The 288,358-nt window shown below is 36.6% G+C and overlaps 6 protein-coding genes and 2 pseudogenes across 13 annotated transcripts; 7 read left to right on the forward strand and 1 right to left on the reverse strand.

Moving 5' to 3' along the window:
- Positions 1–1,175: 1,175 nt before the first annotated feature.
- On the forward strand, positions 1,176–230,199 carry LOC109080016 (regulatory-associated protein of mTOR). Of its 7 annotated transcripts, XM_042758119.1 has the most exons (38): positions 1,176–1,599; positions 2,095–2,204; positions 16,147–16,321; positions 38,294–38,396; positions 39,043–39,125; positions 65,758–65,916; positions 66,154–66,300; positions 87,984–88,159; positions 94,277–94,336; positions 117,591–117,691; positions 118,403–118,547; positions 122,131–122,206; positions 125,178–125,279; positions 142,015–142,098; positions 142,238–142,348; positions 150,082–150,156; positions 150,396–150,461; positions 151,200–151,391; positions 153,257–153,397; positions 162,461–162,581; positions 162,782–162,922; positions 163,186–163,341; positions 185,600–185,718; positions 193,736–193,839; positions 194,126–194,342; positions 194,679–194,789; positions 201,246–201,351; positions 207,284–207,398; positions 208,399–208,523; positions 208,620–208,721; positions 208,815–208,889; positions 214,933–214,980; positions 221,031–221,137; positions 222,354–222,481; positions 225,586–225,672; positions 225,778–225,894; positions 226,870–226,999; positions 228,260–230,199. In XM_042758119.1, the coding sequence occupies exons 3-38, from the start codon at positions 16,154–16,156 to the stop codon at positions 228,326–228,328; spliced, it is 4,167 nt and encodes a 1,388-aa protein (XP_042614053.1). In that variant the 5' UTR covers positions 1,176–1,599; positions 2,095–2,204; positions 16,147–16,153; the 3' UTR covers positions 228,329–230,199. The 7 variants fall into 7 exon arrangements, with proteins under 7 accessions (XP_042614053.1, XP_042614052.1, XP_042614054.1 ...); XM_042758118.1 differs by lacking the exon at positions 2,095–2,204; XM_042758120.1 differs by lacking the exon at positions 2,095–2,204 and having other exon boundaries at positions 194,165–194,342.
- Positions 230,200–233,656: 3,457 nt separating this feature from the next.
- LOC109060617 lies at positions 233,657–235,065 on the forward strand (annotated as a pseudogene).
- Positions 235,066–235,085: 20 nt separating this feature from the next.
- LOC109075364 lies at positions 235,086–240,604 on the forward strand (annotated as a pseudogene).
- Positions 240,605–249,828: 9,224 nt separating this feature from the next.
- LOC109081070 (protein disulfide-isomerase-like) lies at positions 249,829–264,949 on the forward strand. The gene is made up of 11 exons (XM_042758126.1): positions 249,829–250,143; positions 251,240–251,446; positions 252,622–252,755; positions 252,924–253,061; positions 256,275–256,379; positions 256,558–256,683; positions 256,854–257,054; positions 257,228–257,348; positions 258,321–258,502; positions 259,362–259,466; positions 263,618–264,949. Exons 1-11 carry the CDS (start codon positions 250,005–250,007, stop codon positions 263,681–263,683), a joined length of 1,524 nt encoding a protein of 507 aa, XP_042614060.1. The 5' UTR covers positions 249,829–250,004; the 3' UTR covers positions 263,684–264,949.
- A 1,759-nt stretch (positions 264,950–266,708) lies between these two features.
- LOC109089814 (protein phosphatase 1 regulatory subunit 27-like) lies at positions 266,709–268,228 on the forward strand. Of its 2 annotated transcripts, XM_042758127.1 has the most exons (4): positions 266,709–266,879; positions 266,956–267,205; positions 267,496–267,646; positions 267,990–268,228. In XM_042758127.1, the coding sequence occupies exons 2-4, from the start codon at positions 266,974–266,976 to the stop codon at positions 268,108–268,110; spliced, it is 504 nt and encodes a 167-aa protein (XP_042614061.1). In that variant the 5' UTR covers positions 266,709–266,879; positions 266,956–266,973; the 3' UTR covers positions 268,111–268,228. The 2 variants fall into 2 exon arrangements, with proteins under 2 accessions (XP_042614061.1, XP_018959306.1); XM_019103761.2 differs by having other exon boundaries at positions 266,723–267,205.
- Positions 268,229–270,249: 2,021 nt separating this feature from the next.
- Positions 270,250–271,995, forward strand: LOC109047359 (mapk-regulated corepressor-interacting protein 1-like). Its single transcript, XM_042759185.1, has 5 exons — positions 270,250–270,255; positions 270,343–270,419; positions 271,057–271,187; positions 271,329–271,433; positions 271,670–271,995. Exons 1-5 carry the CDS (start codon positions 270,250–270,252, stop codon positions 271,735–271,737), a joined length of 387 nt encoding a protein of 128 aa, XP_042615119.1. The 3' UTR covers positions 271,738–271,995.
- A 3,586-nt stretch (positions 271,996–275,581) lies between these two features.
- LOC109087306 (anaphase-promoting complex subunit 11) lies at positions 275,582–276,487 on the reverse strand. The gene is made up of 3 exons (XM_019101520.2): positions 276,355–276,487; positions 275,894–276,007; positions 275,582–275,727 (listed from the first exon to the last, which is right to left on the reverse strand). Exons 2-3 carry the CDS (start codon positions 276,000–276,002, stop codon positions 275,582–275,584), a joined length of 255 nt encoding a protein of 84 aa, XP_018957065.1. The 5' UTR covers positions 276,003–276,007; positions 276,355–276,487.
- On the forward strand, positions 276,487–283,251 carry LOC109089854 (coiled-coil domain-containing protein 40-like). The gene is made up of 12 exons (XM_042758129.1): positions 276,487–276,851; positions 277,198–277,380; positions 277,472–277,555; positions 277,659–277,860; positions 278,670–278,827; positions 279,130–279,252; positions 280,484–280,605; positions 280,685–280,928; positions 281,047–281,229; positions 281,508–281,750; positions 281,948–282,161; positions 283,064–283,251. Exons 4-9 carry the CDS (start codon positions 277,698–277,700, stop codon positions 281,182–281,184), a joined length of 948 nt encoding a protein of 315 aa, XP_042614063.1. The 5' UTR covers positions 276,487–276,851; positions 277,198–277,380; positions 277,472–277,555; positions 277,659–277,697; the 3' UTR covers positions 281,185–281,229; positions 281,508–281,750; positions 281,948–282,161; positions 283,064–283,251.
- The last annotated feature ends 5,107 nt before the right edge of the window (positions 283,252–288,358 follow it).

A 288,358-nucleotide genomic window follows, 5' to 3' on the forward strand; every position in this document is an offset into this window, starting at 1 on the left:
AATCAAATAATTTCCTTATATATATATATATATAATATGAAATGCTTGTTCTATTTCATTGACTAAATCTGCTGATGTAACCAAGACCTGTCAAGCCAACCCCTAGCAATAACTGTGTTCAACTTAAAGCCGTGTTGCGTAGGTCGATCGGTGTCTGACTTGAAGCTGTGCATGTTAGAAATTTTGCCCGACTTGAGACGGTGGCAACAGCACGTCACTGTTTTATTATTATTATTATTATTATTATTATTTTTTTTTTTTTTTTTTTTTTTTTTTTTGCAAGACAAAAGAAATACAAAATAGCACTGCATTGACATACAATGACACAACAAAAAAGGAAAATCATTCTTTCAGTATAATATCATCATAAGCCTTAATAAACTTGTTATTCTTATTATCAATGTGTTTAAGAGATTTAACAATGAGTAAAATCTCTGCAAGAAAGACATCAAATCTAGGTAACGTATTGGGAAATTTTGATTTATGAATAAAAAATTTACAATGCAAAACAAAAAAATTGACAACAAGATCGACAACATGGTTACTACCAGAAAAATAGAAAAAAAATATCTTTCAATGAGGATTTTAAATCACCTTTCATAAAAGAAGATAAATAACAGCTTAAGTTCTCCCAAAGAGACTTAATCTGATTGCAATAATAGAATAAATGTAGTAAAGTTTCTTTAGTCAGAACAACATCTAGACGGCTGCATAAGCTCTGAAGACGACACAGCTATTTGACGCCTGGCCAGACTCACAGATAACATCGTTCCATGTTTATTGTGACACCTTCAGATCTATCTCTTCAGATCTAATGCTTACAAACGTTTAAAAATTCTTTTAATGTAATGTATTTATTAAAAAACTAACATTTTAAATGTTTATTTGCACGCTGTGTGCCAAAAATATAAATGTTATAAACAACACTTTTAACTAATAAATTCATAACTTCATGGTAAATTAAAAGTTCTAAAACCCGCCCACCCACACACCCACACGTACACACACACACACACACACACACAAACAAAAACATACATATATATACATATATATATATATATATATATATATATATATATATACACACACACACACATACAATTTATAATTCATAATAGTTAACGAAAAATCATAACGAGAGGTGACGTGTTCGTTGACGTCCTTAGACATAGCTCCGCCCCCAAATGCGCGGTGCATTCTGGGTCCAGCTCAAGATGGCGGCGCCCTTGCGCAAATGTTGAGAAACACTCTCGGCTGGAAGTCTGATTAAAATTAGCCAGAGTTCTACAGTGTTGATCCATCATTAAAAACAACAGAAAGTGCACGGAAAGAGACCGTCGGATTAAAGTATCGCGCTCCTGCCGTGGCTCACGTAGAGTGTGTGTTTGAGGATGATGATGATGATGGGCCGCTGCGCCTGACCCAGAACCAAAAGGAGAGCCATCTCAGATCGCCCTGCAAACGCCACTTGATCCAGCGCCTGCAGATCTTCTACAGGCTGTGGACGCTGCCATTTAAGCTGCTGACGGGAGTGATTTGTGTGATCGTCCGCCGACGCAGCGGATCTCGAGCTTTGGAGAACTCTGTCGATAAGAGGTGAGAGTACAATTCATACAACCGACCAGTTTCTCTTCTACAATTCACCATGGTGCCAAAATACCATATTTACTTTAGTAAAACGGTTGTATTATGGTATTAGCCGCAACTGTCATCAATAAAGAGAAGTGACACTGGTTCTGAACGCTTCACTATATCGTAGACATCCTGTCTTATTTTTTTATTTTTTTAATGACGGTCTTACAATGAAACAGTAACTGCATTAATCATGGTATTTTGTCAGAAATTATAGTAGCCATGGTGTTTTCTATTGAATATGCATGACTATTGGGTAAAAGCAACAGATTTTTACACAGCAAGAAGCACTGCTCTTTAAATTCTTTAATTGATTTGAATGTAACGACTTTCAGTGTGGTAGACTGATATGCTGACAACTTTCAGTTCAGTTTTTAAATTCATCAGTTCTTAGTTTTTGTGGTTGTAAAAAGTCTTCATTAAGGTTTTTGAATTCAGTGTTTTTTCTCTTGTCTCTAGTAGGCCTACATGGAGGCTATCTCAACATAAGTGTTTGGAGCTTAGTGCAGAATTGTTTAGTGTCACTATGAGAACTGCAGTTGAAATCTGTGAGCCTATGCATTTACCAGGTTCGCTTTATTCTAGTTCGGAAATTATTTTCTTAAATTATTTTGGTTAAATATTTGGTAATTAAAATTTTGGTTCATCTGAAAGGTCCCTCTTCATCCACTGAATGAGCTACAAACAGGTAGTTTTGTTCAAAATGTACACCATTGATTGTTTTTCTTTGTTGGACAGCTCATCAGTAAAAATAATTTTAAATGATTTAAAACCAGCCACCAGTCTAAATGTTATGAGTTGGAAATGGTATTTAGGACTTATGAAGTGCTTGATCAATTTCATTGAATAAATTTGCTGATGTAACCAAGACCTGTCAAGCCAACCCCTAGCAATAACTGTGTTCAACTTAAAGCGGTGTTGTGTAGGTCAATTGGTGTCTGACTTGAAGCGGTGCATGTTAGAAATTTTGCCCAACTTGAGAAGGTGGCAACAGCACGTCACTGTGATGCCTGGCATCAAAGTTCTGCACGAGTGTCTCAAGAGCAACCAGCTGACTTAGTCAGCACAACATCTAGACGGCTACATAACCTCTGATGACGACACAGCTGTTTGACGCCTGGCTAGACTCACAGATAACATCGTTCCATGTTTATTGTGACACCTTCAGATCTACTAATGCTCACAAATTTTTAAAAATGATTTTAATGTAAGCTTAATGTTATTGTCATGTTTATCAAAACTGAACCCATTGTATTGGTATTCAAATAGTAAAAAAAAAAAAAATTAATTACTAAATAAACATTTAAGCATAAAACCCTGCATAATTATGCTACTCCCAGAACTAATTTATTAAAAAACTAATATTTTAAAATTTTTATTTGCATATTGTATGCCAAAAATATAAATGTTATAAACAATGGAAGCATATGGGTAGCATTATTCAATTTGGGATGTAATATGCAAAATGACAATGTAATATGTAAAATGGCAATGCATTTCTACATTTACATTTACATTTTCCAATACATTTGTGCAACGTTTGGTGCAAAATGAAAATGAAAATTAAATTACATAATTTTCATTTGCCATTTCCTACACCAGTTTTAATATGTAAAATGGAATACTAATTTTAACGCTTTATAAGTTGCAAAATGAAAATGAAAATGTATTACAGAAATGATTATATATGTCTAACATGTTCAAGCAAAAACTGTGGCAAAATGATCATTTAAATGTTATTTTTCTGTAAATGCATTAACACTCACAGTCAAGACACTTACGATTGCATTTTCATTCAATGACCCGCAATGAATGTAGCAAAATTCAAAGTGCACATTGAAAATGCATTCCGAGCCGATCACGTCTCCGCCCCCTCCCGCCCTGTCAATCACTGCGTGAACAAGGCGGGGCTTACAGAAGGTCAGAGACTCAAATCTCAAGAAGAGGATTCAAGTGAGAAAACATGGACAACGACAGTTGGTCCGTGTATGTTTTGATGATTTCGGTTTATGGCTTCAATATTTCATTCGCACTTATGGGCGGAGTTGAAACGCTGCTTTCATCTGATTGGTCGAATCGCTCAGTCTTCAGCTCGGTCTTTTCATTCTTTCAGGCAGAATAAGAGTCAGTGCAAGTGAAGCACTGTAATGTCTGAAACCACCGCTCACTGTTAATTAGCATAATATTTGAATCAGATGTAGCTGGGCACATAATTTGTGCTGTAGAGACCTGCAAATTATTTCTAGGTTGTAGTGTTGTATGAATATTGTCCCACTGATAAACACAGTGCAAATATTTCTATCTCTTTGGATAAAAGTTAAGTGGAAATAAAAATCAATAATAGACTGAACAGTTCCATGTCTGTAACATTTACCACTCTCATCTTTTAAGACATAAGGCACTATGTGTGTGTGTGGCATGTGACATTAATAAATAATTGTAAAAATTAATATAGTTAAATTTCTAAATAAAAATAGTAAAATTAGCTCTATGCTGCTCAGTGCTCATGCTGCTCAGTGCTCCTGTAGCCTACCTCAGAGCGCCCTCGCGGCTGTAGACGGTAATGTTTTCTCTTGGTCCTGAATAAATGCAACTTATAGTCCAGTGCGACTTATATATGTTTTTTTTTTCCTCGTCATGACGTTTTTTTGGACTGATGCAACTTATATACCGAAAAATACAGTTAACATTATTATTATTATTTATTATGAGAGTAATTGACACAGACTGGAACTTAAATGTTTCACCCAATTCAGCTCAGATCTTCAGACTCGTCAGACTCGTGTTGCTTATATAACTGGCCAGACTTACCTTCCCAAAAAAATCATATTTAATTTTATTTCATATATTTAACTATATTTATTTCCACTTCACTGTTATCCAAGGAGACAGAACTATTTGCACTGTATTTATCAGTGGGAAAATATTTATACAATAATTTAACGGGGTCTCTTGCAGGTCTCAGCAGCACAAATTATGTGCCCAGCTACATCTGATTCAAATATTATGCTAATTAACAGTGAGCGGTGGTTTCAGACATTACAGTGCTTCACTTGCACTGACTCTTATTCTGCCTGAAAGAATAAAAAGACCGAGCTGAAAGCGGAGCGATTCGACCAATCAGATGAAAGCAGCGTTTCAGCTCCGCCCAAAAAGTGCGAATGAAATATTGAAGCCATAAACCGAAATGATCAAAATGTACACGGCCCAACTGTCTTGTCCATTTTCTCTCACTTGAGTCTCTGACCTTCTGTAAGCCCCGCCTTTTTCACGCAGTGATTGACGGGCGGGAGGGGGCGGAGACGTGATCGGCTCGGAATGCATTTTCAATGTGCACTTTGAATTTTGCTACATTCATTGCGGGGCTTGAATGAAAATGCAATCGTAAGTGTCTTGACTGTGAGTGTTAATGCATTTAAGAAAAATAACATTTAAATGATCATTTTGCCACAGTTTTTGTTGCTTGAACATGTTAGACATATATAATCATTTCTGTAATACATTTTCATTTTCATTTTGCAACTTATAAAGCGTTAAAATTTAGTATTCATTTTACATATTAAAACTGGCGTAGGAAATGGCAAATAAAAATTATGTAATTTAATTTTCATTTTCATTTTGCACCAAACGTTGCACAAATGTATTGGAAAATGTAAATGTAAATGTAGAAATGCATTGCCATTTTACATATTACATTGTCATTTTGCATATTACATCCCAAATTGAATAATGCTACCCATATGCTTCCATAATAAACAGCACTTTTAGTTAATAAATTCATAAATTCATGGTAAATTAAAAGTTCTAAAACACTCACTCACACACACACACACACACACACACACACACACACACACACACACACACACACACACACACATATATACACTACACACTGTCATGTGAAAAAGTAATTATTGAATTCCATGGTTTTCAGTATCAGGACATTAAAAAAAAGAAAATCTGGTCCTTTTCAGATCTTAAAATTTGGAAAATAAAATCACACCGTGCCATAATAAGGACAAGGTGGAAAAGCCAGTGTGACAAAGTTAGGACACCCTATGATTAAATTGCCTGTAGATCCACTTTTAGCAACAATAACTTAATGTAATCATTTTTTGTATGACTTTATCTTACTCTAGCTTACTCTTCTTTACAACGTTACCAGTTAATTGAGGTTTGTGGGCATTTGTTTATGCCCAGCTCTCGCTACAGCATTTCAGTCAGGATGAAGTCTGGACTTTGACTGGGCTTTTGCAACACCATGATTCTTTTCTTTTCACCCGTTCTGTCATAGATTTGCTGGTGTGTTTGGGATCATTGTCCTGTTGCATGACCCAATTTTGGCCCAACTTTAACTGTTGGATGGATGTCCTCATATTTGACTCTAGAATACTTTGGTATGCAGAGGAGTTCATGGTCGACTAAATGACTGTGAGGTGCCCCGGTTCTGTGGCTACAAAACAAACCTAAAATCATCAGCCCTCCACCAGCATGCTTGATTTTTGGTATGAGGTGTTTGTGCTGATGTGCTATTTAGGTTTTTACCAAATGTGGTGCTGTGCATTATGGGCAAATATCTCCATTTTGGTCTCGTCTGTTCAAAGGACTTTGTTGCAACTTTGCAAACCTAAATCGTGCTGCCATGTTTTATTTTATTATTATTATTATTATTATTATTATTATTATTATTATTATTATTATTATTTATTTATTTTATTTTTTTAAAGAGAAGAGGCTTTCTTCTGGCAAGCCTTCCAAACATCCCATACTTGTCCCATATTTTTCTAATTGTACTGCTGATGTTTTTCCTCCTTTGCATTGTGTTAACACATACATATGCAACCATCAATGTCTTGAACATGATGCAAGCTGCAACTGGTAGCTAATGCAAGGAGATAAAGAGAGGTGTTACACGGGCTCTTTTGGGTTCTTTGAAGACCAGTCTTACCGCTGCATTCTGAATCATTTGAAGAGGTTTGATTGTGCTTGATGGAAGTCCAGCCAGAAGAGCATTGCAGTAGTCCAGCCTAGAAATAACAAGGGCCTGGACAAGAAGTTGTGCAGCATGCTCCATTAGAAAGGGCCTGATCTTTCTGATGTTGTGCAATGCAAACCTGCAAAAGTTGATGGGGTATTTGTAGAAGATATAAATTATGTTAAACAAGTAATTGTGTGCACATTCCACTTTCTGGCAAGTGCAGGACAAAAGAAAATACTAAAATGAAAAAAATGTAATGTCTGAAGAAGACCCAGCAGGGTCGAAACGTTGCCTTTTATTATATATGGGCGTTAAAAGCAGTGTTACTGTAATTGTAGAAGAGCCTAGCTGGATGGAGAAATCATACTGTAGATTTGGAGTGAAGCTCCAAGAAGCTCAGTCTTTGCCAGGTTGTGCTGTAGGTTATATTGTTTCATCCATGCTGAGATGTCCGCCAGGCAGCCTGAGATCCGTGCAGCTACCATTGGATCATCTGGTTGAAATGAAAGATAGAGCTGTGTGTCATCAGCATAGCAATGGTAGGAGAATCCATGTGCCTGAATGATGGGACCCAGTGATTTCGTGTAGGTGGAGAAGAGGAGGAGTCCAAGAACTGATTCCTGAAGAACCCCAGTGACAAGTTGATGTGTTTTGGATACCTCCCCTCCCCAAGCCACCCTGAAAGACCTACCAGTGAGATAGGATTCAAACCAGCGAAGTGATGCCCAGTGATGAGAGGGCAGACAGGAGGATCTGATGATTGACAGTATCAAAAGCAGCAGATAGATCCAGCAGAATAAGAACTGATGACTTGGAATCAGCTTTTGCAATCCACAGGGCTTCCGTGACTGACAGTAGCGCAGTCTCAGCTGAATGGCCACTCCTGAAACCTGACTGGTTAGCGTCCAGTTTGTTTTTCTGTGAAAGAAACAATGATATCTGATTGAAAACCGCTCTTTTGAGGGTTTTCGCTATGAATGGAAGGAGAGAGACAGGTCTGTAGCTATCTGTAAGTAAAGTGTTTAATGTAGGTTTTTTTAGCAGTGGGGTTACCGGAGCCTGCTTGAATGCAGTGGGGAAGGTGTCAGTGAGGAGAGAAAGTTCACTTCAGTTCAATTCAGAGTTTGAAAGTCAATATTATTTATTTTTTTTTTTCATTTATTATTTTAATTATATTACATTTATTTTAAAGTATCTTCCTCATAATATAAATATGAATCAACAACATTATAAATCGTAAAACACAAATACACTGGGTGACGAAACATTTTGGTTGGATGATTGTAGTTTAAAAATGTAAAAAAAAAAATACCCTTACTCCCCCCTCAAATTAAAAAATCCTCCCCATAAGAGCCATCTAAAGGGGGAATTCCTCCCCCCATTTTCCAAAATGAAATTCAGGCCCTGTGTTTGTTGCCCGTATATGATAAGCTCCAGCTGTGCCACTCCTTTCAGCGCTCTTCCTCTGCAAAACACTCTGTGCAACTGTAGTATAGCCCAGCTGCAGCCTCTTGCATTTAGCCTAATAATGTGTGTTTATATTCAAGGAATGTGTGAACGTAGCTCTCTCCTCTAATGAAATGAATTGAGTTTGCATGCTGAATGATCTGGATAACTTACTGATCATGGTTTATTTAAAGAGTGTGTTAAACTATCTCAGGCTTCTGTTGCTCAACCACCCAGCATATCTCCTTCATAGGGCCACGGGGGAGACAGAGGTCCTTGTCCCATTTTGGATCTGGGTCCGCTGAATCGAGCATTGGCAAAGCATTCATTCAAATGAATGCACTGAAACACACTCACGCATATTGGCCAAGGGAATGGATTGCATCAGTGGACCTGTAATATGTCTGTTCTCATGTTCAGATAGGCACTCATTACAGGCGTTTTCTAACATCACTATATAATGTCATGTTAGGTAAAGCATTGAGTTTGCCACTTACCTATAAGCTGCTGCAACAGCTAGTCAGACTGCTTCAAATTTACTATTCCACAAGAGTGTGATTCATTGCTTTATTGTCATTTGCTGAGTGGCCACTGGCCCGTCATGCAGTCAGGTTTGTTTAGATACAACTACATATGCCACAATTCTCAATATAATATTGAACTGTTTGATACGACATCCACGGTTCAATACGTGCTTGTGAATTGCATTTTTGGGTTTGCGCTTAAATAATTTCTGTTAGTCAACACGCTGAGATGAGGAAATGCCTCACAATGCCTCACCGCTTATAACATGCCTTTACTGAGGAGATGCGCATGAAAATCGCATTCGATTTTTTGCACAGCCCTACTTGAAGGACACAGATAAATCATATATTTTCACAGTCAAGTGTTTGTCTTCATTTTACATCATTCAAAATGTTTCAAATCTTTTTTTGTTCAGTTACGGTGATAGCTGGATGCCTTTGTCCGTATTAAGGATTTCCTAGAACATCATGAGTTCTATTACATCTATGATGCATATGTGGATTTTCTGCGCACGCTTGCATTCCTTCTAGCCATACTTGGCTACACGTCATGTCTCTTTCACTTACTAATTTTTAACTTTAAAAATCATATTTTAAATTGCCAAAAACACTGATGTGCCAAGCCATCAGAACCGAAGCAAAAACCAAGGTATTTATTGAATTGTGGGGCTAACTATATCAGGGTGTCCGCGCGTCCTTAAAAAATCTTAAAATGTCTTAAATAACGTTTTCCTAATATAAGGCCTTAAAAAGTCTTAAAATTTCTTACATTTGGATTCGATGGGTCTTAAATATTTTTGGTCACATTACCGCTAAGATATTTTAAGTCTGACGGACCTAATGACTGTTTACAATCATTGGACAGACCGAAGATTTTCTTCCTCGCGGTAAATTACTGCGTCATCAGAGATAATTGCAGTAAGTTAGCAGAATACAAGGTCGTGCTGAGGCTCAATCTTCGTGATAGAGTTCAGAAGAAATGATCATAACAGCACACGTTTAGTTTATTCATAACATGATATAGTTAAGTAACACCATGACAAATGATTTTGTTTTGTTTTTACAGTAGTTCAATAAATTAGAAGTTTTATTAAAAGACTTACGTTTTAGACACCATATTGCCTGTTTTCGCACTATTTCGCCAACAAAAATAATTCCAAACAAAGCCACCATTGCTGTTTTGCGTCTTCGAGCAACATGACAGTGTTTCGTTCCTGAATGAATCACCCGTTTAAATGATTCGTTTCAGTCGCAGTGACTCACTTATTAACAGTGACATGCTGCCTCCTACTGGCAGTTTTAATTTCACATGTAAAGTATCTTCATTTTTTAAATCATTTCACATATCAGTATTCAACGTTTTATGTTTAATATATCAAATTATTTATGCATTTGTAACTGCAGGTTAAATGCATTCATGTTCTGCATTAAACCGTGTGTAAATACTTCTACATGCCACTTCAGGTGCAGTTTATGTCTGGATTGCAAAGATAAATTTTGTTGATACTGATTTCATTTGCTTATTGTCAAATTAATTATTATTACTGCCTTATTATTGTCTTATGATTAAATGTAAGAATTTGACTCAAAAGATAATGCACACTTATATAATGGCTTTATAAAGGTAAAATGCCCATAAAAGGTAAAAATCTATTTAAACGAAAGATTAATTTTTATCTGACCACCACACAGAATATGAAGAATATTAAATATTAGGAGTCAGCTGTCCACGAAAGTCCTTAAGATACCAGCGTGATAACACACTCGATAAGTTGAATGAATGACTCAAAGACTCACTCATTAAGTGACTTTCCACCACTTACTGGTCATTTAGTTCAGAAGTATGTTGGAAAGTATGCATTTTCCCTTCAACATTTCTTATTTGTATATTCTTAAATGCATTTAAAATATTAATCTCATAACATGTTTATTGCTGTTGTAATTGTTATTTGCAATGTAAATCATTTAATCTGACTGGTAGCAGCCCTATAGTGTATATTGAATTTATTGATAAATTTTAATAATTTGACATGAAAGATGATGCATACATCTGAAAAGGTTAAAAATACACCTTTATAAAGGTAAATAAAAATATGCAGATTTAAGTATGTAAAAGCTGATAGAACACTGATGAAAATATTGCTTCAGAATAAATAGTTCACTCCACAAAAAATCTCAGTAATGTAGTTCTTTTGCAGGGATATTTTGTATGGAATATTGTCTGCTGACATTAAAAGTTCACTGTATATCATAGTAATAAATATAATTTATTACAGCAATGATATTTTGTTTTCTTTTTAATTTAAACATTAAATATTATATGTTATTAAAAGGTCTTAAAAAGTCTTAAATTTAGCTTGTTCATGTCTGTAGAAACCCTGTATATTGATGCATCCCTAGTTATAACATTCATATGTGACGGGTTTGCTGCTTTATATTGTTGGAAACGCAGAAGCAAAGACCAGAAACTATTTGAACTTTATTAAAACTATTTGCACTGATTTATTGTGTTGGTTACATTTTGTTCCTTTGTGCAGTGGCACAGAAGATGAGTCTTTGAGTCATCAAACTAAAAAAAAATGGTTTATGAAGTAATGCAAGTATTTTTGGAGCTAATGTAATCTTGTTAAAATAGGATTTCATAAAACTGGTATTGGAAAAAGTATTGTTCAGGAGTCCATTTCCTTGGAGTCCATTTCTAGTGCAGTTTCACTCAGATGACTTTGTCTACATGAAGCTCTTTCATTAATTTCTGTTGCTACACTCTACATCAGGGTACTGCTTATGTAGATGTTGTAGCATAGGCATATTCCTGGAACACAAGATAACAAAGAAACAGCAGACCACATGCATTCCTGCATAGGATTTTTTTTTTTTTTTTTTTTTTTTTTTTTTGACTTGTGTTGATCATATAGTGGTTTTATTTATTACATAAATAGTGATCGACCGATATATTGGCCGGCCGATATATCGGGCCGATTTTGCGGGTTTTATGTGTATAAGCATCGGCCGATACGTGGCTGCTGCATTCCCCGATAGTTTTTTCCCGGCATTATTTACAGGCAGGCGTCCACAGGCAGCTCTGTGTTGCTGGAGACGCTGCAGTTCACGTGCAGCCCATGCACTGCCCCTCCCCCACTAGGAGAGTGATGGAAGCCTGCTCTGGAAAATTTTAAACTTTCAAAGCATATTTTAACTGTTTGACTTAGCTGAAATATTGCCATACACTTTGAAAGTAGAAACACGTTGCTCTATGTATGTGTGTGCAACTATAGCTAAGAAAGTTTGTGGGTCCAAATGGAAAACACGAATGCAGAATGGCGACGTTGTTCCATGATTCCATGGTATTTGTAGGAGTTTTATTCTGCGACCACCTGGCTGAGGTTTGGACGCGTGCTCATAAAAGAAGCGACGCAGTTGCGACGCGCATGCGATGCAGCGCACTCGTTTGTCCAAGGGGCGCTTATGCCGTGGTGATGTGAAAACATCTCAACTTTTCAGAATGCAGCAAGCGAACGCAGATCATGTGACAAAAAACAACTGACTTTTCCATGACAACATCGAAAGCTCGGCCGAACAGCTTATCATAGCTGGACAGGGCGGGTTTTTATTTCTCATCTCCATAAATATATGTAGTAGTATATATATATATATATATATATATATATATATATATATATATATATATATATATATATATATATATATATATATATTCGCGGTAATGAATATGCGCGATATTGTTATCGTGGGCACTTCTAAATACCGAGAATAATTATATATTACAAATTATTCAGAATTTGTAATGCATTTTAAGAATACTTTTCCCATCAATTGGTCAAAATGCACAATACCGCTGTATGCAGCTTGAAAGACCCGTGTGCCGCTCTGATGTAAACAAGCACACATGAGAAGCACATGGAGGAACACGTGAGAGACGCCCTGAATGAAAGCACATTCACTCTCTGACAGCAGATGGTGCTAAACTGCAGAAAATGCAGCCCTTACCTTGGAAACCCCATAAATAAAAGCAGCTGCTACTTTCTAAACATTTAAATAATATAAAATAATGTTTATATATTTCCATATTTTTTTTCCCATTTTAATCTGGACTACAACATGCCCTAGATATTGTTTGAAAGTGTTTTGATTCTTTATTGTTCATTAACACTTTACATTAGGGCTTCTTTAGTTAAACTGCCAATGAAAAATTCTTCTGAACATTCATTAATCTTAGGTATTCCAATATTTAATAACACATTAAAATCAAAAGTTGCAACTTTGTTATTTAATAAGCTAACATGAGCTAAGACTGGTATTTTTTTTTTTTAACAAAGATTAGTAACTTCTATAGTAAATGTAGCTATTGCTCATTGTGAATGTTAATGCATTAACTAAGGTTAACTAATGAGGTCTTATTGTAAAGTAGTACCTATGGGTCTTTATAGTTCTTTTGTACTTTTATCGGTGTAAAACTTTTAACTTTATATTTCTGTATTGCTTTATTATATTTAAATGCTCATTTATTTTTGTTATAAGAAAAAAGTTATTTAACCTGTTATACTGTATTATGACCTCTTTTTTGAAACTTAATTTCAATACCGTGATAATACCACATACCGTGACAAAACATTATCAATTAATCGCAACAGGAAAATCTGATACCGGCGTATCCCTACTTGTAACATTTGGTATCATCATTGTGTCATTTTTATGATGTAAATTGAGTGAGCAAAAGCAGTATCGGCTCCAAATATGGGCTCAAGGAAATCGGCAGCCCGTATCTGTCATCGGCTAAGGCTGATGGAAAAAATTCGACATCGGCACTAAAAAATCCATATCGGTCGATCCCGATACATAAAACTTCTGGTGATTGTATGGTGTTTTTCTGATCCTAGTCTTAAATGATCTGACACCTATGGACCAGTGATATGGACCAGTAGATAAAACTACTGATAAGGTAAAACTTAGGTGGAAGTCTTCGTCACAGGTTTGGCCCCTGAGGCCTGTTGCACTTCGGTTCTTCCCTGGGCTCCTCACTGGTCTGTGTTCTAGTTTGGCTGAGGGAAGAAGGTTCTCATCCAAGATTTTACAGTGCATGGCCCCGTCCATTTGCCCCTCAGTGTGGTGAAGTCGTCCAGCATAATGTTTCCACTAGAGCCCGAATAGTTTGGGATTTTGGGGCCGAAACTGATATTAGGGAGTAAAAAAAAGGCGGATATCGATATATTTGCCGATATTCTTTGTGTATATTACGCTACTGTCTTGACACACAGACAAAACTTACTTGTGAAGTGTGACATAATATGCCACTGTAAATAAATACAATATTAATTCATTTCTCAAGCACTTTAATGCCCTTTAAATGTAATGTGTACATTCCCTTGGAACTGGAATCATGGTGGGATTTCTTGTGAAGTCCACTTCACAGGGCTCTTACGGTCGAATAAGACAACGCTTGAATGCTGCTGCCAAGAAACCTCCTTACTGAAGTGAAAGTGTTGACTGGTGTCACTATCTCGTGAATGCGCCAACGGATCTCCACCAAATTCGGGGGATCCCTTCAGCTCGAGGAGCCCTTTCGAACGCCTCTCTCCGCGTGACTGTAGCTCCCCGGGATCGCCAGATTGGTCGGCGCTGGACTGCGCATTTAACCACCTGTAACTCCCGAACCCCAGGGGCTATCGATGCAGGGGTGATCTCATTCAAAAGAGGGCCTCTCAACGTACACTAGGGGTTTAAGAAGGTTCCTTGAGCTGAAGGGATCCCACGAATTTGGTGCCGATTCACTGCACTGTTACAGAGATATGGCCGTTCAAAGTTTCAATGGTTTTCCATAGACTTAAGCTTTAAAGCGTTTCACGGCGAGTTGAGTTAATGCCAAAGAGCTCAATTTTGGTCTCATCTGACCAAAGCACTTTCTCCCAAGCCTTCTCTGAATCATTTAGATGTTCTTTGGAAAACTTTAAACGGGCCTGTACATGTGCCTTCTTGAGCAGGGGGACCTTGCGGGTGCTGCGGGATTTCAGTCCATTGCGGCGTAGTTTGTTACCAATTTTTTGCTTGGTGGCTGTGGTCCCAACTGCCTTAAGATCATTAACAAGCTCCTCCTGTGTAGTTTGGGCCCAACTTTTTGCTTTTGGTCTTGTAGCCCATTCAAGCCTTGTGCAGATCTACAATCTTGTCTCTGACATCCTTTGCCTGCTTTTTGATCTTGCCCATGGTGGTGAGAGAGGTTGGAATGGAAGATACAGATTGTGTGGACAGGTGTCTTATACACCTAATGAGCTGACATTAGGAGTAACTTCTTGAAGTGACAAGATTAATCTGTGTTCAACATAGGCACATAGCCAATCTGTGGGAGCCAGAATTCTTGCTGGTTGGTAGGGGATCAAATACTTATTTAATTCACTGAAATGCAAATCAATTTCTAACCTTTGTTTTCTAACCTGCTTGTAGCTGTAGTGTGGGGGTTGTAGATGGAACAGTGTCAACCCCTTCTGCCCTATTCGGAGCCTTTTGTCTTGCTCCACAAACTTCCACTGCATTTACATTTTTATCAGTCAATCCAGTCTTGCTATTCTCCTGTATTTTGTCGCGCCGCGCCACTCGCGTCCGGTAGACAGGGTGTATTTAACTTTCTTATTTAGGCTACTTTCTTGTTTAACTGTATTATTTCTTTTATATTTATTTTAGTGTGTTGCAGGCTGCTTATTCACAGATGGAAGTTCTAAAATAAAGACGAGCTGACGAGTTAAATCGGGTGTGTTAGATGAGTAAAGTGGTGGGCTGCTCCAGGACAGTTTTGAAAACCATTTCAGAGACATGTTCTTAAATGTGACTCATAAAATATATTACATGCATGCACAGATTTAAGTCAGCTTTAATCGCCTTTTTGGTAACTTCATGACTTAACTGACCACTACATTGCATACTTGTAGTTTATTTCACTCTCTGATATGAAAGAATACAGCGTGCACCAGCGCCTTTGTGCGTGCAGTTGAAGAGTACTCACTGCGAGCACAGTAGCCTAACATTTCCGCACTCATTTGACTCGCACCTGGCACAGAAGTGAAGTGGAGTGCGCGTCTGAAACGTCTCCCGTTCTCAGTCATTCTGCGACTAAATAAATGCACTTGTCGAGTGACCGGCGGTAGTTGGTCCCATTACCAAAAATCTGCCACCATCACAGCCCTGTCTTGGATGTCCTTGGCACAATAGCGTGATTCAATCAAGTGTCAGTATTTCTTGGAGAAAGGTGTTTACCCACATCATATTCATTTAAGTGAGGTTACATGAGTAACTGGAGACATTATAGTCTTATGTAACATTTAATAGTTTAATACATATTTTGCCTATTTGTAAAATTACCAGACTCTCATATAGCTCCAACCTATGTTTACTTTTGATACTTTTTTGTTATATTAGTTCAGAATCAGATTCAAAATCATTTAATTAAACCACTTTATAATACACCACAGCTTTTTGTTTCTTTACTTTCTACGTTAGACCTGCAAATGGTCATATAATTGTGTTTTTTTTCTTTTGTTCTTTTATCAGTTTCCTTATGAAAATGGATGCTGAGCTGCTTCACTCCCCTGTGGTTGGTCTGGCGGAGGAGGAGGAGGTGGACATGACTGACTGGAACCTTCCACTGGCCTTCATGAAGAAACGCCACACAGAAAAGATTGAGGGATCCAAAGCTTTGGCTCAGAGCTGGAGAATGAAAGACAGGGTGAGAGAGAGTCTTTTAATTTAATCTTTAGTAGTGTTGACCGATATATCGCCAAGGCGGATATATCAGTCGATATTTGAAATCTTTCAATATTGTTTGAAAAATTATTTCAAACAATATTGAAATTTTTCAAATATCGGCATCGGCTGATAAGTTTTTCTCTTTGGATGACGTGCTTGAGGTGGGACTTTTATTATGATGGCATTGAGAATGGCAGCACCTGCACACACAGTGCTCACTTTATCTCTCTTCATTGTTTGCTGTCGAAGTTTAACCGTTCTGTCTGATATGGATAGAAGTCTATCTAATAATCAGATAAAACTGTTAAACAAAGGAGGTATACAAAAAAGTCTTATAACTATTGCGTTTATATTATTAGGCAAACATTATAATACTTTCTCATTAACCATCATCAATCAGCAAATACACATTTATATAATTTAAACAAATCTATGATTGTCTAATAAACATTTAATATCACAAACCTTGCAGCCTTATTTGAATCGAGCTGTGAGATCGTGTGAAGTGTGCATTTGTATCCTGCATGATCATGTCTACTCTGCGTGATGGTTGGTCCATGAGAATTGAATGCGGACAGGAGGGAGAGTTCAGCTTCACACACACACACACACACACACACACACACACACACACACACACACACACACACACACACACACACACACACACACACACGTGTATATATATAGGCTTTATATAGGTCATCGGCCACCCTGCTCTCTAAGATATCAACATAGAACAAAAAAAACAATATCAGTCAACCACTAATCTTTAGTGATTTGAGCATCAGACTAATCAACTTGATTGAACATTCATTGCTGTCTATTTCAGTGTTGAAGAATAGTTTGTTTCTTGTCTTGATTTAGTGTCATGGACACAATGCACTAATCTTGGTAGTTATTGGCAGTTATTTATTGACTTGCATATTTGCAATTATTATTGCGTGACTGACTAGTATGGTCAAATGATTCAGATATCCACTTGTGATTAATCCTTTTTTCACAGTTAATCTGTTCAGTAAATGTGCAAAGTAAACAATGGGCATTTGTATATATTTGAGGTTCAGCAGTTTGTGTGGATGTTACTTGCGTAAATTTATGGAAAAGTACTCTTGAGCTACATTTCTTACCAACTTCTACATTTTTCTTACCACCCATTCAATTTTTTTTCTTATGTAGGGCGGTATTTAGACTAATAAAATGAAAAGTAAAACGCACAAATAACTTTAAAATACTTTTGTTTCTAAATAATTAAAGCTGTAATTGATGTCAAAAAATCACAAGATTTGATTTAATGGTCAGACAACATACCCTGCACAAAGAATAGAAATCACTAACATGACACTTGTAAATTAAATAATTTTAGACATACAGTTTATTAATGTGTAATAATGTTTTCAAATAATTATGATAGTAACTTGAATCCAAGGAGATCTAAAATAATTTTAGAATTTTTATCAGAGACTAAAGACGGCATCCTTCAACTGAAATCACACTACCTGAACTTTGTGTCGACAGCTTCATTTAGGGGTGGGATGATATGCTTATCCCCTGAATCGATACAGGGATTAAAGTTCTCCATCGCTATGATGGATTTCCGTTATATCCAGTGAGTCTACGACGGATTTCCGTCAATTGGAAAAAATGAGTGGAAAAGCAATGGCTAGCTCATTGTTGTTGTTGTTATTCTGCCGGCACACCAAAAATCATCCCCGCCACAGCTGCAGCTTCTCAGTGACAGCATAGTGATGCCGCTCGCATCGTTTACAGTTGGGTTATTAGCTGAGAACACCGAGCATTGGAAACAGTGCAGCTGTTCACCGTGTCATCCAGCGCGAGCAGCGGTCCACTTTGGCATATTTCTGTTCATTATGATTTTTTTCCGTTGAATACTGAAACACACGTGAACTACAAAGCCTATTTTCTAATGGGCTACATCATGAATATAGAAACGTTTGGATTTCTCCAGAGTGAGAGAGCCCAACCTTACCTTATGTTTCCTTTAAATTATTATTATTATTATTTTTTTATTTTTTTATAACTAAGCCTATATAATATACTGCAATTATATTTATCCATTAGAATTATATATTTTTATATAATTGTTCTGTTCTAATAAATTTGTTAAATGTAAAGGATTTGTTGTAAAGTGAGGGGAACTAAAAATATCCTGTTGGCGCCTGTAACATTATTAGGCCTGCCATTATAATTACTGTGGGTTAAAATTACATTATATACTTAGGAACAGAGTATGGGCCTAATCTAGGCTATGTTGTTAACCATTTACAATGTTTGTGTATGTTATTATCCAGGTTTTTTTTTTCATTGCATCTGAAAATGACTTTGTGCATCACATTCACTTTGCGTGCTCTGGAGCAGAAGCTGCCTCTCACGTTGCTCAGCTGTGGACTATTTATACAGGAATCGTTCATTTAAAAAAAGAAAAAAACATCTAATTATATTGTTAGTTTTATGCTTACATGCAATCAAGGTCTTTGCAAACTATATAACAGGGTTATTCAAATCTGCACTGCAGAGTTTAGCTCCAACCCTGATCAAACATACCTGAGCATGCTAATCAGTGTCTTCAGGATCATTAGAAAATCACAGGTAGGTGAGTTTGATCAGGGTTGGAGCTAAACTCTGCAGTGCACTGGCCCTCAAGGGTAATATTTGAATAAACCCTGCTATATAAGATACAAGTTTATTTAGGCTAACATGCACTGTGACATTTTACCGTTTCAACTTACAAACTCCTTGAGATTTTGAAGTCAGTTTAATTGTATTGAAATTCAAGTTGAATGTAGTATAAAAAAGGTTTTAATTGCTTAAATTATTTCTATGAATCAATAATATGTTAGCATGACTTTTTCATCATATTTTTTACGAGCTGTATTCGTTTTCCGAAACCAAGCACCCACTTTTTTCTTTTTTTAAATCTATTATTTGCTCGCATATCTCCTACAACTGAGGATATTTTTTTTTTTTTTTTTTTTTTTATAGAGCAAGGTGCCACTGTCAGGGGAGTCAAAAGATAATTACATCATCATTAGAGTTGCGAGTTAACTTCAGAAATGGAAACTAAGGGCTAATTGAGATTCTTTCTTTTATTCTTTATTTATAATGTTTATTCTTGTAGAAAATAAGTGTTTATTCTTTAAGAAAAAAAGGTACAGAATAAGGAACGATCCCAATATTTGTAATAATATATTTTTAATAATATAGGCCTATATCTGCCTGCAGTTAAAAAGTTATCCAATTTTTTTCTTCAACCATTTATGTAGGCTAAAATTATTCTAATAAATAAATAAATAAATAAATAATGTCATTTAAAAAAATGCCATCTGTAAATTTGACCATTATAGAATTGGGGTAGTAATTTAGGAGGTGAAAATACTGTGAAATTACAAATGGCATGGGATTTTAAAGCATAACAACTGAAGGTCTATGAAACGTTAGTCAATAAAACATTTTTTTTTTTTTAAACAATGGCACTTAAAGTTTTCAACTAAAATATTATTTCAACCATATAGCCTGTGGATAAACAAAATACATATTTTTCAATGAAAGAACACTTAGAGAGTGTAGGTTGCTTCTTGTGTTTGGATTTGTACTTCAGTATAATGATTTTTTAACTCTCTATTTAACAGCATTAACTTACAATGAAATACGTCTTCCTTCAGGTAGACTGAATGTTTTCCTGGCTTGCTAAATGTTGGGCTCATGATCAATGAGTTGTATTCTCCTCAAACTAATTTTGTAAAATCAAACTTGCTTACGGTGAAGCTGGGTAGGTTAGCACGAGTCACGCTTGCTGTGAAGCGGGAGCAGCTGGAAGAGGATTCCGCTTGGTCTTAAAGCCTTCCCCAAACACCTACGTTCACAAATAACAAAGATTTTCGCAAAAATAATGATTAATTATCAATTGATAATTTGTTATTATTATGGTCTTGTGAAAATAATAGTATGGGCTGCGAGAAAATAATGAATAAAAAGAGTAGAGATCGACCGATATGGGTTTTTCTATAGCCGATGCCGATGTTTAGAGGTCAGGGTCAGCCGATGGCCGATATGTGCTGCCGATTTTTAGGGCCGACATCTTGAAGTTTTCCCCCTCATTTGCATGCTAAAATGTCACAATAATAATAAGTGGATGCACAACATTTCTAAACTTATCATCATTTATTGAGCACTGACTTCAACCATCTCTCGAATGTTAATTTTGTGCACTGCACGGTATTACAAATAAAAAAAAAATATATGGAAACATTTGGATATGTGCAGAACGAGACGTGAGCAACAACCTCCAAATACATCTAGCCAAACCCGCGCTCGCTCGTCCTCGTCTGACTCGCACGCACACACCCACTGTCACGAGCTAATGCACTGTAAATGCCAGATTTTTTTAAACAAATAGGCCTACCGGAATGCAAAAATTCAAAATCGAACATTTTGCAGAACAGGATCAAATAAAGTACTGGTCATTAATACTCGCATAAAATGTTTAAATGTCATGTGAAAAAAGCGGTTTACTGACTGCGCAGCACAGCCACATGCGCCACAGTTACGTTTGGGATAATTTTTTTTTTAATACTATAGTGTCATTTGAAAACATTGCAATTGCGTTTTAAAATACAACAACGAGCACCACGAAACCATTTAAAGAGGCGCATTCAGCGGTCTCCTTGACAGAAAACAATCAACAAACTAAAATGATCTCAAATGTACAGCACGCTCCCTTCATTTTATCAAATGATCATAATCACATATTCATTTTACAGTCCTGCTACTAGCATTTTATTCAGACTAAAACCCCTTTAATTCAGATGAGAAAGCTTTTTTTCCGAGTGGCTTTTGCACATAATAATACCGCTGCAGACGCATTTTGCAGCATTAAGCTTATTCATTGATTGTTAATTTAAATGACGATCGATCATGGAAATGATCAAATATTGACATCCCTAAATGCAAATGAGTTGGATGGAAACCTGGCTATTGTCTGCATCAAACCATGCTTCCGAACAAATGTCATTCACCGTTCTGTGCTGCTCCAGGACAGCTGTCTCTCCGAGCACGGTGCTGTCTGTGATCGGGGCGGAGTAACGTAGCCCTCAATAACGCTGCAGTGTTTGTGAGAACTGCCACCTACTCCACCTCATTTACAGAGTGAAATTCTCTGACTACCTTTATCTCCCAGGACTGTTGTTGAATCTTCCAAAAGTTTTGGCTTGGGGTCCTTCACATGCAGCAGCAGCACTTTCCACCGCACCAATAACACGGGGCTGCCCGCCGACGTGCCTGAATTTAAATCGGCACGACTAAACACGGATATCGTATTATATATTAAAAAATGACAAATATCGGCCCGATATATCGGCCGACCGATATATCGGTCGACCTCTAAAAAAGAGTATGGCTGATGTGAGTGCAGGCATGTTTTAACCCAGTAACATGACAACACACCCTTCCTCGCAGCCAAAAACAGATCGTCTGGAAGGGGTTGGGGTTTTTTCGGCTAGTTCTGTATAGCTTGTGGGGGTCGAGATAAAGGTGTGAATTTCTTGCTCTTTCATATGGACAGTGTCTTATGAGGGTTTCAAACTTGCAGAGCAGTTTGCAAAGTAGGAGAAATGCCTCGTCATTTTGGTTTTAGAACAACTTTGAAAAAAGGTTTTGATCCACTTCAAATGTTGACTACTGTATAGCGTAATATAGTTAATTAGTTATTATAACTTAATTTCAGAGGAAGTTGCCTTAACTCAAAAAAAGAAAAAAAAAGAAAGATGCAAACTGTTGCATTAATTTTATTTGTTGCGTCCACACTATTTTTTAGAGTGTGAAATATAAATTCTGTCAGAATGTAGCCTATTTATTACCAATATATTGAACCATCTGTTTATGTTTTTCTAAATCCCAAACCAGACATCAGTAAAGTATGCATCTATGAACATGTTTTATAGGCTGTTTTATATTTGGGAAATACACATGCGTTTTTTTTTTTTTTTTTGTATTTACAATGCACAAACCAGAAGCAAGAATATCTGCAGAGAAGGGTTGGCCATTCTCAAAACATAAAATATCAATTTTATTTCAATTTTCGTTTTTGTGTTTCAGAGAAATAATCAGTGTTAAGACATCTCTCCATTACTGACCGTTCTGAAAGCAGAATTTATGCAAACGCCTATAAAATGCTTTAAAAACTTTAACAGAGATGTCTAGAGGGTATTTAATAGGTCTGCCCCTACGTAAAATTTTTCTAGTTACTAGTCGTTCATTTGTCATTATTCAACTAATCACATGTTTATATTAAATTTATATCTATAATCCATAATGAGCCTTAATATATTCCGCGCCTCTGCCACGAGGCACAGGCATAAGTAGCTTAATAATTGTGAAAAAGGAGACATTTTAATTATTTATTAATAAACAAATGTTTTCTTGTCGGCTGCAAGATGAAATTCACAGTGCTGGCTCTCTCCACATGTACGCGCCTTTAAAGAGAAATGCAACCCTCACAGATTGCATAATGCTTTCCTTTTGAATTGATTCGCTTAAAAGCAGACATTTCAAGCTTTCTGTAGATGTGTTTCTCATGTATGTGAGACACCACAATTTTAAGTTAATTCATTATCAGGAAAATATAAAAGTGATCGAGAGGGCGCCTCCCTGTCATGCATGCAAATTTATAATTTTCACTAAAACACTTGCCTATGAATAATAATTCACATTTTGCATATGCATTACAAAGTAAATTGCAAAGTACATGCAATTATCCTAAATAAAACCAAACAAGATTTGTAATGAAGATAAAATATGTAGACAAATAAGAATAAATGCTGCGCGTGCACTCATCATCAAACGCCGCGCAAATCATGCACTCTGTTATTTTATACACCTCATATAAATGCACCTGCAATTTATTTATTTATTTATTTATTTTTTACTTTACTTAAATTATATGAAAGCAAGTAAAGAAGGCTCCCTTTAAAATCACTGAAGTTGTCAAATAATGAAGCTCTTATTTACATCGTGTACATTTTGTTGATTATAATGAGAGAACGTGAGTTTAAACATGAGGACGATTTATTAATCAGTCCATTCTTTAGAGTTTCAGTGATTTAGCTAAATCGTGCAGGTTTAGTTTATTCGTTTCTTGTTTTAAGTAGGCCTAAATAATGGGAGCAAAATTATACAGTGCCTCACGTTTTACTAAAATAAAGAAAATAATTTATAAAACACGCAACAATTTCTTAATCAGTGTACAGACAGATATCTATTTCCCAAGAAGTTATCTGTCAAAATAAAGGACAGGTAACGAATAACAAAGTAGTGCGTGACAAAAAAACATGCTGTTTTATTGAAGGAATTTTAAAATATAAATTAAAATATAGGCCTAATATGTGAGAATATTGACATTTTGCATATAAATCCATGCAGCCTAGCTCACTAAAACAGGCTACCAGTTTTAATGCTCCGATGCAAAGTAAACCACAATTTCTTTAAAATAATATAACACATAATTCATATTATATAAATAATACTGCACACCTATTAAATGTGTCAAATCTAAAATATGATGTAATACTGTGCAGCTGAGAGAAAATATAAGCACAGGATCATAGGCTTGGCATTTATCCTGCTTGAATTCGTTCTAAGAAACGCACATAACTTCATAAGTACTAAACATTCATCTGTGAATATTAAATATTTTAACTACAGTGTTTTTCTTTCATTTTCCCTGACTGCAGCCGTCAAATGTAACACATCGGTGAGGCAAAGCTGATGGCTATTAGCGAAAATGTGCTTTGATCTGCTTGTTTGATAACTTGTGGTTAAGGCGCCACTTACTGGTCAAAAGCTGCAAATGCACTTTGCAGACGTGGCGACAGCGGCACTGGCAGCGGTAGAACCATCATTTTGTTTGGCCACCTACTGTATACACTGTAAAGTTTTAGGAGTAACTACCGCATTTAAATACGGGTCTGAATCCCCTAAATTATGTGTATGTGTATGGAACAGAGCTTACTATCGAAACTGCAATGACTGACACCATTGTAACAATAGCTGAATAAACATGTAAGTACAGTTTCATCCACAAGTTTATGAGTCTCACATTATCCCATTTAGACCCCATAAATAATGTGCATCATAGAGGGGAAACAGGACAGTGCTGTCCTGTGCATCTTAACTGTTGCTCCACTCAAATAAATATAACAGTGTTGAAAGTAGCACACAATGTGTACATTCTTCAGAGAAATGAACATGCAAGTGGTTTACTTATAGTTTATTAAGCTAGATATAGGAAATATTTTTACTTCTGCGGTTTCTTTGGCTGATTTATAATGGATGTTAATGGGTGAATCTTTATTTATTTATTTATTGTCATTTTGAAAGAAGCTTATTTTTCTATTGTAGGTTAAAGTTTAAGATTAGTTCTTATATTTGCTATAAGTATTTACTATGGCCCTAGATGTTTGAATAGGTTTTATCATCCTCATGACTTTACATAGGACAAGTGGTTTGGAGTAGTCTAAGTTCTCTCTAAATTATTAGACAGAACTGTTAACAGCTCTGATAGGCTAGATCCGGGTGACTGCAGTGACCATCTGGTCTAGATCTGGATGAATACAGTGACCTCAGAATAAGAGTGAAACAGACAAATATTAGCGTCGATGCCATTTTTCTTATGATGTAGCAAGTACATTGAGTGTTATTGGAAGTGTTCCCAGTTCTGATTTACCTAATTAATGCAGCCTAACAATCCTTTAACAGATTTGAATTATAGAAATGTGATAGCCGGATTAAAGAGATAGTCTAGTCTAGTTTTAAAATGATAAAGTGTGCGTCTCAATCACCTCCCTAGTTCGTTAGTCAGGGAACTGATCAGGGAGTTGGCCATTTTAAGGGCTGTCTCAATTGCGAAATCCTTCCAGTGCACTGGAATGTTCACTCCCTGAAAAATCCCACAATGCATCGCAAAAACTAGGGAGCATCGGTGCTCACTATGTTCCCTTACCGGAAATTAAAGTGTTTTTTTAATTTTTTAATTTTTTTTTTATTTCAGCATAAACACATCGCTAGACAGGTATTGAACACATATAGTTAATATTTATAATTAATATTCTGCTGAAATGTTGTAGGAACATGTAACAGAAACAATGTGTTTAAAGTGAGTAAAAAAAGAGAGTGGGGAAGTCATGGCCTAGTGGTTAGAGAGTTTAACTCCTAACCCTGAGGTTGTAGGTTCAAGACTCGGGCCAGCAATAACACGACTGAGGTGCCCTTGACCGAACCTCCAACTGCTCCCTGCATAAATGGCTGCCCACTGCTCCGGGTGTGTATTCACGGTGTGTGTGTGTGTGTGTTCACTGCTGTGTGTGTGCACTTTGGATGGGTTAAATGCAGCGCACGAATTCCGAGTATGGGTCACCATACTTGGCTGTATGTCACGTCACTTTCCCTTTCAAAAATATCAAAAAGAGATGCCTGTTGTTGATTAATTCCAACGGTGACATTCTACAATGTTGTCTGTTGCATGTAGTCATATCGCTGGAAATTGAGTAATCACTCTCCCAGTGTGCAGTGAGCTAGGGTACTTACCAGTGACCAGATTCTTGTACAAGATATACTGAATCACGAGCTTGGGAGCTAGGGAGCTGACCCAGAGTGTATATGCCCACCGAACAAAATTAGGTAGATTGCTCCAGAGTTTGGGTTTTGGGTTTCCAAATAGGAAAAGGATCTGCCACCCACAGTTGATTTTGATATTCTAGGTATTATCAAATGGCCAGAGTTTTGAGATTGCAGAGGACATGAAGGACTATAATGCGACAATAGTTCGCTCAAGTACTGAGGAGCTAAATCATTAAGGGCTTTATAATTAATTAGCAAGATTTTAAAATGTTTACAATGTTTAATAGGGAGCCAGTGCAGTGTTGACAGAACCGGGCTAATGTGGTCATTCTTCCTGGTTTTAGTAAGAACTCTAGCTGTTGCATTTTGGACCAGCTGGAGTTTGTTTATTAAGCATGCAGAGCAACCACCCAATAAAGCATTACTATAATCTAACATTTTAAACAAGTTATATGTGAAAAATACTACAATAAGAAATTGCCATCTAAATATATTTGTTTATTTTAAAGATTAATTTTTTATAGCAAGTTTAAATTTTGTTTTCATATTTATTCATTTTGATTTTAGTAAATATTATGTAAAATAAAATTTCATATCAGCAAGGGTTATGGATTTGTTTTTGATATCTTTCAGTTAAATAGTTTGATTTCATATATATTGGCTTTATATCAGCTAAGATGCTTCTACAACTGCATCAGCCATATAAAAAAAAATCCATTCGGTTGGAATGGATGGGATTATATTTTTCATGAAATGTTAAAAAACTAAATTCTTTACATGTGTTTTTCTTTCTTTCTTTCTTTCTTTCTTTCTTTCTTTCTTTCTTTCTTTCTTTCTTTCTTTCTTTTAGTTTTAACAATCTGGAGATTCTACAGCCATTATATAACTCCATTAATTCGCAAAATACACTTTGGAAAATGTAATGTAAAGACATATGATAGAAATGTTTCAGTTTGTAAAGCATACAAATGGATGTACAAAATAAAGTAAATTTTGAGGGGCACTGCTGCTCAGGCTCTGATCCATCAGTTGCCCGGAACTCTCATACTTTTTCTCTCAGCCAGTGGGCCATCCTTATTGATGATCCATATTTTTACAATTTCCATTCAAGTATTCCTCTTTTTTCCCCCAGGCCTTTTCAGCCTTTTCCCCCTTTTGAAATAATCAGTACATCCGTAAAGGATTTACTGATCTTGTTTTCTTTGAGGCTTTACATCTGGTGAAATATTAATTACAAAAATTATTTCCTAATGGAAAATAAACTGCACAGCTTCAATGATCCTGTAAAATTTTGTGAGTATTTACAGTGTCTGAAAAGCCGATGTCTGAAAATCAGTCAGAAGCATGGTGGGTTTAAGGAAGAGGAAAGCATCAGCATTGATACTGCAAGAAACTGATCTGCAGCTAGAATTTAGAGAATTTACCTGCATGTAAATGAGTTTGTCCTCAGGCCAGAGTTTTGAATGCAAGGTGAATCTCTCTGTTTGTGTTTCCTCAGAGGGGGAATTATTTCCATTTATGGATCCATAACCGTATCTACATGCTTTAAAGCACTGAGGAAAATCAGACACTGTGATTTTTCTTCTGTGACGAATGAATAATTTCATAGGATTTAGTATAATAATCAGAAATGAGAAACCCAGTAAACCCAGCAGACTGAGTGAGGAGAAAGGGACCCAGATGAAGTTTTAATTGTTGTCCAATAAGTGTCAGCATAGAAATATAAATGAATACTAAGACCTTAATACATCAAAAGTGGAATGAAAAAGTGAAATGAACTGTAAATACCTGTTGACTCCAGAAGTGAAACAAAGCTAAAAAGCATTCACATGATTGAGAAAGAGAGTTTAATTCACATGATTGAGGAAGAGTTTAACTCACCTGCGATTCCTTCATTTATTGCATATTATAACTTGTTGTTGATGTAAAGTCGATTTAGACATTTTGATTTCTGAGGTTTTTTGTTTTTATTTCTCAAGATGTATTCTTTTATGCTCCACACAAGAAATAAACTCTTGACTTTCTATTAGGGATGCATCGAATGTTTGGCAACCAAAATCATTCGGCCGAAAATAGACCAAAAAAAAAAAAAAAATTAAACAAAAGAAAGCCAAATAAGCGAAAATGACGTGACGTGATTAAATAGCAACCAGTGTAGAGTGAGTGGCGTGCACTCTTTATAATGCAACAAACATGTCAGCAGTGTGGAACCATTTAAAACTGTCTGAGAAAGACGCAATCATTACGAGCACAGACAGCGAGAGACTGTTTAATACTGCATTGCATGTCTTCGATGAGAAGAGGAAGGGGTGATTGTTTGCTGGTTACACTGCAAAAAATGATTTTTTCTAGCTTATATCCTTTGTCTTGTTTCCAGCCAAAATATCTAGACAAGTTTCTAGATTTTCTAGACAAGTAAAAATTATTCTTGTTTTTGGAATGAAAAAAAAAGTCAAAATTAAGTGTTCAAGATCAAGAAAAATAATCTGCCAATGGGGTAAGCAAAAAAATCTAAGCTAGTGTACTGTATGATGATTGAAATTGCAAAATGGCCTTAAACACTTAGGTAAATAAACTGCAGAACGTTATGTTTTCTAATGCACTCACTATTTGCATGTATTCTGACAGCTATGCACAGACTGCTTGTTAACCAGGGTTCAAAGTCCAAAGCGCAAGGAAAGTCTGTGCTGAAACAGTGTTACTCGTCAGTTACTTTTTTTTATGAATTTTTACAAGGCATGTGACAATGCGATACGTGCATTTATAAATCTGCTTTTGTCAACAAAAAGAAGCACTGAGGTCTTCCTGCGCGTTTCCGCCAAAAATAAAAGTTGAGAAAAAGCAATAACTCCATCAACATTCATAAATCTTAGTATTGTAATTGTACTGTTATGTAAAATAAAATAAAAAGTAAGACAATAATAATTATAATAATAATTACAACAGCTCTGTTAATACATTTATTATAACATTCACACGTAGTGTTCAGATTGGGATCTGTAATATATTCTAACATCTTTAAGTCTCTTCGGCTCAGCAAGGCTGCTTTTATTTGTACAGTAAAAAATACATCTGATTCAAGAAGGCGGTCTGATGGGCAAAAAATATTTTACTAAAATTTTACTAACTTGTTCATTTTGTCCTCGGCAAAATAGCCAGTACCATTGGGCTAAAGGTCAACAGCAAGAAAACTAAAGTCATGAAGAAAAATGCATACGTTAGTACTCCTGTCTACATAGATAGAACACCCTTGGAGGATGTGCAGGAGTTTGTCTACCTGGGCAGTAAAATGACAGCAGATGGTGACTGAGATGCTGAAGTGACTGCCAGAATCAGAATAGCCCTGCAATGGACAAAACAAGGAAAAAGAAACCGCGGGCGACCCGAAAGGAAAATGGTGAAGAACAGTTGAGAAAGAGCTGAAAAGCAGACTAAGAGAGAGAGATTCATTTTAAGATAAATTGTGCTTTGTTGGTATAATGTCTGCTAGAATGTAAAAAATATATATTATGTTAAATATTTTTAAATTGTTGTTTTTTAATAGATTTTTTCTTTGAAAAGCAAGACAAAACGGTGAAAAGCACATTTTGGAATTTTAATTTATGCAATGGTGAAATAAATTGGCAAAATACATGGGGGGTTTATTTTGTTCGGTTTTGGCTTCGGCCATGAATTTTGGTGCATCCCTGCTTTCTATATTACTCAGGAGTCACTTCAAGAGGAGATCACTTTGCACAAAATAAATATTTAGAAGAATGTTAGTAACAGTTTTGTTTTCCATTGGCTTCCGTTCTTTGGACAGCAAAAACACAAATATCAAAATATCTTTGTTTATGTTCCTCCTCACAAGAAAGAAAAGCATGGCTTTCTGTATTTCTGAGAAGGAGTCACTTTAAGAAGGGCTCACTTTTCTTCCAGTAGTCGTCTCTACTTTGAGGTTTTTCAGCAGTTCACCTACATGAGGAGGCACACAGACTGAAAAACACATGCCTCTTTTGTGTTTCTGCTGTGGTGCATCAGGTTAGTGGAGTCCCTGCTGTGTACCCATGACTCACTGACCTTCCCCTAACCACAGGGGCTCATTACCATCATCTGTACAGGAAGTTTATTTCCATGTTTGATTGTTTGCATAAGGGGACTGAAGAAGACCATACACCTTACCCAGTTCACTGTTATTTATAAAGGTATGTGGCATAATTTCTGCTACACTTGTGGCACCAAACTTAATACCAAAATATGCCATTACATCTGCTAATAAAGTCTGCCATTGTCCATCAAGTCCTACCAAGACTCACATCATTGGTTGACCCAGAAGTTGACATGTTGGGTTGCTACAGGTCAGAATAAGTATGTTGTATCATTTTTACATAAATTTATCTGTTATGCTTAATGCTCTTTGTTACTCTGAAGGACAGTTTGCCAAAAAGGGAGAGAATATTGGTGTTTTCAATGTTTTTAGTATTAGTCTACAAACCCGATTCCAAAAAAGTTGGGACACTGTACAAATTGTGAATAAAAACAAAATGCAATGATGTGGAAGTTTCAAATTTCAATATTTTATTCAGAATACAACATAGATGACATATCAAACGTTTAAACTGAGAAAATGTATCATTTTAAGGGAAAAATAAGTTGATTTTAAATTTCATGGCATCAACACATCTCAAAAAAAGTTGGGACAAGGCCATGTTTACCACTGTGTGGCATCCCCTCTTCTTTTTATAACAGTCTGCAAAACGTCTGGGGACTGAGGAGACAAGTTGCTCAGGTTTAGGAATAGGAATGTTGTCTCATTCTTGTCTAATACAGGCTTCTAGTTGCTCAACTGTCTTAGGTCTTCTTTGTCGCATCTTCCTCTTTATGATGCGCCAAATCTTTTCTATGGGTGAAAGACCTGGACTGCAGGCTGGCCATTTTAGTACCCAGATCCTCCTCCTACGCAGCCATGATGTTGTAATTGATGCAGTATGTGGTCTGGCATTGTCATGTTGGAAAATGCAAGGTCTTCCATGAAAGAGACGACGTCTGGACGGGAGCATATGTTGTTCTAGAACTCGGATATACCTTTCAGCATTGATGGTGCCTTTCCAGATGTGTAAGCTGCCCATGCCACACGCACTCATGCAACCCCATACCATCAGAGATGCAGGCTTCTGAACTGAGCGCTGATAACAACTTGGGTTGTCCTTGTCCTCTTTAGTCCGGATGACATGGCGTCCCAGTTTTCCAAAAAGAACTTCAAATTTTGATTCGTCTGACCACATAACAGTTTTTCACTTTGCCACAGTCCATTTTAAATGAGCCTTGGCCCAGAGAAAACTCCTGCGCTTCTGGATCATGTTTAGATATGGCTTCTTTTTTGACCTATAGAGTTTTAGCCGGCAACGGCGAATGGCACGGTGGAGTGTGTTCACCGACAATGTTTTCTGGAAGTATTTCTGAGCCCATGTTGTGATTTCCATTACAGTAGCATTCCTGTATGTGATGCAGTGCCGGTACTCTGCCCATCTTGACTTCTGAGAGACACTGCCACTCTGAGAGGCTCTTTTTATACCCAATCATGTTGCCAATTGACATATTGGTACTCCAGCTGTTCCTTATATGTACATTTAACTTTTCCGGCCTCTTATTGCTACTAGGGCTGTGCGATATGGACCTATCACGATTTTTTGATCAATTTTGCGATTTCGATTTTAATCACGATTTTGACACACACAGACATGCTTTAGTCATAAATGCATTCAGTATAAATTTGAAACATATTTCTAAAAGAAAACCAATTAGAGCTTTATCAAAAAGTTGTAACATGCCTCTAGAACAGACATAAGTCAAAATAATCACTAAGTAAAGATGTCAAACAAAATGTCTAGACACATGGCAAAATAAATAAAATAAAATAAAACCCGTGTCCAGGGCTTTTTTTTTTTTTTTGCCATGCATTGGTCAAAGAGCTCATTGTAGCAGTGCCTCAGGTGCTGAAATATATTTATTGCCCAAGGTTCACACGTACTCCGTCTGCAGTGCGTATACAGTATGTGTATGCGGTGCAGAAGCAGCAGCGAAAGCGCATTATTGTAACGCGAAAGCACATTAAAATAATGCGCGAGCGCGAATCTTTCCACTCGCAGCAGATTTCCTTTGCTTTGTCACAAAACCAGACACGCATGCTCAGATACACGCACTTAAAACATGTCTCCTCTCACTCACTTACTCACTCACAACTCTCTCTATGCTCATGTGCTAGATATTCGTTCTTTTCGCACCTTTCGATTTCTAACCTTTTCTGTTCACATCTTTTACCGCGTGCAGTGTGAAGCTCTGATCCATTAACATGGGCTCGGAAAAAAAAACGCATCACAGACAGAGTGTGAACCTGGAGTTAGGTATATGCCCAGTCTGTTCTGTTCTCGCGCTCCACTTTCGCGCTGCATTCTGATTGGATCGGATAGCATACTGCGGGAGGTCGGGACTGCGGAAAATCGTGCTATAAAGCGATTTAGAAATCGCGCACGCTCAAATCGTGATTTTATTACGATTTCGATTAATCGCACAGCCCTAATTGCTACCTGTTCCAACTTTTTTGGAATGTGTAGCTCTCATAAAATCCCAAATGAGCCAATATTTGGCATGACAGTTCAAAATATCTCACTTTCAACATTTGATATGTTATCTATATTCTATTGTGAATAAAATACAAGTTTATGAGATTTGTAAATTATTCCATTTCTTTTTTTACTCACAATTTGTACAGTGTCCCAACTTTTTTGGAATCGGGTTTGTATATCATTAAATTAGTTTTAATAATATTCCTGAGTAAATGACAGCAGAAGCAGAATTGTTATTAATTTTATTCTAGTGTTCTGATACCCCTTGCCTTGCTTGCTTATTTTGTCTCTTTGCTTCTGATGTGCTTGTCTCAAATAATTATTGCTTGCATCTGTATTTATGAATACTTTCAGTTTGCCAACATAAATTAGGTTATCAGTTTGGGTATTTTGGGTGGGGAATCCCCTTAATGGTGTGTGACACTGTTTCGTTGAGAAAGAGAAACCACTTTGTTTTTGCCTTCCAAATGAAGACATGACTAGAAATCATGTTTATATCACGTTTATAATGGGTTTTATGTTTATGTCTCGTCGCTCCGGCCGGACAAGGCATCACAATATGTTAAGAGGCATAACATTTCCGTCAGAAGCTTGAGGCATTCGGCCAATCACAATGCGCTGGATAGCTGGCCAATCATAGCACACCTTGCTTTTCAGAGCGATGAGCCTATTAAAAATCGACACGTTTCAGAAGGCGGGGCATAGAGGAGAAACAATATTGTACAGTATGTGGAAAATAGTGTTTTTTTTTTTTTTTTTTGACCTTAAACCGCATATACACATTTCATGTTCTTTTTAGCAGCATCATAATCACCCCTATAACTCTCTGACTGCAGGTGACACTTATGGAACAGCAGCAATGCAACATTTCCTTGTTTACTGCTGTAAAAAAAGCAGTGCTGTGCTTTTAAATACTACATTGATATGCATTCTATACATTATATGCATTACAAGATGAAAAGAAAATGTCATCTAAACTTTTCTGAAGACAATTAGTTCCCCTCAGAGATACATTCATTTAAACCCCCACCCCAATTCAGTATTTAGGATTTTCCAATAATTCATGCATTGTGAACAGTGAAATTGCTCTGTTTTGCAATTCAACCGCAGTTTGAACAGTTAATATGGTTTTTACGTCACTCTAGATCAGGGGTGTGAAACTCAGTTCCTGGAGGGCCAGAGCCCTGCAGAGTTTAGATTCAAACCTAATTAAATAAACATGTAAATATTTAACAACTTTGCTGTCTTTCTACTCATCTTTATCCTCCTTATCGCCTGCTCAAGAATTTGCTGGCTTCTGCTGCACATCATCTCATAAATGAACATGTAAGTGCTTACTTCAGTGGACTCTGTGTTTTCTTCAGTCTGAGAGCATGCCTCATGCCATCTTGTTATCATTCTTTTGTGCATGCAGGTCAGTTCAGGATCATCATTCGTGCACACTGGAATCTCATATTGGACGCATTTAAAAATTATAATGTGAGCAGCCATACAAAAAATCAGATCTGAGCAATAAATCAGAATTGAGGACTAATGCTTGCAGTGTGAACATAGCCATAGTTCTGGACTCTCTGTCCAGAAACAGTAATGTATCCTTTCATTGTTAAGAGTGCTACATGACCCTGGGTCTGAATTGACTTTTTGGCAACTCTCTCTGTTCATGGGCATTTAAAATAAATCAATATCGTGCACACACAAACACACAAAAATGTAGGGCTGGGTACCGAGTAAGATACTTTTTAGGTACCGACCGAATTGCCTCGATACTATCGAGTATCGAAAAATGACATGTTTTTCAGTTCCAGATTTCAATACCTAAGGAGTTAACTCGTCAACGTAAGTGCTCAAACAAGTATATAGGAAATGCACAACAACACACATAAAGTCACTCACAAACTCTACACACACGAGACGCATGGAACTCGGCACATACTCATATGAGACGCGAGCACACACAAACTCTCCGCGCACATATTCATATGAGACACGAGCACACACACATAATACCTTAAAGATGTGGAAAAGTCGATCAAAAGTGTGGGTACATTTCTCCAGGCTCGATGCCAACAGCGCGCGTTGCGGTATTTGCGGTAATAATTGCTGCAAAGACCGGTACCACGACAAATATGATGAAGACCTTGACAGTGCACGGAGTAAACATAAGAGCAGAAAGTTGCCCATCTTCGACTGGTAAATGAAGAGATACCTTGTTGATCACTCTGACAGTGTTTATATTGCAATAAATAATAACCTACTGAATGTACACTGCCGTTCAAAAATGTGTTGATTAGTCAGAATTTTTTTCAATAAGGATGCATTAAAGTTATCAAAGGTGACATTAAAACATGAGTTACGTTACAAAATATTTCGTTTTTAAATAATTGCTGTTCTTTTTATTTTTTATTCATCAAAGAATCATGAAAAAAATTTATCTAGTTTCCAAAATATTAAGCAGCGAACTGTTTTCATATTTCTGAAGGGTCATGTGACACTGAAGTAATGATTTTGACAATTCAGCTTTGACATCACAGGAATAAATTACATTTTGAAATATATTCAAATAAGATTTTAAATTGTAATACTATTTCACAATATTACAAGTTTTACTGTATTTTTTTATTAAAATAAATTCAGCTTTGGTGAGCATGAGCTATTTATAAAAAAAATTTGTTCCTTTGTGCTTTTTTTGTTCGTTTGTGCACTGGCTAAGGAGCATGAGTCAAACTGAAAAAATAAAACCAAAGTTTTTCTGAGGTAATGTGTTCTGTAATCTTGTTAAAATGGATTTCATAAAATTGGTATCGAAAAAAGTATCGTTAGGAACCGGTATCGAAACTGAGGTACCGAAATTGGCACCGGATCGAAAGATTTTGAACAATACCCAGCCCTACAAAAATGCAATAAAATATTGTTATTTATGAAGTTTAGCACATCTGTCAGTACTTAACATTCCTCATTTATCTGAAATATAAATAAGATACTAAAATTGTTATATATACAGTGATACTGTCTTTCAGTTTAATGATGACACTATGGTGTAAAAAAAAAAAAAAAAAACATTTCGCTGAATGATATTAATCACAATTATGATACGATACGTATCCCGATATAAATGTCATGAAACAATATGTATCACAATACGGGGCTGCACTAAATTTAAATTTAACAGCTTTTTATTAAACAATGCATACTATAGGGCCACTTCTAACTATAGGCAGGGCAGGCAGTTAAAGGGATAGTTCACCCAAAAATGAAAACTCTGTCATTAATTACTCACGTCGTTCCAAACTCATAAGACCTTCGTTCATCTTCAGAACACAAATTAAGATATTTTTGATGAAATCAGAGATCTCTGACCCTCCATAGACAGCAATGCAACTGTAATGTTCCCAGGTCCAGAAACATAGTAAGGACATTGTTAAAACAGTCCATGTGACATCACTGGTGCAACTTCAGTTTTGCAAAGCTACGAGAATACTTTTGGTTTTAAATGTTATTCTTGTATTCATATTAAGTGCACTCCATTGCTCCATACATGCTGCAAAATCGATACAGAAGCAGCTGCATCGATACCTGTATTGAAAAGTAGTATGTGACAATACATCGTCATATTGATGAATCAGACACGGCCCTGTGACACTGAATGACATATGGTTTTGTAACTTAGGTTGAAATTGAACATTTAAGAGCAATAAACTCACTTTGCTGCAGCACCACAGGGTCTTCAAGGTCCTTTTTGATGATTTCAGACTGTGAAATGACTGTCCATTTTTTTTATCTAAATTTTTGATTAGTTGGTAAGTTGTGTGGCTCATTTTAATCGAGAACACCTACTCTAAATAAATATATTTTGTGAAGTTACAGACCAAAACATTGTGCAAAAGTCTTGTATATACTGTTAACGTGTGCCAGCAGTTAGTTTTCAGACAAATACATCATATAGTTTAGTCTCTAAATGAAACAAATATGCTTTATGTATTTTACTAGTTGAGGCCTTTTCAACGATATATGGATACAAGTCTATATCTATAGTATGTACAATGCTTTTACAGATCACAGTTTCAAGTAAAACTATCTTTTTTTTCACACTGTGAAAATGGAGCATGTCTAATATGTCATCAAAATTAAAATCACTTAAGATGGCCATATTCCTTATGTTCACTGAATCCAAGCTTCTTCTTTCTTAGAAAACGAAACATATTTTGTGTTGGTTAAGCAAGTACTTTTTAAGTACATGATGATAACATGGCAAAGTTGGTTTAAGAGGTTAAGGTAAAAGATTAATCGATTTATTGATTGTTAATTTAAATGATGATCGATCATGAGAATCTGTGTAAATTGACAGTCCTAGTTGGCATCCAGATTTGAACTCTCGGATCTGCACATATATGAGCAGTACAGCTCAGTGTGTTAGAATATGCGCATCTAGGTAAACAGCTTTGTGTGTTTGAATCTGCACACCAGAGTTTATTTAAATGAACTGTAGGTCCAGAGTGAGTAGAGTGCCATGTACGTTGTTGTGGTAATTTATTACACAGTGACAAGAAATATAGTGACACAGTAAAACCTGATATTTCACCTCACTTTTGTTGGCCAGGAGTTTTTATGCTGTGTGGTTTATATTTACTCTTGATCTAATTCTAACAGTAGCTGACTCGACTCGCTCTATACTATAACCAACAGAATGCTGATCAGCAGCACCTTGAAGATGTTCAACACATGGATCAAGTTCTCACCTGTCACACAGAGACATGAATTACTGTCATTTAGGTGTTGTGCTGTACCTTAGGAGTACCTCTGTGTGGAATTTGGTTGAGTTCAATCAGCCATAATGAGTGACAGCATCCTCAAGTGTAACATTTTTATGAATGTGTTTGAGATGCTTGCTTACTAAATCAACTTTTGTTATTTACTAACCCTCAAGTCATTTTAGATGTGCATGACAGCAACTGTAAATTTCTAAAAATTACAGAAAACAGCATAAAACTAGCCCATGCAACTTGTATGCTAAATTTCACATCTTTGAAGCCATGTCTGAGGAATGGAACTAAATTTAAGTCCATATTTGATGAGAATCTTGACTACACAACTGCTCTTGAGGCTCCAGGGACATGGTACACTGAAAGAAAAATGTATACATTTTAAATGCGTCAATCATGTGCAACTTGAGAGCAAAATTAGCAGCTCCAACCAACCCCTTTTCAGTGACCAAATTTCTTAAACCTCTTTTTATAGTAACTCAGTCAACATTACATTCACACCGGCGTTTGTAGGAAGCCCAAACCATTAATAATAATAATAATAACAACAACAACAACAACAATAATAATAATAGTTTTATATTATCATTAACTCTAAGACAAAAATATATTATTGCATTTACATTCAATTAGGAAATGGGTAGCACAAATGCACTGTAAAGGAAAAAAAACATTTATATTAATTATTACACTTTACAAAAGTAAAATTACAGCTATACTTACATCTTAATTTCCTCACAAGCTTTAAACTCTGGGGTTTTTATTTTGGAGAAAACTGAAGGGAAACTTTGTTTCATGTTTACAACATTACAAATCTTATGAAATGCTGTAAAGTTCTGTCCACTAAAATGCTTTTAGACATGTTATGAATAATTGCTCTTTCTTCATCTCAGCACATTTCAGAGTAATTTAAAGTAATAAGAGTTATCTTTTTGTCCCTATTTGTTCCTCTAGATGAAAACAGTGAGTGTGGCTCTAGTTTTATGTCTCAATGTTGGCGTGGACCCTCCTGATGTAGTCAAGACCTCACCCTGCGCCAGACTAGAGTGCTGGATAGGTGAGTTCCTCCAAACATCCACCAATCCATCCAGAAATTTTGTAACTTCCTTCATTTACATGTTCAGAGATGATCTGAACTTAAAACGTAAAACATTCTTTATTCCATAAATATCTGTTGCAGTTATGTGGTATGGTAAGGTGGAATAAAGATTGTTTCATGTACATGATATTGTGTAATAAGGAAGGACATACTAAACAAATCTGAAGCAAGCAATGGTTTTGGAAGTATGGTGATGGATACATTTTTACATTGTAGTCGGCATTGATTTTTGTTTGATTTAATACACATTGGCTTTCTTTTATGATTTATAATAAACTAGTTAAATTAACCCTTGCCTTAGAGGAAACATGATCAACATCTTTGTTATGTAGTTATGATGTGTATGCAGTGCAGTAATATGTTTAAAAATCCATACAGAATTGATTTTGTGTTTGTTTATGCCAGGTTTTATTCTAGGATGGCTTTTGTACTTATAGGAATTCTAGGAAGTCTCTTTAGATAAAATTTGGCATTCTCTATAAAATAATATTGTGTTAGTGTATAGTATACTCTATAATAATATATAATAACATAATAGTGTGATAATGTGTTACTGTACTGTATACTGTAAATGTGTATTTTCTCTATCTTTCTTATTTTCTAGACCCTCTGTCCATGAGTCCACAGAAAGCCCTGGAGACGATAGGGTCCAATCTACAGAAACAGTATGAGAACTGGCAGCCAAGGGTAAGAGCTGTCCTCTCTGCTGTAACCTTGTGTAACACAAACACATTCTTACAAGAGGTAAAATGAGTTATGTAAAAACAAAACAAAAAACAGACAAACAAAAAAAAAACTACATACATAAAAAAAAAAAATAATAAAGGCTATTTGCTATGCATGTTTGCACCACAGTGAATGTATTGCCACTGGTGCATCAGATTCATAGAAAAATATGAAGCATCAAATAATTAGGACATATGGTGGTGTCCTTGATTTTGGTGAGTAACTAAAGAAATGTTAATTATTTAGCTATTTAATTAATGGTTTCATCATTTTGCACTTTTGAAAAGCCTGAACACAGGCAAAATAAACCACACCCAAACAACAGTACAACTGACAGGTTGCACTTCTTAAAATCACATGCTAATACACAGTCTAGCAACTTTCGCTGTAATAGCAAAATATATTATAGGGATAGCTCACACTTAAATTTTAATTTTGTCATAATTACCTCCCACTTATCTTGTTCCAGGAATTGCACTTGCAGTAATTTTATTAAAATAATTTATATTTATCAAACAGAAAATGATAAATGAAAAGATGACATAATAAAAAGAAAAAAAATATCATAATAAGTTTAGTTTAAAGGGATTATGCATTGAGAAATCTAAATTTCCCTGAACATTACTGTAATAAGCTGAAAGGTTAAAATATTTGTGATTAATTATGAATATTTACATCAGCAGTACACATGAAACTGATACAGCAGAATTCATGTTAACGTTAGCTAACCTGTGAGCATGAGAGTGATAGAGTCAGCTGACTGCTACCTAAGCGAATCATCAATTTCTTTAGATAGCTTATATTAAAACCTCTGTTCAGTGAAGTTTAATGATCGATATTTGCATTACCTTAGATGTTGAATGGGCATCCAGATGCAGTTTTGACTGAAGTCTTGATGTGTTATTCTGGAATGAGAGAGATGCTGTAGTGAGAGAGAGGTAGTGGTGAAGTTGCATCAGATTCTTCTTAAGGTGAAGCAAAGAATGACATGCTACGAAATTGCATCATTTAACACTGTACAAGTCTGTCACCACAATTCGGGGTTAACACCACAAAAGCGGTGCTAATATCAGCAGGGGAGTAAAACTTTGATATCAACCAATTAGGGACTGTTCCTAGAGACACAAATTTGGGCATTTTCTTTTGATTTTACAGATTGATTCATCAGTGAGGAGGGTTTAGCTGCCATGATTTGACTCTTGTATACATCATTGTTTTTTAGTACATCACTGTACTATAAAAACATACTGTATGTTTGAGAACTCAAAACTGCTCACACTGAAAATTCCAGAAAGAAAAAGTTCACTTTAAATACCCAGATGATGCACTTAAATTATTTAAAAAATAAAAATAAATTACTGTGGAATGTTGGACACTTCATGCTAGTGTTGTCAAAAGACCCGGTACTTCGGTACCAAGTCGATACTAAAAAAAAAGAAAATGTTACGGTACCAGTTTTTTTTAAGTATCAGTGGTACCGGGTACCCGGTCAACCCAGTTCTTGGTGCAGTATCCAAAAGGTGCACAGATGCGCTCTTTTCATAAAAGCACTGAGATGAGGCGACCTCAAAAGGAGGAAACACACCAAAAACTGTATGTGGATGACATGATGGTATTTACTATTTTTACACACCAGAGGTTTTTTAGTGAATTGTGCATCTAAAATATACTTGTTAGAGAATGTACAAATGGTTAACATTGTGTCATATCAGCCAGAAAAGCAGTCCTGGGCTTTTTTTATTACTATAATTTTTTAGCAAACTTTGTTGTTACTCTTGGCTTTAAAATTCAAAATCCCTTTAAAATTAAATATGTTCACAGTTTGGATTAAATGAAAGTATAGTCAAATTTTTTAATTAGTGTGTTTTTGTGTTTTGCTTTGGTACTGAAATTGCTACCAAGAACCATGGATTTTCACTGGTATTGGTACCACATACTGAAATTTTGGTACCGTGACAACACTACTTCATGCACTCAACTGTCACAACTTTCGTGTGTCACAGAGTGGTAGGGTATGCCAGACTCTTGTTATGAAGGACAAAATAACCGTATAAAATTTATACACTACACGGTTGAGTACATAGTGCATAAATACATAGGATATAAGTGCATAGTGTAAAGTGCATCATTTGGGATGCAAGCTTCCAAACCAACCCATTTTATACTTCCTTGTCTTTATGAAGTCATTCGGATGAATGCATCAGCACAAAACTGCCTGCACAGACACGGATCAGTGCCTACTTCATCATCACCTCATTGCCTCTAACCATAAAATCTTGTCATGTTGTGGACAAGAAATATGTCAGACTACAAGTTGCTTCCCGACCATTCATTGCATGCCATATTTAAAGATGCGTATGATGTCATCGAGAAGGTGGAACTAGCGACTGACTTCTGGAAAAAAAAAAAAAAAAAAAGTGTGAACATTGCTGAAGCACTTCCTCTATCGTTCACCAGCATTTTTCTTTTTTTTTGTTCTAGCAACTAATTAATAGCTAAAATTTGGTCCTTAAAATAAAGTGTTACCAAACTAGCATGGCACACGTGATAGCCTGGGTTACTTTTAAGTCAAGTCAAGTCACCTTTATTTATATAGCGCTTTAAATAAAAAAGATTGCGTCAAAGCAACTGAACAACATTAATTAGGAAAACAGTGTGTCAATAATACAAAATGACAGTTAAAGGCAGTTCATCATTGAATTCAGTGATGTCATCATGCAGCTCAATTCAGTTTAAATAGTATCTGTGCAATAATTTGCAATCAAGTCAACGATATCGCTGTAAATGAAGTGTCCCCAACTAAGCAAGCCAGAGGCGACAGCGGCAAGGAACCAAAACTCCATCGGTGACAGAATGGAGAAAAAACCTTGGGAGAAACCATGCTCAGTCGGGGGGCTGGTTCTCCTCTGACCAGACGAAACCAGCAGTTCAATTCCAGGCTGCAGCAAAGTCAGATTGTGCAGAAGAATCATCTGTTTCCTGTGGTCTTGTTCCAGTGGTCGTCTGAGACAAGGTCTTTACAGGGGATCTGTCTCTGGGGCTCTAGTTGTCCGGAATAAGAGAGAAACAGACTAATTTTAGCGTAGATGCCATTCTTCTAATGATGTAGCAAGTACAGGTGTTATGGGAAGTGTTCCCGGTTTACCTAATTAATGCAGCCTAAAAATCCTTTAACGGATTTGGATATTTGAAGCGTATTAGTATTAGAGATGGGTCTTTAATCTAGATTTAAACTGCAAGAGTGTGTCTGCCTCCCGAACAATGTTAGGTAGGTTATTTCAGAGTTTGGGCGCTAAATAGGAGAAGGATCTGCCGCCCGCAGTTGACTTTGAGGTATTATCAAATTGCCAGAGTTTTGAGAACGGAGCGGACGTGGAGGACTATAATGTAACAAGAGCTTGTTCAAATACTGAGGTGCTAAACCATTCAGGGCTTTATAAGTAATAAGCAAAATTTTAAAATCTATATGATGCTTGATAGGAAGCCAGTGCAGTGTTGACAGAACCGGGCTAATATGATCATACTTCCTGGTTCTAGTAAGAACTCTAGCTGCTGCATTTTGGACTAACTCGAGTTTGTTTACTCGTGCAGCGTGCAGAACAACCACCCAATAAAGCATTACAATAATCTAACCTTGAGGTCATAAACGCATGGATTAATATTTCTGCATTTGACATTGAGAGCATAGGCCGTAATTTAGATATATTTTTGAGATGGAAAAATGCAGTTTTACAAATGCTAGAAACGTGGCTTTCTAAGGAAAGGTTGCAAATAGCACACCTAGGTTCCTAACTGATGACGAAGAATTGACAGAGCAGCCATCAAGTCTTAGACAGCGTTCTAGGTTATTACATGCAGAGCTTTTAGGTCCTATAATTAATACCTCTGTTTTTTCTGAATTTAGCAAGATAGAAATTACACGTCATCCAGTTTTTTATATCGACTATGCATTCCATTAGTTTTTCAAATTGGTATGTTTCGCCGGGCCGCGAAGAAATATAGAGCTGAGTATCATCAGCATAACAGTGAAAGCCAACACAGTGTTTCCTGATGATATTTCCCAAGGGTAACATGTAAAGCATGAAGAGTAAAGGCCTTAGTACTGAGTCTTGAGGTACTCCATACTGCACTTGTGATCGATATGATACCTTTGCATTCACTGCTACGAATTGATGGCGGTCATATAAGTACGATTTAAACCATGCAAATGCACGTCCATTAATGCCAACAAAGTGTTCTAGTCTATGCAAAAGAATGGTGTGGTCAATAGTATCGAACGCAGCACTAAGATCCAATAGCACTAATAGAGAGATACAACCACGATCAGATGATAAGAGCAGGTCATTTGTAACGCTAAGGAAAGCAGTCTCAGTACTATGATACGGTCTAAATCCTGACTGGAAATCCTCACAGATGCCATTTTTCTCTAAGAAGGAATATTATTGTGAGGAATAGCACTATAGAATATAAATGTAATTTTAAGGTAAGCTACCCACAGGTGAAACAATTTAGGAGACTTTGATCACATGGATTACTACAGCAGTGGTTCCCAACCTTTTTCAACTCGCGGCCCACACAACCAAACACATATGTTTGCGCGACCCACTGCAAAAAAATAAAAAATAAAAAATAAAATTAACTGCCCCCGCTAATGTTGGGTTAATAACTTAGTACTCAGAAGCTAGATTGTTGTATTTATTGAATGAACTAGGGCTGTGCGATATGGACAAAAATAAATAAATAAACCTATCGCGATTTTCTTTGATCAATTTTGCGATTTCGATTTTAATCACAATTTTGACACACAGATATGCTTTACAGTCATAAATGCATTCAGGATGAATTTGAAACATTTCCAAAAGAAAACCAATTAGAGCTTTATCAAAATTGTAACGTCTCTAGAACAGACATTAGTCAAAATAATCACTATAGTAAAGATGTAACAATTTATGGCAAAAAAATATAAATAAATAAATTCTGAGTCCAGGGACATTTTTCCTTTTTTGCCATACATTGTTTATAGAGCTCATTAATAGTAGCGGTGCCTCAGGTGTTGAAATTTATTTGTTATACATTATACAGGTTCACACGTAGGCCTACTCCATTTGCAGTGCGTTATATAGTATGTGTATGCAGTGCAGAAGCAGCAGCGAGAGCGCGTTATTGTAACGCAAAAGCACATTAAATTAATGCACGAGCACGAATCTCTCTGCTCGCACCAGATTTCCTTTGCTCTGTAACAAAACCAGACGTGCTTGCTCAGATACACGCTCCTCTTGCCCGGAGAGAATGAGCGCACGCACTTAAAACGTGTCTCCTCTCACTTAAACTGCGTCCTGTGCACTCACAACTCTCTCTATGCTCATGTGCTAGATATTAATTATTTTTGCACGTTTTTATTTCTAGCCTTTTACCGCGTGCAGTGTGAACGCTCTGATCCGTTAACATGAGCTCGGAAAAAAGGCGCATTACAGACAGTGTGTGAACCTGGAGTTACGTAGGCATATGCCCAGTCTTTTCTGTTCTCGCGCTAGGAGCGTTGCATTCTGATTAGATAGTGATTTAGAAATCGCGCACGCTCAAATCGTCATTTTATGACGATTTCTATCGCACAGCCCTAGAATGAACTGGCAATGAACAGAAAATAACTTGATCTTATTTAATTATATATATGAAATGGTGTTATTATGTTATGACTTAGACATTTTACATATATTAACAATATTATTTATTTTAATAGTAATTGGCGGCCCACCTGCAATACCGCGGCCCACAGGTTGAAAACCACTGTACTACAGTATAGACTGTATTTTTGCTGTTATTGAAAGTGTTTTGAAAATGATATTGGTTACATCAAATCTGCATGAAAACTACCTTTGGAAATAGTCAAGTCAAGTCACCTTTATTTATATAGCGCTTTATAAAATACAAAATGTGTCAAAGCAGCTTTAAACAGGAAAAATGGGTAACACTTTATTTTAACCCTCTGAAGTCGATTAACGCAGATACGCGTTTTGAGGCATTTTCTCCTGATAACCCGATAAGAACTTAAATTACACTTTCAGTTTTGATCGTACAGATAAGAGCAATACATCAATCGAATCTGTAAAGGGTCTACTTTTATATTTATCCACACATAATAACAACAAAACTTTGTGCATTTATAAAATAAAGAAAACAAACAAGGTGCGCTTTCTGCAGCCTCGATCTGCGGTGATCTTCATTCGGAAACGCATCATTAAAATGAACTGTAACTCAGTGAATACTCAACGAAGAGACATGAGAGATATATCTATAGAAAGCTTGACATGTCTACTTTTAAACTAAGCAAGTGCTACCAAAAACAAATATTCTGTGATAAAGTAATCCATATGAAAACAACGCGATGTCCGTCTTTCACATCTCCCTTCATTATATCTAAATGCGACCACGCCCACGCGCCGAGCGTGCTATTGAGATTATAATCTTGAAGCTGGCTTGGGTAACCACCCTCATCAGAGCAAACAAAGCAACGAGACTGTACTTCACGTTTTTTAAATGTTACTGTTCGCTTCACGCTGAGAGGAATAAGACATAATTCAACTCAAGAAGACCGCTGAGAGGAATAAGATTTGGATAACCTCAGAAAGAAGAATGAAGCCGCTTGACCCAGCAGAGATCATAAACATGAGTATGTCTTTTTTATTATTAATCTACTTGTTTTAGTTTTCATATAACTTGTACACATTTTACTAGTTAGACTCTTTCCAAACTATAATTCCTGACTAAATGTATAATCAGGTGAAACATTATGAAGTTTGATTTACATCATCTCAATGTTTCACGATGCCAGGATGTTTTTTTTGTTTTTTGTTTTATGTTCTATAACATAGACAGCAATATGATATAAAAGTAATATGAGTTATAATGTTGCTAGCTTAATGTCAGTGATTAGACAAAACTTTACTGAGATAGGCTATTCTCTGTTCACGAATATAGCCATATATGTTTAGAACTATATATATTGTATAGGCCTTCATACAAAGAATGCTTGTGTTTTCAAGAATGTAACTAAGCTTCTGTTCATCAATATCTGCTCTGGTGTAAATATTTTTAATGTGTTTAACACCCCGTCATTGGTGTTTGCAAGCGTCTGAGGTAAAAAATAAAATAAAATAAAAAGTCTATCAAGTAAGCTGTAAATATCACTGACAATAAATGTTCTATGTGCTAATTGTGTTCTTTTTTTCCCCCTATAAATTACTAATAGTATCAGTGACCATCACAATAATGTTAATAATGCAGTTTATTTGCGTAAACAGCATGCTTACTTTTTTATTTCAGATAAATAATAACCTGTTGCAAAGCGAGCCAATGCAAATAAGCAGCCCACTCAGGAATCTGGAACACAGCTAAGACCAAGCGAAAAAAGTATGTCCTTCAGAGCACATAAACAATATACATTTTGGAAATGCCAGGTATGTGACGTTCATTTATATATTTCAACATGACACATGACCCTTCATTTATTTGATCCAAAATACAGAAAGTTGCATTTGCTAAAGCAGTAATATTGTGAAATATTTTTACTATTTAAAATAACTGCTTTCTATTTAAATATATTTTAAAAATTTAATTTATTCCTGTGATCAAAGCTAAATTTTCAGCATCATTACTCCAGTCTTACTCCAAGTGTAAAAATATACACTATACCATTTAAAAGCTGGGAGTCAGTGTGTATAAACTTATTTAGCACACAAATGATAAATACAATAATCATGTTAGAAACGATGATGTTCTTTCAATTAATAAAAAAAAAATCTCTTTTCAAAATTAATAATAATAATAATAATTTTTTTTTTTTGAGTAACAAATCAGAATATTCGAAGGATTTCTGAAGGATCGTGTGACTGGAGTAATGATGCTAAAAATTCAGCTTTGAAAGTCAGTTTTGATTGTTCCTAAGAAACTGTTTAACTGCACTCGCAAGAGAATCAAGTTATTTTTTGGGATAATTAAATATATTCTAAATAAACTACAAACCTAAAAATATATACATTTATTTTGTCCTCATATTCTTTCTTGTAACTCTTTCCTCTCAGTCACATACCTGCCTGAAAGGCTCATTATGCAGCTCATTATGCGGGTCTTTGTCTTCTCAGGTGTGAATCACACAAATATTCATGATAGTTGACGCCTACTCGCATATGCCCTATTGAAACAAAAAGTGTCTTAGAAAATTTTAATTAATCTATTGTTTTCTGTGAGTGAGTAAACAAGATGATTTTCACATCATTTTGAAGCAAAAAATTCTATGCTACAAGCTCCAGATTTGACAGGCCTTTGAACAAATGTTTTGTATGTTTTATGACCTTATTTCAGTGACTTCAAAATTGTAGTTTTTCATTAACCACGCATAAGAGTTGTTTTCTCAAAAACACAATCATGTACATACATGCTATTTACGTATTATTGTAGCCCAGTTTGTACTGATTACAGTGTTATATGACTTTAGCCATGTATCTATTTATAAGCAACTGAAAAAAGCACAAAAGTCAGGGGATGTCAAAACTTCTCCAGGCCCCCAAAACCCCCTAGACCTCAGAGGGTTAAGGACCAAATTTTTGCTAATAATTAGTTGCTTATTAGCATGCATATTACTGGGATATTGGCTGTTTATTAGTACTTATAAAGCTCATATAAATGTCTTATTCTGCATGACCGTATTTTAGATCCTTTAATCCACCCCATACCTAAACTTAATAACTACCTTACTAACTATTAATAAGCAGCAAATTAGGAGTTTGTTCAGGGAAAACTTTTAGTTAACCATCTGGGGCCCGAGGGTGTTTTTGGGGCCTGGAGAAGTTATGACACCCTGATATTTGTGTTTTTTTTCAGTTGCTTATAAACATATAAATGGCTAAAGTCTAATAACACTGAAATCAGCAAAAACTGAGCTACAATAATATGTGAGCAGCATGTATGTACACGATTGTGCTTTTGAGAAAGCAAAATTTATGTTATGTTAGGTTAGTGAAAAATGTAAATTTTGTAGTCACTGAAATAAGGCAATAAAACACCTAGAGAACATTTGTTCACAATACTTTTGAGAACAGATTTTGAAGCCTAGAGTTTTTGCTTCAAAATGATGGGAAAATCACTTTGATTACTCGCTCACAGAAAACATTATATTGATTTAAATGTTTTAAGACACTTTTTGTGTAGGAAAGGTATATGTGAGAATGCGTCAACTATCATGCATAATGCTGTGATTCACACCTGAGAAGACAAAGACAAATAATGAGCTGCATAATGAGCCTTTCAGTCAGGAGAGTGAATAATAACAAAAAATAACAAGAAGACAAAATAAAAATATATCTGAGTACAAATATATATATATATATATATATATATATATATATTATTATTATTATATATATATATATATATATTATTATGATGTTGTTGAAAAGAGTGGAGATTTTTTTCAGTTTTTTTTTTTTTTGATGAATAGAACATTCAGAAGAACAGCAATGTTTGTAACATGATAAATGTCTTTATCATCACTTGTGTGCTAAATAAAAGTTTTATTTTCTATATACTGACTCCAAGCTTCAAAATGGCATAGTGAATATTGTTACACTTGGAGTAAAACTGGAGTAATGATGCTGAAAATGTAGAATTGATCACAGGAATAAATTACATTTTAAAATATATTCAAATAGAAAGCAGTTATTTTAAATAGTAAAAATATTTCGCAATATTCCTGCTTTAGCAAATGCAACTTCATGTATTTTGGACCAAATAAGTGCAGGCTTGGTGAGCAGAAGAGAATTCTTTACAAAAACATAAAAAATCTTACTGTTCAAAAGCTTTTGACATGTATTGTGTCATGTTGAAATACATAAATGAACATCACATACCTGGCATTTTCAAAGTGTATATTGTTTATTTTACATTTTGAAGAGACTCATGGGAGACTGACCCTCGCTTGGTCTTAGCTGTGTTCCAGGTTTCTGGGTGGGCTGCTTATTTGCATTGGCTCGCTTTGCAACAGGTTCTTTTGCACAGGTTATGTGACAAATAATACAAGTAGGATAATAAAAAAAAGACTTACTCATGTTTATGATCTCTGCTTGATCAAGCCGCTGCATCAATAATCCAAAGGTAATTCAAAGCTTCTTGAGGTGAATTCTTTCTTATTTGTCATACCAAGTCTTTTCTGCTGTGAATTCAGTCTTATTCCTTTCAGTGCGAAGCGAAAAGTAAAATGTAAAAAACTCACTGCTATGTTTGCTGTTATGGGGACATTTACACACTGCGCGCTTCACGTGGACCATATAATATCAATAGCTCGCTCGGCACATGGGCGTGGTCACATAAGATATAATGAAGGTAGACGTGAAAGAATGGACATCACGTTGGTTTCATATGGATTACTTTATTACAGAATATTTGTTTTCAATAAGACTTGCTCAGTTTAAAAGTAGACATGTCAAGCTTTCTATAGATATCGCTCTTAGAGTTAGTTTTTTTCTATAAATGCCAAATATTTTATATATATATATATATATATATCTATATATATATATATATATATATATATATATATATATATATATAATATTTATATATATATATATATATATATATATATATATATATATATATATATTAGGGGTTTCACGACTACTGATTTCTGCTAGTCGATTACTTATTTAAAAAATACTCGAGTTACTCGACTACTCGTGGTTCAAGCTACTGTAAATGAATAGACATTAAATAGTTTTTATCAATAAACGTTTATTAATTAACTAATTAATGAATAGCCTAATGCAACAATTACATAACATGCGTTCACTGTCAGAACTTTATAATTATGACATTACATATTTTAATTTTCATGTAACCAGTATTTGTATCTGTAACAGTCACAAAATTATTAGTATCTGTTTTCGGATAAAACCATGTGTCGTACAGTTACTTGATAAGACAGTTATGACTATCTTTTTTTTTTTTTCGTAGTTATCACTGAACAAATATGCTGCGTTAAAGTAAAAGAATTATTCATTTCTAAAAATAAATGAATAATATAAGCAGAGATGTCATGACAAACGTTTAGTGATCATTTGAACACGACTGAATGAATTCAAGGCACACATTTTCATTACGCAGAATTCTCAAAGCGAATCTTTTTTGAACTTACTAAACAAATGTGCGTGTGCCACGCAAACCAGCAAAAGATAAAGCAGCAAACATAGAAAATCTATCTGCATCTAAGTTGATTATTAGCATATTTTAAGAGAGAGAACTGGTTTGGTTTTTGAGAGATTGAGGCGCGCCTTGCGGCTGTTTGATTGGTGAGCACGCTGTGTTTATTCCATTCATTCATGTCATTTCATAGCCTACGGTTTAAATCATTGCCTTTTAAATATATACAATTAATATAACGTGTATCATGTATTATTATACGTGATATTACTCTCGCCAAGCTGAGAGATGCACGGAGAGGCAACACTAATGCGGTGTTTGATTTGCGCTCTTTTCGTTCATAAAGTTTATATTCATTCACTTCACACACTCATTATTGCGTGACTTTAGAGGTCTGTGTATAATATTGCGCTAATCCCCTGGCTCAACTGTTATCTATCAAATAGCAGAGTGTGCCAGCCTCAGCCGAATATTCAGGCAGAATTATTCCTATTCCTAAGGTATTCGGCTTCGGCACACCCCTAATTATTAAATTACATATTTTAATTTTACATGTAACATAGAGAAAGTGATAGAAAGTAACATCTACACACAATATTGTAATCCTATAATTTGCGTTGTAGGCAAACTGTGCATGCATTATGGTTAATGCATGCTCGAGTATTCGATTGTTTCCGACAGCGCCGACTAGTGGTTAAAGTAGTCGATCACTCGAACACTCGACTAGTCTATGTAACCCCTAATATATATATATATATATATATATATATATATATATATATATATATATATATAGTCAAATATAAATGGCAATATTTTAACGGCTCAGATAGTCATTAGACACTATCTGGCTAAGATAAACCACTGTCTGGCCAACTGAGATTTTGATATGGAGATTTTGGTATGGAGATAAAGGTTAATATCATGATTTTGCAGTAGCACTACAACACACTGTTACTGTTTAGTAGCAAGGTTTGTTGTTTGCTTTTGGGATCTGAAGGAGCATGACACATTACACATTACTTTAGACTTAACAATTCGATTCCAATGAAACGATGAGAAGTCGCTCTTTTACCACCCCTTCTGCTATAGACAAACTGGTTGTCCCGCCCTCAAATGGGAAGTTAACATACAAATGGATTTCTAATGATTGTCTCTGCATATCTTACTGGGATAAGAGAAAGTATTTCATATATCTTAAAAAAAAAAAAAAAAAACCTTCAAACTCACAGTTCGTCATTTCAAATATGTATGTTTATCTATTTATTGATAGTAAATAAGCCATAATCAGCTGGTGGATTCATACTTGTTTCTTGTTGTTTTACTGTGAGCTGTAGAGAAACATCAGGTGTTTGTTCTTTGGGCCCTGTAACGTATAGAGCTGCCAACTCAACAGGCCATGTCACTCCTCATTTCCTCCCTTTTCCCTTCTCTGGAGTGGTAGTGCTGAATCTCTGCCAAAACAGGCATCTGACAAGGACCTGAGAGAAGGGACCTGTGAAAAAGTCACACATTTCAAGACAACAGAGTGAAAAATGTAACCAATTTAGTCTGCTTATCTGTTTCATGGAAACTTCTTGCTATGGTTGGTTTAGGGCTGCAACTAACGATTATTTTGATAATCGATTAATCGGTCGATTATTTTTACGATTAATCGATGAATCGGTTTATGTACTTATATTTTAGTTTTGCCCATTTTTCCCCCCAAGTAAATTATTAACAAAGGGTCTTTATCATTCAACATAGACTTTTTAGAGATTTTAACCATTTTGCATGGTCATATCCTCATCAAAAACATACCTGGAGTTGTGTTTTATTATGTGTTAGTTATCCTTTGTCGAACTCTTCTGCAATCAAAACACTGCCCCATACATACTCTAGCAAATTTCACAAGGAGATTTCAAATAATGTTTTCACCATGGCAGTCCTTAGGGCTCCTAAAAGTAGTTTAACATCCCGAACAAAGCTTATTAAGGAATCTTTCAGAACATATTTTCACAAAGAATAAGAATAAAACAGAATAAAATTGCAGTAAATTGCATTTTATTATTTTTTTCCTGTAAACACACAGCTTATACCTGGGAAACAGCTTTATAGCTTATGCTGTGAAATTGTAAACAATCCTTCGAATAAAGTGCCAATGGCATGAAACCTGAATGGAACTCACATTTTAAAATAAAGTTTAAAGTAAAATCCATCAGAAGGTTGTCAGGAAAAAAAATTGGACACACAAAAAACCTGCTGTGTGAAAAAGGGCAGTGAATACTTAGAAAAAAAGTGCATTTCAAATACATTTAAAACATTAACCTCTCTCAATCAGTCATAATTAGGCTGCAAGACTGAATTATGAACTGGTAAACGATAAAGCTTTAAATGTTAATTGTTAAAAAGCAATGTTATCAGCTTTTACGACTAAACATTTGCAAACAACATTGTACTGCAGAATCTGCACAAATAAAAGTCTTTGCACACTGTGATTTTCATCGGATTTAAATATGTAGTGGTCCTTATAACAGTGCAAAATTCAAAAATGTAATAAAGCGATAAAATGTTAACAAAACAGCTTATGCCTGAACTGAGAGGAATTCGACTACCTGTGGGAAATGAGGCAGAACACTATTCACTCATTATTTGAGAAAAACTTTGCATTGCAGTGCAAAAAGGTCAACATCGTGTCCAAATGTTCAGGGTTTAACAGTTAGGCTTGCTCTCTTTTTAGAAGATATGTTTCCTGCCGCAGAAAACAGCCGCAGTTTACAGTTTACTCTTCTTTTTTGAAGGCTCAAAGTAAAGTACTCCCACACTTTGGATGACTTCGTCCGATTAGTTTTATCTTCCGCTTTTATTTCTTTTTCTTTCTCGAGCTTACTCCACTGCCGTCTGCCTCACCCATCACGCTGAATGCTGCAGAGACGCTGTGCGGGAAGCACGTGACATAAAACGAGGCCAGCTATTGGCTATTCGCTACTTCTCCTGCTGTACTGGCTGAGTAAAACCTCCGGTGGCTCATTACTGCCACACTTTGGTCACCGCGCAGACTTAAAATATGCACGAAATGAGCCGCTTACGGCAAATAAAAATTATTTAGCAACGAATCGATTACTAAATTAGTTGACAACTATTTTAATAATCGATTTTAATCGATTAAATCGATTAGTTGTTTCAGCTCTAGGTTGGTTTGTCTCATTTTATTTGTTTTCACTGAGTGTCTGTCTTGCAAGTATGGGAATTGTTTCCCACAATATATTTTAATCAACTCAGACTCTGGAGATGAATAATAATGTTAGATCACTCACAAGAATGAGATCTGAGAAATTTATGTAGAGAGGTTTTGCCAGTGAATTTCTGAATAGTTTTGCGTCATAAAGTGTCATACATGAAATAAAAATGGATGAAAATTAAAGGAAAATCTGGAGAATCGGGTGGCTTTGTTATCTTGTGGGTGGAATAAATTGTTTGGTCCACTTGTCCCTTTAGAGGGTAGGATCACTGCAAATCAGTGCAGTTTATCTTAACCCAAATAAACACGTATGGGAGATTTTGAATTTTTGGGAGATTTTGAATTTCTGGCTTGATTTGGGTCCACTTGTCCTTTTAGCGTGAAGGTTTTCTCAACCAAAATGAAAATCTATGTGAGATTATTGGACCAATGTGTGAGACAGAACGCTCCACCACCATCATCCAATGTGGAAATATCAACACAAAATGAGGAAATATCTTCTGAAAACATGGTGTTCAATCCATCCAGTAGAGTTCCAGAGATCAATGACAAGGTGCACTGAAGCTGCTCTTGTGGTATGTGGTTGAATAACACTTTACCAAGATACTTTGTTGGATTTTATTTTAAAGGGGTCATGAACTGCCTTTTTTAATTATTATTTTGTACTGTTCTCTGAGGTTCACTTATGATGTTATCAAGATTTTTACATCAAAAATCATCTAAATTAATAGGATTTTTTCTGTCCTGTTTTTACCCCACTTCAGAACGCTCTGTTTGAATAGCTGTGGTAGATTGTAGACTCCGAAGTAAAAACCAACTGGTACGATTGGCTAAGAGTTGTGTATGTTTGCCAGCCTGTGTGCTTCATAGATGACTGTTGTGATTTAGGTTAAAGGGGTCATGACGTTCATGACCCCTTTATTTGTCACCACTCTGTATATGACAGTTGTGAAATCACGATGAGTTTAAATCCTCAACTGGAACTTTTGTCTGTACAATATAAGAGCTTCAAACTTCATTTTTAGAAAATATCTTTGCCTGTTCTGCTTGTTTTTTTCATAAGGATATAGTGGAGGTGACACAATAAATTTGGAAGAGAACTGGGACAATCACAGGGCGAATTCAAATCTGTGTCAGCCGTGAGATTGCCATGACGCAGTGTGTGAGAGCATGTGCACTAACCATTAAGGCGTCACCAACAAGTTCCTAACTTCTTATTACTTTATATTTTTGTATCTGAAAAGTCAACATGTACAATTTTCAGTTTTAATAGGGCTTGGGCGTCGTGACGTCATTACTTGGCGTGGCCGCCATGCTGATGGCCTCCTTTACTGCTACTCGGACTACTGCGCAGTGTTTAGACATACTCCCTCTCAGCCGTGTGTGTCTTAATTTGATTAATTAAAAATCTATTTCAACCATGGTAAACCGTTGCTGTATTGTGGGGTGTAATAGCGCAACACATAATCGCCCTTTGAAAAAAAAAAATGGATTAACTTGCCACTGCTTTCCTGCTTGGAGGCGCGACCACGGAGACCAAGTGAGGTATAATATCTGAATATTAATTTATATAGCTTAAGTAAACACTGAAAATAAGGGAAATTTCCTGGGCTACTCATCCAAAAAACCGGAAAATTTCTATATTCATCATTCTGTTGCTGTCCCTCTGCTGACAGCAAAAATTCGTACTACAAAACTGCTGCATTAACTAAGCGAGATTGTGAAGCTATGTCTAACGTGACTTTGCTTACATTGGTGTGAAATCGTGCTCTCACAACAACCACGCTGTTATCTTAAAAAGGCCAATATCACGCTAAGGTTGCTTTCAAGTAACGTTAAGCAAAACTATGGTTTGAAAATATCTGTTTTGCTGGAAGGGCAACTGTGTAGCAACAGGACAACAGCACAGAGACTGACAGGTCCGATGGAAGGGCTAACGGGATATTTTACAGGAAAATACTACAACGGGAAGACAGCGGGAAAAGAGCTCAAATACATGAGAACCCCGGAAAAAAAAACGGAGGGTTGACAGCTACTAACTAAACTTTTGAAACACATAAGTTAGTTAAAAGTACATGTGAATGGTTGTTAGCACTAACGGTTACTAAACTAGCAACTAGGCGGAGTGCAGTTTACCTCTGTCCGGATTACTGTATACTGTTTGCCGGCTTTATGATCTGCAGCTCCTTAACCCATCCATTTGTGAACTGCACATGAGACTCCAATGACTTGTAGCTTCGGAACTGTTCTGAAGTGTAGGCGCTCACAAAACAAACAAGGTAGCCGAAGATATCTGTAATGCAAAAGTGCGGCAGCAACTCGTCGTCGGTGCTCCACTCTTTGTTGGGATTTTCATATTGATCCAAACCGTTAATAGTGCCGATTTTGTCCACATACCGATCCCTGGCATGCCTACTTAGCGTATCCCTGTAAATCCCACAACCTTTTCGCGATTTTAACATATTTTTTCTTTCTCCCAACTCTGTTTCTTCTCGTTCGACTTGCTGTATGTTTACATTCACGACGCCATCAACATGGCCGCCACGTCCCAGAATGCAACGCGGCGCCCAAGCCCTATAAGCTGTTTTCCAGCTTTGCTTCAGAATGTTGTTCATTCTTTGAACTGACCCAGTCTTTGTTTTCTCCGTGTTATGAGAACAGTGGTCACTGATGATGATAACAGATTGAAGGCAGAGTGAGCAATCCTGTAGAGCACTCTGAATGAACTCTGCAGTGAACTTCAGTATACAAGCTTTCTGTTTTTCATGCAAATAAATAAAGTGATCACAGTCACACTTTGTCCTTACTGGGTGTAACGTGACACGATTCTTTCAGCTTGCAATTTTTCTGTTCACATTTAAAGCCAAAATGCTGTGTGAGAGAACTGGCATGGTTTGTCGAGTTCTCTTTGCTTGTGTATTATTTTGTAATGTATGCATAGCTGAAGCACATAAAACTAAGAGCACATACTTCTGTTATGGTCCTCCACAAAGGATCCTTTTTATGCACACCTTTTCTTTGTAGAAATTTTTGTCCAATGAGTTTTTGATGATGACACTGCAAAAATAGAAACCTGGCAAGTGAAAATGTATTGTCACTTGTGCGTGATACTGATGACATGGGCTGAAACTTGTATTATTATTGTGTGTATACATATACGTGTATATATATATATATATATATATATATATATATATATATATATATATATATATATATATATATACTTTTATAGTCTTTTAGTCCCTGAGGCCATTTTTGCACCACTGAAGTTGATGTTTTTTTCCGAGTGACATACAGAAAAACCTGAGGCCATTTTTGCACCACTGAAGTTGATGTTTTTTTCCGAGTGACATACAGAAAAATAATGACTCATAACTCGAAGACTCTAGCAAGAACAGTCAAAAGGTTGGTATCGTTGGATAGAAAACTTTCTGTACTTTCAGGGTAGGGCTGTGCGATATGGGGAAAATATCTAATTGCGTTTTTTTTTTTTTGACAGATATTGCGATTTGATTTGCGATTTTAAATTTGCCAAGTCAAGCTTCAGCTCAATATTGTCAATAATGTGCAGCACAGTATGAGTATCATTACCCTGCTGAAAAAAGCAGAAAATCTTAGTTTCCATTAAACCATTACAAAATTCCTTTTTGTTTTTGGCATTATTCCAATAGGAATTACTGTTGTTCTGTTGGTTGCCATCTGCCATATTACATCCCACCAGTATAATCCATCAAATAGACACCATTATAGTTTACATTAAAACCAATACAATTCCCATTATAACCCTGAAATCCATTAAATTTTCAATTGTGGTTTGGGAGGGGTTCTATATATATATATATATATTTCTTTTTTTTTTTCCCAGAAGACAAGATTATAATGATATAACTACTTTTACAGAATTAACTTAATTACTGAATTTCACTGGAAAGATTTTTTTTTTTTTTTTTTTATAAATAAAGAACTGTTTCTTTAGTCAATTGTTAAAGTATTACATATGTTACACTGTATTTGGGATGCTAAAAACAAGTGGAAAATGTGCTGAATGTTTCATTTCATCCAAGTGAAATTAGCAAGGAGTTAGACTGAATTTACATTTCTTTTTAAACGCGGAGCCAGGCGCGAGTCGATGCAGGTTGCGCGCGTGCGTCAAGCCTCATCAATACTGCCAGATGCGCTCTTGGAGATTTGCGGTGCAGGGCCGCGCGCGAATATAACCGAGCGTTACGAGACAGGCTGCATAAGTGCGGCAAGTGTGAACGGCTCGTCCGTAACGTGGGATTCGCACCGCGTGAGGAAGAGAGGAGCGAGTATGAGAAGCATTCAGAGACGCAGGCTGTGTGCGTGGTCTTCTGAATTGGGTATTGCGAACATGCAATAAGGGATGCCCCTGATATATATTATGATGCAGCTCTTGCAAATTACCTTTTTTGTTCGTTGTCTGTTGTTTCGAAGCTTAAGTTACATAACGTTTTTCTTTAGTTTTAATTTGCCTAACTATTGATCTGACCCTGTAAACGCCATAATCCCACTCTGTCTCTCTCCCGCTTTCCGTTTTTATTTTTTATTTTTTTTTTATTTTTTTTTTTTAATGATGGGCGTTTACTCAGTTGGCTAGAGCAGAGCTGATTGGGGAGAACAGAGGTGCGCTCACTCTATTGGTTAGTAAGACTGCCACTCAAGGCTGTAATATTGCGTCCACATTGCAGGCTTTTGCGATTAGCAAATCGCAATGTCTCAAATCGCGGTCTTTTACTGTCTATGATCGCGGTTTCTGTTTGATTTCGATTAACGCACAGCCCTATTTCGGGGGAAAAACAATGATTTCATTCGGACATTCTCCTGCTGAGAAATAGCTGATAAAAATATAAGAGAAATTTTTCTCGAGAATATATCTATCTGTCTTATTTGACATTCAATATCTCAGGACAGAATTAAGGAAGGAGGAAAATACTTTTTTAATGATGTTCCCCAGCATGTTAGCTGTTTAAGATTTTGAATTTGAATGGTGATAGCATAAAGTATCCAAAAGTTACAGTATTTTATAACAAAACAGGCCTTTTTGTTTAGCTCTTGACTCCTAGAAGGAATTTTAAAAACTGTTGTTTTCTGAGTGCCATACACAAAAATAATGACTCATAACTTATGAGAAAAAATATATGATAAAAAAAATAATCTTTGCATTTGAGTATATTCTCATGCTGAGAAATAGGTGATAAAATGTAAGAATAATTAGTGTTGTCAAGGGAAATTTTTCATATAAGTCCTATTTGATGTTCAACATCTCATGAAATAATTTTTTTTTGGTGATTTTCCCCAACATGTGTGCTGTATGTGAATTTTTGTGGTGATATCATGAGCTACTCAAAAGTTACAGCATTTGGAACCAAGGTACCCCTTCACTTAGCCTTTTACAGCTTTGAAATTGTTGTTTTGAATTTGAAGTAATGCCTCATTCTAGTTTAGTCAAACCCCCCAAAAATTATACTTGTTTTATTCTACTCTATGACCCGAGACCTTTCAAATGACATATAACACATGACTATCTGAGCTGTATGATGTTTCTGACATATTAGAGTGCATGGCACAAAAAAAAAACATATTTTGTAAATTGAAACTCAGCACTACTTTGGAGTAAGTGGCCACATTCATTGTAAAGCTCAGACTCTGAGCTTTCAAATGATTTGAAATTTTTTGTTGATCAAGGCAGTGGTTTGAAAAATATGATTAGTAATTTTGTCACGGAGAGGGGGCATCCCGCCCACGGTACACTTCGAGCAGGGTTCCCCCAATAGGCAGCCTGCGGGCCACATCTGGCCCGTGAGAGGAAAAAGTTTGGCCCATGCTAATTTCAAATAATGTGGCATGAAAATTCAAACGCAGCATCAGAAAGCTACATTAACTTACAGTACATCATGTCTACATCAGACATGAGTGGCGCAGCGCAGCGCAGCGCAATAAAATACAATATAACTCATTATATTCAGTGATGCTGTCTTGGATGCGGTGTGGCAAAATCCCTGTCAGTAAACTGCTGACTCGTTCTATTTATAACATACTGACACAATGTTCAAATGATTTGCAATGCTTTGTCACATCCAGTGTAGATACGATGTGACAGCAAAAACATGGCGAGTGTGTAGAAAAGAAAAGTGGACACTAAAAATAGATGATTCAAATGTGAATGGACTGAACAGTTTTGAGTGAGTGAGTAACTGATATCTTTGTTATGGAATACACATGTTGGTATGCAGTGAGTTCACAGTTTTAACATACAAGTTTGCTTTAATTTATTTTCAAGATCTGAGGTAAAATAGCTATTGTTGCTTTCACTATGGCTATAAGAATAATGCCAAATAATATTCAAACTCACATTAGACAATTTTAATACTGAATAAAGCACATAACCATTTCTTGAGATTGTCACTGTCATATTTTGTATGTTGTTCCAGCCACAACGTCGCAGAAAATAAAAACCGTTCCTAAAATAGAATCCCATGTTGCTTATTGTCACATGTCGCTGGTGGTTAGGCCAAAAACTACATGGAAAAGATACATTTTATCACGTCGTGTCTGGTTGGGACACACGGTGTTACAAAAAAAAAAGCATAAAAATATTAATACTGACTAATCTAATAATTTAATCTGCAGTTAGGGAAAGTGGAGAGAAGAGATCCAGTCTGGGAATGAGCAGGCACAGCTGATTTGCATGCCAGACATGGAGATCCAGATTTTTTGTTTGTTCATTTGTTTTTAATATTCAACAGGCAAAGTTCTTTTATATCTAAATGCAAAAATGCTCATAATTGTTTGAATCAAACAGATCACTGGGGAAAATTCATCTTGTGATTATTTTAACAAAAGCAACAATAATATAATAATTGAAATAATATTTACAATTATATAGATAGATAGATAGATAGATAGATAGATAGATAGATAGATAGATAGATATTGTTGGCAGAATCCGGTCCTCTGCGAAAACTATTTGAGGAACCCTGGTTTAGAGGGACTGCTCAGCGCTCATTAAGAGTTAATAAAAATAATAAATTACATAAAATAAAAAAATAACATAAAATTCATTAAAAATTATATTTATTTAATTATATTTATATTTTTATATTTATATAATTATATTTATATTTATATTAAATTTAAAATAATATTTAGTTTGTGTTATTCCATTCAGGGGTTGCTTATTAATTTGTTTTTGCATTTTTCACTTTATTGGATCTCTCTTGGTTTAACAGCTGTGTGCCTGCATGTGCAGTGAAATTGCAGCTCCAATCTGGGAGCTTTCTTATTTCATTTTTTGAAAAGCTCTTGTTCATATCACATCCTCTTCAGTTGTGCATCCGTCCTGCTGTGGTGTTACACAATCATCTAATAAGCATAGTGTTTGTGTGTGTGTGTTTTGTAAGTCAGTCTTTAATTTCTCTGGCTCTCATCACCTCATACACACACTGATTGCTTTCGGACTCCATCCAGTTGCATAATAATGTCACTTAGTCACAAAAACAGTCACATTATTTAACTGCCAAGGATATAGCTCCTGTGTGTATATGTGTGAGGAAGTGTGACTCCTCACAGATTTGGACAGGAGGACAGGAGGTGACGTGTCTCTCAATCCTGACCCCCATCTTGTTCAAACCTGTCACTTCAACAGCTTCTGACTCATAAACACACTTGAACTAACTGTCCATCCAATTACATGGAGAGACAGCATGGTCACAGTCCTGCTTAAGTGCTTTTAATGAGAGTGATTTGATTGGTTCCAAGTGCTGCACAAGTGCCGAGTGGAGCATTTCACCCCACAGTTATCTTTGAACATTCCCACAATTCAAGAGGAGTGGCTAAATCTCACATTCAAAACCAGAAAGTGTACTTATAATCAGACCCAGACACAATCTGCAAACTTTTTTTATATTTTTATTTATTTTTTTAATGGTAGTACTACACTCATAACCAGATTTGATGAAATATTGAATAAACACACAAGATGTATGAATGTATACAACTTTTTGAATAAAAGCTATAGATCATTTAACTTGACATGGCATCTTAAAAACGCAACGCTCATGTGCGAGACGCTGCAGAAGACACGAGACGGGAGTACAGTGGTCACGCACTTCTATCAACAGTAGCATGTGTTTACATAAAAAAAACGTGTAAAAGTAGCACAGTGTAATGGAAAACATGCGTTTTGTGAAAACGGCCCCTAAAAATGTCATCTTTAAGCTATGCTACAGTTCTTAAAAATACCCTCTGCAGGTCCCCATTCTTTTGTTCTTTAGCAGACAGCTCCTTATTGCCATGGAGTTTCAAAAGTTCTAAAGCTTTTTTGGAAAAATGGTTTTCTTAATTTGGGTTAAGTTGTTCAAGTGAGTCTTTTACAACCAGAGAGCAAAAGAATGAACATGCCTCATCAATTTACATGAAAACAGTGCACCAAAAAAAATTTTATTTTAGTAAAATTGACTCTCTAATTAAAAGACTTCACAACCTCCCTCTGAAGACATGTCAGCAACCGAGCGTGCAAAATTCTTTACAGGTACTTCTGATTGGATGAAAAAGTATGTGCTACCTCCATGTCTTAGTGCCTTTCATAAAGAAAAGTGTGATTTATTCATTTTTCCTCCACACTACACCAGTGAAATCTATCAGGTTGTAGGGACTAATTGTTTTGTCTTAGCTATTACAAGTCTGTAAATTTTCCCCCAATTTGCAGTGACATGAATACAACTCATCACCATTATTATTATTTTTATTTAAAAAAAAAAAAAAAAAAAAAAAAAAGCATTTTACTTTGAAATATAATCTTAAGGAGTTTACCCTGCTGCTGCATGTTTTTTGTGTGTTGTAAGAGCTCAATCCTGCCTTTGTCACCAAAATAGCACAGTCTCAGTGTTGATTATTATTTCTTATAGTCAGAATGCGTGTCTCATATATTATTTCTAGTTATGCAAGACTGATGTTAGATTTATTCAAGGCTGTCTAACTCGTGAATTACTCTGAGATATTGTGTATGATCAGGGAAGAGTAGACCTGTGAAGAAGAGAAATTAAATTATACCTGTGGTGAGAAAACAAAAGGAATTTGAGGTCATTCATGAAACAGGATATACAGAAACATTATTCTCATTTATTAAGCTTAGATTACAGTGATATTTTTACTAATAAAATCAGAGCATACTTACCCAGATACTTACCCATGAGCTGTATATTAGTTTCACATCACTGTATCTCTTAATTAAGCAGGGTTATTATCCAGCACCTTTAATTTCTGAATGGTCACCGATTGGATCTCTAACCACCAGCTCTCCTTGGACAGGGATGATTGTTTGATAGCAAACAGTCGACTGGTGGTGAATTTTTTTAATTGCAGATGCTAATACTTTAAAGAGCACGATGGCTGATATAAGGCGTTACATATTATATAAATATATAATTACACATTCATCAACAAATCAGAATAAAGTATTCAGTCGCCCTGTAATATAAGCAAGGAATAATTGATGACGGGCCGTTGAATTATTAGAAAATTATGCACATTTAAGGTGGTGATGCAGCCACCTTCAGGTATGCATTATTTTCTAAACTGAACTTCGTGGCACAAACATAATAAAATTATTTGTTATTTTTATCCTATTGTTTGCTATATTTATTTCCTTGGTCAGTGTCTTTGTGGGTTTTGGTTCTCATGCTATTGTAAGCTGTAAGGACCATTGAAATAACTGAAATCATTTGGCGAAGTGATAAGGATATATAATGCGGTCAAGACCTGCCTGGAACTACTTTATAGTATTTTTCACAAATAAAGATGTAGGCATGTAGGCACCTGAGTGTGATATTGCTTTTATACAACAGCTCTATAAACAAGAAGTTAATATAGATTATTTTACATTTTAGCCACAATATAGACAGTTATATTGTTTATTGTTGATCTGTCAATGAAAATAATTCCAAAAGAAGCCAAAGCAGGATCAACTGCTGTGTGTCTCTGAGCATCACACAGATGGCAACCTGTGTGGAACACTGGGAACACAGGCAAGTAGTGATACAAATTCCAGTATAACAAGTCAAGACTCCCGGAATGCCAGTTGTTCAATCTAATTAGAGGCCCAACATTGAAGGGTGATGGATTCTTTAGTCGGTGTAACTCCTTGTAATGATAGCTTGCAGTGATTGTGAGCAGGATGCTTAATGAATGGCATAATACAATAGTTCTTCACACAGGAGTGTGGTAAGGACAAAATCTGATATTACAAGTAATGAAAAGACCTACCACTAAATGATGGGGTAATGTGATATATCCACATCATTCTTGTTTGTGTTATTTGTGTGCCAGATGCAAAACACCATTTGGTCTTCTAAGAATGAGCATGTCTGACTTGGAAGCTAAAAGACTTCTGGTCCTCTTTAATCAGCTTGATTGTGAGATATTCTGGACACGCATTTGTCCTATCATGGTTGGGACTTTCCATCGATTTCTTTTGTTTTAAGCTTGAGCTAATGACTTTTTCTCTCCCCTAACCCTCACAAAACCTTTTTACATTTTCATTAGGACACTATGTTTACTACACACTTTTGTGTGTGTTTCCTGCTGGCGCTACATTGTAGGTGATTTCATGATTTGCTATCCTTGTGGAGGCATCTGGTACACAAAATCTACATATACTCACACACCAGTCACACACCAGTCTACTGACCTGTAGTGTATGTCGTGACATGAGGCTGTAATATAAACAGCAAACACAATACCTTCACACTCTCCCAAACACCATCTCACTCACTCAGAGTTATGTAACACCACACACACGTATATACTTATACCAGCTGGAGAGGACAGTGAAAGAATGAAGCGTGTTTCACACGGCATCATTCTGTCTTTCTCACACAATTGGCAGATACAATTCCTGCCTGCTCTGTGATTATCAAAATTCTATTTTTTTATTCCATTGTTATAAAGCTTGTGGTTCTGCTGTGATAATGAGCCACACCAGTGAAGCATAAACTTAATATTAAACAAATGTTCTTGGGCAAAATAAAAAAAAAAATAGAAATGAACAAAATAAGAGAAATATAAGCATAATGATAGAGAGATCTATCATTGCAGTGAATAAGTCTTAACGTAAGAGTATTTATAAAACTATTTCCTATAGTTTAAACTTTTATTTTTTGTCATGATTTACAGTCACTTTCAAAACCCCTTTCTTCTTATCCATTCTCTGTTTACACACACACACACACACACACACACACACACACACACACACACACACACACACACACACACACACACACACACACACACACACACACACACACACACAGCATCAGCAGCACAAACACAAGCATGAATGGAGAGTAAATACAGCTCTAAATGTATTATTAAAACTGTGATAGAAACTCAGGAAACTTAATGAGTCAATATTCAAATCCATATTTTCTGACCTTCTCTCTTCTCATCTAACTTCATCTAGAAGATGGCTGTTACTGTTGGCCTATCTCACCATATTTCTGTCTACTGTGCCTTGATAGGAGATTTGAGTGAGCTTATTTTAAGTGCTAGTCCTCACAGACATTGACTTTGTGCAGGTTGGTGATGTATGAATGTATGGCCAATTTTGTCCCCAGCAGTTTATGTAGCTCACGACAGAGGTATATGGGAATCACTGAGCAAGAATTTCCTTTTGTTTGTGTGTGTTATAATTTTGTGGTACTCTGGTACTGGAGTATTCATTAATTAATTTATTTTTGTTATCAGTTATGAAAAGATACTGTAGCAGTGCACACAGCTCTCAGACAAGCACTCTGCAGCTCACCATCCATTTTACTGAAATCAAAAATATACATATTTATTAAAAGTGTAGAAAACACTTTTAAAATGTTCCTTAAAATGTTGGTACAGTTTCTTTGTTACAGTTTGGTTACAGTTTCTTCAGCCAAGTGTGCACATTTATCAGTCAATACAAATAAACTTGAAAATAGCCAGATAATAGCAGATTTTCTCTACTGTTGACTGTAAAGTACATTAATTTGTAAGGGTTGATGATTTTCAGTTTGTTTTAATGTTGATTTTTATATTTTCTCAGATATTTTGAGATCTGTGCTGACGCATTCCTTCATTAATGTTCTTACTGGATGTCATTGTCATCTAAAATCCTCTCTCTTCCAGGCCCGCTATAAGCAGAGTTTGGACCCTACAGTTGATGAGGTGAAGAAGTTGTGTACTTCACTGCGGAGAAATGCCAAAGAGGAACGTGTTCTCTTTCATTATAATGGCCATGGGGTGCCCCGACCCACTGTCAATGGAGAGATCTGGGTCTTCAACAAGGTAAGGTAAAAAGAACAAGAAGAAATGGGTGTCAATCTCATCCATTATTCTCATTTTAGTGAGCAGTGCTAAATAATAAACTTATTTCAATCTCTCCGCACAGCAGTTACCAGCAGTAATTTGTCTACACTTGTACTTTCCTTAAGTTCTTAATTTAAAATGGATTGAATTAGTTTTGTGCATGAACTGAGTTGAGTTGTCAAAAAGAATATCTTTCTTTCTCTTGCTCTTTTTCAGAACTACACACAGTACATCCCTCTCTCCATCTATGACTTACAGACGTGGATGGGAAGTCCCTCCATCTTCGTGTATGACTGCTCTAACGCAGGGATCATTGTCAAGTCATTCAAACAGTTTGCATTGCAAAGGGAGCAGGAGCTGGAGGTGTGTGATATTTTACAAACACAAACACACACACACTCATATGCACAACGTCATGGTCAAATGTTGCAGTGATGTGTTATTAATATCAGAGAAAATCATAAAGCATGAAAATACAAAAACACTCAATCCAGAGATTTATTCAAAATGATACATATCTGAACATTTAATGTCTTGATGTGTTTTAGATGTTTTAGTAGTCAACCTTAAAGGTATAGTTTGCACATCTCTTTATTAAATGGGAGTGGGTGGTGATAATGTCTCTGAGCTCAAAAAAGGACAAAAAATTCCCTTTTCAGTACCATAAATCAGAGAGAATCAAGTCTGTCCTAAATTTAAAAAACACTGTTGTCTGCTTAGGGATGATGTCTAGATTGTTTTGCTTCAACTCCCATTCTTTTCTCTTTTAAGAATGAATATTTGATATGATTTTTAGGTTAGCTGTGGGGTTGTCCCTGTTTTTCTTTCTCTTCTCCTGTTTTTACTCTTTCAGCAGTAGTTTGTCCCTCAGTATTTCAAAGCCACAATCACTGCAAGACATTCAATTATTTTAGGCAAGTTCAAGATTGTCAAGTAAACAGTTATAAGATTTTGATAGTGTGTATGTGCTGTGAAATTTTTGTTGTTGTGTGTTTTAAAGAATACAGTTGAAGATTTGTTTTAAGGCAGTGTTGTGGATCAGACATCCTTCTTAGAAAATAAAAGATATGGATGGATGGTGGAAAATCCAGCATCAGAGGGAAAACTGTTTGTCATTCTGAACCAGAGTGATGAAACATCCAGATATACAGATCTGTTACTTAACCAAACGTCATCTCCCTATCTTTCAACCTCTAACTGTCTCTACCTCTGTCTCTCATTTTTTTTTTTTTTTTTTTATTATGCTATTGGCATGATTGTTCTGCATACACAACAATGCAAAGAATTGATACAAACAAACACAAAAAGAAAATATAATAACATTATAAAAAATATGATGGTGATGTTTATGAAGTAATTTTAATAAACAGTTAACAATAATTTCAATAAATAATTTCATAAACGGTCATAATAATATAAAGATGAAACGTATTTTATTACTTATATATATATATATATATATATATATATATATATATATATATTTGCAAAATGTTATTCTCTCTTTCAATTCCTGAGTGCAATCTGCTGGACTGAATTGAAATGATTGGGGTCAATTTAAACTGCAGTGATGAATTATAGGTAATAAGAGAGAGTGAATATGTGATGATGGTAAGAAGGATACGTGTGTATCTCTCCTTCCCTCAATCAGTGAAGACAGTTAAAGGGGAGAAATGAGGAAAGAGAAGAGCGGTGATTTTACTCATTCAGCTCAAAAAGTTTTAATTGAATTGAACTGATGCCCCCTCATTCAAGATTCAAGATTTTTATTCGTCACATACACAATTATATAGAGCAGGAGTTTTCCAACTGTGGGTCGCGACCCACTTGTGGGTCGCAGAATGGAGCAAGGTGGGTCCCAAAGTCACTTGGCTGCAGCTAAATTTGCGTTTAAATGACAAACACACTCACACAGTTCAGTCTAGGGCTGCACGATATAGCCAACCAATATTAATTACGAACTGCAATATCCTTAGTGTGATTTTCAAATTGCAATTAAGTCCGCGATTTAAAACATGTGTTGCGTGTTTTGAAGCAAGGGCGCGCACGAGTTGTAATTACAGTGAGGGTCTCAGAGCAACGTCATTATTAAAAGGTTCAATCGGTCCGCATTATTAATGAGAAAAAAACTCGCTCACTTTAATGCGCTGTATTCTGCATGAGATTGCATAGGCTACAACAGAAAATTCAAATGTCACGGAAATGGTTTCAGGTAGGCTATGTTCATTCATTTCTATCGTCTGTTTGAACTGCACTGTTTTCGTTCGGGAAACAGACTGTAAAAAGCATTTCACGTGCAAGGCATAAACGTACGGTTAATTGTAACACTACAAGATTTAAACATGTCCACATAACAAAATGTACAAAATTTCGCAATATTTCCTTGACATATCATCTCTATATAGAGAAAAAAAAGTTCAAAAATCTTTTGAAGACATTGCTGACCATTTATTTAACCATTGCAAAAGCAAATTTCTGACTGAAGTAAATTTGTCATCTCTTTTTTTAGTGTTCATTTAAAATGAGACGCATGTGTATTATTTTTACCTATTTCACAATTATTTCAATCTCCAAACTGTTTTAGATAGTTCTGCTTTACTTCTTATGCTTTCCTAAAAAAGTGTTGGATTGTGCACCGCTCTCCCTTACACACACACACACACACACACACGGAAGGACCATGAATGCATTTTCTGCGCTGAACCCCGCGATGAGTTTAACAACACGCAGCGCAGATTACAGTTCACTGGAGTGAGCCTGTTTCACGTTTTTATGGACGGATCATATTTTAACATCTATAAACAAAGAAATTAAAACTTAAATATTATAGTGAAATTTTACAGTTGTACACTAAAATAAAATGTTTATTTTTCTTAAATCAAACTTTTAATTAAGATTAGGCTTAAAGTAATGTCAGTTGTTTTGTTTTTTTTATCTCAAATATTTTGGTGGGTCGTGAAATAGATTATACTTGTCTAGGTGGGTCGTGGAATGGAAAAATTTGGGAACCACTGATATAGAGCATATATAACCAGCAGTGAAATGTGAGTCAGGTCCGCTCCATGGACAGTGCAATTATTAAAGAATACAACACAGATGAAAAATACATAAATATAGCTATGAAAGAATGAAACAAAAGTAAACAATAAAAATATAAGAATAAAAGTCTTTACTCATTTTCAAAAAACATCTAAAGACTCATCTTATTCGCCAGCACTTAACCAACTAATACTAGTACTTACCTTTTCTTTTATTGTCTATCATATTCTTAAAAAAAAAAAAAAAACCCTGGCTACGTGTTCTGTACTAGGCTAACTGAGACTTGTCATGGCACTTGTATACCGTTGTTGTTTTCTTGTTGATCTGATTGATTCTATTGTTCTCATTTGTAAGTCGCTTTGGATAAAAGCGTCTGCTAAATGATTAAATGTAAATGTAAATGTAAAATATAAAAAAGATGTATACTGTAGAATTAAATGCAGATTGGAAAATAATGTGCTTGAAAGTACACTGTAGTCTTAAATATTAAGATACCCAGGGATGTACAAGAGGCAATGTGCATATGTGCATTAAACTGTAGTCTTAAATATTAAGATACACAGGAATGTACAAGAGGCAAATGTGCAAACAGGTTGACACTGTCAATGACACTGTCAATGTCAATGTGAGGTAGAGAATGATGAATATCTTACTGAGAAAGTGAATATTAAGTGGAGACATGAAAATGTTAAGAGGTTGGTTTTGAGTTTAGGAGCCTGATGGCCTGGGGGAAGAAACTCCTCCTAAGTCTCTCAGTTTTTGCCATCAGGCTATGGAAGCGCTTACCAGATGGCAGCAAAGTGAAAAGATGGTTACTGGGGTGGATGGAGTCCTTGATGATTTTAACAGCTCTGCTTTTGCAGCATTTGAGGTAGATGTCCTGCAGCGAGGGGAGAGCAGACCCTGAGATGCGCTCAGCTAAGCAAACAACTCTCTGCAGGGCTTTGCAGTCTTTACTGGAGCTGTTCCCATACCACACTGAGTAAATACACTTTCTATGGCCCCTGAATAAAGTTTTCAGGATTGCTGGTGAGACCCTGAATTTCCTCAGCTGTCGGAGATGGTACAGTCTTTGCTTAGCTTTATTAACCTGTGTTAGAATGTGTGTAGTCCAAGTCAGGTCCTCTGAGATGTTTACACCATGGTACTTGAAGCTGCTCACCCTCTCCACAGGGGTTCTGCTGATCATAAGAGGAGTATAGGGCTGCTGCTGTCTCTTCCTGAAGTCCACAATCAGCTCTTTAGTTTTGCTCACATACAGAGAGAGACAATTGTCCTGGCACCATGATGTAAGTTTCTCTACCTCATCCAAGTATGCGGCTTCATTTTTGTTGGAAATGAGGCCCAGAACCACAGTATTATCGGCAAATTTGATTATACTGTAGATGTGGAGCTGTGGGAAGACACGCAGTCATGTGTATAGAGAAAGTAGAGCAGGGGACTCAGGACACAGCCCTGTGGGGCTCCTATATTCAGGGTGATGGAGTTGGAGGTGTACTGGCATACTTTCACCACTTGAGGTCTGCCGGTGAGGGAATCAAGAATCCAGTTGCAGAGTGAAGAATTCAGGCCGAGATCCATGAGTTTAGAAGCTAGCTTGATGGGGACTATAGTATTGAAAGCTGAGCTATAGTCGATAAATAGCAGCCTTGCATAGTTCCTGTTATTGCTGTCAATGTGTGCGAGAGAAGAGTGCAGGATGTGAGAGATGGCATCATCAGTGGATCTGTTGGGGCGATAGGCAAACTGAAGAGGGTCTAAAGTATCCGGGATGGAGGAGCAGATGTAGTTTTTAACCAGTCCTTCAAAGACCTTCATGACTATTGATGTGAGGGCAACTGGACGATAGTCATTCAGACAAGAGGGTTTATTGTTCTTAGGCACAGGGATGATGAGAGATTTTTTGAAGGAGGTGGGAACCACCGAGGTAGCAAGAGACTCATTAAAAATAGATGTAAACAAACCAGCGAGCTGATCAGCGCAGGACCACAGAACACGGCCAGAAATCCCATCAGGACCTGCTGCTTTCCTGACGTTCACTTATTTTAGAGCCCTCCGAACCTCGTCCTCCGACACGGTGATTAAATGATTATCGCTGCTCTGACTACTGCTTCCTGACGCGCTGATCGGCAGACTCGCGCTGCTTAGATTGCTTTCAAAGCGGCCGTAGAAAGAGTTTAGCTCGTCAGCCAGCGACGGACTTCTGCATGTATAAAAGACCATATTTTTCCAAAAGAATATAAAAAAGAGAACTTCTCAGGATATTCATACATAACAAGCCCTACAGTAGGTGGACATCCAAAATGTTGTTTCTACCGCCGCTCGTACCGCCGCCGCGGCGTCTGCAAAGTGCATTTGCAGCTTTTGACCGCTGAGTGGCGCTTTAATCACAGGTTTTCAAACAAGCGCATCAAAGCACATTTTCGCAAATAGACGTCAGCTTTGCCTCACCGAAGTGTGATATTTGATTGAAAGAAAAAATATTTAATATTCACAGATGAAAGTTTAGTCCTTATGAAGATATGTGCGTTTCTTTGAACGAATTCACGCAGGATAAATGTCAAGCCTATGAGCCTGTGCTTATATTTTCTCTCTTCATTAATTGACACCTTCAGTGATTTTAAATGGAGTCTTCTTTGCTTGCTTTCATATAATTTAAGTAAAGTAAAAGTAAATAAATAAAATAAATAAATAAATTGCAGCCGCATTTATGCAGGTTTGTATAATATTCCGTAAAATATCAGTGCAAGATTTGCTCTGCATGATGCTGAGTGCACGCAGCATTTATTCTTATTTGTCTACATATTTTATCTTCATTACAAATCTTGTTTGGTTTTATTTTGGATAATTGCATGTAAAAAAATGTTTACTTTGTAATGCATATGCAAAATGTGAATTATTATTTATATTCAAGTGTTTGTGCAAAAATTATTAATACGCATACATGACAGGGAGGCGCCCTCTCGATCACGTAATTTTTTTCCTAATTATGAAATAACTGAAAATTGTGGCGTCTAACATACATGAGAAATATATCTACAGAAAGCTTGAAATGTCTTTTAAACGAATCAATTCAAAACGAAAGCATTATGTAATCTGTAAAGGTTGTATTTCTGTTTAAAGGCGCGTCCATGTGGAGAGAGTCAGCACTGTGAATTTCATCTTGCAGCCGACAAGAAAAAAATTTGTTTATTAATAAATAATTAAAATGTCTCCTTTTTCATAATTATTAGGCTACTTCTGCCTGTGCTTTGTGACGAACTTAATGCATGTTCTTGAGCGTGGAATATATTAAGGCTGGATTATAGTTGTAAATTTAATATAAACTTGCGATTAGTTGAATAATGACAAAATGAACGACTAGTAACTAGAAAAATCTTATGTGGGAAGCAGACCTATTAAATACCATCTAGACATCTGTTAAAGTTTTTAAAGAATTTTATACGCGTTTGCATAAATTCTTCCTTCAGAACGGTCTGTAATGGAGAGATGCCTTAACACTGATTTTTCCTCTGAAACACAAAAAAGAAAATTGAAATAAAATAAATATTTTATGTTTTGAGAATGATTGGGCTCCTTAAACTTGGAGCTCATTATATTGAAGTACAAATCCAAACACCAGAAGCAACCTACACTCTGTGTTCTTTCACTGAAAAGTATGCATTTTATTTATTTATTCACAGGCTATATGGTTGAAATAGTAATATTTTAGTTGAAAACTTTAAATGCCATTGTTTAAAAAAATGCATCAAATGTTTCATAGACCTTCAGTTGTCATGCTTTAAAATCCCATGCCATTTGTAATTTCACTGTAAATTACTACCCCAATTATATAATGGTAAAAATTTATTCAGACCGATGGCATTTTTTATATATATCTTTATTTTTATTTTTATATATATATATATATCTATATATATATATATATATATATATATATATATATATATATATATATATATATATATATATATAATGACTGTTTAAAAAACAATAGCATGCATAAGAGCCTTTGTGTAAAGGTTTATTTTTATTTTTTGATGAGTAGACTGTAGCCTAAGCCTATGCTATTTTTAATGGCTTTTAAGGATGTTATAATGTATATTATAATGTTATTGTTGTTTTACGTCTTCCTTTCATTTTACAATTACATTCAGTTCGCAATCCGTCCCTTTGCGCCACCTGGCGGTAGTTTCGCGAATGATTTTAACACGCGACTGATTTGCAGTTAACGCCGCGGTGGCATTACCCATTTTGGTTGTCTACCATCTGTATGTCCAAATATGCATGCCTTCCTGCTATACAGTATGCAAAAAGCTATAGATTTGGAGGGGGGATTTAGTTTAAATGTTTTTTGATTTAAATGTGTTTAAATGCATTGTGGTAGACCAAAAGAGTAGATTTATTTAAAAAAAAAAAAGAAACCCCTATGAATCAGGACAGGCTCTGAACTCATCTGTCTGATGGACAACAAATTCCCACCCTCATTAAAAACACTCTTGATTAGGCATTTCAAACTTCATAAAATAAAATGAAGAGCAGTAGCAAAAAGTAATCTTTACACTATTGATATTTATGTTAGGAAGTGGTTAGATAAGGAATCTATTCTACTGTTTTATTTCTGTTTAGTTACCTAAATCTAGCGCGCGAACAGAACAGAGTGGGCTTACAGTTAAAACATGGAACAAAGCACAGAAATATAGCAATACAGTAACGGGTAGCCGCACGCTGTCACAGACGGTAAACAGAAAGCTGTCCTTCAGATTGAGTTCCCTATCGATACAGTTCACTCGCATTGTGTCAGTTGCTGATGCCTGGGGGAAACTCAGTTTCTCTGGGCAAATAAGCTGCTGTATCAGCAGCGCTCTCTCCACCCTCAATACCACGACTGAGGTGCCCTTGAGCAAGGCACCGAACCCCCAACTTCTCCCCGGGCGCCGCAGCATAAATGGCTGCCCACTGCTCCGGGTGTGTGTTCATGGTGTGTATGTGTTCACTGCTGTGTGTGTGCACTTTGGATGGGTTAAAAGCAGAGCACCAATTCCGAGTATGGGTCACCATACTTGGCTGTATGTCACGTCACATCACATCACATCACATTAAAGAAAGAAAGCAAAAAGAAGGAGAGATGCGGCAGTGCAGATTGCGCATCTTTCTGTGCACTTAAACAAATGGGTGTGGGAATTTACCGCATTATGAATGTGGCACTTGCGGGAGTTATTAACATTGTACGCAATACCCGCATCCTCACACCAAATTTCAGGCCCTGTAGGTAGGCAAACATACAGATCATTTAGTAAGCAGAAATCTGAAATTTGCCTTAAATTAGAAGAAGATGCTGATAACTCCACTGAATTGATGCTTGAAGAATGCACTTCCAGCAGCCATGATTAACAGCAGTTTGCTGTTAAAGTTTTTTAGGTCCCACTTAAGTGGAACAATTAAGTGTCCCTACCCTGTGTACTTACATAGTAAGTAGATGTGTACATAGTATGTAATCACAGTGTAAGTACACATTGGTACCAGGGTTTCCGTTGTCCGGTAATTACCGGACATTGGCCGGGAAAAAAATTAAATGTCCGAAAAAATTAAATCTCTCCGGTCAAATTGTCAGATTAAAACTGCCTAATAATCCCGGCCCCGCCCCCCAACACAATCTAAATCGACCGTTTGAAAGTTTTTAAACAACATCGCATGTTGCATTTCAAATAAAGAGCACGCCTAACGGCTATAATATAGACGCGAAGGAGGATACTGAATCAGGAACGCCTGAAGCCTCAGATGTCCAGAGCCAGACAGCTCCGCCACCACTGGAGAAAAAGTCGAAGTGTAGGGCGTATCGGTCGGAATGGAGTGACAAGTTCCCATGGCTAAGATGTGAGGTAGTTGATGGTAACGAAAAAAATTTCTGTTCGCGCTGCGAAAAGGCAGGACGACGCAACGGGATTCACAAGAGGGTCGAATAATTTGAGAATGTCTGCTCTCATTGAACATAGTCAGAGCAATGACCATGTTGCGGCTCACAATTTAACGCCACAGAGGGGGGTTCTCGCTGCAGAATCAGATCAAGACGAAGCAGCGAAGTCGCCTTGCGGAGAACAAGGTTACGCGGCTTATGCTCATTGCAAGTTGTGGAGAGACACTGGGAAGTTTTGATTTTAAGTCGGCAGCTGCACAATTCAGCACTGCACAAAAGCGTAAAAAGTAGCCAAAAATGACGCGAGACAATGTTATAGGCCTAGTCATTTGTTTGTTCAAGTTCATTTAAGATTCAAGATTTTTTTTTTATTTGTCACATACACAATTATATAGAGCATATATAACCAGCAGTGAAATGTGAGTAATATTTACCAAGAAGTCATTTCACACGGTGGCCAATTTAAATGTTACCAGCTAAATGAGACATACTGAGTTTATAATTAAGTATGCTTGAGTAAAAACAATGCTATATTCGGATATTTTATGTGGGGAAGGGGGGTTGGTTTGTTAAACTATGAAATGTGAAACCATAGTAAAAAACAATTGGTTGATTGACGCCAATCGGACGTTCGTGTTTTTTTTTTTTTTTTCCGTCTATTTGAAAGTCAGGCTAATAAACATGTTGCATATACGGCCTGATTATGTCATTTTTTAAGTTACATAAACTGCTTTCAGTTTTCCTCAACTTGACTAATTAAGAGGCGATATTTGACCAGCATATCATCAAAATGTCTGGAAAACGAAACCTCTGCCGGTCACTTTGACCGGCACCATTTTTTTCTAGCGGAAACTCTGATTGGTACATAGTATCTACAGCTCTAATGTTTGTGTAACTACACATGTAACAACCCACTGAATGGTATGTGTGAGTACAAATGTGTAACAGGACATTGTTAACAACACTTTTTGGTAATAAAAGTACAAATGTGTAACAGGACTAACAACACTTTTTGATTAAAGAAAGTGTTACACTTTATATTAGCTTTATCATGTAATTACTCTGATGTTACACAGCAGCGGTCAGTAAGTTAGGCTTTACATATAAATTGTGGTTGGTGTCCAGAATGTTACACTTAATATTAAGCGGACAGTTCCTGAGGAGTAACCATGTAAGTACATTGGTATTACAGTTGTGCACCAACTCCAAATCAAGATCCAACTCCTCCCACTTTACATATCCCTAAACCTACCCATCTCCACCCCGTGGATCCCATTTCCATCCCTAAACCTACCCATCTCCACCCCCTGGATCAAATGTTTCCAATTACTCTTATACATATTGTTGTTACAAAATGTAATTATATACAGTTGGTCTGCAAAGTGCATTTGCAGCTTTTGACCTCTGAGTGGCGCTTTAACCACAAGTTATCAAACAAACGCATCAAAGCACATTTTCGCAAATAGTCGTCAGCTTTGCCTAGCCGATGTGTTACATTTGATGGCTGCAGTCGGGGAAAATGAAAGAAAAACACTGTAGTTAAAATATTAAATATTTACAGATGAAAGTTTAGTACTTATAAAGTTATGTGCGTTTCTTAGAACGAATTCAAGCAGGATAAATGTCAAGCCTATGAGCCTGTGCATATATTTTCTCTTAGCTTCACAGTATTACACCATATCTAAGATTTGAAACATTTAATAGGTGTGCAGTATTATTTATATAATATGAATTATGTGTTATATTATCCTAAAGAAATGGTGGTTTACTTTGCATCGGAGCATTAAAAGTGGTAGCCTATTTTAGTGAGCTAGGCTACATGGATTTATATGCAAAATGTCAATATTCTCACATATTAGGCCTATATTTGTTACAAATACATTTTTAATATATATTTTAAAATTCCTTTAATAAAACAGCATGCATTTCTGTCATGCAAATACTTTGTTATTCGTTACCTGTCCTTTATTTTGACAGATAACTTCTTGGGAAAAAGATATCTATCTGTACACTGATTAAGAAATTGTTGCGTGTTTTATAAATTATTTCCTGTATTTTAGTAAAACGTGAGGCACTGTATAATTTTGCTCCTATTATTTAGGCCTAACTAAAACAAGAAACGAATAAACTAAACCTGCACAATTTAGCTAAATCGTTGAAATTCTAAAGAATGGACGGATTAATAAAATGTCCTCACGTTAAGTTCTCTCATTATAATCAACAAAATGCACACAATGTAAAAAAGGGCTTTAATTGACCACTTCAGTGGTTTTAAAGGGAGCCTTCTTTACTTGCTTTCATACAATTTTAAATGCAGCCGCATTTCAGTGCAGGAGTGTATCATATTCCTTAAAATATCAGAGTGCAAGATTTGCGAGGCGCGCATGAAGCTGAGTGCGTGGCGCAGCATTTATTCTTATTTGTCTACTTATTTTATCTTCATTACAAATCTTCTTTGGTTTTATTTTGGATAACTGCATGTAAAAAATTATTTACTTTTTAATGCACATGCAAAATGTGAAACTTCCATCTTATTCGCAGTCTATAGCATTTTATAATTATTTGTACAATAATATTTAATTTAAACTGCTTTATATCTTTATTTAATGCAAAATAAATTTATTGAAACAAGTTTATAAGAGTCATGCATCCATTTAATCAAGAACAACTAATGATCAACGAATTGCAGTGGCATCAGCCGTTCATTTTAAAACTTCAAATAGCCTTCAGTTTACAGGTTATAACTGCATCTGTCTCGGTTGTAGACTTATGAAGATTATTTTTAATGCGGATCCCGTACTGTAACCGAAAAGAAATGTGCTCTATTATTATTCATATTCAAGTATTAGTGTGAAAATTATTAATGTGCAGGGAGGCGCCCTCGAGATTATCAGAATTTTTTTCTGATAATGAAATAACTTAAAATTAGGGTGCTTCACATCTACTTTTAAACACACCAATTCAAAACGAAAGCAAATACTCCCTGATTATGCGCATTCTGTGGAGATGAGAGTCAGCACTGTGAATTTCATCTTACTGCCGACAAGAAAACATTTGTTTATTAATAAACTTCTGCCTGTGCTTTGTGGTAAACTTAATGCATCTGCTTGAGCACGGAATATATTAAGGCTCATTATGGATTATAGATGTTAATATTATATAAACGTGCGATTAGTTGAATAATGACTTAAATGAACGACTAGGCTACTAGTAACTAGAAACATTGTGCGTGGGGGGCAGACCTATTAAATACCCTCTAGACATATCTGTTAAAGTTAAACAAATGCGTTAAGAATAAATGTTTTTGTCTCTTTGGCAGGTGCGCGTCTCTTTCAGCAGTTTCTTTGTCTCTCTCAGAGGTGCCTCATTTGTCCTGAGGAAAAAAAACATATTATATTGTAATGTATGTAATACTTTGTATGCAGTTGCAAAAATGACAAAAACCAAACCAAACGAGGCATTTGTCCTACGTTGCCTAAACCTGCTCTGCAAGTTTGAAACCCTCATAAGACACTGTTCATATAAATAGCAAGAGATTAACACCTTTATTTCAACCCCCACAAGTTATACAGAAGTACCCCAAAAAACCCAACCCCCTCCAGCTGAACTGAATTCTGTCTGTTTTTGGCTGCGAGGAACGTGTGTTGTCATGTTACTGGTTGAAATGTGCTATCCGCACACACAGCAGCCCTGCTCTTTTTATTCATTAAAAAATTCATTTTCTCTCACCCCATATTATTATTTTCACCAGACCATAATAGTAACAAATTCAAATTCAATTGATAATTAATCATTCTTTTTGCGAAAATCATTGTTATTTGTGAACCTAGGCATTTGAGGAAGGCTTTAAAACTAAGCGGAATCCTCTGCGAGCTGCTCCCCCTTCACAGCAAGCGCAAATCGCACTAACCGCACCCAGGTTCACCTTCAGCAAGTTTTGATTTTACAAAATCAGTTTGGGCGAATGCAACTTATTGATCATGAGCCCAACATTTAGCAGGGCAGGAAAACGTTCAGTCTACCTGAAGGAAGACATATTTCATTGTAAGACAATGCTGTTAAATAGAGAAAAAAAAATAGAGAAATAGAGAAAATAGAGAAAAAAAAAAAAACTATTGTAGGCTGTTCTTAAACTTGAACCTCATTATATTGAAGTACAAATCCAAACACCAGAAGCAGCTTACACTCTATAAGTGTTCTTTCATTGAAAAGTATGCATTTTATTTATTCACAGGCTATATGTTTGAAGTAATATTTTAGTTCAAAACTTTAAGTGCCATTGTTTAAAAAAAATGCTTTATTTATTATTATTATTTCTGTGCGGTGTGCTTTGGATGTGTGCGCTCATAAAACCGTATATCAGTTGTTTAAACTGGTTTGGCTTTAAAACATATGCAGATAACTTTTCATTCATATAGACATAATCAAAACCAAATAGGTGTTTTATTTTGTTAGAGTATTCAAGGCACAAGCTGTAAAGGCAAAACCCTATTCTGGAAAAAAGGGGCAGGGAGCAGCAGCTCATTTGCATTTAAAGATACATGCCCGAAAACAGCATGTTTTTGCTTCCACTCAAATGGGCATTTTCAGAATAAATAAATTAGTATCTGTAGGGTATTTTGAGCTGAAACTTCACAGACACATTCTGGGTATGCCTGAGACTTGTATTCTAACTTGTAAAAAGGGAAAAAAATAGGTCCCCTTTAAAGCTAGGAAACTTATTTTAAAAATCTCATTAATATTTCTTGAACTGAAGAGCAGCTAGAGGAAGTGAGAGGGTGATAATGAGAGATAAAGGAAGAGAGTATGCACCAGAAGGATGTTAATAATGCAGAAAGGTCCCCATGCAAGGAGTCCCCCACATAGCTCTGTCTGTGACGATGCCTGGCAAACAAGTAATCTACCTTATGCAATGCACACACTTATGCACATTATGATAAAGCTTGCATACAATCAGCTGCTTTTCTAAGAGTGTCTGAGTGCTCTATTATGGGCAAACACCTTCCTGTTTAATATCTTATGATGTCCTGTTTGAGATGATGATTTTTTTCAGTGTAACTTTGTGTTGAAAACAACTTAAGGTTCCCCTGAGAGTAACTCTTCCAACCAATCAGTCAAATGTCTGATAAAGACTTACTGACTATTTGTATTCCTAAAACTGTTCTTTTATTTGTCTTTGTATGTTAATCACCTTTATTTGCACATTTGCACAACCATAACAACTCAAAAGCTCCTCAGTAGTTAGAATTGGATTCTGGCACTTTCATTGCGGCTCAAATTGACAGTTAAAATGGATTTGAACACAGAATGCTTATTAAAGCATTTTGGTGTATTCTAGTGTTGCTTTGTTAAGCCAATGTGCAGCATTGGTGTTATAAACTAAAGCAATTAAAATAAAATAGAATAAAATAAAAACCTTCTTAAAACCTTGAAGAGTCCTATGAATTTGGCAGCCGATTTGCATCACTCAACTTTGAGGGGAAGGTCCTTGCTTGAAAGCCAGACTTTCTGCCCTGGACGTAGAGATGGTGCTGGCCTGCGCCAACGGTTGCCCCATTGCTGATGTAGTTGTGAAGTCTTAAAAGGATAGTTCACCCAAAATTGAAAATGTCCCCATGATTTACTCACCCTAAAGCTTCCTCTGTGTTCAAGAACAATCCTTGGTAGAAAAAACAAAAAGGAAATCTAAACAGAAATGCTGTCCATCAGTGTCAGGCCAGAGAGAATTTCAAGGTACAACAGTCTACAAAAAAGGAAAAATATACAATCCAAAAAGACTCAACAGAAGGCAGGAAAATTTATAATCACAAATCACTGGCAGTATTATGCTTAAGCAGATATCAGGACTGAACAACAACAATAGGCAGTGAGTCATTTAACCCTTTGAGGTCTAAGGGGGTTTTGGGGGCCTGGAGAAGTTTTGACAGGACCTGACTTTTGTACTTTATGTAAACTTTATGTAAATAGCATGTATGTACATGATTGTGTTTTTAAGAAAACAATGTTTATGAGTGGTTAGTGAAAAACTGCAATTTTGAAGTCACTGATATAAGGTCATAAAACAAATACAGAACATTTGTTCACAAGATTGTCAAATCTGGAACTTGTAGCCTAGAATTTTTGCTTCAAAATGATGTGAAAATCATCTTGTTTACTCAATCACAGAAAACAATAGATTGATTTAAATTTTCTAAGACACTTTTTGTTTCGAAAGGGCATATGCGAGTAGGTCCTCTCTTATGCACTCTCCTCTTTAGCTCGCCCCACAGGTTTTCGATTGGGTTGAGGTCTGGGGACTGAGATGGCCATGGGAGGACCTTGAGTTTGTGACTGCTGAACCATTTTTGTGTAGATTTTGCCCCTTGTTTTGGATCATTATCCTGTTGAAAGACCCAATCTCATCTTCAGCTTTCTGGCAGAGGCCATCAGGTTTTTATTTAAAATGTCCTGGTAGTTCAAAGCATTCATAATGCCATGCACCCTAACAAGGTCCCAGGGCCTTTGGTAGAGAAACAGGCCCACAGCATCACAGATCCTCCACCATAATTCATGGTGGGCATGAGGTGCTTTTCGGCATACTCATCTTTTGTTTTACGCCAGACCCACTTAGAGTGTTTGTTGCCAAAAAGCTCAGTCTTAGTCTCATCTGACCAAAGCACACGATCCCAGTTGAAGTCCCAGTGCCGCTTAGCAAACTCGAGACGTTTACGTTTGTGAGTGTCAGTGAGAAAAGGCTTTTTCCTTGCATGCCTCCCAAACAGCTTGTTGGCATGTAGAGAGCATCTAATGGTTGTTTTGGAGACTTTGTGACCCCAAGATGCCACTCTTTGATGCAATTCTGTGACAGTGAGCTTAGGACTTTTTTTTACTTCTCTTACCATTCTCCTCACTGTGCGTTGTGGCAATATAAATTTGGGACATCTTCCAGCCTTGTTTGTCTCTGTTCCAGTTGTTTTAAACTTCTTAATGATTCCTCTGACTGTAGATACAGGCAAGTTAAGGCGAGTGGCTATTTTCTTGTAGCCATTGCCTGACTTATGAAGGTCGACATACATCTGCCTTACTTGAATGGTGTGTTCTCTTGTCTTTGCCATGTTGACAAATGGGTAAGAGAATTTTAGGCCTCTGTGTCATTTCATATTTATACCTCAGGTCATGAATTACTAATTATAAGTTCCTAGATACCCTGACCAACTTTAGCAACTACAGAAAAATATATTTAAAAAAAAAAATCAATTAAATTTTTCAGCGGAATTGTTAGGGGTGCCAATAATTGTGGGACACATGATTTCAAGTTTTTTTTCTAAATATGTGATTTTTTTTTATTTTTTTTTACCACCAAAGTAATGTACTTAAATAAAAGGTTGGATTTTTCTCTTTTTTTGCATTTGGGTTCTATGTTGTTTAAAAAAAAAGGAGAATTTTTAGAAGTCGACGACCACATCTTAAACAGGGGTGCCAATAATTGTGGAGGGCACTGTATTTTTATGTTTGTAGTTTATTTAGAATATATTTAATTATCCCACAAAATAACTTGAGATTCACTTGCAAATGCAGTTAAACAGTTTATTAGGAACAATCAAAGCTGACTTTCAAAGCTGAATTTTTAGCATCATTACTCCAGTCACACAATCCTTCAGAAATCATTCTAATATTCTGATTCGCTACTCAAAAAACAAACAAACAAACAAACAAACAAACAAACAAACAAAAAAAAACATTTATTATTATTATTATTAATGTTGAAAAGAGCTAAGAATAATTTATTCCATTTTTTTTTGATGATGATGATGAATTGAAAGTACTGCATAGTTTGTAACAGGATTATTGCATTTATCATCACGTGTGCGCTAAATAAAAGTTTTAATTTGTATTTATAATGACTCCAAGCTTTTGAATGTTATATTGTATATTGTTACACTTGGAGTAAGACTGGAGTAATGATGCTGAAAATTTAGCTTTGATCACAGGGATAAATAAAATTTTAAAATATATTCAAATAGAAAGCAGTTATTTTAAATAGTAAAAATATTTCACAATATAATTGCTTTAGCAAATGCAACTATGTATTTTGGAACAAATAAATGCAGGCTTGGTAAACAGAAGTTCAGTTATTTACAAAAACATGAAAAATCTCACTGTTCAAAAGCTTTTGACTGGTATTGTGTCATGTTGAAATATATTAATGAACATTACATACCTAGCATTTCCAAAGTGTATATTGTTTGTGCTTTGAAGGACATGATATTTTTAAGAGACTTGTGGTGGTATGTTATAGAACATTATAATAATAATAATAATAATAATAATAATAAAAATAAAAAACCTCCTGGCATCGTGAAACATTTAGATGATGTGAATGAAACTTCATAATGTTTCACTTGATTATACATTTAGTCAGGAGTTATAGTTTGGAAAAAGTCTAACTAGTAAAATGTGTACAGGTTATGTGAAAACTTATACGAGTACATTAATAATAATAATAAAAAAAAGACTTACTCATGTTTATGATCTCTGTTGGTTTTAGCCGCTTCATTCTTCTTTCTGAGGTAATCCAAATCTTATTCCTCTCAGCACGTCTTCTTAGGGTGAATTATGTACTGTTATTACTCCTCTCAGTGCGAAGCGGACAGTAAAATAAAAAATAAAAAAACTTGAAGAACAGTCTCACTGCTTTGTTTGCTGTAATGATGGCATTTACATGTCGTGAGCTTTACGTTGTCTATTATAATATCAATAGCACATTCAGCGCGTGGGCGTGGTCGCATTAGATATGATGAAGGGAGACATGAAAGACGGGACATCGCGTTGTTTTCATATGGATTACTTTATCACAGAATATTTGTTTTCGATAAGACTTGTTTTCGATTAGTTTAACCCTCTGAAGTCGATTAACGCGTATACACGTTTTGGGGTATTTTCTCCTGATAACCCCGAAAAGAGCTTAAATTACACTTTCAGTTTTGATCGTACAGATAAGAGCAATACATCAATCGAATCTGTAAAGGGTCTACTTTTTTTTTGTATACAGACATAATAACAACAAAACTTTGTGCACTTATAAAATAAAGATAACAAACAAGGAGTGCTGTCTGCAGCCTTTGTCTGCGCTTATCTTCATTTTCAAACGCGTCATTAAAATGAACTGTAACTCAGTGAATACTCAACACAGAGACATGAGAGAGATATCTATAGAAAGCCTGACATGTCTACTTTTAAACTAAACAAGTGCTGCCGAAAACAAATATTATGTGATAAAGTAATCCATATGAATACAACGCGATGTCCGTTTTTCACGTCTCCCTTCATTATCTTCTAATGCGACCACGCCCCCGCGCCGAGCGCGCTATTCAAATTCTAATGTTTCACTGAAGCGCGCGGCTTGAATACACCCACACAACAGAAGACAACGCAGCGAGACTGTTTTTCAAGTTTTTTTTATTTTACTCTTTGCTTCGCGATGAGAGGGATAAGACATAATTCACCCCAAAAAGATGTGATGTGGTTGAGGATTTGAGATTTGGATTTCCTCAGAAAAAAAGAATGAAGCACTTTATTCAGCAGAGATCATAAACATGAGTAAGTCTCTTTTTATTTATATACTTGTACTAGTTTTCACATAACGTGTAAACATTTTACCAGTTAGACTTTTTCCAAAGACTTTTTCCAAACTATAATTCCTGACTAAATGTATAATCAAGTGAAATATAATGAAGTTTCAATAACAATATACACTACTTTACCATTCAAAAGCTTGATGTAAATAATATAAATGTACCAATAAATGTAACTGTAACAAATGTAACAAACAATGCTATTCTTTCAATTTATCCCCCCTAAAAAACCTGAAAAAAATATTCTCAGCTCTTTTCAACATTAATAATAATAATAATAATGATAATAATAACAATAAATGTTTTTTTGTAGAAAATCAGGTTGTTAAAAGGATTTCTGAAGGATTGTGTGACTGGAGTAATGATGCTAAAAATTCAGTTTGAAAGTCAGCTTTGATTGTTCCTAATAAACTGTTTAACTGCACTCACAAGTGAATATTAAATTATGTTGTGGGATAATTAAATATATTCTAAATAAACTACAAACATAAAATTATATACATTTATTTTGTCCTCACATTCTTTCTTGTAACTCATCCCTCTCAGTGACACAGCTGACTGAATGGCTCATTATGCAGCTCATTATGCAGGCCTTTGTATTCTCAGGTGTGAATTCATGATAGTTGACGCCTACTCGCATATGACTTTTACCAACAAAAAGTGTCTTACAAAATATAAATCAATATATTGTTTTCTGTAAGTGAGTAAACAAGATGATTTTCACATCATTTAGAAAAAATTATTTGCATTATTCAAGTGACTTAACATTTTTAGTTTTTCACTAACCACGCATTACATTTTTTTTTTCTCAAAAACACCATCATGTACATACATGCTGCTCACATATTATTATTATAGCCCAGTTTGTGCTGATTACAGTGAGATTAGACTTTAGCCATTTAGATATTTATAAGAAACTGAAAAAAGCACAAATGTCAGGGCATGACAAAACTTCTCCAGGCCCCAAAAATACCCTTAGACTCCAGAGGGTTAAAAGTAGACATGTCAAGCTTTCTATAGATATATCTCTCATGTTTCTGTGTTGAGTATTTGCTGAGTTATAGTTCATTTTAATGACGTGTTTCTAAATGAAGATCACGTAGAACCAAGGCAGCAGACAGCGCACTCTGTTTGTTTTCTTTATTTTATAAATGCACAAAGTTTTGTTGTTATTGTGTCTATACATATAAAAGTAGACCTTTTACAGATTTGATTGATGTATTGCTCTTATCTGTACGATCAAAACTGAAAGTGTAATTTAAGTTATTTTCAGGGTTATCAGGAGAAGATGCCACATAACGCGTATCCGCGATGATCGAGTGTTAAATAAGGTTGGCCATTAGGAGTGATTTAATGGTGGTGTGGGTGCTACAAGTCCCTAACAAAGGAGAAGTGATCGGGGGTCGACATTGTGCCATCCAGTGGTGAACCCAGGGAATCTCAGGCAGAACATTATATATAATAACATGCAGTAGAATGGTGATGTATGTGTGTGTATATTGGAGCATGATGTTTTTCTAAAAAAATATGTATGGATAATCAAGTAAACCTTAAGTGTGTTAACATTGAGCATTGTAATCAGTTTAAAAGTCCAATCTGAATGAAAATGCTCCATATAAACACCTCAATCGGAATAAAAATGCCCAAACCGAATAAATTGCAATCGGTTTGAGAGGGATGGGATAAATCGAACAACGAATGAACAAAATTAAAATCCTGCCATGTAAACATGTTAAACCGATTACTTTACATCTTCGTCATCAAGTCAAGAGGTCGTGGTCATCAGAATGGGAACATGATGTCGACATCACAGTACATTCTGTGACTTGAGGACACCGACACTACTGTTGAGACTGGATAATAGTGGACATAGAAGTTAAAATTTCAATTATACAGTTAAAAACACATTAGAATGGAGAATGCTTGCTGTGTTATGAACTGCCATATCTGCTCTCATGACTGGAGCTGAAAGTGGATCTGAAGTGAAGCACTATTTTCTGCTTTTCAGCTTAGAAACAACTCGATGATAATGAATAGCTCAATGAAAATAAACAACTTGACAAAAATTTGCCTTTGTCATTTGTTTTTATTATTTATTACAGATTCATAATAAAAAACAAGTTTGGAAATGTTATGTATGATAGCTTGTTGCGAGCACTCTCCACAGGTTCATAAAGTAATGCTCCTTTGATTTATTTTTCAGCAACACTTTGTGAGAAATTATGTATTTGTTCTATTTAAGTACAGTAAAAAATTTTAGCATCAGAATACAATTCATTTCAGAGCTGCATTACAGAGGGTCTTAGGCTACGGTAATTTGGTCCCTTATGTTTTAACATTTAGAAATCAGGGCAATATGATGATATAATTATCGACTGGCTGAGAGCTATGTTGGTTCTGTGTGTGGTTGCCTACGATAGAAGACGGTCGTAATGATTTCTGTGAGTGTGTATTTGATCATGTTCTGGCCACATGACTGAGTGCTCGAATGAACGCAAGGGATTCAAATATTAGTCCATTTATTCTAAGCAAGTGAAAGCAGTTATTAAAAATATGAATGCAAATACAGGCGTTTTTTCCTCTGGTGATTTGTATTTGATGTCATTGTAGGCTACTTAGCATGTGCAAAAATTGAAAGCACCGGCACATGTAAACACCATATCGGATTAGATAACGTCTCATGTAAACATTTCACTGAATCTTTCAATTGGAATGATTTTAATCGGAATGACAAAAAAGTGTACATGTAAACGTGGCTCTTGATTAGTTGCTTCAAAAAGTTGCTTCAGTCCAGTAAGTGTTCATCTTGAAATATTACTGACAAAATTTATTATGTTTACTTTATAAAAATAATTAATGATTTCACAGCAAAATAAATAAATAAATAAAATTAAATAAAATTAAAAAAACATGTGTACCATAGCCTTAAGGTGGATGTTTTCAGAATTATACTAAAAGGCCTTTTACTTTGTTGAAATATTTTATAAACTATCCATCATACAACAGAAAGCATGTAGTAGATTGTGTACAACAGATTTTTCAGCAAAGTTTTCATCATGTCGATAATTCAGACACCTTAGAATTTTGCGCAAAAAATATTTAATGAGCAAATATTTTTAAAAAGTATTTAATACTTGAGCCAAGTCCAAGTCATGCAAGTCAGGTCCACATCCATGCCAAGTATTTACCATGATATGAGTAATTTTGAAACCGTAAGGCGCTACAAATTGAAATTAAAGCTGTAACCTATATCAGCATTGTTGCTTAAGTGACTGCTGATTAAATTTGAAGAATGTTAAACTCGCATCAGACTTATGGCAACGGGCTATATTCACCTGCAAGTCTTCAGTAAGGGAAAACAATAAGCTGAATGTTGACATCTATGCAACAAATTATTAAATATTCTAAGATTTCATACCTAACCCTTGGGAGACCTGCTTTACTATTGTTCACTGGTTCTTGTTATCTTTTACTAGGTGGCAGCAATAAACCCTAACCACCCACTGGCTCAGATGCCCCTGCCTCCCTCCATGAAGAACTGCATTCAGCTGGCCGCCTGTGAGGCCAATGAACTCCTGCCCATGAACCCTGACCTGCCTGCTGACCTTTTCACATCCTGTCTCACTACACCAATCAAAATCGCCCTACGCTGGTGAGAAATGCTGATTACACACGCATTCAGTTGTATTCAGTCATATATTGTACATACAAACAAAATTAATAGTGAGATACTCAAACTAGGTATTTTGATCGCAATAGCCTTTGATAGTCTGTATGGTGCTCTATTGGCCTGTATACAGTAGCCAGTACAAATGTCACCAGGTATTTATCATTAACACTTATTTCTCTAGATAATGTTATATGAAGCACCATTACTTCAAATGAATTATGCTTATTATATTAAGAATTATATTATATGAAAATATTACTGTAAATTGTAGCAACACCTCCACCTTTACTTTTTGGACACAGCTCATGTTTATAACAGTAATCTTGGGGGTAGACTCATTTAAAATAATGTAATCACTAGATTATGATCTTTGATCATATAATTTACAAAAAGTGCTTTCGTAGAAAGAGATCTAATATATATTAAGCCAATCTTTATCATTTGTTTATCTGTATTATATATGTTTTTATTTGTTGAACATCAATTAAATTGTTACACTTAAATTGGTTTAGTCCTTTTTTGTAGTTGCTAGTTCGGGGAACAGACACAGTCTCTATGTGCTGAGAATGAACTGACTTTTGTAACGTGAGGCGGCTAGCAAGACGGTCGGTTTAGGCAGTCTGTCTGCTTCCTGACCTGGGTCCCAGTGGGCAATGGTGGCTGTTATCTCTATTTTCACGTTCCGTACATTAAATTCACCAATAACTAAGGCACTTTTATCGGGTTTCTCAGTGGGTGTGTCACTGAGTGGGGAGAACCTGATCAGAACGGAATAGCAGTGTTTTGTTCCGTGACTATGCCACCTCACATTCACCCAGTCACCCTGCTGTGGGGGCTCAGCAACCGGAACCGAGCAATGTACGGGACTTGCTAAGCTAGTCACATCCAAAGCTGTATCTAATGCCCTCATATTATTACTATCCTCAATTAAATTTTGGATGCGTGTCTCTAGTTCTGAAATCTTCTCGAATGACAAGCTAACATGCTAACGGACGGAATACTAATGCACTGTGCTAGCAGTTTAGATTAAAAGTGAACAATGTCAAATTAGTTTGATAGATAATATCAGAAATATTGTGAGAATTGAGTTATACAGGTCCTTCTCAAAAAATTAGCATATTGTGAAAAAGTTCATTATTTTCCATAATGTAATGATAAAAATTAAACTTTCATATATTTTAGATTCATTGCACACCAAACTGAAATATTTCAGGTCTTTTATTGTTTTAATACTGATGATTTTGGCATACAGCTCATGAAAACCCAAAATTCCTATCTCAAAAAATTAGCATATTTCATCCCGACCAATAAAAGAAAAGTGTTTTTAATACAAAAAAAAGTCAACCTTCAAATAATTATGTTCAGTTATGCACTCAATACTTGGTCGGGAATCCTTTTGCAGAAATGACTGCTTCAATGTGGCGTGGCATGGAAGCAATCAGCCTGTGGCACTGCTGAGGTGTTATGGAGGCCCAGGATGCTTCGATAGCGGCCTTAAGCTCATCCAGAGTGTTGGGTCTTGCGTCTCTCAACTTTCTCTTCACAATATCCCACAGATTCTCTATGGGGTTCAGGTCAGGAGAGTTGGCAGGCCAATTGAGCACAGTAATACCATGGTCAGTAAACCATTTACCAGTGGTTTTGGCACTGTGAGCAGGTGCCAGGTCGTGCTGAAAAACGAAATCTTCATCTCCATAAAGCTTTTCAGCAGATGGAAGCATGAAGTGCTCCAAAATCTCCTGATAGCTAGCTGCATTGACCCTGCCCTTGATAAAACACAGTGGACCAACACCAGCAGCTGACATGGCACCCCAGACCATCACTGACTGTGGGTACTTGACACTGGACTTCAGGCATTTTGGCATTTCCTTCTCCCCAGTCTTCCTCCAGACTCTGGCACCTTGATTTCCGAATGACATGCAAAATTTGCTTTCATCCGAAAAAAAAAGTACTTTGGACCACTGAGCAACAGTCCAGTGCTGCTTCTCTGTAGCCCAGGTCAGGCGCTTCTGCCGCTGTTTCTGGTTCAAAAAAGCACACGCCTGTGCACGGTGGCTCTGGATGTTTCTACTCCAGACTCAGTCCACTGCTTCCGCAGGTCCCCCCAAGGTCTGGAATCGGTCCTTCTCCACAATCTTCCTCAGGGTCCGGTCACCTCTTCTCGTTGTGCAGCGTTTTTTTGCCACACTTTTTCCTTCCCACAGACTTCCCACTGGGGTGCCTTGATACAGCACTCTGGGAACAGCCTATTCGTTCAGAAATTTCTTTCTGTGTCTTACCCTCTCGCTTGAGGGTGTCAATGATGGCCTTCTGGACAGCAGTCAGGTCGGCAGTCTTACCCATGATTGCGGTTTTTGAGTAATGAACCAGGCTGGGAGTTTTTAAAAGCCTCAGGAATCTTTTGCAGGTGTTTAGAGTTAATTAGTTGATTCAGATGATTAGGTTAATAGCTTGTTTAGAGAACCTTTTCATGATATGCTAATTTTTTGAGATAGGGATTTTGGGTTTTCATGAGCTGTATGCCAAAATCATCAGTATTAAAACAATAAAAAGACCTGAAATATTTCAGTTGGTGTGCAATGAATCTAAAATATATGAAAGTTTAATTTTTATCATTACATTATGGAAAATAATGAGCTTTTTCACAATATGCTAATTTTTTTGAGAAGGACCTGTATTTTTGCAGTTTAAACAACAGAGAGTGATAGTAAGATAGAGATTCCAACAGAAAAAACAAAACTACATGGAGCTACAATCACAAACCACTCAGCAGCACAGCAGACAGAGCAGCTTTTTCTGCTCTTTCTGCTCTTTTTCTGATGCTGAAAACTTTGCTGAGCAGCCTCCTGCAATGGCCAAGGGTTATGTGGACGTTTCCCAGGTGGAGCATACAATTGCGGTGCACCTGTGTTTGCAAAACACCTCTACCTGGAGGAATCATCTGTGACTTCCGTCCAAAGCATATAGGCTGATGTGAGCCCTGGCTGCCAAAGCTTAGAGTGCTGCGGGCCGGGCCACCTCCGCCCTGCATGCCATGGTCATCCTGCAGGTACATCAGGAAAATGACATCACTGAATCAATGATGAACTTGGAGATGGAAGGACTTAGACATGGGAGGTGCCGCACTTTTCCTGGAGCCAGTGGCATCTGGGCCCCCTCCTCCGGCCGGGGGCAAATACAATCAAGAAATGCCTGTATCAACATTCCCACCAAAAGAGCAGTTTTCTATATCTTTGGGTCAGATGTGTTGGGATCTGAGAGTGATTCTCTCCTTCCTCACAATGTTACTTCGGCAATCGTTGGGGTGTCGCATAGTCAAGTCGAATCGTTCGGATGGGACGATATCTGACATACCCATGGTAGGGCAGCAAAGGGGAGGAAAGAGTGCCCCACCTGAGAAGCATAGAGGCAGAGAAGGAGCTCTTACCTGATTCCCTGGATCCTGCGGCAAGATGGCAAAGGAAGCCAGAAGATGTGAAGCTCTCCCACCACAATGGGCAAGACCAAAGAGCTATCAAAGGTTGTCAAGATTGTAGATCTGCACAAGGCTGGAATGGGCTACAAGACCATCAGCAAGAAGCTTGGTGAGAATGAGACAACTGTTGGTGCGATTATTCGGAAATGGAAGAAATACAAAATAATCATCAATCGGCCTCAGTCTGGAGTTCTGTGCAAGATCTCGCCTCATGTGGTAAGGATGATCATGAGAAAGGTGAGGGATCAGCCCAGAACTACACGAGAGGGGCTTGTTAATGATCTTAAGGCAGTTGGGACCACAGTCACCAAACAAACCATTGGTAACACACTACGCCGCAATGGACTGAAATCCTGCAGGGCCTGCAAGATCACACTGCTCAAGAAGGCACATGAACAGGCCCATTTAAAGTTTGCCAAAGAACATATAATGATTCAGAGAAGGCTTGGGAGAAAGTGCTGTGGTCAGATGAGACCAAAATTGAGCTCTTTGGCATTAACTCAACTTGCTGTGTTTGGAGGGAGAGAAATGCTGACTATGACCCCAAGAACACCATCCCTACAGTCAAGCACGGAGGTCGAAGCATTATGCTTTGGAGCAGTTTTTCAGCTAAGGGTACAGGACGACTTCACCTCATTAAGGGGCAAATGGACAGGGCCATGTACTGTAAAATCTTGGAAGAGAACCTCCTTCCCTCAGTCAGAACACTGAAGATGGGTCATAGATAAGTCTTCAAGGATTACAATGACCCAAAACATACCGCCAAGGCAACAAAGGAGTTGCATAAGAAGAAGCACATTAAGGTCATGGAGTGGCCTAGCCAGTCTCCAGACCTCAATCCTATAGAAAATCTGTGGAGGGAGCTGAAACTTCGAGCTGCCAAACGACAGCCAAGAAACCTTGAGTATTTAGGGAGAATCTGTAAAGAGGAGTGGACCAAAATCCCTCCTGAGATGTGTGCAAACCTGATGACCAACTACAAAAAACGTCTTACCTCTGTGCTTGCCAACAAGGGTTTCTGCACCGAGAACTAAGTCATGTTTTGCTTGGGGATCAAATACTTATTTCACTAACTGAAATGCAAATCAATTTCTAAGCTTTATATAATATATATATATATATATATATATATATATATATATATATATATATATATATATATATATATATATATATATATATTTTTTTTTTTTTTTTTTTTTTTTTCTCTCTATTTTTTGGTTGGTATTCTATCTCTATACATTAAAATAAACCTACCATGACAATTACAGACCCAGTTAATTTTAAGTGGGCAGACTTACAAAATCAGCAGGGGATCTGCTGTAATGCTTGTTCCCTAAAGGAGGGAATATAGATGTTATGTCCCTTATGCCACAACCCTGAACTATGCTGGATGCTGGAATACTTTCTCGGTTCCACAGCACAAACTTGATTGAGTGGATGCATGCCGTCTTATACCTGTATGTGCGGGGAGTGACTTTACATGGAAATTCCACTCGCCAGTAGTCATTAGCCATTTCTTGTAATGCTCAGAGGTGATTGGGGCTCCCAAGTGAGACCCCTAACATCAGTGTCAACATAATGTCTCAGTTTCCTCCAAGCAAAAAGGAATTACATAACAAAGATAAGGTGCTTTTACACATCTCTAATAGTTTTTGCTTTCTAGCCTTTAAATGGTTTTTATGTCACGTGAACAACATTTTGAACTTTGGATGAATGTTTTTTCTCCCTTTTTTTCATGAAGGAATTTAACAGTCACACAGTTTAGCTTAGTAATGACTATTTGTGTGAATGATGTCACACATGAATGAACAGCTGTCTTGGTCTGAACATGTGAAGAAATAACCAGAATCACAAAGAATCATTAAGTTTGCATTTTAGATGATCTGTGCATGAAGTAGAATACAAATATAGATGTAAGGACCATGGTACAGCTACTTTATGTAAAAGAGATGAATGATCAAGGGCTGCATGTATACTAAATATTCTAATGCTGTCTCTTTTGAATAGTCATTATTTTCCATCTTCATTGATCTTTTCTTTCTGCCGTAGCTGCATAAAGCTGCTATAAATTAAGCTTCTATTATCTTCCAGGTTAGTTTAGTTGATTACTATAATTGTGTTTTATGTATGTCTGTGTGTGGAGGTATATGAAAGTTTGGAGATTGGGTGTAGCGAGAGGCAGTGCTAAGAGATCAAGCCTGGTTTGAGTAATTACTAATAAATATATATATATATATATAGGTATTTGGGTGAAATCGAATGAGGCAGAAATTGACAGGAGTGTCTGTGTATGTCTTTTTTGTGGGGAAGTCATGGCCAAATGGTTAGAGAGTCTGACTCCTAACCAAAAGGTTGCGGGTTCGGGTCTCGTACCGGGAGGGATTGTCGTGGGGGGAGTGAATGTACAGGGCTCTCTCCCAATACCACGACTGAGGCACCAAACCACCAACTGCTTCTCGGGCGCGACAGCAAAAAATGGCTGCCTGTTGTCTGTGTGTTCACTGCTGTGTGTTTGTACTTTGGTTGGGGAAAAATGCAGAGCACAAATTCCGAGTATGGGTCACCATACTTGGCCACGTCACGTCACTTTCACTCTTTTTTTTTTTTTTTTTTCTCCTAAGGTTCTGTATGCAGAAGAGTGCAAAGCTGGTGCCAGGAGTGACCTTGGACCTGATTGAGAAGTAGGTGTTTTTTTTTTTTTTTTTTTTTTTTTTTTTTTTTTTTTTTTTTTTTTTTTTTTTTTTTTTTTTTTTTAAATCTCCTCCCCTCTCTAGCCCTCATTTGGTATTCTGCCTCTCTTAGTCTTTTCAGCTGTCCTATTTGTCACAGTTTTATTTGTATGTAGTTTGTTCTTCATTTTTGTTTGTTCTCTAGAAATAGCAGAGAAACCTGGAATAGCCATATAAATTAATAAAATCTTTAAAAGTCATAGAAATGTCTGTAGTGAATGCATTTTTCTACTTGCACTTAAATCGCATATTTCCTTGCTAGAAATTGCTCTTTGTGAGTGCAATTTCTGTGAATTTTCTTTAAAATGATCCAGTAATCGTCCAGAATATCTGAAAAGTCATGGAAACCCTGTGATTATTGGATTTATTATTATGCATTTTTATTTAATTGTAAGCATTTCTGTCACTATCATTTGAACTCCCTGCAATTCTATCATGTGCCCAAGTTGTACAGTAGTTAAACAATTTGATTGATGCTTGTTTTTATCCTAATTTGTTTGGTCTACTTTTTTTTTTTTTAATGAATTCTATGGTTCTGTGGTTTCCAGCTGCAATAACTTTACAGTGAACAAAAAAAAAAAGCCTTAGTGTGAGAATGTGAAATATGGATTATCTGTATCCATTTTGATGCTTTCCAACAGCATGATTATTTTTCTGGGCATTAATTAGGAACTATTTCAGTAATTATTGAAACTATTTAGAAATCTGTATTGAAACTATTTAGAAATTTTATTTAGCTTTATTTATAAATCACTTAAGCAAGTTAAATGGTTCTAAACAACTTTTTCAGTGATCTGAAGTTGGCATTTGACACCTTTAAATTAATCTTTGCACTTTCTCCTTTATAAGAACTAGGGCTGGATTATTTGAACATTCGTTCCGTGGGTTGGCGTTCGATTTTCAATTTTGAGATTCGAATATTCTTTTTTTTTTTCATTTTACACATGATAAAAACGTGTGCTTAATTTGCTTGGAAAATACTTGTGAATATGGCAGTCATAAAAAACGTACAGTAGCCCAGCCTTATAATAATTTGTCTATATTAAAAGTATTGCTCTTAACAGACCTGTGTGTTTTGTATCACTAGTGCAATGTCTGTTTTCAGAGCATATAAGGCCTGCCCGCATGAGGCGTGCCACTTTCAACTCACGCTGTTCTGTAGTTTATTAAAAGTTTATTCATTCGGAATGTGTGCATGTCCATATTGCACCAAAATGTGACACTGCACTCCCTTGGGTCTGCAGCAACACACCTGCCATGCGTGAAGTCGATTGGATGAATAAAAATGCAAACTGACAGACAGACACACATAGAAACATCCAAATACTACACACACTCTACACCACAAACAACAGTTGTCGTGTTGCACCGTGCCGTAACAGCTGAAGTCTGTCTACACTGGACACAACAAAGCGACCGTTGAAAATCATTTGAAATTTGTGTCAGTATGTCATAAATAGAATGCAGCAGCATTTTACTCTCAGGAATTTGTTGCGCCATGCCAGTGTAGACACGGTGTTGAGAGAAAAAATTTGTTCAGCCTCCGAAGCTTCGAATATTCGGTGTTGATCACTACCGAAGCTTCGAAGCTCAAATAATGGTATTTGGACCAGCCCTAATAAGAACTGTGGGGCCCCTGAGGCATGATGGGATTGGATTGAGGCAAAGAGGCAGTTCTTTGAGCTTTGTGCAGATGAAAAACTTTTCATTAAATCATGTCAGCTCTAACCTCTCTATTTCCTCTTCCTCCATTCCATCTGCAACCTCAAATGAGTTTACAATCTTTGAGAGAGAACACCAACTTTTTCCACCACAACCAGAGTTGGTGTCTTCAAAACTTTATGGTGTTACACAAGAGTATATTCATCCCTGTTCTGAAAGCTCATGTAATTATTATGTAATCACAACTTTTCTATCAGTATCATAACTTCTTGGTGATATCTTAGTCAGTTTCCCTCTGCATTCTTTCCAGGGGTCTTTGCAGTCAGAAAGCACTTAGTGGTGAATAATAGAGACTGAGAGTGAAACTCATCACAGTGACACCATTACAATGGTGCTGCTTTTGGGTTTCAAAAGCACTTTGCTGTTTTTTAATGGATGTAGTTGTACATGACACCTGAGGCAGTCCTTGTGCTTATGATAACTAAATGATTGAGTTGGAACAGCAAAAACCATATGTGTATATATAAATATACAATATACAATTATTTTTTTTCAGTTTAACGCATTAAAAATATTTAATGTAATTAACGCAGGGGGAGGGCTAGGGTCGGCCACCCCGTTCACAACTGTTGTTTCTATCACTTTTTCTCTTGGCAAGAAGTGTGTTTATTTAGTCACAGAACATCTTTACCACCACTTCAATCAGGTGACGTTTCGGACTTGTGCTCCAATTTCACTTCAGCACCAAACCGGTACTGTGCTCGTAACGCGTGCTCTTCAATTACACGCACAGAGGCGCTGGCGCACACTGTAGCCTGTATCTTTTTGTATCAAAGCACAAAATAAACTGTGCATCCATAGTCTCCCTCATCTAACACACCCAATTCAACTCTTCAATAGAGACATTAGTAGAGACTTTGACCTGAAGTGTGTCAGAAAAGGTAAAAAGATTTGAGAGAAAATGATGTATATATATATTTGTTCCCCAAGCCACTTAGTTAACACTTTTGCCTTATGGCAAGGTGCTCCATCATGCTGCAAAGGCATTGTTCGTCACCAAACTGTTCTTGGAGTGTTGGGAGAAGTTGCTCTCGGGGGGTGTTTTTGTACCATTCTTTATTCATGGCTGTGTTCTTGGGCAAATTGATGAGTGAGCCCAGAGAACTCATTCCCATTCAAAGTGGTCCCAGGATGCTTTACTGTTGGCATGACACAGGACTGGTGGTAGCGCTCAGCTTTTTTCCACAAAACCCAAACAAAAATAAATGAAATTCATCATATAAAAAACATCAAAACCATAAAACACAAATTCAACCACAAAACCTTTTTCATAATAACATTCTGTCCATGATGTTTTTTTATTTATTTTTTATTTTTTTTGGAGAGAAGTGGCTTCTTTGCTGCCCCTCTTGACACCAGGCCATCCTCCAAAAGTCTTCACCGCACTGTGTGTGTAGATGCACTCACACCTGCCTTCTGCCATTCCTTAGCAAGATCTGTACTGGTGGTGCACCGATCCCGCATCTGAATCAACTTTAGGAGACGGTCCTGGTGCTTGCTGGACTTTCTTGTGTGCCCTGAAGCCGCCTTCACAGCAATTGAACTTCTCTCCTTGAAGTTCTTGATGATTTAATAAATGGTTGATATAGGTGCAATCTTACTTGCAGCAATATCCTTGCCTGTGAATCCCTTTTTATGCAAAGCAATGAAGACTGTGTGTTTTTCCTTGCAGGTTGGGAGATTAAGTTCATTTTCATGGCAAAGAGGGACTTTGCAATTAATTGCAATTCATCTGATTCTGATCACTCTTCATTACATTCTGGAGTATATGCAAATTGCTGTCATAAAAACTGGGACATCAGAATTTGTGAATATTTGTGTCATTCTCAAAACTTTTGGCCACAGCTACATATGAGCAACCTGGGCATTTCTCCTGTAAATTCCACCATACATATATATATATATATATATATATATATATGGTGGAATTTACAGGATAAATGCCCAGGTTGCTCATAAACTATTACATTTCACCCCATAGATAATTTAGAAGTTTCATCTGGTCTTCTTGAGATATATAGTTGAGTATCATCAGCATAACAGTGGAAACTAATCCCGTATTTTCTAATAATATTACCAAAGGGCAACATGTATATTGAAAATAGTAGAGGACCTAGGACAGATCTTTGTGGCACTCCATACTTTACTGGTTATAATTGAGATGACTCCCCGTTTAAATAAACAAAGTTGTAGTGATCGAACAGGTGGGATCTAAACCATCTTAAAACCTGCCCATGAATACCCGTACAGTTTTGTAATCGATCTATGAGTATGTTATGATCTATGGTGTCGAACACAGCACTAAGATTTAAACTAGCAATGAGATGCAGCCTTGGTCTGACGCAAGAAGCAAGTCATTTGTAATTTTAACAAGTGTAGTTTCTGTGATATGGTGGGGCCTGAAACCTGAATGTTGTAAAGCACTGCAGTTTTTCTTTAGGTGCGATGAATGAAGCTAAAGTACTAGATGCTGTGGAATATAATTTGTTATTGTATTTCTGATGTTGTTTATTTTATCAGTGAAGTCATTACTGTTAAACTGTGAGGGAATATTTAGATCGGGTGGCGTCTGGTTATTCGTTAATCTAGTCACTGTGCTAAATAAAAACCTTGGATTGTTTCAGTTAATTTCTATGAGTTTGTGGATATGCTCGGCCCCGGCAGCTTTTAGATCCTGTCTATAGTTGGACATACTGTTTTTCCATGCAATTCTAAAAACTTGAGAGAATGGGTATTACTGTTGTACCATGGCATAGTACATTTTTCTCTAACCTTTTTCAGTTTGATGGGGGCAACAGCTTCTAATGTTTTAGAGAAGATAGTGCCCATGTTGCTAGTTATGAAATGTGGCATCTTTGACTTGGCACAATATGTTTCGGCACAGTATGTCTTGAGAAACCAAGTCTTATTATATGCTAGCACAAATTAAATCTCAAAAGGAAACTGTTGTATATATACATATATTATTTTTAATGTAATATTTTGCATTTGGTCATTTTTCTAACATGTACTATGGGCACTGATGTCAGGTAGCTGCTAAACAATCACCAAGCTGTCTCATAAAACCACTCTTAAAAATGTGTGCATGGTTGGGACTAAAACAATGTCTCTGAGGTCGACATTATGGAAGTGAAATCCAGTGTGTTTGCTGTATTGAGTGGTACATGTATCATACTGTTGAAAAGAACTGTGTCAAGCCAAGAAAGTTATTGCCTACCTAGATTCACACTGACACTAAATTATACCTTCAGCTAGCGAGAAGTTACTCCATAAATTGTGCTCCATAAAACATACAGCTCCTGGAGACCAGGTGCATTACTCATGATTGGAAACAAATGAAGAAAGTAAGTTTGCTGAATGGATAGAGTAAAGTTTGGCAGTGTGGGACTGTCATAAAGAAGTGTGTGTGTGTGTGGTGATAGATGGCGTCTGGGAGCAGCAGTGTGTTAGTCAGTTGCACGTTAGAGGCGATGACATTTGCTTGAGACTTCTGCCCAGCTTGAGCTGCCTGACTCACCAACTCATCACGAGGCCAGAGCCCACTGTTGCCAGTCAGATACACAGTGCCTGTGACTCTCACTATCAGGTGTCAGTAATTTGTAATAATAAACTTTGGTTGCACATGCATACATACAGTTTATATACATTTCTAACTCTGTCTCGCTCTGTCTCTTGTGTACACACATGCGTGTGTTTCAAATATAAGCAAAAATATATATAAGATATGTCCCAAACCTGCCTAAAGTTGCCTTCTAAGCCAGTATTCTAGCTGTCATGGAACCCCATAAGTGACTGATTTAAAATGCTCTTCATGGACAACTCATATAAATAGCATTCCACATGGGAAAAATGGACTCATCGATTTTAGTAGAGTGTGACCATTTTGCTATGATTACAGTGTGATACAAATTGCTAAGCAAATTGATACTTATAGTAGATATGAAATACAATTTAAATTTTTTCTATCATATACCATCGTATTTTTTTTTTTTTTTTTTTTACAATGCAGTCTGGGATTTCCTTCTCTGCAAAAGGTACATACTGCCTTAGAAGTTGTCAAAAGTGAAGGCAACATATTTAAGTTTTGGAACAGCCTTTGTGTCAGAAGTGGACCTTCAATGTCTTAAAATGCTATCTACAACACAAAAGAATCTCACAATGTTTCTGCTGTTTCAACTATTTCTGAGGCCGTTTAATTGTATCAGCTCTCTCTGAGAGATTCAGCATCCTGCTGACATGCCAACACCATATCCTCATTAATACATTTAAATCTATTTCCCTTCATTTTGTGTTTGTACAAGACAGCTCCACGACTCTCAGCTATTTTTTCTAATAGCAGTTCCTGTCTTTGTTCTTTCAAAGTTAGTGATCTCTTAATTATTTAATGTAGAGTATGTATAAATAAGTCTGTCATGTTATGATATTCACTAAATGATTATATTTCAATAGCTAATTAAGATCAGAAACGTTGTATAATTAGATTTTGAAGTTAATGTAAAATGTACAATTTATGTGTTTATTTACTATTTAGTTACTTGATTATCTTGCTATGTAGTTGAATATTTCACCAGGCATTTAAGAATAAGATTCTTTTTTTCAATGACTGTCTTGCCCAAATAAAAGTCAAATCTAACTGTTTTTATTGATTTGCTAATTAATATTCAGTATTTTTATGTTTTATGACTGAAGTGACCATGATTATGATGCGTTAATGTCATAGCAGAATTATTTTAATTACAAGATTAAAATAAATAAATAAATAAAAATAATTCATCTTTAAACACGCTACATAATATTGTACTGCGTAATGTGATGGGGGATCATGTTGTGGATTTTATGGCAGAATCCAATTATGATATGATTATTTAATAGCAAGTTGAGCAGTTTGACCAGAAACTGTTCAAAAATTAAGGTGGAATAGGTCCAGCATCATGAATTTTCTAGGCCAGTATTTCTTAATCCTTCTCTTGGAGGCCTCTCATCACTGCACATTTTGTGTCTTATCTGATATACTAAATTAAGGTCATAAATATGACTTCACAAAAGAACTGATGAGCTGAATCAGGCATGTTAGATGAATCAACCAATATGTGAAGTTTCCCTAAAAAATATATATATATATTTTATTATCAGATTATAAAGGTTTATCATTCTCTTTGAATGATTCTAATCTATGCACGTCCACTTGTATTACATACATTTATACTGTCGATACATTACAACTGTGTAAAACAGAAATACAGCAGGTGGTCATACCCTATCAGTTTCCTGCTGTGGTTAGCTGTTCCTCCCCATGGTGTGTTACCTCATCTCAGCTGCTGAGATGAAAACCAAGATCACCTTCACCCCTTAAGGTGAGAATTGAAATCGTTGAGTGATGACTTTTGTCCTCCCAGAATAACCTTTTTTTTTGTTTGTTTGTTTGTTTGTTTTTTTGTCACAGACTGAGAGTAGAAAATTGTTTTTTGATTCATCATTCTTCCCTTCTTTCTCTCCCTCTCTTTCTCTCTCTCTCTGTATATGTTTGTAGAAAACTTTTTACTAACATTTCTCTCTTACACGTTACAGTAAGGTTCTATATGTTAACATTTCTTAATTTAGTAGTTAACGCGTTAACAATAAACAATACTTGTGCAGCATTAATCGTGTTTAATGTTAACACAAGTTAAATGGTAATACATTTGTTAATTAGTAAATGCATTATGAGCTCAGCTAACATAGATTTTTTATAAATTAACTTTAACCAAGATTAATAAATGCTGTATCTTTTTATAGAATGTTACCACTTTCTTTAATAAGCTTTTTAAATTACATTTTCTTTTCCAAATCAGACAGATGGACAAATAATTTAGCTGTTTTCATCTTGAACTTAACAGTGTAGAAGGTTATATGTGCAGTCCATCTAAATGCTGTGGATGTGTAGATGTTTTCAGGTTTCAATTGCTAAAAAAATGCAGAAAGAAAGAACTGCCCACATTTACATGAAAAGCCCGGCTGATCAACAGACTGAAGACACCAACCACAGTTAGTTTTTTTTTTTTTTTTTATACCACATAAATACCACATAAATACACTGGTATGGAACAAAGTGTTAATGCATTCCAATAACTGTAGAACAGTCTCCACTAAAGGGTGTCCAAACAACATTACTTTATGTATAAAGTAAATACATAAAAATTTATGGCAATTCAAAACAATCTACCAAATGAAAAGACATCAGACTGGATCATGATTACTTTCTTTAAAGATTTGTATGAGAATGCGCTTATTGCATCAAAAGATGTTATTATAGTGTCTAGCAGACTGTGCCCTCTGTTTGCTGGAAATTTCATTTTAAAAGAAATAGAAGTTTATGGCAATGATTCTCAAATGTTGGTCACAACCCAAAAATGGATTGGAGGTGTAATGTCATGGACATGTCACAGGAAAAGCAATGCTTTTTCTGTATTTTGTTCCTGACATCTAAGTTGCGTCCAGTTAATCTCTGCAGTATTTTTGTTCATTGAATTGCACATTGAATTAAATGTGACATTTTACAGTTTGAAGAAAAAACTTAATTTAAAATGAATTAAAGCTGGGGTGCCTTGCAGAGATTAGCTCGAACCTGCCCCAGCACACTTACCTGGAAGTTTCTGGGGCTGTGCATGAAAGCTTGGGAAACTGACTTGTTGCCTCGCTGCCCTATCAGGCAGCTTTTTACAGCTTTTGTATACAGCCTTGTTATCCTAAAGACTTTGATTAGCAAGTTCAGGTGTGTTTAATTAGGATAGGAGCTGGACATGACAGGAGCAGGATTGGACTCCCTTGGGTTACAGGTTTGGTGCTGTGTGAAATCGTCTCATGATGGCCAATGTAAAATCTATGGCACTATTTACACCCGGTATTAGGATGTTTTTGTCAATTCAGTCATGAGTGGATGACGTTTTTTGGTGTCTTTGGAAAGAAGACCCTTTGGGCTTTACTTTTTATCAACCAGAGTTGATAATGGTCAAAAATATTAAAAGTTATTGACACTGAAGTGCCTTGATTTTTTTTTTTACCGCACTGAATTTTTATTTTTATTTTTATTTGATATAAAAATACATGAAATCAGTCCTGGAGCAATCTAGAAAAGTAATGGGTTGAAAGTCAAATGTTTCAAGAGTTTATATTTCAAATCTGAAGAAGATGCCATGAAAAATTAGATTCCTGCAACCATTTTTCTGAGGCTATGTCTAGTCCCCCCCCCCAACCCCCCCCAAAATATAAAAATAAATATTTACCAACTGTATTGGCAACTGTATTAAAGGGTTCTACAAACAATTTTAATCATTACACATACCACTGCATATTTTTTTTCGATTATAAAACAATAGACAGAAACTTAGACATCATATAAGTGATTTATTTGAGAACTAGAAAAATACAATAAGAATAATTTGAGTAAGAAAAATAAATAAGAAAAATAAGAAAAAGATTTAACTTTGTATGCCAATTACAGAACATCCTGAGATTGGTAGAAATGCAGCATTTACAATGAATTCTGGTCATATAGTCAATTATCACATGTTGATGTGCTGATGGCCAGTTATAGAGATGGTATTCATATAAATGCGCCATAATGTCAATAATCACACTCTATTCATATAGACAGCATTCACATTGATAGCTGTGATTACACAGTAATAGTGTGCTGATTTGCCCTCAAACATATGGTTATCATGCAGATACAGGCACATCCAACATAAAACACACTCACACATATATAAAAAATGTTAAAAAATAAATAAAAAAATAAAGAAAAAGGCGATCGCTAAGTTCCGCCTCCATCAGATGACAGGTGCGTCATGAGCTGTCAAGAGATAGCGCCAGAATTCAAATAAACAATCTTCTGCCTATCTTTCACTTTTTTTGGTGGATCATCTCATTCTGTTTGTCACATTGTACGCTACAAAACCATGCCGTTTTTTTACTACCAGTTTCTGAGTATGAGTTATTCCATAACTGACACAAACAATTTTGTCCCTGAAGAACTGAAACGTAAACAAAGGAATTATCATCCATATTACAACATTATTGCTTCATTGGACTAAATGTGCTCCATGAGATTTTGTTCAGTGGACCCTTACCTTCCTAACTAAACCAGGATTTACAGCTGTGGATGTGTTTATGACTCGTTATTACGATGAATCTGGTATGTACTGCGTTTTTATTCTTCATGTTTTGATGTGTACTGCTTACACAAATCTAGCAAATACATTCTTTATATCTTTATTCCATTGAAAAACAGCGATCTGTTGTCAATGCTTGAGGCTTAGATCTTTATAATGATATATAGTTTGTCAAGATTAAATTTGTCCCGTTCATTTAATCTATTCGTAAACATTGACACATGCAAAGAAGGAGAGTTCAGTGCGCCTACGTCCTGGTGCACGTTAACAGGTTAAGTGACATTGATCTGCAAGCAGAATCAGAAACCGAGAACTCATGTATTGTGAACAAAGTTTTATTAACTAAATCATGAACACATAACTAGTCTAATCAAACACATACACACAATCATGCATACCATGCATACATGGGTAAACTAAAATGTGAAAATGACTGAATACCAAAGTGAAGCAGGGGGAGGAATAGAGAAATAGACAGTTACAAGTCAGTTTAACCATCTGAGGGAACCATCAGCCCCTATTTACAAAGGGGTCTACAGCTTATACTAAACCTCTGTTTCGTTTAGTTAAATGTATGATACTTGCATTGCCTTGGCCATTGAATGAGCATCTGGATGCAGTCTTGGATGAAAGTCTTGATGATTTGAAGTTTCGATGTTGTCGGAACAGCGATCACGTTCTTCCGGGTTTGAAGAGTGATATACTCAAAAGATGTTATTCTGACTCGGTGGTCGGGAGAGTTCTCTCCAGGGTGAAAAGTTGCAACATGGTTTGTTGCAACTTTGAGGTCCCACAGATCAGGGTTGGATTGGATGTCTGAAAGAAAAAAGGGTAAGAGCGTAAAGGAAAGAGAAGAGAGCGAGGTCACCCGACAATACCCTTTAACTTCTGTGGAGATCACACCTTCAGGGGGTCGGTGAACCAATGGTAGCTAAAACTTTCGGAGGGATTTTTTTCGACTCTGTCTTTGAACATGTTGTTTTGCATATGTACCTGGAATGGTCACTGATGCAAAACTATTAAAGATTCTTATAATGCTAATATTTGCATAGGTATCAACATCTAATATGCACTATCATTTAGATAATCAAAATATAAATAAGTAGATAGCAAAAATTTATAGTTGAGGTTACATTAACTAGTGGTTCTATCATAAGGCATGCATAAAACAGTATACAATACAAAAGTATCAATATCGTCAGTCCGTGTCTTTTACACACTGAGCAAAGGTTCTCCACAAGGCTGTGTGCTCAGCCCACCGCTCTTCACGCTGCTGACCCATGACTGCACTGCCAAGTTCAGCTCCAATCACATCATCAAGTTTGCTGACACAACTGTGGTAGGTCTCATCAGCAACAACGATGAAACACCATACAGAAAGGAAGTGGCACAACAGGTTGAATGGTATAGTGCAAGATGAGAGTAAGACAAAAGAGGTTGTGATGGACTTCAGAAGAAACTCTGTTGACCACCCCCCACTGACCATCAACCGCTCGACTGTGGAGAGAGTCAACAGCACTAAATTCCTGGGGGTGCACATAACAGAAGACCTCACCTGGACCACCAACACTACATCACTCTCCAAGAAGGTGCAACAGCGTCTCCACTTCCTGTGCTGACTTAAAAGAGCAAGACTACCTCGACCCATCCTCACCACATTCTATAGGGGAATCATTGAGAGCATGCTGACCAGCTGCATCACTGTCTGGTACAGGAACTGCAGTGCTGCTGACCAGCAGAGAGTGAACACAGCTGCAAAGATCATCGGTGCCCCTCTCCCCTCCATTCTGGACATTTTCCTTGCACAATGCTCCAGTAAAGCTACCAGTATCGTGAAGGACTCCACTCATCCCTCCCACAGTCTTTTCAAGCTCTTGACATCAGGAAGAAGGTACCGAAGCATCAGGGCCCACTGTGCAAGACTGCTCAACAGCTTTTTCTCCCAGGCTGTGAGAGCCCTCAATTCCAATCATCTCACCCCCCTCTGAAACCCCATCCACAACCCTAGCTCCTGAAACCAGGACCCTCCCCACCCCACCACATGCACCACATGAAAGCTGTTGAAAACCTCAAGAACATTGTGAAAGTTCTGAGTGTGCTACACACAGGTGAGTGGGCTGGACAAACCACCTGTAGAAAAACACACACTTTCCTCTCTGTACGCACCAGACACTTTCTTATAAACTGTAGTGGACAGCACATTCCAGGGCCCAGTTTACTATAGTGGACAAAGGTTTGCTACATTGTGATTGGATCTTGGTGGACTAACATAAGCAAACTGTCAAATGGCATCAGATAAAGATGCCAGGACAACAGCCAGACACCTCTTAGAGGGCAAGAAGAAGATCTTTGGTACAAAGTCTGGGAAGGACAGAACTTCCTATTGGTCAAAATGCAGTTTCTGCCCTTCACCCACCAGCAGAATGATTAATCAGGTTTTGGCCTGTGACCACCATAAAGATTCCTTAGGACCTCTGGACGTAGCAGCAGTGGGTGAAACAAAGAGGGATCACAGAGTTCCATCCAAATCCATTCATAAGTTCTGAGTCTGCAATTGTTACCAGGATGACAGAAACAGAAACAACCTGTTCTGAGTCTCCTACCTGCAAGGGTGAGACAATAGCAAAACCAACCGCCGTTCTGAGTCTGAGTCCTGTCAAGGAAAGGAATGCAACAGATCACCAATGTTCTGAACCTCTGGACCATGAGGGAAGAGCCAATAACAGATACAGAGTCCTGAGTCTCCAGCTTTGAGGCAGCAACAGATATGACCACGTTTAGAGCCTCCAGCCTACGAGGAAAAAGATGATCTACATTCAGACTTCATTCAGATTCTTCGTCCAGCGAGACAACAACAGATGTAGCATGTCCTGAGTCTCCATCCTAGAGAGACAAAGTCCATTCTGAGTCTCTAGCCCAGAGAGGCAGAAGACACACAGTCATCTGCAACAAGGTTAAGCTCCGGCGAGCAAACATTCACTCCAAGGTACCTTTGCTTGCGTGTCCCTGGCTAAGGACCTTCTGCACCTACTTCAGGGCCACATCTGCGCGTTCCAGATTTTAGGACCCTTTGGTGGGCATTATGCAGATGTGTTATCCCATAACATGTAGCTGTCATGGAAGTGAGATTTTAATTACTTACGACTCATTTAGGCTGTTTAGAGTTGTTGTTTTTTTTTGTATTTGTTTTTGGAGACAAACTCTTTATTTATAGTGCTCTTTCCGCTTTACAGCTTTATGATTGTCTACATTCACATAGAGCTACATTACAAACTGCATGAAAGCTAATATTCAAAATCGCAAAATAGAGGCACTTTAATGTGTCCTTACTATATGTGGGGCCCTATGATTTCCGCGATGCAGAAAACACGGACGGAATCACAGAATCCAATCATAAAAACAGAATTCACAGTTTAACGCGGAATATCACAGAATTTGTCACATTTTTAATTAATTAATCAAAAGTAGGTCATTACACTTTAATCAAATCGTTATATGGACTAGTATCTGTAAATATTAAGCCGCAAAAGTCGATTTAAATATGAATACTACATGTTCTGTAGTCTTTGTTAATGAATGGTGCAGACGTGCGGTTTCATTTACTACACATCTCAGTGTCTGCTGACTCACTAAATGAGGACGTAAACACATGAACAACATCTCCAGAACTGCTCTGAGAGTCACTTCATGAGCATTTGACCATTTGATTTGAGTTAAACTAGTATCATATCACATACACAGAACTGTAAAGGTATTCACAGCAACCCGTCAAAGTTAAAGTCCAGTTTGATGGGAAGTCGTGGCCTAGTGGTTAGAGAGTTTGACTCCTAACCCTAAGGTTGTGGGGCCAGCAATACCTTTGAGCAAGGCACCGAACCCCCAACTGCTCCCCGGGCGCCGCAGCCTAAATGGCTGCCCACTGCTCTGGGTGTGTGTTCACGGTGTGTGTGTTCACTGCTGTGTGTGTGCACTTTGGATGGGTTAAATGCAGAGCACGAATTCTGAGTATGGGTCACCATACTTGGTTGTATGTCACGTCACTTCACTTGAAGTCTATTTTTCAGTAGAATGTACATCTACTAAGAATCTACTACTACTAAAATAGGCTATGTAACAAACATTTTTAAAGGAATAATCACACAACATTTCTTCCATGTTTTAATTTTAACAGTAAATCCCCTTTATTTGCCAAAAAAATTTCAATAATTAAAAGAAAAATGAAATGAATGTTTTATGCCTTCATTTGAGAACCAGAAAAATGTAAATACACAACACAGAATTTCTGAGGAAAAAAATAAAAATCACAAGGTTACTTTACTACTAATAATAATAACAATTAAAAAAAAATTATAAATTAAGTTTTTTTATGCATTCAAATAATTAGACATGCTAAAACACAGAATCTGGTAACAATAAAAAAAAATATGGTGAGAAAAAAAATAAAACATTTCATAGGGCCCTAAAACATGTAATTTTTGTTAAACTTGTATTAAATTGATGTGAAAATTTATACATTCCATGGTTTTAATTAATAAGACATGCTTATTTTAATTAATAATATTTAATTTAAATATCAACAAGGAGTCGAGAAAAATTAAAACAAAAAAAAACAGAATCCAGAAAAATTTAAACAGAAAAAGCGGAATTTGGAAAAAAATTAAAACTGATTTCATAGGCCCCTACTTTCTACGAGCACAGTGAACACAGTCTCTGTTCTCGCGGCTGCCATCTCTGTCTGTGCCGTCCTCTCTCTATAGCCAGACAGTGATCACTCACTCTGTATTTTGTTAGTGTCTTTCTTAATTTGGGATCTTTTACACAGCTCATGTAGTAGGTTTGTAGTCTCTTTTCAGGTCTAAATACAGCTCCATCATCTTTTGTAATTTAGTGGCATCTTTCCAATAAGCAATGTAATGTTGTTTTTGTAATTGTGTGATTCGGTTGGGCTGGATTGTGCTGTGCTGGTTTAGGTTTAGTTTGAGCACTCTTCTGCAGGTTCTGCTCCTGCCACTGCAGGGCTTCAGCCTGATATGAGCTCGGACCACTGTATTTCAGGTGCTGGTGGAATTTCACAGCTCTCTTCTGAATACTAATTAATAATGGGTATTGTCCTAATTCAGCTCTGCACAAGTTGTTTGGGGTTGCTCTGTTAACTTTTAAGTTGCTTTTACAAATTTGGTTATGCATAATTTCAATTTCTTGTTTTTCCCATTAGGAGAAATCTTCGGTTTTTAGAGTTCCCCATATCTCACTGCCATAAAGAGCAATTGGTTCGATTATTGATTTAACATTTTTTAGCCAGGTTTGAATTGGAAATTCATACTGAATTGTATTTTTGATCTCTCAGTGCTTTGCTTTCAGTTCATTTACAGCCAGACTGAAGTTCCCCGCTGAGCTAATTTTTAGTCCCAGATAGGTGTATTCATGGGTGTGTTGGAGGATCTGGTTTCCTGCTCTGAAATTGTATTTATTATCCTTACACCTGGGTCTCTTTTGAAAAATCATTATTTTTGTTTTTGCTAGGTTGATTTTAACAGCCCACGTTTGACTGAATGTCTCTATGATGTCGAGGACCTGTTGTAGTCCCTCTTTTGTTTTTGACAGAATGACTAAATCATGTGCAAAGAGGAGACATTTGATTTCTGATTCAGTTAGGGTTGGGCCAGGGGCAGTCAAATCTTTTAATTCTTTGGCTAATTCATTTATATAAATGTTAAACAGAGTGGGGCTCAGTGGGCAGCCTTGTCTAACTCCTCGTTGTTGAGAAAAAAATTCTGTTAGATTATTCCCTATTTTTACAGCACATGTATTGTTTTTATACATGGAGCTGATTAAATCAAAAGTTTTCTCTCCAGTCCCATTTTCCAGTAGTTTTAGATTCCTTCATGCCAGATTGAAACAAAAGCTTTAAAAAGTCGATAAAGCAAGCAAAGATTTTGGTTTTGTTTTGGTGTACATGTTTATCAATGATAGTGTGGAGGGTATAGATGTGGTCAGATGTTCGGGCAGAAATCCAGTTTGACTTTTTTCCAAGATTTTGTGGGTTTTGAGAAAGTTTTGTAATATTTTGTTAATAATCAAACAGAATATTTTCCCCAGATTGCTATTGACACATGCCTCTGTAATTGCTTGGCTCAAACTTGTCTCCTTGTTTAAAAATGGGTGTAATTAGGCCTTGATTCCAGGTGCCTGGAAAATATCCTACACTCAAAACAATGTTGAACAATTTGATTATTGCAGTTTTGAATTTGTCATTTGAGTATTTGATCATTTTGTTTAATATTCTGTCAATGCCACATGTCTTGTTGGGTTTTAGTGCATGTAGTCTGTCTGTTAGATCATTTACTGTTATTGGGAAATCCAGGGGATTCTGGTTGTCTTTAATTTTTTCTTTCAGGATTTCTAATTTGGTTTTTATTTCATTTCGAGTTAGGGCTGGGCGATAAATCCATTTTATCGATTAACTCGAATGTGTAGTTTACATCGGTTTGTTTGAATGAAAATCGGTTTTCTTTTTAACATCCACCGACGCTCGACTCAGGGCTCCCGTTGTTCCGATTGGGCTCAACCGTCCTCCGTGCCTTTCCCATAAAGACATGCTGCCGAGAAAAGTATGTTTCTCTGGAGCGCGGAGTAGAGCGGTGTGATTTTGACTGGAGCGAGGCGCGGGTTTTTTAAAAGTCAGAGCGTCGTGGTTTTCACTCGCTCCAAGAGCACTAATCCACTGCTCCATCACGAGTACAATTCATGCCAACGGCCCGTAATATAACTGCATATTTAGCAATAATTCACGTTAAACATATTTAGCTATAGCTTGATACAGATGAATCTCTCAAATCAGAAGATTATAATGACGGCAATAACCGAGCGGGAAGTAATAGGCTAGTTCTCAAGGAGTTTGTCTTTTCTTTTTTACTGAATATTTCTGGGTTAAAGCATGATTTAAACAGATACAGCACATTCACACGCAATCGCTTTCGCAATAATGCATTCAAACAAATGTAATCTTACAATACTTAATCTTTATCTGATTTTGAAATCTGTAAGAAATGCATCGATCTGTAGATAAAATAACTGACGAAAATGAACTGCTATTTTCATTACAAACAAAATTTGCACAGCAGAAAGCAGCAATTATACCTTTTAATGCTGACAATGTTATTAGTTTGGCATATGGTAGGAAAAAAAGTTTGCATGCAATAGCCTAAGCCACTTTGAATCTTTACTGTTATTTTATATACTTTTTATTTTAATATAGGCTATGTTATTAACGTAACATTTCAAACATACTGAAATACTTTAGCCACGGAGCGAAGGCGGAGCGGTGTTTCTGGTATCAGTGAGCGTGGAGTGATTATTAAATGCTCGGAGCGTGGAGGGAAATAGTTTCGCCCTACAAAATGAACAAGGCCGCGGCAGGACAAGCACATCATATCCACCAAAAAGCAACCTGCAGCAATGCTAGTTGCGCGGCTCACCAAGCTTTGCTTTTGTGGCTCACGTGGCAGTAAATAATACGATGATATGATCATGCAGTCAATACAGATATTTAATAAAAAAATTAAAAACAAGCAGGGCTGTAACATAACCCATTTAAAAACGCATACAATGTCTACACCGGGCATGAGTGGTGCGATCCGACAAAAGACAATAGAACCCAGTGATGTTGTCTAAACTGGACGCGGCGTGATGCGACACAATCCCCATCAGTAAACTAATGCTCGTTCTATTTATGACAAAATGTTCTGACACTACGTTCAGATGATTTGCAACTGTAGTGTGAGGTCAAGTTTAGACAGACTTTTAGCACAGCGGGGCACAGCACGACAACTCTCGCGTCCAGTGTAGACACAGTTAGACAGTGTCTGCTCTATTTACAAATAATTTATATAAGAAAAAATTTACTCACTGCGTAGTTGCCAATTTTAATTTTAACAGTTCTTAACGCCGAGTGGATGATTAGATGCATGATGGGCTAGTATTAAATAAAAATTTTAAAAAATCATCTTCTCAGTTATAAATTTCACTGGTAAATAATAAATAATGAATTATATTAAAACGTGTTTTGAACAATTCCTTTGTCATTTGAATACTGTAGGAGGGGCAAAAAAATCGATTTAAATCGTAAATCGGATTTTTGGTGAAAAAATCTGGGATTTTTTTTTTTTAGGCCATATCGCCCAGCCCTATTTCGAGTAGGATATGTTTGAGTTGTTTTGTACAGATTTTCAAATGTGTCCTCCATATGTTCTCATTTTGAATGGCCAATTCTTCTTTTTGGGTTCTATAGAGAGTGTTCCAGTTGTTCCAAAAGTTATTGGTATTTATTGATTCCTCCATTGTTTGAAATAATTGTTCTGTATGCTCTTTCCACTGCTCTGGGTGTGTGTTCACGGTGTGTGTGTGTTCACTGCTGTGTGTGCATTTTGGATGGGTCAAAATGCAGAGCACAAATTCCGAGTATGGGTCACCATACTTGAATGTATGTCACGTCACTTTCTTTTTTTACTTGCTTTTAGAGTTTGTTTGTACACTTTAAGAGCTTCATGATATTGAAGACAGAGTTCTTGGTTGTCAGGATCTCTGTGTTTTTTATTTGAAAGATTTGTACTGTTGTTCTAATTCTTTTACACTCATCGTCAAACCACTTTTCATTGGTGTTTTTTGGTTTTCTTTTTGATGATTTTTTTCTAATTGCACATGGATGCTGATTGGAGGAATATATCTGTAATGTCTTTTAGTGCCAGATTTATCTACTTTATTTTGTGGATATGTGTTCATTATAAATTTGTCCAATAGTAATTTGATAGTTTGACTTTCTGTTGCACTTTGATAGTTTTCTTTGCTGTTTTTTGTCCATTTGTAGGATTGATGCCGCTTTAATGACCGAGAGGGCTGTCTGCATATTTCGTTGTTTTGAGTTGGCTTTGAGTTGGCAAAATTTTGGAAGAAATAGTGCAGCATCTAAAATCGTCAACCTGCTATCTTGACACACTTCCCACATCTTTTTTTCAAAAGTGTGCCTAAGCAGATCTCTCAGAAGTGGTGAACGCCTCACTTCTTTCTGGGACATTTCCAGACTCCCTGAAAACTGCAGTTGTTAAGCCCATCCTGAAAAAAGAGCAATCTTGATAACACCATTTTGAGCAATTATAGACCAATATCAAATCTTTCTTTCATAGGCAAAATTATAGAAAAGGTAGTCTTTAATCAGCTGAACAAATACTTAAACTCAAATGGATACCTGAACAATTTTCAATCTGGTTTCCGAACGCATCACAGCACAGAGACAGCACTCATTAAAATAATAAATGATATTTGCTTAAATTCTGACTCTTGCAAAATATCAGTGCTGGTATTGCTAGATCTCAGTGCTGCATTTGACAATGTCGATCATAACATACTAATAGAGAGACTGGAAAACTGGGTCGTGCTTTCTGGGATGGTACTCAAATGGTTCAGGTCATACTTAGAAGGGAGAGGTTATTATGTGAGTATAGGAGAGCATAAGTCTAAGTGGACGTCCATGATATGCGGAGTCCTACAAGGCTCAATTCTTGCACCGCTCTTGTTTAGCCTGTATATCCTCCCACTGAGTCAAATAATGAGAAAGAACCAAATTGCCTATCACAGCTATGCTGATGATACCCAGATTTACCTAGCCTTATCTGCCAAATGACTGCAGCCCCATTGACTCCCTCTGCCAATGCATTGATGAAATTAACAGTTGGGTGTGCCAGAACTTTCTTCAGTTAAACAAGGAAAAAACTGAAGTCATTGCATTTGGAAACAAAGATGAAGTTTTCATGGTGAATGCATACCTTGACTGTAGGGGTCAAACAACTAAAAATCGAGTCAGGAATCTTGGTGTGATTCTGTAGACAGACCTTAGTTTCAGTAGTCATGTCAAAGCAGTAACTAAATCAGCATACTATCATCTAAAAAACATTGCAAGAATTAGATGTTTCCAGTCAAGACTTGGAGAAACTTGTACATGCCTTTATCACCAGCAGGGTGGCCTATTGTAATGGTCTCCTCACCGGCCTTCCCAAGAAGACCATTAGACAGCTGCAGCTAATCCAGAATGCTGCTGCCAGAATTCTGACAAGAACCAGAAAATCTGAGCATATAGCACACCAGTCCTCAGGTCCTTACACTGGCATCCAGTTACATTTAGGATTGATTTTAAATTACTTTTACTTGTTTATAAATCACTCAATGACCTAGGACTGAAATACATTGCAGATATGCTCACTGAATATAAACCTAACAGAGCACTCAGATCATTAGGATCGAGTCAATTAGAAATACCAAGGGTTCACACAAAACAAGGGGAGTCTGCTTTTAGTTATTGTGCCGCCCACAGTTGGAATCAGCTTCCAGAAGAGATCAGATTTGCTAAAACATTAACCACTTTTAAATCTAGACTCAAAACTTATCTGTTTAGCTGTGCATTTAATGAATGAGCACTGTGCGATGTCAGAATTGATTGCACTGTATTTTATGTATTCACTGTATTTTATGTAAAATCATTTTCTATTTATAACTGTTTTAAATTCATTTTAAATCAATGTTTCAATCATTTTCAAAGTTTTTAAATTCTGTGTTTTACTTTTGTGATTATTTATTTTTTTCATGATTATTTTACTTTCTTTTATGAAAAGTCAAATCAAGTCAAGTCACCTTTATTTATATAGTGCTTTAAACAAAAAATATTGCGTCAAAGCAACTGAACAACATTAATTAGGAAAACAGTGTGTCAATAATGCAAAATGACAGTTAAAGGCAGTTCATCATTGAATTCAATGAAGTCATCATGCAGCTCAGTTCAGTTTAAATCGTATCTGTGCAATAATTTGCAATCAAGTCAACGATATCGCTGTAAATGAAGTGTCCCCAACTAAGCAAGCCAGAGGCGACAGCGGCAAGGAACCAAAACTCCATCGGTGAAAGAATGGAGAAAAAACCTTGGGAGAAACCATGGCTCAGTCTGGGGGACAGTTCTCCTCTGACCAGACGAAACCAGCAGTTCAATTCCAGGCTGCAGCAAAGTCAGATTGTGCAGAAGAATCATCTGTTTACTGTGGTCTTGTCCCGGTGGTCATCTGAGACAAGGTCTTTACAGGGGATCTGTTTCTGGGGCTCTAGTTGTCCTGGTCTCCGCTGTCTTTCAGGGCTGTAGAGGTCTTTTCTAGGTGCTGATCCACCATCTGGGCTGGATACGTACTGGATCCGGGTTACTGCAGTGACCCTTTGACTTGGATATAGACTATAGTTAAACGGTTCTGGTTTAACTAATTAATGCAGCCTAAATATCCTTTAACGGATTTGGATATTAGAAGCGTATTAGTGTGCTATGTGTAAGCCAGGTTAAAGAGATGGGTCTTTAATCTAGATTTAAACTGCAAGAGTTTGTCTGCCTCCCGAACAATGTTAGGTAGGTTATTCCAGAGTTTGGGCGCTAAATAGGAAAAGGATCTGCCGCCCTCAGTTGACTTTGATATTCTAGGTATTATCAAATTGCCAGAGTTTTGAGAATGAGAGCGGACGTGGAGGACTATAATGTAACAAAAGCTTGTTCAAATACTGAGGTGGTAAACCATTCAGGGCTTTATAAGTAATAAGCAAGATTTTAAAACCTATACGATGTTTGATAGGTAGCCAGTGCAGTGTTGAACGAACCGGGCTATTATGATCATAGTTCCTTGTTCTAGTAAGAACTCTAGCTGCTGCATTTTGGACTAACTGGAGTTTGTTTACTAAGCATGCAGAACAACCACCCAATAAAGCATTACAATAATCTAACCTTGAGGTCATAAACGCATGGATTATCATTTCTGCATTTGACAATGAGAGCATAGGCCGTAATTTAGATATATTTTTGAGATGGAAAAATGCAGTTTTACAAATGCTAGAAACGTGGCTTTCTAAGGAAAGGTTGCTATCAAATAGCACACCTAGGTTCCTAACTGATGACGAAGAAATGACAGAGCAGCCATCAAGTCTTAGACAGCGTTCTAGGTTATTACATGCAGAGCTTTTAGGTCCTATAATTAACACCTCTGTTTATATTTATATCGACTATGCATTCCGTTAGTTTTTCAAATTGGTATGTTTCGCCGGGCCGCAAAGAAATATAGAGCTGAGTATCATCAGCATAACATTGAAAGCTAACACCGTGTTTCCTGATGATATTTCCCAAGGGTAACATGTAAAGCGTTAAGAGTAACGGCCCTAGTACTGAGCCTTGAGGTACTCCATGCTGCACTTGTGATCGATATGATACCTCTTCATTAACTGCTACGAATTGATGGCGGTCATATAAGTACGATTTAAACCATGCTAATGCACTTGCATTAATGCACTTTGAATTACCGTTGTGTATGAAATGTGCTATATAAATAAACTTGCCTTGTCTTTCCTTGCCTATAGATAGAGAGTAGTTTTACAGTGGTCTGACAGAGGTGTTTGAGGACTGACTGTGAATGCTCTGAGATGCACTTGATCAATGTCTGTAATGAAATAATCTACAGTACTGTTACCAAGAAAAGAATTAAAGATATAACAACCAAAAGAGTCTCCTAGTATGCGACCGTTCACTATGTACAGGCCCAGTGATTGACAGAGCTGAAGTAGGCTTCTCCCACTTTTGTTTGTGAAGTTGTCATCATTTTTTCTGAGGTGATATGAGGACCTCTCTCTCTCTCTCTCTCTCTCTCTCTCTCTCTCTCTCTCTCTCTCAGCATGTTCAGCTCTGATTTGGGTATGTTTTTTAAGGTTAAGTGATCTGATATTTCAGTATTACTCCTTTGAGTCCAGTGGTGTTTGTAAAAGAAACTGTGGTTTTAGGTGCTCTGTGTCAGCTTGTCTCTGGTGGGCAGTAAGTAGGATGTTGATTTAGTTGTGTTCTTTTTGTATTAATCTCTCTTCAAAGCAGCTTCAGAGTAGTAATGTAGGGAAATAATGGTGTTATAGTTTCAAATTAGTAAAATTAAAATTTATTATTTATAAAATTAATTCAATTTCAGCTTTAAAGCAGCTCTACAAATGGCAATACTGTCATTATTCAGCTCAGTTTAGTTCAATAATTAGTTTTAGTTAATTTAGTTGATTCAGTTTAATTATTTAACAGTGTCAGTGTTGAAAAGGTTCTCAGTAATAAAACTAACTCTATTTCACTTAAAAGCTGCTCTACTATAGTTTTATTGTTCAGTGTTGATTCAGTTTTGCAACAGTGCAAAATCACTTTGCATTATATTGTTACTGTCTTTCTCTCTAATAAACACCAAAATGAATTGTTGGGTTTCATGTATGCACATATCCATTTTTCTCAGGATCCCCGGCAGGCTGAATGACAGAAGGACACCATTAGGGGAGCTGAACTGGATTTTCACAGCTATCACTGACACAATTGCATGGAATGTCCTGCCGAGAGGTTTGTCCTGATTAAAATCCAGCTCTTCTCAATCTCTAAAGATTTAGTTTTCTGTCGATCAATGGCACAGACCTTTCAGGGCTCCCAAAAGAGTGACAAATTCATTTTAATCATTCAACATCTGTTAAATGACTTTAGCTCAGTTAGAACCCAGATTTGCTTGTAGGTATTGCTTGTTCCACAAAATAACAGAAATTGTCAGAGACATTGCATGCACATACTGTAACATGGTGATGTGGCCTAACTGTGCAAACAGTATGGTGGCACTTACAGTATGCGGGTAACTGTGGTTAAAACCCAGTCTGAGTTTGTCTTGTTTGTCATTTATGTAATGTTATGATCCCAATATCCAACTAATGTTCTTTTTTTTCACATAAAAGCAGCTTTGAAGTTTTTACTCTTGTCTCTGTCCTGTGGTGGAGCCAGGTGTGATTCTGTATATCCTGACCTCACGTCTTTTAATTAATTATTGTACATCAGAGAGAAATCTACATAGGCCTAATGAAAATCCCCAGGGTTTAATCTGTCATACACACACATTATAATTATAGGATCTCATTAAGACTGAGCACTTCACAAAACAGAATGTTGAAATTTTAATCAAGTTACCTTCTATCACATATGTCATTTTCTTCATAATGCATAAGATTTTTTTTTAACTCTCGCTCTCTCTCTCTCTCTCTCTCTCTCTCTCTCTCTCAATCTTTGTAGATCTCTTTCAGAAATTGTTTCGTCAAGATCTTTTGGTGGCCAGTCTGTTTCGAAATTTCTTATTGGCTGAGAGAATAATGAGGTCATATAACTGTACACCAGTCAGCAGCCCCAGGTTGCCACCCACATACATGCACGCTATGTGGTAAGTGTATGAATGTGAACACACACACACATGCAGAATGTTCTAAATTATTTTCCCTAATACTCTATGTGCAAATTTTGTTCAGACAGGACAAAAATCTAACCATTTTGTTGTGTCTGACTTATTTGCTTAGTTGTTCTTAGTCTAAACAGTAAAAAGACAAGAAATCCATATTTGTATATGGTTTAAAATCCAGTTTTCATGGGATTTTTAGAAATGCCTTTGAGTCTGAATGTTCAGTGTGAAATGTATTAATGCAATATACAGTAATGCCTGCATTCACTCATTTTCACTCACTCTTTGGCATCGTGCTCACAATCCTTACTATGACAACTAAGGTATTTATATTGTACACTGACTACACTGTCTAAACACTGTCTGAGCTAGGGATTTCTGGAATTTTCACTTGCAAAATAACAGTGAAGTCCCTGTCCCAGTAAAAAGCAGAATTGGGTGCAGAGTCAACAAATCCCTATATTTTGTAATTTATAGTTTAAAATACAAGCATACATATTCCAGCTCAGTATCATTACTTAACTTTAGTACCATGTTGATATTAAAAAATATATAAATAAACAACAACAAGATTTCTACAGTACGTCATATAGGCTACAGACTGAATTTGTTTAAAAAAAATATATTTATTTGTTCTTTATTAGTTAATGTGTACTTAACTGCATCAAGGTCTTATGCCATTGTTTTAATTAAAACCAATATTTTAATTACATATAAAGTGATCATTTTGATATTTTGATATTTTTTTTTTAATATTTAAACAATAAATATAAAAATGTAATTATTAAATTCTTTTTTTACATAATGTTGAGTATTCAGCAGAACATAAGATTTTGTTGTGGCAAAATAATTTTCAAGTATAGTATCGGTATTGACTATTGATATTTTGGTATCAAGGCAAACTCTCAGTAATATTCTATTTTATTATATTTTTAATAAAAGTAAAATCCATAAGCCAGGTTTAAAACAACATTCCCTGGAGAAGGGGGAGCTTTTTTAGTCCTACAGTGAATGGCACTTCTCATTTATTTACACTGGTATTTTACACACAGGTCTCTCCCTCTGCATTTTACATGAACTATGTTATGAATTTTCATCCCCCCTCTCCTGTTTTCCATCATCAGTATCATGCTGTTGGCTAAACCTGCATTGTGTAATCCTCAGCAGAGTATGATGGAATCGAAATTTGTTCTCCACAGCTAGTTGAAGCTTGAATCTCATAACATGCCATTAGCAAGAGAGAAATAGATTTCACTTTCATAATGGAGCATCAGAGCTCTTTAGTTACGCTGGGCAGAAAGTTCCTTCAGTCTTCTGGTCTTATGAAACAGGAGATGAGAAATGGAGAGAGGCGGAAAGAGAGGGAACATTTGGTAAAGAAAGAAAGAGTTACGGGAACATTTGAGAGGAAGGATAGTGCCTTCCGCTATTAAGAGGAGACATGATGAATCAGGGCGGGAATAAAGGAAAGAAACGATACAGGAAACAGACAGAAAGAATATGACTGATCTTTGTGACGTAATCATCGCAGTGTGCACTGAAGGCACAGCAACTGTCCAAATAAATAACCATTCACAATCAGAAATGTTTATCAACTAATGTACAAATGAACCCTTGGATGTATGCAAGCGTTAACATACGTTGAATTTGTACTTAATCTGAAACTAATTTAAACATTCTAAAATACTTCTATATTTATTATAATGGCTATATTTATAATTAAGCAGTATGTTTTATAAGTAATTTATTTTAATAAATTAATGATATATTATCTTATTAATAAGTGAAACATTTAATCCATTTTTATACAGTTTTTGTGAATTTTATTTCATAATAAATAAAATGAATAATCATTATTGTAACATGATTATGTGGCTGAAAAATAAGACTCTCAGGTTCAAATTCAGGTGATTTTACGATTCACAGAAAAAAGCGGGTACTTTGTATTCGTTTTGAGATTTTATTGATTTGATTGACTTTGTACTGTGCAGTAATGATAATTTAGCATTCCATTCATTCATGTAGAAAGTGGGATGGGGCAGCCAGCAGAGGGAAGGGAAATATCTCTGCTCAAAAAAATTACAACACAAAATATTTTAATGAGAGGGAAAAGCAGATTAATTGGCGAAACCGGCAAGACACAATGGACCAGTGCAGTGAGTATACTAGAGATGGGAGGAATGCCCTGTGCTGTTGACTGTTGTTAGCCGGCCTAATATTGGGAATTTTGTCAAATTAAATGTTTGTATATTTACATTCCACTGGGAGAAATCCTGGTGATAGAGACTGGCAAATCATATTACAGTCATAGCTGTAGTTTTAGCTTTTGAATGGACAAAACATTTGATGTTATGTAATGTCATGAATTAAATATAGCCAAAGTGTTGCAGGTTCAGTGATCAAAGCAATTCTCTCAGCTAATGCAGCAGAAGAAAATACTTTGAAAATAGAGTGTTAAACTACAGTGTGTGATGAAGCTCAGTGTGTGAATTTCAGCACTGCTGCTATAGTAGAAGGGTCAACAGATAATTAGTTTTCATGTAATGTAACATAACTTTACATGCAGCCTTTGACAAGCGCAGTGAAGATTACATGCAGATACTCTAATGCAGTGCTTCTCAGCTTGTGGGTCTGTTCTTTTAGGGTCACACAGCTAGCAGGGAAAGACTAAATGCAACTAAGCATACAGTATAATCATGCAGCATTAGGATAGCAAGCTAAATAGGCTTATTAACTTTTAAAAAGGAAGTGAGAGCACTTTCCATACAGCATCTTTTGATTTCAATTTTATTTTACCAGTTTTTCATTTCTAGAATAGAATAATACTTTTTTTTAATCTTTGAAACACAATTGAAGTTATTTTTAATGAAAACTTAGAGACTTCAGTTCCTCCACTGAAAGTCCATTTACCCAAAACTTTGACATGTCAAAAAGTTCATAAAGATATTGTAAAAGAAATCCATATGTCCTCTGAAGAGACACTGCATCTATTTATGATTAACACATTTAATTTAGGCTTTTATTCACAGATTTTTTTTTTTTTTTTTTGGAAAATGGTAAATGGAAACTCAACTGTACTTGCTTAATGTACAAGAACAAACATTATTGCTTCTTGTGGAAGCTCAACCGTGCTATTCGTGACCTAACCCCACTGGTTCTTTAGCATCAAAAAACACATTCTGTTTACCACATTTAATATGTTCTATGTTTGATGTATGATGTACAGTATCAATGTTTATCTTTGAACATATGCCTAAATGAAATATTTTCATCAAGGATTTTTGCATATTGGCATGCAATGGAGGGACATTAATCTTTAATGTTTCATCCAAAACATTTGTGTTTTTTGGAAATGAACAATATGATGGTAAGTGAGGGTGAGTAAATAATAACAAAATTTTTGGATGTAGTAACCCTTTAAGTAGAGGAGTGAAATATGTCTCAAAGATTTCAAACAAGTAAATTTAATTTGGTCAGAGCCTAAAATCTCACAGCAAGAAACATGAGTGTAAGATTGACTAATGTGACATCGTTGTGTGTGTGTGTGTGTGTGTGTGTGCGCGCGCAGGCAAGCGTGGGACCTTGCAGTGGACATCTGCCTCTCCCAGCTTCCCACCATCATCGAGGAGGGCACAGCTTTCAGGGTGAGCATGACTGATACTGCCTCTGTGGGACGATCAGACAGAGAGAGGTTTTTTCATGATCAGTTATTCAGGGTCTTCTAAAGCTATTATTAATTTGACTCAAATTAGCACTGCAATCCTACTTATGATTTCAGTTAAGTTGTAGAATTTCTAATCATACTCAAAGCGATTTGTATATAAGACCTCAGTAATATACTGAATGTTGGGGGGACTTTCAAACCTGTGTTTCCCTCATGAACATCATGTCTGAAAATGTCAGGGACACATGTGCTAACAACTGCTACTACTTTTTATTTTGTGCTCAGTTTTACTGGATATGAGGTGCATATCATGTTGTTTCTGATATGCACTTCTGCTATAACAGCTGAATTTCTCTCCTGGGATCTGTAAAGTGTTATCTAATGGACTGACTTTTGTGGCTTTTAGAGATTTGTGAATCAGTGTCTGTCTTGTGTAATGGTTCCAGTGACCTTGATTTCTCAACCTGATGTGATTTATCTTTATTGTAAAAGATGCTGTTTCTGCTAAAACACAAACACCCACATTGCTGTTCTCAGGATCTTAAAAGAGTGTTTGAAAGACTAAAATTGAGTTATGTAACAATGCTGGGACCAAACAAATAATCTCTCACATTCACCCCATCTTTATTGTTATTTTGGGATTCAGTCATTTCTATATGCTTATATTTGTGTGTGTCTGTGTGCTTTAGAAAAGTAAGATTATTATAATTAGAGAGCTGCTTATGACATGTTATTTCATACTTAGGGGACTTTCACACTGAGCATGTTTGCTTTGGTATGAATCAGAGTGTGATTTTTCCTGACGCCCCCTGCAGCATTGGTCTGATTTCACACTCATTTGCTTTTGTCTTACTTTATTACAAACATGCATTGTACATGATAGAACACACAACACAGGTCTTTTTTTTATTTTGCTTTATGCACAGCATGTGTATTTGCTGTATTTGCATCGCATGAACGCGGCTTTCTGCAGCTTAAACTCTGATGACATCATCATAAGCTAAAATGCAATTTCTGAACAGGTGCGCACCCGAATCAGAGTTGCTTTAACAATGATGCACCACAGTTCTAGAACAACCAAACTCAGACCACCACTTACAGGTAGTCTCCAGTTGGGCACTCCCAGGTCCATATGAGCTTACACATTACCAATTTCTCATACAAACCATACCCTGTTCGAACTAAACTGCCAGTGTGAAAGCCACCTAAAAGTGTGTGGTACAGTGGGAAGAGTGACAGCTACTTGTTGAGAGTTGTGCCAAATTACACAAAACCACTGTGCATCAAATGGTTAGTGGCAGACACACTTTTGACAAATCACACATGCTATGCTATGCTTATATTCCAGAAACTGTACATTAAGTTAAAGGAATATTTCATTCCAAAAATGAAAACTAGCAACAACAAAATAAAATAAAAATCCTCACACAACACAATATGTACACAATTTTTTACAACAATCTCAAAACAAATGAACAAATTCAGTGATACATCACTTGCTCAACAATGGATCCTCTGCAGTGAATGGATGCCGTCAGAATAAGAATTCCAACAGCTGATAAAAGCATCACATGTATAGTGAAAAGCTGCATATTTGTAAAAAACAAATCCATCATTGAGGCATTTTAACTTTAAACCATCGCTTTAGTGAAAAAGTCCTTCCCCTGTTGTCCTCTCAGAACAAAATCCACCAGCATATTTGTTTCAAACTGATTTTGACTGATTTTGCTTGTAATCATCGCTTGGTCTGTGCAGATTTCTCTTCTGATTCAGATGAGAACTAGAGAAAGCAATTTTATAGATAGATGACTCATTTTAGCAAACAGCATAAAACAGCGGTTTGAAGTTAAAAACATCTTAATGACAAATTTATTTAATTTATTACAAATGCTCAGCCCTCCGCTTCAAAAGGTCTTAATTGATTGACTGGAGTCACAAGGATTATTTGCTGATTATTGTGATGCTTTATTAGCTGTTTGAACTCCCATTCTGACAGCACATTCACTGCAGAGGATCCACTGGTGAGCAAGTGATGTAATTACGGTGGCCAAGAGAGCTCAACGTGCTGCAACTTTAGAAAACACATGCAAATAGAAAAAGCACCAGCAAATCAAGAAAACATCTTCATCAGTTTGACAGCAGTTTCTGCAAATGCTCACAATGCAAACAAATAAAAAACACACTGCAAATGCTCACAACTGTTTTCTTAATATGCAGGTGTTTTTATTTTTTTTCTATTTGCAGTGCGTTGAGCTCTCTCGGCCATCGTATGTAATGCTAAATTAATCCAAGTCAATTTTCAGCAAATTTTCAGTTTTGGGTGAAATATTCCTTTAATATGCACATAATTTTTACATTTAGATTAGTATTCTGGTTAAGCCATAACCAAAAAAAAAAAAATCGCATGCTTTAGAGCTACTGGAATATTTCTGGATCATCCAATAAATGAAAACTTAGACATTTTTAATTATTTTCCTATGTTTTTTATGCTCTTTTTCAAATACCAAATATGCATTTATAATGGCTCATTTCTATTTTAAATAGTAATTTTATCTGATAACCAATTCTCATTCATGACTTTAATACACCAGAGTGTATTAATTACAAAATTCTGTATTGGTCCTGAGAAATGTAACACTGTTAAACGTTTGTCTCTTCCAAAATATTTCCTCTTTTCCCTAACTGTATTATTTAAATTCACACACAAAGTGAACAGACTCATTTTTAGATGGTCAAGGTAAGTAATTAAGTGGGGGGCAAGAGAGAAAGTGTTATGCAAAACTTATATAATTCGACTGCGATCAAAACAGCCATCTTGATCAGTTAGGTACACAGTTTTTGTCCGATTTAACTAAGTGCTCTTCCACTTAAACCTTGTGAGTATCAGTGCTCACTACATTTGTTTGTGTGTTTTCTTTTCTGCGTCTCACAATTTGTTTGTATATCCACAGCATAGTCCATTCTTTGCTGAGCAACTGACAGCCTTTCAAGTGTGGCTGACAATGGGTGTGGAGAACAGAAACCCACCAGAGCAGCTTCCCATTGTCCTTCAGGTAACTTACAACAAAAAAAATTCTCAAAAGTTGTATTTAAAAATCTAGTGAATTGTGTACCTAGATAGCTCTTATCAACCACATGGCTCAACCGTGAGCAGACATTACATGATGTTGCTTTAAACTAGCAAAAGTGGATTTAGACTTGTGCCGTGCACTTTAGACCAGTGGTTCCCAAACCTGTCCTGGAGTGCCCCCTGCCATTTTGTATGTCTCCCTAATCATGTCACCCAATTTAGTTCTTGCAGTCTCTTCTAACGAGCTGATGAGTGGAATCAGGTGTGTTAGATAAGGGAGACATACAAAAGGTCCAGGGCAGGGGGGCCTCCAGGACAGGTTTGGGAAGCACTGCTTTAGACCATGCGCTTAGATCATTAAAATATGGTCCCTCATTTTCAGACCAGCATGCCCATTGGCGAACAGATGGGTGCAAGTGCATTTGCTATTTAAACAACGTGGTGCTGGCCATGAAAATGATAACTGTGTTGTGCTGAAACTAGCAAAAAGCACTTGCGTAACGCCTGGTGTCACATTGCACCGGGTGTATGATGAAGCCCATGAATTCATTTCCAAAAGATTGGCAGCAACATAATTCAAAAATTTATTTAATGATAAATTCAGAGACAGCGTTGCATTTTTACTTGACAAAGGAGACAACCTCAGAATGCAATAAGTGAAAAAATTTGTCAAAAATGGTAGATGAGTTGAGAGAAATATTGATTTAATACATTTAATTCAATAGTAAAATATAGTAGTAAAAATAGTAAAATAGTGTACAGTGGTCAATCTCAAGCATAAGTGATTTTTTGTCAATCATTAACATAATTACTGTAAAATATTGTTCAATTTTATTATTAGTTATGCTTATATTATATTATATTTCTCAAAACGTATGAATAAAGACTTGAGACTCGAACACTTTCCATTATAAACTACCCCTGATTGTGTGAATTTGATCAGTGTAAAAACCTTGATCATTACATTTGGACTTAAGTTTTAAATATATGGAACAAAAATGTGCAAAATATATGTACTGTACATTATAATATGATAGGAGATTAGATTTTTTGTTCAGGAAGCGTTAGGATCTTCCTGAGCCGAGATATTGAGGTTGCCATAAATTGTTTGTGGGCCATAACACAAACACAGTCACAGTGGTTTAACCAAGTAAAAAAAATAATTAAAAAAAGGATCTGCAATATCAATACATTGAGGTAATCAAATCAAAAAGAGAAAAATAGTCAACTTGAGATAAAGTCAGTTATTCCGCTTACACAACGGATGCCACACCACCTCAAGACTGCAGAGGCTTAGTAGTACATACTGGAATGCCCACCGAGAGCTGTATAGAAAAGTTGTGAGGAAGTGTTGGGTTGGCTGAGGCCATGAGCAGTTCTGTCTTAGCAAGGTTGAGTTGAAGGTGATGCTCCTTCATCCAGCTCGAAATATCTGTTCGGATATCTGAAATATCCGAAATATTTATTAAAAACAAGAGAAAACAGTCAAAAAGTAACATGCATGTAAGAAGAAATGCAAAAAGGTATGGCATTAACAGCTACAGAGTTTATAAATAAAGCACTGAACATTTGTTGAATATAACTTTTAAGATCAAATTTGACTTGTATAAAATATACAAACACATTATACATTATACAATAATTGTACAATTAGTTAAGTTCTTTACAAACTATTCTGGCATGACAGTACAAAAATAAACCACAACATTAACACTGATATTATAACATTTAACAGACGCATGTGTATGTGTGAAAGAATGTGAGCATGTGTATGAATGACAGAGTGTAAACTCCATTTCTACTAAACAACACAGAACAAGCATTTAAAATTTTGTTTTTATAAATTATACACTTACAGTTTGTTTCATAGTCCATGAATACAGATCATGCATCACTGTCAGTTTTCATGATCTCTTTAGCATAATTGATGTAGTCACGAAGAAGCCCCATCAGCACAGCATGTGACATCTTCTACATCATCCAGGGCAGTGTCCTCCTTTTAAAATCACTGTTGCATCAGTTTAGGGGAAAGGACATTCTCTTCTTTGACCAGCATTCATCCCAGTCACTGCCTGTTCTTCATCAGTGGCCTAAAAAGTGAAAAACATTTGAAAAAAGAAAACATTTAATTAAACTCTATCCATTTTCACATAGAGGTGTATTCACATCAGTAAGGATAGGTAAAAAGTCTGTTTTATAATTTCAACACTTTGTGTGGTTGTTTAATGTCTCTGTCTACCATAGCGCTCCAGAATGCTATAATGACAGGACTAGTGTGAGGGCATGTAATATTGTTTGAATAAATATATTGCTTTCAGAAAGCTACTTCTTTACTGAAACATTAAAACAGACATGACATTCACATACCTCACAAATTTTCATGTACTTGGAGGGCTGCTCTTCAAAGGGTTAGTTCACCAAAAAATGAAAATGGTCATAATTTACTCTCCCCCATGTTGTTCCAGACCCATACAAACTCTTTGCTAATTTTTGGAACACAAATAAATATATTTAATATTCTCTTAATTTTTGTCCTCTATTGTTGGTCTGGGAGACCAATATTTTCTTTTGAACAGACATGTTCGCTATCATATAATTTAAGATTTACTCATATATAAATACCGGAATGGATTACTTCTACAATTACTCTGTATTTATGAGGCTTGAAAATACAGATTATCTAGACTCTCAATGGATTAACAAAAAATTATGAGAAAATTAAAAATATCAATATGTGTTCTAAAGACAGACAAAAGTCTAATAGGTTTGGAATGACATGAGGGCAAGTAAATTATTTTTTTGTGTGAACTATTCCTTTAAGAAAGGAAGACCAAGAATGATGACTTTCCAGATAAGACAACTCCAAAGTTGGTTTGAGTTCTGCAATGAAAAACACAGGCATCAATGGTTTTCATGAAATATGAGCACGTAATCACACTGTTGTTGCATCAAAATGTGAAGTAAACAGGCCGGAGACAACAGAAAAAAATATTTTCTAAAAATAACTTACATAAATCTCAAAAGAATAATGCTCTCCTATGTCTCTGCCTTTCAACATCTACAAAAACAAACATTCTTTTACTCTTAGTAAAAAAAAAAAAAAAAAAATAAATAAATAATATAATAATAATAATAATATGTATGAGGTTCACTTGCCTTAAACTGTCTTTCCCACTCTTCCAAATAAGCTGAGAAAATCGCCTCCTCACACAAGCAGGCTTCTGTGTCGTTAACTCCAAAGTTAGTTTGAGTTCTGCAATGGAAAAAGGCAATGGAATGGAAAATCAATGGTTTAAATAAAATATGAACATGTAATCATACTGTTGTTGCATCAAAATGTGAAGTAAACAAGCAGAACACAACAGGAAGATTTATTTTCTAACAATAACTCACATCAGTCTCAAAACAATGAAGTTATCTTGTCTCTGGCCTTCAACATCTACAAAAACAAACATTCTTTTAGTCTTAGTAAAAAAAAAAAAAAATGATAACATGATGGAATTGTGAAGTTTATGTTACTTGCCTTAAAACCGTCTTTCCCTCTCTTCTGAAACTGCGGTCAAGCCAGCTGCCAAGTCGAAAAGCATGGTCAATCTAGCTGCCACCTTATTTCGAGTGTCGCATATAAACTCTCTATTACGGTAAAACCATCAGAAAACTGATCTAAATGCAGTGCTCTTCCAGCGAACATGTTTTTTTCCATAGACTTTATAAGGTTTTTTTTCCCCCAACACACAGTCCGTAACTGTCTGATGTTGAATACCAAAATAAAAGCCCTCCAATACACATAATACATAATAAGAGCAAGAATATTCGCTTACTGCATCTATAAATTTAAAAAGATATATAGTGTGTTCCTGTGGCTCAGTGGTAGAGCATTGCATTAGCAGCGCAAAATGTTGAGGGTTCCATTCCCAGGGAACACACATGGTAAAAAAATGTATAGCCTGAATGAACTGTAAGTCGCTTTGGCATAAATGTATGCCAAATGCATAAATGTAAATGTAAATGTAAGCTGATGCATCTCTACTTTCAAAAAGCTATAAAAATAAAAGTTATAGATGGCACAAACCAGTTCCACCTCAGATTGAGAGTACACCTTCCCATAGTGTCAGCTGCGTCATTTCAGGACTGTCTGATGTGGATTTACAAAATGAGGGCCTTCCAAATCTCATAAATACACTGCTGCATCTCTAATTAAAAAAATCTATAAAAATAAAAGTTATAGATTGCACAAACCAGTTCCACCTCAGATTGAGAGTACACCTTCCCAAAGTGTCAGCTGTGTCTGATGTGGAATTACAAAATAAGAGCCCCCTCAACTTTCATGTATGTGTTGTTTTGACTACTTTCAAAAAGCTATAAAAAATAAAAGTTCTAGATTGCACATACCAGTTCCATCTCAGATTGAGAGTACACCTTACCAAAGTGTCAGCTGCATCATTTCAGGACTGTCTGATATGGCATTACAAAATAATATCTGAGATGGAACTGGTTTGTGCAATCTAGAACTTTTGTTTTTATAGATTTTTTAAAGTAGAGATGCAGCAGTTTATTTATGAGATTTGGGAGGCTCTTATTTTGTAATTAAAGAACTTAATTGAAAAATGAAAACGAATTCTCCTAGAATTCACACTTGCATTCAGTTAATAGATCCATATGAATCATGCATGAAATAAAAGTTTATATGATAAACGATAGCTTTGTATGCTTTACAGATGAACTTGAAGTCTTTATTCATTTGAAATGTTCAAGAATAGATAATCTTTGGTGCGGTAATGCGAGTTCATGATCAAGTCAAGTCAAGTCAAGTCTGCTTTATTGCCAATTCTTCCACATGTACAGTACATACATACAGAGAATAGAAATTGCGTTACTCTCAGACCCCCGGTGCATACAGATAACACTAACAGTAGAGCCTAAAAATCTAGATCAAATATAAAATATAAGATAAAACTATACAATAAGGGAATGTTAAAAAGACATAATAGAAAAAATAAAATAAAAATAAGGTTAAATAAAAGCAGCGCAAGGCACATGGCAGATAGAGTGCAAACCAGTGAACAAACAGTGCAGATAAAAAGATTTTTAGTGCATAAAAAAATAGCTTATTCAGTCTGATTTAAAAGTGACAAAGTGACAAAGGGCTCAATAGCAGTTATTTTATTAAACTGACTGATGAGGTGGTAGAATGATGTCAGTTCCATGGTGAATGAGGTAGCTGAGCAGACCACTGCTGCACAAAGTGACTGGTGCATGACATCGTATGTTAGAGGGAGGGGGGGTGGAAGGACCTGGGGGATGTGGGACCTGGGGGGGGGGGTTCATAGTTCAGTGGTGCCTGAGGCAGAAGAGGGACGGGGGGGCAAGTTCGGGAGCGAGTTCAGCTTCCTGACAGCCTGATGGATGAAGCTGTCCTTCAGTCTGCTGGTCCTGGCCTGGAGACTTCGCAGTCTCCTCCCTGATGGCAGCAGACTGAAGAAGCTGTGTGACGGGTGAGTGGGATCACCTGCAATGCAGAGGGCTTTTCGAGTGAGACGGGTTCCATAAATGTCCTGGAGGGAGGGGAGAGAGACACCAATGATCTTCTCAGCTGCTCTCACTATGCGTTGCAGAGTCTTCCGGCAGGACGCGTTGCAGGCGCCATACCACACAGTGATGCAGCTGGTCAGAATGCTCTCGATCGTGCCTCTGTAGAAGGTGTACATGATCGGGGGTGGGGCTCTGGCTCTCCTCAGTTTGCGGAGGAAGTAGAGACGCTGCTGTGATTTCTTGGCCAGTGCTGCAGTGTTTTCAGTCCAGGAGAGGTCCTCTGTGATGTGCACACACACCCAGGAACTTGGTGCTGCTCACTCTCTCCACAGTCGCACAGTTGATGGTCAGAGGAACATGCTGAGTGTGTGCTCTCCTGAAGTCAACAACAATCTCCTTCGTCTTCTCCACGTTCAGAGAGAGATTGTTGTCACTCCACCACCCGGCCAGGCGGCTCACCTCGCTCCTGTAGTTTGTCTCATCTCTGTTGCTAATGAGACCCACCACAGTCGTGTCATCCGCAAACTTAATGAAGAGGTTGGAGTTGTGTGACGGTGTGCAGTCGTGGGTCAGCAGGGTGAAGAGGAGGGGGCTCAGCACACATCCTTGGGGGGCCCCAGTGTTCAGTGTGATGGTGCTGGATGTGTTGCTGCCGACACGTACTGCCTGAGGTCTTCCAGTCAGAAAGTCCAACAGCCAGTTGCACAGCGAAGTGTTGAGCCCCAGCTCGACCAGTTTGTGAATGAGCTGTTGAGGGGATGATTGTGTTGAATGCTGAACTGAAGTCTATGAACAGCATTCTGACGTATGAGTCTTTTTTCTCTAGATGTGTGAGTGCTGAGTGGAGGGTAGTTGAGATGGCATCATCGGTCGACCGGTTGGACCGATATGCAAACTGGAATGGAGTCTTCCGTGCAGTGGAGCTGTTTTGTGCCTCAAAGCAAGCGAAGAAGGTGTTCAGCAGAGAGATGTTGCTGTCACAGGTCCGCTGTGGGGGCTTGTAGTCCGTAATGGTCTGTATCCCCTGCCACAGGCTCCGAGTGTCTCTGCTGTCACTGAATTGATGGGCTATCCTCCTGGAGTACTGTCTCTTAGCCTCTCTGATGCCGCGGGATAGGTTGGCCCTGGCTGTTCTCAGGCCCACCTCATCTCCAGCTCTGAAGGCAGCATTCCGCGTCTCCAGGAGTCTGTAGAACTCCCCTGTCACCCACGGCTTCTGGTTGGCCCGGACAGTGATGGTTTTTGTGACTGTTACATCCTCAATACACTTGGTGATGTAGGCAGTGACAGTCTCCGAGTACTCCTGGAGGTCAGTGGAGTTATTGTAAGTGGCAGCCTGCTTAAACATATTCCAGTCAGTTGTATCAAAGCAGTCCTGAAGAGCGTCAGACGACCCTTCTGGCCACACCTGAATCTGTTTCTGAACTGGTTTAGCGACTTTAACGAGCGGTCTGTATGCAGGCATTAGCATGACAGTGATGTGGTCTGAGGCACCGAGGTGGGGGAGGGGGAGGGCTTTGTAAGCTCCTCTCTGTGTGGTGTAGAACAAAGTCTAAAATGTTATTACCTCGTGTTGGAAAGTTAATGTGTTGGTGTATTTTTGGAAACACACTCTTTAAGTCAGCATGGTTGAAATCCCCAGCTATGATGAGAAAAGCATCGGGGTGTGCTGTCTGCTGCTCGCTGATGTGCTGGTACAGTTCATTTAGTGCATCGTTCCTGTTGCTGTTGTTGTTGTTGTTCGGGGGGAATGTAAACCGAAACGAGCAGTATGGCAGTATATTCCCTCGGCAGATAGAACGGCTGGCACTTAATAATCATATACTCCACCAGGGGTGAGCAGTGTTTGCAGATCACAACAGCATCGTGGCACCACGCGTCATTGATGTAAACACAAAGCCCGCCGCCACGGGTTTTTCCTCCCCCGACGCGAGCTCTGTCTGCTCGATAGCACGTCAGCTGGTCGAGCTGAATGGCGCAGTCTGGAACGCTGTCGCTGAGCCATGTTTCCGTGAATACAAACACGCAACAGTCTCTTACAGTCCTCTGAGTTGAACGTAGTAATAGGATGTAGTCCAGTTTATTGTCCAAAGAGCGTACGTTAGCCAGTACGATGGTGGGGATAGATGGCTTGTGTGGGTTAGCCGTTAGCCTAGCCCGGATACCTCCGCACTTACCCCTCTTCTGCTTCCTCTCACCGCTTGTGGCGCCTCCGCTGTGGGCGAGATGCAGTAGTGGGGGTCGGTGATGATGTAGGCCTCCGGAGCAGTCCGAGGGCCCACAGCTGTTCCGCGTGCGCGGAGTTTAACTCTAAAAATGCGGCTCTGCCGACATCCAGCAGAAACTCACGACTGTATGCGCTTAAAGACAGATAGACGCGATGACGACGTACAAAAACACTGCGACTCACAAGACAAAAAACACGAAAACACCGTTCTGTCGGGACAGAGAGAAGCCGCTGCGTGTGGACGCGCCGCCATCTTGGGATATATCCGATTCGTGAACAGATGATTCTTTTGATTCAGTCTTTTGAAAGAATCATTTATTTTGTTTAACGAAACCAGTGTGAATGGTTCACATTAAACTGGATAGATATGGGGTGTGTTTCCCAAAAGCATCGTTAGCAAACTGTGTTTGTTAAATTACATTGAACTATAATGACATTAAGTTACTTGCGACTGTAGTTTCTTTGGGAAACGAGCCGTCAATTTCGACTCAGCGATTCTTTTTGTGCCGATCGCTTCTCCATAGAGAGGATTATCAGTGAAGTAATCATTTAAAGGTTGGTCCATTTATTAAACAAATCTATTGTATAACTTGGAGAACTGTGCCAGTTGTTTTGGCTACTTTTATGATATGTTTGGTGTGTTTGGATTAATTTTGAAACTTGGAATGCAGCATGAAACAGCATGGAATCCTATTCATTGTATTCAAATTGAATTTAAATTGATTGGTAGATTTAAATGAGACAACATTTTTTGTTGTTCATAGAAATGCTGTGGAAAACTGATGTTGTTAAAATATAAAATGGAAGGAAAATGCAAATCTTATGACTGGTAGATGTTACTTTCATTTAGAGTTGAAAACATAAAAACAAGACACTAATATGTTCCTTTGTGGATAGCTTAATATTTCAAAGTATTCTAAAGTATTTAGATTAAGTTACTAAACCGGAGTAATCTACCGAAATACATTACTGATTACTTTTTAAAGCATGTATTTTGCAACCTGTAGTGAAATACATTTTAAAAGTAACCTTCCCAGCCCTGTGTATGTATGTATATATATATATATATATATATATATATATATATAGATTTTTCATATCATGGTTATTGTAGCCATAAGAATTCACAATATTGATATATATAGGGCTGTCACGATATTAGATTTTTCATATCATGGTTATTGTGGCCATAAGAATTCACAATATTGATATATATCTATAGAAAACTTGGGGGGTGGGGGGATATCAGTCAAATTATTTTTTACTTTGTTTATTGAGTTTTTATTTTTCACCCAATGAACATAAGGATACTAATAAACGGAGGGCACACGACTCTGGCTTTCTCCGTCTTCTGTGAAGCTCCTATGAAATAACGAGAGAAAATATTGTCAAGTTCAACAGTATGATGGATAAATATTAATGGTAACACTTCACAATAAGATGTCATTTGTTAACATTAATCTATTAACTAACATGAATGAACAATATACAATACATTTATTACACAATTTATTACATTTTGTTAATGTCAATAAAAATAGAGTGTTTCGTTGTTCATGTTAGTTCACAGTGCATTAATGTTTACAAACACAACTTGTGATTTTAATAATGCATAAGTAAATGCTGAAATTAACATTAACTAAGATTAATAAATGCTGTGGAAATATTGTTCATTATTATTTGTTATTTATATGTTAACTAATGTAATTAAGTAATGTTAACTAATGAACCTTATTGAAGAATGACTGCAAATAGGGCATTAAGTTCATGGCACTGTGACCAACTTAACATTTTACAGAGTTGAATGTAGCAATGTGGTCGCTCAGTTTTTCAAGATCAGCTTTAATCATTTAACTGTTAATAGATTTGAACAAAGAAATAAAGTGTTACTACGCACAGGCCGTATTGATTGCAAATACAAAAATAAGATGATTAAAGAAAATGCGGTATTTATTAAAATAATCACCCTTTACTTAAATATATGAACACAGAAAACTGCTGTTAACAGGTTAATATAACGTTTCCCTTCTATGACTGGTAAAATAATGGCAACTTACTCTGCCGAACACAGCTCTCAAGTCAAGTCAAGTCAAGTCTGCTTTATTGTCAATTCTTCCACATGTACAGTACATACATACATACAATTGAAATTGCGTTACTCTCAGACCCTTGGTGCATACAGATAACACTAACAGTAGAACATTAAATACAGATAAAATATAAAGTACAACTTTACAAATATACAAATAGGTCATGTAAAAAGACAGATAAGTTAAGCAGCACAAGGCACATGGCAGATAGAGTGAAGTAAATAAACAGTGCAGATATAATGATTGTAGCGCAAAGAGCTTATTCAGTCTGATTAAAGTGTCAAAAATCTCAGAGAGCAGTTCTATTCAGCTTCCTGACAGCCTGATGAATGAAGCTGTCCCTCAGTCTGCTGGTCCTGGCCTGGAGACTCCGCAGTCTCCTCCCTGATGGCAGCAGACTGAAGAAGCTGTGTGACGGGTGGGTGGGATCACCTGCAATGCAGAGGGCTTTATGGGTGAGACGGGTTCCATAAATATCCCGGAGGAAGGGGAGAGAGACACCAACGATCTTCTCAGCTGCTCTCACTATGTGTTGAAGGGTCTTCCGGCAGGACGCGTTGCAGGCGCCATACCACACAGTGATGCAGCTAGTCAGGATACTCTCGATAGTGCCTCTGTAGAAGGTGCACATGATGGGGGCCGGGGCTCTGGCTCTTCTCAGTCCTCGGCGTAGCTGCGAGCACTACGTCGTCTTCTTGTATGACAGGTGTCAGCGTTAAGGCACAATAATTTTTTTCGTGATCAGAATTTTTGGTACATTATGGTAAATATGATCAAAAAAGGCTGTCAAATGTCAAAATAAATCTGCATTGTTAATCCTATTGATCTTTTATTTTAAAAATGTACAAAAATGTAACCTTTCATTGAAGAATAAAAATTTAAAATGGGGGGAAATCTCATGAAATGTTTTTTTCTCTAATACAGGTTGGCCACAATTGATGGTACCCTTAGAAATTCTTATGAGAAAAATATCTATGAAGTATATTCCCATTCATATTTAAAAAAAATTAGCACACCAGGTTTATTATGAACATGAAATTATCCAGCTTCTTGTTTCACAGAAATATAAATATGAGGGAAAACAAAGGCCAAATTCACTAAATCATTCATCACAATGAGTAAAACCAAAGAATATAGTTCTGGGCCCGTATTCACAAAACATTTTATCTTACCGCTAAGAGTTCTCCTAAATAGCAGTAAAAGTTTTTAGCTAAGAGTTTTTCTTAAAACCTATTCACAAAGCAGCTGAAACAAACTTTTACTAAGGAAAAGACAGCTAAGAGTAAGGGCGGGGTTGACCTTGTTGCTATGGATGATGTCAGCATACTTTCTAACTATGCACACAGTGATTGGCTGATAGGGTGTCTGTCAGAGATTTATTCATAGAACATTTACATTTAATCATTTAGCAGATGCTTTTATCCAAAGCGACTTACAAATGAGAACAATAGAAGCAATCAGATCAACAAGAGAACAACAAGGGTATACAAGTGCCATGACAAGTCTCAGTTAGTCTAGTACAGAACACGTAGCCAGGTTTTTTTTTTTTTTTTTTTTTTTTTAAGAATATGATAGATAAGAAAAGAAACGGTAAGTACTAGTATTAGTTGGTTAAGTGCTGGTGAAAAAGATGAGTCTTTAGATGTTTTTTGAAAATGAGTAAAGACTCAAAGCGGTTCGAATTGAGACCGGGAGGTCATTCCACCAGCTGGGCACAGTCCAGGAAAAGGTCTGTGACAGTGATTTTGAACCTCTTTGGGATGGCACCACAAGGCGTCGTTCACTTGCAGAGCGCAAACTTCTGGAGGGCGCATAAGATTGAACTAATGAGCTTAGGTATGTTGGTGCCGTGCCAGTGGTCGTCTTGTAGGCAAGCATCAGTACCTTGAATTTGATGCGAGTGGCTACTGGTAGCCAGTGTAACCTGATGAGAAATATTGTAGAGCGCAATATTATGTTGCCACATTCAAATAAAGATTTTAAAATGCAGGCTAAGTGTCACTAATTAAACAAGTAGACTATATATTCAGCTAATTGTCAGCCTCTTATATGTATGCTTCTTGTAAACAATTAGTCAATATGCATTAGGGCTGCCCTTGACTAAAGATTTTTCTGGTCGACTATGGGAGTCGTTAATTTTAAGCATTAGTCGACTATTAGCCGCACTTTTATTAATAAACCATATAAATTATAATAATGAGCCTTTAATTGCCTACATAGCAAACACACGCAAAAAAGCCTTGCCACAGCGCACCGGCAAATATAATAATTATGAATGTGTTAAGGAAAAACAGCAAGAACACAGCATTAACGCTTTCTGTTTTCAGTTTAAGAGATGATGTCGGCAACATTGACTCGTCATCTCCACAGTATGCGCCTGTATGCACGTTTCATATGGATTACATAATCTAAGAATATCTGTTTTCTATTTGAATTGGTTCATTTAAAATTTTCAGTCTCTGTAGATAAATTTTTCATGTCTGTAATAAGGCAAGCTTACAAGGAGTTTCGAAGTGACGCGCTCTAGTTCACAGAGTCCGAGACGGCAGAAAGCACATCCTGTTTGCTTTCATTATTTTACAAAAGTTATTCTGAGTGCACACAAATAAACGTAGAGTCTTTACAGATACAAAAGATGCATTAATCTTATCTGGATGACCAAAAATGATGAAGTATTTTAGGAGCAAATGATAGCACTGGCGCCTCAATCTGTCATGCAGTAGCCCAAGTGCGCTACTGTTCAGCTTCCACACTCCGCACAAACACGTGAACAGTGCACTTTTTTCTAGGCTAACATTAGACTGAGCTGCCATGTAAAGTTGCTACTACATACATATATCTCAGATGATAAGCCATATTTGAGGTCGATGAATGTTAGGTGAGCATATAGATGTCCTGCCTGATGTACTATATTAAGACATAAACCAGCTGTTAACGATTTGTCCGTCACAAACCGCATGATTTCGCCACTTCATGTGGATTTTTTTTTTTTCTGCGTCTAAAATTTTTTTTGGTAATATGCATATAAACAGCCTTTTAATTAGCAGAGTAGAATAATCATGGCTGAAAGTAAAACATGCAAACATAAAAGAAAACCAAACTGCACGCTAGAACAGCTATACTGTATATTCTGGATATTATCAAAAATTTTGATTTGGGATAACCTCCAAACAAAAGCGATACCTTTTTAAAAGCTCATTATCGTCAAATGTTTCTAAAATGTATATATTCCGGGTGGATTGCTGGCAACAGCAATTTTAGGATAGTTCAGATTTGGTCTTAGTCACTTAGGAGTCCTCTTTACTACTCCTAACGTTTCACAGATTTAGGAGCTAATTTTAGCGCTAAAATGCTTTGTGAAATACTCTTTGAGCATGAATTTAGGACTGACACGCCCATTATTTTTAAGATTTTCTTCTAAATCAGCGAGTTATGAGCTACTTTTAGCCTTAAGACATTTTGTGAATATGGGCCCTGGTGTGCAGCAACAGATAATTGAGCTTCACAAATTAGAAGTGGCTTTAAGAAAAGAGCTAGAGCATTGAAAATTCCCATTTCCACCATCAGGGCAATAATTAAGAATTCCCAATCAACTAAAGATGTTACAAATCTTCCTGGAAGAGGATGTGTGTCTATGTTGTCCTAATGTATGGTGAAGATGAGAGTTTGAGTGGTTAAAGGCTCTTCAAGGATCACAGCTGCAGAATAGCAGAGATTAGTTGAGTATTGGGGTCAGAAAGCCTAATAAAAAGAGCCAAAAAGCACCTACATCACCACGTTGTTTGGGAGGGTTTTGAGAAAAAAAACAAGAAATGAAATTGCTCTCATCTAAAAACACTCCAGAATAATCATTTGCCAGACACTACTGGAACTTCAAACAGAACTGGGTTCTATAGTCAGATAAAAGTAAAAAAAAAAAAAAAGCAGCAAAAACTCTAAACAGGTATGGCGCACACAGGAGTAAAAAAGTACCCCATGTACACAATGAAATATACTGCTGTATCTTTAATGTTGTTGGTGTATTTTTCTGTCGGAGGTCCTGGACATCTTGTTTAGATACTTGGCATCATGGATTCTATCAAATAACAGAAAAAAAAAAAACTGACTGTCCATGCTTGAAGTCTTATATTGGGCAATGATCCAAAAACAAACATCAAAATCAAAACAAAAATGGGTGACTGTCTTAAGCACAAAACAAATATTCTGCCATACCCATTCCAGTCCCCTGTCCTGAACCCTGTAGAAAATGAGTGGGACAAACTAAATATAATAAACACACACACATAGCCAAAAATATCAACACCCTTGATAAAAATATATATACAGTCATGGCCAAAAATATCGGCACCCTTGGTAAATATGATCAAAGAAGGCTGTGAAAATTAATCTGCATTGTCAATCCTAACTAAAAAATTGTCAAATTTTGATCTTTTATTTAAAAAAAATCACAAAAATATAACCTTTCATTGGATAATAAGAATTTCAAATGGGGGGAAATATCATTATGAAATGAATGTTTCTCTCAAATACACGTTGGACACAATTATTGGCACCCTTAGAAATTCTTATGAGTAAAATATCTCAGAAGTATATTCCCATTCATATTCACAATTTTGAGCACTCCAGGGTGATTATGAACATGAAATTATCAATCCAAGGCTTCCTGTTTCACAGAAATATAAATATGAGGGAAAACAAAGCCCAAATTCCCTTAATCATCCATCACAATGAGAAAAGCCAAAGAATATATTTCTGATGTGCAGCAAAAGATAATTGAGCTTCTCAAATTAGTGAAGTGGCTAGAAAAGAGCTAGAGCAGTGAAAATTCCCATTTCCACCATCAGGGCAATAATTAAGAATTTTCAATCAACAGAAAATGTTATAAATCTGCGTGGAAGAGGATGTGTCTTTGTATCGTTCTCATGCACAGTGAGAAGGAGTTTCTTGAGTAATAAGGTTTCAAAATATATGTTCAAATACTCCACAATCTCGCTGTGTATGTTCCTTTAGCTTAGACAGTACAGCATGACACTATAAACGACAGAATTGTGACTGATTCCCAGGGAATGCATAGAACTCATGAAATGTAAACTGATAGGTAAATGCTATATCTGATCCGAATTATTGTTTCCTGCTGCTTGTATTGAGTCAAATTGAGTTTTTGTAATATTTCTGTGCATCTCTTTAAGAGTTCTGGACTCTTCACAGATAGGCTCAGATCTTCACACTTATCTTAAACTCAGCAGCCTCTCACACTTTTACACACGTGTTTGTGTGTAAAACCTTGTAAGTGCTGAGTAATCTTCCATTTGTCCAGAGTCAGAAAAAACAGACCTCCCTCATATTCCTCCCACTTCTTCCACTTCTCTCTATTATCTCATCTCTCTCCCTCCTTCCTTCCTTCCTTCCTTCCTTCCTTCCTTCCTTCTGTCATAGACATTTCTCAGGGTATTAAGGAACGCCCTGTTATAGCCAAGGGGCATGTTGAGAATTTTCACAGTCCGTGATTTGACGTGACCCTGTGATCTATTAATACCTTTATGGCAGGGTGGCATATTTTTTTGGCAGGAGATTGCAGGCATTTTGGAGTTTGTGCATGTTTTTTGTGTGGGCATTGAGGTGGGTAGTCCTTCTGTTGCGCTCCTTGCACACAGCACGGCTGTCTCTGGGCAGGCCTGTATCCGGACCCACTCACCATGCTGAGAGTGTGTGCCACAGTATCTAGATGCTTTAAATACATGCACACGTATACAGAGATTTAAAATGCTGGCGTAGGAATATGAAAACTTAAATTGCTATTTAAAACTAAAACTTTTTTTTATTTTATCAGTCTGCACAGCTAATTTTATGCTTCTCACAATCTCAGATCTTTTGATCTAAAGGCTAAAAAAAAAAAAAAATTGTCGTCTTCCCCACCCATTGATGAAACATTAGGCTCACTAGTTCTATGGATAGTCATGCTGAAAAATTCACAGAAACAAATACAGATGGGAGGTTAGTAAGAATTGCCTAGGTTTACCTAGGTTTATCAAAACTTTTTGTTTTCATTGAAAACAGAAGCCCTGTAGCGTGACACCATATCCTTTTAATTATATTCGTAATTTTGCATACCTCAAATTTTATGTAACCACCCCTTTAATCAATAACACAGACCTGAATATAGAAATCCCTGCCCAGTTTCAGTTCAATTTAAGTTTGTCTAAATTAAAAGAAACAAATTCATTCAACTCAAAACAATGAAACAATTCAGATTGACAAAAATGTCAGCTCAAAAGAAAAAGAAAGTTCTAAATACTCATAAGTTCATTTTTCCGAACTAAGTTGAGTTTGCCCTACTCAATAAAAAATGTATATAGAGTATATATAGAGAGAGAGAAAGAGAGAGAGCTTTAGGGTTACAGTGCATAAATAAATGTTAATGAATCACACACAAACCACTCTAACCACAGATGTACACACACAGGTGGCCAGTCATTAGCTTGTGCCAGCCTGCAGGGATTGTATGTGAGCATGAGCACCTGTTCAGTATGATTATGTTAGTTGTTCCCATTGTGTGTGTGAGAATGTATGTCTGCCTGTTTGTATGTTTGCGTGGGTGTGGGACATTTGGTGATAACTGTTGGTGTGGGGTGTTTTAATACTCCCGAAAGGACCTCAATTGACCCAAGTTGTAACATCATCTCCAGTGGGTCAATGCAGTTATTATAGGCTGTTTGTCCCCTTTCCCCATTCCCCGTTTTTCATTTCTTTGGCCAATTTGTAGAGTCACACACTGACACACATTCCTGTCATCCAGTCCTCACTGACTTCACTGGCTATGGAAGCGAGTGGACCATCAGATTAATGTTCTCCCTTCTGGTTTCTCTTAGGTCCTCTTAAGTCAGGTACACAGACTGAGGGCACTGGATTTGTTGGGACGATTTCTGGACCTGGGCCCTTGGGCCGTCAGTTTGGTGAGATACACAACTAACATTTGTTTTTAACCTTCTTTTACGTACAGTAGCCTTTAGGTAATACATATGTTAGTTAGGTACTCTGTGTGCAGAATATAATTTTTTCTCACTCTCTCTCTTAATTTGTCTTTTTGCACAGGCTCTTTCAGTGGGGATTTTTCCGTATGTGTTGAAACTGTTGCAGAGTTCAGCAAGAGAGCTCAGGCCTCTTTTGGTCTTCATATGGGCGAAGATCTTGGCTGTGGATAGTGTACGTAAACCACTTTATCCCTTTCATTTCAGCCCTTGTTTTTACCCAGAATTCCACATGATACTCATATAGTATCATTTAGATACTAATGACCAGCTAAAAACCTCTTACTATTGAAGCCATCAAACATGATATGTCAAGATAAAAAAAAAATAAAAAAAATTATAATAATAATATAATGGAAAACATAATATTGCTTGTTTCACAGTATTCCCATTATTTTTCATTTTATTTAGAAAATATTACTGTTAATTTTCAGATAGGTTATTGAAAATTAAGCAGTGACAGCAACCAACTACTGAGTTGTTGATATCATTAAAACAAAACTAATAGCTTAAAATGCATATATTTATATCATTTCGTATAGTCAATATCACAAAAGGAGTGCCGTTTTATCTCCAAAAGTCAGCATGATTACAATTGATTTTATACAACATTTCAATAAACAGGTTAATATTAAGAGACTTACGTTTTAGACACCATATTTCCTGTTTTTGCTCTATTTCTCCAACAAAAATCATTCCAAACACAGCCACAGTGCTGTTTTGCATCTCTGAGCAACATGAAGGTATTTCATTCCTGAATGAATCAAGTTTAAATGATTCGGTTCAATCGCAAAGACTCACATAACAGTGACTTGCTGCCACCTACTGGCAGTTTTAATTTCACATTTAAGGTAACTTTGTGCCACCAGGTGGAGATTTCACTAATGAGTTTGTATGACTGCATGCATACTGTATACTTCAAAGAATGCCATGCACAATCATTTTGATTCACTTTCAACATTTTGGGTAGTTTTGATGCCATGAGCCAGTTTTTTAAGGGGGCAGCTGTGGCCTAATGGTTAGAGATTTGGACTTGTAACCAGAAGGTCGCAGGTTCGAGTCTCGGTGCTGGCAGGAGTTGTAGGTGGGAGGGAGTGAATGAACAGCGCTCTCTTCCATCCTCAATACCCATGGCTGAAGTGCCCTTGAGCAAGGCAATGAACCCCCAGTTGCTCCCCGGGCGCTGGATATAGCTGCCCACTGCTCCGGGTGTGTGTTCACGGTGTGTTCACTTCTCACTGCTGTGTGTGTGCACTTGGATGGGTTAAATGCAGAGCACCAATTTCGAGTATGGGTCACCATACTTGACAAATGTCACGACTTTCACTTTCACTTTTGATAACTTCGATGAATAATCATAAATATAGACTAATAATTGATTAATGGTCAGTTATAATTACAGACTTGTCACAGCATTTGTAGACCACTTTTGATAAAAATGTCTTCTAAATGATTAAATGTAAATATATAAAATGTAAAAAATTTTAATAATGAAAAATTTGTGCACATTTCCAATGTTTGTAAGATACAAAAGCTCCGACATGGAGTGGATAAATACAGTAGAAAGATAGAAAATAAGAAAATTACCTGTCAAAAAAGTCAGAAGCTTTCTCTTGCTGGCTCATTTTTTCCCGATCTAGGACCTGCCCCGTTACAGCAGCAGAGGACCTTTTTTTTTTTTGCAAGTATAAACAATCAACTTCAACAATTAAATACAACATTGGATGACATTATGGATACAGAAATAATATAGGAAGACAACAAGTAAGAAAATAAAAAAGTAAATACATAGATAAAACAAAGAAATACAGAGGTAATTGTAATTACTGTAGGTAGGTCAAGTCACCAAGAAAATTATGTAATTTTGGGAATGTTGAAGAAAATGTACAATTTATGAATATAATATGTTCCCAATAAAATAAATACATTTCCTATATATTCTATGTTATGTTTACAGTGAGAGAAATATATCACAAGGGGGCATTTGAAAAAAAAAAAAGATGACCAATAGACTCAATACTGAAATTACTATTAAAATTAGGATTACCAAATTTGGATGTAATCTCATTAGTGGGGTGTATATTATGCCAAATCTTTAAATGTAATTCTTTTACTTTGTTGGGGACAGAATTTATAAGGTAAGGGGACACCGGTTAATTTCCAATTAATCTTATCTATTAAAGAATTAAAAAAAAAAAAAAAAAGATTCTCCTCGTAGTAACTCTTTTTTCCTTGACTGAAACACATTTCTTATAATTTTATTATTACATTTTATTTAATGGGTCATTAATACACTTGTCATCAACCAAAAAATTATTCTCTCTTTTTACAATCACTTCAAATGATAGATGACATTTCATTAAGTGAACAAGACCATTTGGTATAGCTTTAACAGTTGCAAGAAATTCCTTATGAACAACAGGGAAAAATATATTTAAACATGTAATCACAGTAAAAGTAAACATTCCCTTGAGAATCTAGAATATCACAAAGAGCAGCAGAGGACTATTATTTACTGAATGAACGGAGGATAACATCACGGGTTCAGATTTGGTTTACCAATTGACGGAAAGGGGCGTGTCATGACCACACACAAGGGAAAAATTATTTTGAAGTCATTTATCTGTTTTCTGCCCGTGAACCAAAATATTAACCATAACAAATGAAAAAACGAAAACACTTGTAAGAGTCTGACAATAAGCTGACCATATACTTGTTTAATTATTGACAGTTATTATTGCATTTTAAATTATTGCATTTTAAAATCTTTATTTGAATGTGGCAATTAACATTTTCTTTTATCTTTATTTGAATACGGCAACATAATAGCGTGGCCTACAATATTTATATGAATAAATCTCTGACATAGACTATCAGCCAATCACTGTGTGTGCATAGTTAGTAAGCATGCTGACATCATCCATAGCAACGAGGTCAAGCCCGCCCTTTCTCTTAGCTTAAGACTTCTCTCTATCCCTAAGTAAAAGTTTGTCTCAGCAGCTTTGTGAATAGTTTTTAAGAGAAAACGCTTAGCTAAAAACTTTAACTGTTATTTAGGAGAACTCTTAGTGGTAAGATACGGCCTAGACCCATAAAGTCGTTGTGAAATGCCATTAGAATTCCACTTCCATAATGCTTCTTAATTCCGAGTGAAACATGAAATTCAATAAAAAAAAAAAAAATTTATCAGGAACTGACTGAATGTTGAATAGTAGGCATTACATACAAGAATGCAGCTGAACCAATTATGAGTTTGCTTAAATAATGCCTAAGTAGCTGTTTGGCTGTTAGTTTACTTTTATCCAGTAGCTGTATGCCCTTGGATATCTATGGATGTAATCAGAAAGTCATTTAAGAGGAAGAATAAGTTTAATATTGTTATTGTTATGATATATTTTTTATTAATTTATTATTATTATTATTATTATTGTTGTTGTTGTTGTTGTTGTTATTATTATTAAAGATTACAAAATAAAACAACTCCAACTTTTCTTTGGAATAAAATGCAACAATGAATTGTTCACTATACCAAGAACTTGCATTAAGAAGGTTTTTTTTATTTTATTTTTTTATTTGTACTGTAAATGCTATATTGATTTTATTTTTTTATGGAATTAAGATGGATCCTATTCTCTTTTAATGCACATTCCTGATCTTGTGAATAATTCATCTATACATGTTATTTCAAAAGATTTTTCATTGAAATTAAATGAATATGACTTTGTTTATCATAGAAGACATTATCTGAACATTCAGAGTGTATTTCGTACATTGGAGTCTCGAAGGGCAGTAGAAATGAAAGTTGTTTGCCATCTGTCTCTGGCAGCAGTAGTAAAGACACCTGCAGAGATAGAAGATCATTCACGCACATCCCTCAGAGAGACTGCAGCACTCAAATCAAAACACACTCTAATGCTGCTGATCTGGCTACTGAAAACACATTTTTCTTTAAAGAAAGATATGACTTATGTCATGTCTTACGATTGGCTTATTATATCCAACAGCAACTCTAGGGAATGAATATTAAATCAAAGGTCAAACGAGACCCTGTGACTTGACCTAATCTAAAATGTCAAATATTAGGGTCAAACTTTTTATTTTATTTTTTATTTTTTTTTATTTCATTCATTTAAAAACAAATGCAAACTTATAATGTCTGCCCCTATCAACACAAAATCATTTACAGTTCCAGTTCATTTAACCCTCTGGAGGCTAAGGGTATTTTTGGGGCCTGGAGAAGTTTTGTCATGCCCTGACATTTGTGCTTTTTTCAGTTTCTTATAAACATCTAATGGCTTGAAATTGTTCGGTAAACTTTCAAGATGAGCTTTATACATGGTTTTTAGAAGGTTATACTCTACTAATTCATTAAATATGAGGGTTTTTAGTTGTGTGAATAAACAATTAGTTGGATCTCTGTATCCACTTCCACTGGTAACTCTAATCGCTCTTTTCTGTAAGAGTAAAATTGGATTAATGTATGTTTTACAGGCACTTCCCCACACTTCAATACAATAGGTCAGATATGGAATAATCAATGAGTTATACAACAAAAACAATGCATTCTTATTTAGTGAATCTTTAACTTTATGCAGCACACCTATTATTTTGGATACCTTTACTTTAATATTATCAATATGTGATTTCCATGTCAAATGTTCGTCAATTATAATACCTAGAAACTTAATCTCATGTGCCCTTTCAATTTCTAATCCATTAATAAACAATGACGTTTCAACATATTTTTTTTACTACAAAATATCATAAATTTGGTTTTGCTAATATTTAGGGACAATGTATTGGCATTGAACCACTTCATAATTTTCTGAAATTCATTCTCTACGATTTGTAGGACATCTTTTATATTTTTTCCTGAATAGAATAAAGTGGTGTCATCCGCAAACAGAATGCACCTAAGTAACTGAGACACAGACACAATGTCATTTACATATAGAAGAAAAAGTATAGGTCCTAGGACTGATCCTTGTGGTACCCCACAAGTTATGTTACAATTATTAGACTTTATGTTGGCAATTTCAACAAACTGACTTCTGTTTTTTAAATAGCTGGTAACCCATTGGTGTGCCACACCTCTGATACCATATTTATATAATTTATGCAACAATATCTTGTGGTCCAGCGTATCAAACGCTTTTTGAAGAGCCACAAAGATGCTTACTAAATAATGCTTTTTGTCTATAGCATTGGTAATTTCTTCAGTTAGTTCCATAATTGCTGTAGCAGTTGAGTGATTAGGACGAAAGCCATATTGGCTGTTACTTAAAATCTTAAATTCATTTAGAAATGTATTCAGTCTAATCGCAAATAACTTCTCCAAAGTTTTAGAGACCTGTGGAAGTAATAATATTGCTCTATAATTAGAAAATTCAGATTTATTTCCTTTTTTAAACAGTGGAATTACTTTGGCTATTTTCATGCAGTCTGGAAATATCCCTGAAGTAAATGACAAATTACAGATATAGGTAAAAGGCTCAATTACATCTGTAATTTGCTTTATCAATTCCATATTCATATCAGTATAATCATTTGATTTTTTATTAGCACACTTCTGGACAATTGTCAATATGTCACTCGTTCGTACACTTTAAAGAAAAACACTGCCAACATTATCTGGTACTGTGCCACCGTTGATGTTTCCATCTAGAATTTGTTGTGACAAAGTAGGGCCAATATTTACAAAATAATTATTGAATTAATTTACAATTTCAGTTTTATTGCAAATATCAACATTGTTCTTTGTAAACTTATTTGGAAATTTTGTTTTTACCTTGCCTTTTTGCATAACAGAGTTTGTAATGCTCCATGTGTCTTTTGTACTATTTTTATTTTTGTCTAACAATTTAGTGTAGTAATCCTTTTTTTGCCTTCTTATGATTCCAACTAATTTGTTTTTATATTTTTTATACCTAACTTCAGCATCTTTAGTTCTTGATCTTATAAACAATTGGTACAAATAGTTTTTTTCCTTACAGGCATTTTTCAGTCCATTTGTCATCCATTGATTGTTAACAGTATTTTTCTTGATACGAGCATTTGCTTTGGTTATTTTACAATTTTTATCATATAGAATAATTAATGTCGTCATGAAGGCCTCATATGCAATATTTACATTATCTGTGTACAATCTATCCCAGCTCTGTTTCTTCAAAACTTCTCTAAGGGCCTCTAAAGCCTTACTAGATTTATCTCGAATGAGTGTTTTAAATTCATCTTCTACAATGTCATAAGATGTTTTCTCATAAATTATAAATACAGGGAGATGATCACTCACGTCTGTCATAAAGATACCACTAATTAATTTACCATGTACATTTGTAAATATATTATCAATAATAGTTGCACTATGTGTGGTCACCCTTGTAGGTATAGTTCTCATTGGGACTAGATCTGTGCTTTTCATGCAATTCTTAAACTGAAACTGTTCTTTCTATTTTTATTTCTTCTTTGAGCAGAGAGACCCAGATGCACAGCTCTCCACAACTCTGATGCAGATATCATTGCTCTCAAATCTCATTGACACCTGCGTCAATTCAAAAAAAAATTCAGTCACAAGATATGCAAGCACCAATTTCGAAAGTATTGACATCAAACCTGGCATGTTTGCTTGCAAAGGCAGCTCGACTTAGAACAATAGAATTGAAGTGGGTATAGGGGGTCTTAGTCACGCCATCTTTAAGTGAAAAAATGAAAATTCTATCATCATTTACTCATACCCTCATATCATTCAAAACCTATATGACTAATTCTACTCATGCAAAACATAGAAGATATTTTGGAGAGTGTTTGGAACCCACTGACATTCATTGTATGGGCAAAGCCTAAATACAGGGTTAGTTCACTCACAAATTAAACTTTAATAATCATTTGCTCACCCTCATGTTGTTCCAAACAGTTGCTGGTAACCATTGACTTTATTTTTTTGTAATTTATTTATTTTTTTATTTTTTTATTTCATACAATGGAAGTCAGTGGTTACCAGCAACTTTTTCATTACTAACTTTCTTCAAATTGTTTTATTTTGTGTAAATGATGACAGAATTTTCTTTTTGGGCTGACTTATCCCTTTAATTGGCATGCTTTAATTGACAGACATTCCTCCAGTGTTCATTGTCACATGATCCTTTAGAAATCACTGTGCTGATTTGGTGCTTAAGTGGCATTTCCTATCATCACAGTTGAAAATGGTTGTGCTGCTTAATATTTTGGTCTCAAAACATGATACATTTTGTCAGGTATCAGTAGTGTATAGTAAGTTCAAAAGAACAGCATTTAATTTGAAATATTTGTTTGTGTGTGTTTGTGGAACAATATAATAGTCTTTTCTGTCACTTTTAATCAATTTAATGTGTCCTTGTTCATAAAAATACATAATTTCTTGAAGAAATAAAATCTTACTAACCCCATACTGTTCAGATATACACAGAACTGTTTAGATCATATAGAGTGGTCAGTATGTGTAATTGGTGAGTTCTCAGTTGCACATGGCACAAAAAATCACCAGATGAAATGGAGAGCTCAAGCAGGCTATATTACAACTTGCCCTTTCTGTCTTGCCCACACTATCCTCCAACACACATTCTGTTTGAGATGGGACAAATAGCTTTTCTCCATCTCTCTCTTTCTGGTCATTCCAGGCTCTGTTATTGTGTTTTTGGTATCAGCAATGTGTCTCACGTGCTGTAGTTCAGTTTTCATTAGGGGAGTATGTAAGTGTTTTACAACTCTTACTCAGAGAAGACTCAGATGTAAGAGGTTTATATCAGACAGCAAGATTGGGAGAAACTGTTGTCAGCAGTTAGGATGGTGTTTTGTAAAATTTTTGTCACTTCTTCAGTTCCTTCTTTTACACTCGCCCACTCTCCCTCCTGCTCTTTCTCTTTTCTGTAGTCATGCCAAGCTGATCTTGTAAAAGACAATGGACACAAGTACTTCCTGTCGGTGCTGGCTGACCCATTCATGCCTGTGAGTATCTTAGGATGACACTGAATAATTTTCAACTTTTTCAAAACAAAATCTGTTCTGTTTACTTAATCTGCTGTGCCATATTTGTTGAGTTCAGTCTATTCTTTGTTTTTTCATTGGAATTTTGTGTACTTTTGACCAATCAAATCACGGATGGACAGTGAAAATGGATAAGACACTGTTAATTAAATTGTCATGAATATTGTTTTTTAGTTGTTGACTCCTGGTTCTTTATACAGGCTGAGCATCGAACCATGGCAGTCTTCATCCTTGCTGTCATTGTCAACAACTACAACACGGGACAGGTATAAGTCAGATGAAACAGAAATAAAATATTAAAAACAAAAGGCAAGCTCACACTACAGGACTCTAAAACTAACTGAACTGCTGCAGTGCTCACACTCTACAAGGTTTCTGTCATTTGTTGCCATCTTGTCATTGCAGCACGCATACTACATAACACAGCACTGACGAGGTGTACAAATGACAAGACATTTGGTCAAAAGGCAGTCCCGACCAGCAGCAAAAAAGAAAATGTTTTCTCATGTAAATTCACAGAGAAATTCATGCAAGTTATTACAAGATTTTTCTTTATACCATCTGCACTGTGATTGGCTGGATTAGTCCCACCTTGTCGTTACATGGAACACACAACAAGATCATGTGGCAGTAATTTGAAGCAAGTTTGAAAAGATTGCAGTGCTGTTGACTGCTCGAGACAGGCTCAGATCACATCGCTGACCTGCTCATACCTAACAAGCATCAGCAAACCAAAACAAACACCGATTTGGCCGCAGTCTGGGGGTTTTGTCGCAGACCTTGAAAACTGTCTCTGATAGCAAAATCCAGCCAAAAGTTATATAGTGTGAGCTTACCTTGTCTGTAATGACAGTGGTTGTACTAAGGTTTACAAACAAACTTCAAAAGTATATATGAATATAATAGGATGCTTTGAACAGCCTATTATTATTTTGCAAGATATATTCTCAGAACTTATTCTTTTTCAAAAAAAAAAAAAAAAAATTGTCCTTTCTTTTCATTAGGAGGCTTGTCTGCAGGGTAACCTGATTGCGATCTGTCTGGAGCAGCTCAATGACCCTCATCCTCTTCTGAGGCAGTGGGTGGCAATCTGTTTGGGCCGAATCTGGCAGAACTTTGATTCTGCACGCTGGTGTGGAGTTCGAGATAGTGCCCATGAGAAGCTCTACAGCCTCCTGTCTGATCCTATACCAGAGGTTCTGAAAGTTGGCCAGTCTAATTCTTGTAGATCTTGCATATTTTAGATTTTCAAGAGTAACACTTTATAATAACTTTCATTAATCATTAACAAACAATTTACTGTATAATTCTTAACAGATCGTTAGTTAACATATATTCACATAGCTTGAAATATGTTAATGTACTTATTCATGTTTACTAATGTACTCATTAAACATTACCTAATGATCAGTGAATTAACAGATAATTTTTTAATGTAAATTGAAATGCTTACAAATGTCATTAAACTTTCAATTCATACGATCGTGTACTTTTTAAAAATCTACAAATGATTTTAACAGAAATTATTCAATGATTACAAGCTTATTTGTTAATGTGCTTTTGATTGCTATCAAATGTGTTCAAACTTCAGTTCACATATTACCCAATGCTCTTATTTTACATGTACAAAAAAAAATAAAAAATTTAAAAAGCTTAATTGGTATAGGGCTGGGCAAATGATCGAATGCGATTGTCCGGTTCTGTGATTAGTAGTAAATCTCCAGCACATGCTTTCAGATGAAGCGGCATTTAATACACAGAGCCACAGTTCACTGACAAGCTACACAATATCATTCACACTGACGAGATGTGCATGAAAATCGCATTTGATTATTTGCACAGCCCTAAATTGGTAATTAAGCACTTCACAAACTATTTATGTTAATATATTTTCCATTAACTCAAAATCACAGTCTGTAAAGGTCACATATTTGGTCTGTGTTTGTTGTTTAGACTTCTACTATTTACATATCTGAACAAATCATTTATTAATTATTTGTTCATGTTTTTACAGTACCTAAAATCTAAAGTGGAAACTATTCATTATTTGTTTAATGAATGTTTACTAATCAATAGTAATTTTTTGAGCAGTCATCTCAGTGGCAAAAAGTGTCCCGAAAGATCTGAATTCACCTATTTGCACATCTTTACAAATCTTTTATTAATCATTTATTCATGTTTTTGCAGTACCCAATCTAAACTTGAAACTATTCATAATTTGTAAATGTTTACTAATTATCTAGTACATTTATTGATATTGGATTTTAGCTGCTGTAACAACATGTGTAAAGGATGTTTAGTTAAGTTTAGCTAAATGCTTGCTAAAGACATAACACACATTGTAATTTAATGTGATGTAAACCTGTTTTTATTGCCTCAGTACTTATATTAGTATACTACTGTATATCATTAAACAGGATATTCCTTGAATCATACATTAAAAGGAGAAAACAAACCTGTTTTTCAAGAAAATACTTACTTTGTCAAAACAATGTAATATAAACTGATTGAACCGTGTTTCCTTATAGTAATCAAATTGACCTTACCCGTATCACACTGTATCAAAAGCTTTTAATCATTATATCTTAACTGTTAAAATCTTTTGTAGATTGTCAAGAAGAGCATGATCATATGAACTAAAAGTTTAATGGCATTCGTAAGCATTTTAATTAACATGAAATAATGATCTGTTAATCATTAGGTAATGTTTAATACGTTTATGGGTAAACATTAACAAGCACATTAACTTACATTTCTAGCTATTTGAATATATATTAACTAATGATCTGTTAAGCATTATATAATGTTTTTTTTTAATGATTTATTAATGAAAGTTATTATAAAGTGTTACCAACCTCCTATAATGCATTATAAACCTTACATAGATTTTTTTGTTTTCTCTGTTTTTCTGTTCTGTGTACACCCAAGTCTATTCCTGACTAGGATATGTACCTCAAAATTATTTTCTTTATATGTGGTCAAAAACTGCTACCTTTTTGCCATAACTCTGACCAAGGCTGTTGTGTGGTTCATTTATGCTTTGTGTTTGTCTCATTGGCAGGTGCGGTGTGCAGCTGTGTTTGCTTTGGGTACATTTGTGGGGAATTCTGCTGAGAGAACCGATCATTCTACCACCATTGATCATAATGTGGCCATGATGCTAGCACAACTCATTAATGATGGAAGTCCCATTGTCAGGAAGGCAAGTTAATTGGAATTTCATTGTGGGTGTTTTTTTTTTTTTTTTTTTTTTTTTTTTTTTTTTTTTCCATTATCATCAACTTCATTATCTTACATTTGTTCTAATACTAAGAACTGTGCTTCTTGGAACTGGGGATTGTTTACAAATCACATAGTGATTGACAGCGACATTCTTCTCCCATTCTATTGTCCAAACATGCTGTTGAGTGAACAACATTGTGTTTCTTCTACAGATCCTGGTTCACATTTTACATAAAAGTATTTTGGAAATTTATGGAGACTGTAAACTCAGTAAAGTATACCTACAGATGGTTCTCATCCGGAATAATACTTTTATCACAACCTTTCCCACGGCGGCAACAACAGGAATGTGTATTTGCTGCCTTTTACCGTTAAGTTGTGCTTAACCATAAACTTTGAAAAATTAGAAAGTGAATATGTTGGAGGCTCATTCTCCCAAGTAGTTAGCTGCATAGTGGAGAAATTAAGGTGAAACCTTTATTTCGGAAACATAGTTAAACAAAATAATCATCACAAGACCTAATTTAGTATGGGAAATTAAATGTCCCTTACAAAAATTAACCAAGGTTTTATTATAGTGAACACGTAGTAACCACCTTTTTTTTTTTTTTTCTTTTTTTTTTTTTGACCAATTGATTACCATTTGTATAAGCACAATTTTGCTACAGATATCTTGGTTAAACTATGGTTAGTGTAGCAACACCAGAGTTAATTTGGGGTTACCATGGTTTAACTATAGTAACCAATTATTTTTATTTTTTTATTTTTTTTTTTATTATTTTTTTTTATTATTTTATTATTATTATTATTTATTTTATTATTATTATTATTATTTTTTTTTGGTAGTAAAAATTTTCATAAGGGTACTCATACAGTAACAGTGATCCTGGACAGACAGTGCACAGTAACATTGTGGGACATATTACAACACCAGTACAACAATACTGATGTGATGTCAGCCTCTCAAGAGCAGAGGGCAAGAGAGTATTACTTCTTGGGGGAAGAAGCTCTTGTCTGAATTAGCATATTCTTTTCTATTCAACATTCATAGAGGTCTTAGACTGTTGGGACAGAGGTTTCAGTAATTTATACAGCTGTCTTTACTGTCTGCTGAAGGGATTTAAAATTGGTGGGTAGCTTTAGAGTTCCCACACCAGTAATTCAGCTGTTGGTGCCCCTGTAGAAAGTGATAAGGATGGGGAGATATTTTGAAGGTAATGTTAAGTCTCCAGGTACAATCTTATGTGAGTTCCAAATTGAGCTCTCTTTCGCTATGTATTGCACTTGAACAGAATTGTCAGAATGTCCATCCTGGCGAATTTTCACATAAAAAGCCAGAATCCAAAGCCTGCAACGCCAGTTGCTCCCATGGCTTCTAAGCCTGAGCCTCGCCAGTGCTGGACAGGAAGAGGAGAGGGACGAGTCTCGCTGCAACCAGACCACCCCCAAAAATGCCTGTGTTATCCCTCCAAGCACCCCGTTCAGTTCCAGGTGCCGATGGCAGTGTGTACTTCCTCGTCCCCAAGAAGGATGGCAGCCTAAAGCCCATCCTCGACCTCAGACACTTGAATCGGGCCCTCATGAGATGGCCGTTGAAAATGATCACTTTGAAACAGATCCTCTCACAAGTATGACCAGGTCTTTTCTCTGGACCTGAAAGATGCTTACTTTCACATCCAGATATGCCCCATCACAGGCGATTCTTGAGATTTGCCTTCGAGTGAGTGGCTTATCAATACAAGGTCCTTTCCTTTGGGCTGTTCCTAGTTCATCACACTTTTACAAAGTGCATGGATGTGGCTCTTTTCCCACTAAGACAGATGGGAATCCGCATTCTGAATTACCTTGAAGACTGGCTCATTCTGGCCCAGTCGGAGGAAGAACTACTATCTCACAGATCCCTCCTTCTCAGCCACCTGGAGTCCCTGGGACTCAGGATCAATTTTGCCAAGAGCACGCTGTCTCCCAGCCAATGGATATCGTTCCTGCAAACAGTTTTGGATTTAGCCTAAATGAGGGCGATAGCCACGCCGGAATGTGTGCTGGCCATCCAGCAGCTTGTGGCATCATTCAGAGTTGGAGCCACTCGCCCTCTCAAAGCGTTTCAGAAACTGCCCGGCCTCATGGCCTCTGTGTCTCTGGTACTACAGCTAGGCCTGCTCTGTATGCGGCCCCTTCAGTACTGGCTGAAACCACGAGTTCCATCCCAAGCCTGGCGTCTTGGACGCCTTCGCGTCAGGGTAGACCGGGCCTGTATAGCAGCCCTGTCCCCTTGGAAAGATCTTCAGCGGATGGAACGGGGTGTGCCCCTGGGAATGGTCTGTAGAAGGAAGGTGGTCCTCACAGATGCCTCCAACATGGGTTAAGGAGCGCTGTGCGATGGCAAACCAGCTTTTGGCCACTGGTCGAAAACGGAAGGCTGGCTTCACATCAACTACGTGGAAATGCTGGCAGTATGCTTGGGCCTTCAAACCTTTCTGCCAGACCTGAAAGGTCCCCATGTACTGGTCCGTTCGGACAGCATGGCGTGGTGTCCTACATAAATTGCCAGGGCGGTCTCTCCTCGAAGCACTTCTTCACACTAGAGGATCGCCTCTTGGTATGGGCTCAACTCAACTTGTGCTCACTGAGAGCAGCACATATACCGAGGGCAGGCTGAAACTAGGAGTGGACATGCTATCCAGGAGCAATGTTAGAAATGCAAGGTGCTACTGGTGGCCCCGCTCTGGAGGAACCAGCACTGATTTGCGGAGTTGTGCCAGCAGCTCTCTGCAGCCCCATGGCCCATTATCCTGAGGCAGGATCTCCTCTCTCAGGCAAACAGGACGTCATGGCACCCCCAGCCCAAGCTGTGGGCCCTTCACCTTTGGCCTCTCGAAGGAAGCTTGTGAACATCCCAGAGAGCGAGCTAAACACTATATCTCAGGCTAGAGTGCCGTCTACAAGAAGCCTCTACGCCCTTAAATGGTCTTTCTTCTCCGCCTGGTGTACAGCCCGCGGCGCATACCCAATCTCATGCGACATATCTCTGATATTGTCTTTTCTGCAAGAGCTGTTGGATAAGGGCCGTTTCCCTTCCATGCTCAAGGTCAATGTAGCAGCCATAGCAGTCTCTCACCCTCCTATAGCTGGCCAATCAGTGGGCAGGAACAACTTGGTTGTTCATTTTCTGAAGAGGTCTAGAAGACCCAACCCGCCTCACCCCATCACTGTCCCTACATGGGATCTGCCCACGGCATGAGCCACTGCAATCCATTGACCTTCATTCTCTGACACTTAAGACTGCTCTGCTGCTAGCATTAGCATCTGTAAAGCATATGGGAGATTTGCAGGCGCTATCAGTGAGCCCCATCTGCTTCAAGTTTGGGCCCAACGACTCCAAGGCCGTCCTGAAACCAAGGCTTGGCTATGTACCTAAAGTGCTCTCGACTCCATTAAGAGCACAGGTAATTACTCTATCAGCACTTCCTCCTTCGGAGCAAGACCAAGAGTTAAACTTATTATGCCCCGTTAGGGCACTGCAAGGTCATGTTGAGCATTCTGCCCCGTTCAGGCAGTCCGATCAGCTGTTTGTATGCTTTGGTGGCCGCACCAAGGGGTCTCCAGTCACAAAGCAGAGATTTTCCAAATGGATAATTGACACTATTAGGTTAGCATACTTTTCTTTGGGCCTTCAATGCCCCATGGGAGTAAGAACCCTTTCAACTAGAGGCATGGCCTATTCCTGGGATTGGTATAATGGAGTGTACATTGTAGAAATTTGTGCGGCAGCTGGCTGGGCCTCGCTGTCCACATTCACCAGATTTTACAGTCTGGACATCCCGACCTTACAGGCGAGGGTCCTTTCTGCATAGCTGGGCACTTCGTCATATGACTACCAGTTTAGAGTTTGCCTCCTACAAGTACACTCTTGGCCCTCAGTGAGTTCCAAGGCTGTACTGATTTATTCTGGAACGATAAAACAAGGCCAGGCTGACCTCTCTGAGTTTGGCCCTATTGCCTCTTGTGGGGTTTCCCTGCAGAATACTTGGTCCTTTTGGGCCTCGTTGGGTGCTTAAGGCAAGTTCAAGTATTAGTCGTTCCTCTAGCATGGCGGGATTGAATTGGTTCCCCATAAGCATCTTTAACAAGACGCAATACAAGTGAAGTATTGACAGGGAACGTACTCGGCTACTAACGTAACCTAGGTTCCCTGCGATACAGAATGAGTACTGCGTACTTTGCCATGCTATGTAGCTGCACGACTCAGTCGTCGCTTAAGTCGAAGTAACCTGAGGATCCTATGGAGATGTGCCACTTATATAGCTCTGCTGCCAAGCCATTGGTTCCTTTTATATTCACTGCACGAACCAATGGCAATGCAGTTACACTGCGTTACTAAAAAAGGCTTCAGTCATCTGAGAAAAAGGAGTTTTCCCCATAAGCATCTTTAACAAGACGCAGTACTCGTTCCATATCTTAGAGAACCGAGGTTACATTAGTAACCGAGTACATTTTCCAGGTAAGAAAAAACAGGCCAAGGGCATCTTCTATAAACTATAAGGGATTGAATATGGAGGGGATACTTGACTTGGTCTTAGAAAATCCTCTTAAAGAGCTTTATAAGTGTGTAAGTGCCATGGGACCAGGGGGAGACTTAACCATTAAGCGAGGTAAGCAGCCGCTTAGGGCCCCGGGAAATCAGGGGTCCCATCTGATATTGGCGATAAATATTTGGCAAACTCTCCAGTGTGTATTTAGGTTTAGAAGAGTGTCAAATTTTCACTCACCACTCAAAACGCAGAGTTTTTGTCATATGCTGAGTTCTGCAAGATAGCGAATCCTCTCATTATAACAATGTGTAGATACAATGTAAATACGAGATTCATTGTGCAGTACAGACAGCTTCACCGATTAAAGGAACGTTGTGAGATCACGATGAACTGAAGTGAATGAAAGCTTTTAGTGATTATATTAGGAGTGCACTTTGCACACTTTTTAGGTTGTATAATCCTGTCTGACTGTCTCAGAACTGTCTCATATATTAACCTCAGAGAAGAAAGCAGGCTATCGTGTTTCATGTGCTTTTCCTATGCACACCGGAACAAACTGCTGTGCACTCATACTGTACAAATGCGATGACTGGAGATTTTTGCATAATGGATTACATTTTCAATTTGTTTCTTGGCAAACCCCACCATATTCCTTAAGAACACTTGTAATACGGAATGAGTTGCATAGGATAATTTTATGATATTGGAATCCTTTTTGTAAATTCATTAAATTAACAAGTACAAGCATTTATTTTTTTGTAATGTTTTTTTTTGTGATCTGAGAAAAAAAAGGGCCTAATACAGGTTGACAAATTATTTACTTAAGTTGTGAAGAGGTAAATAAACCATAAACTATGAGAGAGAGTGCGAGCGAAATAAGGGTTAGGTGTAAAAGAGCATGCTTAGTTATTGTGTTGGGGCTCCATACCTGAAATTTGCTTAGGGCCCCCAAATCACTTACATCTGCCCCGGCATGGGACAATAGTCACTAGGGCCGGATGTTATTTTATTCTTATGCACATGTGATGGTCCTCACCTTAAAGAGTACCAAGACAGTTGGATCAGTAATGGCATTATTATGCATTATTATAGCTTTACTTTGCCTTTCTAATACCAAAGAGCTACTTTATTTACAGATTTAATGGCAGCATCAGAGGAGTATGGCCTCCACAGTGAGCTTTTGCTGTGCTTGCATGTGTACTGTCTTAAGGCCTCACACACCAGACAAAAAGCTTATTATACACAGCTTATTATAGCTCTCTATATGAAGCATATAGACTGTATTCAAGCCAGAGAAAGAAAAACATTTTGCAGAAAAATGCACAATACACTAAGTTAAAGTCATTATGTATATTGACAATAATTTGGGACAAATTTAATTTCATAGAAAACTACACCAATGAGCCAAAACATTATGACCACCTGTCTTATATGCTGTTGGTCCTCCTTGTGCTGCCAAAACAACACAGACTTGCCAAGTCATAGACTTTGCAAGACCACTGAAGGTGTCCAAGACATTACCAGTAGATATTTAATGTCTTTAAGTTGCGAGGTTGAGGCACCATGGATTGTATTGGTTGGTCCAGCACATCCACAGATACTAAATCAGATTAGCATATTTAGGAGATCAGGAGAACACCGGAAACAGGAGTTTCCCAACAGAACATTGCCAACATCATCACAGTCCTTTGAACAGTTTGTATTCTTCCTCCAGTGTATCCTGGTGCCATTACATCCCCAAGTAAACTTGATGTAAAAGAAAACAGGTCTCATCAGTCCAGACAACCTTTTTTCCACTGCTCCAAGGTCCAGTTTTGTTGATCTTGTGCCCATTCTAGGGTCTTTTGGCTGTGTACTGTACAGGGGTTATCATGGACACTCTGATGAGTCTGCATCTACTAGGGCTGGGCGATATGGCCTAAAAAAAAATCCCAGATTTTTTCACCAAAAATCCGATTTATGATTTGAATCGATTTTTTTGCCCCCTTACAATATTCAAATGACAAAGAAATTGTTCTAAACAAGTTTTAATATAATTCTTTATTTATTATTTACCAGTCAAATTTATAACTGAGAAGATGATTTAAAATAAAAAAAGCAGAAATGTTATTACCTTAATACTGGAAAGACCTTTATTTATTTATTTATTTTTATTTTTTTCATTTAATACTAGCCCATCACGCATCTAACCATCCACTCGGCGTTAAGAGCTGTTAAGATTAAAACTGGCAACTACGCAGTGAGTCATTTTTTTCTTATATAAATTATTTGTAAATAGAGCAGACACTGTCTAACTGTGTCTACACCGGACACGAGAGTTTTTCTTCCGTGCCCCACTGTGCTAAAAGTCTGTCTAAACTTGACATCACACCACAGTTGCAAATCATCTGAACGTAGTGTCAGAACATTTAGTCATCAATAGAATGAGCTTCAGTTTACTGATGGGGATCGTGTCGCATCACGCCACGTCCAGTTTAGACAACATCACTGGGTTCTATTGTCTTTTGTCAGATCGCGCCGCCCGGTGTGGACATTACATGCGTTTTTTTAATGTGTTATGTTACAACCCTGCTTGTCTTTAATGTTTTTATTAAATGTCTGTATTGACTGCATGATCATATCATCGTATTATTTACTGCAATGCGAGCCACAAAAGTAAAGCTTGGTGAGCCGCGCAACTAGCATTGCTGCAGGTTGCTTTTTGGTGGATATGATGTGCTTGTGCTGCTGCGGCCTTGTTCATTTTGTAGGGCGAAACATCTCTCTCACTCAGTAGCAGAGTATGTGAGTGGAGTGGAGCAGCAACTATTTCCCTCCGTGCTCCGAGCATTTAATAATCACTCCGCTCCAGCTCCACTCCGCGCTCACTGATACCAGAAACACCGCTCCGCCTTCGCTCCTTGGCTAAAGTATTTCAGTATGTTTGAAATGTTATGTTCATAACGCAGCCTATATTCAAATAAAAAATAAATAAAATAACAGTTTCAAAGTGGCTTAGGCTATTGTGTGCAAACTTCTTTCCTACCACATGCCAAACTAATAACATTGTCAGCAATAAAAGGTATAATAGCTGCTTTCTGCTGTGCAAATTTTGTTTGTGATGAAAATGGCAGTTCATTTTTGTCAGTTATTTTATCTGCAGGTCGATGCGTTTCTTACAGATTTCAAAATCAGATACAGATGAAGTACTGTAAGATTACATTTGTTTGAATGCATTATTGCGAAAGCGAATGTGTGTGAATGTGCTGTATCTGTTTAAATCATGCTTTAAGCTGAAAATATTCAGTGAAAGGAACAGAAAAACTCCTTGAGAACTAGCCTATAACTTCCCACTCGGTTATCGCTGTCACTATAATTTTCTGATCTGAGAGATCCATCTGTATCAAACTGTAGCTAAATATGTTTAACATGTGAATTATTGCTAAATCTGCAGTTATATTACGGGTCGTTGACATGAATTGTAGTCGTGATGGAGCAGTGGAGGAGCGCTCTTGGAGCGAGTGAAATCCACGATCTGTCTGTCTGTCTGTCTGTCTGAGTATGTGCTAATTTTATTAGCAACGCTCAAACAATTCAGTTTGAATTTCATCCAAAAAATGTCTTGCATCCCACAGCATAACAAAATGAGACAGACTACCTGGACCTGTTTCACAGTTGTGCTGCACACCGTGATGATACCCTTGGTGTCTTAATAGCGTTAAACAGTTTGATGTTTAACTGTGTTGCCTCAGAGAACAAAATGCCATACTTTCAGATTCTGTTGTATGTATGTTGTGAAAAACAAAAGCATGTTATAATTCACAAAATAGTCTGGTGTGAAATGTGAAGAACAGATAAAAACTTTTTAAAAAATCTTTCAGTTGCTCAGCCATGTTATTAAATATAAAATCCAGCCATGATTGATGGACAGACATGAGTTGTACAGAACACACCTCATTGATTACATATGACAATGACACATTAAAGGACTTTAAAATCTGGGCATTTCAGAGGGGTAGAAAAGAACAATTCATGTTTTGAACTATTGAGTTTGTTTTAAGAGTAAGTAGAGTAACCTCTTTTGTGTGTGAATATCAAGAACATTTTGATTCTCCATTTCATGTCCCCTTTAAAGCTGAGCTTTTTCCTTCTGGCCCACAGTAATCGGCTTTGGAACATTTTTGGTCCATTTGACAAGTGTACATTTCCTGTATACAGCAATTACCATAGCAGTGATGTGGTCTTAAAAATCCAACCAGGGGTAGCTGCATCACCCCTGTTTTCATTGCTGATGTTTGTGTAAAGGTCTAACATGTTCTCTGCTCTGGTAATGAAGTTAACATGGTCATACAATTTAGGGTGGGGTAATTGCTTGACTGAAGTCCCTAGACAAAATAAAAATGTCATGAGCTTATGTAATTTGCATCTAATACAGATTTCAAAAGAGTAGTCTACAATTTCAACTGCTTTGAATGTGTTTCTGTTATAACACATTCAGTGACTTTTATTTACCTCTTTTTTGTCATGTTTAGGAGCTGGTTGTTGCTCTTAGTCACCTAGTGGTGCAGTATGAGAGTAATTTCTGTACCGTGGCTCTGCAGTTCATCGAGGAAGAGAAAAACTATGCTGTACCCTCACCTGCAAATTCCACAGGTAAGTATTTATAACTGTTTTAGATACACAATACATTTCCTAGTGATTTACAGTTTAAACAACAGTTATGAATGAAGTGAAATGTATACTGCACAATGTACTATCTATCTATCTATCTATCTATGTATTGATCGATCTATCATCTATCTATCTATCTATCTATATCCTTGATTTGTATGTGTGTGTGTGTGTTTGTGTAGAGACAGGAAATGTTACTCCAAGTAGGGACAGTCCCGCCATCCCTCGTTTACGTTCAGTGAACTCCTATACAAATCTAAGAGCTGCCACCACTGCTCGAACCCTCAATAAGAGTCTTCAGAATCTCAATCTCAACGAAGAGGGTGAGTCAAACTTGACTTTACATCACAAAGCCTGAAATCTCTGTTACAAATTTTCAACTGTTTTAAACTCTTTATACCTTTCATAACAGTGTACAAAGTCATTTATTGGCATAAAATCATGCTGGTGAATATGGACATATTGCACTTTAACAAGTCCCTTACATAAGCAAAAAAATTAAATTTCTTATATTGTGATATAAGATTTTGTTCAAATTGCTGACCTCTATTCCTAACAATGCTTATGTTTATTATATGTGTTCTAGGTGGTCCGGCAGCATTCTCTCCAGGGAACCTGAGCACCAGCAGCAGTGCTAGCAGTACTCTGGGCAGTCCCGATAATGATGAATACCTTCTCTCCTTTGAAACCATCGACAAGATGAGGAGAGTCAGCTCATACTCTTCCTTGAATTCTCTCATTGGTAAGATTCCCTGTTTCAGCATCAAGCATAAACAAGACCATCAGCTTCCTTTGAAAATGTCTCTCTGAATAGACCAAATGCCTTTTTAAGGACATTGTAGTAATCACCATTTAATCAATTTTCACGAGTAGCAGTCAACTTTGCATTGTTAGATTTGATGAATCTAAGAACTACACTAGTTAAAATAAATCATATTCACTGAAGCAAACTTAGTACTTATTTAAGCAGCATAGTAAATGTCAAGACTGTGAACCTGTGCTTACATTTTAATCTTTGCTACACAGTACTACACTGTGTTTTAGATTTTTATACTTTTAACAGGTGTGCAGTATTATTTATATCATTGAATCATGTTATTTTACCATAAAATAAAGAAAAGATGGTTTACTTTGCATAGGATCATTAAAAGTAGTAGCCTGTTCAATACACAGATGTATACCTGTATTAAATATCTATATCGCCACATTACTTATTCATCACAAATAAAAAATTAAATTTACATTCAATAATTCCACTAATAAAATGGCATGCATCTCAATATGTCACAAACGTCCTTAATTTGTTGTCTGTCCTTAAGCTCAGGGACAATTTTCAATTTTCAAATTCTCGTTTTTTTGTATTTTCTCCTAGATTTGACATAGCCAAATTTAAACGTTTACCCTACGCACATGCAATGGAGGAAATGAAAAAAAAAGTTCATTGTACAGAAAACCCCTTGAAATACAAAATCAGATTGTAATACTTCATAAATAACATTATATATGTTAAAAATATTACAATTAACACACACAAAAAAAATAGGCACTTGTTTTTTTTCCATAATTTTTTTTTTTTTTTTTTTTTTTTGAAAGTCTGTTATTCCAGTTCTATTTGTTCCAGTTATCTGCAACTTATAGGGGCTTTTCATACACGTGGTACAATGTGGCGCCATTCGTGACATAAGCGTTTCTGCTAGTTTCAGCCCGATGCAGTTATCATTTCATGTCCTGCACCACATTGTTTAAATAGCAAATGCATTTGAGGGCATTTGTGCACCCAAGTGCGTGCAGGTCTGAAAATGAGGTGTGTTCAGGGGCATTGTTGGCATGTTGCTATTTTGAGGCAACTGAAATAGACTGCGCCTTTGACCAACTGAAACCTGGTCTAAAGTCAATGCCACAATATTTATTTAAAGGGTCCTATTATGCTCTTTTACAAAGTCTTGATTTTGTTTTGGGGGTGTACTAAAACAGGCTCTCATACTAGGTTGTTCGAAAAACACATTATTTTTCACATATTTTATATTATTACAACACATCCCTGCCCAGTCTGGCATGAACGGCTCGAATAGTTCCTGTATCAAATGAAGGCCTGCCTTCTGAAATACGAAATGTGCTGTGATTGGTAAGCTGGGCCAGTGTGTGTTGTGATTGGCATCACTCGGCGCCTGGTCAGGAAATGTCATGCCCCTTACCATAGCCACCTGCTGCAAGCTCAAAACAATTTGAGCGCGATTTAAACCCGGATGATTGTAACCACTCTAAGCTCGTCTGCATTGGGAAAGCTAGCGTGTCTCCTTGCCATTGCCTCGTTGCCTTTTCTAGCGCAGCTCAACCAGGTCTCGTCCCATTCGTCGATATTTGTGATATTGTCATTCGTTGTAGTTTTTGAAAAGTGATTTCTGTAAAATAAAATATGTGCTTTTGAATTGTACTTTGAGCTTTATAACTTTGTAGATCTTTTTTATGCTCAAACAGCAACATTACAGACTAACTAATGTTGAAAAAGTGAAAAAGCATAATAGCACCCCTTTAATTAAAGTGCGTGTTAATAATATGCACCTATAAGCGGGTGAACAACATGTGTACAATCTGCTTATTACAAACAGGGATGTGTAAATATTTAAAATGAAAGGATTACAATGTAAAAGATTATTATTGTGCCCCATAGATGGTCTGCTTGTGCATGAGGTTAAAGGTTAACCTTTCCTCTCTGGAGAAGCGTTCAGTCTTTGCTCTTGCAAATTCCGCCATGGTGCAAGCGCAAATGGCCTTTAAAGGGAATAATAAACATTAATAAATGATTAATAAGTGATATATATTAATATTTTTATCTATGTTTTGTAGATTTGATTGAAGTGATTAAATGATGATTTACTAATCGCTTACAAAACATGACTATACATTCACAAATTATTATTAGGTAATATGCTAACGATTTACAAATCTCATAAGTTATTTTAAAATAATAGCATCATGAAAGGATCAAACAGATTGTTAGTTAAAAGTTAATACACCTAAAAAATTATACCAATTTTTTTTAAGGTAAGTGGTTGCAAACAATATATTTTAGCTACATTTAAATAAACAAAATGTTGAAAGTTAGCTAAATTTGTTTATTTAAATGTAGCTAAAATAAATTGATTGCAACCGCTTATCTTAATTTTTTTTTAAATTTTTAGGCACACGAGCACAAAGAAACGTAAAAAAAAAATTGCCTCAATTGAAAGAAAAGTAACAAATCTAAAAGATGATATAGAGTTTGTTGTTTGTGGCTGACTGAAGCATTCATACGAGTAGGAATGTGATACTTGTCTTTGTTTCCTCAGAGTGATCATATTTCACAACATGATTCTTTTCGAGATCATTCGATCTATGATTTTCACACAGTGAAATAAACTTCATACACAAATTCCTGTAAATGAGAGCTTTCTTATGATATGTGACTTGACTGTTTTGTGAAATTCATAAAAAATATGTCTTCATAGAAAAAATTCTTCTCAATCATAAAGCCGAAGTTTGTGTCTGGGATGAACCATTCATGTCATTTATGAGATGATACCATACAAGGAAGCCTTTAAATAGGAAGAATAAACACTATAACATAGAACATAGTTTTGGACATGTATTCTGGTCCGTGGAGTTTAAGACGTTAATAGAACAGAAGAACTACTCCTGCTCATGATGTGGAAAAAAGATAATCTGTCTATGATTAAGAAATTGTTGAGCATTTGTTATTAATTTCTTCCTTCATTTTAATTAAAACATGAGCACCTTGTATTATTTTGTACCTATTAACTAAAATAAAAAATGTGGCAACGATTAAGCTAAAACAGTGGAATGAAAAAGAAGGTATGCATTGATAAAACGTCCTCGAATTTAAACGCGCAAGTTCTGTCATTATAACCAACAAGGTTCACACACAATGTAGACAAGGGATTCATTGTGCAACTTCATTGATTATAGTTAAATAATTGTCAACTTCAGTGATTTTAAAATGAGCTTTCGTTACTGAATTTCTACAGTCCATTTAGGATTAGAGTAAAACCTTTATTTTAAACCTTGATTTGAGTAAAAACTTTATTCAGACCCTTGGTGCATACAGTTAACACTTAACACTAACAGTAGAGATAATACAGATAAATACAATTTAAAATTATATAAAATACAACCAATACAATATACAAATAAGGACATTGTTAAGAGAGAGAGAGAGAGGGGATAACACTGCTGAACTTTCCCCTATAAATTAGCCTATACACTTCAAGGTTTACATAAAGAATCAGCCCAGTTTTACCTTTTTATTATAAGTTTGCATATAGAGTTCAGTGTTTGTATTTCCTGTGCACTTTGATGTGGAATACAAAATCATATTTTTCTATTATTGTGACAGTTTTCCTTTTGTAAATATTGGAAAAACAATTGCTGCATTGCTGCGTACTACTTAAACAGTGCAAATGAAAGTAGTAGTCTAGAAAGCAGCATGTCTCTCACAACACAAAACAAAGCAAAGCAACACTGCATACAATATTGTATAAAACACTATATGATGCTGTCTTTCACACAAATGACAAAACATTTTTTTTAGCTTTTATTCCATAAAAGGAACTAAATGTCTTGTTCACTTTACCAGAAAAAATTAAATAATAAAAATCCAGTATTTGACAATCATTACACACTGCTCAAACATTCTAAAACCCTACAAACCAGCTGAACACTTAAATTGAACACTTCAGTTGATTAAACACTTTCATGTTAAACTTTTAAAAGCATTACAATATTGAAAACTTACTAAAAATAAATTTGGACACATTGAGACATTTATCCTGAAAAGGCACTTTACCTATGCCTGCTCTGCAAGTTTAAAACATTCATGAGGAACACTCTCTGTATGAAAGATCAGCCATTCACACCTTTGTATTTTCACCCCCACGATGAAGCTCACATAACTGCCTAATTCCCTCTGAATGGAATTATACAAATGTGAATTCGGTTACACTGTTGGATATTGTTTGTTGCTTAGTGGAAAATAGACATGAATGGTAATTCTATCTAAATGTAAGCAAAACAATTATAGTGTAGCATAAATCAGTGTGTTTAGAAATACAGCATACACACAAATCTCTCCATTAATATATATGTATATACAAAGTATATGTATGTATATAATGAACTCTAATGTAATTGCACTGCATTTTGATGCAGAAAAGAGTGGAATTTACTTTTTGTTTCATGGGGAAAACCGAACCCCACATAAAAATAATAACTTATAATAAAACTGAACTTGGAATTTAGCTGTAATAATAACTACAATGTCTTTTCTGAATTATGAACCAAAGTGCAATCATAAATTATTAACACCTTTACTGTCGCTATTAGTCCTGCATAGATTCAGTCTTCCAAATATTCTGTAGCTTATTATGAATTTGAACCATCCAGTTTTAGACACTGCAAGGCTATGAATCAAGGATTGTTCTCTGTAATTGTGTCATGAAATGCATCGTGAAAATATTTTATCTATAATATAATACATATTTTTGGCTTCAAATAACTTATTGTGCTGATTTTACTTAAAATCACACTGTGAATACAAACACTGACCTCTATATGAAAACCTTCAGTAATAAGTTTAACTGCCCCTGGCTTTATGCCTACTGTATGTTGAAAATGTGTACACCAGTTCACGGAGCCATGCACATGACATGCAGGAAAAATATATAACTCAAAAGTATTAAACATTCATTTTAGTTTAAAAATGGGGAACTATATTATTCATAATTTTCCCATATAATCCATATTTTCTGTCATATTTATTTTGTGGAATAATGCACACCTCTTTAAATGTATAATAATCTATAATATAATAATAATCACTTTTGGAAACCATTTGAAAAAATAGGTACGTGGAATGCTTATAACACAAATCAAAAACATATCAAACCACATTACTTAATAAATTAATTCAACAAAATAACACAAAATATATTTGCGACATACAAACATTCCTCACATATAAACCTTGACATACACATTTATAAACCATAATTGTAGTAATTTTGCACGCAACGCCACTCACACTGGACCATACACACTGAAGTAAACAGAATCCTTTATATTTACACATTTGATTAAATATACCACTCACGTGAATGTAGTTAAGCACACAAATTACATGGCATAATTATCCAAAAGTTAACAATTTTGAACATTTAAGGTAGTTATAAATGGAAATATAGATGTGCTACTTTTAGAATAGACATTATGTATGTATGAATGACAGCGTGGATGGCTTTGCTGTGAAATGTTGCTTAAACTGTGTTTGAATTGTGTTAAATTGTGTTGCAGAAATCAGAGTCTATTTTTATAAGGAAGTATTTTTATCTTAATAATTATCAATGATTCATGCTTGAAGATTGCTTCACAACATCAAAAAAACTGCAGGGCCTGTTCAGTGGTTCAAACACAGGATACTGCATTGCTGCTACTCATGCTGTTGGTGTTGTGCAGCTACTCTACTGTACATTACACATCCAGTACCGAATGCAATTACTGTGAAATGTGCACAAATGAGTGGGTGCTGGTGCTGTAGTCTGATGATGTTCCGGACAAATTAATTTATGCATACATATTTCCTGCTTCTTGCAACATTTATAGTGCATCCGGTAAAGGGTATCATTCCCCATACACACACACACACACACACACACACACACAACCTAGTCCCAGACACTTTTTAAGACAAGCTTACACCTGTGCGTTGATGCTGTTTTTTGCTCCCATTTGGTGTTCCTTTTACGCCCTGGACACACCACTTTTGATAATACTTTTCTTCTATATTTTATTAACCTCATTATAATTTTGACCTGATGGCTGATATTAGCAGGTCAACAAAAGGGAAGCCCACTGTCTTTGAATTTAGAAAACCCTTTTCTAAATGTTCTAAAGACATATGATAGCTTTGTGTGACAAGCAGATCAAAATTTAAATAGCTCTTAAAGGGATAGTTGACCCAAAAATGAAATTTGATGTTTATCTACTTACCCCCAGGACATCCAAGATGTAGGTGACTTTGTTTCTTCAGTAGAACACAAATTATGATTTTTTTAACTTCAGCCATTGCGGTCTCTCAGTCTACAATGCTTGTCAATGGTCACTTAACTTTACTTAACGTAACCTCTGTATTCCTGAGATAAGGGAACGGGAGTTATGTATGGGAAAACTCATTTTTTCCATTCTGCTGAAAACTGATTTGTTCACGTTTATGTAGCTGCACAAACCAATGGCGCTTCAGCCCGCCAAAAGGGGCGGGGCCGACCGCTATAAAAGTCAGTCTGTAGCACCATTTATCAGATCATTCGACTGAAACGACGATCATCGATTCATGACGCTTGTAGTGCGGCAAGCAACATAAGCTTGTTCTCTTAAGTCAGGGAACCGAGGTTATGTTAAGTAACTGAAGCGTTCCCTTTTGAACGTTCACTCTTGTTATGTATGGGAACGAATCCAATCACGCCGCACTATGAGCAACAATTACATGCTGCTCTGCGAGCCCAGTGTTAGAGCACTAATAAGGGTCCTAAGGTACTTAGGCATTATCTAACCCCAAGATTAGCTGAGGGCATGAGAAATCACTACCCACATGGGAGGTTTAAACCAATAGAATCTGCGCCTGCAGGGCGGGGATGTCTAAGTTAAAGAATCTGGCAAAAGTGGACGGCGACGACCAGCCGGCGGCCGCACAGATCTCACTGATAGATATGCCACTGCACCACGCCCTTAAGGAGGCCATTCCCCTTGTGGAGTGGGCTCTCACACCAATTGGGCATTCCAGTCCTTCTGATGCGTCAGCCAGAGCTATTGCATCAACAATCCAGGAAGACAGTCTTAGCTTGGTAACCGGCAGACCCTTCTGGCAGCCTCCAAAGCAAACAAACAGTTGTTCAGACTGCCTAAACAGTTTAGAACGTTCCACATAGACTCTCAGACCCCTGACAGGGCAGAGAACATTCGGTCCCTGCTCGCTGTCTGCAGCGGGGAGCGCCAATAGGGATATTACTTGCACTCTAAAGAGTGTAGAGAGCACTTAGGAACATAGCCGTGTCTCGGTTTCAAAATGACCTTGCAGTCATTGAGCCCAAACTCAAGACATGAGGCGCTGACCGTCATCGCTTGTAAGTCACCCACAAGCTTGATTCGCTGCGATGGCCACCACATATACTTTTCATTGTGGATGGGGCACACCCCCTATCCAGCAGCTCATGCAGAAAAGTCAGACACGTCACATGAAAATGGGTCCACTTGCTGTGCAGAGAACCAATTGAGGAATACTGACCATTTTTGGCCATAGAGCCGTTTCGTGGACGGCGCCCTTGCCTCAAGAATGGTGTTGCTTACTCTCGCTGGGAGCCTATCAGACTCCCGTCGAGGCACCAGACATGAAGGCTCCACAACTCTGAGTGGGCGTGCCAAATCATGCCTTTCGCCTGCGAGAAAAGGTCCCTCCTCAATGGGATGGGCCACGGGGCCATCGTCACCAGCTGCATCAGCTCTGGAAACCAAGTCTGGTTCTTCCAGAGTGGGGCTACAAGGAGGAGGGAGCATTTAGTTTCCTTGACTCGCCTGATGATCTGGGGAATCAGGGCGATAGGAGGAAACGCATACAGGCGAGCCCTGGGCCGATGTGACACTGCCCGGGCCCGCTGGAAAAGATCTGCTGCCCCACTGTTTTTTGCTCTTTGGGGAGGAAAAATACGGGAGGGCCTGGCAGGGGGATCGCCTTGATGGAACAAGGCAACCCGTGAGCGTAGATGGGAAAGGCTCATGCTCTCGCAAAAAGAGCACAAGCCATCAGCGGGCGCAGCCTCTGCGTGGGCACGGCCGAGGTGGGCGGCGCACTTGCTGTGCCCATCTTCATCGTGCAAGAGTCCCTTGCACAAACCACACTTATGGCGTGACATTTGAAGCAATACGCGCTGAAATATTCTCTAGGAAATTTGCTCTTACCCGGATGCCTGCAGTGATGCTTACGTCGCTGCTTTCGGCTTCTTCCACGAATGAATGGCTCTACGGACCAACTTATATAGCGGTCGGCCCCGCCCCTTTTGGCTGGCTGAAGTGGCATTGGTTTGTGCAACTACACAAACGTGAACAAATCAGGCTTCAGCAGAAAGGAAAAAAGGAGTTTTCCCATACATAACGAGAGTGAACGTTCGAAAGGGAACGATCGGTCTGTGCAAGAAACTGAACAGTATTTATATTATTTTCTTACCTCTGATTCATGCAATGTCTGAACTGTTAGAACTTTTGTGAACGCGATTCACAGCAGCCTGCATCATCATCTTCTTGTGGCTTTATGTCGGATCGCAGACTTATAAATGCATTACTGTCACCTATCTCTCAAATGGGCCATTAACACTGAATGCTGAATGCTGTTCCATGCATGCTTGGCTTTTGGCCCTATGAGAATTTAGAAGGAAGGCCAAGAATCAGACAAACGGAAATGCTGGTTCTTTAATCTCTTTCTTTTATGGCCTTTCCAGGCAGAGCTGATAAATGGTTAAATCAAGAGACTAGTAAACTCAAAATCCCTCTGCAGCAGAATTTTGCTCAATTTATTTTAGTCCTATTTCAACATATACAGTAGGTGGCCAACCAGAGTGTGCTTTCTACCGCTGCGAGTGCCGCCGCCGCATCTGCAAAGTGCATTTGCAGCTTTTGACCGCTGAGTGGCACTTTAACCACAAGTTATCAAACAAACGCATCAAAGCACATTTTCACAAATAGCCTTCAGCTTTGCCTTGCTGGTGTGTTACATTTGACGGCTGCAGTCAGAGGAAAATGAAAGAAAAAACACTGTGGTTAAAATATTTAATATTCACCGATGAAACTTTAGTAGCCTACTTAATAAATTATGTTCTTTCTTAGAATGAATAAAATAGAATAAAACACGCACATACTTTGTTATTCGTTACCTGTCATTTATTTTGACAGATAACTACTTGGGGAAAAGATATCTGTCTGTACACTGATTAAAAAATTGTTGCCTGTTTTATAAATTATTTCCATTATTTTAGTAAAACTGTACTGAATAATTTCGCTCCCATTATTAAGGCCAAACTAAAACAAGAAACAAATAAATTAAACCTGGCCACGATTTAGCTAAATCATTGGAACTGAAAAGAATGTACGGATTAATAAAATGTCCTCACATTTAAACTCCAGTTCTCTCATTAGTATCAACAAAGTGCACACAATGTAAAAAAAGAGCTTCATTACTTGACAACTTCAGTGATTTTAAAGGGAGCCTTCTTTACTTGCTTTCATACAGTTTAAGTAAAACTAAAAAAAAAAAAATTGCAGCCGCATTTAAATGCAGGAGTGTATTCTATTCCTTAAAATATCAGAGTGCAAAATTTGTGAGGCACGCATTAATATGAGTGCGACGTACAACATTTATTCTTATTTGTCTACATATTTTTTCTTCATTACGAATCTTTTTGGGTTTTATTTTGTATCATTGCATGTAAAAAATAATTAACTTTGTAATGCATATGCAAAATGTGAATCTGCAATCTTATTCGCAGTCTATAGCAATTTATAATTATTTGTACAACAATATCTAACTTAGCTGCTTTGTATCTGTATTATTTAATGTAAAAGAGATTTATTAAAACAATCATTTTAAAACGTCAAATAGCCTTTAATTTACAGGATATACATTTTACATTACATTTATGCATTTAGCAGACGCTTTTATCCAAAGCGACTTACAATGCATTCAGGCTAACATTTTTTATCTAACATCTGTTCCCTGGGAATCAAACCCACAACCTCTTGCGCCGCTAACGCAGTGCTCTACCACTGAGCCACAGGAACACATATAACTTGTAACTTCATCTGTCTTGGTTGTAGACTTGTGAAGATTTATTTTTAATGCAGATCCCATACTGTAACCTAAAATAAATGTGCTCTTTTACTATTCATATTCAAGCGTTTGTGCAGAAAATTATTGATGCGCTTGCATGACAGGGAAGCGCCCTCAAGATAATTTTTTTTCTTCCCTTTTTTCCTGATAATGAAATAACTTTTCATTAGAAACTTTTCAAAACTGGGGTGCCTTACATACATGAGAAATATATCTACAGAAAGCTTGAAATGTCTACTTTTAAACGAACCAATTCAAAACGGAAGTAAATACTCCCTGATTATGCGCATCCTGTGGAGATAAGAGTCAGCACATGAATGTCATCTTGCAACCGACAAGAAAACATTAGTTTATTAATAAATAATTAAAATGTCTCCTTTTTCACAATTATTAGGCTACTTTTGCCTGTGGTTTGTGGCAAATTTAATGCATGTGCTTGAGCGCAGAATATATATGAAGGCTCATTATTGATTAGACTGTGTTAATTTAATATAAACATGCGATTAGTTGAATAATGACTTAAATTAACGACTACTACTAACTAGAAAAATCTTATGTGTGGGGCAGACCTATTAAATACCCTCTAGACATCTCTGTTAAAGTTTTTTAAGCATTTTATATGTTTGTATAAATTCTGCTTTCAGAACGGTCCGTAATGGAGAGATGCCTTAACATGGATTTTTCCTCTGAAACACAAAAACAAAAATTTAAATAAAATTGATATTTTATGTTTTGAGAATGGTCAACCATTTGTTATTATTATGGTCTTGTGAAAATAATAATATGGGCTGCGAGAAAATAATAAATAAAAAGAGTAGTATTATATCCACCAGACCTTAATAATAACAGATTCTCAATTGATAATTAATCATTCTTTTTGCAAAAATCATTGTTATTTGTGAGCGTAGGCGTTTGAGGAAGGCTTTAAGTCCAAGCGGTATCCTCTGCCATCTGCTCCCGCTTCCCCAGGTTCAAAGTCCACAAGTTTTGATTTTACAAAATCAGTTTGGGCGAATGCCACTTATTTATCATGAGCCCAACATTTAGCAAGGCAGGAAAACATTCAGTCTGCCTGAAGGAAGACATATTTCATTATAAGTTAATGCTGTTAAATAGAGAGAGAAAAAAATACATTGAAGAAAAATAAAAAATAAAAAAAAACCTAGTGTTTGCTATTCTTAAACTTGGACCTCATTATATTAAAGTATCAATCCAAACACCAGAAGCAAGCTACACTCTCTTTAAATGTTCTTTCATTGAAAAGTATGCATTTTTATTCATTCACAGGCTATATGATTGTAAAAATGTTTTAGTTCAAAACTTAAAGTGCTATTGTTTAAAAAAAAAAATGCTTTATTGACTGATGATTCATAGACCTTCAGTTTTTTATACTAGATTTAACTTGAATCTTAATACTATTAAACTGACTTTAAATTTCAAGGAGTTTATAAGTTGAAATGGGTGAAAATGTCACAGTGCATGTTAAATAGCCTAAATTAACTTGTATAGTATCTGAAGACCTTGATTGCGTGTTGCCATGAAACTAACAATATAATTTGATTGTTTTTAAAATGAACAATTCCTGTATAAAATGGGACAGCAACCGTTAATATATCAAACTTTTTAAAATTGTCCACAGATTCTGCACCAGAGCGCAGAAGTGCATGTGCATGCACAATTGTTAGGTGGAGGAGGCTTTTTTGTTTCTTAAAGTAATTTCCAGAAGCGATGGAAAAACACAAAACTTGTAAATAGTTAACAGCATAGCCTAGATTATCCCACAGTAACAAAATGTAACTGATGAATTTGTTAACCCACCGTAACAAATTTTAACCGATTAATCACCTATTTTTGTTTGCTGCATGTTTTTTAAAAACAGGCTAAAAATAAATTACGTTTTTGAGAGGAAAAAAAAAATATGTCATGTATGTTGCATTTTATTACATTCAGAAATAATAACGGCAGGCCTAATAATGTTATAATGTACCAACAGGATATTTTTTAGTTCCCCTCACTTTTTAACAAGAATTAAAAAATATATATAATTCTAATGGAATATATAATTCTAATGGATAAATAAAATTGCAGTATATAATAATCCAGGCTTAGCTGTAAACAAAAACAAATAATAATAATAATAATAATAATAATAATAATAATAATTTAAAGCGAAACATAAGGTAAGGTTTACCTCTTTCATTCGGGACAAATCCAAACGTTTCCATATTCGTGATGTTGCCCATTTTGAAGCTTAACTATTATTCCTTAGGTAAAATAGGCTTTGTAGTTCACGCGTGTTTCAGTATAGACGGAAGAAAAGTCATAATGAGCAAAAAATACAAAAAAGAATAATACTAACCACTCATTACACCACGAACAACTGCTCCTCTTTCCCCAATGCATATGTGCACGTGAGGCACCAGTGCGATCAAACAGCTGAACAGAAAATAGTACTCAATTTTTGATCACACAGTAAAGGCATAATTCTTAAAAAGTCATGAATAATAGCAGAGTTAATAAGAATTATTTCTAAATGCTGGACACTTCTCATTTCGCTCTGCATATGGATATGCAATTTTTTTTTTTTTTTTTTTTGCTAAGAACGAACTGAAATGGAAACATTTACCTTTTAATCTGTGTATATATATATATATATATATATATATATATATATATATATATATATATATATATATATATATATATATATATATACAGTACAGGTCAAAAGTTTGGAAACATTACTATTTTTATTACTATAAAAAATACACTATTTTCATTACTATGTTTTTGAAAGAAGTTTCTTCTGCTCATCAAGCCTGCATTTATTTGATCAAAAATACAGAAAAAAAAAATTTAATATTGTGAAATATTATTATAATCCAAAATAATTGTTTTTAAATTTATTATACTTTAAATTATCATTTATTTCTGTGATGCAAAGCTGAACTTTTAGGATAATTATCACATGATCCTTTAGAAATCATTCTAATATGATGAATACTTTTTATTTACTTTGAATAAAAAGTTAAAAAAAAAAAAAAAAAAGCTATGTTTTAAAATATAAATATTTTGTAATAACAATATACACTACTGGTCAGTAATTTGGGGTCAGTAATTTTTTTTTCTTTCGTTTTTTTTAAATAAAATCAATACTTTTATTCAGCAGGGATGTGTTAAATTGATAAAAATATAGTAATAAATAGTAAAAAAAAATATATATATATTATTAGAATATGTATTATTAGAATTTTATTTTATTTTGAATAAATGCAGTTCTTTTTAACCTTTTATTCATCAAATATATTAGACAGCAGAACTGTTTCCAACACTCATAATAAATCAGAATATTAGAATGATTTCTAAATGATCATGTGATAGACTGGATGTTACATGTGACACTGAAGGCTGGAGTAATGATGCTGAAAATTCAGCTTTGCATCACAGGAATAATATTTTTTTTTTTTTTTTTTTTAAAGTATATTCAAATAGAAAACTATTATTTTAAATTGTAATAATATTTCACAATATTACTGTTTTTTTCTGTATTTTTGATCAAATAAATGCAGGCTTGATGAGCAGAAGAGACTTCTTTCAAAAACATTAAAAATAGTACTGTTTCCAAACTTTTGACCTGTACTGTGTATCTATATATATTTATATATATATATATATATATATATATATATATATATATATATATATATATATATATATATATATATATATATATATAATGACTGTTTAATAACAATAGCATGCAGTAAGAGCCTTTGTGCAATTTTAATTTTTGATGAGTAGACTGTAGCCCAAGACTATCCCACGTTTTGAAATTAACTCACTGTAAATTTTCTTATGGTTTTAAAGTATGTTACAATTTTATATTGTAACGTTATTGTTGTTTTACTTTGTCATTTCATCTCCGTTTACAAACCAAAATTTTACATTAGACACAGTTTGCAACGCGTGCTTTTGCGCCACCTGGCGGTAGTTTCGTGAATAACTTTAACACGCGACTGACTTGCGGTGGTATTACCCATTTTGGTTGTCCACCTACTGTAGATCCTCTAAATTGTACTAATTTAGCCTCATCAATCAAACCTGCTCTAAAAGCTCTTTTTTATTTTGTTGTCCTCCTCTCTCTCACTGTTTCTTATCTGGCATTTATATTTTGCTCTGGTCAGCCCCTTGGCTTCAGTTTCATATCCTTCATATTGTTACTTCTGTCATTGTATGGTGAGAATGAGGCTTTGTTCCAAAAGTCCAGTGAGCTGCCAACTGCATACATAGACAACTGACTTCTATGTCAGCATCCTAACTGAAATGGGACATCATAAGTGAATTATTTGGTACACTGTATATAGGCAGCAGTTCTGTGCATCATACAAATAGATCTACTCACATCAAATGCATGAGAGACTAATGAATGTATAGTGCATTTGTGACGCAATAGCTACACATGCCTTATCAGCATTAACCCCAATTCATCAACATTTTGACAAATTGCTACTTCTAAAAGCATTTCTATCTGCACATTCAGGCTGTTTTCATCTCTACATCTTTAGATCCATTTCACTTCTCTCTGTCTCATATATTCATGACACTTTTTCTCGACTCTACTTTTTCTATCTTTTGTGGCTCTTGTCATTGTTTTTTTCTCTGTTATCAGCCACACACACATCCTTTTTAGTTTTCTTCATATTCTCTTTAAGTCGCCACCCCTTCACACTGCTCAGTAACATCAGTACAGATTTTACGCCAGCACCTTACAAAACCTCTTCATTTCATCTTTCTCCTCTGACCACCTGTCAACCCATCCTTTCCTTATTTCCTCCTCCTTATTCCCTCAGTTTTTATATAATCTGTGACTAATTCATTTAAAATATGAAGCCGTTTCTACAGTCCTTACTTAACCTTCAGGAGTGACTGTGCTTTGCATACAAAAATCAGTAGCCAGGCAATGCTATTGAGTGCTAACACAGCAGAGTCCAGGGTTCAAAGCACCATTAGTTGCCATGGTTACTGATGGATTCTGGGTGTACTTTATAGCATGTGTTTGCTTTAAGTGAAGTTGCAGAGTATTTGACAACAATGGATAAAAGGTCAAATATTTTGACTAGATGTGCCATATGAATATTAATATAGTACAGTCCAGTACAAAATATGTTATAGAAATAACAGAAATAACTAACAAGTAATATAAATATCTAAAGTTCTGTTGTGTTTTTTTAATATTGGAGAAATTTGTACAGTTAAAGATGATACACTAGAAGATTACATTTAATATTTTATACGATTATATACAACTACAATTATATGGGGAAAATATTTATTTGATCCTCTGCTGATTTTGTAAGTTTGCCCACTTACAAAGAAATGAAGGGTCTGTAATTTTTATGGTATACTTATGGTATACTATATTTATTTTAACATATAGAGACAGAATAACAAAAAAAAAATATTAAATGTAACATTATAACATATAACATTTTATAGAGGTTAGAAATTGATTAGCATTTCAGTGAGTGAAATAAGTATTTGATCCCCAAGCAAAACATGACTTAGTCCTTGGTGCAGAAACCCTTGTTGGCAAGGACAGAGGTAAGATGATTTTTGTAATTGGTAACCTGGTTTGCACACATCTCAGGAGGGATTTTGATCCACTCCTCTTTACAGATCCTCTCTAAATCTTTAAGGTTTCTTGGCTGTCGTTTGGCAGCTCGAAGTTTCAGCTCCCTCCACAAATTTTCTATAGGATTGAGGTCTGGAGACTGGTTAGGCCACTCCATGACCTTAATGTGCTTTTTCTTGAGCCACTCCTTTGTTTGCTTTGGCAGTATGTTTTGGGTTATTGTCGTGCTGGAAGACCCATCCATGACCCATCTTCAGTATTCTGGCTGAGGGAAGGAGGTTCTCGTCCAAGATTTTACAGTACATGACCCCGTTCATTTGCCCCTCAGTGCAGTGAAGTTGTCCTGTACCCTTAGCAGAAAAGCAGCCCCAAAGCATATTGTTTACACCTCCATGCTTGACTGTAGGGATGGTGTTCTTGGGGTCATAGTCAGCATTTCTCTCCCTCCAAACAGAGATTCGAGTTAATGCGAAAGATCTAAATTTTGGTCTCATCTGACCACAGCACTTTCTCCCAAGCCTTCTCTGAATCATTAAGATGTTCTTTGGCAAACTTTAAACAGGCCTGTACATGTGCCTTCTTGAGCAGGGGGACCATGTGGGCACTGCAGGATTTCAGTTCATTGTGGTGTAGTGTGTTACCAATGTTTTGCTTGGTGACTGTGGTCCAGACTACCTTAAGATCATTAACAAGCTCATCCCGTGTAGTTTGGGGCTGATCCCACACCTTTCTCGTGATCATTCTTACCCCATGAAGCAATATCTTGCACGGAGCTCCAGACTGAGGACAATTGATGGTTGTTTTATATTTCTTCCATTTCCAAATAATCGCGCCAACAGTTGTCTCCTTCTCACCAAGCTTCTTGCTGATGGTCTTGTAGCCCATTCAAGCCATTTGCAGATCTACAGTCTTGTCTCTGACATCCTTTGACAGCTCTTTGGTCTTGCCCATGGTGGTTGGAGAGGTTGGAATGGAATATACAGATTTTGTGGACAGGTGTCTTATACACCTAACAAGCTGACATTAGGAGTAACTTCTTGAAGTGGCAGGACTAATCTGTGTTCCACATGGGCACATAACCAATCTGTAGGAGCCAGAATTCTTGCTGGTTGATAGGGGATCAAATACTTATTTCACTCACTGAAATGCTAATCAATTTCTATCTTTTATATATTTTTTTCTGGATTTTTTGGTTTATAGTCTATCTCTGTCCGTTAAAATAAAAAATTTAATTTTTGAAAATAAACATACATAGATACACGTCCTTGAAAGTGCTTGAATTTATTTTGTGTAAGAAGTTTTTCTGGAAAAAAAAACCCATATTATTCCCTCTAGTCTGCTAATGTGTTATTTCGCCTAAACATCCTAGCCTATGCATACTAGCTTGATTTACGTTAGTTACGCGTATTTAGGCATTACCTTAAGTGTTTCCCGCATGAGGTGTTGTATGTTGCCATGGCATTCACACGCACAAGAAAATACTATGATGGTACCTCAATGTTTCACAGACACCGTGAAATTAATGTTGAATGCTTTACTTGTTAAGATAATGTAAACCCATGAGGCAAGAAAAACTTAAAAGCATATTTATATATCTTAAAACTTCTGGTTACATGAGCCTAAGCTCTTTTCAATAAAATCCATGCAAAAGTTAATATCAGATCATGTTAGAATACAGTATAGAATGTACTGAATATTCTTCAGTTTTATGCAAAACAGAAACACAAATTCAAATTATCAAATTATTATCAGATTATAGAAACATTATTATCAGATCTCTTTCAAATGGACAAAAATAAATGCAAAAAAATTAAAAATGCTTTATTGCATAGTTGTGTTTGACACATGAAAACTGTAACAACAACTGTAACATGATGTTACCTTGCTCTCACTTGAAATGTGTCCCCACATTAAGTCCTTGAATTTGAGGGTATTGGACCTGGAAAGTCCTTGAAAGTTAAGTTAACCAAGGTGAGGGAACCCTTATCTTGTATATTGTGATTGGAATGCACACATTTGTTTGAATCTGTCATTCCCATTTTAAACAATTTGTGTTGGGTTAAGTGTGTTATATGGACTTCATATTGGATTCATTGTATGTTAGTATTTTTGCTTAAAGTTAATGTATTTGAGCAAATTTGTTTACAAAAACATTTTTATGAAGCAAAATATTAATCATAGATGACTGGACGAGTCATGGAAATCATTTTCTTTTTTTTTTTTTTTTTTTTTTTTTTTTTTTTTTTTTTTTTTTTGGCCAAAATCTTCTAAAACTAGTTTTTGTAATGTTTATTCAGCACGTATTAGTCATCCTCAATGATTGGAATATTTTTCTGAGAAAATATTGATATGCAACTATAATTAATCAATCAGCATATCCTGTAGTTTATTTCAAAGCAACTGGTCAATGTTTAAGTGTTACATTTACATTACATTTAGTCATTTAGCAGGCACTTTTATCCAAAGCGACTTACAAATGAGGTCAATGGAAGCAATCAAAATCAACAAAAGAGCAATGATATACAAGTGCTATAACAAGTCTCAGTTAGCTTAAACACAGTACACGTAACAAGGGCTTTTAAATAATATAAATAAAAAGAAAACAGATAGAATAGAAAAAGAATAGGGCAAGCTAGTGTTAGAGGTCATTTTTTTTGCTTTTGTTAATTGTATAATAAATTAAAAGAAAACAGATAGAATACAAAAAGATAAAATAAGCTAGTTAGATTTTTTTTTTTTTTTTTTTAGAATAGAATTAGAATAGTGAGTGCTAAAGTTAGAGGGTCAAATAAAGATGGAATAGATGTGTTTTAATTCTTGAAGATGGCTAAGGACTCAGCTGCTCTGATTGAGTTGGACAGGTCATTCCACCAGGAGGGAACATTTAATTTAAAAGTCCGTAAAAGTGTCTTTGTGCTTCTTTGGGATGGCACAATCAAGCGACATTCACTTACAGAATGCAAGCTTCTAGAGGGCACATAAGTCTGAAGTAATGAATTTAGGTAAAGGGGTGCAGAGCCAGTGGTTATTTTGTAGGCAAACATCAATGCCTTGAATTTTATGCGAGCAGCTATTGGTAGTCAGTGCAAATTGATAAACAGAGGTGTGACTTGTATTCTTTTTGGCTCATTAAAAATTAATCTTGCTGCCGCGTTCTGGATTAATTGTAAAGGTTTGATAGAACTGGCTGGAAGACCTGCCAAGAGAGCATTGCAATAGTCCAGTCTGGACAGAACAAGAGCTTGAACAAGGAGTTGTACAGCATGTTCTGAAAGAAAGGGCCTGATCTTCTTGATGTTGAATAAAGCAAATCTGCAGGACTGGACAATTTTAGCAATGTGGTCTAAGAAAGTTAGCTGATCATCAATCATAACTCCAAGGTTTCTGGCTGTTTTTGAAGGAGTTATGGTTGATGTGCCTAACTGGATGGTGAAATTGTGATAAAACGATGGGTTTGCTGCAACCACAAGCAGTTCTGTCTTGGCAAGGTTGAGTTGAAGGTGATGGTCCTTAATCCAGCAAGAAATATCTGTAAGACAAGCTGAGATGCGAGCAGCTACCGTCGGATCATCAGGATGGAATGAGAGGTAGAGTTGAGTGTCATCAGCATAGCAGTGGTATGAAAAGCCATGTTTCTGAATGACAGAACCTAATGATGCCATGTAGACAGAGAAGAGAAGTGGTCCAAGAACTGAGCCCTGAGGCACCACAGTAGTTAGATGATGCGACTTGGGCACCTCACCTCTCCAAGATACTTTGAAGGACCTATCTGATAGGTGAGACTCAAACCACTGAAGTGCGGTTCCTGAGATGCCCTTTGTCAGTAGGGTTGACAGGAGGATCTGGTGGTTAACAGTGTCAAAAGCAGCGGATAGATCAAGCAAGATTAGTATTGAAGATTTGGATTCCACTCTTGCCAGTCTTAAGGCTTCAATAACTGAGAGCAAGGTAGTCTCAGTTGAATGTCCACTTCTGAAGCCAAATTGGTTGCTGTCAAGGAGGTTGTTCTGTGTGAGAAAGGCAAAGACTTGGTTCAACACAGCTCGTTCAAGTGTTTTTGCAATGAAAGGAAGAAGGGAAACTGGTCTGTAGTTCTCTAAAAGAGTTGGGTTGAGGGTGGGTTTCTTAAGTAGTGGAGTTATACGAGCCTGTCTAAATGTTAAGGGGAAAAACACCAGTGTGGAGGGATATGTTAATGATGTGAGTGAGTGGAAGTACAACTGCAGGAGAAATGGCTTGAAGGAGATGAGATGGAATAGGATCAAGCAGACAAGTAGTAGGATGATTAGAAAGGATGAGTTTGGAGACTTCTGCCTCAGGGAATGAAGAGAAGGATGTGAATGAGTGTATGTTTGCTGGTGAGATGTGCTTGACGGATTGTGGTGTGGAGGATTGTGCACTAATGTTTTTAATTTTATTCATAAAAAAAGGTGGCAAAGTCGTCAGCTATTAGAGTTGATGCAGGAGGGGGAGGAAAAAAAGGAGTGAGGAAAATGTTTTTAAAAAGCATGCGAGAGTTAGACTAATTGTTAATTTTGTTATGGTAGTATGTCCTATTAGCAGTGGAGACATTAGCAGAGAAGGAAGAGAGTAGTGACTGATACACATTAAGGTCAGTAAGTTAAGTTTTAAGAGTTGACAGCCTTTATCCAGATCATTACACTAGTGTGGTCTTTTAAATTCCAACTTAATGGTCAATTGACTGCTTGTATCTTTTTTTCTCATATACACATTTCTCCAGTGCTGATGCATGGAAAATGAGCAAGAGCTTTTAACGTTCCCTGGAGAAGTATGTTAAGCAATGGAATAATGTCATAGTACACTGATCTGCTATGGTTAAGAAAATATTTTGTCAGTGTTCTAAATTTCTAACTGCCTAATGGGTCCATTTCTTAGTGTTTTCTGAAGCTGTGGCAGGTTTTGACAGCACACCACTGCAGCCCTGTTGAATATTTCATGACCATCTGCAGAGAATTATGGCTCTGCTTACATTGGCCAATAAAAATCCAGAGCCCCGCCTTTTCCCATATTATACTCTAACTGCAGATTATTTGACGGTTGTTGATTTATCTTATCTGCAAAATTTTAATTAGATTACTACAAATTTTTGTTGAAATTGCTTGAGATCAGCATTTAGGTGAAGTGTCTCTCAGAGTGAGGGTCAGAAGACTGCTTATTAGCTTTCAGATCATTGAACATCTGCTCTCCATAACTGCTGTTATTGTGTGAATGAGGAAAAGTGCACAAAGAGAGAGCAAGTTGGAGGAGGTGTCTCTGGAGACTGTTCATGAAGCGCTTTGGATTGTGCGTGTGTTAAGATGGCAGACACACTGTGCATGCAAATGATAAGGGGCTCCACTCTCACGCAGCACCATAGAGAAAGCACTCACTCTTTCTGCATCACAAATATGCTTATCTGACTAGTGGGCTCTTGATGTTTACACTCACCTGATACATAAGCTCAAGCACAGTTACGCTTGTCCAATGGATAGGATATTGATGTTAACACACACACACATGGCAGATGCACCCAGTCTCATAATGAGGTGCGAATGGCTTCACAGTATAATTGAAGGAATGTGTCTTGATCACCTGAATGGTGCAGAGCAGGATCAACTAGTGACAGAAATGAGGGGTGGCATGCTGCAGATGATGAAAATGCATGAAAATTGGGAGACAAAAAAAAATAAAAAAGAGTGATAATGTCAGCTGCAGTTGCTGGTTCACTCCAGGGACAGGAGAGAAAATGTCAGATTGAAATCAACGTGTTCCCACAGCTGGTTCCTGCTTATGAAAACACATCATTTCCGGAGCAGTCAATGACATCCTGATAACAGTAATGACAGCTTCTAATAAAAGATGGATGAGATCTGCTTGCTTAATATTGTGTAAATCGATAGTTCTGCTTTTATTGGTACAGGGAGGTGAAGTAATTAGAGACCTTAATGACTGTACAGGATATTCAGTTTAATCTGTTTCTTTTCTTGGATGTATCGACAAAATCATAAACAGTTTACCTTAATCTGTCCTGTACAAACTGGTATGACTAAATAAAAGAGAGATGGCTTCGGTATTTGTTTATTCCCTATAAAATTAAAATTTATACTGATGTAATGAAAGTACCATAATATTGCTATGTTTTCTTAATGTGTTATTCATGGCAATACCTTGGTATTCTTGTAAGTACAATTTAACTGTCATTGTATATAAAAATCTTAATCATTCAGTACCATATAAAAGTAGCACTGTATTTTGATAGTGTCACTGTATACCAGGTTCCCAACAGTACCTTTTTGAAAGGAATGTCTATAGGGAGGATCTGAACTCCAATTTAAATCTCTGGTTGTGTTTCCACAGAAATCCTTATTGAATGCACCGCATGCATAATTCCTTTATTTAAAATGAAACTAACAAAATGTGTTGAAATGTGATTTCTCTTTTCAGGAGTGTCTTTTAACAGTGTATATACTCAGATTTGGAGGGTGTTACTGCATCTTGCAGCTGATCCATTTCCAGACGTCTCTGATTTGGCCATGAAGGTTCTCAACAGCATCGCATACAAGGTACAGACATTCCTGGGAGCCTATTTACATTTGCCCCATTTCACTGTGCTCACATATTTATATCTGCTATTTCTGCTTGTATGTATATATTTATATATTTAGTGTTGTTTAATTTTTTTAAAGTGTTTCAGATCTAGAACATTTTGTGCTGCAAATATGGTAGAATAGAACATTGTTAGTGTGAAAAGTTTCTTAAAGAAATATTCCGGGTTCAATACATGGTAGAATCAGTCAACAGCATTTGTAGTGTTATAATTCAACTCGTCCCTCATTAAAAAAGTGAGCCACTTACATTGAAAGTTCATTGGAACATTAATAAACATTAAAATACATGATTAAAACAGAGGAATTGATAAATGTAATTTTAGAAAATTATAAACATTATTCTGCTTTTTAATGTTCCAAATATTGGTTTAGTAATAACAATTGGTAATAATAACAGTGATATTATAATATTTAATCTCTGTAATTATTCATCATATAATTACTAGCCAGTATTTAAGATTACTAGCCATTAATCTAGTACTGGCCAATATTTCAGATTAGTATGCATTTAAAGAAGTGTGCATTATGCCATAATGATATAAAAAGGTAGATTGTGAATGGGAGAATTATGAGTATGGAGATAGCATATTTACTTTGTCACTATTGTGACTGGATTAATGTCATAAAAGGTTTGAAAATTATATTTAATAATTCGCTAATGCCAAAAAAGTCCATGAATTAAGTAATTGTTCTTCACTTTTTATTAAATATGTTAAATCATTGTAAGAATATTTTGTTTTGTTTGTTTTGTTTCCATGATTAAAAAAGAAACAATGATCAATTTTAAACAAATTTAACTTAAACAATGGAACTAAAATGCAGTTGCAAATTAATAAAACACCCCCATGTTTCAACTAAAACAAATGAGTAATAAGGCATGCTAGTGAGCTGATATCTTTTTACCAAATAATTATTATAATTTCTAGCATTTAAAAGTAATAAGTAATGTGGCAATACTGACATTTAGAATAGCCTATAAATCCATATATTAAATAGGTTACCACTTTTAATGGTCCACTGAATAAACCACATTTTCTTTATTTTACAGCAAGAATAATATAACAAAGGATTCAGTAATATAAATAATACAGCACACCTGTTGAATGTGTAAAAATCTAAAATGCAGTGTAGAACTGTGTAGCATACAATAAAACTTAATCACAGGCTCACAGTCTTGACATTTACTATGCTGCTTAAATTCTTTCTAAATAACAAACGCACATAAGTTCACAAGTACTATAACTGCTTCTGTGAATATGAATTAATTTAACAGCGTCTTTCTTAGATTATCCACCTACTGCAACAATCAGATCAGGTCCACTGGCCAGGCAAAGCTAACTGCTACTTGCAAAAATACGCTTTGATATGTTAACCTGATAACTTGTTGAAGTCTGTGGTTAAAGTGCCACTTAGCGGTCAATAACTGCAAATGCATTTTGTAATTGCGGCAGCAGTGGTACCCATGGCAGTAAAAAGCTCATTATGGTTGAGTACCGGTGTTAAAATTTGATAACATTTTTTAAGATAAATTTTGTATTTGATCTTAATGATGCTCTTAGGATGGCACACTTGGCTTTGCACAAAAGGCTGTAAAGGAAGGGTTGTACGGAATGCTCTTATATACAGATAGTTTGGGAGTGTTTTATGCAAAAGAATAACATTGTGCACACGTCTGCTCATTTAGAATGCTCCAAATTTACTAACATTAGAATGAGATTACAAAAAAATTCATGTGCTTACATGCATTTTGTGAATTAGGCAGAAAGTTTTCTTGAGAAGTTTGAATGTGTATAAATACAAATAATCTAGGCAATTATTAGTGAATGAGACCCAGTGTTTTTAAGATTATTCACATTTCTCTATTCTATGTAATGAAAGTGGATGAATGCAGTGAATTTGATCAAGGAAGCACTTGTAGTAAATCTAATTCTGCATATGAATGTCATTGAGTTTCTTTATTACCAACTGATACATTGTGTATTTGGTTTAATGAAATGTTTATGCAGTTTAAGGTTCAAAAAACACATTATTTTCCACATACTGTACATTATTGTTTCCCTCTATGCCCCGCCTTTCTGAAACGCATCATTTTTTACAAAGCTCAACGGTCTGAAAAGTGAGGTGTGCTCTGATTTGCCGCTTATCCAGTGCATTGTGATTGGCCGAATGCCTCAAGCGTGTTACGGAGATGTTACGCCCCTTGCCATACTGTGATGCGTGTCTCGGTCAGAACACCGCACAGCAAGAAAAAACAATAGAACCCATTACAAACGAGGCATTTGTTGCATCCAGTGGGGACATAATTTTTTTTTACATAAAACCATGTCTGCATTTGTGATTGGAGAAATGACAAACAACAAGCAGTTCTCAATTCCAGTCCTCACACCCGCCAGCTCTGCATATTTTGCATGTCTCTCTTTGTTAACACACTTAATTCAGATAATCAGCTCATTAGAAGTGAGCTCCGTGCATGAACTGTGTTCCCATTGACATGGTCCCTAGACAGTGTTCATTGCTCCCTAGTCCTTGAACAGGGGAAATCTGTTTAAGTTTACTTCACTTCGGAACATTCATTCACGGATTTGCGGTGCGCAGCGTCTTCACATACGGACAAGTGTGACATCATATACCTCTGTAAATAAATACAAATTAAATTCCCGTCTCGCACCCTTCAATGCACTTTGAATGGAACATATATGTTCGCTTCGAACTGGAATCATGGCGGAATATCCTGTGATGCACTTTGCAGTGCACTTATATTTGAATAGAACAAATGTCTGAAGCCATAAGAGAAACATACAAAATGTGCAGAGCGAGGGGCACGAGGACTGGAATTGAGAACCGCTGCTCTACACTACACAAAAAATCCTTTACACATTTAAACGTACAGACTGTGAGTCAGAACAGCCGGCATTGTAGTCTTCTCTCTCACGATCAGGAAACAGTCCTCCATAAAATGTGCTGCACACATCTGAATATTTGGGTTGAATTGTTCTGGAACAGTGTTGTTAATACAACTTAACCACTGATTTCTAGTTGTGTCCTCTTTTGGAAGGCCAAACAAAGTATTTTTGCTTTTGCAACGAAACAGCATCTCCTCGACATGGCGCCGGCGGCAACAGCAAGAATCAAAGGTTACGCCTTTTTTCTTTGTGTGAACACTTGGGCGGCGTTATGCAAATCTTCCCACATCGTGACGTGGACATGTGGGGGCGTGTTTAAACAAGGTGTTTTAGGAGGGCATGGACGAGTCTTAACTTTTATAAAGAATATCTAATTGCGTTTGAGACTTTAGTCTTTTGCAAATTTAGGGATCTTATCTATTCACGAACAGCTTGTAACACTCCAAAGAGAAAGGAAAACTTGAAATTGCATCATATGACCCCTTTAAATATTTCACATACTTTTGAAAATCCAGCATTTAGTTGATCCTGATAAGCACTCATTGCCACAGTTATAAACATATGACGGTTTTCTTCTTCCAAGAGGGGGTTTGGGCTCAACGTATATTTGTTTCCAGGTGGAATGTTAATCTCCCAGAAATCCTGTATATTTCAACCAATCTGATGACGACTTTGAAACTGCTGAAGTGTTTTCAATTTTGTGTGCCATATGCATCAGACATTCAGCCAACGGTCCCTGGGCATGAAGTCTGAGGCTGAGACTAACTAGTCCCTACCCTCATGTTGCACAGTGTTAGCGTTTAACACTCTGAGCACTACACTATTCCACTCACCGACTATTTAACTTCCATATGCTGCACTGTCTGTATAACTAACTATAGACACTGCTAACTTTACTACATTTTCAGTTGCTGTTTTCTAAATAGTGCAACTTGTCCAGTGACAAGTTCACATTGTTGCCTTTAATATTAAGAAAGCAGAGGGAACATTCTTTGTTCCCTTTGTTCCCTGTTAAAAAAACCAGCATATGCTGGTTAGAAATGTTTTGACGCTGAGTTGATGGTTTATGCTGCTCCTTTGCTGGTTTATGCTGGTCATGTGCTGGCAAAGGACCAGCATAAACCAGCAAAGGACCAGCATGAGCCAGCAAAGGACCAGCATAAACCTGCATCCCAGCGTATAAACATACCCAACCAGCAAATGCTGTTTTTTGCAGCAGGGTTGTCTGATTTATTCTAGTCAATTGTTTTGTCCAGTTCTCTCTCTCTCATATGTTTCATTGCTAAGTCTAATTCATTATTGGTTTGTTCAAAATGTAAATTAAAAGATAAAATTCATGTGAATATTTTGTTAGTTTGCTCATTGCTATGTATTCGACACAGGTTGTCTTTTATTTTGTTTTGTTTTTTCAGTATAAATGTATAAATCTGAGGCTTGTTTTTATCCTAGTGACTATAAATCAGCACTTTTATATTGTACTATTTTGATTGAAATTTGCTGTGTTGTGTACTAAACTGGCAGATCTTCAGTGTACTGTAGTTAGCTTTTCTCCCTTAGTATCTTGGTAACAAATTCTTTTCTCAAAAGAGTATCTTTAACTGCTTCAAATTATGAGTAGCTAGTAGCTTAGCAAACTACATTTTCAAAGCACTTCCTCATAATTACATTGCTCAAGGGTTTTTAGAAGTTCAGCTTAACTGCTAACTTAAAACAGTGGCAAGCTTTATATACCCACATGTTTTGGTTTTTGATTTTGGTTTTCTGTTCATTTGAGTTCATGTAAGTTTATATAAATGTTGAGGTAAACATTTTTTACAATTTACGCTCATGATTTTGCCATATGCAGCACCTTACAACTGGCTTCATATGTGGTTCACAGAGCTCTGTGAGGCTTCATTAATCAATAGATTTGTCATTATAAATCTTTTTAGTTGGGGTTTTTGATTTCTGGAAAATACTCTCATTTTGACATCATCTAGCATAAGCAAGATGCAGAGAAACTTCAGAAAACACACAGTTACTGCAGACTGATTCACCTTTCTCCTTTACTAAAAATATTTTTTTCCATCTTGTGTTCACCATACTATTTTTAATTTGAAGCTTGAAATTGTTGGTATAATCCCCTCTTGTGGCCAGAGGAGAACTGGCCACTGACCGAGTCTGGTTCTCCCATTGTTTTTTCTATATTTCTGTCACCGATGGACTTTTGGTTCCTTGTCACTGTCGCCTTTGGCTTGTTTAGTTGGAGACACTTGACTGATTGCACAGACACATTGGAAGAGAGCTGAATTGGATGATGACATCAATAAATTATCAATGAACTGACTTTAGCTGAAAAATGACTCTTTGTTATGGTCCATTTGCATTATTGACAAACTATTTTCCTGTTTGACACTGTAAAGCTGCTTTGACACAATCAGTATTATATAAAGCACTATACAAGTAAAGGTGACTTGACTTGACCCTGTTACAGAGTTCAAAATGTAGAGAGGAGAGGTAGCCAGTTCCTAAAATCCTCTGACAGACTATGAGACATTCTTGCTTGATTTCTCAGGTCTGCTTGCATCATGTCTACATCAGCTTGAGTCTGAGTACAACAAAATAACTATCACTGGAATTTAGGTTTAAAGCAGAGGTTTGAAGTGTTGCAAATGCTGATTAATGTTGAAAAGTCTCTAAACCATGATTGCAGAACTTTCAAAGGTTGTTTAAATTTCCAATAATCAGACTTGTTTTGTCTTTGACCTTTCTTAAGTTCCTGAGCAGCAGGTGACAATGAGTCATGCTGACATATGTGCTGTGATGGATAGACCTGCTGAGTCCAGTCAGTGCAAAATAACACACACACTCTATCAGAGGCTGTTATGTTCTAACTTACCTAGACATTTACCCATGCTAGCACTAAAAGTACAGTATAACTCCACTGGTGAAAGGAAGGTGCATCTCCTTAAAGGGATACTCCACCCCAAAATGAAAATTTTGTCATTAATCACTTACTCCCATGTCGTTCCAAACTGTAAAGCTTTGTTCATCTTTGGAACACAATTTAAGATATTTTAGATGAAAACCGGGAAGCTTGTGACTGTCCCATATACTGCTGAGTAAAATACACTGTCAAGGTCCAGAAAAGTATGACAGACATTGTCAGAATAGTTCATGTGCCATCAGTGGTTCAACCGTAACGTTATGTAGCGACGAGAATACTTTTTGTACGCGAATAAAACAAAAATAACAACTTTATTCTACAATTTATCTCCTCTGTGTCTCTCCACATCAGCGTAGTACCATTTTGGAGAATATGAGCTGAACGCAGGCAGCTTATGCTCTTCTGTGTCAGCCGCGCCACAAGGATGGGCTGTTTTCTTTCAAATCAAAGCGTAATCAAAGCGCGGCTGACATTTTGGGGTGGAGTATCCCTTTAAGTATGTAGAAAGACAATTCACCACCACCGAAAGTAATATACTACTACTACAATACAAAATTGCATCTTGTAAGTACAAATCACACTAAAAAAAAATAAATAAATAAAAACACTAGAAATGATAAATCGTTCAGGCACTTTTTGCAATTTTTTGAACTAGGACCAATTGCATAATATTTAGGACAGCAGTGTATTCAATTAATATTTTGTAACTTTAATGATCTAGGATCTGATTTTTCATGTCGACACTTCAAGTATATATTAATTCAATCCCACATGAGAATCCAATAAGATGAGCTTATATTTTGTTTTTCACTAATTATTTACAGTGTGGAGGCAGAGTGTTTAATGGTACTCCAGCCCCTTGCCACTGTGATACCTCTGCTTTTATACTTCTACATTATTTCTTGGATTTAAATAATACAACAGATTTGGAATTAGAGGAAAAACATAACAGCAGCAACTATAAAATTATGAAATAAAAAGTAGCATTTTAGGGCATCAAAGGTATGCTCACGACACATGGCTTTTCTAAAAGATAAGCATCTTAAATACCAAAATGCATTGTGACAAGCTACTTGAAAAAATAACAAATGTGTAATAAAAATTAATCATTGTAAATAATATTTTTAATGTGTGAAGCATTTTTTTTATTTTTTAAGTATCAAGCTGCTGGCTTATCAACATTGTAGCAGCAAACTCTATTGAATCCAGTTTTAAGTTGTTGCTTGTAAGGACTTCAACTACAGAACATATGGAAGTTTTGCTTTGACACTTTTATTGTAGATCGCCTCAAGCCACTGTGGTGCATAATATCAGTGGACACTTGTAGCAAGGCAAGTCGCTAGATTTTGGAATATAGCTGGTGTCTCACTTTTATGGGGATTGTAACTAAGAACATAAATAAATGTATTTATTTTTATCTGATTTATTTGGTCTTATGTATCTATCTCTCCTCCTGTCCCTATCATTGATTATTGTTTATATTTCAGTGACCCACATCATATCTTTTCGTTATCTGTTTTTTTAGTTTTTAATTTAATGAATCTGTGGGACACAAACACAAGCGTTTTGATGTTTGATCTGCAGCCCAAACACAGAATACTGTAACTTTATTTCCGTCTACTCAATCAAGATGAATCTACCTCTCTTTCGCATCCCAGCAGGTTTTAGCATATAAATCAGATTAGACCATCTCTCCAGATGGCGATGAGAGGATGGGATTGTTAACTAGATTTAGATGAAGCAGATAAGTCAACTTCCTATGTTTTTATAAACAGTATATTTTCAAATTTTTATCCTTTTAGGCTGCGATTAAAGTTATGAGGAAAAGTTTTGCTGTTGCTTTTGTCTTTAGGACTGTAGCTCAAACAGAGATGAATTCTCTGTATTTGCATACATTAACTGTATAGCATTTTACTTACAGTCCTACAGGGCCACCAGAAAGTATTTTTTAGCACTTAGGTACAAAACTTTAAAATGGCACAGTAGTCACTGCTGGTACTGGTAGATGGTAAATTTAGACTGTTAATGTAGGTTCTCCTTAAATTTTTGCTGCTTTTAATACACTCAGGACTATGTTATGCACAGTTTTAGACGTTTACATTTTTGTAATACATCTGCCTTCTACCACTTCTTCTTACATCAGGCCACCATGAATGCTCGTACACAGAGGATTCTGGACTCAGGTTCTCTGACCCAGTCAGCACCTGCCAGTCCAACCAGCAAAGGAACACTCATACATCAAGCAGGGTGAGTTGAGTTATACATACATGTATTTAATTTTAGACCACATAGTTTTTTTTTTTTTTTGAATAACTGGTGACTAAGCAGAATGTAATAGCTTGTGCATCTCCCTTATTTTGCTCTCTTTTGCATTTATTAAGCAACATCCTGCTCTTTTTGGAATATATTTATTGGCTGTGCTTGGCTATTGCTGTTGACTTTATTTTAACATGCAGCATTGCAGTGCATGCTGGCCCTGTTTTTTTGCAGCGCATTAATCTGTGTGTTATGGCCATGCTTCTTGGTGTTGTAGTGCTTCCCACAGATCCAAACCCTCTTCATCTCCCTCCAGCGGATCTCCACCTATGCCTGGTGCCTCCAGCTCCAGCCTCACCAATGAAGTGCCCAAACCACCAGTTCGAGAGGGGCTGCCCACTCGGCCACCATACACACCAACTCTGGGTGGTCAGGCACCCCACTCGCAGCAGTTCCCACGCACCAGGAAGATGTTTGACAAGGGCCCTGATCAGGTACAACAGTGATATTGGTTTCCAACAGATCTATCCACAAACAGCTTTACTGTCTATTTGACATGTCAGATGATTCAGGAAAACTGTATTTTGCTTCCATGTGGTTTTCTTATTTTGTTGCACAGACGCAGAATTAAACCACAAACAGTGTTACCACTCATTGCCCAGTGTCCAAGGCCTTGGATGCCTTCAGTGTTAATTTTATGTAGAGCTTGTTGTTTTTAATGTCATGTAATAAGCAGGATAAATCACAGTCAGTAGGTCATAGTACAAGACCTGATCACAGAGCTTTTGCCGATTCAGATGCCTGTTGTCATTTGTCTGTGTATTTCTCAGACTGCCGAGGATGGAGATGAGGCAGCCGCTCACAGGAGCTTCATCAGTGTGAGTCTGCAGACGGGTCTTTGCGACTGGAGTGCAAAATACTTTGCTCAGCCCGTCATGAAGGTGAGTGCTGCACAGATCAGAGGTCAGAACTAATTAATTTACTTCTATACAATACAGAGGCGAATACAGAGGAAAATTCAGAGCCTGGCAGGAGAGTGTAACCAGAAAACAGCCCTCATTTTCAATGAGTACTTGAGATTTGGAACACACCAAACTGGGCTAAGTTGGACTGGGCAGGGTGTAGAGTCTCCGCCTGGGAATTACAGGACTGGGCAGGGTACAGGAACACGCAGAGCAGATTTGATGGGGTTAAACCAAATAAGATTAGGCAAAAAAAAAAGACTAGAGAGCTTGATTGGTTGGCAGGATACACTAAAATGCTCTGGCAATAGGAACAGAGAATACAGAAATAAGGACATTGCGCAAAACAATCTGAAAAGGCATATGGGGAGCAGGTTTAGCAAAACAGCAAAAAAAAACAGCAAAAAAAAACATGAACTAGTCAAGAGCTAAACAAGAGGTGTGGTAAAATGAAAAAAGAGGCAGAGCAAGGGCATGGCAGACATACAGTAAAGACAAAACTATGATAAAGAATCAAATCTCTTGGCTGAGTAGAGGGACCTGGAAACAATCTCGCCAACTGAGATGATGGAACTAGGAATGGCTCTTTGGCCAAAAATGGAATAGACAAGTGCTTCAGGGATGACCTCCTTAGTCATACCAAAATAGGCAGATTTGGAATTGACTTTTTGGGCTAAGTTGAGGGGCCATGAAAGACCCACTCTTGCTGAGACGAGTAAACTGGGAAAGGCCTTCTTGGCCCTGATGGAAACTCCATCAACAACAAACTGACTGTTATTAATAACACATTCTCCCATGTCCACAGAAATTACCATGATCATATAGTAAAAAAGAATGGGAAAGGAGACACTTTAGGGAGATTCACATTTTGCTCACCTCTGGGGAATAGAACAGTTGATTATATGATAACAGACATAGATCCTTCATCTCTCAGATCATTCACTGTTAGAGAACTAACCCCTCTGTCTGATCACAGTCAAATCACTGTGTATCTCAAAAAGACAGAAAATAACATTAACACAAAGCCCAGTAAAATGTACAACATCGGGGCTGAAAACAGTGCTGAAGAATATCAGAAAGCACTTAGCAGCCAAAAAATACAAGCGCTGATCGATAACTTTCTAAATAACACCTATGCTCACACTAATAATTGGAACAATCTGAAAAAAAAAAAACTGATCACGAAGAATCGGCAATCCAAAATGGAGAAATATGGGAAATTTGGAAAATAATTTCCAAACATTGTTTAATAAAGTACAAACAGACACAAACTGTAAACAAAATCAAACAATCAACCAATTGGGAAAACTAGAATTAGCAAAGATAACCAAAACCCATTACATTTCATATTAATTGATAAATAACTTAAAGAAAAAAATTAAAAACCTCCAACTCAAAAAAGCATCTGGACCTGATGGGATATTAAATGAAATGATAAAACACACAAGCAGTAAATTTCAGTTGGCCATTCTAAAACTATTCAATGTGATTCTGAATGTAGGTTACTTCCCTTACATCTGGAATCAAGGCTTGATAACACCAATCTTTAAAAACTGAGATAAATTTCATCCTAACAACTACAGAGGCATCTATGTGAGCAGCAACCTGGGAAAGTTATTTTGTAGCATAATAAATGCTCGACTATTAGACTTCTTCACCACACACAATGTACTAAGCAGAAGTCAAATTGGATTTTTACCAAATTACCGTACATCTGACCACATCTATACATTACATACTCTAATTGAAAAACATGTTAACCAAGATAAAGGTAAAATATATTCATGCTTTATCGAATTTAAAAAAATATATATTTATAAAATATAAATTATATTTATTATATTTATATTTATAAGGAATATTTTACAAACTTACTGAAAGTGGCATAGGAGGTTAAACCTATGACCTTATCAAATCAATGTACACTGAAATTAAATGTGGTGTAAAAATCGGCATCAAACATATGAGGTATCTTTCCCAGGAGTGTGGCATGAGGCAGGGCTGCTGCTTAAGCCCAACATTATTTAAAATTTACATCAATGAACTGGCGAGCAGTCTGGAGCGATCTGCAGCCACTGGCCTCACCCTACACAACTCACAGATCAAATGTCTGCTGTATGCAGATGATCTGGTTCTGCTGTCTCCCACTCAACATGGTTTACAACAGAACCTGGACCTGCTAGAACAATACTGCCAGACCTGGGCCCTGACAGTCAAACTGAAGAAAACAAAAATCATGATCTTTCAGAAAAGATCCAGATCCCAGGGAACACAAAACACACATATACATTAGGCACAAACCAGATAACACACACATCACACTACAACTATCTGGGTTTGAAAATCACATCCACAGGAAACTTTAATCATGCTGTGAATGAACTGAGAGATAAAGCACCCAGGGCCTTCTCCGCCATAAAACGGAAATGTCCTATAGAAATCCCTATTAGAATTTGAATGAAAATATTAGAATCAGTAATTGAGCCTATTGCCCTCTATGGCAGTGAGGTGTGGGGTCCACTCTCAAATCCAAATTAAGATTACACCAAATGGGAAAAACATCCAATTGTGACCCTGCATTCAAAAATCTGTAAAAAATATATTACACGTGCACCGGCACACAACAATAACGCATGCAGGGCAGAATTAGGCAAATATCCTCTAATCATAAAGATACAAAAAAGGGCAATTCAATTCTGGAAACATCTGAAACTCAGTGACCACCAATCCTGCAACACCAAGAGATGAGCAAAGAAAGCAAGCCCCTCCCTCAGCTGATCCAGAGCTTCAGTCCTGATGCTTCACTAACATCTACTGATGCTCTGAATCACAACATCAGAATGAATCAGATTACTGCACAACTCAAACAGAACTGCATCACTCACTGGCAAACCCAAACACAACAACAGAGTAAAATGCAATGCTATTTGGCTCTACAGAGAGAGTACACTATGGCAGGGTATCTGTACACAGTGTCAGATAAGAAACTGAGAAGCAGGCTGACCAGATACAGACTCAGCAGACACAAGCTGATGATAGAGAAAACCCTTTCTGCCTGTTCCCACCCAAACTAGAGCTTCCAAACGTCATTGTCCCCAAAGGGGACACCTCACACACAAATAAAACTGCTGCTGCTTCAGTAATCAGTGTGCAGTATTTAAAAAATATGTGTGTTTGGCTGCTTTGATGCTGATCTTTGCAATAGGTCTGTGCTATGCAATTCTTTCTATACATTCTTTCAACTGTGAATTTAGAATTTATATGTGTGCTTATAATCAGCACACACTAACAAAAGTTAGTGTGGGCATGTTCCATGGTGTACTATGTAAATACCATGATGTATAAAAATGGTAATCATTCCAGGACCATGGTAAAATCAACCAATAACGCAACTACTATACAGCACCGCCACAGTACTTCAGTAAAGAAGGTCATTATTTATCAGCTGTTTGTTTTTATCATGTACAAGTATTGTTCTTTGTCTTTAAGCAGAGACATGGGTGTTGTGTGTGTGTGTGTGTGTGTGTGTGTGTGTGTGTGTGTGTGTGTGTGTGTGTGTGTGTGTGTGTGTGTGTGTGTGTGTGTGTGTGTGTGTGCATGTGCATTTTTGTGTCCAGTCCTGAGGCAGTAAATGCATCCCATCAGTATGTGATCAGTGAGAAACACACACAGCCTATGGCACAGAACTGTGAGTAATACCTCATGTTGACTGCAAGAGAACAAGACCCATTAATAATCAATAATGTGTTGGAAACAAAACAACATAAAATATCAAGAAAGGAGCATACACAATCTAGTATAATTATGTATAATGTTTAGTTCCAGTCCTTGATTCTGATTGGTCAACAGCAGTGTTTTAATCCTGTTTAAACACAGTTGTGACCACTTCACCCAAAGGTTCTGTGTATCACTGTGCAACACCCTTAGCAGCATAATCAATATCGTCAAAACTGTTTGATGTATTATGTATTTCAGCAGAATTAACTGTTTATTAATTATGTAATGAATATTGATTGACCCCTACTGGCGTCATGTGGTGTCAGTCAACTTTAATTTTGAGGCCATGTGCTTCCTGCTGTCAAAGAAAGTCTACTCATATGGGAGATACGTTGATGTGTGTGTGTGTGTGTGTGTGTGTGTGTGTATTTGTGTGAAAGCCCACAGTTCTGAAGTGTGGAGGGGATATTACTGTTTTTATTAGTTTTCTTTTTCAGGTATTGTATGTTCTCCACAGCAGGTGAACACAGATCCAACTAGAGTACATTGGGCTCACATGCCACCTTCATTTTGGAGGGCTCTGGCAGTGCTTCTCCTGTTCCTCCTTGCACAAAGGAGCAGGAGCAGTCCTGCTGCTGGGCTGTTGCCCTTCTATTATCTTGCCAAGCTCTCCTTGTGTAATTGCCCATCTCCCGGTCTCTCATTCATATTCTTGAAACTGTGCTAGAAGACATACTAAATCTCCTTGCTACAACACATATGTATGTGCCATCTTGGAGAAGCTGGAACACCTATGCGACCTGATTGGGTTGCAGGTACTGCCTCATGCTACAGGTAGTGAGAAAGGACCCTAACAAAACACAAAACTAGATAAAAATCGATCTGGAAGGATAAGGAGAAAGCAATTGTCTGTGCCCACCACCTGCAAAACCATTTCCTTGGGTGTTGTCTTGCTGTTGCCATTCCAGTGCACCTGTTATCACTTTCATTTTCACCAAAGACCAGAAACTGATTCACAATCCCTGAAGTTTAATTGACTTGGTGATTCAGGTTTTAAATGACAAAACTGGTCCCTGAAGTTTTGACTGTGATGATTATATGTTTTGTTTTATTTTTTGAGCAGTAAGGTTGTTTACAAAGTTGTGAATATATATTGAGGGTGGGGTGGGGGGATGATGGGTATTGGTTAAGGTGAAATGGAGGTCGACCATTATTTTCACCTGCCTATTCTCAACCAGGATGCATATAGATGTAACAGGGGTGTTAATTTCCTCAACACGTCATACAATGACAGTTTCCAAACCAAACACAGAATGTAGTCCAGAGAGTTTAAATGGACAGTTCACCTTCAGTTGCTGGTCCCCATTGACTTGCATGAGGTTTTTTTCTCCATTCTATGGAAGTCAATGGGGACCAGCAACTGAAGGTGCACTATCCCTTTAATAATGACATTGATGTAGTTATTTTGTAATTACAGAATAATTATTATAGTTACCTCTTGAGTCAATTACCAAATAATGCTTTGTCTATTTATTATAAATATTTTCTGTTAAATGTTGTGTAAATATTTAGATTTAATTTCATCAGTTTTGTTTCTGTCATTATATTATATAATTACAGTTTTATCTTTTTGTATTTTATTAGTCATTGGCGACACTGTTCTCTAAATATCATAATGGATCAGTCATTTAAAAAAAAAAATCCATATTGTTCAACCTCTACTTACAACAGCACATAAGAAAGCCAGTGTTCTTATACAACTCGTGCAGTAATTCAGAAAGTATACTAAACAGAGAGAAATCTGGACATAAGTTGGAAATGTGCATAATGGATAACAGAGATGAGAACACTTTTTTCTGCAAACTGAGAGATCCATCTTGAGAGAGAAGAGCTCTATTCCAGTCTGTTAGAGGGATGAGTCTTAGTGTATATTGGTGACTTACTGGTGACTTGACTATGAATGAGTGTTTGCATGTGACAGAATAATAACCACTCTTGAGGACACCATTAACTCTGACGTATTCACAGTCCCAGCTGGGCAAGTAATCGCATGTACAAGCTCACTGCTTCATTTCCACATGAAAAAACAAATTATTGATTCTCATTATGAGATTGATATGGAGCTCCAGGAAGACAGACAGGTGTGATTTCTTACCTTGCTTGAGGAGCTTGGACTTGGGCTTGCGGCATGGGATCTGCCCTCTCCTGAAGCTACTATCTGGAAGACTGGATCGAACAAGGCTAATTAGCTAGGGTTTCAGCTCTGTGTGTGCATCCTTGAATACTTTATTAAGCTTGTTTTGCAGTTTTCTCATTCTTAAAAATGGAGAAGCAGAGTTTGGGGAGAGGAAGAAAGAATATCAGTCACACTTTTTAGAAATTTGACAGACATGGAAAATAGAGAGAGTGAGAGACCACAGTCGAGATTCCTTTTTTTAGAGAGAGAAAATCATAAGTCTTTATTCTCGTATTTCATGAAGTTTGCATCTTTGAATCTGTTGTTTTCCTCTTTATTACTGAGAAGCTGCTTTGAAACAATCTGTATTGCTCAAAGCACAATATAAAGGTTATTTTGACTTTACACAATTACAGTCTCTAGTGTTTCTGTTCTCACAATTGTCAAAGCTGCATGTGTATATTTGAATGTTTGTGGTTTTAAACAAGGTGACTCTTTTGGTGCTCCATCATTTGAAAATGTAATTCTTTCTTCTCTTTCAGATTCCAGAAGAGCATGACTTGGAGAGTCAAGTTCGTAAGGAGAGAGAGTGGAGATTCTTACGCAATGCACGAGTACGCAGACAAAGCCAACGCATCACTCAAAGAGGTACTGATTTCCAACTGTATGCATGAAACTACCATGCTGTCTTATTTTAGCAACTTTCAGTCATATGTGGGTATAACATTTAAAACTTAAACAAATGTCCTAACACTTTTTAGTTGACTTTATTTAATGTACACAAATGGTTGATTTAATTGTAAAAAATCTAGTAATCTGTACTATTTGCGTACTATGCCTTTGTTACTCAGAAAACCCTAGTTAAGATAAATTGATTATGAGTGACATTACTTCAAGCTAGTTTATAGTTCCCAGCATGCATTGCTTCAGATTCCAGGAGTAAATGTTGAAATTTAGTGTTATTTAATTTGTTTTTGCACAAGATTAATATAGGGGGGGATCTGTTAATGTTTAAAGTTCTTTTATGTTTGGTTTGACAAGGTACGCAATATCGCGTTCGTTATCGAAGATGAATTGCCTTCGATAATGAACGCGATATTGTGTACCTTGTCAGTGAACTATGGCTCTGTCTATTAAATGGCGCTCCATTTGAAAGCAGGTGATGCCGATTTAGCGCTAATGAGGGAACCGGCTTTACTGACTAGATACGCATGATCATATTGTTCGATATATCTCCCAGCCCTACAGTATATCCACTTTATTTTTAAAAAGATTTAAAAGCCACATATTATTTAATGTGTAACACTAATATTTTTTTAAATAATTAAAGGAGTCCTATTATGCTCTTTTTTCCAAAGTCTTGATTTTCTTTTGGGGGTGTACTAGAACAGGCTCTCATATTAGGTTGTTCGAAAAACACATTATTTTTCACATATTTTACATTATTACAATACCTCTCTCCCCAGTCTGGCATGAACGGCCTTGGGAAAGCTAGCGTGTCTCTGACATAGTAATAACACTCGTTGCCTTCTTTAGTGCAGCTCAACCAGGTCTCATCCCATTTGTCGATATTTGTGATATCACAAATCCCGGAAAATATGCGTTGTAGTCCAAACGAGTCGTTCGTCGTAGTTTTTGAAAAGTGATTTCTGTTAAATAAAATATGTCCTTTTGAACTGAACTTTGAGCTTTTTAACTTTGTAGATTTTTCTATGCTCAAACAGCAACATTACAGACTAACTAAAGCTAAAAAAGTGAAAAAGCATAATAGCACCCCTTTAAATAATAATAATTTTTTTAACAATTTTTAAATGTCAAATTTTAGTTTTAAATTTAAATATGTTCGTTTTCTGACAGAAAAGTATGTCAACACAGACAAACAAGGTGCTTACATTGGGCCATGTGGCTCGGGGGCAGTTGTAACACAATTTTACAATTGCCCCTGATGTTGCAGCCATGATAAAATCTCTTATGCTAGCTAACCACACCTATGTTAGCATTGATTGACAGAGGTGGGTAGAGTACCCCAAAATTGTATTAAAGTAAAAGTACTTTTACTCAAGTAAAACTAAAAGTAATAGTCTGAATAGTTACTTGAGTAAGAGTAAAAAAAGTATCGGATAAAAAAACTACTCAAGTAGTTAGTCACTAGTTACTTTGGATCATATACTGTATAGCTCTAGTCTAATTTTATTAGATATATAGATACAATTTATGTAATGTGTGTGTGTGTATACATATAGAAAAAAAAAAAAAAAATATATATATATATATATATATATATATATATATATATATATATATATATATATATATATATATTATATATATATATATACACTCACTCACCTAAAGGATTATTAGGAACACCAATACTAATACTGTGTTTGACCCCCTTTCACCTTCAGAACTGCCTTAATTCTACATGGCATTGATTCAACAAGGTTCAACAATTCTTTAGAAATGTTGGCCCATATTGATAGGATAGCATCTTGCAGTTGCCCGATTGCCCAATTGGCACTAAGGGGCCTAAAGTGTGCCAAGAAAACATCCCGCACACCATTACACCACCACCACCAGCCTGCACAGTGGTAACAAGGCATGATGGATCCATGTTCTCATTCTGTTTACACCAAATTCTGACTCTACCATCTGAATGTCTCAACAGAAATCGAGACTCATCAGACCAGGCAACATTTTTCCAGTCTTCAACTATACAATTTTAGTGAGCTCGTGCAAATTGTAGCCTCTTTTTCCTATTTGTAGTGGAGATGAGTGGTACCCGGTGGGGTCTTCTGCTGTTGTAGCCCATCCGCCTCAAGGTTGTGCGTGCTGTGGCTTCACAAATGCTTTGCTGCATACCTTGGTTGTAACGAGTGGTTATTTCAGTCAAAGTTGCTCTTCTATCAGCTTGAATCAGTCAGCCCATTCTCCTCTGACCTCTAGCATCAACAAGGCATTTTCACCCACAGGACTGCCGCACACTGGATGTTTTTCCCTTTTCATACAATTCTTTGTAAACCCTAGAAATGGTTGTGTGTGAAAATCCCAGTCACTGAGCAGATTGTGAAATACTCAGACCGGCCCGTCTGGCACCAACAACCATGCCACACTCAAAATTGCTTAAATCACCTTTCTTTCCCATTCTGACATTCAGTTTGGAGTTCAGGAGATTGTCTTGACCAGGACCACACCCCTAAATGCATTGAAGCAACTGCCATATGATTGGTTGATTAGATAATTGCATTAATGAGAAATTGAACAGGTGTTCCTAATAATCCTTTAGGTGAGTGTGTATGTGTGTGTATATATATATATATGTATGTATATATATGTATGTATATATATATATATGTATATATATATATATATATATATATATATATATATACACACATATACAGTCGAGGCCAAAAATATTGGCCCCCTTGCTAAATATGATAAAAAAGGCTGTAAAAATGAATCTGCATTGTTAATCCTTTTGGACTTTTATTTAAAAAATTCACACAAATGTATCCTTTCATTGGATAATAAGAATTTAAAATGGGGGGAAATATCATTATGAAATAAATGTTCTTCTCTAATACACATTGGCCACAATTAATAGCCCTCTTTTAGTCAATACTTTTTGAAACCTCCATTTGCCAGTTTAACAGGTCTAAATTTTCTCCTATAATGCCTGATGAGGTTAGAGAACACCTGACAAGAGATCAGAGACAATTCCTTCATCCAGTATCACTCCAGACCCTTTAGATTCCCAGCTCCATGTTGGTGATTCTCCTCTTCAGTTCACTCCTCTCATTTTCCGTAGGGTTCAGGTCAGAGGACCGGAATGGCTATAGCAGAAGCTTGGTTTTGAGCTCAGTGACCCATTTCTGTGTTGTTTTTGAGGTTTGTGTTTGGGTTATTGTACAGTTGGAAGATCCAAACATGGCCCATTATAAGATTTCTAACAGAGTCAGTCACTTACTGATTTTTTATCTGTTGGTATTTGATAGAATCCATGATGCCATGTGTCTAAACAAGATGTCCAGGACCTCCAGCAGAAATATAGGGGCAAACAATAAAAATAACTAAAGAATATTTCATTGTACACATTGTGTCTTTAGCTACTCAAACTCTCCTTCTCACCACACGTTTGGACGATATAGACACACGTCCTCTTCCAGGCAGTTTTGTAACATTTTCTGTTAGTTGGAAATTCTTGATTATTGCCCTGATGGTGGAAATGGGAATTTTCACTGCTCTTGCTCTTTTCTTAAAGTGGGAAGTCGTGGCCTAATGGTTAGAGAGTCGGACTCCCAATCGAAGGGTTGTGAGTTCGAGTCTCGGGCCGGCAGGAATTGTGGGTGGGGGGGAGTGCATGTATAGTTCTCTCTCCACCTTCAATACCATGACTTAGGTGCCCTGAGCAAGGCATCGAACCCACAACTGCTCCCCGGGCGCCGCAGCATAAATGGCTGCCCACTGCTCCGGGTGTGTGTTCACATTGTGTGTGTGTGTGTTCACTGCTCTGTGTGTGTGCACTTCGGATGGGTTAAATGCAGAGCACGAATTCTGAGTATGGGTCACCATACTTGGCTGAATGTCACGTCACTAATTAAAGCCACTTCACCAATTTGTGAAGCTCAATTATCTTTTGCTGCACATCAGAAATATATTCTTTGGTTTTTCTCATTGTGATGGATGATTAAGAGAATTTGGGCTTTGTTTTCCCTCATATTTATATTTCTGTGAAACAGGAAGCCAGAGCTGGATGATTTCATGTTTATAATCATGCTGAAGTGCTCAAAATTGTGAATATGAATGGGAATATACTTCAGAGATATTTTACTCATAAGAATTTATAGGGGGGCCAATAATTGTGACCAACGAGTATTTGAGAAAAAACATTCATTTCATAATGATATTTCCCCTCCGTTTTAAATTCTTATTATCCAATGAAAGGATACATTTTTGTGAATTTTCTAAATAAAAGACCAAAAGGATTAACAATGCAGATGAATTCACAGCCTTTTTTGATCATATTTACCAAGGGGGCCAATATTTTTGGCCTCGACTGTGTGTGTATATATATATAATAGCCTTTCATTTAAACTGATTCGCAAACCAATTCACTGCTTTGTCAACTGGTAAAGAACCCATAAGAGTAAAAGTATCTTTAAAATGTACTCAAGTAAATGTAACGAAGTAAATGTAACTCGTTACTACCCACCACTGTTGATTGATAATGCAAATTTTTTCAGAATCTTTTTTTTTCTTCAGAATTTTATGTTAATTTTTTATGAATAACCTATAGATAAAATGTACGTAAGTTTAAATTCGTAGTCATCTAAACTTGAGACAGCAGAATAAAAATACTGTACATCCAAAAATTAACTTTCTTACCTCAAAATAATAATAAAAATAACCTTCTGCTGAGTTAAAATGATTTTGCTCCTTTTTTACAGGCAGAGAGCATGTGCAGATTAAGTGTCATCACTTGCTTCTAAATGGAGGAATTGAGTGTGTTACACTTGCCCCTTGTTACAATTGCCCTAGGTTTCCCCTATAATTAGCATAAGTTACAGATGCTTATATCATTTCACTCTAATTTAGACTTTAATCAACCCCCCCCCCCCCCCGTGGATGTAGCATCTATTCATTTAATTAAAATCAATCTTGCAATATAACTTTGTTTAAAGTGTGTTTAAAGCACTGCAATTCTTTTTTTTTTTTTTCAAAAGAAGGTGCAGTACTGTGTTATGCAATGTCAAAAGATTGATCCATTTGCAAATCTGCCATTTAATTCTGATTCTAAACAGCTGATCAAAAACAGAGGACATGATTGCTTAAATATTATCAGGGAAAATTATTCTTAGTTCATATATAATGATCTCCACTGACAGACAATAATTTATCATTAATACTTTTGGGGGGACAGCGTTATTTCACTGGGGCTTGTGGACCAGTAAAAAGGGGCTAGCGACACCCCTGGTCTGTAGTAAACCTTTATCAGGAATGCTTTTAATCTCTGTACATTAGATGCTTTTGAGTAATAATAATGTGGCGTTTCACAAGTGGAACTGGGTGAACCAGTTATATGCTGTAGATTTTGTGTGTGAAAACCCCAAGCTTAAAAGAAAGAGATGTGCTTGGCTCCCTGGCTAAAGTAAGTGGAGTCTTAAACAGAATGGCTAACATGCTTACGTCAGTGCCGGCACACACACACACACAAGTGCGCAGGACTGATTGCGTCAGAGCGGAGGATTCTGCTCACTCTCATGTGTCTTTCTCCTTTCATCACTCTCTCCACCATCCTCCCCTCTGAAGCCGAGAGTGGGGTTGCCCTCATTCAGTCTAGCTGGAGGAACTGAATCAAACCCTCAATTCCCTCTAAGTTCCCTTCATGCATGTTTTTTTTTCTTTTCTTTTCTCATCTACAAGTCTCACACTGAAGTTCAGTAGTGTCACTGTCATTCATTTTCCTTAAAACTTGTAAACCAAAAGACTGCTGTGGTCATTATTCAAGCTCAACATTTCAATAATTAAACCTGTTCTAACTGATCAACATTCTTATCCATCCCTCTCATGGTTTTAGGAGTGACACGGTTAGATGATCAGATCTTCATCAACAGAAACCCAGGAGTTCCATCAGTGGTGAAGTTTCATCCGTTTAACCCCTGCATCGCTGTAGCTGATAAAGATTCAATCTGGTGAGTGGCAGTAACATACACAACCAAATTCATCTGCAATCATAACTCTTAGAAAGAGAATCAAACATAAGCAAGCATAGCATAGAACAGTGTTTCCCATTAATTATGTAGACTCTGCTGGCCCACCAGTCTAATCTGCCCTGCATACGTTTCATAAAGCTTGACGGTTTAACTCTTTCAATTGAAGAAAAATAAATAATTAAAAAAATTTATATTAAAATTTAATTGTAAAATGTAATTTTACTACTGTAGTAATAAAAAAAATATAACAACTATAAAAAATAAAACATTTACTTACATACATTTATCCAACCAAATTAACAACAAAAAAAACCAAAACCCCAACCCAAACCTCACAAAATTCTTTTGGGAAACACTGTAGAATCTGATTTGTTATAAATCTACTAATGATCATGGTAAGCCATATTTAGGTAATCTTTGCCCCCTCTTCTCTGTCACAACTTGTGAATATGAGTACACCGAGACATATTTTAATACGGTCTCTGATTTAAACCTCATTTATAATATATAAATACTCATGAAGATTTAAAGTACATGAATAATTTTTTTTTAATCAAATTTGGATCAAAACACTGATGCAGTGATTCTTTTGTCATCATTCAGAAATGTTGAGAGTGTCTCTGTTGTGTTGTACATGCTTAAAAATGAAAAAAATATGTGGTAAATATCACTGTTACAATGTATTGGTACATTGTTGCAAATAAATTAAAATTATTAAAAATAATTCCTCCTTCCACAAAGAAAATCATAAAACCTGATTATTTTCAACAAAAGTTGGCCAGCCATATTGCTTATAGGTGTAACATATTTTGTATCATTTATTGTTATAATGTTATCTGTTAATTAGTGACATATATTTGGCATGTTACACTTGTCAGTTATGCTAATATTCTTCTTGAACTCAAGCTAGCAATCTAGCTAAATGTGCATAGAGAGGCATTGTGAACTATTACAACTGTGTTCTCTGTGTGTGGAACAGTTTTTGGGACTGGGAGAAAGGAGAGAGGTTGGATTATTTCTACAATGGGAACCCACGATACACACGCATTACAGCTATGGAGTACCTTAATGGGCATGACTGCTCTCTCCTCCTCACTGCCACTGGTCAGTTCACATATCAGTCATGTTGATGCAAACTTTGATCGGTTCTCGTGTTTGTCACTTTCTATGCTGACTTGCACCATGCCACTTTATGTTCAGATGATGGAGCTTTGCGAATTTGGAAGAACTTTGCTGACCAGAGGAATCCAGAGATGGTCACAGCGTGGCAGGGGCTGTCCGACATGCTGCCCACTACACGAGGTCAGCTTTCACACTCATACACTCTCTGTGCGGATATCGCTCTTCTTCTGTCATCGGAGTTTCTTTTCCCCCATCTACTCTCTGCTCGGCCAGTGTTTGGAAAAAGCTGTCGGAATTTCCAGTCTTCCTGCATGACGCGGGACTGTAGAGATGCCCATGGGTGCTCTGGTACGAAAGCAGAATGTTAGTCATTATATAAGTTATAGTTTTGTGGGTCTATTTCAAAATGTTTCAGTTTGCTGTTATAAAAAAAAAAAAAAAATGGCAGTTTTGTTTATTTCACAGTTTCCATTACACGTTAAGCTACATAATGGCTAATTAGCTTCCTTTTGTTCAACACATTTGTAGTTTTTTCAGTTATGCTTCTCAGTTTTCTGTGATTAATATTAGTTTTATCTCTTCTTCTTTTCTGTTTGTGAACAGACTGAAAATCTTATGAAAACTTTGAAATTCAGATCACTGCTGAATAATTGTTGTTGCGTCTGTTGAAGAAGAAAACTGACAAGACTAAACAAAATAATAGTATAGTTCCAGAGCCTTTTCATTATTCCAGGTGGATGATATCAAAACAAGACAAACCTCATAGTTGGTGGAGCTTACCTGCTTCATCTGTTGTATCTAGATGAATTTGTCTCATAACCTGGTTATTCCTGGTGGGATTTCGAGAAATTAAATTGCACATTGAAATGAGCTAAAGGACAAGTCAGAGTCAGACTAGGACTGACGTAAGTTGTCAGCAGTAGAGCTTATCACAACCTGTCAGTTAAACCCAGTTATACTCACAGACACACTATTTTTTTTCCAAGCTGCTCTGTGGGTGTTTGTGTGTGTGTGTGTGTAGTCAGCCTCAACTTTGAGATTTATTTTTAGGAAAAGTTCACCTCATGTACAGTATACCCCATGCGCTGCAAAACATTATTTTTGTGTTCTTTATTTCTGTAGAACACAAGAGGCAGAACATTAAGACTGCCTATCGCATACAACATAATTAGATATTAATTGTCACTGTCAAAAAGGACAAAAAAGGTATCATAATAGTTCATATAACTCCATTTTATAGGTTTGTATGAAAAATTTATTGAAATGCGTTATTCTCTGAAAGTCTTGACTTCCTAGCTCCCATGTCTCATTTGCACTTTGACGTTCAAACTTGATACTGTCACAATAACAAATGAAATTTGCTTCTGTTCGAAATTGCATACAGCATAGTACTACTCAATGTTTCTACAGTTTGCTGTCTCTCCATATTCTGTATATTGCACATTATTCAAATGTATGCAACTATCCAGGTGACCTACTAGATTTGCCAGTGTGTGCCGTAAGCAAGAGCACACTTTAAAATATTGAATCCCACTCAGTCTTTATTGAGTCATTATCTGTTTGGACTGCCTTACGACATATTTGCATAAAAATGGTTAAAACATGACACAAACTAAACTTTTGCATATTTTGTACTGTTTTATATACTGTAATAATTCAGGTATATACTGTGCACCAAACAGTGTACCATAGCAAACACAGCCTTTGTGAGCACAGTATGCCAGGCGAGCAATAAGGGGAATGCAAGATTTTCAGAGAATTATTAACATTTTAGTCTGTTCATCACATATAGATATCATAGAACTGATCTCAGAACTCTGATTAAAACTTTTAAGGACAACTGCAGGGAGAAAGACCAGTGGCATAATGTGAGCCGGGTCATGGCTCCATCAGAACAGAAGATTGAGGGAAGTCCTAGAATGTCTTTATGACCTTACCACTGACTCCTAGCCAAATTTAAAATTCATGAATATCATTTCTACATGAAAAAGCATGTTGTACACAAATCCATGGTGTATGGCACTTTTACCTCAATTTTAAAGTAAAATGGTTTAATTCCAAGAATGCTTAAATAAAAGACCTGTAGCTTTAATAGAAATCCTAAATATTTATGTCCTCTAAATTTGATTGTTGTAGCCCTCATCCTTAGTGCTGTTTCTCATTCCTGTTTTCCCTACATAAAGGAGGAACATGATCAATTGCTACTTGGCTATTGGGAGCTAAAAATATTTTTCATTGAAAATTAGTAAAAAAAAAAAAGCTGTTCTTTAGTATACACAAAGCTGTTCTTTAGTATACTTTAATACAATGGTTCCCAACCGTGTTATTGGAGTCACCCCAATACTTCACATTTTGCATGTCTCCTTGATAAAACACATCTGATTCAACTCATCAGCTCATTAGTAGAGACTCCAAGACCTGAAATAGATGCGTCAGACAAAGAATACATTCAAAAGGTTGGCTTTAGGAACATGGTTGGGACCCCCCTCCCCCTTTTTTTTTAGTATACTTGGATTATAGATTATAATGCGGTATGAACTATTGTTTAGAGTTTTTGGAGCTTGAAAGCCACTGTATACTATATGGTGACTGTAACATTCTTTTTCTTCTTTTATTGCTAAGAACTGGGTTTAAGTAATTTAAAAAATAATAATAATTTTATATATATATATATATATATATATATATATATATATTATATATATATATAGAGTATTTAATATTTTTTATTATTGAAGTATTTCTTTAAAGGATTGCCATTGCGATACCCTTTGACCGAGATCTCCTAGTGTTTAACTTACCTATTGTTGTAGTTATAAATCTTATATCATATATAGCATGTATAGCAGTTTTATAGAATATATTCTTACACACATTGACCTCCCAATTTTTTCTATTAATATAAAAAATACACTCACAGATTATCATCCTGAGAATCTTTATTTCCCAAATGAAATGAATCCATATCATAACAAACAATAAAAAATAAATAAAACTGTAATAATGACTTAATAAATGCAATGAAAAAAATGTGGAGTTAGGATTTACTTGAAAAAAAAGTTTGGAAACAATTTTCACTCAGAAAAGGCTAGTTAATTTACAAAAAATAATTATTTAAAAAAAAAACATAATTATTAGTAGCCTAAACCCTCTGGTCTAAGGGGTTTTGGGGGCCTGGAGAAGTTTTGACATCCCCTGACTTTTGTGCTTTTTTCAGTTGCTTATAAACATATACATGGCTAAACTCTAATAACACTGTAATCAGTACAAACTGGGCTACAATAATATGCAAATAGCATGTATGTACATTATTGTGTTTTTGAGAAAACAATGTTTATGCATGGTTAGTGAAAAACTACAATTCTGAAGTCACTGAAATAAGGTCATAAAACACCTAGAGAATATTTGTTCACAACACCGTCAAACATGGACGTTGTAGCCTAGAATTTTTGCTTCAAAATGATGCGAAAATCATCTTGTTTACTCACTCACAGAAAACAATAGGTTGATTTAAATTTTCTTAGACACTTTTTGTTTCGAAAGGGCATATGCACGTATGCGTGATAGACCATGAATATGAGTGTGATTCACACCTGAGAAGACAAAGGTCCGCATAATGAGCTGCATAATGAGCCTTTCAGTCAGGTGTGTGACTGAGTGGAAAGAGTTATAATAAAGAATCTGAGGAAATAAATGTATATATTTTTATGTTTGTAGTTTATTTAGAATATATTTAATTATCCCACAAAATAACTTGAGATTCACTTGCAAGTGCAGTTAAACAGTTTATTAGGAACAATCAAAGCTGACTTTTAAAGCTGAATTTTTAGCATCATTACACAATCCTTCAGAGATCATTCTAATATTCTGATTTGCTACTCAAAAAAAACATTATTATTATTTTTTTTATTATTAATTGAAAGAACAGCATTGTTTGTAACATGATTATTGTATTTATCATTACTTGGGTGCTAAATAAAAGCTTTAATTTCTATATATACTGACTCCCAGCTTTTGAATGGTATAGTGTATATTGTTACACTTGGAGTAAGACTGGAGTAATGATGCTGAAAATTTAGCTTTGATCACAGGAATAAATTAAATTTAAAAAATATTTTTTACAATATAACTGCTTTAGCAAATGCAACTTTCTGTATTTTGGATCAAATAAATGCAGGCTTGGTCAGCAGAAGAGAATTCTTTACAAAAACATTAAAAATCTTACTGTTCAAAAGTTTTGACTGGGTATTGTGTCATGTTGAAATATATAAATGAACATCACATACCTGGCACATACCTCATATTACTTTTATATTTTATTGCTGTCTATGTTATACGTAAGAACATAAAACAACAACAACAACAAAAAACATCCTGGCATTGTGAAACATTGAGATGATGTAAATGAAACTTCATAATGATTCACTTGATTATACATTTAGTCAGGAATTATATTTTGGAAAAAGTCTAACTAGTAAAATGTGTACAAGTTATATGAAAACTAATACAAGTAGATTATTAATAAAAAAGACTTATGTTTATGATCTCTGCTGGGTCAAGCCGCTTCATTCTTCTTTCTGAGGTAATCCAAATCTTATTCCTCTCAGCAGTCTTATTGGGGTGAATTATGTCTTATTCCTCTCAGCGTGAAGCGAACAGTAACATTTAAAAAACGTGAAGTACAATCTCGCTGCTTTGTTTGCTGTGAAGTGGGCGTTTACCCGCTGCGAGCTTCACGTACTGTAGACGATTGTAATATCAATAGCGTGCTCGGCGCGTGGAATTTTTTAAGTTAAGTTTACTTGGGAATTCCCAGCAAATTTCATTGACTCTTTTTTTTTGTAAATTTTACTTAAGTAATGCTTATCACTGTGAAAAAAAAGTGTGCTGTTAAATAACAGTAATTTACTGCACTGAAAACAAAAACAGTAAGATTTACTTAATTGTTCTTTCTTTTGCAAATTTTGCACACATATATTTGAAGTAAAACTTAAGTATTGAATTAAATAAAATCTGTAAGTAAGCAAGTAGACAGATTGTTATTGTTTTAAGATAAAATGCCCACTCATAATAATTATTATCCAAATGAACACAGAGACCTTAATACTTGGTACACCATACACAATGACGGTAACAATCAGTGAATAGTGTTTGAGTATGAATGGGTCATTTTGAGTAGAAAATGACCTCCAGATGTCAAAAAAACAGTAAGTTACTAAACCTAACAACAAAAGCAACCATAAAACAGTGTAAATACAACTCGAAAACAGTGAAAAAAAATTTCCTTTTGAATTATTCATGCCCCGTGCATGATGGGAAATACGGGATCAGAACTTTGATATTTACTTAAAGAATCCTTGTAAACATAACAAACAATTCAAAGTAAAATATGTTCAAACTTTAATTTCTACAATCTTAAATTGAGTACTAATATAGAATTTGCTTAAATTGATTCAAATTCTTGCCTTAACTAAATTATTTAATGTAGAAATTACATTTGTTTTCATGTAGTATTTACTTCACCACAAAATCATTTTTATCAGTGTGGCTCTTTTACAAAAAATAAATAAATAAAAAACCTTAATGCCAGGAGAAAATCTCAGTCACGTATATACAGAATGCAAGGAGATTCTTGAGCTTCTAGCTTTCATGAAGAACTCCTGCACATCTGTGCTACTTTAAGATGGATGAGCAAAGTTTTGGCTCTGAGAGCTGATTTCAGCCTTGCTATTCGGCTCCCTGTGAGAAATTCTGATTTACTCGGCAGATGTCATGCTGGGAAACCACAGCCTTGTTCTCCCTCCCTTTCCTGCAGTGCGTGAATGTGTGGATGTAGATAAGATATGAGGTGAATTAAATTCAGGTGGAATATAAGTGTGGATCATATCTCTGGGTGTGTGTGTATTCACCAGTGTGTGTGAGAGAGCCTGTTTCGATGTAAAAGTATGTGTGTGTGTGTGTGTGTGTGTGTGTGTGTGTGTGTGTGTGTGTGTGTGTGTGTGTGTGTGTATGTGTGTGTGATAGGCCCAGTCTCAAATGCTGCCCTGAAACATTGCGCCACACTTTGATAATGTAATGCCACATAAAGTGTTGATAGGCCGAGTGTGAACTGAGGGCGCATAGTAGCCACGAAGGCGACACTCTGGAGCACCCTTCTGAAATCTAAATTGAAAGATGAAACACCCTGCTGTCTTGTGGACTTCATTGACATTTGTGCAAAGGCTAATGGAAGGCCACAAGTGTGCATGAAGTGCCCTGTGGCTACAGATCACATCCTGGCTCTGTGCTTACGTTTGTGCTAACATGGTGGTGTCCTCTGGCTAATATACTGACTGGCCCTCCTGATCTCCTTCTTGTGCTCTTCCCCTCTCTTCCTCTTCTTCTTTTACAGGTTTGGCCCGACGGGTCTCAATCTATCTTGACAGAAGTAAACAGGGAGGTGAGTGCTTCTCTCTCTTCTTTTCCTTCAGCTCTGTTTGGTGTTTGCACATGTGGCACTAAGCATCTAATGTTTTTCTGTTCCCAGTTATAGTCTAACATTCTTATCTGCATTCATCTGATTGGCTCTTTTCATTCTTGCTGCAATTATGATTGGTGGAAGTCAACGCTGACCAATATTTACATTTACTATTTTTGGTGAAAAATAGTTGGAGTTCTGTACAAAGGAATTAAAAGTAACTTTAGTACAGAAAAAAAAATGTAATGTGGTGCTCCATTTAGCTGTAGAAAGCAGAACTAAGTTAGCTAAAATTTACTAGGAAGAGGAAGTGTAGAATCTGTAGGTATAGCATTTTTATAGAAATTTGGATTTTGTGCGGTCTTTCTCAATGCTCTTGTTTATTATAACACACTTCTAATGAAAATAATAAAAATATTGTATAATTTGCTTTTAGTAATATTCCCTGATCTACATCAACATAAGTGTGTATTAATCTTACCTAAATCAGAAACTGTGTGTGTGTGTGTGTGTGTGTGTGTGTGTGTACACGTGTACGCGCGCATGTGTATATTGTGCTACCGGATGAAGAGAATATATGTATGTGTTGATAAGAATAATGACTTTTTGTGTGTGTGCTGTACACAAACGTCTTTTTGCATATCAATTAGTTAAACTATTGAAAGATCATATTAATTACTAGGTCTGAGTTTATTCAGTTAAGCATAATGCTGGAATTCCAAACAGTGAAGACAAACCTATCTAACCTATCTATCATGATAAATGTGCTTCATAAAGTTTTTATTCCTGATGTGAAATTCTCCCTTGGCTTCTCCATTTATATCTCAGCAGTGTTTGGAGGGATGAATGTGAGGGGGTTTTCTCTTCCCTAAGATTGGATTTTTGATAGACAGCAGAAGTTTTGAAAGTAGGGCAGCAGTGCTACAGTTCCAGCATTTCCTGATCCACGGAACTTTTGGCTGTGTTTTGAGGCACACACATAAGGGTGTTCTTTACTCTAATGATTGAACAGCATCAGAGAATGACAGCCAGTCAGTCAGAACTGAACTAGGGCTCCAGACCAGTCAGGACAAAATTCCCCTCTTTTCCTCCATAAGGTGCTGTTAGCATGAGAGCTGAAGCTTTGCAGTAAATTGGAAGTTTGTTTCGGTCAGTTTAATCTAGAGGTCTACCCAGGCAATAAACTGAATCCGGCAGCCCTGTGACCTGACCAGTGCTGTCAAATTTTAAGACACACTCAGACTCTCACTCTCAGTCTGTTTCCTTATCAAGTGAGTAGACCCAGAAACATGAATTCTCAGCACTCTTACTAAAATGTAAGAGTGCATTTGTGCACAAAATGAGTTCAAATTAAATGTGAAAATTAAATCATAAAATTGTTTATTAAAAAATAAATGAAAAAATAACCAAAGCAACTCAAGCCTTTATATAGACTTTATGTGGACACCATATAGTGACATTCTAGAAACATTCAAATGACTGTGCCTTGGTGTACAAGCAAGGTACATGGAGTAAATTCTAGTGTGGAGGCACTTAACTGGCCTGCACAAAGATCTGAACCCCACTAAACATTTTGGGTTGAATTGCAATGCCAAAAGCAATGTCTAATTGGTGAATATTCTGCTCTTATGTCTAAATGCAAGAACATCACAACAGCTTGTTCTAGCTTAAAATGGAATGCCTTTCAGAAAAGTGGGAGCTATTATAGCAGCAATTGGAAAAGCAACTCCCTGTTAATGTCCATTTGACGTTGAATGTTCAACTAGCATTTAAGGCTGTGATATTTGAGTGCATGTTCACATACACAAGTCAAGTCAAGTCACCTTTATTTATATAGCGCTTTTAACAATACAGATTGTGTCAAAGCAACTGTACAGCATTAACTGGGAATAATGAAAAATAATGAGAATAGTAAACACTCATTTTTCAGTTAAAGGCAGTTCGTTATTGAATTCAGCAGTTCATTTCCAGGCTGCAGCAAAGTCACATTGTGCAGAGGACTCAACTGGATCCTGTGGTATTGTCCCGGTGGCCGTCTGAGAAAAGGTCTTTACTGGGAATTGTCTCTGGGCCTCATCTAGTTTTCCTGGTCTCCGCTGACATTCAGGGCCGTAGAGGTCCTCTCTAGGTGCTGATCCACCATCTGGTCTGGATACGTACTGGATCCGGGTGACTGCAGTGACCATCTGATCTGGATACAGACTGGATCTGGTGGCTACGGTGTCCTCGGAATAAGAGAGAAATAGACTAATTTTAGCGTAGATGCCATTCTTCTAACGATGTAGCAAGTACATTGGGTGTTATGGGAAGTGCTCCCGGTTCTGGTTGACCTAATTAATGCAGCCTAAAAATCCTTTAACTGATTTGAATATTAGAAATGTGTTAGTGTGTTACGTGTAAGGTTACAGAACAATGTTAGATAGGTTATTCCAGATTTTGGGCACTAAACACGTAAAGGATCAGCCGCCCGCAGTTGATTTTGATATTCTAGGTATTATCAAATTGCCTGAGTTTTGAGGATGCAGCTGACATGGAGGACTATAATGTTATAAGAGCTTGTTCAAATACTGAGGTGCTAAACCATTCAGGGCTTTATAAGTAATAAGCAAAATGTTAAAATCTGTTCAATGTTTAATAGGTAGCCAGTGCAGTGTTGACAGAACCAGGCTAATATGGCTTCCTGGTTCTAGTAAGAACTCTAGCTGCTGCATTTTGGACCGTTTTGCAGAACAACCACCCAATAAAGCATTACATTAAATAAGGGCTGCTTCTCATCAGTAAAGCCACTCCTGTGACTAGTATTTAAAGGGTTAGTTCAGCCAAAAATCAAAATTATGTCATTAATGACTCACCCTCATGTCGTTCCAAACCCGTGAGACCTACGTTCATCTTCGGAGCACAGTATAAGATATTTTAGATTTAGTCCGAGAGCTTTCTGTCCCTCCATTGAGAATGTATGTACGGTATACTGTCCACGTCCAGAAAGGTAATAAAAACATCTTCAAAGTAGTCCATGTGACATCAGAGGGTCCATTAGAATATTTTGAAGCATCGAAAATACATTTTGGTCCAAAAATATCAAAAACTATGACTTAATTCAGCATTGACTTCTCTCCCGGGTCTGTTATGAGCGCGTTCACAACACTGCAGTTTAGTGATATCCGGTTCGCGAACGAATCACTCGATGTAACCGGATCTTCTTGAACCAGTTCACCAAATCGAACTGAATCGTTTGAAACGGTTCGCGTCAACAATTAAGCATTAATCCACAAATGACTTAAGCTGTTAACTTTTTTTAACATGGCTGACACTCCCTCTGAGTTCAAATAAACCAATATCCCGGAGTAATACATTTACTCAAACAGTACACTGACTGAACTGCTGTGAAGAGAGAATTGAAGATGAACACCGAGCCGAGCCAGATAATGAACGAAACATTGACTCGTTCTCGGATCACCGGTAGTGATGGGAAGTTCTGTTCTTTTCCGCGAACCGTTTTTTTCGGACAGTTTGATTCAATAAACCGGTTGCCGAAAACGGTTCACCAGTTCTTTTGCGCTCGACGTAATGACTTCATTGGCGATGATTGCCCTTGATTCAAGCCTTCGGTTTACCCGCACTCATAACATTAGCACAGAATCAGTTCAGAATCAATCACCAAAAGAACCAGTTCGGTTCAGACGAGCTGTGTGTCAGTCTGAATCACGCATGCGCAGTATCATCAGTTCCTCGGTTCTCGAACTGGACGCGTCCGACAGAAACGGTTCTTGACTTGAGAACGAGTCAATGTTTCGTTTGTTATCTGGCTCGGCTCGGTGTTCATCTTCACTTCTCTCTTCACAGCAGTTCAGTCAGTGTACTGTTTGAGTAAATGAATTACTCCAGGATATTGGTTTATTTGAACTCAGAGGGAGTGTCAGCCATGTTAAAAAAGTTAACAGTCATTTGTGGATTAATGCTTGCTAACCATTCCAAACGATTCAAACGATACATCTCGATTTCGTGAACTGGTTCAAAAAGATCCGGTTACATCGAGTGATTCGTTCGCGAACCCGGATATCACTAAACTGCAGTGTTGTGAACGCACTCATAACAGACCCGGGAGAGAAGTCAATGCTGAATAAAGTCGTAGTCTTTTGATATTTTTTGGACCAAAATGTATTTTTCGATGCTTCAAAAAATTCTAACGGACCCTCTGATGTCCCATGGACTACTTTGAAGATGTTTTTATTACCTTTCTGGACGTGGACAGTATACCGTACATACATTCTCAATGGGGGACAGAAAGCTCTCGGACTAAATCTAAAATATCTTATACTGTGTTCCGAAGATGAATGGAGGTCTTACGGGTTTGGAACGACATGAGGGTGAGTCATTAATGACATAATTTTCATTTTTGGGTGAACTATCCCTTTAATCTCCAGCACGTGCGTTCAGTTCAGTGTATGTGAGCGGAGTGGAGTGGGAAAAATTTCCCCTCGCCAATGAATCGCCAGTGATTTTGAACGCTATTTTGTGTAGCTTGTCAGTGAACTACGGGAGCGGATTGATTATTAAATGCTCAGGAACGCGGAGGGGAAATTGTTGCCACTCCACTCACATACTCTGATCTGAATGCACTTCTGAATACCTACTTATCACAGGAGCGGCTTTACTGATGAGATGCGCATGAAAACTCGCATTCGAAGCCCTAACAATAATCTAACCTTGAGGTCATGAACGCATGGATTAACATTTCTGCATTTCACATTGAGAGCATAGGTCGTCATTTAGATATATTTTTGAGATGGAAAAATGCAGTTTTACAAATGCTAGAAATGTGGCTATCTAAGGAAAGATTGCTATCAAATAGCACACCTAGGTTCCTAACTGATAAAGATGAATTGACAGAGCAGCCATCAAGTCTTAGAAAGTGTTCTAGGTTTATAACATGCAAAATGTTTAAGTCCTATAATTAACACCTCTATTTTTTCAGAATTTTGCAGTAAGAAATTACTCATCATCCAGATTTTTATATCGACTATGCATTCTGTTAGTTTTTCAAATTGGTATGTTTTGCCGGGCCACAAAGAAATATAGAGCTGAGTATCATCAGCATAACAGTGAAAGCTAACACCATGTTTCCTGATGATATCTCCCAATATAAATAAATGAATGAACAAATTAAAGAATAAATATTTCATTAATAAATAATGTCATTGAATTTCAACATTTTATTTTGAGGAGATATTTAATTTTGTACAGTAAAGAATATGTCTGTTTGGTTACCTTTTGATGTCCAATGTTAAATCTGGATCCTGAAGTAAAACCAGTTAAGAACCACTTGAGAACCACATCTATTTTTTATTAATCTGTTCTACATTTTATCTACATTTTATTCATTTTATCTACAGTTGCTGTCTATAATCTATATTCTCTTCAAAATAATGAAATCATTGTGTAATCTACCAGGGAGAATCAGACAACTGAGCTCAGCTCTGTTTGGTGTCAGCATGAATAACTCTGTAAATAATTGCAGTTTAAACCTGAAATTAACAAATTAATAGTCGTATGAATGTGTCTGCTGTTTTTTGGGGGGGCGGGGGTTCTGTAATTCCTCTGCTTCCATATCTGTTCACATCATTATTATGACAAAATTGACCAGAGCTAGGCCTTGGACCATAGAGCACTAACCGCTTCATAAGCTGTGAGTTAGTGTGATTACAAGCTAAAAGGTTCAGTTTAAGGTTTTTCTTTCTTTCTTTCTTTCTTTCTTTCTTTCTTTCTTTCTTTCATTTGGTTCAAACTTTTTATTTTTGCCATTATATAAGAAATTCACTTTGTGCATCTAAATATTCAATGTTTTATGAGACTATTCATGAAAGTGGTGCATTCACCAATATTTTTATTCTGAAAGAAATGAAAATCAACCAAAAGGTAAGTGTGCGACTGTTTTATCTTTTATCATAATGTACTGACAAGTTAGGAGAGCCCAGAGAGTTGTATATTTGAGTGTGTATTATGTGTGTAAACCTTCTCTACTCTCTTTTGAGGTGCAGGTATGGTGGTGGACTGGGAGCAGGAGACTGGTCTCTTGATGACGTCAGGTGACGTTAGAGTCATACGGATCTGGGACACAGAAAGAGAAATGAAAGTCCAGGTACTAGCTGAGTTGCACATGTACGCACACACACACACACACACACCTTCATTTTAAAAGCATCAGTTCAGGATGAGCTTTGAAGCTCCATCATTTATGTGCACCACTGTCTTGCTTCATAGTTAGATAAAAAAGTTATTTCCATATTAGTCTCCCTCTGGCCTCTTTTTTTCCCCCTCTCTGCCTAAAATTTCAACTTTTCAAAGTTCCTACATGAATGTTTCCATTGATACTGCAGATCCTTGTATCAGTGTTTTTGGTGGTCAGTCATTAAGTTCAATTTAGCAGTTTGTCTAAAGCAGAAACTCTTAAGGCTGACATTTCACTGTGCAGTCAAACTTGCTTTCATGAGACGCCATACTGGACAAATGTGAAGTGAACCACGCTAGAAATTATTAAGAACTGATCCTGCAGTTCCAGTCTTATAGAATGTGCCTCTCTCACATTTTCGATGCAGTTGCAGATGTGATCCAATTATAATATATATATTTTTTTTTTTTAGTGAAGTGACATGACATACAGCCAAATATGGTGATCCATACTCAGAATTCGTGCTCTTCATTTAACCCATCCAAATTGCACACACAGCAGTGAACACACACACAGTGAAGACACACCCGGAGCAGTGGGCAGCCATTTATGCTGCGGCACCCGGGGAGCAGTTGGGGGTTCGGTGCCTTGCTCAAGGGCACCTCAGTCGTGCTATTGCTGGCCAGAGACTCGAACCCACAACCTTAGGGTTAGGAGTCAAACTCTCTAACCATTAAGCCATGACTTTCCTTTTTTTTTTTTTTTTTTTTGAAAAAAAAAACCACAACATGTAATCTGATATGTACTAAAAAAATCTATCTTTGGAAATACAGTTTATTGAACCTTTACACTGTGTCTAAATTAGAGCAACCATTGTTCAAGCAAAGCGACCATTCTAAATCTAGATGTAAATTAGTTTTTTCAGAGGCCTACACTGAGCAAAAATATGCAGTTTGTTAGCTGATATTCATATGCAGTTTCTGATATTTATATGGCCAAAAAGTAAAATTAATTTCTGTTAGCTTGTTATGTAAATCAATGAAATCTTACATAAAATGCATATAAATATCAGTCACTCTTTATCTCCCAATAATGTCTTAGTGTGATATTTAAATGCTTTGATATTTAAATAATATTTAACTGCACTCCTCCAATAACTCATTCATCTTTTATGTCTGTGTTGCAGGACATCCCTACAGGAGCAGACAGCTGTGTGACCAGCCTATCATGTGATCCTCAGCGGTCACTGGTAGCTGCAGGTCTTGGAGACGGATCGGTTCGGGTGTATGACCGCAGAATGGGACCTAACGAATGGTGCGTCAGCATTCACGGATCTCTGTCTATAATCATAAACTTATCAAACAGCACATACCTCACCTGAGTTATATTACTGAACCAACTCTCAGAGACCTTCACTAACAATCATATAAGATGAATCATAAAGGAATGAGCTGTTATTGACCTTTGGGAAAAATCAAAACAGTCAGTCAACCCTCAGAGACCCTTAAAAAGAGTCATATTACTGAATCATAAATGTATTCGTCTCTGATGTTCCACCACAGTTGTTATGATTTCATAAATCAGACATCTTGAAATCTAAAATAATTTCTAACTGGCTATATCAGAAAATGATTCAGCATGAATCTTGTAGCTATATGCAGTGTCGCTCCTGTCCAGCACCCCTGAGCTTGTTTTGTCTTGCATTTGGTCTTGGTTGGATAAAAGTATCTGTGATAGTAACTCACATATCTGTGTCCACTCACCTACAAATTCCATGGGAAAACGTTGTAATTAAGTCATAAAAAGTCCTGTGAATATTTAAATAATTCTAATTTAATATCTCCCTCTGGCGTTTCCAAATGCTCAAGAATTCCCTTCTGCTAGTCACATGCACAAGCTCTCTTCCGTGCCTTATTATTTCTTTGCTTTCATGTACCTTTAAACATTCCACCTCTGTGTCCCACAGCTCATGCTGACATTTCCTGCGTCACACTGTTGTTGAGTTCCTTTTCATTAATTTGCTTGCAGCCTGGCTACCATTACACTTAAAGGGTATGAACTGCTTAATTTAAATCAAAGTGAAGTTGCATCATAAACTTTGACATGCTAAAGTTTTGTCACAGAGGAATATATCTGTATGAGAACACCCTTGCCTCCAGTAGCATTGCTGGAGTGCTCATGGTCATGCTTCAGTCTAGTTTAAAGGGGTCATATGATGTTGCTAAAAATAACATTATTTTGTGTATTATGTGTAATTAAATGTGTTTATGCGGTGTGTGGTTCAAAAAACACATTATTTTCCACATACTGTGCATTATTATTTCTCCTCTATGCCCCACCTTTCTGAAACGCGTCATTTTTTACAAAGCTCATCGGTCTGAAATGCGAGGTGTGCTCTGATTGGCCAGCTATCCAGTGCTTTGTGATTGACCAAATGATTCAAGCGTGTGACGGAAATGTTACTCCCCTTGTCATACTGTGATGCGTGTCCCGGTCAGAACACCATCGAGACAAGACAAAAACAATAAAACCCATTAAAAGCGAGCCATTTGTTGCATCCAGTGGGGACATAGTCACGGATTAATGACTTAAACTGTGTTTTTACACTTCTAAATCTGTTGAAGTTAACCTCACTTCGGAACATTCATTCATGAATTTGCGCTGTGCAACGTCTTCACACACGGACAAGTGTGACATCATATACCTCTGTAAATAAATACAATTTAAATTCATGTCTCGCACACTTCAGTGCACTTTGAATGGAACATATACATTTGCTTTGAACTGGAATCATGGAGGAATTGTGAACCGCTACTCTACACTGCTCAAAACTCGTTTAAATCATCAGTGGCAAATCCTTTACATATGTAAACATACTTACAGACTGTGAGTCAGAAGAGCCGGCACTGTAGTCTTCTCTCTCAGGATCAGGAAACAGTCCTCCATATAATGTGCTGCACACTAAATATTTGGGTTGAACTGTTCTGGAACAGTTGTAAATACAACTTAACCACTGATTTCTAGTTGTGTCCTCTTTTGGAAGGGCAAAAAAAGTATTATCGCTTTCACAATGAAATGACGCTGGCAGCAACAGCAAGAATCAAAGTTACGCTTTCTTCCTTTGCATGAACATTTGGGCGGTGTTATGCAAGTCTTCCCACATCATGACATAGACGTGGGGGCATGTTAGAGCGAGCCATTTTTATAAAAGTTAAAGTTGACTCTTAACTTTTATAAAGAATATCTCTTTGGGTTTGAGACTTTAGTCTTTGCAACTTTACAGAACTTTAGTATGCACCAAGAGCTTGTAACACTCCAAAGAGAAAGGAATTCTTGAAATCACTTTATATGGCCCCTTTAAATGTTGTTTCTTCTGGATACTTTTAAAAAGGATCTGTTATAGATATTTTTCCCTTTCCCAGATTCACAATTTTATAATTAAATCCTTCATACAAGTATTATTATATTTTAAAATTATGATAATCTATACACAAACAATTTCAATATTTATTGTGTGAAAATGATTTATACTAGGCCCTATTATTAATTTTTATTTTATTTTATTTCTTTTTATTTATTTTTTTTATAAAAAAAAAAAAAAATCAATTGTTGTATAATTTCCACCACAATTTTGCGACTAGGTAAGTCAGTAAAGAGCATGCTTAAAACTGGAGACATGATGTGTGAAGAAAACGAAGAGAAATCAAAGTAAATATCAGCTATTAACAATACATTTATTATGCATTATTTCCAATCATGCTGAAATTTTATGATTTTAGGATAAATTAAATGCTAGTTGTGAAATTAGTTTTAGCAAGACAAGGTCTGCCATTTTATTCAAAAAAGACAATATGAAATTTGAGATGTGATGTAAATTACACTACGGTGGGAATTAATTGCCAAAATTCCACCAAATTCTCCTCTGATTCTTGCACTTACTCTGTTGGACATGGTTAGTAGAAGTTAAATATAGAGTGTGAAAAGTATCTTCTGAAGGAATTTATTTACACTACCATTCAGTATATCAGGGTTGGTTAAGATGTTTTAATGTTTTTGAAAAGTCTATTCAACAAGGTTGCATTTATTTGATCAAAAATATAGTAAAAATTGACATATTGAGGCAGGAGGCAGGGGGGGTGGATAATAGAATAATAAAAATAGAAAAAATAACTCAACAGGAACCAAAACTGTGTGGTTATCAAAATTATTCTTCTACTTCTTCTTCTTCAAAAAAAAAGCTCTTATTAACCCAGACTTTTGAATGGTCTTTTGAAAGTCCACAGTGCCAAAAATGCCAGTAGTGGAACTACAGAGATCATTGTTAGTCTGTGTTCTGGTGCAGTGCATTCCTGCAGCTCCCTCTAGTGGTAAATTTTGTGGACTGTAATTGCTTATACCAGTCAACTCTCTTTCTACAGTCGTGTGATGACGTATAGAGAACACGGTGCTTGGGTGGTGAAGGCACATCTGCAGAAGGAGCCTGAAGGACACATTATCAGTGTCAGGTATCTGCTTTTCTCTTTGCTTCATAATTTCTATCACTTAATTTAAAGAATTTACCTCACGGTCTTCTTGTATTTAGCTCACAAGTTGTTACTCCTCTATTGTAGTGTAAATGGAGATGTGCGGTTCTTTGACCCACGAACACCAGAATCAATTAACATCTTGCAGACAGTGAAAGGACTGACGGCTCTGGACATCCATCCACAAGCAAACCTGTTCGCTTGGTGAGAGATGCACCTTCATATTTTATACAATCAGTTCCATTATGCAAAGTATTATAGTATATTATAGAAAAGTAGTTTAGGGCAAACTTTTCCTTTGCATCCATGACCCTTTTTACACCTGGCATTAAGGTTAATCATGGGTCATTTACAAATTGCCAGTTTTAAATCAAGGCATAAATGGGGCCCAGATCTTTTGAGATCTGATCACTCAAGCCGTTTTTGGAGGAATGCATGTGTAAATGCTGTTCTGTCCACATACTTCACTGAATTTTTCACTGATGTCAGCAGGAAGTGACACATGACGACATATAGATTCACATTTTTCAAATTTGGTTAAAATAGGTACTTGACTAACAATAATTCTGCTAAAAACATCACATTTTAGGTCATTTTAAAAGTCTATTTATTTGAGGAAACAACAACAATACTTCTACTGCATTTATTGATCTTAGTTAATGTTAATTTCAACATTTACTAATGCATTATTAAAATCAAAAGTTGCATTTGTCAGCATTAATTAATGCACTGTGAACTAACATGAACAAACATTAATAACTGTTTTTTCATTAATTAACATTAACAAAGATTCATAAAAACTGTAACAAATGTATTGCTCATTGTTAGTTCATGTTAGTTAATACATTAACTAATGTTTACAAACGACACCTTACCTTATTGTAAAGTGTTACTCAAAAAACATTTTACAAACCTTATTGTTGATTTAAAGTGTATTATAATTCAGCGTTACTGCAAAGAGGCTTTCCAACTAACAAAGATTTTTACATAGATATTTACATAGTCTAATAATAATAAGTTATTGCTCTCCCACATGCCCCACATTGTCCCCACAGAATCTTGTCTGCTCACCTGTGAAAGAGCAATAACCAGGTGGTCACCCTAGTCCTGAAATGCCTGTAACTCATGCCTCTTTTTAAACTATTTTTTTTCTCTCGTTCTCTCACTTTCTTTCTCCAGTGGCTCTATGAATCAGTTTATAGCTGTGTATAACTCCAATGGGGATGTCATCAGCAACATTAAGTACTATGATGGTTTCATGGGGCAGAGAATTGGAGCCATCAGCTGCCTGGCCTTCCACCCTTACTGGGTAAGACAGTTTTCTCAATAAAGACAGTCTTTATTACTAAGAGCTGCAGTGTTGGAAAAGCTAATTTGAAACTGTAAGTTGTCAAGCTACAAGTTACGCATAAATTAAAGTAGTTAAACAACAGTCAAGCTGTTAACAAAAGTACCTGTCCACATGGAAGCTACTTGAAGGGAAAATATTTTTAAATATATCAAATGATATAACTTATTATGGGAGCAGTATGACACTAAAACAAAAATTTGCATAACAGCATAAAAAATTAATTTACACTAATTAAACAAATTAAACATATTTGAATTCATAACTTGGTAACAGTGATGAATAGCAGCATGGAAGTAAATATTACACCAATACTAAAGTATAATATCTAATAGAATAAAATCTGTGAATTGTTTTTCAACAGTTTGAATTGCATGACCCACCCAAACTAACCAGTTTCACTAGAATGAATTGGACTTCCAGAGACTACTTATAAAAAGTACACTTTAGGAGATCTGTTTACATCCTGAGGTCATCCTCATTGCAACAATAAAACATGCATGCTACATGTTTTTTTTTAAGTAAAGCTAGTACCACTGATACTGAGGAGCTGTAAGACAAGCCTTTGTCTGTATAGAAACTTTTGTCTATGACACTTAATTTAAGTGTAGATTCTTCTCATTCAAGATTTAAAAATACATAATATTTAATTAAAAATAAGCTGTTGTATTGGACATACAGGTATATTTCTTTAATCATGGTGACAGCCATGTTGAGATCACATGACCAGCCAAATACATTTTTTGCAACATTTTGAACAATGAACACATCATTTAAAATAATTATGAAGTCAGTGTCTTTCCAAAACCTTGCAATCACCTATTTTACATGATAAAACAGTGAACAGTAAATGATAATATCTCCCTAAATTTATTTGGTTATACAAAAATGAAAGGTTCTAAAGTTTTTTTTTCCCCAGTTGGCATCTTGAAATTTTGATTCCAAAAACTTATGGCTTAAGGAATGGTGGAAGACCAGCCTTTAACTACTACTACTTAAACTCAGTAATGCCTCCATTTATTATATCTATACAATGGAACCAATGCAAACCATTTTTGCTTTTACATACATCCACATTAATAGATGTCAATATAAAGTAAGGCCACTGTAGAATTGGCTAACAAAACAAAAAAGTACTTAGTACATCTTTTATAACATTTGTATTAGAAAATAAAAACTATACTATAAACACAGTCTTCTTTCTTTCTTTTACTTCCTCAGCCTCATCTTGCTGTGGGCAGTAATGACTACTACATGTCCATCTACTCAGCAGAGAAGAGACTCAGATAACATCATGATCTCTCACCTTTGACCCCTGCTGCCCCCCTGGATGTAAATGACTTCCTGTAAATATGCAACAACCACAATGAATGTCTAAAGAAGGCTGCTGAACCCACACATGATGACTATATTATAACCATTATTATTATTATTATTCTCAACATAATTATCATTATGGATTTACTGATTGTAGACTTGGCTATGCCGGAGGAGTATGTACTATTTCAATTGCATATAAAGATCTAAAAACAAGTCTTTATTGTTTGGCCAGTCTTGGCCATGGTTTTTGACTCTTGGAACTGACAACCTCCTGAAGAGTCAGAGAGATCGACCTGAAGACAAGAGACAAATGAAATGACGAACTTCCCTAAGCTTGGTGTTAAATCCTGACTATGAAGGCCCATTGCTCAGTGGGTTCTCTCTCAAACCCTGTGCCTCATCATATCTCTGCTGAAGTACAGTTGGATGTGCTTTTCTGAAAAATTCTGTCAATTTTGCTGTAGATCCGTAGTTTTTAAGTGTGCAGGCATGCATTTCTTGCGTGAAGAAATAGGCAACAGATGGGGTGTTCTTACTCGCCAAACGCAACCTCCCTTACATATCCATTCTTAATATGTTCACACACATGCACTATGCCAAACCATATCTGCATCAAAACACAACACTTTATTGGACTGCACATACAAAAATGTAGTTTTACACCTCAACATCACATACTGACTCTAACCTCAAAGCACTGGACATGGATAACAGGGCCTGCCGCTCATTTGCATCCACACTAAGAACTGTGGAGCCTGGGAGAAACACAAGGGTCTCCCAAAGTTAAGCTCAAATAATCAGGATAAAGATTTGTATAGATTTCAAGACAGAAATGTAAAGATAAGTGAGAGTGAGTTTGCCATCTATTTTTGCCTGGGCTGTACAATAACCTCAAGTTTTTAAAGATGTTTTTGTTTTTTGTTTTTCCACTTCTTGTTTTGCATTCATGAGTCATATGTAATGGTTTTTTTTTCTCTCTCTCACTGCACACATAGCTCACTATCTGAAAATTGTGCCAGAGCCTCAGTTTTAGTTAGTTAGAAATTTCTGTTCTCCATGCTGCAAATGCAACATAACCTACTTTTGCAGCACAAAACCTTTTGTTCTCTTGAGCCAGTGGTCACCATCGTCATCATCTTTCCCCACTCCTGCTCAAAGAATCATCTGTAATATGGTACACAAATTCATTTTATCTTAAACTCAGAGATGGTCTCCATTAATATTTTTCCTCAAATTAAAAAAAAAAAAAAAAGAGTGCAGTTGACAGAGCAGACAAAGGACTATTTCATATTTTAGCCTCTCATGACGTTGGACCTGATCTGTTTCCACTTTCACTTTTCCTGTCACTCTAATAATGTATAGTCTCCTGGTTACCTATACAGTGACACAGCATTATGTGGAATCAGATACAACTATCATGTCTCTTTCATCGCAGCACTTGTATACAGTCTCACTATGTATTGTGCTGTTGTTAACTTTGATAAATTAATTGTAATTCTATGTTTAAGTAATTAGAGCTTGTGGTTCACAGAGATTTCATCTTTGTCCCACAACTGTGCACAGTTCTGATCTGTTTACACAAGAATGAAAATGAAAGTGTTAACTAAAAGCTGAAAGGGATAGTTCACTGAAATGTAAACATTTTATCATTTACACACCCGCATGTCATTCCAATCCTGCATGACCTTTCTTTTGTGGAACACAAACAAGATATTTATCAAAAGCTTTTCTTTCCATTCAGTGAAAGTGGATGGGGACCAGGCAATTCAAAGACAGTAATTGCCAAGTCATACAGGTTTAGCAGAACATGAGGTTAAGTAAATGAGTCTGTTTTCATTTTTGGGTGAACTACCTCTGTACAGCAGCAAAATAAGGTGGAGCTTTATATATATATATATATATATATAATATAAATCATTTGATGTGGATCAAAAAAGTTCATCAAAGTTGTCCTAAGACGAGAACGCATTTTGGTTTTAGGACAACTTTGATGAAAGGTTTTCAAATGTTGACTAGTGTATGTATACATACATATATCAGTAGTTTTGAAGTGAGATTTGTAAGGAATTTTAAGTTGCTGAAAGATTGACTGGCCAATAAATAAAACTATAAGACAAGAGACAAATGAAATGACGAACTTCCCTAAGCTTGGTGTTAAATCCTGACTATGAAGGCCCATTGCTCAGTGGGTTCTCTCTCAAACCCTGTGCCTCATCATATCTCTGCTGAAGTACAGTTGGATGTGCTTTTCTGAAAAATTCTGTCAATTTTGCTGTAGATCCGTAGTTTTTAAGTGTGCAGGCATGCATTTCTTGCGTGAAGAAATAGGCAACAGATGGGGTGTTCTTACTCGCCAAACGCAACCTCCCTTACATATCCATTCTTAATATGTTCACACACATGCACTATGCCAAACCATATCTGCATCAAAACACAACACTTTATTGGACTGCACATACAAAAATGTAGTTTTACACCTCAACATCACATACTGACTCTAACCTCAAAGCACTGGACATGGATAACAGGGCCTGCCGCTCATTTGCATCCACACTAAGAACTGTGGAGCCTGGGAGAAACACAAGGGTCTCCCAAAGTTAAGCTCAAATAATCAGGATAAAGATTTGTATAGATTTCAAGACAGAAATGTAAAGATAAGTGAGAGTGAGTTTGCCATCTATTTTTGCCAGGCAATTCAAAGACAGTAATTGCCAAGTCATACAGGTTTAGCAGAACATGAGGTTAAGTAAATGAGTCTGTTTTCATTTTTGGGTGAACTACCTCTGTACAGCAGCAAAATAAGGTGGAGCTTTATATATATATATATATATATATATATAATATAAATCATTTGATGTGGATCAAAAAAGTTCATCAAAGTTGTCCTAAGACGAGAACGCATTTTGGTTTTAGGACAACTTTGATGAAAGGTTTTCAAATGTTGACTAGTGTATGTATACATACATATATCAGTAGTTTTGAAGTGAGATTTGTAAGGAATTTTAAGTTGCTGAAAGATTGACTGGCCAATAAATAAAACTATAAGGGTTGAGAATCAGGGTGCAATGTATTTTTGTACAAGCTCTGATCAGATTGTTTGCTTGTTTATTAGTTATTCTGCAAGCAAATGGGAACTTTTATTGTGAGGTGACTGATGGAAACAGGCCTGGATCAAATGTTGAGAGATATGTACCCAGCTCAGTTACCTCTGAGGCAATCATGTCACAAATTACACATCTTTAGGGGAATTTAATTCATGGCAAAAAAAAAATAAAAAATCTAATAGTTCAATGGAAGAAAAAATTAGTTAGAATAAGTGTTTAAGCTCACCTCCAGGATCAGTTGAATTGACCCTAGTCCTGGGTCTGCTGTTCTGTCTAATGAGACGAAGATAAAACAACATTGTGTTTAGTTTTTCATCAACGTTAGTACCCTGATTTTCTGATATGTCTCTGATAATGTCACAGAAATGACGACTGGCAGATATGTTTAATTCTTACTTTCCAAAAATCAAATTCTTGAAATGTGCTTGCATTTATGTTGTTACTTTTGTAAACTGGTTTATGTAATATCTGTATTTTATTTTTAACTATATACGTTTTAATTTTTTCCCCTTTTAATCTCTTAATTTCCTCTCCTTTTTTCTTTGTTTGTATTTTTGACTTGCATTTCTTGGTATGGCTGCCATTCTCTTGCTGTTGTCGCATTAATTACTGAAGGAAAGAGAAAGCACATTTGTCCTTTACCTTTCCTTTAGGACCCACAGTCTCTTGTTGGATTCTCTGCCCCCTTTGGACATTTGTTTTCATTAAAAAAAAAAAGAGAATTTGGTTTAGCACTCATCAGTGGATTTGTTAATGAACTGTGCCAGTATGTCCCAGATAAATTTTCATCAGATTGGAAATCACTGCTCTGCTAATCCTGCTGTGGGTTTTAACATTTTAAATAAAAAGAGAAATTAGTTCAATGAATTGAAACAATCAAGTGTTTTTCTGTGGCTGTAGACTGCTTTTTCATGATTTAAAAGATGAGAAGCAAGCATTCAAATAAACCAGATATGTAAATGTACAATTTGCTGTATTTGTCACTTTTATTTGTCTGTCTGTTTCTGTCATAATTTTATTGAGAATTTTATTACGTGTGTGTGTGTGTGTGTGTGTGTGTGTATGTAAGTACTATTATAATTTTGCAATTATAATTTTGCAAAACATTTGTTTTCTAGAACAATAGCAATTTTTTGTGATTAATTTATATATATATATATATATATATATATATATATATATATATATATATATATATATATATATATATATATATATATATATATATAAATATAAACATATCTTAAATATGCTGCTTTGTGTTCATTATGCATGTCCATGTGAGAAACTGGCTTCTGCTTGTTCTGATGATTACAGGAAGACAGACATTTATGTTCTTTTTGCTCAGCAGCGGTTTTCGTCTTGAAACGCTGCCATGCAGACCATTTTTGCCCAGTCTCTTTCTTATGTTGGAGTCATGAACACTGACCTTAACTGGGGCAAGTGAGGCCTGCAGTTCTTTGAATGTTGTTGTGGGGTATTTTGTGACCTCTTGGATGAGTCGTCGCTGTGCTCTTGGGGTAATTTTGGTCGGCCGGCCCCTCCTGGTAAGGTTCTCCACTGTTCCATGTTTTTGCCATTTGTGAATAATGGCTCTCACTGTAGTTCGCTGGAGTCTCTGAGCTTTAAAAATGGCTTTATAACCTTTTCCAGACTGATAGATCTCAATTACTTTCTTTCTCATTTGTTTCTGAATTTCTTTGGATCTTGGCATGATGTCTAGCTTTTGGGGATCTTTTGGTCTACTTCAGTTTGTCAGGCAGGTTCTATTTAAGAGATTTCTTGATTGCGAACAGATGTGGCAGTAATCAGGCCTGGGTGTGGCTAGAGAAATTGAACTCAGGTGTGATAAACCACAGTTTTAACAGGGGTGCAAACACTTCTTCACACATGGCCATGTAGATTTGGATTTTGTTTTCCCTTAATAATAAATAATTGATTAATATTTAAACTTGTTTGATGATCTGAAACATTAAAGTGTGACAAACATGCAAAAAAAATAAGACATCAGGAAGGGGGCCAACAATTTTTCACACCACTGTATTTATTAGAAAAAAGTTTTTCATCAGTTTTTCATCACTGAGTTTGAACTTACTACTTTACTTGCTTGCTAACTTATGGAATATTAACTTTTATAAATTTTTCACACCACAGGATCATTAAAATGGCCTAGAAAAATAAGTAATAATTAAGTATGTGTAAGTTAAATTTGCTGATTTGTGAACTACCCAAATATTTTATATTGTCTCTTTGTTAATGTAAACACTGAAACTGCAACTGCATTGAAACTTACATATGTATTACATATTATGGCGAAATTATGTTTAAAAAAATAGTTACTGTGCAAAACACTGTTTTGGTAAGATATGTTTTACTAAAAATTCATATGATTGGTTGGTTTATTGGCTTCTGGTGTGATTGGGTGTGGACAGACGTTTCTAAAATAACTCTCATTACCAGAGATGGAAACTTCTAAATATGTTTAAATATTTTCCTATTGGGTGCCAAAAGCGGGGCAGATAATAAGACTCTCATAAGAATATCAAATGCAATGCTAAACCACAAACGGGCTAAGATCAGTAGACTCATGAGATAGTCCACGGCTTCAGTAATTAATTGAAGCAAATCTGAGTATATTTTACACACCACAGTTTAATTGGATCAGTCTTCTCCTGCAGTGTAAGCTGAAACCAGTAACAGTTTGAGCGGAATTGGTTTCTGTGATGCAGAATCTCATTCCTTGAAACTCCCACCACATTATCTATGTGGTAAAATTGCTTTATTTCTCCACAGATTCTTTCATAAAAAGCTTGCAACTCATTATCAATCTGAGAAATTAAGTTGAAAGAGGTACAAATGTGTGACTGTTATGTCAAGCAGAAGTCAGCCACAGGCTGGGGTCTCACCCCAACTGTCAATAAAAATTCTACAGATATAATCAGCCATTAAATACTGACCAGACAAGTTCTATGGACCATATCTACTCTATACCAGATGCCAGAGTGGCCCACTCTGGGAAATACAGATGTGATCTTGTCATTGAGAAGCAAAAGAAGGAGAGCAGTGTCAAAGACCTGACAGTGAAAGGTAGAGTAACACATCATTTCAGTGTGTAGAAGAATTGCTCTCAGAATTCTAATATATGCTGATGTTTCTGCAGGTCTTCAGACACCAGTCCTTACAGTTGATAAACTGAAACTGAGATAGGGAGATAATGTTATTGCTGTCTGTACAGTGGAAAGAGAAATAGGTTTATTGACATTTTTCTTTAGTAATGGTCCTGAGGAACTCTACAGGGAGTCCACACACAATCACCAAGTTGAGCAGAAGCTGGCTCTTACTACAGGAACTGTGAATATGCTTTGCTACTATTCTGTTAATCTGGGTAGCACAATAGACCGTTCTAAAGACAGCAGTATGATCAGTCTTGACATTCAAGGTAGGTCAATATATATATTATTTTTCACACTGTACAATGTATTTGTTCATCCAGGAACTGTAAGCATGTCCGTATTTATTTATTTTTTTCCATTTCAGAGCTGGAGATCAAACCCAATATTAAAGTCAACCCAACAACATATGCCATTGAAGGAGATCTCATAACATTCAGCTGCAGTGTTAATATGACACAGACAGATTACAGAATGTCTGCTAAGGCTAATGACTCTGGGGAATACGAGTGCATCTGAAGACTTGGTAGTGTTTATAAATCCTCCGCTATGAACATCACTGTAAAAGGTGAGAGATATTGAATGCTTATCAGTGTTTCCTAATGTATTCTTTGTGAAATTTCACCCTTAAAATAGGATTAACAAACTTTTTGATTGATGTTTTTAGTACCCTTGTTTTTTTTTAGAAGCATACAGTGACCTTGGGCTGTAAGTATGCAGAGAGGACAAAAATAGCATCATAAAAGAGCTATAGAAATTGGTCAATGTGACTTTTATGTTATATTACGAGTCTTTATATGTTAAACCTTTTGTTTGTTTGTTTTGTGCGAATCCTTTGCTGCAGTCACCTTTTTTTGCTTTCACAATAAAAGGAAGTGAGCATTAGCATCTGGTCTACCTAAACACTTATAAACATAGTATGCTTTGAGAACAGTTTGTATATTTTTGCCCTAGAGCTTTTATCCATGCCAGTCCTGAGCATTAACCCAGCTGGGGTTTTTTGAGGGAGAACACTTCACCATCAGCTGTCAAATCAACAGCTTTGCCTCAGAGAAGATTCAAAGGGATGATATAAAGTACTCAATATTCAGGGACAAAACACTGTGGACTGCAGCCAAAGCATCCAATGGGAAATATATGTGTATTGCTGAAGCCAAAGGGATTATCAAATAGAGCAGGAGGGTGCTGCTTGAACCAAAAGGTAGACAGTGACTTCTCATCAATTTTGTCTAGGAAAACAAAAATTTTATCAATATAAAAGACGTAAAAAACAAAAAACAATTAGTTAATGAACCATTGTTTCTCTGAAGTTCTCGTTTCAAAGCCTGAGATCACTGTTGATGGTCCTATTATATTGAATAAGTCATTTTGGATTCGATGCCATTCTGAGAATGGAAGTCTGCCAATTATTTACTTACTAAAGAGAAACAGCATTACACTGAACAGGACTGAGGTATCTTACCTTCATAAGGAGGTTCATTTCTTAGCCATGATATCAACTCCTTCAGACATCAGTAGTTACATGTGCGAAGCAGAGAATAATGGCCAAGTCTCAATCAAGAATAGTGAAAGGCTACACACTACTGTAATAGGTGAGGTCATCATATAGATATCTGAAGTCTAAAAAGTCAGTAGTGTACAAATGACAAGGTCCAGACAGAATCTGTGAATTTTTTTTTTTTGTATTTCCGAGTTGATTTGCTTACAGTTTGACTCCAAAATCATTATTAAATCATTATTAGCCAATAATTAAAGAAAGAACTTTATAAATTCCAATTCTGCAGAAATCTACAAAACTTTTTGTTGAGTTCTACGTGTGCATATTCAAATGTAAATGAATGTAGCATTGTGTTCCCTTTCAGTCAGTCACTCTCGACGTCACGTCGGATTGACCAACGAATTGGGATATCGCTTCGATAGACCAATCTACTTCGAGTGTAAACTAAATGAGCCAATGCACATAGGCATGCAATTATTGCATCCAGCTGCAGCTGATCACAACATTTTCATAAAAAACAATCATCTGCACCACACAACAGCCTTTAACTATCTACCAGATCAACAACATTGTTCTGCTCCATCCAAGTGTCTTCAGTGAGCTACGAGTTCAACGCGCTCTTGGAAGCTTTTGGTGTTGGTTGTATGGCACTTCAGCGGTGGTCGTTACTGTGTCAAGTGGGTTGCGCACTTCAGGTAGCACTACCCCCTGTTGTGCTGCAAGCGGCCATTCCCCTGTGTGCCTCAGCACATAAAAGAGCATTTCCCTAAAAGAGCAATAAACGGGTGCGTCTTTGTAAAGACGATGGATCGTCTTTTTAAAGATGCCATTTCACCTGTGCGTTTCTGGATGAGAGTTGCTCCGGGACGGTGGCAATACCCGAATCAGATCCAGAGATGACAGCTATGCTTTCCCAGGCTGCCAAGAAGGTACGGCTCAAGTGGAAAAATCCACAGCGTCCCAAGCCTTCAAGGCAGCGAGGGGGTATACAGGGGTCCCCCCAGTGGAGCAGTCAGTTGCGATGCAGTTGTGTCCTAATACCGCCTCCGCCCGGCAGGGCAAACCGTCCCTCACCTCCCAGGTCTGTAGGTACTTGAAGGTCACTGCAAGTTCTATGGGTCGTGTGATGTCCACACTTGTGGTCCAGGAGCGCCATCTCTGGCTGTGTCTGGTTAATATGAGGGACGCCGACAAAGATCGGTTCCTTAATGCCCCTGTGTCCCAGACCGGCCTCTTCGGCGGCGCGGTCGAGAAACTGGCCCAGCAGTGCTGCCTCCACCCGTCCACGGCCGCAGTGCCCCAGCCTGCTCGTCGCCAAGGGTGGCCCCCTGCATCCGTCCCCGCTCCTGCACCGCATCCGCAGCAGCCTTCAGCAAGTGGCACCGTGGAGCTGGGCGTAGGCAGGCCGCCCCACCCTTCCTGCATTGGGTCCCTGCGTTCCACCTCACTGCCCCACTGCGAGTACGGCGGTTGTTCCGTTGATCCTGCTTGCATGGTTTCTGGGTGCCTGGCTAGTGCTACCCAGCCCGTCTCGCTGGCTTTTGCGGACCATCAGCCTCGGCTATGCGATTCAGTTCGCCCGGCATCCCCCCAAGTTCAGCAGCATCTGCTTCACTACAGTGAAGGCAGCCGATGCTCCTGTCTTGCATGTGGAGATTGCAGTCCTACTGGCAAAGGATCTCACCCTGGCTTATCAGGCACAGGATGTGCCCTGCCAGTTCAGGTTGTGAGCTCACTCAACTAGGAGGGTTGCATCCTCCTTGGCGCTGGCTCGTGGCACCTTGCTGACAGATATTTGTAGAGCTGCGGGCTGGGAGACCCCCTACACATTCGCTAGATTCTATAGCCTTCGTGTGGAGCCGGCATCCTCCTGTGTTCTCACCTCAGATGGGTAGTGGGACTGAGAGGCCCTGGTTAGTGTCGGCTTGCTAAAACCTCTCCAGTGAGTCCATATCGTAGACCCTGTTGAGCTCCTCCGTCCCCTTGGCAGCCAGACGTGGCGGAGCTTTCGGCACCAGGCCTTCACTCCCTGAATCCTTGAGAACCGGTAGAAGGCTGGGTTCCATATGAGAGACCTAAGTGGATCCCATATGTGTAAAGTCCACGGTATATCTTCAGAGCCCGTGTTTCCCCTGGAAGACTTCTGCCATTTCCAAGAGGGTTACAATCCCCTCCAATTTTCCATATGCACCTAAACGGATGTTCATATGTGTATTTGCTCCCGAGACCTCCTTCAGGAAGGATGGAGCTTCCGCAGCGTCCCTGTTCCAAGTGGAAAGGGTACGTTTTAGTGTTAACCAATCTCTCTGAGTGGGTAGTGCTTCGACAATGGTGAATGGAACTCCTTGTTGTGAGCCCCGGCCTACACCAAAAAGGGGTGCAGGTGGCTCGAACAGGGCACTGGAAAGGGACAGCATCCATGGCGCTTTGGTAGGAATACCAATTCGTCGGTCATCTATCATGACGTCGAAAGTAACCGTCTGAAAGGGAACATCTCGGTTATGTATGGTAACCATCATCACCACCTCGGCTCCTCAGCGAAAACCTGCTGTCTTTTTATGCTCACGCAGTGATTAGCTGCAGCTGGATGCAATAATTGCATGCCAATGTGCATTGGCTTGTTTAGTTTAAACTCGAAGTAGATTGGTCTATCGAAGCGATATCCCAATTCGGCGGTCATCCGACGTGACATCTCCATTCCCTCCTTCAGGGAACGAGGGTTACCATACGTAACAGAGAAGTTATTTATATGTAATATAGTATACATGTAATAAATGTAATCTGTTTTAACATGATTTTAGAAGAAAAGGTTTAATCCAGTGGATTGTGGATACTGTAATGTCATTTATTTTATGTGATTTAAATGTTGTCGTTCTTAACTTGTTTGACTCAGAGCCCTCCTGATTAAGGTTAGACTATTTTTATATATGTTTATAACAGTTTAATAGTTAGTCCTGGACCCCTGGTTGAGAACCACTGATTTAATGTTATGTCATTTAGTAGAAGCATCTGTTTACGTCTTTGAGTTCATTGTTCTCGTCTTTAGTTCCAGTAGGGAAGCCCTTACTGACAGTAGTTCCAGTTCTAGGAAACATTGAAGAGGGCAGTGATGTTACCCTGATATGTGGCATTACAAAAGGCTCTCCACCTATCAGTTTTCGTTTTTATGGAGGCAGTGGCACAGCAATCTACAACACCACAGTTCAAAATAAATCATCCCTATATAACCTAAATGCAGTAGAGAGACCACACAGTGGAAATTACTACTGCGAGGCAAATAACCAGGCAGATGTTTTGATAAAGAGTGACAAAGTCACAGTTGAAGGTGAGCTTAATCTTTCTTCAACATCATATCCATAGTCAATTTTATGAAATGACATTTAAACTTAATACATAAATCAATATATATATATATATATATATATATATATATATATATATATATATATATATATATATATATATATATATATATATAATTATTGCATATGCAGTTTTTCAGAGATTGCATTTGTTCACTCTTACGATGCAGAAAAACCTTTATTTGAAACATTTTGCAGAGAGTGCAAAGTTAAATCTCACCCATCTTCAGTCTCATCAGGAATTTACTGTAATCTTTAGTGTGTGCATACAGAACAACATGCTCTATATGCCTTTTCTCTTACCTGTAAAGTGACACTGCAATTATGGTGTCTAACCACCTTTAAGAACATGAAGGTTATTTTCTGAAGCCATGCAACAGGCTTATGTGGGGAAGTTGAGGAACACACTGACATTTAAACCATTATTCAATGAAAATATTGCTTAACAACAGCGGTCACCTTTTAGTTTCATTATATGTTACCCAGAATTTAATCTGAATTCTTTAAGAAAAAAAAAAGACATTTACTCACATTCTGATATGTCTGTCTCTCCATATGTGTCCACTCTGTAGTGAGCCTGGCAATGTGGAAAAAGGGTTTGATTTTTGATTGCTATGTTCTGCATGCTGTTAGTGGCCCTTCTGGTCCTTTTCATCATGATGCACTACAAGGCCAAGCAAGGTAGAGAGACCTACAGCCCCCCTGCATCACAAGATGCACACCTTTCTGACCAGTGAAGCAAATTCCCTTTTCAACTTTTCTCTCTGTCACAGGTAAAAGAGAGATGGCTGCCAAACTATCAGTGTGAGTTGACTGGCTTATGTCTAAGTTGGTCTTGAGTTGAAGGCATTATAGGGTCAAGATGAGTTGGTTTTGTGTCATTACTTAGTCACTAAACTCAGCGAGCTTCAGACCACTCAAGGTACAACCAACATTGTAAAATACACCAAGAGATCACATTCACACACAAAACGTTCCTATGACAATATGTGATGAAAACACTCTCTTTTTCTAATTCATGCTGTTTATACAAGAGCTTCTGAGCATGTTAACCACATAAGTGACCTACTCTTACTTCTTATTACCTTATAACCATCCTGACCATCCTGCTGCCTGACCTTTAAAATAAGAGAACACCTGTGTCTCGGCGTGTTTCAAAAGATAAGAAAGTATATAGTTGAACTATGTTTTAATGTTTGACTTAGATTACATTAAAAATTATTAAATACTCCAGGTCCAGCATAATTTGTTTGTATAATTTTTGTTATCTACTGTGGAGACATGCAACTTTATTACTTTCTTTCAACTATTGCTTTCAAATTACTTAAAATATAAATCAAAGCATGCTTCTTGTTTATTAACAAAATACAATTCAATTAACAACTTCAATTCATGAGTAATGTTTTACATGTGTGATCCAGGAGCACATCACTGCACCTGACCAGAGAGCTCTAAATGTGATCTTAGTTTTCTTCAGTATCCTTATGCCATGTATGGAGGATGTAATGGCGGACTGAATGTGTAAACTCTGTCTACACAAAGGGAAGCACCAGTCAGACTTTACAGATGGGAACAAATATCAGGGCTGTGGTTTCATCTTGAACAAAGGGCCGGATTTTACAAAGAGCAGTCATACACACAGTGACATCATGAACCCTGTGAAAGGCCATAGGAAAGGAAGAAGGAAGTACAGCAAAATTATGAGACAGAATGACTCAGACTGACTCAGTGTAAAACATTGAAACTGACATCAACCCAGTTTTTCTTCTGGGTTCATTATTAAACTTTTTCACCTCTTCTTCCTCATTATGTGTACATCTCTGATAGAATATGTGGATTCTCAAATGTCAATTTTCATTTGAAATTAAATTTTTCATCTGATGACAATTTGTGCTTGTGTTTTTGTACCAAGGCCTGTTAGAATATGCTGAACTCAACCATGATCTTCCTGAACCAGTGACGTCTGTCACCTCAAACATCTCTCATCTCCCTCTGGAATACTGTTGCCTATGTGCCATCAATCTTCTGTGTCCTCCACTGACATTTTCCTAAAAAAAAAACACATTTAATTTATTTCTCTTTCCTCTTATGTGATTGCTTGTTTGTCCTATCTGTCACAATGCTATACTATTTTGTGTATAGTCGGTACTAAAAACCACATGCTTTTCACAAGGTTGTTTTGAGTTATCAATTTTAATAAAGTGAAATTATTTGACTTTCTCTCTGTGTAAAATACCTTGTAACTTTAAAACCTCAATAGCTTTTCTGTCTGTGAAGTTGAAACTAAAGATCAGTTGTCATCTTGTACCCTGTGTACACTGCATTGGATGATGAGATTCAAACTTGGTTATCAGCTCACATAAGAGATAAAGTCATGCTTTCATCTCCGGGTGAAATGCTTTCATCACCTGACAAAAATAATGTACCTTTCAGCATGAGCTAAAGGAAACCAAATGAAAACATAGAATTTCCCTTTAGGTTCCACTGGGAGAAGATAATAATGGCTAGTGAATACCAGTCATACCCACATTGCTTAGCTCATCCAGCCTGGCATCACTAAGTGTGTATACGGTAAGGTTCACAAATATTGGCACCCTTGGCATTAATCATTGATTAAATTATAATTAATATATAATTTTAATATTGGCACCTAATTAGAATTAATTTAAAGTAAAAAAAAAAAAAAAAAAACTCTTCATTAAACTTTTTTTTTTTGTATATGTATTTTTATGGGACCCCTTCATTTAATATTTTTGGTCTCATCAAACTCTAGGTGCATAAGTTTGTTGTTTGATGACACTAACTAAAGGTTATGTTGTTGCTGTTTTTTGGTGACAACTCTCTCAAACAAAATGTGGTCATATACAGTAGGATTGATTATAGTTTTGGAGAGTGTCTGGCCCAGTTTCGTCTTTGTGTGTCTTAACATGATTGTTCAGTTACTCCAATCTCAATCTTCCTCCTGAGCCTGGAGCCAATATAGACGCGTCCTTTTCCAGGTAGAGTGTTAACATTTCCAGTTGATTTAAACTCATCGTTCAGACTCGAGGTGTAAATTAATATTTCAACCATCAAACTAATTTCTTATTGCCACTGCAATTAATTCTTATTGTGACCTCAAAAACTTTTTTCACAATCATTATTGTATGTCTTTTCAATAGTGAGGGGAAAACTATAGAAATTAGAATTAGAGTGTCACCTCACCCCAGTGAAACAGGAAGTCAAGACTGTAACCATTATACAGAATTTAGTCAACTGCTTTTCTTAGTCTTTCTCTCTCTCTCTCAATTGTTTTCAATTCAAATCAGCTTTATTGGCATGACAAATTGTACATTGTTTTGCCAAAGCATTTATATGAGCAAGAAAAACAAAGAATAGGGAAATAAAATATACAAAAAAAAGTATGGATTGCATGATCAACAGGTACAGCAATATGTAAAATTAGTGGTGTGTGTTTATATAAGAGTGTCCAGGAGTTTGAGTTCATTTGTCTTTGTGTGTGTGTGTGTGTGTGAGTCTGAGTACATGTGTGCAGTACTTTCGACTCTACACATGGTCGACTTTTCCTCTTTTTGTGGCAGGCATTAATGTACCTTGCCACTATTGAAATGCAGTCTCTTTTTCACCAAGCAAATATTGAACTTGTGCATCATTTTTGAAGTTCAAATAATTTCACATTTGGAAAAGAACTGTTTTCGAATAAAATAATAGTTAGAGCAGGTGGTTATGAAGTGTAGCTCTGGTTCTACTTCTACAGTATAGGCATAACCTGCACTCTGCACGCTCTCCTGTCTGCTGCTGAGCAGCTGGCATACAACACAGAGATGCAGTTATGTCAGTAAGCTCTCGATGGAGTGGTGATAGAAGGACACCAGCAGTTTCTCTTGCAGGTGGTTCTGCTTGAGGATTCTGAGGAAGTGGAGTCTCTACTGTGCCTTCTTCTACTGCTGCGGTGGTGTTGGTAGTCCATGAGAGATCTGAAGAGATGTCCATGAGAGATCAGATCTGCACTGCTCTTATGGAAGTTTATTATGAGTTCTTTTGTTTTGTTTTTGAGTTCAGGATGAGATTGTTTTCTGAACACCACGCTGTCAGTCTTTGGACTTCATCCATGTAGGCAGTCTCATCATCCCCTGAGATAAGTCCAACCACAGTTGTGTCGTCCGCAAACTTAATGATGGTGTTGGTGGGGTGAGTGGGAGCACAGTCATGTGTGTAGAGGGTGTAGACAAGGGGGCTCAGCACACAGCCCTGTGGGATGCCAGTGCTGAATGTGAGGGTGGAGGAGAGGTGGGCTAGTCTAACTGTCTGGGGGCGGTTAGTAAGAAAGCCCTTGATCCAGGGACATATGGATTGGGAAAGGGCTAAGTCAGCTAGTTTTGAGATCAGTCTGCCCGGGATGACAGTGTTAAAGGCAGAGCTGAAGTCTATGAAGAGCATTCTCACATAGCTCCCTTGGTGTTCAAGGTGGGTCAGAGCTGAGTGAAGCGCAGTGACGATAGCATCTTCTGTAGACCTGTTCGCTCTGTAGGCAAACTGGTATGGATCAAAGGTGGGTGGAAGACTGGCTTTGATATACAGGTGCATCTCAATAAATTAGAATGTCTTGGAAAAGTTCATTTATTTCAGTAATTCAACTCAAGTTGTGAAACTTGTGTATTAAATAAATTCAGTGCATACAGACTGAAGTAGTTTAAGTCTTTGGCTCTTTTAATTGTGATGATTTTGGCTTACATTTAACAAATCCCCGCCAATTCAACAAATTAGAATATGGTGACATGCCAATCAGCTAATCAACTCAAAACACCTGCAAAGGTTTCCTGAGCCTTCAAAATGGTCTCTCAGTTTGGTCCACTAGGATACACAATCATGGGGAAGACTGCTGATCTGACAGTTGTCCAGAAGACAATCATTGACACCCTTCACAAGGAGGGTAAGCCACAAACATTCATTGCCAAAGAAGCTGGCTGTTCACAGAGTGCTGTATCCAAGCATGTTAGCAGAAAGTTGAGTGGAAGGAAAAAGTGTGGAAGAAAAAGATGCACAACCAACCGAGAGAACAGCAGCCTAATGAGGATTGTCAAGCAAATTCGATTCAAGAATTTGAGTGAACTTCACAAGGAATGGACTAAAGCTGGGGCCAAGGCATGAAGAGCCACCACACAGAGATGTGTCAAGGAATTTGGCTACAGTTGTCGTATTCCTCTTGTTAAGCCACTCCTGAACCACATACAACGTCAGAGGCGTCTTACCTGGGCTAAGGAGAAGAAGAACTGGACTGTTGCCCAGTGGTCCAAAGTCCTCTTGTCAGATGAGAGCAAGTTTTGTATTTCATTTAGAAACCAAAGTCCTAGAGCAAGAAATTTTGGAGCACTTCATGCTTCCCTCTGCTGACCAACTTTTTGAAGATGCTGATTTCATTTTCCAGCAGGATTTGGCACCTGCCCACACTGCCAAAAGCACCAAAAGTTGGTTGAATGACCATGGTGTTGGTGTACTTGACTGGCCAGCAAACTCACCAGACCTGAACCCCATAGAGAATCTTTGGGGTATTGTCAAGAGGAAAATGAGAAACAAGAGACCAAAAAATGCAGATGAGCTGAAGGCCACTGTCAAAGAACCCTGGGCATCCATACCACCTCAGCAGTGCCACAAACTGATCACCTCCATGCCATGCCAAATTGAGGCAGTAATTAAAGCAAAAGGAGCTGCTACCAAGTATTGAGTAGATGTACAGTAAATGAACATACTTTCCAGAAGGGCCAAAAATTCACTAAAAATGTTTTTTATTTATTTATTTTTTTATTGGTCTTATGAAGTATTCTAATTTGTTGAGATAGTAAATTGATGGGTTTTTGTTGAATGTGTCATCACAAAAATCATCACAATTAAAAGAACCAAAGACTTAAACTACTGCAGTCTGTGTGCATTGAATTTATTTAATACACGAGTTTCACAATTTGAGTTGAACTACTGAAATAAATTAACTTTTCCACAACATTCTAATTTATTGAGACGCACCTGTACTGTAGGACCAGCCTCTCAAAGCACTTAGTGATGACCGGAGTGAGTGCGACTGGACGGTAGTCGTTGAGGCAGTTTATGACAGTTTTTTTTATGGCAGTGGGATGATTGTGGCAGACTTCAGGCAGGATGGGATGGGATTTGGACAGGTACAGGTTAAAGATCTTTGTAAACACCCCAGAGAGCTGGTCTGCACATACCTTCAACACCATTCCTGTAACACCATCAGGGCCAGCAGCTTTTCTTTGGGTTTACTGCTCTGAGCACATGCCTCACATCATGCTCCTGTAAAGTGAGGGTATGGCTGTTGGAGGCTGGTGGAAGTGTTTTGACTGTCTCTGTTGCTTCCACATCATAGTGGGCAAAGAAACAGCTGAGTTCCTCTGCCAAGGCAGCATCGCCATTTAGAGTCATGCGGTTGCTGGGTTTGTAATTGACCTCCTTCGTCATCCAGGGCTTCTGGTTGGGGTACACCCTGATGTTTTTGCTAACTGTGACATTGTCAGCAGTCAGTCAGTCAAGCAGTCAGCACAACAGTTTCCAACATTGATAATAAATCAGCATATTACAAGGATTTCTGAAGGTTCATGTTACACTTAAATCTCTAGAAATGGCTGATGAAAATGCAGCTTTGCATCACATGAATAAATAGTATTTTCAAATATATTAAAATAGAAAATAGTTGTTTTAAACTGTAATAATATTTCACAATATTATTTCTGTATTTGATCGAAAAGATGCAGCCTTGGTGAGCATAATAGACATCTTTAAAAAGACATTACAAATCTTACTGATTCCAAACTTTTGAATGGCAGTGTGTGTCCATTTTTTAAATATTCCTAAATAATAAATTTGATTTATTTTGTAGGGGAATTTACAGTTAAACCCAAAGACCAGGTATGATGAATGAAGACCAGGAGTCAGAGATGCAATCAACTGGAAAACAAATTACTGAAGAAAATAGTTTGCAGTTTCATCAGCAGAAGTCAGCTTCAATACTCTCAAGGAGTTTGTAGGCCGCTCTGTGTACATGCTAAAGACACCACTAATTATACTCATAACAGAGGTCACTAATTACGTCAAAGAATAGGTAGGAAGGATTCTGGTTGGCTGAAACATATATAAACTTAGAAAATCTCCACACATGGATGTCTAGTTCAAAACATATCTCCTGGTGATTATTTAGGTGACAAGCAATCAGAGGTCAGACATAACCGGTCATCTCCATATGAATGCTTACTCCTCAGGTGCCGTCTCCACATCTCCCTGGAGACAAGCCAAAAGATACCAACACACATACCCAGAAAACACTTATCTACTTCAAGGTTGGCTGGCTCGGCCCTGAATCTTATCGGGTGTTTAATTTTACACACACAGACAATGAGTATAGTTTTTCAGAGAGGAGAAGAGAAATTCACTGAAACTATTTAAAGTTATTCTCTGACATGCAGAAATATGTTCTGATCACACATTGGTCAAGTAGATGAGAGGTCCTCCATAACCTGGACAGCCAAACTTGGAGAGAATTTAAACTTAGTATGTAAAAAGTTTAGCTATTCCAACTTCTCACTAAGGGAGAGAAAGATATTACATAAACATGCATTTTCAATGTCTAGTCATGGTAAATGGTAGTATGGTAAATAATACTTTTATTCAATCAACTAATAATCTATGAGGTTAAATACCGATTAATAACTTGATCAATAGTCATGCAAAAGGATAATTAATATATTTTATGAAGGCCGTGGAGAAACCAAGATTCCACTCCTTCACTTTCAGGATTATTTATTGCAACATGATGAAACACTTTTTATTAATTGACAACAGTATATAGTTTGCTTGTGCTATCACTAGTTACACAGGACAATCAAAACTAATCAATGCAACGTCAGATATGAATCTATATGAGCAAAAAACATGGCAACAGCTGTATTTTTATCCTTGATCAAAAGTAAAAAAAAATAATAATAATTTGCCATCTACCAAAACCCATATGTGGCCAGCATTGTCCTGATTAGAGAACAATTACAGCTTAACTAAATTTCTGTCTCTGCTATGACTGTGTTTAAATATAGCAAACGAGAGATGATCAGGTCCTTCGTCTCTGCATTAAGTTTCATCTGACTTGTCCATTTGCTGATTTTTGGTGCTTTTATTATTATGACGTGCTAAGTGAATCAGGAACTGCAACATTAACGGAACAGATTTTTCCTTAATCTTTCAAAACACTACATTTATCACAAGTTCACAATGCTGAATGAAATATTTTCCCTATTGCCCTGTAAATTAAACAAAGCATTTGTTTTCCTTAGCTGAAAGTTCTTTGTTAACCAAACAGAGCTGTTAGTTCCTGTTACTAACACCTCTAAGCCAACAAGATCTCACCATACAGTTTGCTGATATTCACTCTGTAAATTTTTGAATGTTTCTCTAGAGCAGAAAACCGTTTGAAAAACAGTCAGCTTACAAGCGTAATATTGTGTCATTGTCATTTTAAAGTTAGTTATATATAAATTCTTGATAATAGCAACAGAAAAAAAAAAAAAAAAAAAAAAAACCTTTCAGTCCTGGTCTATCATGATCTTTTATTTCAGGGAAAATGAATTCCAGTTGCAAAGAGCCTGCACTGTGTTTTCTGTTTGTTGTCTTAAAACACTTTTCTTTCTTTCTTTTTAGGTTTATGGCATGACATCACTGACAGCCAAAATGCGGACAGCATTTACAGCTAAATTTATTAAATGCATAAGCTATATGTTATCTATCTCTTCTTAAATCAGATTGTGAGAGATATTATATGTTATTACTATTTTAATTTGCAAATCATTCTTATTTTATCAAGATATGATAATAACGTACATACTGAGCTTAATGCATTTGGTCTTTTATGACAAGACTCCTGCAAACTATTTCAAAAGTTTATATCGTGTGATGCAAACCAACTGAACATAACACTATAGTGAATAACCACAGAAAGTCTGTGGTGAAAGTCATAGTGGGCCACTTCCTGTATCAGTTCATTCTTTTATCCACAGTTTGGCACAATTAACAGCATGCACATCTTTAGTCTATGTGTTTGCACGACAGTATATAAAGGGCCGTACACACCGGGACGAATATCGGCGCGCGTTATTCGCCAGCGTTTTTCAACGCGTTTTTTGTGTTCACACACAAGCGATTTTCGCTGACGATGAGCCGAGTGAACATGCAAATTCATTCCCTGACATTAGATGGCGCTTAATGTAAAACAGAAATACTAGAAATACTAGTTCTCTTTTATCAAGATTTTTTTGTAATCGCTGTCGCGTTTGTCATATAGCTCTTTGTGTTCCGACACCAACGAGACCAGCAACTCTACATTCATCTTGCCTTGCATCTTCTTCGTCTTATTTCTTCCCGGCAGTGTAGACGCTACTTGGCGTATATCTTCTTCGCCGTTACGTATGTGTGCTCAGCAAGACCGTTTTGTGTTTGAGCGCCCCCAAGTTGTGTTTTACTGTAACTTCAGAAACTCCAGACACGTGTGCAAAAGCGCCATTCTCATTGGTCGTATAGTTTTTGACGCGGTGCGTCAAACCAAAAAAACGAACCCGAGGCGTTTTTTTAAAAAATGACGCTTTTACGCGTGGCGTTTTTCCGCGTCGGTGTGCACACTCACATTGGCGCCCTTTGTTTAGTCACGAGGCGTTAAACGTCGGCGAATATCGCGCGCGAAATTCGTCCCGGTGTGAACAGGCCTTAAGACTCTCTTCTTATTTACCTTTTACATAATGACAAATCTCTAAAGGGGGATTTTGCTTATTTTGGTGCATTGACTACTTTAATCTTGACCGCTGTGTTCTACAATAAGCCCATGCATTTTAATTCTTGACTTGATACAGTTGTAGTGAAATGACCATGGTTACTAAACGAATAGGATAATATTTTGAGTTAGGGTGTTTCCTTAATACAGCCTCAAACACGCAAAGAAACCCTGAATAGAAATTACGAATCCTACTATTATTCAGGGATTGGCACATGAACTTTAAATAGTATATGTTCGCGTTCTTTCCTGAGTGTTCAGTCATGCAGTCAAATTAATATTAATAAGCCCAGTTAATTCGCCAGTTGCATCATGTAGCGACGTCTGCCTTTCTCAGACAGTTCTAGAGGCGGAACGTCACACTGCGTAAATAATATTTATGAGCCAAGCATTCGCCGTAGTAGGATTTGTAAATTCGTATTCGAGACTGGAAGTTTCACTTCCAGGTGCTAGGAGACGCGCGGTCCACTCACAATTCAACACGAACTGCATTCAGCCTCATAAATTCGCATGCGCAGAAACGCTGCCCTCTCTGTTTCCTGCACACATTGCCACGTTATTAGCGGCAGACACAACATTCAAGCGACACTTCAGACTGTTAAAGGTGAAAGAAGACCCGCCGTGCTAACAGTCTCTCCGGATTCCATCACTGTTTAAGCAATAGTTGACTCACAAGGAGGTGTTCCGAGATGCTGAAGTTGTTGATTGTGTGCGCACTGGCCGCTATTAGCGCGGCTGATATCCCCGAGGAGGAGGACGTGCTCGTACTGAAGAAAAGTAACTTCGAGGAGGCGCTCAAAACTTACCCAAATATCCTTGTTGAGTTTTGTAAGTAGTCGCCAACTTTGTTTGACTTGTCGTTGCTGTATTTATGTCTGTCGATTGTGCATGAGGAAAATGCCAAACGAAACCAACTCTCAGTGAAATGGCAGTTTGTTTTTTTTATTCTTAGTCTTGATTTGCTGTAGCAATACTTAATATCACACGGTCGTTACTTAAGTAACAGACATGTGTTTACCAAATCTTAATTTCATAAAAAGGAAAAAAAAATGTCTGTATTTAGGGCGATAGCAGCCTTGGTAGTAGTAGCTCTGAGTTGCTTCGGTGTTTAAAATAGATAAACAAATGCAAAGCATGGATTTGCAGGTTCATTTGGTTTTCAATCGCTTTGTTATTCGGTTTCACCACTTAATGCAATGAGATGCAGTACGTAATGGGCAAGCATGAGTGAGTTTCCAACCTGAAAATACTTATCACAATTGTGTGTAACCGGGCTCCTGTGTAAGTTTATTTGCGCTTTACTGGGCTGAATTCATTGGATGCTCTTAAAGCACTTCCTGATACAGGGTCCCGATAGACTCTCAAGTTGGCCAATCACTGGCGTCCACGAGTGTTTCGTCATAATGAGAGGCGTGTAATATGGGCGGGACTTTCAAGCGGCCCTGCGCTAGGTTGACGTGTACATCAGTACTTTTGATGCACAATGAATTTGTGGAATTTAAAAACACTTCTCATGTGAATAATGTAATGAATTCGTAAACTGTAGTCATTCATTAGTGTTTTTATTTGGTAAAGATCGAAAAAGGAGTATGATGCATATGTGGATTTTAATAAGCTCTATGAACTTTGGACTTGACTCCAATAATATGCCATGTTCTGAGATGACGTGTTGAGGAAGATTAGGGTAATAAGTTTGACCTATTACTTAGTTATTTATCTAGTTTTACTGGGTTTGAATACCCCAATAAAACAACATGCTTTTCAGTCAAACACCAATAACACATTAATTCAGACAAATTACTGCTAATGTGGTTTGTGAGTAAATTAATGTTAGTGACTGTAAATGTCAGATTTTTTTAAATTATATTTTTTATTTTTTTTTTTTCTCTTTTTTTTTTTTTTTTTTTTTTTTTGCTTATTGCAGATGCACCATGGTGTGGACACTGCAAGGCCCTGGCCCCCGAATATGCTAAAGCAGCAGGTATGCTGAAAGCTGAAAGCACAGACATCAGACTTGCTAAGGTGGATGCAACCGAGGAATCTGAGCTTGCTCAGGAGTTTGGTGTTCGTGGATATCCCACCATCAAGTTCTTCAAGGGAGGAGAGAAGGAGAACCCCAAGGAGTATTCTGGTGAGAGAGATCAGCTGCTATTTTCCTACGTAATATACTTGGTCTTCTTTATGCACTACTAGACTCTTCAGCTTTTGACTTCTTTTCATCAATCATTATCATTTTAAACAAAACCAGATAGAAGGAAGTCAGTGAGTGTACAAATAGTTCTAACTGGTTTGTTTTGGTTGGAATCGCTAAAGTGTAACTGAGCTGTATTTATGCCATCTCAGTTTAGACAGGTCAGTAGTCTGCATACCATGAATGTAAGTGCTAACCGCTGAAGACGTGCATGTCATTCTGTACGTGGAAGCCCTGCGTTCCAGCCTGTTTGTATAAGGCCCCTCCCCCTTTCCTTCAACGTGCAGTTCCTCACGTTGCCTGTGGTCTGGTTGCTGTAGGCTGCTCTCCATGGCTGTGTTTATTACTGTCGTACTCCTGCAAACCAGACCAGCCTCAGCAAATGTAAGTTCCAGGACTTTCAAGAGTCTTAAGGTCTAAAAAGAAAAAAGTTCCACACACTTTTCAGATTCCTTGTGGGATTACAGAAAACACAATTCCAGAATTTTAATCTTTGTCTTATTCTTGATAGAAGGAATCTATCAGGCTGTCAGGTGTTCTCATAAGAACTCAGACTTGATCAAAGGCTGAGCCGCAGTTTAATTGTTGACGTGTCGCATAAGTAGTTCCTGCTGTAACCTGTGTTGCTCACTCTTCACTTGTTTAAAAAGAACATAATGAAGACTAGCTTTGAAACTGTGACATGTCATTCGCATTATGTCAGTCCTGCCCTGTAGTCATAAATCATCATAAATGGATGGGGATACATGGAAGGAGCACTTGAGTTACATTTAATCTGTATTTAATAGCTTTAAATGATAAACTCTTGTTTGTTTTTCATTTTTTGTTTATCAGTGTATTATTTCTGTAGCTCAAACAGTAGAACATAGAATTAGCACACCAAGGTCGCATTTTGAGTTCCAAATGAATGCATGAACTGATAAAATGTATGCCTGAAATGCAGATCAAGGCGCCAAATGTGTAAATGTAGCACATCTCCTATAGTTGCTATGACACTGTTTTTTTTTTTTTTTTTTTTTTTTTTTTTTTTTTTTCTCTCTTTACATGTACAAGAGTTTGCTTGATACCACCAGGTTCTTTTATCTCACTATGACATGCTCATGCTCTGTCTACAGCTGGCCGACAGGCTGATGACATTGTCAACTGGCTGAAAAAGCGAACTGGCCCTGCAGCCACTACTTTAAGTGATGTGACACAGGCAGAGTCTCTTATTGCTGATAATGAGGTTGCAGTCATTGGGTTCTTTAAGGTAAATCTCATTCTTTCGTCAGCTAGTTTAGTTTGGGGTGTTTATTTATATATATATATATATATATATATATATATATATATATATATATATATATATATATATATATATATATATATATATATATATATATATATATAATGTGTGTGTGTTATATTATTTTTGCAGGATGTTGAATCAGAAGATGCCAAGGTCTTCATTAAAACCGCAGAGGCTGTGGATGACATCCCCTTTGGCATAGTCTCAAATGATGCAGTCTTTTCGAAGTTTGAAGTTGCCAAGGATGGTGTTGTTCTTTTTAAGAAGGTACGTATGTTATGTTCTCTACTGTGTAACTCTTCTGATTAAATTTCAGAAGACTTCTTAATATTTGCTTATAACTTATTACTTGGTAGTAGCTTGGAGTGTGACACGATCTCATCCTACAAGATTTTGTGATATATCGTAACAATATTTCTCAAGGTGAAAAGCTGTTCCAAACAATGCCACAGCAGAACTGTTGTGCATCTTTGATCAACACAGCTGTGTTTTGTTACTGAATGAATCAAGGGAGCCAATGATTTAGTGAGCCATTCATAAAGAGTCACTTGCTTTGTTCCTGAATCAATCCATTTGAACAAAGTTTGAATGAATGACCGAGTAACTCGCAGATTAAGTCAGTGACTAACTGACAACTACTGGAGGTTTTTCCAATGAACGACTCGTTTGGACTACAACGCATATTTTTTTCTGGGATTTGTGAGATCACAAATACCAATGAATAGGACGAGACCCAAGGCAAACAAACTTAGAGTGGTTACAATCATCTGGGTTTAAATTGCGCTCAAATTGATTTGATTTTGACGTAATATTTACACCGCAGCTTGCAGGCAGCTATGATAAAGGGCATGACATTTCAAGTGGTGCCAATCACAACACACACTGGCCCAGCCAACCAGTCACAGCACATTTTGTATTTCAGAAGGCGGGCCTTAATTTGAAACAGGAACTATTCAACCTGTTCATACCAGACTGGGGAGAGAGGTGTTGTAATGTAAAATATGTGAAAAATGTTTTTCGAATAACCTAGTATGAGAGCCTGTTCTAGTACACCCCCAAAACAAAATCAAGACTTTGTAAAAAAAACATAATAAACTGCAAGTCTTTAATCGCTTGATAGTCCTGTTTTTTTTTTTTTTTAATGTTACATTTTGTGTAAAAGGAGTTCAGTTAAAAGGTCCCTGCTTAGTTAGAAGCTCATGCATGGTTCATGCACAGTTATCAGGTCTGACAAAACTCGTGTGAAATTATAGAGGAGGGAAGCCAGTCAGTGCTTGGATATTGGTCTTTTACTGTATCTGATGATTCATGCACAAAGTAGAACTGAAGTGACTTTCATTACAAGGTCATTTTCAAGCCAGCGTTGTTTTGCATTGTGTGACTTTCAGTCAGATAAAAGACGATTTCTTAAAAATAGTGTTAAATCTTCATGAGCTAAGTGTATTGTCACACCCCTAGTAGTAGCAGGGTTGCCATGTGCCAGGCTCGAATAGTGGCCTGGAAAGTGAGTGTGATTTCAAAAGTGGGGCCCTGGATGTTGGTTCTGTACCAAGCCCAAGAAGTGTTGATTGCAGCCCTGGCTAGTTGTATTAAACTATAGTACTATTGGACACATCACAAGGGATCAAAACAATCACAGTCATTTTCATATCTTTCCTGAATTAAACTTGCAAGGAGGTAATAACATTGTCAACTCAATATCAAGCTATTTAGATTATGTAATCCATAAGAGTCCATAATTTTACATGTCCTCAGTGCAGCCATGGTAACATGATCCTGCTGCACATGTGATAGTCTCATCTGGCAACACTGTTGTTGCTATTATTGGTCTTTGCTCGACCATGAAACGTATTTGGTTTGCTGGTTCAAGCAGGGATCTCCCCCTTGACCTTTGAATGCATTAGATAATGATACTTTCATTTATCATGGTCAGTGAATCCTATCAACCCATTAATAAATTTTGTGCAACAACAAACTGAGAATTTTGTGTAGGGGTAGGCATTTAGACTCTTTACAAATTGCTTACAAGAGTTGAGCGCCACATCAGTGAATTTACTTTAGCGATCGTTTAAAATTCAGTTGAAATTGACTACTGTAATGTACTCTCATTAAGTTGTTCCAAACATGTCAAACGAGTCTAAACTCCCACTGCGTTTGTCCCATTGTCGTGTAACTAGTAGATTGACTGATTACGTATTTGCATAATTGCTTAGGAGTCCTATTGATGTCATCTGAAAAGCAGGATCAAATAAACATACACTGCTGTTCAAAAGTAACAATATACACTACCGTTCAAATGTTTGGAGTTTTTTTTTTTTTTTTTTTTTTTTTTTAAAGAAATTATATTAAGCAAGGATATTTTAAATTGATAAAATTGTTAAATCTTTTGTAACAATGTAAGTCCTTACTATTTTTGAATAAATGGTTTTCTTTTGACCTTTTATTCAAAGAATCCTGAAAAAACAAAGTTCCAAAAATATATTAATGGCTGATGAAAATTCAGCTTTGCCACCACAGGAATAAATTGTTTTAAAGTGTATTAAAATAGATGTTATTTTAAAATATTACTGTTTTCACTGTATTTTTGATCAAATAAATGGAACCTTGATGAGCATAAGACAGTTCTTTAAAAAACATGTTTGAAAAAATCTTACTGATTCCAAATGTTTGATTGATAGTGTCACTGACATGATTTTAATTAATCTTAAAGTATTCAATGGTTCTTCGTTCAGAAAATGTGCAATTAGCAACAGGACACAGTACTCCTGAGCTAGATGAGCTCCACATGGAAATAAGGTCTTGTGGTAATCCAGATACATGACTCTCTGATCTGATCACAGGCACTACACCTACATGAAAACCTGGATGCGTCAGGGAATTTTGAAATTGTGTTTACCAGGAAAGTAATCAGAATTGTTTAAAATATCATGGAAATTCATTGGTTTAAATATGTATGAATCCTGAATCTATATAGATAGATAGATAGATAGATAGATAGATAGATTCAGGATTCATACATATTTAAGTATTTTTGCATAAAGATGAAATCAACTGTTTTTTTATAGGAATGGGGCTAAAATAATTAATTCTCTCAGCAATGTGGATGGATGTGCTTTAAATGTATAAACAACAAAGGGCTAAACTTCTCATTGACCCCTGTCCCTAAAGAGGCTTTGAGGTTCCTGTGTCTTAGTGCCCAGACACACACATTCTGAGGCAGTAAGGGCAATGAATTACGTTCCAGAATGCAGCTGCTCTCTTTATGCGTGCTATTAATGCCCACTGCATGTCGAATCTAGAATATCTGCTGCCCTATGGCCAACAACTGTTGCAGTCACGTTTCTATGCTTGAGTGATGCATAGTTCCCTAGTTGGCACTCAATTACAATGAATTTTGTTGCTATGTACACAGAAATTCAGTGTATTGAAGTTAAAATAAGAGGAAATCTTTCTCTCTCTTTCTTTTTGTTCGTTCTTCAGTTTGATGAGGGACGCAATACATTCGATGGAGAGATCAGCAAAGAAAATCTACTGAACTTCATCAAGGCCAATCAACTTCCCCTGGTCATTGAATTTACAGAGCAGGTAAACTTTTTATCCACATTTGTGGCTCTTGTTGTATATTGATATTAAAGATGTGTGTTTGACCTGTTGCATGCAGGGCTCAAGTTGACCTATTTATATTTTCATTGAAAAATTGAATGCATTTAAAGATTGTGAGGAGAAACGATAGGTTTTTGAGTTTCATATTTCTCCTTTGCAGACTGCTCCAAAAATCTTTGGAGGGGAAATCAAGTCCCACATTTTAATGTTTGTGCCCAAAACAGCCACGGACTTCCAGGAAAAGATGGACCAATTTAAAAAGGCATCTGAGGGCTTCAAAGGCAAGGTGGGTATATATAGATAAATATATAGATATTATAATATTATTATTATTATTATTATTATTATTATATATAATTTTTTTTTTTTTTTTTTTTTTTTTTTTTTTTTTTTAATTAACAGTGTGTCAGTGTATGTTTCCTGGATATGTTAGTTAACACAATTCTTTCTCCACAGATTCTCTTCATCTTTATTGACAGTGATGTGGATGATAATCAGCGAATTCTGGAGTTCTTTGGTCTTAAAAAGGAAGAGTGCCCAGCAATCCGCCTCATTACCCTAGAGGAAGAGATGACCAAATACAAACCAGAAAACTCAGAAATCACAGCAGAGAACATCATCACCTTCTGCACAGATTTCACAGAGGGAAAGCTTAAGGTGGCTGAGAACTTGTTTAGGTTTAAATGATGTCTGTGATGTTAATGAGGAAACAAGTCTTTATGGTAGATTTAGTAGTTACTTAAAATTGGCACTTAAATGACAAAGAAAATGTGTTCTGTGTTTTTGGGATGATTGTGGTGTGTGTTTTGAATGATTGTAATGTCTTTCAGCCTCATTTGATGAGTCAGGACATTCCTGAAGACTGGGATAAGAACCCTGTCAAGGTCTTGGTGGGCAAAAACTTTGAAGAGGTTGCCTTCGACCCTGCCAAGAATGTCTTTGTAGAGTTTTGTACGTATTTTGTCTCCATATATAAGTGTTTTTCCTTAGATGCAAGTTCTGTAGTCTTGAATGTTGCTTGTCGTTCCATTAGCTGTCTGACCTCTTGTTTTGAGAGATCACTTTGCCTGGCATATTGCCTGATTTATTTTGAAAGCAGGACTGCCCATCCCAATAGCCTGCCATTGTAAACACAAAGATTCCTGTATCTGTCCAAACGCATACTGCTAATCCTGGCACGGGTACCCACAGGATACTTAAATGGAGAGCTCTCTTTCCTATATACTCCTGAACTTGCTATAATGGGAACAAGCGAAAACTGCTTCCCAATCTAGCATGTCTATGTGGAAAGTAAGGGGCTTGGGTTTTGGATTTCCAAAATGTTTGTACAATGGGTAGATTGCATTCTAAATGCAGTTGTCCGTAACCAGTGCCAGACAGACTCAGAAAACTCATCTGCATTTTCTTCCCATTGTCTGTCCTGAATTTCTCAGCACCCTGAAACTGTTGTAGGTCCTGCATATCCCTGTTCCTGTATTCCTTGCAAGTCCATTATCCAATTTGATACAATTTCATGTGTCATAGCATTATCAACAGTATCAATGATTACTTGTACCTTAGCAGTTATATTTAACATCCAGTGGGTTTTTTTATAGTCAAGCTGTCTGGCCAAGTTTACATTAGGCAACATGTAATCAATTTTTATGAGATTATATCCATGTTGCACATTTTCTTCTCTCTTGGAGAGCAAGTGCAAAAGCTGCTAGAGCTCTTGTAGTCTAATTAAAGTGGTAGGTCACTCAAATGACAGTTCTGTCATGTACCAAATCATATGATTTCTTTCTATGGAGCACAAAAGAATATCTGTAATCCAAATGCAAATCCAGTGGTTTTATCCAATTAACTGGTTTATTTGCTCTCTAATTTTGGTCTGTTCATCATACAAAGTGATCATAATGCATTCCATTTGCTTTTCCTATCCAGATGCCCCATGGTGTGGTCACTGTAAGCAGCTGGCCCCTATCTGGGATCAGTTGGGTGAGAAATTCAAAGACAAAGCAAACATTGTTGTGGCCAAGATGGACTCCACAGTCAATGAAATTGAAGCTGTCAAAGTGCATAGCTTCCCCACACTGAAGTTCTTCCCTGCTGGCGATGACCGTAAGGTAAGGTCATGAGATGGTTTGTTTTTGTTTTAGGTGGTGTATTTTTAGCATAATGTAAATTTAAAAAGAATAAAAACTAAGGAATTGCAATGGTCAGATCATCGATACACATAGGGCTGGTCTGTATGAGATATTCATATTCACTGTTTTGTGATAAACGTCAATGCAAAAAAAACCTATGCAGTTGTTTCTGAATCAACTCTTAACATAACAGGTTTTTTGATACTAAACATTAAATCAGTGATCAAGTTCAAATTTACTCCCCACATGGTATTTTGTTACTTAGTTTCAGTTATAAACAGCAAAATTTACTATGTACTGCAGTGTATAATTTTTTTTGCTGTGTATTCATATATTGGTGCATATAACCCCCCTTCCCAATTTACTTGGATGCTGCCCTGGCAAAGCAATTTGCTGATAATAATTAGCCTACAGACTTAAAAAAGCTCAGATATAGCTTGCCTCATAACACGTGCAAAGGAAGCAAGACGTTCCTATCCCAGTGAATTCACTGCTTGTCTAGATCCTGAGAGCTCTAGAGGTGCTGCATGGATCTAGAATTAAAACCTCATATGTCCAAATTATGTTTTGAGGAACCCGAACACTTACTATAAGACATGTTGACAAAAGACCACCATTTAATTGTTGGTAAACGAGTGATGGGTTTAAATTTATAGGTCTCTTCTAAACATGAATTTTGGCTAGAGCCCAGTTTTGCAAGGTCACCTAGCTATGACCAACACCATAACAAAAGTTACTAAGATGTCTTGTACAGTTTCCTGACTCTGGCAAACAAATGCCCATTTGAAAGGTGTGGGTGGATGAGTAATAATAATAAATAGTGTTTTATTTTAATTAGGTAATTGACTACAATGGTGAGAGAACGCTAGATGGATTCACAAAGTTTTTGGAGAGCGGAGGAAAAGAAGGTGGAGCACCAGCAGGAGATGAGGACGAGGAATCTGTATGTATAATTTGGTTGCAATTTAATTTTTCTTCAATCGTTTGGTTTAACTCATTGAATTTTTAGTTTTCATACTAGAAATATACCATACCATAATTTCAATTAAAAATCTGGCAGCTTTGACCGGTATTATGATGTTCCATGATCTGGATTTTGCTGTATCGTGGATACTGTTATATATGCATGAATTCAAATTTTGCATTTATATAGTTTTGTAAAATTTGGTACGCTTTGCAAATTTTAACACACATGACTATGAAGAGTCGAGGCTGAACGTTTTTGTGCTCTGTGTGCAACGCCGCACTACACAGACATTAGAAATCAAACAAATAGAGCATCATAACAGAACAAATTAACAGAGCACAAATCGCCTAATCCAGTGGTTCTTAAACTGAGGGAAAGTGTACAGTCAGCAGATTTTTTTGCAAAATAAACCTCTGCAGGGTGATCAAGACTACACTATAATTTTCCACTTATCATGCACCCACTTGCCTGATAAGAAAATAGAGCGCAAAATATTAATTTGACAATTTAATTACCTCAAATGGTAGCTCAGTACCCGCTTGAGCGCTCTGTTATCAGTTGTAGCAGTTGTGGTTGTATCAATAACAGACCACTAGATGGCATGCTTGATTAATCAGAGTTGTATTTCAGAGAGTCATGTAGAAATATAAATGAACGATGCATGGTTCTGCTCTAAAGCCGCTTTTCCACTGCGCACGCATTTCTCTCACATCCGGTCGGGCGTTCGCATATGGTGTAGTCACAGAAGTTCAAATATTTGAACGTATCCGAGGCTCAAATCGGATCCGAAATTTCCGCATACGCATGTGATCGGAGCTCCACACAGCTCCCGCACTACTTTACATTGGAAATTAATGACTCCCGGTCTGTCGCTTGTCATTCGTCGGAGACAGTGGAAAGGCGGCTTAACACACGACATTCGGACATGATTGTCGCATTTCTCCCTCCAGTGGCAATCGCGCAGAAATTTCAAACTGGTCGTGCAGCAACAGTTACCTCGTCATATTCACCATGGTAAAATTTATCATTTTAATGAATATAATTCATGTATGAATGCATCGTAACAAATCAAATGACCCCCCAAAATAAAAACAGTAGGTTTTATTGTAATAAACAAAGAAAAATATAAAAAAAATAAAAAATATTTTCTGCCATAAATAATCAAAATAAACAACCATTACACAGAAATAGTGTTTAAAGAATAATGTTAAAGTAAACAAAATATTGGTAATTCTGACCGCACCAGTAGTTTTGATTAGAATACATCACATCCAATCGGGCAGTCGCATATGGTCTAGTCGCAGAAGTTCAAATATTTGAACGCATCTGAAGCTCAAATCGGATCCGAAATTTCCGCATACGCATATGATCAGAACTCCACGCAGAACTCATATGATCAGAACTCCACGCAGCTCCCGCACTACTTTCCATTGGAAATGAATAACTTCTGGTCTATCGCTTGTCGTTCATCGGAGACAGTGGAAAGGCGGCTGAAGCATCTACACCAGATGTGAGCGGCGCAATTTGACAAAAGCAAATGGAACCCAGTGATGTTCTCTGCTGTGGATGCGGTGCGATGACAAATCCATGACAGTAAACTGATGCCCTGTTCTATTTCTGACAAACTCCAGTGCTCTAACACAAAGAACAATTTAAAATATTCATAACTAAGAGAATCTGAAAAAGGTTTCCTCAAAAATATTAAGCAGCACAAATGTTTACAACATTGATAATCAGAAATGGTTACTGCGCAACAAAGCATATTAGAATGATTTCTGAAGGATCATGTGACACTGAAGACTGGAGTAATGATGCTGAAAATTCAGCTTTGATCACAGGAATACAGTAGCCTACATGTTAAAACATTCAAGTAGATAATTTAAATGGACAATATTTCACAATATTACAGTGTTTACTGTATTTTTAATAAATAAATGTAGCCTTGGTGAGCATAAGAAACTTTCCAAAACAAAGGGGGGTTGGGGGCCTTAAATATTTTTTTCTCTACAAAAGGGGGGCCCAGCAGAAAAGGTTTGGGAACCACTGGCCAACTCAAACACACAATATTTAATTTAATTCAATCTAATTTATTAAGGCCTACCTTATGTTGCATGTTTGCACTTTTTTTGAGAAAAACAATGGCACAATAAGAAGACTTTGTCCAATCCCTCACTTTCTCTAGTTATATAAGGTTATAATATTTTGCCCTTTTTTTTCAGATTGCAATATATCAATGTTGCCTGGACAGTGTAAAATATTGTGATATTAATTTTAGCTCATATCGCCCACCCCAAGTTGATGTTAATTAAACTTTAGTAATTAAACTTTTGGATGTGTTGTGCATGTGCACATAAATGAATTAAAAAAAAAATGTATGCAGTGACCTAAAGCTTCACCAATAGTTGGCATATAATTAGTTGTAAACTTGAGTTTGCTTTTGGTTCTGCAGTTGTTTGCTGTCTGTCTCATGGGCATTTCTGGCTCCGGTCCTCCTCTGCAGGGGGTAAAAGTCCCTGCTGCAAATCTGTCAGTCAGGCACTTGCCAAGAACCTGAATGATACCATTAAAGTGGCCCAGTTTCTCCATCAACTTTGAAGTTTTAGCTTGATTCAGGGAGGTGTGCGTGCACATAAGATGCAGGCATTTACATTAATTATTTTCAGTGTATTTGTCAGATTTGATGCTGATTTGCTCAATTTCTGGCACTTCAATGAAATGTCCTAAAAAATAACTGCCTGCTGCATGACCCTTTGCTTCTGAAGATTCAGAAGATACAAAGGATAAACCTTTTGACCGCTATCATTAGGACATAATCAGTATTTCTTTAAGTACAATGATTGTCATTGCCAACAGTTTGCTCTGCACCAACTAATATTAATCCATAAGGAACGGAGGAGTATAAAACAGGTCCTGGAGTAATTCTGGAGTTCTCTAGAAATGTTTCCTTGATCACATTATAGTCTGGGGTACTGAAATGGAGAAGCGTTTCCTTGAGTCTCTCCTTAAAAGCTTGACGTGAACCCTTCTGTGAGGTCTGCTTTTCAAATATTTAAAGTTAGCATGGGGTGGGTGATCCTCCCTAAATATTGAGAAAATATCCAGACTGGATAGTCTATGGACTTGTATATTTGAACAATTTATTGCAATATTGCATTAAACCAATCAGTTGTCAAAATGGTCATTTAAAACTGAAGTTACATTTCAAAACACTGCATAGTCTTCACTGTAGGAATTAAATATGCATTGATACTATTGAAGCTACTAAAGTTATTCAATCAAGAGCAGTGAGTGATTTTCTTTCTTTTGGTGTTTGAGTAACATTAATGACACAAAGCATAATGCAAATACCTGCTGCTGTCTAAGACCAAATACATGGATCTAATAGTGATACATATCAGATTTCTTTCCCAACTGTTTGATCACTTAAGACATAAATGACTTAATTGACTTAATCTTAATGCAAATACTTTCCAAGATGGACATTTTGAAATTTGTGTATATTTGTCAGAGACGGAGCGAAACAACATGGATGATCAAAGTACACTTGGAGTTTCAGGCATGTGCCTAAATGGAGTGTGCCTGCAGAAAGCGACTGGGGGAAGGAAATAAATGCCATGTGCCACAATTATAATTTTATCTTTATCACTTTTTCATAATTGTTAGAAACCAAAATCAAGACTGAAACTATTCAAGACCACAGAAAGCCATCAAAATAAATGCTTCTATGAAGTTTAATTTTAGAACATAATCATTGCCACTAATTCCTAACACAGCTGTTATAGCTGTTTACCTTCCAGTGCCCCCACCATGACCCCCCCCCAACCCCCACCAACAACCACCACTGACTGTACGAAGTCAGACAACATTAGCTAGTCCGCACGTCCCAGCTATGAGGAAAGGGCTTTGCAACCGAACACTGCTGGGACAAGGATTACTGGCATGTTTCTGTCAGGGCAGATTTGTTTTGCTGAATTGAAGTCATGCTAGTACACATTACCTTGTGGTAGGGATGGCTATGATTGGGTGAAAACATATTTGTTTCTGGGAGCAAATATTCAAGTTGTTGCCATTGCAATGAAATGTGTCTGTTTTTACATGTATTCTAAAGAGTATCATTCTTTCCACAGGATCTGGATCTTGACGATGCAGGGGAGGAAGATTCAGATGTGGATGATGGACACGATGAGTTATAAGAGTCAGGAGGAAAAGGCGAGACAAACCCCTTCACCACCACCACCTCCACTTTAAACCTCCCTGTCTGTGAACACTAAAGCCTTTCCTAACTAATCCAACAGCCACCGGGCGTTACAGGGTCCTCTGTCAGCCAGTAGTCATTACCAGTCCAACCCGACCATCTGCAGCCGAGAGAAGTGCCTCTCTGCCTACAACTTTCTCTTTTGAAGTATTTTACTGTACAGTTCTTTTTGCTTTCAAGTGTATTTGGTTTTTAGGTTTAATTCTAATGGTAATCTATTGAACTGCTCTTTATACCTGCCCACTGCCTCCTTTTGTGATCCGGGGGCTCAGTGTCAAGATTTTGCAGTTTAATACTGGAAATACTCGCCTGATGAAGGAGGGGGAAAGCCAGTTATTCTGCCTTAATTCTGTGATATGAATGAGTGGATATTTCAGGGCAGAGGGGCTATATGTCATTCACCATTGGGTGGACATAAAATGATAATGGCTGCTATTACAGTGTGAACAAAACTTAGCTGAGACCAAACTGAGGTACCTTCTCCGTTTCAATAGTCAAATCACATTTTCATATTCCTTATTTTCCAAATTAACACTTGCTACTGAATTATTTTTAAAGTTGTAAAAGTAGAGAACTTTTATTTAATTTTATATTTCAGTTATTTTCTTCTTTTTTTATAATCTTACATCCAGAAGGGCCCAGAAACAGCACTTTTGTTGAATTACCTGGGGCAGAGTTGGCCCTCTCAGCTTTCTGGTCATCTGGGAGGATGATCTGAAACCTTGTTTTGCACTTCATTTAGTGCCATCAGAAATTCCATATCAGTTGCTGAAATGAAGATTTATCATCTTTTAAGGACAAGAACTCTCCCATACCCTTCCTGCTTTCCATCGCTTTAGTGGAAGATTCCTTCCAACCTGGAGGTATGCCAGCTGATGACGTCTGAGTGGTCAGTGTGACAGGGAGGAGAAAGTGTGCTTGTAACCAACTTAATCAGTCTTTTCCCCTTCTTATGCCAGGGTTCAGGGTTGTGTGTGTGTGTGATTTGGTTAACCCTCATGTTGTCTGTCTTTATTTTTCTAGGAGGGGTGAATTTCAGGGGTGGGTTCCTAAACCCTCCCTTAAAAGAGAGGGAGGGTTTTGGAATTCTGTTGGGAAGGATTTGGGTTTTGAAATTAGTCAACATATTTGAGACCAAGCATTCCACTGCATTGAAATTGATTGATAATGTAAACTGGTGGCCAAATAAACAACAAAATGGTGATACATGTGTATGGTCTTTTATTTAATTGCTGTTTAGACACTATTCTAGACCACTTCTCATCTAGGCCCTGCGTGCAGTCCAAATCCAGCAAGATTATTCCGATATTTATGGAGCAATATGCAGTTTCTAATATTTGGTGCCTTTTTTTTTTTTTTTTTTTGTTCTAACACAAAACTGATCTCTTTTTCTCCCATCCCTCATTCTTTCTCCCACATGGACTATTTTCTGGTTTATAATATATTACTTCCATTGGTTAACTCGCGTATTTGTAATACTGTTGTTATTTCAGACCATGCTGCTGTTACAGTTGACCTGGCTTTACCAGGCCTTTCAATGTCCTGGTCTCCTTGCCATTTTATCTTCTTGCTCAATGATTCTGATTTTATAGCGGTTATTAATGATTGTCTTGTCCTTTTTTTATTTCCACAAATATTTCCCATGGTTGTTTTAGCTAAGCTGATTTGGGAGGCATGTAAGGCTTATTTAAGGGGAGAAATTATTTCATATTCAGCTTACAGGAGGAAAGATACTAATGAAATCTTTCTAACACTGGCAGATTTCCAGTCTAAATGTGTTAATTCTACAAACTACAAGACTTGTTTAAGTTTCTTAAAGGCAGGGTTTGATTTACTTGATACAAATGAGGCAACTGAAGCTCTTCATAAGACTCACTGCAATTTATGAATTTGGTGATAAATCAAGTAAACCACTTGCATCAGTCTGCTGTCTCGCACCTCATTACTCAAATTTCCACTTCCATTGGGTCTTGATTTAATCCACTAATTATTAATGTGCCTTGCATTGATCCTGATATCGTCTCAAATTTAGTAGCCCCTTTTACATTAGATGGAATTGATTGCTCTTGGTCGAATGCAGAATGGCAAATGCCCAGGGCCTGTTGCCTTTCCTACAGAATTTTTAAAGACATTCTCTGACAAATTATCACCTCTTTGGCATAACATGTTTAATGAGTCCTACAGCTCAGATATCCTCCCTCACTCTTTACAGCAGGTTATTTCCCTTATTCTTAAGAAAGATAAAGATCCTTCTCAGTGCAGTAAGTGAATTAATGCCCAACAACACAGCAGCCTTGGATTGTCCATTAACATCCCTGCTTTTCAGTTTTTTTAGATCTTTGGGCATATATGTGATAGTTTTTTTTTTTTTCAGATTTATTTTAACACAACTTTGTCCCATTGCTTAAAAGTCTTGAACAGGATTTTAATCATTAATAATAAAAAAATAATAATAAAGCCCCGGCGTTATACCCAGAACACACAGAAACTTTTGCACCTAAGTACTAATAGGGCCTGAGTAATAATAACAACTCACAAAATAGAAAATCAGGGTAGATTTGAAGTAGAAAACACTATCAGGCCTGCTGTCAGAGATCATGACATATTAATGTGATTAAACAGTCCTCTGCAAATAGAGCAAGAGCATAAACAAAGATAAACAGCAGGCTTAAAATTCTAATTGTGACCGTCAACATGTCCCTCATGGCCATCACGTTTGGCAGGCCATACTCATAAACCATATTTATAGCCCATTCACTGTGTACTAGAAATTACTGTTGGCTTCCCTTCTGTGTGACAACAGGAGCTGGGTGGGGAAATTTATCAGAAGGGGAGGAGGAAAGTGTGTTTAAATGTGGTGTGTGAAAACAAGCTGAGGTTACGGATCTCAGTGCTAAGTTGGCAGAGAATTGTAGGGGTGTGACTCCAGATCACACCCACTCATCCTCCAATTCAGTAATCTGAGCTATGAGACGACAGTCTCTTAATATAGTCAAGTGAGGGGTATATATAGGGTACACATAGAGCCCTGACTTCAGACCAACTTCTGAACGACTGTCTAGGAAGGTACTCTACATCAAGAGACAAACAACCAGACAGACTGAGCAACTGCAATTTTCAAGACAAGCACCTTGGTAAAGAAGCGATTCTGAAGACCTCTGATTGTGCTGAACATTGAGAATTAGTGTGGAATTTCTCATCCAATCTTAGGAAGAAAAACATTAAAGAATGAAGTACTATCAGTGTCCAGTCACCCAGACCATGTGCTATGAGGGGTGCATACCAGATGCCACTAGACCAGTATCATGCTTTCATTCACGGCCTTCCATCAAACCTGTTCGCAATGTTCACTTTCCCAACGACGTAGTTTTTCAGGATTATGTCCGTCAAGGAGAGCTGGAGAGAATTGGACGCTTCATTAGAACCAATAGAGTGAGTCTGGACACCATCTATCATTCAGGTAGGAAAATCAACTACTTGTGTACTCAACTGAGTCAGCTATGTAAAATAAATCTTTGTTCAGACTCCACTAGATACTCTGCATGCAAGTAATTAAAATGCAGTTATGGACACAAAAGCATTCCCTGGTCACTAATAAAAGATATTATTCCTAATAATTAGCAATGCCATTTTTTTCTAGGCAGCTCTGACTATTTGATAACATAATCAAAAGTGTCTGAAGCTTTAATCCACTGATAATTTAGCTGTCTGAGCCTGTCCTTTAACATGAACTCCTTGCTGATTGTGCAGGCATGGCAGCCATTCATGAAGCAGTCCTATCTGGAAACCTGGAGTGTGTGAAGCTTCTGGTAAAACTTGGGGCTGACATCACCCAGAGGGACGAGGACGGATGGACTGCCCTCCATATGGCCTGTAGTGATGGCTTTCCAGAAATAGCTAAGTAAGCAAATTTCTTAATTTAATGTATTATTTGGACTTTGGGAAACATGAATTAGACCTGCACATTTAATAAATGATTACTATTTCTAGTAAAGGAAAATAAAGACAAGCCTTTAGTTGTGATTTTTATGTTTTTTTTTCAATAGTTCTCTATCAAAGAAAACTTGAAAAGCAAAGTGTTTCAGCAAAGAAGAATTATACAAACAGAAAGAAAGAAATAGAGCTGTATTCTTTGACTTAGAAAATGTGCATGATTAGTGGAACCAAATCTGTCCAGAAACCGGTGAAAGATTTAAAGAAAGATATATCATTATTTATTTATTTTTTTTGTTTGTTTGTTTCAGGTACTTGCTTTCTTTGGGTGCAGACACTGAGGCTGAAAATGACTGTGGGGAGAAGCCTGCTGACCTCATTGACCCAGACAGCAAAGAGCTGCTTGAACTCTTCGGGGTCGGTGGTGACTGATCTTGCCTGACACTGAAGTTCTGATTGCTGATTCTTTTATGGCAGTTGCCACGTTAAAGGGATAAAGCCAACAGAGGTGTGGAACTGGCACTGTGTATGCAGTGGATGTGGTAGTTGAGACACCTTGACAGAGTATCCAGTTATAATTGTCTGGTCCTGCGCATTTGGACCAATGACAGTGATAGGATGAGAGTTGCACTTGCCTCCGCAGGAAGGAACTTTTTCAGTGTTGAAAATGCAGTGTGTCCTTGCTGCATGCTAATGACAGTCACAACAGCTTTTCTGTCAATTTGTTAATGCTTTCTATTTTGAAACATTATTTTTAAGAAGCAGATCAATGCACTGATGAGAGTTTGATAGCTCACTGTGATTGTATGATTTTTTTTTATTTTTTTATTATCCATTTGCATATAGAACTTGACACTGTACAGAAAGTCTTAATTTTATACATGCCTGTATTAAATGTTTTTATACCTATATGCATTAAAAAAATAAAATAATTTAAAAAAAAAACATTGCTGTCTGTTTTACTTTAGCTGTTGTCTGTGTCCATAGCTCCTCACACAGTAGACATAAAATAATAATACATAATGGGCTTCAGACTGGCCCAAATTTATTATGCGTTTGATCTTTCTTTTTTGTTTATTTCCAGCTTTTCGATATAAAATCAAATATTTGTATGCCACTTTGTTTCTCATGACATATTATTGTATGACACTATTGAATAACATAAGTTCTGTAGAAATGCAAAAATCCTTCTGAAAGACACGAACACGTTTAACAGTTAACCGAGGATGTGCTCTGAACAAATCGCGAATGTGCTGTACTGTACTGTGGGAAGTCGTTTCCACGAATCGGTTCCTTTGAAGATTCGGTGATTCTTCTACGCTTGCATACGTGATTCAGCTTATAGAAAACGAAGTCAGCAATTTAATTACTAAATTTACTTTTCGACCCATTGAAAATGTTTCGGTAAATTCCAAATAGTCTTACTGTCAGTTCACTTATTGTATCTCGGCTCATTTACGATTCAGACATGTCTACAAGAGACAGTTCCGGGTTTCACAATAATGCACACTGGTCCAACCATAGATGTGTGTGTGTGTATATATATATATATATATATATATATATATATATATATATATATATAAGTAATATTGTGAAATATTATACAGTACAGGTCAAAAGTTTGGAAACATTACCATTTTTAATGTTTTTGAAAGAAGTCTCTTCTGGTCATCAAGCCTGCATTTATTTGATCAAAAATACAGAAAAAACAGTAATATTGTGAAATATTATTACAACTTAAAATAATAGTTTTCTATTTGAATATACTTTAAAAATATATATATATATTCCTGTGATGCAAAGCTGAATTTTCAGCATCATTACTCCAGCCTTCAGTGTCACATGTAACATCCAGTCTATCACATGATCATATAGAAATCATTCTGATTTATTATGAGTGTTGGAAACAGTTCTGCTGTCTAATATATTTGATTAATAAAAGGTTAAAATGAACTGCATTTATTCAAAATTAAAATTCTAATAATATATATTCTAATAATATATTTTCTTTACTATCACTTTTTATCAATTTAACACATCCTTGCTGAATAAAAGTATTGATTTTATTTAAAAAAAATGAAAAAAAAATACTGACCCCAAATTACTGACCAGTAGTGTATATTGTTATTACAAAATATTTATATTTTAAAAACATTGCTTCTTTTTTTTATTTATTTATTTATTTATTTATTTTTTACTTTTTATTCATCAAAGTATCCTAAAAAAGTATCACATGTTCTGAAAAAATATTAAGCAGCAGAACTGTTTCCAACTTTGATAATGAATCATCATATTAGAATGATTTCTAAAGGATCATGTGATAATGATCCTAAATATTCAGCTTTACATCACAGAAATAAATGATAATTTAAAGTATAATAAATTTAAAAACAATTATTTTAAATTTTAATAATATATCACAATATTACATTTTTTTCTGTATTTTCGATCAAATAAATGCAGGCTTGATGAGCAGAAGAAACTTATTTCAAAAACATTAAAAATAGTAATGTTTCCAAACTTTTGACCTGTACTGTATATATATATATATGGGTCCAACTATTTCACATGTTGGTAGCGAACCGATTTTTGTGATTCATTGAAAAGATCCGATTCAACAGAATGATTCGTTCTCCAATCTGACATCACTGATTGTGCTAGACACCGCTGGACATAGCAGGGTACGTTGTTTTGACAAGTGTCTTTTTGGCTGGGACAAAGGATTTCAACGCCACATTGTAAGTCTCAAATGCGCAAAAGTTGTAGTCACATTAATCGTAATATATTAGTCACGTTATATTGATCCCTGGTTTATGCATCGAGTTCTGTTGTGTTTTTTGTGGAGGGTTTCTGTTTTTTGACGTTAGCTTGCCAAGCTAGCCGGGTAACAGTTATCATTTGCTAAAACATGTCGATATGTTATGAGAAAATATAAATATTAATTTGCCATTTCAGTGCTATTCGACGGCAAATTAGTGTTTGTTTGTGAGACTGACCTTAAACTACGTTCTGCGTAGTTTAGAGACCGAGCTAACGTTAGTTGGCTGTTATAGTTTGAACTGAGCAGCTAAGTTAGTATTAAAAATACTGAATAAACAAGCCCTGAAGATAAGATTATTTATATATGTAATCTAACTTAGATGGCAGCACGTAAAAAAAAAAAAAAAAAAAAAAAAAAAACAGACCAGCTCTAAAAGATGTTGCTACATTACAGGTTTTACCCAGGTTTAAAAAAAAAAAAAAAGTTTAAAATTTTGTGCTTTGACACTTCCTAGGGAGCACACAAATAGTTAGGTGATTAACTCTTTAGCTGTCCATTTAACAAAATGATATTTCACAGTGGTGTTTGACAATAGTAAACTTGGATTTTGACAGTGTTGTTGGCAGCTCTCCATCTTTAAAAATGGTTCAGAATTACAAACAGACAACTGGAGCCTCTTCCCCAACCAACACTGAGGAGCTACTCACACCAGCACATGAGGAAAATGTGCGATTCATTCATTACAGTACGTTGCCTCATAATATTTTCATATGCCTCAAATATTTCCAAATGTCAGACCCCCATCAAAATATCCTATTTGTATGAGAAGTTTTTTTGGTAGGGGGGATTTAGAGTTTTCTATAACAACAACTCTTCTTTCCAACAGCTTGGCAGCGTGTCATGAGAGAAATGCAGACTTGCCAGGGAAATGAAAACAATAACCAGGGACCTCAGAAATATGTGGAGAGGACACCAAACCCTGCACTAAGCTGTATGTTCAACTGGTTGATTTATCCCGAGGACTGTATTTAGTTTTTTAAGGATCATAAGAATGATATTATATTGGTTGAAATTTTGGCAAAGCTGTTTGAACAGTTGTTCCCTTATCTTGCCTTATTTTTCTTAAAAACTGAGTGAATGAAAACTGAAAAGTTTTCTAAAGACGTACCTGAAATAAGATGTTGAAAATGCATGCATGCTCTCTAACTGTTTGTTTCTACTCTTCAGGTTTTACACCTTTGGACTTGAATGATGTGAAAAGGAAAAACACACAAGACCCCAAAAAGTCTTTATGAAACAACTGGATTTATCCAGCATACAGACTAATACAGCATAAATCTCCCGCCTGGTGCACTGATGTCTTTCAGGCCATTTATTTGCTGATCCCTAATCTTTTTTAAAAGATCAAAGTTGTTCACTGATAACGTCTTTGTCCTGTATTTAAAAGGATCATATGATGCTTTTTTAAAGATCATTATTTTGTGTATTTGGTGTAACAGAATATGTTGACATGCTTTAATGTTCAAAAAACACATTATTTTTCAAATACTGTACTTTATTGTAGGTCCTCTATGCATCGCCTCTCTCAAAAGCATTGTTTTCTACAAAATCCCTCTGACAAGCGCAGTCTGCTCTGATTGGCCAACTGACCCAGAGCATTGTGATTGGCCGAATACCACAAGCACTCGTCGGAAATGTAATGCCCCTTTCCATATTTGCGAGCTTCATCTTTCAAAAGAAATGTAAAGACAGTTAATAATGTCCTTAGTTTTACCATCAGTTCAAGCCCGAAAGGGGAACAGAGTCGCGTGACAGACACAGTCATGATGCTCGTATGTGTTTGCAGTACATAAGCCACGGACGGTTAAGACAGCTGACTCCACTGTGTGACCCTGTCTGTCTCTCTCTCTCTCTCTCTCTCTCTCTCTCTCGCTCTATCTCTCTCTCTCTCTCTCTCTCTCACTCACACACACGTCAACAAACAAAAAACTCTGCAACTGAAGTCAATAGCAAATACTTAAACAAATACTAAAATAACAAAACATACTTACAGTAGCTGATTCAGAAGTGCCAGATTGTCATAGCAAAGTCAGAATTTTTCTGACTTTGCTATGACACGGACGGTTAAGACAGCTGACTCCACTGTGTGACCCTGTCTCTCTCTCTCTCTCTCTCTCTCTCTCTCTCTCGCTCTATCTCTCTCTCTCTCTCTCTCTCTCACTCACACACACACACACACACACACACACACACACAACGTGCAAAACTCTGCATTTGAAGTCAATAGCAAATACTTAAATAACAAAACATACTTACAGTAGCTGATTCAGAAGTGCCAGATTGTCATAGCAAAGTCAGAATTACCTCCTCCAGTTCACAAAATGGTCGTCCATAAAATGTGTTGCTGTTCTGTTGTAAGTAATCTTAAAACTTCCTAAATGCATCTACTTTAGGAAGGCCAAATAAAGTTCTTGTGCTTTCGCCTAGATACACACAGCATCTCTCTGACATGGCTGCTTAAACACTAACTGCGGTTACTGAAACCATGCCTTCTTTCTTTGCGTGAACATTTGGGTGGCATTATGCAAATATTTCCACAAAGTGACGTAGATATGTGGGGGCGTGTTTGAATGAGCCGTTTTAGGGGGGCGTGGCAGAGTCTTAACTTTGATAAAGAATATCTCTTTGGATTTGAGACTTTAGTCTTTGCAACTTTACAGATCTTCTTCATACACCAAGAGTGTAATACTCCAAAAAGAAAGGACGAATTGAAATCGCATCATATGACCCCTTTAAGGACAAATGTTGCTGCTTTAAATATGTTCTTATAATCTCTTGCATTTCATATGGGAGTGAATTCCAAACGGAAGTGAGCATCCCTATGCCCTACTCCCTTCAAAGTGCAGAGCCCTTGAACGTGTGTTCTTTGAAGGGTGCAGTGCATTACTGTTTAGTATAAGCATCTGGAACTCCTTTGGCGAAGGAAATGAAATGCCAAATGCTGCATGTGCGTGCATTATTCAGCACTCCCATCAGTTGTTGCAAATAAATATTTCTTATTATTCTTATTATTATTTTATTCAAATATTGTCTAATTGAGTCTTATTTACTATTAAACTTTTTTCCAAACTAAACTTGCTTACACTTCCATCTTAAATCATATTTCTATCACTGGCAAAAAAAAAAAAAAAAAATTGTATTACATATTAAAATAAAGACAAATTTAATTAGCCTATTCCACTTATGTTTGTATTTTAAGTCAAAATCAACCCCAACTATGCTTTAAAATGCATCGCAAGATCTCCTAACCAAAGATCACATGATCACAAATGTAAATCACTTCCGTGAAGTGACCACTGCATGTTCCCTTTGCTAATGGACTTCAGGAAGGCCCTTCAGTTCACCCTGTGTTCCATTCAGAAGGGCTCATCCCTATGCCCTAAACCCTTCAAAGGGTTTACCCTCCGGAGTGAGAGCTTTGAAGGGTTGAAGGGTGTAAGGGACCAAACAACTATTTCTTGAAAACTGCGTCATCACGTGCCCACATGGAGTGCGTCATCATGCAAAGAATCTGCACAAACGATCATGGGAGCCCAAAGTGTCCATCAGTTGTACCCTTCAAAATCCTTCATTCCGAAGGGCCCTTTGATTGTTTTCATCAGTTGTTCAGTTTTGTTTGGAATGTCCCTACAAACGCCCCCTTCCTGAAGAACCCTTCAAGGGCACAAAAAGGAATTTGCCCATAGAGTGCTGCAGTGATGTATTTTTGTAGGTGACAAATGCCTGGATTTATCCATTGGCTTTTGGATTATTGCAGAAAACAAGCTCTGAGACTAACAAAAGTTTTTATTACGTTAAGTTTTGTTCATAATGATCATTTTCACAAATTAAGTAGAGACATTTAATGACCCCGCAATCCTGAAAAATTAAATAAATAAATAAATTCCCCCCAATAAAACAAACAAACAGAAAAACAATCATAGGTTTCTACAACATGAAATACTGTATTTTTTCTAGAAAAAGCTTGAGCCTGGGTTATCCTATTTCAGGCATTTAACCAAAGACCTATTGACTTGAGGACACTCATTTCCAGGATTTGGCCTACAAAAATATGTCATCCCTTCAGCACTCTATTTATGCTGATTTAAAAACAAAACAAATGTCTTTTTGATCTATGATTTTTAACATCAAACCAACAAAATAATTAACAAAACTAAACAAAATTTTATTTTTATTTTTTACTGTTTTTTCAGTACTATTTTTCCATGTTGCAAGAAAATGAAAAGATTGGAGTAAGATTTGCTCATAGGTTAAGTACTGAACTTCATATCTAGAGACTTGTTTGAATTTCTTTTATGTGAATAAATTCAGCAAATGGCCAATCATATCTAGCTGTCTGTGATTGAGGGAAGCATATGGGGAAATGATTAAAAAGTTTTTTTAATCCAAGCTTACAATTTGAATTAACATTTTTGATGATTTGCAAACACAGAAATGATGGTTGTGGGGCAATTTGAGTCAGTGGTTCAACTTTCCTCCGACCTTATTTTAATCCTCTGATATATAAAATATTATTTTCATGTAGCACCATTCCTCCAAAAAAATGTATATATTGTTTCCAAAAACCATGAAAGCAAAAGAAGGCATGAAGGCAAAAGAGTGTTGATTCAATTTTCAAATGTTTTAAATTGTGGGAATTTCATGTCAATTATTTAAAATATGCACAAGCGCATACCATTGTAAGTGTCCTGTGACATTCTGTACTGTTCATAATTTAAAAAAACTTATACTATCACTGAAAAAAGCATCCATTTAAAAAACAATGTAACATCTACTTCAAAAAAAACAAAACGTTGTCTTTTTAAAAATATTTTTATTTTGTGGGATATTTAATCACAAAACTACATTTGTAGGATGTAAAATATACTATTGTATAAAAAAAAAAAAAAAACATACAGAAGAATAAATCTAAGTGTGAACTTATTTAATCTCCTCAGGAAGTGTCTCCCCTGAAAAAACAAAACCAAAAGAACATTCATTACTGCGATAGAAGTTTTCATTCTGAAAAATAATTTTTAAGAATATATACAGAGTTCAGAGTGAAAATCCAGGTGTTGTGCTGTTGCCTGACAGGCGAGCTCACTCTTTAAACTTCCACTCCTGACGGCACATTGGGCACTGCTGCTGCACTTGCTGAGAGTTCAGCCACTTCAGGATGCAGTGCATGTGGAAACAGTGAGAGCACTGACCCCAAACCAAAGGGCAATCATCTCCTGGGACCTTACCTGTTAATACCAGAGAGTACATTTCATTTTGTTATGCTGAATACATTTTGTTCAACTACACAAAAGAATTTTTACTGAAACAGCAACAGGATTTCATGACAAAATGACACACACACACAAAAAGGCACAGGTGGCAGAGAAGGTAAAGTGAAATCAGGTCACACACAATCTGGGCAGCAGCCGTTGAAAGGCGCTCTGCAGATGCCGCAGTTCTCATCGTTGGCTACCCACAACCAGGACGCCACACCATTCCACTGCTTTATTTTAACCTTCATCTCTTCTGGAAATTCATAAAAACAGAAGAGACTGCACTCAAAAAATAGTAATTTTATATAGGATCCTTGGATTTGCTGAATACATCTCATGCTCATTTTCTAAAATACTACAGTAACGTTGCATGTCATGAAACTGCTTTTCATGGTCATAATACTACGACACAACATTGTACTATTATGGTTTTATTAGTTTTGTTGTTTTTTGTTAGAACTGAATGACATATCCACCCATGTCAGCTCAGCTATGAATGAAAAACTGGTCATGTTAACACGAACGTAATAGGAATCTAAACATGTGGCGATTCCATGTATGATAGAGAGCAAATAATTTAACTGGTTTAAAAATACTGACCGACAGGAGCGTAATCATTGATCAATCTCACTATGTTAATTTCCTTGTATCCATTCCATCTTCGTACTTAGTGTGCACTGTCTCTTGAGCTTAGCTTTCTTCGCGCTCTCTAAAACCAGTTGAAAGCACAACACTGCCACCTACTGTGTGGGAGGTAAATATAGCCTTAAAGATTCTTCAAAGAAGGTAACCAAACAAGATAACACTGCAGTTACAATGAAGATAAAAATAATTTAAAAGAACTCTACTATGTTTTATATGTTGCTGTTTGAGATATTTTTTTTTCCAGATTGATTGTATCATTTATAAAGAGAAGAGAATCCGGAAGTGTGGCGTCTCCTAGCAACGGACAAGCAAAAGAAACGCTGAAGGTCTCGCGCTGCTAAATGGTGATACCAGAAATTATTGCAAATTGAAAGATAACTTTTTAAAACTTTGAGGAAATATTGCTTCACAATAGCTCTCTGCCACTCAGGACCAGGATATAAAAGAACCAGGTGATAATGTATAATTATTTAAAATGCAGTTACTCTGTAATGTGATGTTATGTGTCTGTGTTGAGTTAAGGTACTTTATTTTTGATTATGGAGAGATGGAAGGTGGTGGGTGTGATCAGATAAACCGGCAGGAAGAGGTTCCCGATCAATTTACTGAGCCTAAGAAGGTCTAGATTCATACAAGAACCTTCAATTTGTATCACTTTAACTAAACACTAAAAACATATCAGAGTTAAAAAACAGCTTTTTGGTTTAGTTTTCCCATTATACCAGCAATCAGGACTTGCAACGTGAACTAAGTTAGTTTTAATGTAGAATGAATGTCTGTTAATGATTTTATTCATAGTGGGAATCGATGGAGCAGTCAGACCATTATGACAGAGGCTCTGATCATGCTGTGACCAGTGCACTTGCAGCTGGGACCAGTGGACAGCACTCCCTCCAGCTGGAGATCAGTGACACTGAGGCAGAAGAGAGAGTCAGAGAGGAAGATGAGGAAGAGGAACTTGTAGTGCTGGATCCTGAGCATGTGTGTAAACTTGATTTTATTGGCCAAAGGAAAAAAAAAAAAAATTCTCATACCCTATCTCATTTTATTCTTTACAATTTGTACCCATCAGCCTTTAATGAAAATATTCCAGTCTGCACTGAAAAACAACCTCAGTAATCAGCTGGAAAGACTGAACCTTGAGCTCTGTGAGAAGGTAATAGAGACAAGAAAGAAAAAAAAAAGAAAAAAAAAACACTTTGCTGAAAACTCTTGGTACTTTCCTCTACAAATTGTTGATATGATCCAATTTTGTATAGCTACACATGCACACTGGGCAGAAATAACAAGAAGTTTACATGGTGCATGAGATGTTGGCCAGACTCCAGGCCTCTCTGGAGGCAAGTCATGAGGCCAATGCACAGGCTGCTTCTCAGCATAGACAGGCCCAAGACCAGCTGGATGGGGTAAAAAGTCAGTACCAAGATACTGCCAGTCAGGCCAACAAACAACGTATGCAAGGTGAAAAGAAGATCTATGAACCAGTGTTATTTTGTATTATTTATATACTATTATTTTTATTAATATTTTAAATTAGCTTTTATTTTGTATATTGTTTTGTTGTTGTTGTAGTTTTCTCTTTGTTTTTTTATGCTTTTATTATTTATTATTATTGCTGTTGTTGTTGTTTAAATATTACTATTTAAGTTTGATTTATTTTATTTCAGTTTTAGTTTTAGTTTTAGTTCAGTTGTAGTTTTTATTTATTTCCAGTTAGTAATTTTAGTGCTTCAACTTAAACTTATTTTAGTTATTTGCCAAGGCAACTTTTCTAAATTAGATTTAGTCTTGTTTTTCATCTAACATTTACATTTTATTTCAGTTAACAAAAATATATGTTTTTAGTTGTAGTTATTAATAACTCTGCTATGAACAAGAATGCAATTATAGTAGAGAAAATTTTGCTCTAACCAATGGCACATTTTTAAGATAATTATTTATAACACTGAACACAGGTGTGTTTGGGCTGCAATTGTTCATTAGTTCTGATTTCTGATTTACCCCAAAAATTTTAAACACTCTGTGGCGCTGTAAAACCCTGTTATCCACATATTATCCCAACCAGCCCAGCATAGTAATAATATCTTAACCAGTGGCTTCAGTTTGTAGGGGGACTACCTGTTGAACAATAGCAGATAGCAAAAATTATTTGAAAATTATTATTTTACAATTCGTGTAGTGCAGACTTCATCTTTAGACAATCAACGAGTCAGTTAAATGCAATTAAATCTTAGTTTGTCTTACCTTAAACATTTGTGCTCCCTTTATAGTCTCTGATTTACAGTCTAAAGTGGACAGCCTGGCCCTGAAGTTGCTCTACATGCAGGAGGCCAATGCTGACCTGCACTCAGACATCAAAGCCATAATAAATGCTTCACACAAAGCCCAGAAAGAGAGAACTCAGACAGAGGCCCATAAACACCAGCAGGTGGAGTTTAAGAACACATGACCGGTCAAATGTTTGCATTTAATGTGTTTTGCTATTAATCAATTTATGCATTCTCATATAATTATTTCAACCAGAAAGTTCTAGTTATTCTGCTTTAATGTGATAAAAGTTATTATATAATATATATATATATATATATATATATATATATATATATATAATATATAATATATATATATATATATATATATATATATATATATATAATATGTTCTCTCCATTTCATTGAAGCTCTATTATATGTTTGTTCACGCATCTCTCTCTATCTTTCTCTCTGTCAGGATCTTTATGTTGAGTGTTTGACCAAGCATGTGGAAAAGCTCTCAGAGCAGATCTCTCTGTATGACGTTCAGAACATCACTCAGACTGAGCAGACAAAGGCTGTAAAGGAAGCTCTTTCTGAGGTTAGACACCTCCACAAAAGATCAAGTGAAGCATACACACTCAAAGTTATGAAAGTCACATTTTTGGGTATGATCAAATATAAATATTATTGGGAGCAACATTACTGACTTACTGACTTTCCGAGTGAATTTCAATACTGGTCCATAATTAGTTAATTTATTACCATTGGTTCTGGAATTAAAGGGAGCCAGATAAGATTTCATCACTGATGTCATGACATCGATCAGTAATAAAATTCTGAGAAATGAATTGTTCTTCCACTCTAGATAAAGTATAGATACAGATAAAGTATAATTTAATGAAAAGTTTACACTACCACTCAAAAGTTTAGGGCTAGTAAATTTGATTATTCTTTTTTTTTAAAGAAGTCTCTTATGCTCACCAATGCTGTTTATTTGATCAGAAATACAATAAAAACAGTCATATTGTGAAATATAACTACAATTTTATTGTATTTATTTATTTATTTATTTATTTTGTTACCTATTTTATGTAATTTATTCCTTTACTGGCAAAACAGAACTTTCAGAAACCATTACTCCAGTCTTCCACATCGCATTCTAATATGCTGATCTGGTGCTTCAGAAACATTTTTTTATTATTATAAACGTTCAAAATATAGTTCAGGATTTATTTCACGATTATTTGATGAACAGAAAGTTTAAAAGAACACCATTTCTTTGAATTTGAAATCTTTTGTAAAATTATACATTTCTTTACTAACAATATGAATCAGTTTAATTAATTAATTTTTGAAATTTTTCAAATAAAAAAATCTGACTGACCCACAGTTTTGAACTGTAGTGTATATATATTAAGTACAAACTGGTGACATTCAAAACAAAATTGTTTGTTTGTCTGTAAGGTCTATAAAACCTTTCATTTTAACTCTTATTTAGGAACTTATTTAATGTATTACATTTATTTAAACTTTGGAAATTCCTTTTGGTTTTACATTACAGTTAGTAACAGTTAGTTAGTTACTAAATTACAGTTAGTTTTATGTAGTTATATACTGTATAATTTTAGTTGATTTTAATTGTACTTCCATATATTAAGAATCAGTTCTGCATACTTTTTACCTTCAGAAACTGAATTGGAATTTGAAAAGCCTTCTCAATTAAATTCTGAATGGTGTACAACCCTTCCAGGCATATGCTACAAAAAATAACATTTGTATATGTCACCTGTGGCTATGTGTGTGTGTGTGTGTGTGTGTGTGTGCTATAGGCGCAGCTTGAATTGGACTCTGTGATTGTTGAGCATAGGCAGTTACTCCAGCAATGGAACAGCAGCCTGTTAATGATGAGGAGGAGGGATGAGGCTTACACTGCCATGCAGGAGGAACTGAGGTGAACATAATGCTTAAGATTTCTGTGTGTGTATGATCCAAACAACAGTATTGATTTGTACTGTTGGTCCCTCCTACAGGTTGGCCAATGATCAGGTGCGCTCTCTGGACACAGAGATTGAGGGCTATAAAAAGTCCATCACACAGGAAGAAGAGCAGAATGAGCATCTCACTCTGCATCTGAATCGGGCCCAAAATGACGGCACCACCTCACGTAAACTTATCACACATTCCCAGAACCATCAGGAGGTTTTGCAGGCCCAGTATAGCACATATACACAAACGTTGCAGGAGACAGAAAAGACCCTCAGCACACTGCGTGAGGTACTTCATTCACGTCAACATACAGCTCAAATATACTGATTAGTGCAGGTTAATGAGCACTGGTCAAAAGCTTTTTTCTTTCTTAAAAGAAATGTTATATCTATCTCTCTTTTTTTAGGACCACAAGGTTCTTCAGTCTGAGATCGAGGGTCTTAAAAAGCAGATGGAGAAAGAGTCTGCAGTGCGTGTGGATCTGGAAGACCAGATCATGAACAAGCTGCAAGAGCAACTTACTCACAATAATGCAGCAAAGTAATCACGTCGACTGACTGATAAAACTGCAGCGCACAGGAGAGAAAAGGTAGGATGCTGTCAGCTAACCCATACATGTTCACCACTCATTTTCCTGTTTGACACTGTAAAGCTGCTTTGACACAATCAGTATTGTATATAACACTATATAAATAAAGGATACTTGACCACTCAGCAAATTATTTGTCTTAATTATTAGTGATTAAGTTAATCATCAGTAAGTTGTGTGATGATCTTTTTGTATTTTTTAAATGATCTTTGGATTTTTAGGTGTAGTATGACCTGGATATGTTCAATTCAAACTTGTGCATTTATGTAATTTCTCAGGAGGCTCAGGTAACTAAGTTAGAGAATGACATCAATGCAGTAATGCTGGAGGGGCAAGAGGAGGCGACACATCTGGATTCTCTGGCTGCATTTCAAGCTGAACTTGAGCAAGAAATGAGCCAGCGTCACTTGCTCCTGTCTTCTCGCGAGGCAGAGATTGCTAAACAAGTCACTGATATTGAGCAAAGACAGGCCACAATCAACATCTACAACAAGATCAAGGATATTGTATCCAGTACTGGGGTTAGAGCTCACATTTCACAATCACTACATGTTTTAATATATAGATGTTTTGAATAAGACACAGACATCTCTCCTCTCTGATGATGCTAATGATTAATTGCGTTTCCATGTTACTGTATTCAACTCTTATTTCAGTTAATTTTAAAGTTACTGTAGATACTGTATATTTAAACTTTCCAATGTGTTTGAGAGAGCAGCATGAAGACCTAGGTCCTCTGGAGATCCATGCAGCCACGCTGTCTAAGAAGCTGGAAGAAGTTGGTGCTGAGATTAAAGAGCAGCAGCAGTTGTGGCTCTGGCAGCAGGGGGAGCTAGTGAGATTCACTCAGGAAAAACAGGCCCACAGCTCTTCTGTACAGACCCTACAAACACAACTCACAATACTGCAACAGAGCAAGATCAGGAGAGAAAGTATGCACCACTTTTCACTAACATGTAGTGGTCCATTTTATGTGTAATAATTTACTCTTTATCATGTTATTCCAAAACTGTTTGTGAGATAGTGGGCTCTAAACACTGGACAAAACATTGGACCACACTGGCTTTTATTGTATGGAGAAAAAAATACATTTTACATTTTCCCCCTAAATATCTTCATTTGTTAGAAGAAAGTAAGTAAAACAGGTTTGGAATGACATGAGAGTGAGAAAATCGTGAGAAATTGCCAATTTCCTGTTGAACTCTACAGTACCTTAAGTACAATTAATATGGAATATTCACTTTAAATGTGGTTGTCACTGATGAAACTTTCCAGTGTGTATGTGGCCTTCAAGTATAATGATGATAGAGTGTAATTCTATGGCCCTCAAGGTCCATTGTCCCTCAGAGTTTGAATAGGGTTGAAGCTAAATTCTGCAGGATAGTGGATCTAAACCCTGATCTAAACATACATGTCATATTAGTCACATGACTTAAGCCCTGTTCACACCAAGAACGATAACTATAAAGTTAACGATATTAGCGTCCACATCAACCAACGATATTGTCTGTTTATTCTAAGCACACGCGTGTCTGCCACTTTAAACTCTTGAGCTTGTCACAGCAGGATTGATTCTGATTGGCTGTCAGTGTTTTAATCGTTCATCAGCTGGAAAAAAAAAATCGTTCTGAAAGTTATTCCAACGATATCATTTCTCTGTGCCTTTATTGTTATAGCTGTGGTGTGAACTCTGCTATTCTTAAATATTGAGAAAACGATTTTTAGAACTATATCTTTATCGTTATCTTTATAGTTATCGTGCTTGGTGTGAGCGGGCCTTTATTGTGTAAAAGACATTTCAAACAGTTTATTTGTATCTATCTTGTGTGTGTAGGAGGCTGAGAGGGATTCGGTTGAGACTCAGTTGAAGCTGGAGAGGTTAAACGAAGAGAAAATGAGACTTATAAACAGCATAGTGGAGGCAGAGTGAGTTCAACACACTTCACACACACACACACACACACACTTTACTATAAGGTTCCATTTGTTAACAATAGTTAACTACATTAGGTAACATGAACTAACAAAGAAAATACAGCCAGTGTTTCCCATAAATTGATTTATTTGTGGCGGCCCGCCACAATAGATTTTCCAAAAGGCTTTGTCTTTGTTGAAAAAACATGAGCACTGCACGTTTCAAAATCAAAACGTGGCACGGGTGCTTTATATGAATGTATCTTTGAAGGGAACCGATTGTCTTCTGAAATATTTTGATGTCATTTAATCTTTCCTTTAATGCCTTATAAAGTAGCGTTTATGTTAACATTTCTACCAAATTCCAAGTAAACATTTTTGTCATTAAGAGCATTTATTTGCAGAAAATGTCAACTAGTCAAAATAACAAAAAAGAGGCAATGTTTTCAGACCTTAAATAATTCATATTCATTTTTAAACAACACAATCTTTATTTAAACTTAGGAAGAGTTCAGAAATCTTAATACATTTTCAATCACAGCTTTCATTGCTTGCTCTCCATTAGTTGGATGACATTATGCCAATCCTGGCATAAAAATTCAAGCAGCTAGGCATCATCCTCTTGATCAGATTCCAGGGGTTTTCAATGGGGTTCAGATTTGGAGATTGGGCTGGCCATGACAGGGTCTTGATCTGGTTGTCCTCCATCCACACCTTGATTGACCTGGCTGTGTGGCATGGAGCATTGTACTGCTAGAAAAACCAATCCTGGTTTGTTAAACCACCCCCAAGATCATCACCGATCCTCCACCAAATTTCACAGTGGGTTCGAGACACTGTGGCTTGTAGGCCTCTCCAGGTCTCCGTCTAACCATTAGATGCCCAGGTGTTGGGCAAAGCTGAAAATTGGGCTCATCAGATAAGGTCCAGTCTTTATGGTCTTTTGCAAACCTCAGTTTGGCTCTTCTTTGCTTCTCATTGATGAAGGACTTTTTTCTATCTTTGCACGACTTCAGCCCTGCCCCTAGGACAGTGGTCGGCAACAGGCGGCGCACCAGCAATAATATCTGACCTGTGCCCGCAGCCAGATTATTCTGAAATAGATCTGTCATGACAGCAACAGTTACTCACAATCAGTGTGATTTTGACTGGAGCGAGGAGCAGGTTTTTTAAAAGTCTGAGCGTCGTGGTTTTCCCTCGCTGTGATGATGGCAATGGACATGAGCAGGAAGTTATAGTTCTATAATGAATTTGTTCATTCTAGATACTGAATATTTTCAGCTGTAAGCATGATCTAAACAAGAACTATAACACGCAATCGCTCTCAATAATGCATTCAAACAAATAATCTTACAGTGCTACTTCATCTGTATCCGATTTCGAATGAGCAGAAATCTGTAAGAAATGCATCGATCCGTAGGTAAAATAACTGATGAAAACGTTTCATCACAAACAAAATTTGCACTGCAAAAAGCAGCAACTATACCTTTTAATGCTGACAACCATGTTATTAGCTTGTCATGTGTCAGGAAAAAAGTTTGCACACTAGTGCTCCAGTAAGCCACTTTTTAACTCTCCTGTTATTTTATTTACAAACCCCAATTCCAAAAAGTTGGGACACTGTACAAATTGTGAATAAAAACAGAATGCAATGATGTGGAAGTTTCAAATTTCAATATTTTATTCAGAATACAACATAGATGACATATCAAATGTTTAAACTAAGAAAATGTATCATTTTAAGGGAAAAATAAGTTGATTTTAAATTTCATGGCATCAACACATCTCAAAAAAGTTGGGACAAGGCCATGTTTACTACAGTGTGGCATCTCCTCTTCTTTTTATAACAGTCGTCTCACCACAGAACAGTTTTCCACTTTGCCACAGTCCATTTTAAATGAGCCTTGGCCCAGAGAAAAAGCCTGCGCTTCTGGATTATGTTTAGATATGGCTTCTTTTTTGACCTATAGATTTTTAGCTGGCAACGGCGAATGGCACGGTGGATTGTGTTCACCGACAATGTTTTCTGGAAGTATTCCTGAGCCCATGTTGTTATTTCCATTACAGTAGCATTTCTGTATGTGATGCAGTGCCGTCTAAAGGCCTGAAGATCACGGGCATCCAGTATGGTTTTTCTGGCCTTGACCCTTACGCACAGATAATGTTCTAGATTCTCTGAATCTTTGGATGATATTATGCACTGTAGATGATGAAAACTTCAAACTCTTTGCAGTTTTTCTCTGAGAAACTCCTTTCTGATATTGCTCCACTATTTTTCACTGCAGTATTGGGGGAATTGGTGATCCTCTGCCCATCTTGGCTTCTGAGAGACACAAGTTTATGAGATTTGTAAATTATTCCATTCCTTTTTTACTCACAATTTGTACAGTGTCCCAACTTTGAATTGGACTTGGTGTTCATCTTCAGTTCTCTCTTCACATCAGTTCAGTCAGCGTTTGAGTAAATGAATTACTCCAGGATATTGGTTTATTTGAACTCAGAGGGAGTGTCAGCCATGTTAAAAAAGTTAACAGCTTAAGTCATTTGTGGATTAATGCTTATTGTAGACTCGAACCGTTTCAAACGATTCAGTTCGATTTGGTGAACTGGTTCAAGAAGATCCGGTTACATTGAGTGATTCGTTCGCAAACCGGATATCACTAAACTGCAGTGGTGTGAATGCGCTCACAACAGACCCGGGAGAGAAGACAATGATGAATAAAGTCGTAATTTTTAGTAGTAATAGTTATTTTTGGACCAAAATGTATTTTTGATGCTTCAAAAAATTCTAACGGACCCTCTGATGTCACATGGACTACTTTGAAGATGTTTTTATTACCTTTCTGGACGTGGACAGTATACCGTACATACATTCTCAATGGAGGGACAGAAAGCTCTCGGACTAAATCTAAAATATCTTAAACTGTGTTCCAAAGATGAACGGAGGTCTCACGGGTTTGGAACGACATGAGGGTGAGTCATTAATGACATAATTTTCATTTTTGGGTGAACTATCCCTTTAAGGACAGTTACTTTCCTAGAGCCATAAACATTATGAACTTCAATATGCATTGACCTCATATATGTTCTCAATCTAAATGTCGGTTAGTCTTAGTGCAATTAAACTTTTTAATGTTTTGCTGTATGTGTATTATGTGATATGTTAAAGAGAAGCTATTCTAATTTAATTGTACGTGGTATAATGACATTAAAAGGCATTCATTCATTCAGATGCTGATTAAAGAAAAAATTGGAGTGGTCTCTTAATTTTTTGCAGAGCTTAATTTCACCATTCACTAATAGATTATTAAAATCAAAAGTTATATCTGTTAATATTTTTTATGGACTTGAGCTAATATAAATTAACAATGAACAGTTGTTGGTAACACTTTACAATAAGGTTCCATTAGTTAATTTTAGTTTATGTATTAACTAACATGAACAAACAATTAACAATACATTTATTACAGGATTTAATAATCTTTGATAATGTTAATTAATGAAAATACAGTCGTTCATTGTTAGTTCATGTTAATTCTCAGTGCATTAACTAATGTTAAGAAGCACAACTTTTGACTTTAATAATGCATTAGTAAATGTTGAAATTAACATTAGCTAAGATTAGTAATGCTGTAGCAGTATTGTTCGTGCTTAGTTCATGTTAACTAAAGCAGTTAACTAATTTTAACTCAGCAGTTCTCAATTTCAAATTGAAGCATGCAAGATGTGAATTAAATTGTATTTATTTACAGAGGTATGATGTCACACGTCCATGTGTGAAGACGTTGTGCAGTGCAAATCCTTGAATGAATGTTCCGAAGTGAGGTAAACTTCAACAGATTTCCCCTGCTCAGGGAGTAGGAAGCAATGAACACTGTGTAGGGACCATGTCAGTGGGAACACAGTTCATGCACGGAACTCACTTCTAACGAGCTGATTATCTGAATTAGGTGTGTTAACAAAGAGAGACATGCAAAATATGCAGAGCTTAGTATACTACTATGTCCCTGTTTAGGTTTTAATTTGTATATATTTTGTTACATGAATATCTGAACATACAAAACATCAAAAGAAAGACAAGGGTATCTGCTTGTAAACAAAAACATTTTATTCTAGCTTCATGCATTCTTTTTTTTAAACGCTTTAATGTGGTTAAGTTTTATAAAAAAATAAAGAAATAACATTTTGAACAAAAAGCTGAAAAAAGACTATGAATTGGATTCAGAATGATAATCAAAACGTAGATAGAGTTGCTCAACACCCCAAAGCTTGACAGTCATTATTACCTCTTCATCGGTCAACATTTTATTCCATAACGTTACACAGTGTATATCCTGTTTCATGTCAGATGATCTTGTTAGATTACATGTGTTAGTATCTTTTGTTTCTTTTTTCTTCTTCATTTGTGTTTTTTTTGGAAATTCTGTACAGAAGATGTGTTCTAGCGCCCTCTACCGCATAATAATGAAAACACAGATTCAAGGAGCACAAGTATAGCTCAAATAAACTTCTAAGAATAAACTTCTTTTTCGTAAGGGATAATCAAACCTTCTTTTGCTTTTTTTAATGGCTTTTTTGATATCTTTAATAAATGATTGAATGCTGCTTTCCCCTGTCCTTTTATTGTTGTTTAGTGATTTTTGCATTCTTTGACTACACCAGTTAACAGTTTACTTCTGATTGTTGTTGCTGTTCCATCTGCAGCTGTCGTTCTAATGTCTTGCCATTGGATACAGTACATTCTTGGTTCGAATAGCATAATTATGTTGCAGGGCTCCAAACAAAAAAATCGAGTAAGGAGCCATTGGCTCCTATAAAAAAAATACTTAGGAGCCAAATAATTTTTTTAAGGTGCCACAGAATAAACGTGTTTTATTTATTTTACGATTGTTATTAATTAATTTTTTTTTAATTTTATTTATTTGATAGGGACAATGCTCATTGATCAACAAACAAGTTACTTGCTGTAAACAAGCCAGAGTTAGCTACAAGTGCTAGTTTCCATCTGTTGTCCCTAGCCAGGTCTTAACAGGCACCCTAAAAATACAAAAGTCAATAAAAATACACTATAAATTTAATAAATACAATAGCAATGTAATAAATACAGCAGGAATTTTAAAACAATATGAACATACCCTCAAACAGACAATATATTGCTCACCTCACCTAGCCCTCAACTTAATTACAGTATAAAGTGAAAAAAAAAAAAAAAAAA

Source organism: Cyprinus carpio, chromosome A6 (genome assembly GCF_018340385.1).
Source record: "Cyprinus carpio isolate SPL01 chromosome A6, ASM1834038v1, whole genome shotgun sequence".
NCBI classification, from domain to species: Eukaryota; Metazoa; Chordata; class Actinopteri; order Cypriniformes; family Cyprinidae; genus Cyprinus; species Cyprinus carpio.

Excerpts from the sequence above, each read along its gene's own strand:
- LOC109080016 (XM_042758119.1), top strand. The coding sequence starts at position 16,154 with ATGAAAATGGATGCTGAGCTGCTTCACTCCCCTGTGGTTGGTCTGGCG. Across the intron at positions 118,548-122,130 it reads ACATACATGCACGCTATGTG|GCAAGCGTGGGACCTTGCAG; the intron begins GTAAGTGTATGA and ends GTGCGCGCGCAG. Across the intron at positions 201,352-207,283 it reads CCAACGCATCACTCAAAGAG|GAGTGACACGGTTAGATGAT; the intron begins GTACTGATTTCC and ends TCATGGTTTTAG.
- LOC109081070 (XM_042758126.1), top strand. The coding sequence starts at position 250,005 with ATGCTGAAGTTGTTGATTGTGTGCGCACTGGCCGCTATTAGCGCGGCT. Across the intron at positions 253,062-256,274 it reads GTGTTGTTCTTTTTAAGAAG|TTTGATGAGGGACGCAATAC; the intron begins GTACGTATGTTA and ends TTCGTTCTTCAG. Across the intron at positions 259,467-263,617 it reads GAGATGAGGACGAGGAATCT|GATCTGGATCTTGACGATGC; the intron begins GTATGTATAATT and ends TTCTTTCCACAG.
- LOC109089814 (XM_042758127.1), top strand. The coding sequence starts at position 266,974 with ATGAAGTACTATCAGTGTCCAGTCACCCAGACCATGTGCTATGAGGGG. Across the intron at positions 267,206-267,495 it reads GGACACCATCTATCATTCAG|GCATGGCAGCCATTCATGAA; the intron begins GTAGGAAAATCA and ends CTGATTGTGCAG. Across the intron at positions 267,647-267,989 it reads GGCTTTCCAGAAATAGCTAA|GTACTTGCTTTCTTTGGGTG; the intron begins GTAAGCAAATTT and ends TGTTTGTTTCAG.
- LOC109047359 (XM_042759185.1), top strand. Across the intron at positions 271,188-271,328 it reads TGTGCGATTCATTCATTACA|CTTGGCAGCGTGTCATGAGA; the intron begins GTACGTTGCCTC and ends TCTTTCCAACAG. Across the intron at positions 271,434-271,669 it reads ACCAAACCCTGCACTAAGCT|GTTTTACACCTTTGGACTTG; the intron begins GTATGTTCAACT and ends TCTACTCTTCAG.
- LOC109087306 (XM_019101520.2), bottom strand. The coding sequence starts at position 276,002 with ATGAAGGTTAAAATAAAGCAGTGGAATGGTGTGGCGTCCTGGTTGTGG. Across the intron at positions 275,728-275,893 it reads CAACGGCTGCTGCCCAGATT|GTAAGGTCCCAGGAGATGAT; the intron begins GTGTGTGACCTG and ends TGGTATTAACAG.
- LOC109089854 (XM_042758129.1), top strand. The coding sequence starts at position 277,698 with ATGGTGCATGAGATGTTGGCCAGACTCCAGGCCTCTCTGGAGGCAAGT. Across the intron at positions 278,828-279,129 it reads AGGCCCATAAACACCAGCAG|GATCTTTATGTTGAGTGTTT; the intron begins GTGGAGTTTAAG and ends TCTCTCTGTCAG. Across the intron at positions 279,253-280,483 it reads TAAAGGAAGCTCTTTCTGAG|GCGCAGCTTGAATTGGACTC; the intron begins GTTAGACACCTC and ends TGTGTGCTATAG.